A 288,358-nucleotide genomic window follows, 5' to 3' on the forward strand; every position below is an offset into this window, starting at 1 on the left:
AAACATAAACAAATAAGAAGTATGATTTTTCCAGTGTAAAATGAGCCATAAATTACTTTTCTCCTATGTTGCTGTCACTTACAGTAGGTGGTAGAAATCTGACAGAAGCGACAGGTTTTGGACTAGTCCATCTCTTCATGGGCAGATTCTCATGGATTTATTTATTTTCAAAAGCACTTTGTGAATGGCAGTTGCTCTGTGCAACTGCCAAAAAACGGTAACTGTACGGAACCTGACTTGGCAGTTGCTTAACCTATTGAGGACCAATGGCGTAGATCCTATGCCGCACTTGTGGCCACATAACTCTGATGCGGTGTAGGATCTACGCACCCGAGAGGGGAGATTAAGTTGTCATATGACAGCTGACATCTCCCCTCAGTGATCAGAAGCCATCGCGTATGGCTTCTGATCACGTGATCACTACAATCGCCGGCGGATCGTAGTGATCACCATTGCTATGAGGCTGTGGGGGGGGGGGGAAGAGGATCCACTTACCTCCCTGCCATTTCCACGACGATCGGCGCCCCCCTCTGCTCTCGCCAGCATCGCTGCTCGCTCTGACGTAAGTCCCGGGTACCCAGAACTTAGCAGCAGTGCGAGCAAGAGCGGAGGTGTCTCCAGCTGCTCATCGCTGGAACCTGGGAGGTGAGTACAGGCTGCCAGCTACAGGGGGGATGCCAAATCTACCTGCCCACAGTAGGGATCCGGCTGCCTGACCCCCCCAAATGCCCCCCCCATGAAAAAATCCCTGGTCCTTAAGAGGGGGTAAGCAGCCGGTCCTCAAAAGGTTTAAAAGACACAGACAAAAACAATACAAGGGCACACAGTGTATGTATTATAGGCTAAGGACAGTATATAGAAAGTGGAAGTAAACAGGATAAAAAGTGTTCATTTTCGGGGGGGCGTGGCTGGCCGGCAGAGTGGATGGCTGCATAGAGGAGAGCTCCTGATCCCAGCCTTCACATACAGCGACTTTAAGCATGCCAGGACCGGAGGAGACCGTCCCAACAGCCATGGGGGAGGATATGGAGACATCGGGGACCCAGCAAGCCGACACCCAACGCCCGCAGAGGATCCCTGACATCTTTAAAAGACGGAGGCCTGGGCCGCGTGGTGAGCAAGATGGCGCCGGCACCGCCGGGACGCGTAAGTCCGCAATACCAGTACGCATGCAGAACGCATCCCATACACTTAAACAGGCATCATGCGTACAGAATTCCGCATCCAGCGACATAGATGTCTCCCACACTTCTGCCTCACAGGCCTCTGACGCAGCCCTAACTCACAGCCCATCTGCCTTGGAAGACACAGACTCAGGCACCCCCTCTCCCACCTTCCTAAGCCCTGTTAAATCCAGGCCCAGGCTTTCGGGCCCTACAGACTCACAGGCAGGATTCTCTTCACAGCTGGCTGCAGTCTCAGAGCTTGGCAGCATGCAACCATCTTCACAGGATGATAATTTGCCTATAGACCGAGCCTTCCTACGTGACATGATCATGGCCCTGGAACGTTCCATGACTAACATAATGGTGGCGATAGCTAACTCCTTGCAGCGATCGGTGGATGACCTCGGAGTTCGGGTATCTTGTAATGAGGACTGTGTTGCTAAATTGATAGACGAGCATAACAAAACAGTTTCTGAGCTGGATCGCCGTGAAGCGAACGAAGAAGCGATGCAATTGAAAATTGCAGACCTAGAAGATCGTAACCGTCGTTGCAACCTTAAATTCCGTGGTATTGAAGAGACAGTAAATAATGCACAGCTTAAGGAATTTTTGATTGATATGGTGAAATCAGCGGTGCCCCAATTTTCCAACATTGAATACACCATAGAACGAGCCCACAGGCTGCCTAAGCCTGCTCATCTGCCAGAAAGAGTTCCTAGAGATGCTATAGCTTGTTTTCAGTTTTATCACGTTAAAGATGCTTTTTCTTTTTTCATGAGACAACATGGAAAACTGCCGGAACCCTAAAGCAGCATCAAAGTTTTTACCGATCTTTCGCAATTTACCTTACAAAAGCGTAGATCCTTGGCCCCACTGACAGCGTACCTCAGGGAGCAGCAGATCCAATATAAATGGGGTTTTCCTACAAAGCTTCTTCTCTCTCGAGATGGTAAATTCCACACTATTACCACATTGGAGCAAGGAATCTCTCTTCTTAACAGCATGGGCCTGCCGGTGACTCTCGATCAGCTGGAAGCACACCGCAAACAACCTTTGAATAGACTCCCTCGCACCTGGCGCACTAATTCCTGAAGAGGCTGGGATATAGCTCCCTGCCTACGTGTTTTCTTTTTGTTCTTTCCCATAGTGAATTTAACTTTACGGGTATTACCCCCCCCCCCCCCCCTCTCAGTGTGGTCCTAATTAAGCCACTGAGAGTATCTGGGCCTTTTTGTTGTGGGACAGTGAGGAGGTTTGTTGCCCAGACAAAATGTTGACATTGACATTGATGTCTTTTTCTCCTATTCTTTTGGGTACTATGCACAATTTTGTTTGTTTGTGTTGTTTGCTTTTTTTGTTTTTCTCAAGAGTCCTGAATGGTCAAAATCGTGATTCACTGATATATCTCGAAGTTTTGCTGATTAAGTCCATATTCTTATCATGCCTAGACAGTTTAATTTGATTACGCACAATGTCCAGGGGTTGAATGAACCAGTCAAACGTAGAAAAGCCTTCCAACATTATCAGAGCTTAAAAGCATCAGTTTTGTTTCTACAAGAGACTCACTTTATACAGTCCAAATCACCCACCTTTCTACATAGATCCAACTCCTCCACTTCAGACATTGTCACCTGTAGTTGGTCAGACCATCACATGGTTTTATCATCCTTGGTAGGCTTTGGCTTGACCTTTAATCCTGGTAATTGGAGGCTTAATGACTCTCTCCTAGCGGAGGAATCAGATAGAATTTTAGTAAGGGGTGAGATGGAGGAATACTTTTTTTTTAATAGTGAAGATAATACTTCTCCCATTCTAAGATGGGCGGCTCATAAGCCAGTCAAGAGAGGCATTTTTATTGCAAAGGCTGCTAAGGCTAAAAAACTGAGATCGCAAAAAATTCTTACACTATCGACAGAACTGGATCTATTATATAAGCGCCACTTCGGGACTACCTCTAGAGAGATTTTACATGAGATTAATTTGAAACGAACTGAACTGAATTCTATTCTTGATAATTCGCATGCTAGAGCATTGAAATTTTCTAAAGCTAGATTTTTATTGCATGGAAGTAATCCTTCTACCCAGTTTGCTCGCAAGCTTAATCAATATTATAAGCCCCCACATGTTTATAAATTGAAAAACACTAGAGGCATTGAAGAAGTGTTACCTCCCAAAGTTTTAAAAATCTTTGAGGAATACTATCAAAACCTTTTAGGGTCAGAGATAACATCTAATACTACTGAGCTTAAATCTTGGTTAGATTCCCTTCAGTTGCCCACATTGACCTCGGAACAACTACAATCCCTCAATGCTCCAATTTCCTCTACAGAAGTAATAGCAACGATAAAATCTCTTAAATCTTCCACTGCCCCCGGCCCAGATGGGTTTTCTCCGCTATACTATAAAAAATTTTCTGACACATTGTCACTCCCCTTGACCTCTATGTTTAACGCTATTCTACAGGGTGAGAAACTTCCTTCAGAAATGCTCCTGGCAAACATGACCCTACTTCCTAAACCAGATGCCGACCACTCTTACCCTGCGGGTTTTAGACCAATTTCAATCCTGAATAATGATATCAAACTCTTTGCTAAAATTTTGGCGTCACGATTAGGTACCATGGTGGGTGATTTGGTTGCTCCTTCCCAGACTGGTTTCATCCCTGGTAGACAAGGCTCTGATAATGTAAGATTGGCAATTAACATTCTACAAGATGCAGAGATTAAGAAATCAAAGTTTCTGATGTTGGGTCTTGATATCAGTAAAGCATTTGATTCTGTGGGTTGGCAATACTTGATCACTGCCCTGGAGAGCTTCGGTCTAACCGGTTCCATCATTACAGCAGTTCTAGCTTTGTATGATTCCCCATCTACCGTGATTCGCATCCCTGGGGCAACTTCCACTCCCATTCATCTTAAATGAGGCACCCGTCAGGGATGTCCTCTCTCCCCATTGCTGTTCGCCCTTGCGTTAGAGCCTTTGGCGGTGGCGATTAGACAACATCCCAATATCCATGGATATGGTATTGATAATATTAAGCTTTCTTTGTATGCTGACGATGCTCTCCTATTCCTGACTAGACAATTAACCTCTTTACCTAATCTTTTCCAATTATTAGAGACTTTTGCAAACTTTTCGGGGCTTAAAGTTAATTCGTCCAAATCTACAGCCCTCCCGATCAATCTATATCCACATACGATTAGATGGTTAGATTCTACTTACAGTTTTAAATGGAGTCATACTAAATTTAAATATCTGGGAATCTTTCTTACACCTTGCTTTGGAGACCTATATGGAGCCAATTTTTCACATACAACTACTCAAATTACACAACTCTTGAAGATTTGGTCTACATATAAGGTGTCATGGCTGGGCAGAAATGTTGCTTGTAAGATGATTATCCTTCCCAAATTATTATATCTGTTTCGTATGCTTCCTATAACTATAACCAAAAAATCCATATCTATTATCCAATCACAAATCAATAAATTTATTTGGGACGGTAAACCAGCTAGAGTCCGGGCACAGATTCTTTATAGACCCCCCTTGCAAGGAGGAATTGGCTTGCCGAGCCTATGGCATTATTACCTAGCCTCCAAACTTAGTCAATTGTTGGATTGGAACATAGATTCAAAGCCTCCGGCATGGTATCAGCTGGAATCTACCTCAGTTTTTCCTTTCCGCCTTTACTCACTAGCCACGATAGTTTCCAAGAAGGATTTGACAGTCCTTGCTGGCAGGAATAGGATTGTATCGTCATTGGCCAAACTTTGGATTTCTATAGCTTCTACATATAAACTTATGACTTTTCCCTCCTCCAGGATTTCTATCTTCGGTAATCCTCGGTTTGTTCCTGCTTTTAGGAACCCGCAGGTTTTCTCCTGGTGGAGGGATAAAGATCTCCACACAGCAAATAGGTTTTGGATAAGTGATGTTCCGATTACCTTTAACATGCTCAGATTTAGTAGAGACGCCCCTATGGAAGAAGCATATCGATTTTGCCAAATTAAACACTATTTCTCTTCAATCTTTTCCTCATCTCCAGTATATGACCCTACTATGTTTGAATCATTATTTTTTGTTTTTTCTCGTAGAAAAGGGTTAATCTCAATGCTTTATGCTCTACTGCTAGGGCGTGATCATGATGATAAAATGTCATATATGAGAGCTTGGGAGCGGGATTTGGGTATCCAATATGATCGCACTGATTGGTCTTCTGTCTGGACTGCTGTCTCTGGGGTGATCAAATCAAACATGGTAAAAGACACGGCTTACAAGATTTTGTTTCGGTGGTATTATACACCGTCTAAATTACATAAAATCTATCCTTCGGTCCCATCAGCCTGTTTTCGGGCCTGTGGTATGGAAGGCACATTGTTGCATGTTTTTTGGGATTGCCCCATTGCACAGCAGTTCTGGAACACATGGAAATCTATGGCTAAAGAGGTGTTTGGCTTTCCGATGTCCTTAACCGATCCCCAGGCCCTATTGTATACACAGAATGATGATGTCCCAGGTAAATTTAGGCCATTATACAGATACATGTTATTGGCTGCTCAATGGTCCATTGCTTATAAATGGAAATCCACTGACCTTGATTTAGCATTGGTCACCCAACGTCTAGACCTTATGATGTTGATGGATCGAGTGTACTATCATAGTACTGAGAACATGACCAGATTTGATCTTATTTGGGAACTTTGGAGGGCTCATAGACATCTTTAGTCAACCCTGGACATGTGCGTACACTGCATTTAACTAGTCATACAGGTAACTTATACTTCAGGACTCCTGTTTCTAATAGATGTATAAATTGAGGTTTTTGTTCTGTTTTTTTTTATGTGCGGTGCTGGAGAGCAACTTAACTATGTTTGGAGACATTCGAGTAGGACCGATCCCTGGGATCTCTGCTGGAGGTACCCGGTGCCCCATTTCCCAGGTTGAATGGTCCGATTTTATGGACCAAGCTCCCCGGCCGCATCCTTATTTTTTCGTTTTGTGTTTGTTTTTTTGCTTTTATTTTTAGGTTGTGTTGGTCAGACTCTCTTTGCAAATCACTTGTATAATTAATGTGCTATTTGACTGGCATCGAATGTTGTTAAATTTGATAATCTGTTCAATAAAGCCTTTAATACAAAAAAAAAAAAAAAGTGTTCATTTTCGGTTCTGTGCTGTAACGCTGTCCAGTCCATGCAGCTCTAGCATGGTTCTGCATTAAAGGACTACTACAGCAAGAAAAGTAAGCAGTTAAAATCTGACAGAACAAACAGGTTTTGGACAAGTCCATCTCCTCATGGGGGATTCTCAAAAGTTTACTTTGTTTTCAAAAGCATTTCCTGATTGCTGCACTGAAAGCACCACATGATGCTCAATTTACCTCATGCTATGTGAGCGCGTTACTGTTAATAAATCAACCCGCCTCAGCTGCCGTAGGTGGTACATCCTCTGTTGCTCTTTGTTGATGATGGTAACAGTATTTTTTATCCCATTTTCAGTTTTGGGTAATTTGAATGACTCTTTCCAGGTCACTGTAGATCCACTTATGATTAGGGGGATGTGCTGAGGGGGTGGGAGGTCTCCTAAAGTCTATTATCATCTTCATGTTTAAAGTTGTTGCTGCTGCACCAGGAAGAAAGCTGACCAACTACACGCCTGTATGCAGAATCATCCCCATTTTATAGGAGCCCAACTACTGTTGTGTCATCTGTCAACATTAGAACCTTTACAGGTGGATCAGTGGAGATGCAGCCCATGCTGTACAGTGAATAAAGAAGTGGGGAAAGCACACAGCCCTGGGGTGCTCCACTGCTAACTATCAAAGACCGGCCCAGATTTTCATCACAGGAGCCTATAGGCACAGATGTCCTGGTAGCGTAGACTTGGTGCTCCATGAGCCTACACACCAGGGCTGTGGAGTCGGTACAAATATCCTCCGACTCCGACTCCTCAGGTTAGGATTCCTACGACTCCTCTAATTTGCATATTACAATCTTGTTGATGGAAAGTATGGAACATGCATCTCTTAAAGTGAACCTCCGGACTAAAAATCTACTCAGCAGAACAGAAAAGGCTTGGTGTTTCTTTAACAGTTTCACAGCATCAGAACTTTGTTTATCTTACCAAAGCATCATTTTTAGCTGCATTTTTAGCTAAGCTCCACCCATCAAAGAAATAAAGCCCGGGCTTTTTTTCCCTGATGCTGTGCAGAGCATGATGGGATTTCCTATGTTGTTATTCACGTTGCCTAGCAACTGGGAGAGGTGCTCAGGGCACAGGACAGTTGGAGCTGTGTCTCGTGCTCCCTGTCACCTCCTTTCAATCAAAAAGATGGCTGCCATCATGAAATCAAACATGTGCCTGTTCTTTTAAAACAGGGTGGGTAAGAGATTATATTACCTATCTATTTTAATTAATATAACTTAATGACAGTATGTTTGTTTAGGCTGAAGTTCCTCTTTAACTGTCAACACTTAGGAATTTTAAAAGACAACTGAACTGAGAGGGATATGGAGGCTGCCATATTTATTCCCTTTTAAACAATACCACTTACCTGGGTATCCAGCTGATCTTCTGCCTCTAATACTTTTAGTCATAGACTTAGGCCTCGTTCACAGCATACATGCTTCCGTGCGCATTTGGAAGCGCTTATGATGTGGTAACATGCAAGAACAGCAGAAGGGTAGAGACAGCCCTTCTGCCGTTCACATCAATTGCGCTGTGCAGCGCTATGATGCGCTTGCGTACTGCTGCATGCATTCTGCCCGCAAGCGCAGAGCTGACCTATTCACTGTCAATGAATGGGATCAGCAGTGCAGCGGGTAGCAGTGCAGATGTCGTGCGATCGTACGTTCCAATTGCATGACCATCTGTGCTGCATAGGTGTGAACGAGGACTAAAACTAGTCCTTGGTAAGAGTACTTGTAGACGGTACAGACAGGAACTAAGAACATCTATCAGGCCCTAGGCAATGTAACTGTGGGTACATGTAAGAGTGATGTGCAGGTACTCTGCAGGAGAATGAGGAGATTCTTCCTCTATTACACATTCTTCATGTACAATCTGAACCAGGTTTATGGGTGATAGACAACACCTCTGTGGTCAATGTGCACAACATTCTCAGTGGATTCCCTGCAGCTCTGTGGAGAATGCATATGTGGAGTATAGTACTACTGTGTAACTTAAAGTAAACCTGAGACTGATTAAAGTTTTAAACATACCTGGGGCTTCCTCCAGCCCCTTTCAGGCTAATCAGTCCCTCGCTGTCCTCCTCTGCCACCTGGATCTGCTGCTATGGGTCCAGGTACATGAGCCAGTCAGGTGTAGTGTGCATGCACACACTCCGCCACCAGAAATGTACTACACCTGCACAGCACTATTGTGCAGATGCAGAACGCTCCTGGCTGTGTAAGCAGCATGCGGCCGGACTGGGCTGACTGAATTACCGGGACTCATGTCAGAAGATCCAGGTGCTGGAAGAGGACAGCGAGGGACTGATTAGCCTGAAGGGGGCTGGAGGAAGCCCCAGGTATGTATAAAATTTTTCTTTTCATCCGTCTCAGGTACCCTTTAGGCACCAAACCAAATTTTAACAACATATAAAATTATTTGATTTCATGAGCAAACGGAATGCATGAATTTGCATAAACCAGCATCAACGCAGAATTATTTGCATCTCATTGACCATCTCTATTAGTGACACAGCTACACATCAGGCTTTATTCTTACAGCATAGATGTTATTTAGTATATATAAGATATTCCTGTGTACACATCATATATACAGTCACAATCAGATATGTATATCTGACTTTAAAAATACGGGGACTGCTTTATTGAAGCAGCACAAGTAACTAATTTTGATTGGCTTATTTCATTTTTGTGGGCTAAGCACAGCTATTACTGTATGTATAATTTATGATGACTTATCAGAAAAAAACTTTATAATAATATTAATATAATAATATATATATTCTTTTTTAATTACAGTTTAAATTCATTAGGAGTCGGTGCATTTTTTTCCCGACTCCAGGTACCCAAAATTTGCTCCGACTCCACAGCCCTGCTACAAACCCCCACCAAACTGCATCGCAAGTGTGCTTGCTGGCCCCGCTGTCACTTCTCCCTTACTTCCCTTGCCTGTCATAGGTTGCTATAGGTGCCCCTTAAGATTAGGTTGCCACAGGTACCCTTAATATTAAGTAGCTAAAGGTGCCCCCGACTGAAGGGAGATTTTGTAAGTGGGAAGCCGAGTGGTGGGTGAGTAACCACTCATTTACTCGCTGCTCGGGACTCTGCACAGGGAAGGAGGGAGGGGAGGGAGCCACCTTTCCATCATCAGGCGCCTGTAGGCATGTGCCTACAGTGGCTTATGGTAAATCCGGCCCTGATTAAAGAGCTTAAGGTGTATTTCCCAAGTTTAACCTGGTGTTTACTGTCATCAAGAAACACGTAATCCACTTACAGATGGGTTCAGGTATGCTTAGTTGGAGGGCTTGCTGTGTAGCAGCAATGGTAGTATGGTATAGAATAAAGAGCTGAAATCAACAAATATGATCCTGGCATAAGATTCTGGGGAGTCCAAAATATTCCCACACTCAGCACATGAATAAGGCTTCTCAACAGTGTGATCTCTCATGTCTGACAAGGTTTGATTTATTAGCAAAACATTTCCCACACTCAGCACATGATATGAATAGGGCTTCACACCAGTGGGATCTCTCATGAATGAAAAGGTCTCACTTCTGCACAAAACATTTCCCACACTAAGTTCATGAATAGAGCTTCTCACCACTGTGACATCTCTCATGCTTGACAAGGTCTGATTTCTGAACAAAACATTTCCCACATTTGGTACATGAAAAGGGCTTCTCCCCAGTGTGAGTTCTCTCATGCCTGACAAGGTTTTCCTTTTGCCCAAAACATTTCCCACACTCAGCACATGAATAGGGCTTCACACCAGTGTGAGATCTCTCATGTTTGACAAGGCTTCCTTTCTCTCCAAAACATTTCCCACACTCAGCACATACATAGGGCTTCACACCAGTGTGAGATCTTTTGTGTGTGACAAGGTGTCCTTTGTGCCCAAAGGATTTCCCACACTCAGCACACGAATAGGGCTTCTCACCCATGTGCAATCTCTCATGACGTAAAAGCTTGGCTTTCAGCACAAAACATTTCCCACATTTAGCACATGAATAGGGCTTCTCACCAGTGTGAATTCTCTCATGACCAATAAGGTTTCGCTTTTGCCCAAAACATTGCCCACACTCAGCACATGAATAAGGCTTCTCACCAGTGTGAGATCTCTCATGTTTGACAAGATCTGATCTCTGAACATAACATTTCCCACACTTCTCACATGAATAGGGCTTCACACCAGTGTGAGATCGCTTATGTTTGACGAGAATTCCTTTCTCTCCAAAACATTTCCCACACTCAGCACATGCATAGGGCTTCTCACCAGTGTGAGATCTTTTGTGTGTGCCAAGGTGTCCTTTCTGTCCAAAGCATTTCCCACACTCATCACATGAATAGGGCTTCTCACCCGTGTGAGATCTCTCATGAAGTGAAAGGTTGGATTTCTGCACAAAACATTTCCCACACTCAGCACATGCATAGGGCTTCTCACCAGTGTGAAATCTCTCGTGTGTGACAAGGTGTCCTTTGTGCCCAAAACATTTCCCACACTCAGCACATGAATATGGCTTGTCCCCAGTGTGAGATTTCTCATGTATGGCAAGGTGTGATCTCCAAACAAAACACTTCCCACACTCAGCACATGAATAGGACTTCTCACCAGTGTGAGATCTCTCGTGTGTGACAAGGTGTCCTTTGTGCCCAAAACATTTCCCACACTCAGCACATGAATATGGCTTCTCACCAGTGTGAGATCTCTCATGTCTGACAAGGTGTGATTTCCAAACAAAGCATTTCCCACATGTGGAACAGGAATAAGATCCTCCGGAAGGGGTAGAGCTGTGCTGGATAGGAGGCCCCTCGGGGTTAGACAGGTGAGGGGAGTCTGGGGGAATATCTGCAGGAGACTCTTGTCCAATTACATCATCATCCATTGTACAGTCTGTGGATACAGAGAGACGAGTCTCTGAGAGGTTTCTGATGCCGGGACTCTGCCCTGCAAGTAGAGAAACAACATCACTCACATCCTGTTAGAGAATTCTGCGGTGAGGAACAATCATCATTAGGGATGGTCAGTGAACTGCTGTTAATTTCAAATTGATGCAAAGTTAATGCAGATTGGAAATGGGCCAGATGCAGCGCCTGCATAACCTTGCATATAATTAGCATATAATTTTCACCATCTCAGACTCATTGGCATGTCACTGACCATCACTAAATTGCAGCCTGACGAAGAACTGCAGAAGGTTGTGCTCATTACAGTCAGCCAATCACATGATAATAACTTTGCTTTGTGTATACACTTTCTGTATCTTGGAATTTGGATAATGACATTAATTTCCTTAGAAATGTGATTAGCTGCATACAATTTGCATTATATTTGCATACAAGTCAGTTATTTGCATACAAGTCAGTTATTTGCATCTCATTAACCCTCCCTACACATAAAGCATTGGCTATACATGGTAAAGCAGCAAATTGTAGAGCTTGATGAGACAATGGAAGCAATGTGTTACTCTTGTGACAACAGACCTACAGTATATGTACTTATAGCAAGATATCTGTGTTATGTTTGTAGAGCAATGTGGTGTCACTTACACATTCTTCTTACCATTGTATCCTCCTGTCACCCATATGCCCCTTGTAATGTACCTTTATCTCTCTCTTGTTCCTAACTGTGCAGATACAGATATTGTGACATTACACAACACCAAATTATAGGAGCGGTGAGGTAGAGGAATTACCCATTTATATCATGGAGACCCAAAGCCGCTAATACTTCTGTAGCTGGATATAAATACATACTGTATATACCCCTATATATACAGTATAGCCATATCTCTCCTCCGATTCTTCTGACTAATAAGGAACCAAACTGCTACAGCTCCCATTGGACAGATTAGTGGGGGGCAGGGAAAGGGCATGTCTAGAAATCACTGGGCCCCCCTGCAAAACTTTGGATACCCCCGTCCACCTTTGTAACAAACCTGACATGACCCAATTTTTATTTTATTAATTCATTAGCATTGTACATAGAGTTGTGTGGAAGGTATTACTGCTCTTGCTGCTCCTGTGAAGCAGATGTGAATGAGCAGATTGTGGCTGCGCATGCACAAGTCCATGACCCCGCATGCCCAGCAACAGGAAGGACTCATACATGTCTTCTTTCCTTCATACACAAGCAGCTCCTGTTACTGGGCATGTGCAGCTCTTGAAGTCACGCCTACTCACAGGAAATCTGCATGTTCCTTGTGTCTCCCCATATAAAGGATATGACTGCCCTCTGCAGTACAAGAGAGGAAGTGCCAATCCAAACAGGTTCCATACTCCGAAGCAGTTCTTTTCAGCGCAAGAAGATTTGAGCGCAGCCGGCGCCACCATAGACAGTAATGGGAATTACGGCTATAGCGGTGCTCAGTGAGTAACTTTGGCAGAAGACGGAGCTGAAGTTACTTTTAAAACACTATAATTCGGCTATAGCTGGAGGCCGAAAAAAATAATTCCCCACTATCCACATGGACCTAGAGGGGAAATAGTAATTAACGTCGCCGGGAACTTGTGCAGAAGCAGGATAAGCCATACCGGGTGTATCCTGCACCGATTTCGAATGTATGCCCATACTCTTCTATAAACACTCAACTATTTCATTTAAAAACAATTACGTGGCCAGAACGTCATGGAGGGCAGATGAGTTCACTGAGCTCCGGCTGTAATATCGGGTCTTACCCTTACCATCCATGCTACCTACCCGCCATGATGTCCAGGTCTAGTAAGAAGTCAGTATGCAAAATAGACAGATCGATGGATACTGAAAGATCCAATTGTCTGCAGGTCAGTGGGTGGGCAGCAATATACAGTACATTCACTCTCCTTATCAATTGGTCAAAAACACATATACTGTATATCCTACAGTTCCATACACAACCAGATCTTAGAACTTTTTACAATACAAATATCACAGTACGACGTGTATAGATAAACAAATATCAAAATTTATTAATGAAAAATCGGAATAAAATTAATGTGAAATTTAAAAACAGGAAGCAAATTGCAGAGCCTGATAGTAGTACATGACTGGCTGTCCAGTGATCCATTCATACATGTCCGGTCACAACAATCACTCCTCCTAACCTAGCTATACTTCACAATAGGGTGCTAGTAAGAAGTCATGCACCAGGACTAAAGACTCCGTCACTGCTGACATTGCGTGGCTCTTCCAGAACACCCGCTCTGCCTCTCAGAGCAGTGATGAGGACAAGATGGTGCCTGGCACTTCAAAAACTACAAACAACAAGGAATGCAGAGCTCTGCAAACTGCTGCCTCCACTACACACTCGGCAAGCTCTAAGGCTGACTCACCAGATCGTATGAGGTGCAGCCCTCTACAAAAGCTGACCTTGACCGCATGCTGTCACAAATGGAATTGATCATTCCTTCAGAGGTAGCAGGCCTCAGAAGAGGCATTGCACACATAGGACATAGGGTTGAGGCCATGGAGGAGCGAGTCCTGGCACATGATGTGACCCTAGCGGACATCTCTTCCACCTTTACAGACCATAGTCGCCTTATCAGGCAAGTGCTATATAAGCAGGAAGATCGAGAAAACCGCAATAGACGGAATAATGTCCACCTTAAAGGGCTCCCTGAAGCTACTTTGCATGAGGATCTTCCCTTGGTTGTCCGTGTCATTTTCAATAGGATCCTGGGCAAACCTGAATCCACTCATATCCAGTTTGATCAATTTCACAGAGCTCTCAGGCCATGTGGCCATTCTGATGCTGCACCACGAGATGTAATCTGATAACTCCATTATTAGACAGAGAAGGAGAAACTCCTCAGCAAAAGGAGGTCCCTGAATGAGTTACAGTTTGATTTACCTGCTATAAAAGTTTTTCCAGACCTGGCCTATGAAACCCTCCAACAGCGCAGAAACCCTGCAACCTCTTCTGGATGCTTTACGGGCTTGCAACATTCAGTATCGTTGGGGCTTCCCTTTTGCTTTGTTGGTACGCCATGAGGGGAAATCGCATACTCTTAGACCTTCCTGAGGAACTTCCTGGTTGCTGTGCAGCCTTGGGACGTGACTTAATATTGGTTCAAGATTGGTGTCCTAGATCAACAGACCTTTGTTTCACTGCTTCTATCCTAATCTTAAAAGAAACAGAACTCTAAACCAGGAACCCCCAACAGCCTCTCTCAAAACTCCCCACACTGAAATATCAGCATAATAACTCTTCTCTGTTCTGATCACGTTATTGGTGTATTCGTCCTTAGCCCTATGGTTTCTCGGACACTGGCAAGATGTCCTGACTCACACTTTTTTGGGCTACCTGAACTGTGTTTCTCAACATAGTTTATCTGCTGTTATGTTTATTCTCTGATACCGATATAACAGTCGGTGACTAACCTTCCAGGAATTCTTGCTATTGTATCTGGCTATGGCCTAGTGCTTTTGGCTGGGAGTAGCATTAACTTGGCGCATTTCCTTATCTGATAAATGTTATCTTATTGGTTGTTATATTTTATTTTTGAGCCTTTCATTTGTGTTTGCGTTAACTTGTTTTCCTTATTATGTTACTGTGCATTGGATCGTCTTTTCACTTGCATTTGTTTTAGTGTGATACAAGATGGCTTCCTGGATAGTGCTGACCTTTCTATTTGTAAACCGTGGTTTTGAAAAAGCTTAACGTGAACCAGAGATGAGAGTTATATGGAGGCTAACATATTTATTTCCTTTTAAGTAGTACCAGTTGCCTGGCTGTACTGTTGATCCTTTGCCTCTAATACTTTTAGCCATGGACCCTGAACAAGCATGCAGCAGATCAGGTGTTTCTGACATTATTGTCAGATCTGACAAGATTAGCTGCATGCTTGTTTTGGCAGCCAAACAGATCAGCAGGGCTGCCAGGCAACCGTTATTGTTTAAAAGGGAACAAATATGACAGCCTCCGTATTACTTTCACCTCAGGTTCACTTTAAGGTAGGCTCTTATGATATCAAGAGGGCCAACTACCCAGTTAAATGCTACAAAGTACTACATGGACTGCAGAGATTGCGCTTAGACGTTACTTGTATACAGGAGACCCATTTCAGTTTTTAGTGGTAGAGGGGGTTTCTATTCTAAAAAATGTCCCCAGTGGTTCTATTGTAACTCTCCCTCTCCTAAACCTACAGGGGTAGCTACAGCTTTCCTATCTGGGGCCCCTTTGTCCATGCTGGCTCCACTGCAGACTCTGCAGGCAGATGGTTTGCCGGTAAAGTCACCAACCAAGGTTTAATGATTACTATTGCTTCTGTATACCTTCCTAACTCTGACCAAACAAAGACATTGGGAGCTTTCTTGAAGAACCAGAAGGTGTGCTGGTGGTAGCAGGAGATTTTAATATGATCTAGAATGCTAAATTAGATTTGAGCTCTCACAAACTTACTTCCTCCCTTACAGACCTTAGGAGAGTCAAATTGCAGATGCATGATGCCCAGTTACTCAATGCTTGGAGGATTAAACACCCTCAAGAGAAAGACTTTTCTTTTTATTCGCCCATGCATAAAACTTATACCAGGATCAATGCAAGGTTTCTGGCACACATGGACCTCCACAGGTTACTCTCTGCTCACATCCGAGATTTCACAATCTCAGGTCCTGCTCCAGTAGCGGCTGACATTGATCTCCTGCAGCCGCACAGTAATCCCAACTCTCAGCAATTGATTGAAAGTTTCTCTCTGATCAGGTGGTCACTACCGATATAAAATGTAAACGTAATTATTATTTTGAACGTAATTATCAACAAGATATGACACGATCCACGATCTGGGAAGCCCAAAATGTATTTATTCGTGGACACTTTATTCATCATAGTAGCAGAAGTAAAAGAGAATTTTAGGCCCTAACAGCAAAATTGGTCTCACAAAGAGCAGCTCTTGAAACCCACACGAAAGAAACCTACTCACAAGCCGAACATGACTCCCGACTACGACACGACTTGAATGAGCACCTAGACCTTAAAGCTAGGGCTATGCTTCTCAGGGTGTCTCATAAGTATTATGAATGGGGGAATAAATGTGGGCGTATGTTGGCTAGGACTTTCCGAAAGTGCAAGCAAACTACTTTCCACAAATCAAGAACCCCGCAGGATCCACGGCGGTTCTCTCTAGAGATATAGCTGCTGTTTTCAGAGACTTTAATTCTACCCTCTACAACATCAGATCTTCAGAGAGTCAGGAATCTCGTTTGGCCAGGAAGCGCAGGATTGATCTTTATCTGAGTAAAATCAGCTTACCTAGACTCTCCCAAAGTGAGAAAAAAGGGGGCGCATGCGCGGCGCCGGCGAGGACGCATGTGATACCTTGCCGCTCCGCTCCTCGGCTGTTCTCCGACCTCTTTCTTAGCGACCCTTAGCACTCCTGCAGCCTCCTAACGAGAAGATCCCAACTCCTCAACATGGCAGGAAAGGGAAAGGAGAAGAACGGGCAAAAAAGCGCAGCTCCTTCACCCACAAACAAATCTTCGCCACAAGCAGGGGCCCGCCCAGACAAAACCAAGATGGCGGACGAGCACGGCCAGGCCTCCCGGAGCGCTCCATCAACCCCGGAAAGACAACCTACCTCCCCGCGGCAATTTAATCCAGATTTGGATGAGACCCCTCAGCTACCTCCGCATCAAGAAGACCTGATCACGCACATTCAAAGAGTCTTCAGGCTGGAACTGAAGGAGGCGGTCAAAAGCATAACAGACCAAATCAAGGATCTGGGGAGCCGTGTGGACGAGATAGAGCAACAAGTGGATGAGATGGCGGATGCACAGGAAGAAGATAAGTTGCAGATAGACCAGCAGGCAGAGAAAATTGAGATGTTGGAACTTAAACTAGAAGATGTAGAAAATCGTAGCAGAAGGGCTAACCTCCGCATCAGGGGCCTACCAGAAACGGTTACAGACCTGAAGCCTGCGGCCTTAAACATCTTTAGTGCGCTCTTACCTCAAGTGGACCCAGACCAGTTCCGCATAGTCCGAATGCATCGGGCCCTCGCTAAAGTCCGCAATCCAGACCTACCCAAGGACGTAATTTTGAAACTGCAGTATGAAGAGGTAAGAGACCTGATCCTAGAAGCTGCCCGCAACCTCACTACCTTACCGGGAGCCCCAGCCAGTGTCCAGCTATTTGCTGACCTGGCTCCATCAACCATTCAGCGCCGCAGAAACCTTCGCCCAGCCACGCTATCTCTCCAGAAAGCGGGGGTGAGATATAAATGGGGATTTCCCTTCTCCTTAATCTTTACACATCACGGCATCACATACACCGGACGCTCCCTGGAAGAAGTGCGTAGGCACCTGGAACAAGCAGGAATTCAGATGGAATCAATGCCACCAGCCTCCTTACCACAGAGGCCTGCGTGCGACCCGCTAGGGTCTGGGCGACCAGAAGAAAGCGCCTACGCCCAGCACAGGCCTCAAGATTTAATAATTGATCCAATCTCCTAACTGCCTTTTCAAGCATGGACTATTTTATAAGTTGAAGCTAGGGCCCCACGGGTCGGCTTCTCCAGACTTTCTCCAACCAGGCGATACCGTGGTATTCATGCCCACCTGATGGAACAACTCAGACGTGGACTTCTCCACTGGTAGCTACAAATGTGAGTACTGTCCTACACAAATCGGGCCATAACTACCACTCTTCCACAAAAACATTGAAAGCAGGCCTGATCTGTTGACCCATATGGAAGTTTGGAAAGAGGTCCCATTTAAAATCTCCTATTGATATCGGTGACATTACTGCAAACAACTAACTTGATAAGGGCTCTATTATCAAGGTGATGAGCTTGTCCTTCACACACAGCGCCTATATGAAGACTCAATCCGCCATATAGTCCTTGAAACAGTTCCTAGTTTTCATTTATTCTTCTCTTTGTTACATTTTGATGATCCTCCTTAGTTTTAGATACCTCTAAGCATGTAAAGGGCTTAGCTGCTCCTTTTTTCCCCCTCAAATATATGGAGCTAAAATTAACAATGATTAACCACTAGATGGTGCTGCAGGACTACAAATGCTTTTTCTAAAATGTTGATAACATACTAACTTTTACCTTACAGGATTCGGAGGCAGCGGGGCAAATAGTGCTGTCCCCCATACATGAACAGAGCCGAGAGTAGCATAATAATGCTCTCTGCTCTCTTCATCACCCTGAGGATGTTCTCCTCTCTAATGAATCTTAAATATCCTAACAACGTTATTTGGCCATGTTGGCCATGTTTTTTGTTTAAGTGTCAGTTACATATGCAGGAACATGTAGTGTTGGGTGGTGGGTGGTCCTTGGGAGAGGGAGACCCGTGGGATTGATAAAATTCTTAATAGATATTAAACGCAAATTCCTCTTACTCAAAACATGACACAAGTCAATATCATATCTCATAATGTGAAGGGTTTAAACTCCCCGTCAAAGAGAAGAAAAGCCTTCTTAGATTATCAGAAGTGCAGCCCTGATGTAATATGTGTCCAGGAGACACACTTCACAAAAACCTCATTTCCTAAATATTTCCACATGCAATACCAAAGACACTTTACATCATCAGCAACCACTAAGCACAGAGGAGTGATTACGCTACTAAAAAACTCGCTCCCCTTTGTTCATGAGAACACTATAAAAGATGACGAGGGCTGCTACGTTGTCCTATTTGGCACTATTCAATCACAAAAAATATGCATAATAAATTTATATGCTCCCCCGGAAGCACCTTTAACCCCGATTAATACAATCCTTAAACTAATTGAAAATTATTCATCTTATTCTATTATTTGGGCAGGCGACTTTAACATCGCTCCTAACCCCGAAGTGGATAGATCACAGCAGCCCCCGTCATCAAGACAAAAGCAGCTCTCCAAAGCATTGAATAAGGCCTGCACGGAATTCCACCTTGTGGACTCATGGAGAGAACACAACCCAGCTTTGCGAAGTTATACTTTCTTCTCCACAGCACACCACAGCTACTCCAGAATTGACACAATCCTACTGTCTACAACTTTAATACCTAAATTGATCTTCGCAAGACACATGATCAGCTCATGGTCAGATCACGACATAGTCTGGGTGGCGTGTTCATCTCTAACCACACCTATCGCGAGACCTCCCTGGAGGCTTAATGAAAGCCTGCTGACGGACGGGGAAGTCGTCCTAGAGGTGGAGGACCAGCTCAACAATTACTTCAATAGTAATGACACAGAACAAATCAGGCCTGATATACTATGGTTAGCCCATAAACCAACCATTAGAGGGCAGCTTATAAAAATCGCCTCCCAAAGGAAAAAGCTTAAAAATGAAAAGCAACGTAACCTCGAGCATAAGTTAACTTTACTCCAGATAGCGCATGCCTCCTCACCTTCGAGATACCTATATAAACAGATACAAGATATACAAACTCAGGTCAACATTCTCCTTTCTGCTCGGACGGAAAAGGCTATTAGATGGACAAAATCTAAGGTATATGTACAATACAATAAACCAAACACATGGCTCGCCAGAAAACTTAGGCAAACGCATTCAGCCAACAAGGTATTACAAATTAAAACTAAACAGGGCGTGATCACCTCGGACCCACTTAAAATACATACAGCATTTGCAGATTATTATAAAACCCTATACACAGCTAAACCTAAAGTAGCTCAGGCTGTTGAAAATAACTAATTTCTCCAGAACTTAAGGACGCCTGTTCTTCTCCCGGAGAAAGCCTCGGCCCTAAATATCCCAATCTCAGACCTTGAAATCTTTCTTGCTATAAAACGATTAAAAAACGGAAAGGCCCCTGGCCCTGATGGCTTCTCTGCCATCTATTACAAAAAATTTAAGAAAATACTCATACCCTACCTTAAAAGGTTATTTAATTCAATACTAGAGGGCAGAATTCCGGCACCTGAGTGTCTCCAGTCTACAATAGTAGTGATCCCAAAACCTAAGCGGGATCCGCTAGATATTAAAAACTATAGGCCCATATCCCTTTTAAATCTCGACTACAAAATATTAACGGCCATACTGGTGGCCCGATTGAACAAGGTACTGGGCCCACTTACCCATAGAGATCAAGTGGGTTTTGTACCCCATCGTCAGGCCCCTGATAATCTCAGAAAAGTAATTAATATCTTACATATAGTTAAAACTACCAGAGCCCCATTTGCCTTGCTATCCCTCGACATGGAAAAGGCATTTGATACAATAGATTGGTCCTTCATGCATGCCACCATGTCGAGGGCTGGCATAGGTGGTTCATTTCTAAATGCTGTTACCTCCCTATATTCCAACCCAGTAGCACACCTGAAGCTTCCCACTGATTCCCCAATACCAATACCCATACGTCGAGGAACGAGACAGGGATGCCCCCTATCCCCAGCCATATTCGCTTTAACAATTGAGCCTCTAGCGAACAAAATTAGGTCTTCTGTTGATATCCAAGGCATAAAACTTAAAAACTCTGAATACAAAACCAATCTATTCGCAGATGACCTACTCTTAACTCTCTCTTCCCCTCACACATCCATCCCAAATTTGCTACAAATAGTTAAGCAATTCGGGCAACTCTCTGGTCTCACGCTGAATATTAATAAATCAGAGGTGCTCTTTGCCAATCTTACTAAACGCAGTGCAGAAGCCCTGGCCAATAAGCTTGGGCTATCTTACCAATCTAAATATATTACCTACTTAGGCATAAAAATCTCCACTGATCCGTCCGACTTGTTTGCATTAAATTACAAACCGATTCTGTCCGAGCTGAGGGGAGACCTACTGAGGTGGAACTCTCCCTCGATCTCTTGGTCTGGTCGCATCCAATAAATACGCATGAACTTACTACCAAGGATCCTCTATTTGTTTAGATCACTTCCGATACAGGTAACTAAAGCTTCCTTAAGGGACCTCCAGATTTCAATTTCCAAATTCATTTCAAACAATAAGAGGAGCAGAATCAAACAATCAGTAATGTATCTTAATAGGGAAAGAGGGGGTTTGGGGGTCCCTGATCTCTTTAGTTACTACAGAGCGGCACAAATAGCTCAGATGGCACAACTACATGCTACCCACAACAGGCCACTCTGGGCTGAGATAGAAGATGATCTATTATCTCCAATTAGCCTAGCGGCCCTCCAGTGGTCTCCGCGTCTGACTCCGGCAAAATATAAAAAACAATCACCCTTATCAGCCCACTCACTCTCCATTTGGCAAAGGCTGAGATTCAGTAAAAATTTACAATCCTCTATATCTCTCCTCACCCCAATATTTGGCAACCCTGACTTCCCCCCTGGATTGGATCCTCGACCTTTCCAGTGGTGGACATCACACAATCTTCTCTCATTGTCTAACTTTCTCATTAATGATAAACTCCCGAATTGGGATATGTTTTGCTCAAATAATAATTGTCCACCCGCAGAGCGATACAGAGCTGTTCAGATATATCATTACCTAAAAACTCTCACACAATCAAACCCCATCCCCACAGCGCATACTACATATGAGCATTGGTGCGGGCGGAGGCCGCTGGAGGGCGGACTCATATCATATTTATACTCTACCATATCCCAACCTTTAGAACCAAACAAACTCTTACCGATGTTAGCTTGGGAGGAAGATCTGGGGCAGGAACTTACTATGAAACAATGGTCCAAATGTTGCCTTACATTAGCCAAAGGAAGCAATTACTTCTCACATATAGAGACTAATTATAAAATTTTACATCGCACCTATATAACCCCCCAGAAATTGCACAATATATCAAAAGACAACTCCCAGTTATGTTTCAGAGGGTGTGGCCAAGTAGGAGATCTTGCACATATTTGGTGGTTCTGCCCGATATTAAAGAAATTCTGGGCCCAGGTGGCCTCGGCCATAAGCACAGCCCTTCAGACACCTCTCCCACCTGATCCTCTCCAATTACTATTGGGACACAAACCCCTGAGATGGAAATACACGCAGCACAGACTAGCCCAACACGTGGCAAAGGCGGCCCGTCTCCACATAGCACGCCAGTGGCTAAAACCTAACCTTTCACTGGATATGGCGGACGCCATCATTGTTGACATACTTATTTCTGAAAGATTGCTAGCAATAATAAATGATACAACTCTAGCGTTTACACGTACCTGGCAACCATGGCTCTCAGCCTCTGAGTCTCTGGGACTTCGGTCCTGCGCCCTCTCCTTCTAGGGACTATGCCCGCCTCGATGACTGACCCACACTAACAAATTGCAAACTGACCTCCATGTTTAGTTTTTGTTGGTTGTACGTTTATATGTTATGCTAAACAATCTGTATGATGCCCTATGTTAAGGGAATAACTAAAAGCTGTAAGTTTTTCTATTGGCATACTCAATAAAATATTTTGAAACTAAAGTGAGAAAAAAGGTCTTGAGGAGGAGATTACGGAATTTAAAAATCTATACGGCCCTTAATAAAATGCCCCTGGGAAAAACTCTGGGTCCAGGCGGTCTACCTACCATCTATTATAAAATGTATAGCCAAATTCTATTGACCCCTGATATGATTCCATATCTAAACAATCCCCTTTCTCAATAGATGCTATTTGGGCTCATATTTTGGTGATTCATAAGGAGAGGAAAGATGTCAATCATGTCAGAGCTATCAACCCATCTCTCTTCATTTGTATATCAAGATGGCGCCTGCTGGGTAGAAACGGCCATGGGGCTCCGGTCCACATCTTTCTTTTTCAACACTTTTCCCCCTGGACCGACAGCTGAAAACTGCCTAGGAGTCTGGGGATGGGGGACACTTAGGCTGAACGGGCTCTGGCGAAACGGCACTTGCCTGAGGTCCGGCTCACCACGTGGTCAGCTCAGCTGACGACCCACATGGTGCCAGCCCCAGCCGCTCTGAACTCACCTCTGCTGCCTGCTTCACCATCGCTGCCTGGGAACTCCTCACCACCACTGGAGCAACCTGAAGACATGAAGATGAATCACGGTCCCTCCTGCCGCTGCTCCAGCACTCCATCGACGCTGACTGGGACACCGCGCAGGCTAGAGATGTGATGCCGGCCCCAGCTGCTTCTGAGGAATCCCGGTCCTAGCTGCCGCCACTCCACTTCCACTGCCTGGGTGCACCATGCAGTCGCTCTTCGGCAGTCCAGAACAGCATGCGGGACCCCGGCTCTCCATCACTGCCGACAGCCTCCTCCTGCCGCGGTAACGCCTGGATCCACTCTACACCATCACCCTCAGAGCACTTTAGGCTGCCTGGATCCACTCTTTACTACCACCCACCGATCACTTTAGGATGCCTGGATCCACTCTGCACTACCACCCTCGGATCACTTTAGGCTGCTGAGGCCCCACCGCTGCGCGGGCAGGTCACTGTTGCCCCACATCGAGCAGTAGTGCTGATCCCCCACAAAGCTGCAAGCCAATGCCACCCACTGGATCCACACTATGCCACAGGCCAGTGCCTATCCCCTGGCCCACTCTATGCCACAGACCAGTGCCTATCCCCTGTGACGATCCTCTGGCCCCACACTAGCTGCAGGCCAGTGCCTATCCCTTGGCCCCACACTAAGCTGCAGGCCAGTGATGATCCTCTGGCCCCACACTAAGCTGCATGCCAGTGCCTATCCCCTGGCCCCACACTAAACTGCAGTGCCTATCCCCTGGCCCCACACTGCAGCCAGAGACCCTTTGCGGAGCCCTGAGGACTCGGAAGCCCACCGCGTGGCAACAGCTGATGACTGCTGCGCTCTGACTGCCCTGCTGCCTGCCTCCGACTGTTGACTGACCGCACCATCCCAGGCTGCAAGACGGGGATGCCAGTAACCAACCAGATCTCCACCACAACTCCAGGAGGACTTTTCCATCTTTCTCGTTTTCTTTCTCTCCTCTGTCTCTACCCTCTTTCTCTTTACTTTCTGTCTACCTTTCTCTCTTTCTCTGTTTTCTCTCTCTCTCTTCTTCCATCTGTCTGTCCCAAGGACACACAGCGGGCATCTGAAATTGCTGTAGAGTATTGAGCGCCGCAGGTTAATGTGGCAGCTCCGCTCACATAGCACTCAGACTACCCCTCTGGTCCTTCTTTCACGATGGTTAGGTACTGTGCAAATGCCTTCTTATGTTGTATTGTGCTGTGGGAGAGCTAGCGGGCACTCGGGCAAGGCTGTGTTAGCTGGCACTAAACACCCAGTAAACCATGTGCTCAAGACCCAATAAGATGAAAGTCCTTAGTATTACAACAGAGATGTGGAATGGTCTGGCACTATGGTTTAATGCACCTTTTGGCACCCACACCTGCTGCCTCCCATCCACACCCAGGCATCTATCAAGACACCATGGTATGACACAACCCACTCATGTATGCTGTTAACCATATTGCAATGCACGCTATCCACTGCTAATTTGTGTCTATGCTACTGTTCATTAAACCATAGTGCCAGACCATTCCACATCTCTGTTGTAATACTTATGTTGTATTGTACCTGCAATGCTTACTGTAATCTGTAATGCTTACTGTACCATCACCGACCCTGCATGGGCCAAAAATAATTCTGGGTATAACTCCCGTTGTACTTGGCAAAATAAAGTGATTCTGATTCTTAACTGAGATATTAACTCCTTACCAACCGCCTAATGCCGATAGGTGTCGGGAAGGTGGCTCCCCCAGGACCAACTAATGCCGATCAGCGTCAAGTCCTTGTGGCGGAGATTAGCGGGGATCGCACGCAGATGCGTACACATCCCCGCTCATTTATGCAGCAAAGCTCCATAAACAACCTGCCAGCCATCATCGGCAGGCTGAAAAAAAAAAGCCACAACCACTCGTACAGCGCTGCGATCTAGTGCAGCGCTGTATAGGGGACAGCTCTGTCACTAATCTTTCCCCAGGAGAGGCTCAAACAGCAATCCCTCTCATAGCCTGATGCCTATGAGAGGCGATCTATCTGATTGGATCTCAGGGGGGAGGGAGGGTGGGAGGGAAACATAGCAGCAGTAATCAGATGCCACCAACAGAAAGCTCTGTTGGTGGGAAGAAAAGGGGGCAAGATGTGTGCCAAGTTGTATGGCCCTGCAGTGAGCTGTTAAAGCTGCAGTGGTCTGAATTATATGCGAAAGTCCTGGCACTCTGACTAAGCCCCCTGTTATCCAAACTTATTAACCCTTATTAAACCTGACCAGGTCGGGTTCATCCCTGGTAGAAGGGCCTCTAGGGCACTGGCCCTAATCCACTCTGTCAGATGTCTCCAGATTCCTGCCTTTTTGCTATCTACTGATGCACAAAACGCATTTGACAGAGTGGACTGGGATTTTATGGAAGGTACAGTGGATCAGTTTGATATTGGCACCAGAGCGCAATCTCTCATTATGGCATTATATTTCCAGCCCTCTGCCAGAATCAGAGTCAATGGTGAGCTATCGGACCCCATTGAAATAAGAAATGGCACTCGTCAGGGCTGCCCCCAATCTCCCCCTCATTTTTGCACTGAGACTACAGCCTTCCTCCAGTCAGTCAGGGCTAATCCTGACATTTTGGGCATGGGGCTATGCATAACAAACTTGCTGCTTACGCGGATGACATTTTATTCTTTTTATTGAATCCCCCATGTCCCTATCCCAAACTTCTTTAAATAAATAGATGTTTATGGCTCCCTTTCTGAAGCCTTAAATCCCCCCCCCAATTCCATGAAATCCATCAAAAGCTCATTTCCAATCATTATGCAACAAGAGATTCAATGAAATGGTTGCGTATCTAACCAAGATGCACCTGGCAGACACTCACTGCATAAGCCTCACAAAGGCACAACTGTGCTCATTGCAGTAGAACAGGTGCATAAAGAACTAATGCAACTCACATACAAATAATAGAAGCAAACTTATGCCTTACACATTATTCAACTTATTGGGGGACCTTACCCATCTCTTATTGAGAGACACATCGGTTCCACGCTGCAAAGCATGTTAGCAGCGTGACCATGGTTAGATGCGCGACCATTTCATTTCTTCCATTGAATAATATTGTATTTCTGTCCTCTTTGGGTTGGGTTGTGGTTGTGGGCAGTGTCCCCGGGCAGTGAGAGTACCTGGGGTGCCTCCCACGCCTGCTGCTCCCAAATCGTTGGGCGATTTTAAACTTAGGTTAGGGTGGGGACCCCGAGAGAAGCCTGCACACGGCGTCCCTGCAAACATGCTTCGCAGCGTGGAACTGATGTCTCTCTCAATAAGAGAAGGGTAAGGTCCCCTAAAATAAGCTGAATAATGTGTAATGTATACGTTTGCTTCCATTATTTGTATTGTGAGATGCATTCGTTCTTAATGCACCTGTTCTACTGCAATGAGCACAGTTGTGCCTTTGTGAGGCTTATTAGCCCTATGCAGTGAGTGTTTGTCAGGTGCATCTTGGTTAGATGCGCGACCATTTCAATTCTACCGTTGAATAAGCTCAATTGCAATCAAGTGGCAACCCTCCACGTTGAAATATTTAGGTATGCAACTTTGCCCTAACTTTTCTCAACACTATGCCCCCAACGTTCTCCCTATGCTGCTCACCGTTGGTTCTGATCTGTCTAGATTGATGCCCTTGGGTATTGCCTGGTTGCATGGAGTCGTAGTTCTTAAAATTAACATTCTCCCGAGGATACTATTTTTGATGCAGATGCTCCCGATCACAATCCCTAACCCTCTTTTTCCAGAACTTACATAGCAAATTTCGTAAATTTATCTGATGCAACCCTAAGAGTCACATAAGCGCTGCAGTTCTATACAGGAAAAAACATAAAGAAGGTTTAGGTTCCCTTAATCTCAAGTTCTATTATTGAACAACCCACCTTAATCGTGTCCTTGATTGGACCTTCTCACTGACCAAGAGGAAGTGGGTCCAGACAGAGCAGGCTATTATAGGCCAACCTATTCGAGATCTGATTTGGGTCTCTGAATCCCAGACTTCACTGTTAAAACCTGACGGTTTTACTAACCTCGAGTCTCTGGCATAAAATAGCTACCACATTATATGGCAGAAATAATATCTCTCTTTTGCTTCCTCTTACTGGCTCTCCGCACTTCCCGTCAACAAATATTTGTGATTGGTCCTTTTAGGTGAAAGGATGAAGAAACACCTCCCTATCTCCATCCTAGATAGGGTGGTCCATCACACCCACCATACAATGATTAATTATTGGAAGGACAGTATTTTCATTGAAGGTATCAATTCATTCACATGATGCCGTGATACCTTCATTGAACAATACTGTCCTTCTAATAATGAATCTCTGCACTGGTTCGATTTTCCAAAAAATGGTCGGGAGACCCTGAGGCCGGTTTCAGCGATACGGAGCGTCTCACCCGCCACACCGCATCGCCAAACACAGGCCTCCAGGGAACACCCCACTGGTGCACAGAGTTCCCTGTGTGGCATTCGGCCAAGCAGGAAGTGATGCGCGCTTGTGGTCGCTTCGGGTATATGGAGGCGTATTGTTAAAATATGCTTCTATGCATACGCGCTGTGACCTCGCACCGTCAACTTTTGTAAAAACCCAGCGTCAACATAGACTAACCTGACTTCCAGGCCAATGCAGAGCCCTGCAGGTTGCCGCAGATCCCGCACAGTAAGGTATTTCTGCGCTAGTTAGATTATGTATTTCCGGCGCTGCGTACCACAACGTGGAATGTATGAACTTCCCCATAGGGTTGCATTAGGCCGTGGTAGCAGTGTGTCAATTTGACGCACCGCCCCAGTGTGAAAGGGTCCTCAGGGAGTTTTGAGATCATCAGATGGTAAGTAACCCCTCGTCTCCCGTGGTCACACCTGAGGCAATCAAGCCTCATTTTAATTTTGAATTCGAGTAGTTGAATATTCGAAAGCCCATCCCTGGTGTCAAACGATATAAAAGATCCCTTATCCCTTTCTTGTTAAATGCTGCCAAAGGTCTCATGCCATGGCAGTGGAAGTCACTTCATGTACCCACTTGTTAACGAATGATTTCTTGCTATTAATTCAATAATGGAGTATGAAGAAATCACTTATCTTCAGAAAAGGACCTTTGACAAACACTATCTAATGTGGGCTCTATGGATAGACTTTCAAACCAAGGATGACTGCCTATCTATCATGTCCCCTGCCTCTAGCTCCACGTGACTTATTACTGCCACATATCCTTCTGTAGGCTTACTTGTTAGACACTACTCCAGCCCCTGCTTGGCACAGCAATATCGCCACTTTTTGGTTGACTGGCTCTGCAAGCATGACTCATAACACACTCTGCATCCTGTATGCTTTTATCTAATGTATATTTTTGTTGGCTTTTATTTTTGTTCTTGTTTTAATGCTCCACTATTTTGTGGCACTACTCATAGGCTTAGAAGCCCCATGTGGGATATGCAATTCATGCATCTTTCATGTACCGAATTGGCTTGCTATGATCTGTTTTTTTCATGAAACTTGCTTGAATAAAATTCACTTGATAAGAAAGGCAGTAAAAACAAATACCTATGCTTTATTGTCTCCTCTGCACCTCATGTGTGCCCCTTAGGTGCTTCCACTGCACCTCCCATGTGCCCCCTACAGTGCCTTCTCTGCACCTCCTGTGTGACCCCTTCAGTGCCTCCTCTGCACCTCCCGTGTGCCTCCTTCAGTGCCTCCTCTGCCCTTCCTGTCTGCCCTCTTCATTGCATCATCTGCACCTCTTGTGTGCCCCCTTCAGTGCCTCCTCTGCACCTCTTGTGTGCCCCCTTCAGTGCCTCCTCTGCATCTCCTGTGTGCCCCCTACAGTGCCTCCTATGCACCTCCTGTGTACCCCCTTCAGTGCCTCCTCTGCATCTCCTATGTACCCCCTTTAGTGCCTCCTCTGCACCTACTGTGTGCCCCCTTCAGTGCTTCCTCTGCACCTCCTGTGTACCCCCTTCAGTGCCTCCTCTGCATCTCCTGTGTACCCCCTACAGTGCCTCCTCTGCACCTCCTGTGTGACCCCTTCAGTGCCTCCTCTGCACCTCCTGTGTGCCCCCTACAGTGCCTCCTCTGCACCTCCTGTGTACCCCCTTCAGTGCCTCCTCTGCATCTCCTGTGTACCCCCTTTAGTGCCTCCTCTGCACCTCCTGTGTTCCCCCCTTTAGTGCCTCCTCTGCATCTCCTGTGTGCCCCCTACAGTGCCTCCTCTGCACCTCCTGTGTGCCCCCTTCAGTGCCATCTCTGCATCTCCTGTGTGCCCCCTACAGTGCCTCCTCTGCACCTCCTGTGTGACCCCTTTAGTGCCTCCTCTGCATCTCCTGTGTGCCCCCTACAGTGCCTCCTCTGTACCTCCTGTGTGCCCCCTTCAGTGCCTCCTCTGCATCTCCTGTGTACCCCCTTTAGTGCCTCCTCTGCACCTACTGTGTGCCCCCTTCAGTGCTTCCTCTGCACCTCCTGTGTGCCCCCCTTCAATGTTTATTCTGCATTCCCTGGGTACCCCCTACAGTGTCTCCTCTGCCCCACCTGTGTGCCCCCTCCAGTGCCTTATCTGAATCTCCTGTGTGTCCCTACTACACACACACTCTTATTTCAGTGCATCCTCTGCACCTATGTGAGAGACTCCTTAAATGCCTCCAGTGTGAATACCAGGCTTTCTGCCCCCTTACATTTGTATTCATGTCACACAGCTTCTGCCATAAGAATATCTTAGGCTGGGTCACATGCATAAGTAACAGGAGTAACAGGACAGCCACAGCGGATGTGATGTAAAATGTGCTGTGAATTTCCATCACTGTCATGGCTATCTATGCCACGTCTGATTACAGATTGATTGGCAGGCAAACTTCAAAAAACCTACAGGGCCTATTTGCTGCCACAATTTTTATTTTTTTTTAAAGTGCAAAAACTGCATGTTTAGCATAGAGTAAGATAGCAATTTTATTCCAATATGTCTAAATTTCATTATCTGACTAGAATACCATAATTGCACTAGGCGGATGGCATTTTATCTGTATCATTTAGCTGATAGGATACCGGGCGCCATGCTATATCTTTTTTTTTTTTTTTTTTTTTGCTATTTTCCTTCCAACTCTTTGGACCCCAATGTCCTATCGCATTGTAAACTTCATGTTTTGTGACTTTTGTGAAGCTATATCATATATGTTTTTTTTGCCATATATTGGTATTCCTTATTGACGGCTTCAATAAAGCTTATAGTATAGTGGGGGGGGGGGGGGGGGGGGGGGGGAATTTTCATAAAGCATTTTTGAGCCATTCTTTGTTTGCATAGCCCCAGAAGAGTCTGGACATTAGAAAAATGCCACAAATATCACCATTATGGAACGCTAACAACCAGGAATATTCAAAAGTATTTTTTTCCCTAAGCTACCGACTTTGTTCATAATTTTGAAAATGACATTTTTCTTTATTGTTGGATTGAGTTTGTCCCTTCCAATTTTTTATGTGACATGGGTTCAGGCTATAAAACACATAAACATGTATTGTGCAACTCATTACCTTAAAATGAGGTCACATCTATCTCAATTAGATAACTGAATGCACAGCAATCCATTATTCCAGTGTCTCTCAACCTGGGGTCTGCGGAACCCTGGGGGTACATCGGCACCTGTCAGGGGTCCCCCAGGGGCCGCAGACAGAATACCGGATCTTGCCCCCAGGAGAGAAGTGGACCCCTCTTGTCGGGCTCTCCTCCTCTCGCCACTTCACGTCCTGTCGCCATGGTTACCCGGCAGCCTCTCATGACGTCAGAGGTGCTGCCAGAAGTAACCATAGCGGGAGGGCGCAGCAAGAAGAGTAGAGAGCGAAGAGAGGAGGAGAACCAAGCCAGCGAGAGGAGTCCGCGCAGGAATGGGGCTATGTAAGATTATACTGGGGCACCACCTGGCTAACTATTCTGGGGCACCTATATCTCGCTACCTACACTGGGGCACCACATGTACCTGGCTATCTATACTGGGGCACCTATAGCTCGCTACCTACACTATGGCACCTGTACCTGGCTACCTATAATGGGGCGCCTATAGCTCGCTACTTATACTGGGGTAGCTATGACTGGATATCTATACTGGGGGCACCTATGTCTTGCACCTATACCTAGCTAGGACAGGGGGACAAGAGGTGACACAGGGGAACATAAAGGGTGACAAAAGAGGCACAAGGGAACATAGGGGGGAGAAAATAGGTACGGGGGAACAGAGGTGACACAGAGGGGGAAAAAAGAGGCACAAACTGAGGTGACACAGAGGGGGACAAAAAAAGGCATAGGGAGAACCGAGGGGGACAAAAGAGAATGAATTCAAGTTAACAATGGACACAGTCCCTAACTCATTTGTTAATTGGGGACTACCTGTATTTCGTTATTATTTGGCTCCACCTACATCATGTAATGGCAACACCCACTTCGGTAAGGGGTACATTTGCTTAGGGATGACCCACAAAGGGCTAGATGTGCTGAAAAGGTTGAGGACCACTGCATTATTCTCAAGGTGCGCCTATGGCTTAGTCCAGGCATGGGCAAACTTGGCCCTCCTGCTGTTAAAGCGAACCTTAAGTCAAGTGAAAAAAATGAGATTTACTCACCTGGGGCTTCCCTCAGCCCCCAGCAGCTGATCGGTGCCCTCGCAGCTCCGCTCCGATGTCCCAGGACTAGAGTTGGGCGAACAGTTCGGCTGTTTTAGCCGAACTGCAGCCGAACTGTTCGGCTGCCCAAGCTGTCATGTCGCCGTGGCTCTTACTACTTCCGGGTCGCAATGACCCGGAGTAGTACGTCTGCGCTGGCCCGGCGGAGCGCGTCCTAGATCGCGCTCCCGTTGCCGGGCACTCTCTGCGCATGTGTGTGACGTCACTCATGACGTCACACACATGCGCAGAGAGTGCCCGGCAACGGGAGCGCGATCTAGGACGCGCTCCGCCGGGCCAGCGCAGACGTACTACTCCGGGTCATTGCGACCCGGAAGTAGTAAGAGTCACGGCGACATGACAGCTTGGGCAGCCGAACAGTTCGGCTGCAGTTCGGCTAAAACAGCCGAACTGTTCGCCCAACTCTACCCAGGACCCGCCGGCGAGCACTTCCGGTTTGCCCGTCACCGGCCGACAGGCATGGGAACGCGAGTGATTCTTCGCGTTCCCAGCCTGTATATCGCCCCCTATGCTGCTATTGCGGCCAGGAGGTCGCAATAGCAGCATAGGGGGCGATATACAGGCTGGGAACGCGAAGAATCACTCGCGTACCCATGCCTGTCGGCCGGTGACGGCAAAACCGGAAGTGCTCGCCGGCGGGTCCTGGGACATCTGAGCGGAGCTGCGAGGGCACCGATCAGCTGCTGGGGGCAGAGCAAAGCCCCAGGTGAGTAAATCTCATTTTTTTCACTTGACTTAAGGTTCGCTTTAAGGAACTACAAGTCCCACAATGCATTGCAGGAGTCTGACAGCCACAGTCATGACTCATGAAGGCAAATGCATTGTGGGACTTGTAGTTCCGTAACAGCTGGAGGGCCGAGTTTGCCCATGCCTGGCTTAGTCTATTTCTTATTTCATTCATTTTTGCAATAATTGTTACAATTACATAGCTGTTCCAGCAGAGGGACCCTCTGAACATATTCAACAAGAGCTGGGACCACACGTAATGCTTTTCAATAGTAATGTGTGCGTTTGTTCCAAACGATGAGTCCCCCTGCATTAAATCGTAAAGTACCTGCGATTATCATAGACTGCCATCAAATTCTGGAGGCCTATCATTGTTGAAGCGCACGTTAAAACACATACTACATACGCAAAACCTGATTTCCACGATGCAACTGTGGTCCCAGCTTATGAATGATCACTGTTACTGGCTTTAACAGTGATCACTCACAAAAACAGGCACAGATTGGCTCAGGGAACACATGTTGCCTTGCCCCAATCAGTGCTGCCATGGGAGTTATCAGGAGTGTGCATGTACAAGAGGATATGCACACACATGACCACCTGCAAGAGCGTGTGCATGGAAAGGACCACACATGCAAGCACCCATACATGCCCACATGATCATGCACAGCGGTGGAGCTACAATGACATTAGACTTGCATCCTTGCAAAGGGAGAGTTAAGAAAAGAGGATATGAGTCTCACGTCCAATTTCGGTAACGGCTGTTTCACGCTGGAGCGTTGATTGCTGCATTTGACGATTGCCAAGGATCGGCAAAACAATAATGCAGTGTTGTCTCCATACGGGAGCTTTCATGCTGCAGCATTGCGACTCAGCTGCAATCTTAAAGAGGAACTCCAGTGAAAATAATGTAATAAAAAAAGTGCTTCATTTTTTACCATAATTATGTATAAATGATTTAGTCAGTGTTTGTTCATTGTAAAATCTTTCCTCTCCCCGATTTACATTCTGACATTTATTACATGGTGACATTTTTACTGTGTGCAGGTTATGTAGCTGCTGTTAGCTGTTTTGGCTGTTAGAGACAGCTGTAAACAGCTAATTCCTGTCTGTGAACATTGTTACATTGTGGCAGTTTGCCCAGAGTACCGCGGTACTCAGAGCTTCTTGTGGGAGGGGTTTCAGCACAAAATCAGTCATACAGCACCCCCTGATGGTCTGTTTGTGAAAATCATTATATTTCTCATGTAAAAGGGGGTATCAGCTACTGATTGGGATAAAGTTCAATTCTTGGTTGGAGTTTCTCTTTAAAAGTGCTGCTTCATTTTAGGCACGATCAGGCTGCAAATCTCACTCCCTGATCATAAAACTGTAATACAATTGCCAAAAAAGTGCAATCAAAAAATGCTTAGCAGCCCCTTAGTGGAGAATGATCACTTTAAAGGGTAACCGAAGTGAGACAGATGTGGAGGCTGCCATATTTATTTACTTTAAAGCAATACCAGTTGCCTGGCTATCCTGCTGATCCTCTGCCTCTAATACTTTTAGCCATAGCCCCTGAACAAGCATGCAGCAGATCTGGTGTTTCTGACATTATTGTCAGATCTAACAAGATTAGGTGCATGCTTGTTTCGGGTATGATTCAGACACTGTTCTAGCCAAATAGATCAGCAGGACAGCCAGGCAACTGGTATTGTTCAAAAGGAGATAATATGGCAACCACCATATCACTCTCACTTCAGTTCCCCTTTAACTAGCTGTAACAGTGATCATTCAAAAACAAGCATTCATTGGCTCAGGGAGCACATGTTCACTTGCACTAATAAATGCTACATTGAGAGCTGCAGAGAACGCACGCACATGCAATTGCCAAAAATCACTAAGCGCTTACTGGTTGTAATGAAAAAAAGTACATAACGTTGCTGAGCACATAACGATTGGGATTTTTTGACAATATTCATGTGACAAAGCCTTAAGTGGAGAAGGGTCACTATTATGCTACCAGGGATCACACTAAGGTAGCAGAACTATTACATAAGGGGATCACCGCTGTAACTAAATTAGCAGAAATGTAACACTTTATTAGGTTAATCAGCACTGCTGACACTAGCAAAAGGCCACTGCTGAAGTCTCAGAGGAAAAGAGGGCAGCCCAGTGTGAGAGAATAAAGAGACCTTTCTCTTCCTCTGGGTGTCTGTACTGCTATTGTTAGCAAGTTGTCACCAAATACTGTCATGAATGATAGTTATAGATGGCAAAAATCTAATATGAGCACATAGCATAACTCCTAATATGTCAAGTCTGTGAGCAGTGACAGTCATAACCGCAATACAGATACATATTTATTCTATATTTACTGCTGATTACTCACCTGTTCTGCGCTCTGTAACATTGTCCTCCTCTTTACTTTTCATCATGTCACCCTCCTCCACAGTGTGCTGATCACTCCTCACATATGTCTCCTCTTCTTCCTCTTTACTTGTCCTCATCATGTCACCCTCCTCCAGAGACCGCTGATCACTCCTCACATATGTTTCTTCTTCTTCCTCTTTACTTGTCCTCATCATGTCACCCTGCTCCATAGACTGCTGATCACTCCTCACATATGTTTCTTCGTCTTCCTCTTTACTTGTCCCCATCATGTCACTCCCTTCCATAGACTGCTGATCACTCCTCACATATGCTTCTTCTTCCTCTTTAACTACAGCACTTCCATTTATAAGTTCTCCATCCTAAGTGCACAAAAGGAGAGATAATGTAAAATGTGAACACAGATAACAGATATGCAGAAGGAAACAATGCCACACAGTTTGGAGTCTCTGTGGACGCTCAGTCCCACCTACCTGATAATGGAGGAGGGTGGTGTGATCATCTTTTGGACCGTCCTTGAAATAAAGAGGACCTGTACATCTCTCTGGTGGGTTACTGTTACTGGATACATCTGTAGGGAACAAACACTGACTGATTACATTATTTCTATGTGATTATCAAATGATGGGGGATCTAGGTGGACCCTCCATACTGCTCTCTTCTTTACAAGACATGAAAGTCTCCTCTTACCTGGTGATGTGAAAGGTGGCTGATTCTCCATCATGGTGTCCTTGTAGAGGTCCTTGTGTGCTTCTAAATACTGCCACTCCTCCACGGAGAAATAGACAGCTACATCCTGACACCTTATAGAAACCTGACACAACAATGATATAGTCACCACCTGGACACACCCCTTGCTGTCACTGGAAGTCCCATAATTCCCAGCACTGCTCACCTCTCCTATCAGCAGCTCCATCATCTTCCTGGTGACTTCCAGGATCTTCTGCGTGTTGTGTCTCTCAGATATCAGGGTGTGAGATTGGGGTACAGTAATGGTCACATGATCACCAGACTTCACTGGAGGAAAACTCTGTATAGAAAGACCAGCAGTAATGCCACATGACCTCCCAGAATCCTCCTCACCTCTCCAGTCAGATAAATGCAGGGCAGGGACAAGGTTCCCCAGCACTAGAAGCAGAGTTTTGAACCCCCCCACCCCCCACCCCCCCTCCTGCCAATTTTCCCCCCACAATATAGGTATCCAAAGGCACCCCCAGTGCAGCCCCTCCATATCTCAACATGCAGAGATGTGAGCAGAGGCTGTAGTTTTGCCTACTCACCTCACCACACTGAGAACTCAGCTGTCAGGCTCACAGCATCTCATCTTCTCCCTCTAGTGATGAAAATAATGAGACGCCACTACAGGGAGACATAGAGAAGATGCTGCTAGGTTGTGACTTGGTTGAGTTCCTGATGCAGTGAGGAGCAGCACTACAATCTCAGCTCAAGACTCTGCATTGGCCAGGCAAGGGGGGAGGCACTCAAAAGGGTGGGATTCGATTGGACACAGGTGCATCCTTAGGGCTGTGTGCTCAGAGGCTAATACATTCCTTGCCTTGTCTTGGCTGTGTGTTTTATTGCTGGAGATAAGAATTACATCATGTGACCTCCCAGAATCCTCCTCACCTCTCCAGTCAGCAGACAGATGATCTCCAGAGTGAAGTTGAATATCCTCTCCGTCATGTGACTCTGGTTCTCATCCATCCTCAGTGATGTGATCTTGTGCTCTGTACAGAATGCTGCTGCCTTCTGATAGATAATAAAGGGAGGATAATCTAGGCTGTACTGTTGTCAGTGGTGAAACTATCATTACAGGCCCCCTCTCCTCCCAGCACTCCCCTTTGCTGTCACTTTTGGGTAGTAGAGTATCACAGGAAGCGTACATTTGAAATCGGCGCCGGTAGACTTGGGCGCAGGATACAGCGGTATATGGCTGATCCTGCTTCTGCACAAGTCCGGGCCGATTTAATTACTATTCCCCCTCCAGGCCGACATGGTTAGTGGGGGAATGAAATAATTCGGCTTCCAGCGATTGCTGGAGGCCGAATTATTATGTTTTTAAGCAACTTCGGCTCTGTCTTCTGACGGAGCCGACGTTACTCACTGAGCGCTTCAATAGGAATGATTCCTATTGAAGTCTATGGAGGCGCCGGCTGCGCCCAAATCTAGCAGCGCTGAAAAGCACTGCTCCGAGTAGAGTATCACAGGAAAGCATAATAAGTTGGTTTATAGCTACCTGTGCACTATACTCCCAGCATTCCACAGTCCTACCTTCCCTCTGCCTCCTCTCCAGCTGGCCTTCTCTCCTCACATCCACCTTCCACTGTTACCATTCCTGTGATGTTACAGCAGTGCTGGTAGTGGTAGATGGATGAGGATATAAGGAAGGAAGAGGATGAGAGGCTAATGGGAGCAGAGGACTGGAGCACACTGTGACAGCTAGCTATAAACTAAGATAAATCCTTCTTCCTACTACTCTGCATGAAAGGGGGGGAAGGAAGCAAAACTGAAGTTTGGACATGGCTATACTGGGAGAGAAATGGCATTACTGGGGTGGGGGACAATACATACTGGAGGAGAAAGGCAATGCTGGGCATGGAGGACATTGCTATACTGGGAAATAAATGGCATTACTGGGGTGGGGACATTACATACTGGAGGATAATAGCAATGCTGAGGAACGCAGGGAGGACATGGCTAGACTTGATGGACATATTGTCTAGGCTCTGTGATGTGATAGAACTGAATATGTCCACATTCCTCCCAACTTTTAGAGATGAGAAAGAGGGACACAAGCTACGCCCCTGTCAAACCCCTAACCACACCCCTAGTGAGTCGCACATACCATAAAGATTTCATAAGAAAAAATATGTTGTTTTAGAATTCAAACCAGACTGGTCCTTTGTATCCTGATTTATCTTCTCTCGTATTAGCATTTGAAAATAAGAAATATATCAATTTAAAGGAAAACTTAAGGCAACTATAAAAAATGAGATTTACTCACCTGGGGCTCCCCTCAGCCCCCAGCAGCCGATCGGTGCCCTCGCAGCCCCGCTCAGATGCTCCTGCACCCGCCGGCGAACACTTCCGGTTTGGCCGTCACCGGCCAACAGGCGTTCCCATGCCTGTCGGCCGGTGACGGCCAAACCGGAAGTGTTCGCCGGCGGGTGCAGGAGCATCTGAGCGGGGCTGCGAGGGCACCGATCGGCTGCTGGGGGCTGAGGGGAGCCCCAGGTGAGTAAATCTCATTTTTTATGGTTGCCTTAAGTTTTCCTTTAAAGGCTGGGAATTAAGTTTTGAGTCAATTAAACATTATTGTTTAGTAGAAACATCCTACCTAATAAAAGGCCAGTGTCCCTGCATCCCATGTCACTGTGTCAGTGGTTTTGCGCTACTGAGCATGTCCTGCACTGACAGCTGTTGGTGCAGGACGGGCCAGGGGGTGGGCAGGCCAGGCGTGTGAGTGTGTACGCGCGCGGCGGGCACGCTGCAATGTGTTGGCAGCGACAAACCTAGAGCCCGTTTTTAAATGGGCTTAGGAGGCCTAGTACGGTATATTTACACAGATCTCTGTACATCGGTCCTACGGGAGAAAAGCGCTTTACAAATGTTATTTGTTGTTGTTGAAAGAAGGAGTTAGGGACAGAGGGATTGGGTTCCCAGAGTTGGAAAGTTGGGAGCTACGTGTCCACCCCAACCTCTACTCCTATATAACAAGTATCACACAATTACCTCTTCTAAAAACGTCTTCCCTCCACCGTCTGCAGCTTCTATTTCTGGTGTTTTACATCACTTCCTCTCTTTGGTTTTTTTTTTTTTTTTTTTTTTTTACTTTCTGTGCGTTCCAGCTGGGATAGTTGACATCGCCATCTTGTGGTGAATAGGCTAACTGCAACCTCAGTTTGTGGAATTACCTACACTCAACCATAAGGTAGCCATCAGATCATGAAAATAAAATATTGAAAAACATTTTAAAAAGAAGATATGAAATCACCCCTTCTCAAGGAAAACACTGGAGAATAAGATAAATAATTATAGCTTTAGTGTTCCAAAAAAAAAAAAAAAACCTCATAGAATGCAACACGTTTCTCAGGACTAGGTTCCTGCTTCATCAGGCAAATATCCAGAGAAAAATCTCAAAAAGAGCCATAAGCAAGCCCAGCGCATCAGAATTACCTTTTGGAACATTAATGCTGTAATATCTGTATCATTCTTGAGAGTTTTTCCTAAGAGGAGGAAACTTCATCTCTTCCTCCTCTTTTTAAATTGTTCTTAAATATTTGATCTTATTTTTGCACCTGGGAAACTTGTGTCAGTTTTTTACCATCCTGAGTGGACGGTTTCCCTGCATTTTGTCCTATTCTGCTGAGAGCGACTTTTTAACTCAAGTGGGGTTAGGTTTGTTCACCTTACCTGTGTACTGTTTGGCCGCTGGTACGCTTTTATGATCATAATTGTCCACATCTACCTCCCTCCTGTGGTCAGTTAAAGCAGTGGTCCCTAACCTTTTTCGGCCCAGGGACCGCTATCCAGACAAAACTTTTGAGTGGGGACTTGGGGGGGGGGGGGGGATGGTTACAGTGGAGCGTGGCAGGTTCGGGGGGGGGGGGGTGTCGGGTGCAGTGGAATTATTTGGATTGTGTAGGTATATAGGTCACCCAGTACAGGAATAGGGTAGCTTGGTATAGTTGCCCCCAGTATAGTTGCCGCAGTGTAGGTAGATTATTTGCATACCTCCCAACATTTTGAGATCAGAAAAAGGGACACTTAGACTACACCTATGCCACACCCCTAATCACGCCCCTGACACACCTCTAGTCACGCATATTATAAAGATTTCTTAAAAAAATGTGTTGTTTTATAATTTATACTACATTGGTCCTTTCTATCCTGTTTTTAAAATAATTTTAAAATAATGAATATATCAATTTAAAGGATATAAATAACATTTAGGAGTATATAAAAACTTTGTTTCAGTAGAAAAATGCAGAGATCTGTACATCAGTCCTGAAAGAGTGACAAATAAGGAAGAAAGAGGGACAGAGGGACAAGGGTACCAAAGAGGGACTGTCCCTCCAAAAGAGGGATAGTTGGGAGCTATGTATTTGCTCCAGTATAGGTAGTATAGTTACCCCAGTATAGCGAGTATAGTTGCCAGAGTATAGGTAGTATATTTGCCCCAGTATAAGGGATATAGTTGCCCCCAGTATAAGGAGTATAGTTCCCCCAGTATAAGGGGTACAGTTGCCCCAGTATAGGGAGTATAGTTAGCCCAGTATAACTAGTATAGTTGCCTCAGAAGTATAGTTGTCCCAGTATAATAGGTATAATTGCCCCAGTATAGTTAACCTCTCCTGCTTCCTGCCTCTTCACAGCAGACGCAGGACGCGCTGCTGTGAATGAAGAAGGCAGCGTAGAAAAGAGGGAATAGTATATATAAGAGAAAGCAGCCGCCAGCTAAGGCAACAGAAACTGCGCTTCGGGTGGGGGGCGAGAGGCAAGACCCGAGGACCGGGAAGAAATGGCCCATTGACCAGCAATGAGCCGCAGACCATTGGTTGGGGAGCCCTGAGGATACCCGAGGTGACATGATGAGATAGACACGGGTATGTACAGTGCCTGGCACAAAAATAACTATGCTGTGTTTCTTTTTTTCTTTCTCTGCCTGAAAAAGTTAAATATCAGGTATATGGCTGACTCAGTCCTGACTCAGACAGGAAGTGACTACAGCGTGACCCTCACTGATAAGAAAAATTCCAACTATAAAACACTTTCCTAGCAGAAAATGGCTTCTGAGAGCAGGAAAGAAATAAAAAGGGTCAATAGTTCATAGATTTTAGCTCTGACATACTACAATGAATGTGTCATTGAGCAAAAACAATAAAACAGTTAAAATTTTAAAAGTAGATTTAAACATAAAACTGTGGAATATCCTAAATAGTAATTTTTAGAAGAGAGGAAGATACAATTGTTTATTTCATTCGTTTATTTTTGCCTCCGGTGTCCTTTAAGATGCTACACTATATTGTCTCTCAGGCTCCTCCCATATTCCCTTTTTTTATTTGTAGTCTTTTACTGAGGGGTTTATGAATCAAGTATATTAGGAACACCTAATCCATTTAAAGCACATATACTTGGATTGTTCGAGCAGATTTCCTGGAACTAGAAACTGGCAGAGCTAATTGGGCAGCATCCTATAATTATATTGAGTCTGGAACCATTAATCTAATAGCATTCACTCTATCGTGCGGGTTCTGTACTATTATTTACCTGCGTTGCTGTAATTACAGCTTACAGTTTGATTTGTCATGGTTTGTTATGCAGGCTGTTCCTTTATTCTATGATTAGTGTCTTTATAGTGATAATATTGGTCACACCTATTATCCTCTGTAAGTGGTTATAACCTTTTTTGCTACAATTAATAATCAGGTTTTCTCTCAGTCGCATGGATTAGGTGTTCCTAATATACTTGACCTGTGATCATCTAGCTGGTTAGTGTCACACAACTAATACATACATACACGCCTCCCAGCTATTTTGATGTAACACTGGTTCATGGTTGAAAAGGTTCAAAACAGGACAGTACTATATACCGTATGTACAGTTTTTTTTACGTCTTCAGCTTCTCTTGAGTTTCAGCAACACCAGTAATTTCACAGAGAGCCAGACAGGAGAAATACCGACTAACAGCTTGAACAATTAGCTAGCTGACTTGGGGGTTGATTCACTTTGTAGGACGAGATCCACGCACTTTGACCCAATAGGCTGCCTGCCAAGTGACAGGCAGCCTATTGAGCTAATCAAAGTGTGGGGATCTTGTTCTACAAAGTCACTGGACCTGACAGGATCCAGAGTGGGACAATTGGAGCAGCTGCCGTTTTGGGGGGCGCGCGAGTAAGTTAGTAGCGCATGCTACAGCAGTAGTGTGCCTACTTTGAACATTTTACTTGCGCTGCTTGAGCAGTGTAGCTTAGTGAATCACTCCCTACTGATTTGTCTATGAGCCAGATGCAGCCATCAAAAGAGCCACATCTGGCTCCCGAGTCATAGGTTCCCTACTTGTGCTCTATAGGATCCAGTGGCTTTCCTTTTCTTAGGTATTTCCTTTTGACCTGAACTTTGGCTCAAGTACATTAAAGACAACCTGAAGTTATAGGAAGGTGAAAAGGTGATTGTTATAAAGATCCTACTTGCCTTGATGTCAGGGCCCATTCCAACGTGTATATAGAATAGCTGGGAAAAGAGTCTTGTGTGACTCATGGAACAGAAACATATATCCTCATATGAGTAGTCCACCACACTCAAATAATCACATGTATTTCAAGAGGAGGATAGGAATCACCAGAAACCACAATACAAATATTAGTGTCCAACTTTATTATATCAAAAATTGCAAAAATATTCCAGTAAAAAGCTTCTATATCAAAGAGATTTCCAAGACATAAGACAAATCCTTCCAAAAGGATTACAGTATAATCTGGACAGTTTTTGAACAAAAAATACATTGTACACTTTGCATAATTGTTCAGGCAACAAAAATAGTCAGTTTCGGGACAATATCGACCCTTGTGTGGTGCATTTGTTTGTTTTTGGATTCTTTGTTGCAAAAAAAAGAACCTAAAAACAAACAAATGCACTAATTAACCACTTCGGTACCAGCAGCCTCTGCCCCCTTAAGGTACACTAAAACGCGCATACCGACGAATCGCCGCAAAAATCCGCCGCTCTGTTCCTGCCGCAGGCTGCTCTCTCTGCCGTCTCTATGATGGCAGAGTGCGGTGCGCAGGTCAGGAGCCTCTTTCACATCACGCTATTCCCATTTATTTGCCAATAATTTTATCACTACTTATCACAAAATGGGAAAGGTTATTATTTCTCAGTTTTCAGTCATTATAGTTTAAAATATAAAGTATATTTATATAAAATATAAAAATAACAGTAATATACCCATATGACATAATTATTTAAAAAAGCAGAGTCCCTGAAGTAACTATTCATGTTTTGTTTTAAAAGCTGCCACTTTTGCAGTTTTTTTTTGTTTTTTTTAAAAACTTGTTTTATTTTGGTAACTAGGGGGAAGGGGGTAAAAGGGGTTAATAACTAATGGGATATATATTTTTTAATGTATGTGAATGTAGTTTCACTTTTTGTCCACTAGATGTCCCCACACTTTATCCTTTGTATGGTAAACAGTACAGAGATGAGTATGTGTGTTTTAATTTTCGATGCCTAACCCTTAACCCCCCTTTACCGATGCATAATGGGTAACCCCCCTCTACCAATGCCTAACCCCTAAACCAACCCCCTCCCCTTTACTGATGCCTAATCCTTAACTACCCTTCTACCGATGCCTAACCCTTAACCCCCCCCCCCTGCCGATGCCTAACCCTTAACCCTCCCTCTACCGATGCCTAACCCTTAACCCTCCCTCCTCCGATGCCTAACCCATACCCTTACCTCCACCGATGCCTAACCCCTAACTCTCCCTCCACCGATGCCTAACCCTTAACCCTCCCTCCACCGATGCCTGACCCTTAACTCTCCCTCCACCGATGCCTGACCCTTAACTCTCCCTCCACCGATGCATAACCCTTAACCCTCCCTCTACCGATGCCTAACCCTTAACCCTCCCTCCTCCGATGCCTAACCCTTAACCCTCCCTCCACCAAAGCCTAACCCCTAACTCTCCCTCTACTGATGCCTAACCCTTAACCCTCCCTCTACCGATGCCTAACTCTTAACCCTCCCTCTACCGATGCCTAACCCTTAACCCTCCCTCTACCGATGTTTAACCCTTAACCCTCCCTCTACCAATGCCTAACCCATACTCCTCCCTCTACGATGCCTAACCCTTAACCCTCCCTCTACCGATGCCTAACCCTTAACCCTCCCTCTACCGATGTTTAACCCTTAACCCTCCCTCTACCGATGCCTAACCCATACTCCTCCCTCTACCGATGCCTAACCCTTAACCCTCCCTCTACCGATGCCTAACTCTTAACCCTCCCTCTACTGATGCCCAACCACCTGGTGCTGCCTAACCCTTAACCTTTCTCCCTGCTGCAAAGCTGCGATTAGTGCCAATGATTGGACATTTATAAAATAACGTCAGGGCTATTCGCTATGGAAACATAGCGGGCATGTATAGTCGTACATTTTCATAGCAGGTAGCCACGGCACCCTCTATTACATTTTTTTATTATTGCCGCTAATCGCAGCTATTATTATTGCAATCCACAGTAGAGTCGGCACCACCAAATTGAATTAAAGCTCTTTTATTCCATCAATGAATAGGTAAAAGTAATCTGTAGCAGCGACAGCCCCGCTGTTTCGGTCATGCGACCTTTCTCAAGCTGTTCAGCATTACATATCATCACATTTAAAACCAACTCACTTATATATCCCCTTCATCCAATCAATTTGAAACACCAGCAGCCAATCAGGAGGGAGCGGACATCCAGTGGACCTGATGGGGAACAGCCTCACCTAATATTCAAATTATACCCCTCCCTTATTGTGCATCACAGCCTGATCTATGTCATCTCCTCTCCCTCATCAAGAATATATGGGGAGTATTATGCAATCACCTGTATTCTCAAGCAGCCTCGTTACCAACCTCCATACAGCAGGCAGTTCGTGCGTGGTCTCCGCCCCCGCCGCGGCTTTGCATCAACAACTTCCCTATACGTCACTTCCCTTTTCCATGCGTCCAATCAGACGCATTACCCATCGTTCATGCGTACAAATCAAGTCGCACGTCCGCATGCGTCCCTGGGATGGCGCATATTATATACGCTACATCCCCATAGCGACGCTTGAGGCGTAACTATGGCTACCAAGCCACAAAATATGCGCGTCCATATTCGTTTAATGCGGCTAAAGGTATGGGATCTACTCATATCGCCGCTAAAGGAAGAAAAAGACTCACCACTCGCCACCCGCTGCATGAAGATGGTATTGCAACCTCATAAGGGACTACTGAAATACAGCGCCGAGGAACAGCGATGGGGTCGAATGTGGCCCCGTCCTACGCAAATTTGTTTATAGGCCAATACGAGGAAGCGTTTGTTTATAACAGCGCTTTATTTAAACGATACGCGAAATGTTGGCTTAGATTTATTGATGACATCTTTTGCGTGTGGACGGGGCCACGTTCAACCCTAGATGACTTTATAGTCGAATTGAAAACAAAGTGTCCCTGTATCGGATTGACTGCACATGTGGCGATGGATAGTGTGTCCTTTTTGGACACTTTGGTGTACAGGTCTGGTGATAGGCTACTCACGAACCTGTATGCCAAACCAACAGATCGAAATTCCATATCGGAGTATGGTAGCTTTCATCCCCAACATGTAAAGGACAACATTCCCAAAGGGCAGATTATGAGGGTGGAGAGATTGGTGGCAGATCCAGATAAACGCTCAATGAGAGTGGAACAGATGCAAAATAAATTCTTGAAAAGGGGTTATCCGAAAGAAATATGTACTAAGAGAAGAAAACAGAATAGGGGAGGTGTTGGAGGACCAAGAATTCCCTTTGTTAGTACATATAATAGTTTGAGTGACAAAATAGGGATGGCCATTAAAAAACATTGGAAAATTTTACAAACTGCATTTCCCCACATTGAAGAATTTAAATATCCACCCCTAATGTCATTTCGGCGACCACCATCTATTAAAGATAAGGTGGTACACACATATGAACAGGTTAGAGTGGGAGGAGGAAGAAAAGGAACATTCCCCTGCTTAAATTGCCACATGTGCAGTCATATTACCAAAGGAGATTGCTTTACTCACCCTTCGACTGGACGTAAATATCATATAGATGGTTGCTATAATTGTGAATCAACTTATGTGGTCTACTTAATTAAATGCCTATGTGGGTTAGGATACGTGGGTAAGACCACTCAAGCTTTAAAAGATAGGATATCATCTCACAAGACAGCGATAAGGAATGGTGAGGAAGATCAGGCAGTCTCCTGTCATTTTAAACAATTTGGACACTCAGTGGCACAGTTACGAGTTCAGGTAATTGATCAAGTCCCCTTTAATATGAGGAGAGGGGATAGAAACAAGATATTGTTAACTAAAGAAGCAAGGTGGATCCGCAGATTGGGCACTTTGGGGAGAGGAGGGATGAACAAAGAATATGATCTATTACCCTGTTTATGATAATTGAAGTATAGTGATAATCAGTCTTATGATGCTTCCGTGTTTTCCAAAGAGTATTTTGAGGATCTTATTCTAATATTGTATTTATGTGTTACACTTTAGATGAAAGCTGACAGCCATAAGGAGACTTTGTGGACATCCTTGGACGTTTAATTCAGTAGTCCCTTATGAGGTTGCAATACCATCTTCATGCAGCGGGTGGCGAGTGGTGAGTCTTTTTCTTCCTTTGGCGGCGATATGAGTAGATCCCATACCTTTAGCCGCATTAAACGAATATGGACGCGCATATTTTGTGGCTTGGTAGCCATAGTTACGCGTCAAGCGTCGCTATGGGGATGTAGCGTATATAATATGCGCCATCCCAGGGACGCATGCGGATGTGCGACTTGATTTGTACGCATGAACGATGGGTAATGCGTCTGATTGGACGCATGGAAAAGGGAAGTGACGTATAGGGAAGTTGTTGATGCAAAGCCGCGGCGGGGGCGGAGACCACGCACGAACTGCCTGCTGTATGGAGGTTGGTAACGAGGCTGCTTGAGAATACAGGTGATTGCATAATACTCCCCATATATTCTTGATGAGGAGGAGGGGATGACATAGATCAGGCTGTGATGCACAATAAGGGAGGGGTATAATTTGAATATTAGGTGAGGCTGTTCCCCATCAGGTCCACTGGATGTCCGCTCCCTCCTGATTGGCTGCTGGTGTTTCAAATTGATTGGATGAAGGGGATATATAAGTGAGTTGGTTTTAAATGTGATGATATGTAATGCTGAACAGCTTGAGAAAGGTCGCATGACCGAAACAGCGGGGCTGTCGCTGCTACAGATTACTTTTACCTATTCATTGATGGAATAAAAGAGCTTTAATACAATTTGGTGGTGTCGACTCTACTGTGGATTGTCTAATGGAGTACTGGAGTGCGGAGTACTGAGAGTCAGGGCACACCAAGCTTTCCATTCCTGAGTGCTTGCTTCACACCGAAAAATTGCTATTATTATTGCCGCCTCTGGCGGTGCCCTTGTTACCGGCTTCGCCCATTTACTCCTCTTGCACACCTCATTTACCTCCCTCCAGTGATGGTAACACAAAGCAAAGGGAATGTGATAAAATCAAACACTGTGGAAAGCTTTGCCATTCCTGTGTTGTAAATGGAGTGATTACAACTATTATGTTTATAAAGAAACCAAAACGGACAGCAGGGTCAAGCTGGAGAGGATCAGACAACGCTCCCAGCTCTAAAAAAGATGGGTAGCCGAGAACTTAATTGTTAAGGTATATTGTAATGCTATACAAACGATAACACCACTGTTTGGCGTTCACAATGATTTACTAAACATTAATGGGTCGTTTAAGAACTACTTTGCTCATTTCTATTAGAAACCACAAGGGGGAGCAATGGCCTCAGATACCACATTCTTGGATAAAGTGAAACTGAGCAAACTCACGGAAACACTAAGGGCCCGTTTACACTTCCAAGAGCTTTTTAAATGCTAGATTTTAAACGCTCTTGCTAATACAATGCTATTGGGGATTTTTACAAAATCACATCGCTCAAGTGTGAACACTCAAATAGGATAACACTAGCAAGAGCTTTTAAAATCCCAAAGCGCTTAGAAAAGCTCTTGTAGTGTGAACGAGCCATAAGGTACACTTAATGCACCAGGATAAGGGAGAAGAGGCACCCAGGGAGAATAAAATGTACTAAAACCGGGTTAAAAAAAAAAAAAAGAAAAAAATGGGGTGGCTTACCTCAATGATGACAAATTCATATAGAATTTTTATTTTTATTTGAGAGGTACCTTGAATGCGGCTATCGGCATTTAGTGGTACTTTATTTGGCCTGAGGAAGTGGGTGAGTTCCCAAGGAATGCGTTGCCTGTGCTTTATACTATTAAAAATTTATTCTATATGAATTTCTCATCATTGAGGTAAGCCACCTCATTTTTTTCTTTTTTATTTGTTTTTAATACATTTTATTCTTCCTGGGCACCTCTTTTCCCTTATCCTGTGTCTTACTCCCCTTTGAGTGAGGGAGGTTCCTTTCACCTGACTCCTAGTGGCTATTACCACCACATAGGCTCTCAGAGTGTATGTGCCTTTTGCAAGACAGCAACCATCTCCAGGTCCCCTGGTAACCTGAGTGGAGTCGGGGTTGTGCATCTCCACCTGCCTAAAGTGGTTGGTTGCCCTTCTGCAACCCACCTTTGTAAGTATTACTCATCTGTCCTTCATGGATTCATCATTTGTCGTGACATACTGCACCATTTGGGCTCTGGTTGTCTCTGTGCTTGTTCCTTTTACCAATGGTTGAACGATGCACAGTGATTCCATCTGCAGCAAGATGATGTTGTAGGTCTTTAGTGCTGGCCTGTGGATTGACTCTGACTGTTCTCACCATTTGTCGCTTTTGCTTATCCGAGATTTTTCTTGGTCTGCCCCTTCGAGCCTTAACTTGAACTGAGCTTGTGGTCTTCCATTTCCTCAATATGTTCCTAGCTGTGGAAACAGACAGCTGAAAACTCTAAGGGCCCTTTTCCACTACGGCGTTTGCGATGGCTGAATCGCAAAACCGCAAACCGCTAGTGATTTTTCAAATCGCTACAGTTTGCTTTTAACATAGGAATCGCGGTAGGTCATTTCCACTACCGCGATTTGTTTTTGACCTGATCGCGATCGTGCGGCGGAGCGATTATTGCCACGATTTTGCTATGCAGTGCATAGCATAGCAAAATCGCGATCGCAAACGTCGGGAAATCGCCGGTCATTTTTTACATTTTGCGATTCAGCAATCGCTAGCGTTCAGCGCGAACGCTAGCGACTGCTAGTGGAAAAGGGCCCTTAGACAGCTTTCTGTATCCTTCCCCTAAACCATGATGGTGAACAATTTTTGTCTTCAGGTCATTTGAGGGTTGTTTTGAGACCCCCATGTTGCTATTCTTCAGAGTAAATTAAAAGAGTTCGGAAACTTACAATTGACCCCCTTACATAGTTATTTGGGTTGAAAAAAGACATATACGTCCATCCCTTAAATACTCTCTCATAAATGGATTAATTTGTGTATGTAGGTCAGGTGTCACTGAGCTTACCAAGCCAATTTGAGTTCCAAAAATTAGTTTTTAAAAGGTTTTAAAATAAAAATAAAAAAAAAAACTGCCCAAATGTATGCACCTGCCTAATTGTGTTTAAACAATTATTGCACACTTTCTGTAAATCCAATAAACTTCATTTCACTTCTCAAATATCACTGTGTGTGTCTCCTATATTATTTATTTAACTGACATTTTTTATCATAACAACCAACGATTTATACAGGAAAATCATGACAATTAACAAGGTTGCCCAAACTTTCGCATCCCACTGTATTAGATGCTCTTAGATGTTCTATTCAGATGTTGTCTCCCCTGTGATGACTAGGCCCTCATAATTTATTTTCATCACTATCTATAAGACTGCCCAGGAGACTATCACTTCAACAAATCAGCACGCAGTAGGTGTGTTTTAATTTTATTTACTGGTTAACTAATATCACATGGGCTGCAATATTTTCTATCACCAATAGATGTCACCATTGGCTTTTTAATGGATTTCACTATTTCTACCATTGAAATACCTATTATAACCCGTGACTGTGGTGGCGCTATTATTATTATTATTATTTATTTATAAAGCGCCAACATATTCCGTGGTGCTGTACAATGTAAGAAAACAAACAAGGGATACATAATGATACAGACAATGATATACATCAAATATGAACACTAATACTAAATACAGAACTGCTGATTACAATAGCAAATTTGCCATGATGACTAAAATGTATAAATGTATAACAGTGTGCAAGCAATTAAATTAATAACATTCCATGACACAAAAGGGTGAGAGCCCTGCCCTTGCGAGCTTACAATCTAACGGAATGGGGTGGAAACAAGAGGTGGGGGAAGTATACATTATATGTACAGGCAGTGCCTAATTAGGTTATTTAGTGGTTGCATGGCCTAAGCTAGAGAATATGCTTGTCGGAAAAGGTGGGTTTTGAGGGAGCGTTTAAAGATTTCAAAGGTGGGAGAGTGGCGGATGTGCTGTGGAAGGGCATTTCATCTATTGTTCCATCTTTGAATTTTGAATGTGGTAATAGCAAGAATAAACTTTGCAAGCTTGTATAATCTTCTCCTCAAGATTGAACAATGGGAAAAACCCCAGTATACAATTATCTGAATAGAATTGGTTACATTGTGTCTCCTATGAGGTTATTTAGTATTAGCTTTAAAGGGATACTGTAGGGGGGTCGGGGGAAAATGAGTTGAAGTTACCCGGGGCTTCTAATGGTCCCCCACAGACATCCTGTGCCCGCGCAGCCACTCCCCAATGCTCTGGCCCCGCCTCTGGTTTACTTCGGGAATTTCAGACTTTAAAGTCTGAAAAACACTGCGCCTGCGTTGCTGTGTCCTCACTCTCGCTGATGGCACCAGGAGCGTACTGTGCAGGCCCAGTATGGTCTGTGCCTGCGCCGTGCGCTCCTGGTGACATCAGGGGAAGCGAGGACACAGCAACGCAGGCGCAGTGGTTTTCAGACTTTAAAGTCTGAAATTCCAGAAGTGAACCGGAGACGGGGCTGGAGCATCGGTGAGTGGCTGCGCGGGCACAGGTTGCCTGCGGGGGACCACTAGAAGCCCCGGGTAACTTCAACTCATTTTCCCCTGACCTACCTACAGTATCCCTTTAAGTGTTCGCCGTCTCAAACTGGTTTTTCGACCTCTTGGCTTCTCAGAAGAATTTAACATTAAACAGCAATTTTCTGGCATAATGCTGACAATACATTCTGAAATAATATGGTCGGAATCTGCCTATGAGGAATGTTGTATCATCCACTTTCATTATCAAGTGAATTTCTATCACAGGATACTGTATGTGTACAAATGCAGACATGCATTTACACATACATATCTCCGACAGACAGGTTTCATACAGGCTAGCACAATATATCACAGATTTAAATTCACAGAAGACAAGATATAATTAATATTTAATGTCTATCCCATATGAGCGCATTATTGATGATCTGCATTGAATTAAGCCAGTAGCAATTGTTATGTGTAGGAGTGGCATACTGTCAGTAATCCGGTGCTTACCATGTCAGTCTCTGCTGCCTCCGCTGGCAGCGCATCTGGGACTTCTGGTGCGGCTGGCCGCATAGACAGGATGTCAGCAGCGTCCATGCGGAGATCCGGCCGCATGATACTCAGACTGTAAATGAGGGTGGACGCATGCGCTGGTAGCGTCGCTCCTCTTATGCTCTAAGGAAGCGTGTCAGCGGATCATCTGTCAGCTGACACACATGGCTCCACCTCCGGTTCCTGATTGGCCAAGCGGCTTGGGGGTGTGTTCTCCTACTTACCCGGGCTACTTAAGCGCTGTTCTGACACTTGCTCACTGTCTGCTCTAGCTAACACTTCGCAGTGAAGGCTTCAGACCATAGTCAGTTCCGTGTGTGGCTTGAACCGGCAGGACCCCGGGGATTCCACACTAGCTCAGCTTATATATATATATTGATTATACGTGTGTTTGACCTCTGCCTGTTTCTCTGAATTCTCTTTGCCTGCCGATTTTGTACCTTTGCCAATCTGATCTGTTACCGACCACTGCCTGATTACTCACTTAGATTTTGCCTGCCGATTTTGTACCTGACCAATCTGATCTGTTGCCTACTCGACTTGTCTGACCATTCTCTATATCTGTACTCACTGTTTGTACGGCCTTCTACTGACACTGTCTGTAAGACTTTACCCTTGCAGGGAAAGTTTGATACTTGCCTATCTGCTAGTGCTCTCACACACTAGCAGATCGTTACACATACTTCTCATGCAAACTTACTTGTATTGATGTTCAAATGGTGAGGATTAATGATATAACGTTCATTTATATGGCAAGTAGATTTGGGCATATGTTGAAATATGATGTTATGGATCAATTCTATTATATTTTCCTTGCTTACATTTGCAGGGTTTTAAATAGATTATCTGACGTATCAACATAATATAATACACCTCTCTAATGTGGCAAAAACTGACAGTATATTTTTATATAAATTTTATTACCCTGAGGCATAGCTTGTATTTTTCATCCATCAGATACTAGATAACATTTACTCAGTGCCTATCTTAGACGCTCTGGGAATACTAGCCGGCAAAACCCTCCGACACAGCTGTTCATTCCCTGCGCATGGGAGACCACCTTAGATCTTTATGGGATTACTCTATATCAGGCATGGGCAAACTCGGCTCTCCAGCTGTTACAGAACTACAAGTCCCACAATGCATTTGCCTTTATGAGTCATGACTGTGGCTGCCAGACTCCTGCAATGCATTGTGGGACTTGTAGTTCCTTAACATCTGGGGGTTAAGTTTTCCCATGCCTGCTCTATATGGTAGCTCAACAGTGATTACATCTCCCTACGTCCCACTCGGATGGTGCATACCGATTCACAGCACTTCAATCCAATCTGCTCCTACATTGGATCTAATGTTGGCGACATGAGCAGGAGTTCTACTGGCTCTGTTGATTGAAGTGCTACGACTTGGGAGGTTCTACAGTTGTCTTCCTCGTCCATTGCAGCTGACTACAGACACTGGAGCGGTACAGTATACTGGTGCTGACTGGTGCTTCAGGCCATTTAATTGCAAGCCTCTGTATGTGACGATGTCACGGCGTGCTCAGGTTGCTATACCATTGCACAGCCATACACAGGTTTAGGCTCACATATTGAGTGCAACTGTTGTTTGCTTTGCTGTAAACCGTGAACATACCTTTGCATGTGCTGCTACGCTGCTGAACCGCTTTGCTTATTAACTGACATTCAGCCCATGTTGTGGACTTTGCCAGTCTCCTGTTGCAATATCTTTCTGCATAGAAACTACTGTATTATATTGGATGCTTGCTATTGAGTTTGGTTCCAGAACTATGAGCACTCTGAGAAATTTGAGATGCATGAGATTCCCCTATGAGCAGGAATGTGAACACCTCCCCCCCAATAACTAATTACAACATGATCATCTTCTTTCACGTGGATTAGGTGTGTGGGTATGTGTGTTTTGAGTGTGGGGCGAGCTGGCCAGCCCAGACGTCAGGCTAATGCATACTCTTTTAACTTAAAGCTAATAGGAACCCTGAATTAAATAAAAAAAAAGAGTCAGATATTGACCTAAGGAGAGGGAAGGCTCGGTCCTATTGAGCCATCCCTCTCCTCTACCGGTGGCCCCGGTGCTGTGCTGGCTCCTCCGTTCACATCAAGTTCAGTCCCTAAGGCAACTATTTATGTATTTTTTTATTGTAATTTTTTTTTTTTTATTACAAAAAAAAAATACAAAATCGGGGAGTGTGGGAGGTAATGAGTTAATTTTTAATGTAAAACTAATGTATTTGTATATGAAAAATGCTTTAGGGTGTAGTTTTACTATTTGGCTACAAGATGGCCACAGTAACTTTTTGTTTATGCGACCTGCAAGCGTAGAAAGTATGCTTGCAGGAAGTCTTATGAGGCTGGGAAACTGGGTTTTTTTTTCTTCACAATGATCGCTGCTTCTCATAGAAGCAGCTGATCATTGCGGGGGGCTTAGATCAACGGACGGGAACGTTTTTTCCCGTTCATTGATCTCCGGGCGAGTGGGCGGCGGCGTGCATGAGCGGCGGGAGCGCGCACACGAGCGAGCGGGAGTGCGGGCAGCGGCGGGAGGTGCGGATATCTCCTTCCCTGGGGGTGAAAGGAAAGAAAAAGGGACGGAGATATCCGTACCGCAGGGGATAAAGTGGTTAAATTATGTCCCTATCACCATTTATAGCGCTGATATTTTATTTGGAAATAAAGGTGCATTTTTTCAATTTGCATCATCACTATTTACAAGCTTATAATTAAAAAAAAAATATAGTAATATACTCTCTTGACATGCATATTCAAAAAGTTCAGACCCTTAGGTAACTATTTATGTTGTTTTGTTTTTTTTTAATTGTAATTTTTTTTTTTATTAAAAATTTTATTTGGGTAATTTTTGGTGTGGGAAGTAAACAGTTAATTTTAAATGTAATATAAATGTGTTTATTTTATTAAAAATGTTTGTGGGTGTAGTTTTACTATTTGGCTACAAGATGACCACAGTCAAAAAGTCCTGGAAGTGAACGATCTCGCTTCCAGGAAGCATTAGGAGGACATGAAACTTTTTTTCCGAAAGAAAGACTGCAGCCTCTGATAAGAGGCCATCAGTTTTTCTGCTGGGGACTCAGATCAATGAATGGGAACTATCTTCCCATTCATTGATCTCGGGGCTAACGAAGGGCGGCGGGAGCGCGCCCGGCACAGCAGCATCATGGCAGTCTATCTGGAGGGATATATCTGTCCAGATAGACTTAAAGGGAACCTAGACTGAGTAGGATATGGATTTTTCCTTTTGAAATAATACCAGTTGCCTGACTCTCCTGCTGATCCTGTGTCTCTAATACTTTTAGCCACAACCCCTGAACAAGCATGCAGATCAGGTGCTCTGACTGAAGTCAGAATGGATTAGCTGCATGCTTGTTTCGGGTGTGTGATTCAGTCACAGAGATCAGCAGGACTGCCAGGCAACTGGTATTGTTTAAAGGGAAACATCCATATTCATCTCAGTTTAGGTTCCCTTTAAGTGGTTAAACGAATTTAATAAAGTTATGATATTTTATTAATAACCGATTTTAGTGAATTGATTGGCGTGTACCTTTCCTCTATTAATCCTACCTCATTTTTTTTCAGCTTATTTTATATAAACTGGCTGTCCCTTCTTTGCTAAGCTTTGGGTTACTCTAAACAGTCTTCAGATTTCAATCTACAACAGCAAACTTTGAACATCGGTAAATATAGCCAGTATCTGTTATTTACTAATCTTAAAAACACAAGGTTGATCATACATCAGGTATACTGATAAAGATACTCTCTAAATCTCTTCTGGCAAAACATTACACAACAGGACTGGTTTTCAACTATTTTCAAATGATATTAAATTGGAAATGAACGATATAACATTCATGCAAGCCATCTCACTATAATCACACTTATTAATCACTATGATGAATCATGCAATCTTCAGGATCTGCGCATTCTATATAAAAAGAGAAGAATTAACATATTACAGGTCAAACACAGTATATAGAAAATGGTAGTAAACAGGGTGAGAAGTGTTCATTTTCGGTTCTGAGCTGTAATGCTATCCAGTCCATGCAGCTCTAGTGTGGTTCTGCATTAAAGGACTACTGCAGTAAAAAAAAGTAACCGACAGGTTTTGGACTACTCTATCTCCTCATGGGGGATTCTCAAAAAGTTTACTTTCTTTTCTAAAGCATTTCCTGAATGCTACACTGAAAGCACCACATGTGGCTCAATTTACCTCATGCTATGTGAGTGTGTTAGTGTTACTGAATCAACCCCTACCTGAGTTGCCGTAGGTGGTACATCCTCTGTTTCAAGGTGTTACTGCTGCACCAGGAGAAAAGCTGACCAACCACATGCCTGTATGCAGAATCATTCCAATTTTATAGGAGTTCAACTACTGTTGTGTCATCTGTAAACATTAGAACCTTTACAGGTGGATCAGTGGAGATGCAGCCATTGCTGTACAGAGCATAAAGAAGTGGGGAAAACACACAGCCCTGGGGTGCTCCACTGCTAACTATTAAAAGACCTTAACATATATTTCCCAAGTTTAACCTGCTCTCTCCTGTTGGTCAACAAACTGGTAATCCACTTACAGATGGGTTCAGGTATGCTTAGTTGGAGGGCTTGCTGTGTAGCAGCAATGGTTGTATGGTATAGAATGAAGAGCTAAAATCAACAAATATAATCCTGGCATAAGATCCTGAGGAGTCCAAAACATTTCCCACACTCAGCACATGAATAGGGCTACTCACCAGTGTAATCTCTCATGAATGAAAAGGTCTCACTTCTGAACAAAACATTTCCCACACTAAGCTCATGGATAGGGATTCTCACCAGTGTAACATCTCATGTTTGACAAGGTCTGATTTCTGAACAAAACATTTCCCACACTCAGCACATGAATTCCCACCAGTGTGAGATCTCTCATGTCTGACAAGGGTTTTCTTTTGCCCAAAACATTTCCCACACTTAGCACACGAAAATGGCTTCTCACCAGTGTGTGATCGCTCATGTCTGACAAGGTCTGATTTCTGAACAAAACATTTCCCACACTCAGCACATGAATAGGGCTTCACACCAGTGTGAGATCTCTCATGTTTGACAAGACTTCCTTTCTCTCCAAAACATTTCCCACACTCAGTACATGCATTGGGCTTCTCACCAGTGTGAGATCTCCTGTGTGTGACAAGGCATTTTTTGCACCCAAAGCATTTCCCACACTCAGCACATGAATAGGGCTTCTCACCCGTGTGAGATCTCTCATGAACTAAAAGGTTGGATTTATTCACAAAACATTTTCCACACTCAGCACATGAATAGGACTTCTCACCAGTGTGAAATCTCTTATGACTGACAAGGTTTCGCTTTTGCCCAAAACATTTCCCACACTCAGCACATGAATAAGGCTTTTCACCAGTGTGAGATCTCTCATGTCTGACAAGGTCGAATTTATGAACAAAACATTTCCCACACTCAGCACATGAATGGGGCTTCACACTAGTGTGAGATCGCTCATGTCTGACAAGGTTTTCCTTTTTCTCAAAACATTTCGAACACTCAGCACATGAATAAGGCTTCTCACCATTGTGAGATCTCTCATGTTTAACAAGGTCTGATTTCTGAACAAAACATTTCCCACACTCAGCACATGAATAAGGCTTCTCACCAGTGTGAGATCTCTCATGTTTAACAAGGTCTGATTTCTGAACAAAACATTTCCCACACTCAGCACATGAATAGGGCTTCTCACCCGTGTGAGATCTCTCATGTATGACAAGGTCTGATTTCTTAACAAAACATTTCCCACACTCAGCACATGAATAGGGCTTCACACCAGTGTGAGATTTCTCATGTACTACAAGGGTTCCTTTCTCTCCAAAACATTTCCCACACTCAGCACATGAATAAGGCTTCTCACCAGTGTGAGATCTCTCATGTTTAACAAGGTCTGATTTCTGAACAAAACATTTCCCACACTCAGCACATGAATAGGGCTTCACACCAGTGTGAGATTTCTCATGTACTACAAGGGTTCCTTTCTCTCCAAAACATTTCCCACACTCAGTACATGCATAGGGCTTCTCACCAGTGTGAGTTCTCCTGTGTGTTACAAGGTGTGCTTTGTGCCCAAACCTTTTTCCACACTCAGCACATGAATAGGGCTTCTCACCAGTATAAGATCTCTCATGAAGTAAAAGTTTGGATTTCCAAACAAAACATTTTCCACATTTAGCACATGAATGTCCTATTCCAGTGTGAAATCTCTCATGACTGACAAGGTTTCCCAGTTGCCCAAAACATTTCCCACACTCAGCACATGAATATGGCTTCTCACCAGTGTGAGATCTTTCATGTCTGACAAGCTGTGATTTCCAAACAAAGCATTTCCCACATGTGGAACAGGAATACGATCCTCTAGAAGGGGTAGAGCTTTGCTGGGTAGGAGGCCCCTCGGGTTTAGACAGGTGAAGGGAGTCTGGGGGAATATCTGCAGGAGACTCTTGTCCAATTACATTATCCTCCATTTTACAGTCTGTGGATACAGAGAGATGAGTCTCTGAGAGGTTCCTGATGCTGGGACTCCGCCCTGCAAATAGAGAAACAACATCACTTCCTGTTAGAGAATTATGAGGGGAGGAACAATTATCATTAGGGATGGTCAGTGAGCTGCTGACAATTTCAAATTGATGCAAAGTTGATGCAGATTGGAAATGGGCCAGATGCAGCGCCTGCATAACTTTGAATATAATTAGCATATCATTTGCAGCATCTCAGAGGCATTGGCATGTCACTGACCATTAATAAATTGCAGCCTGACAGAGAACTGCAGAAGGTTGTGCTCGTTACAGTCAGCCAATCACATGATAATAACTTTGCTTTGTATATACATTTTCTGTATCTTGGAATTTGTATAATGAAATTAATTTCCTGAGAAATGTGATTAGCTGCATACAATTTGCATTATATTTGCATACAAGTCAGTTATTTGCATCTCATTAACCCTCCCTACACATAAAGCATTGGCCATACATGGTAAAGCAGCAAACTGTAGAGCTTGATGAGACAATGGAAGCAATACGTTACTCTTGTGACAACAGACCTACTTATAGCAAGAAATCTGTGTTATATTTGTGGAGCAATGTGGTGTCACTTACACATTCTTCTTACCATTGTATCCTCCAGTGTTCTCCCCAGAAATGTTTTCCAGCCGGGTGGCATGAAAAAGTAGCCGGGTGGCGTGCGAGGGGGGGGGGGGGGGATGCAACTATGCTTACAGAATAAAGAGAGGATGAGGTGGCAAGCTGATGTACCTGCTAAGTACACAAAATACAATTTTCTGACAGATTTACTGTCAGATCGATTATTCCCAACATATCCGATCTGATTTTCGATTTTCTGTTCACTTCTATAGGAAATCGTGCGGAAATCAGAATGGACATGTTGGGAACAGGGCTGTGGAGTCAGTCCAAAAATCCACCGACTCCGACTCCTCAGTTTAGGATTCCTCCGACTCCGACTCCTCGACTCCGACTCCTCTAATTTGCATATTACAATTTTGTTGATTAAAGGTATGTAACATGAAATCCGTCTCTTAACTGCCAACGCTTAGGAATTTTACAAGACAACTGAAGTGAGAAGGATATGTAGACTACTATATTTATTCCCTTTAGACTAAAACTAGTCCTTGGTAAGAGTACTTGTAAAAGGTACAAACCGGAACAAAGAACATCTATCAGGCCCTAGGCAATGTAAGTGTGGGTACATGTAAGAATGATGTGCAGGTACTCTGCAGGGGAATGAGGAGATTCTTCCTCTATTACACATTCTTCATGCACAATCTGAACAAGGTTTATGGGTGACAGACAACACCTCTGTGTTCAATATGCACAGCATTCTCAGTGGATTCCCTGCAGCTCTGTGGGGAGTGCATATGTAGAGTATAGTACTACTGTGTAACAAAGTAAACCTGAGACAGATGAAATTAAAGTTTTATACATACCTGGGGCTTCCTCCAGCCGCCTTCAGGATAATCAGTCCCTCGTTGTCCTCCTCCACCACCTGGATCTTCTGCTATGAGTCCAGGTACTTAGACCTGTCGGGCGTAGTGCGCATGCACACACTCCGCCACCAGGAGCATACTACACCTGTGCAGCACTATTGCGCAGGTGCAGAACGCTCCTGGCTGTGGGAGGGGCATGTGACCGGACTGCTCTGACTGGCTGAATTACCAGGACTCATAGCAGAAGATCCGGGTGGTGGAGGACAGCGAGGGACTGATTAGCCTGAAGGGTGCTGGAGGAAGCCCCAGGTATCTCAGGTAGCCTTTAATTTGTAGTCACCAAACCAAATTTTAACAACATATCAAATTATTTGATTTCATCAGCAAAGGGAGTGCATACATTTGCATAAATCAGCATCAGTTCAGAATTATTTCCATCTCATTGACCATCTCTATTAGTGACACAGCTACACATCAGGCTTTATTCTTACAGCATAGATGTTATTTAGTATATATAAGAGATTCCTGTGTACACATCATATATACAGTCACAATCAGATATGTATATCTGACCTTAAAAATACGGGGACTGCTTTATTGAAGCAGCACAAGTAACTAATTTTGATTGGTTTATTTCATTTTTGTGGACTAAGCACAGCTATTACTGTATATATACACTGTATATATACATTATTTTTAATGACTATTATCTGAGAAATAGAACATTTTATCATATTTTCTATTTTAATTACAGTTACAAATTCATTAGGAGTCGGAGTCGGTGCATTTTTTCCCGACTCCAGGCACCCAAAATTGCCCGACTCCACGATTCCGACTCCACGACTCCACAGCCCTGGTTGGGAATAATCGATCTGACAGTAAATCTGTCAGAAAATTGCATTGTGTGTACCCAGCATTAGGGAGAGATTGTTTCAGATTAATGTGCTCAGGTCCTTTTTTAAGCAGACCTGAACACAGAACTTCCTCTCTGCTCTAAAAGATGCACAACAGCATAATAACCTTTAAAGAAAAACATGTTTTTGTTACAGCTGATACAAATCCTGCAAAAAATCTGCAGTGTGTCTCCTTCCTGCTTTCTTGGAAGCAGACATGTTAACATTCGGTGCTTTTCAAATGAGCTTATTTGCAGTCATTTGACACAGAAAGAGATCAAATTACACAGGCTTTTCTCTCTAAATACAAGGTGCATTTCTCTGTTTTCTTCTGTCCTGTGCAAGAGTTCAGCTCCACTAAGTTCCTGCAGTGTGAAAGGGGAGAGGCAGCACTACAGACACGATACAAGCTGGGGCCAGGGGGAAACACACACAGCAGGAGACAGTGCACAGGACGCTGCCTTACAGACAGCAGATCACTAAACATGCTGTGCATGGCTGTGTCTCCTCTGCCCCCAAAGCAAATAAATAAACATGCAGAGGTCTGAGGTGGCATCACTTCTCCTGATCTCCGTGCCTTCCCCCCAGCTGGATTAAACCAGCAGCTGCTGTATTCAACTAGCAGTCCTTATTGTGTGTAGTTGCCACGACTACAGCTATTCCAGGTGTACTCAACCTGATATTTTGCCGGTGCCAAGTCCCAAACCGGACCGCTCACACGGTTTTGAGGTAACCTCCAAACAAAGAAAAGAGATGGCACTCCACTGGCTGCAATTCAAATTGCTATATTCAGGAACAAGACATTACATGTAACAGATAAACTCCTTCATCAGATGTCAACTACTCAGGCATGTTGTTTACCTGCAGTATGGGGGAGAAAGGAGAGACTACATGAGCCGCTCTGAGGCTGTTCTGGACTGTCAGACCCACGTGGCTCTCATCTCACTCCTGGAAACTGCTGCTGTGTGGGCGTTTTTTGCTTTGCTGCGTCTCTCTTTTCAATGACGAGTGTGAGAAGCACCGTTATAAAATAGATCCCATTACTCAGAGAGCAGTAGGGAGAATCGGAGCAGGAGTCCCGCCCCTTACAACCCGCCCAGCCAATCCCTCCCTGTCTCACCAGAACACTTGAGCTGACAGGCAGAGGAGCGCTCCTGCAGTGTACAGCGTCAGCCTTTGCTATTGTGCGAGGCTGGCGCTGATTGAAAGCAGGCAACGGAGAGCTCCTATGTGAAGTTTACTAAGATTTACAGCACTGGATTTTAGAAGCCCCAGGCGAGCACATGACAACAGGCGGGCGGGGCTTCAAATCAGCCGGGCGGCCCGCCCACCTAATTAGCCCTGGGGAGAACACTGATCCTCCTGTCACCCATATGCCCCTTGTAATGTACCTTTATCTCTCTCTTGTTCCTAACTGTGCAGATACAGATATTGTGACGTTACACAACACCAAATTATAGGAGCGGTGAGGTAGAGCAATTACCTCACTTATACCATGGAGACACAAAACCACTAATACTTCTGTAGCTGGATATAAATACATACATAAATACACATATATAAATACACATATATAATATATATATATATATATATATATATATATATATATATATATATATATATATATATATATATATATATATATATATATATATATATATATATATATATATATATATATATATATATATATATACACACACACACACAGTATAGCCATATCTCTCCTCCCATTCTTCTGACTAATAAGTAACCAAACTGCTACAGCTCCTATTGGACAGATTAGTGGGGGGCAGGGAAAGGGCATGTCTAGAAATCACTGGGCCCCCCTGTAAAACTTGGGATACCCCCGTCCACCTTTGTAACAAACTTGACATGACCCAATTTTTATTTTATTAATTCATTAGCATTGCACATAGAGTTGTGTGGAAGGTATTACTGCTCTTGCTGCTTCCTCTGTCCCTCCCATTTCCAGTTGGCTCAGCGATTATGAATCCTGTATACAGGAAGTGGATGTGAATGAGCAGATTGTGGCTGCGCATGCACAAGTCCATGACCCCCACATGTCCAGTAACAGGAATGACTCATGCATGTCTTCTTTCCTTCATACACAAGCAGCTCCTGTTACTGGGAATGTGCCGCTCATGAAGTCACGCCTACTCACAGGAAATGTGCACGCTCCTTGTGTCTTCCCGTATAAAGGATATGACTGCCCTCTACAGGACAAGAGAGGAAGTGCCAATGCTAACAGGTTCCATACTCCTCTATAAACACTCCCAACTATTTCACTTAAAAACAATTATGTGGCCAGAATGTCATGGCAGGCAGATAATTCCACTGAACTCCAGCTGTATTACCGGGTCTTGCCCTTACCATCCATGCTACTCCCCCACCAGATCTGATGTCCAGGTGTAGTAAGAAGTCAGGTGCCAGGACTAAAGACTCCGGCACTGCTGACATTGCACGGCTCTTCCAGAACACCCGCTCTGCCTCTCATAACAGTGATGAGGACAAGATGGCGCCGGGCACTTCCAGAACTACAAACAACAAGGTATGCAGAGCTCCGCAAACTGCCACCTCCCCTACACACTCGGCAAGCTCTAGGGCTGACTCACCAGATCGTATGAGGTGCAGCCCTCTACAAAAGCTGACCTTGACCGCATGCTGTCACGAATGGGAATCGATCATTCATTCAGAGCTAGCAGGCCTCAGAACAGACATTGTGCACATAGGACATAGGGTTAAGGCCATGGAGAAGAGAGTCCTGGCACATGATGTGACCCTAGTGGACATCTCTTCCAGCCTAACAGACCATAGTCACCTTATCAGGCAAGTCATATATTAGCAGGAAGATCAAGAAAACCGCAACAGATGGAATAATGTCTGCCTTAAAGGGCTCCCTGAAGCTACTTTGCACAAGGATCTTCCCTCTGTTGTCCATGTCATTTTCAATAGGATCCTAGGCAAACTTGAATCCACTCATATCCAGTTTAATCGATTTCACAGAGCTCTCAGGCCATGTGGCCGTTCTGATGCTGCTCCAAGGCATGTGATCTGCACACTCCACTATTACACAGGGAAGGAGGAACTCCTTAGCAAAATGCGGTCTCTGAATGAGTAACAGTTTGATTTACCTGCTATAAAAGTTTTTCCAGACCTGGCCTATGAAACTCTCCAACAGCACAGGACCCTGCGACCTCTTCTGGATGCTCTACGGGCTTGCAACATTCAGTATCGTTGGGGCTTCCCTTTTACTTTGTTGGTGTGCCATGAGGGGAATCACACACTCTTAGATTTTCCTGAGGAACTCCCTAGTTTCTTTGCAGCCTTGGGACTTGCCTTAATATCGGTTCAAGATTGATGTCCTAGATTGACAGACCTTTGTTTCACTGCTCCTCTGCTAATCTTAACCACTTGCCGACCGCACGCTTATACCGTGCGTCGGCAAAGTGGCAGCTGCAGGACCAGCGACGCAGTACTGCGTCGCCAGCTGCAGGCTGATTAATCAGGAAGCAGCCGCTCGCGCGAGCGGCTGCTTCCTGTCAATTCACGGCGGGGGGCTCCGTGAATAGCCTGCGGGCCGCCGATGGCGGCTCGCAGGCTAAATGTAAACACAAGCGGAAATAATCCGCTTTGTTTACATTGTACGGCGCTGCTGCGCAGCAGCGCCGTAAGGCAGATCGGCGATCCCCGGCCAATCAGCGGCCGGGGATCGCCGCCATGTGACAGGGGACGTCCTGTCACTGGCTGCACAGGACGGATAGCGTCCTGTGCAGCCCGGATCACCGGGGAGGGGACAGGTAGGAGAGGGAGGGGGGAATTTCGCCGCGGAGGGGGGCTTTGAGGTGCCCCCCCCCGCTAAATGCCTGCAGGCAGGAGCGATCAGACCCACCCTGCACATCATCCCCATAGGGGGGAAAAAAGGGGGGCGATCTGATCGCTCTGTGTGCCCTCTGATCTGTGCTGGGGGCTGCAGAGCCCACCCAGCACAGATCCCATTAAACAGCGCTGGTCCTTAAGGGGGGGTAAAGGGTGGGTCCTCAAGTGGTTAAAAGAAACAGAACTCTAAACCGGAACCCCCACCAGCCTCTCTCAAAACTCCCCACACTGAAATATCAGCATAATAACTCATCTCTGTCCTGCTCACGTTATTGGTGTATTCGTCCTTAGCCTTATGGTTTCCTTATCTGATAAATGTTATCTTATCAGATGTTGGGCTTGAATCACTACAGCAGCGCAGCTTAATGACTACAGGGAGTGTTAAGGTGCGTACACATGCACTACAGCAGCCAACGACGGGTCCGACTGCACCTCCCGCTGGGCGGGTTTTCAGCAGACAATAGTGCGTGTGTACGCCGGGCGCGTGTACAGCCTTATCAGCCGCCGACAGTGCGTACACACGCACTACAATCTGCTGAAAGTCCGCCGAGTGGGAGGTGCCGACGGACCCGTCGTTTGCTTCTGTAGTGCGTGTGTACGCACCCTTACACTTCTCTGTGTATGCTATGCAGCTATAGCGAGCACAGTCTAATTACGCTGGCCTCAATTAGTTTAAGGTACACTTCGTTACATTTAACGATCGCTCCACTTAACCCACCTGGAGCCAGGCAGGTCCAGTAGTTTTAAAGAACAATATTTCTGCACTCTGATTGGTCCAGTAACCTGCCTGTCACTTGAGCATTTGTTCTAGTGTGTTACAAGGTGGCTGCCTGGAACTGGCAGGGAGATTGGGGAACATTTGATAGTGCTGACCTTTTTGACAGCAACATAGTAAACAAGTAATTTATGGCTCATTTTACTCTAGAAAAAACGTACTTCTTATTTGTTTATTCTTGATCAAGAAGAGCAAAAGTGAGTGCACACCATAAAAACTGCCCGATACTGACTTATCAACTTACGGAAAGAAACAGATTCAAGTATATAATCCACTTTAAGGATAGAAATACCAGGAGCAGCTCACTTGTATCATAAAAACCTCAACACTTTAATCATAAATCTTCTAAAAGGGGTTCTTTCGCGAATGAGGAAAAAAATAAAAAGTGGTTTATGCATAAACTATTAAACATCCTTCTAAAATAGTGTAAAGTTTTTTTTAAAAAAATGAATGGTTTCATCAATACAACATGTAATATAAATAGTGGCGGATGACGGACTGGGAGGCTAATCCATTTGTTAAGGGTGTTTTTTTTTTTACTTTCATTTCGCAACCATAACTCCTGCCTAAGTAGTTTTCAGTGGTATAACCCACTTCTAGCAGGAATCGCTATTGTAGCCCTAACAGCTGACCTCTGCTGAGCTCCTTAACCACTTCAGCCTTCAGTCATTTTCACTTTATGCTTCCGAGCAATGTTCACCTCCCATTCATTAGCCTATAACTTTATCACTACTTATCACAATGAACTGATCTATGTCTCGTTTTTTCCGCCACCAATTAGGCTTTCTTTGGGGGGTACATTTTGCTAAGAGCCACTTTACTGTAAAATGCATTTTAACAGGAAGAATAAGGAAAAACAGAAAAAATGCATTATTTCTCAGTTTTCGGCCATTATAGTTTTAAAATAATACATGCCTCCACAATTAAAACTCACGTATTGTATGTGCCCATTTCTCCCGGTTATTACACCGTTTAAATTATGTCCCCATCACAATGTATGGCGACAATATTTTACTTGGAAATAAAAGTGCATTTTTTCCGTTTTGCATCCATCACTATTTACAAGCTTATAATTAAAAAAATATATAAATATTTCATGTTTACATAGATATTTAAAAAGTTCAGACCCTTAGGTAAATATTTGTGTTTTTTTTGTTTTTTTTTTAATTGTAATGCTTTTTTTTTTTTATTATTAAACATTTTATGAGGGTATTTTTGGGAGGGTGGGATGCAAATCAATTTTTTTAGGACATATTGGTCTATTTTTTAATTTTTTTTGCATTTTCCTGCAGTTAGCTTTTTGGCCACAAGATGGCAGCCATGAGTTTGTTTACAATGACGTCACTCTAAGCATAACACAGACGCTTAGAGTGACGTCGGGGGAAATAGGAACAGAAAAACATCAGCTTCCGTGCGAAGCTGACGGTTTTTCTCGGGGGGAGAGCAATCAGTGATCGGGCTCCATAGCCCGATTCACTGATTGCCTGGCTAGCGAACCGCGGGCCGGGAGTGCGCGTGCACACGCGCGATCGGCCGCGGGGGCGCGCGGCAGCGCACATGGCCTCCTGGGCGTAGCTAGTACGTCCAGGAGGCCAAAGTAGTTAATATGTGTTTACATTGTTGCCAGGCAACCACACAGACCCCATGGAGGGAGTCCTTTGTGCAAAGAGTCATAAGCTGCTGGGAGAATGAGCCAGAATCAGTCCCATCTACACCATATGATTCTTTGTCAGATTTGATTCAATATAATTCGATTCATTGATTCAATTTGATTCAATCTGACATGTCCGATTCATGATTTGATTCAAATTGAATCGAATCATGAATCGGACATGTCAGATTGAATCAAATTGAATCGAATCATATTGAATCGAATCTGACAAAGAATCATGGTGTAGATGGGACGGATTCTGGCTCATTCTCCCAGCAGCTTATGACTCTTTTTACAAAGGACTCCGTGCACCGAGGTCTGTGTGGTTGCCTGGCAACAATGTAAACACATATTGAGGAGCTCAGCAGAGGTCAGCTGTTATAGCTGTAAAGGTGATTCCTGCTAGAAGTGGGTTATACCACTGAAAACTACGTAAGCAGCAGTTATGGTTGTGAAATGAAAGTTAAATAAAAAACCACCCTTAACAAATGGATTAGCCTCCCAGTCCATAATCCGTCACTATTTACATTACATGTTGTATTGATGAAACCATTCATTTTTAAAAAAAACTTTTTACACTATTTTAGAAGGATGTTTAATAGTTTATGCATAAACCACTTTTTATTTTTTTCCTCATTCGCGAAAGAACTCCATTAAGAACAGTCAAGCAATGTAGCAGTATAATTGTTAGATAATACTTATCGCTTCCAAAGAGCAGCAATGCAGCGTATCAAAGAGGTCATGAGGAGGTGCAAAGGGGTAACGGTATTTCGCTAGTATATGGCTCCACCCACATCATGTAAAGGCCACGCCCACAAAGGGCTACATGTGCTGAAAAGGTTGAGAATCACTGCATCATTCTCAAGGTGCACCTATGGCTTGCTTAGTCTATTTACAAGTCCATTTATTTTTGCAGTAATTGTTAAAATGACATAGCCGTTCCTGCAGAGGGAGCCTCTGAATTTATTTAACAAGAGCTGGGACCATACATAATGCTTTTCAATAGTAATGTGTGCGTTTGTTTCAAACTATGAGAATTTTCTACCATGATTTTCATGCATTTAAAAAATGAAATCATATGCACCTTCATGCATGAATTTATAAAGCACCTGCGATTATCATAGACTGCCAGAAAATTCTGGAGGCTTATAGTTGTTGAAGCGCACGTTAAAGCACATACTACATAAAACCATAGAAAAGCGTACCTGATTTCCAAGATTTCCATGATGCAACTGTGGTCCCAGCTTATGAATGATCACTGTTACTGGCTGTAACAATGATCACTCACAAAAACAGGCACAGATTGGCTCAGGGAACACATGTTGCCTTGCCCCAATCAGTGCTGCCTTGGGAGTTAATGGGAGTGTTCGGGTACAAGAGGGTATGCACACACATGAGCACCTGTAAGAGCGTGTGCATGCAAAGGATCACACATGCAAGCACCCATACATGCCCCTATGATCATGCACAGTGGCGGAGTTACGACATGAGACTTGCATCCTTACAAAGGGAGAGTTAAAGGACAACCGAGGTGACATGTGACATGATGAGAGAGACATGTGTATGTACAGTGTCAAGCATACAAATAACTATGCCGTGCTCCTTTTTTTCTTTCCCTGCCTGAAAGAGTTAAACATCAGGTATGCAAGTGACAGTTTCTATGTGGGTCGGGATCGAGTCGGACTGGGTCAGACTATAGCATAACCCCCACTGATAAGTAATTAAAGCCATAAAACACTTTCCTGTCAGTAAATGGCTCCTGGAGCAGGAAAGAGGTAAAAAGGGTCAATAATTCATAGATTTGAGCTCTGGCACACTTCAATGAAGAAGCCATTGAGCAGAGACAATGGAATAGTAAAAACTTGATCAAAATATAAAATAAAACTGTGAGATATCTAAAAAAGACATTTTTAGGAGAAGGACTCTAGATACAATTGTTTTTCTCATCAGTTTATTTTCACCTCGGATGTCCTTTAAGAAAAGAAGACATGAGTCTCACGTCCAATTTCGGTAAGGGTTGTTTCCCGCTGGAGGGTTGATTGCTGCATTTGACGATTGCCAAGGATTGGCAAAACAATAATGCAGTGTTTTCTCCATACAGGAGCTTTCATGCTGCAGCATTGCGACTCAGCTGCAATATGCATTTTAGGCACAATCAGGCTGCAAATCTTGCTCCCTGATTATAAATTGTAATACAATTGCCAAAAAAAGTGCAATCAAAACATGCTTCGCAGCCCTAAGTGTAGAAGGATCCCTTTTACTAGCTGTAATAGTGATCAGTCAAAAACAACAGGCATTCATTGGCTCAGGGAACACATGTTCCCTTGCACTAATAAATGCTACCTTCAGAGCTGCAGAGAACGCACGCACATGCAATTGCCAAAAATCGCTAAGTGCTTACTGATTGTAATTAAAAAAAAAATAATCACAATTGCTAAGCACATAATGATTGGGATTTTTTGACAATATTTATGTGACAAAGCCCTAAGTGGAGAAGGATCACTGTTAAGCAACCAGGGATCGCACTAAGATGGCAAAACTATGACATAAGGGGATCACCGCTGTAACTAAATTAGCAGAAATGTAACACTTTATTAGGTTAATCAGCGCTGCTCACACTAGCAGAAGGCCACTGCTGAAGTCTCAGAGGAAAAGAGGGCAGCCCAGTGTGAGAGCATAAAGAAACCTTTCTCTTCCTTTAGGGTGTCTGTACTGCTATTGTTAGCAAGCTGTCACCAAATACTATCATAAATGATAGTTATAGATGGCAAAAATCTAATATAAGCACATAGCATAACCCCTAATATGGCCAGTCTGAGAGCAGTGACAGTCATAACAGCAATACAGATACACATTTATTCTATATTTACTGCTGATTACTCACCTGTTCTGCCCTCTGTAACATTGTCCTCCTCTTTACTTGTCATCATGTCACCCTCCTCCATAGACTGCTGATCATTCCTCACATATGTATCTTCTTCTTCCTCTTTACTTGTTCTCATCATGTCATCCTCCTCCATAGACTGCTGATCATTCCTCACATACGTCTCTTCTTCTTCCTCTTTACTTGTCCTCATCATGTCAGCCTCCTCCATAGACTGCTGATCACTCCTCACATATGTCTCGTCTTCTTCCTCTTTAATTGTCCTCATCATGTCACCCTCCTCCATAGACTGCTGATCACTCCTCACATATGTCTCCTCTTCTTCCTCTTTACTTGTACCCATCATGTCACCCTCCTCCATAGATTGCTGATCACTCCTCACATACATCTCTTTTTCTTCCTCTTTAACTACAGCACTTCCATTTATAAGTTCTCCACCCTAAGTGCACAAAGTGAGAGATAATGTAAAATGTGAACACAGATAACAGCATATGCAGAAGGAAACAATGCCACACAGTTTGGGGTCTCTGGGGACCCTCAGTCCCACCTACCTGATAATGGTGCAGGGTGGTGTGATCTTCTTCTGGACAGATCTTGAAATAAAGAGGACCTGCACATCTCTCTGGTGGGTTACTGTTACTGGATACATCTGTAGGGAACAAACACTGACTGATTACATTGTCTCTATGTGATTATCAGATGATGGGGGATTTAGGTGGACCCTCCGTATGGCTCTCTTCTTTACAAGACATGAAAGTCTCCTCTTACCTGGTGATGTGAGGGGTGGCTGATTCTCCATCATGGGGTCCTTGTAGAGGTCCTTGTGTGCTTCTAAATACTGCCACTCCTCCATGGAGAAATAGACGGCTACATCCTGACACCTTATAGAAACCTGACAACAATGATTTAGTCACCACCCGGATACACGCCTTGCTGTCACTGGATAAAGTCCCATAATTCCCAGCACTGCTCACCTCTCTTATCAGCAGCTCCATCATCTTCCTGGTGACTTCCAGAATCATCTGCGCATTGTGTCTCTCAGATATCAGGGTGTGAGGTTGGGGTACAGTAATGGTCACATGATCACCAGACTTCACTAGAGGCAAACTCTGTATAAAAAGATCAGCAGTAATGTCACATGACCTCCCAGAATCCTCCTCATCTAAGTGCAGGGTCAAGACAGGGTTCCCCAGCACTAGAGGCGGAGATTTGAAATACCCCTCCTGCCAATTTTGCCCCCACAATATCGGTATCCAAATACACCCCCAGTGCAGCCCCACCCCCTCTCATACCTCAACATGCAGAGCCTGTAGTTTTGCCTACTCACCTCACCACACCACACCAGGAACTCAACTTTGCCAGGCTCACAGCATCTCCTCTTCTCCCTCTAGTGATGAAAATAATGAGACTCCACTACAGGGAATATGCTGCTAGGCTGTGACATGGCTGAGTTCCTGGTGCAGTGAGGAGCAGCACTACAATCTCAGCTCATGACTCTGCATTGGCCAGGCACTCCAAAGGGGGGAATTTGAGTGGACACAGGTGCATCCTTAGGGCTGTGTGCTCAGAGGCTAATACATTCCCTGCCTCTGTCTTGGCCCAGACCTGGCTGTGCGTCTTATAGCTAGAGATAAGAATTACATCATGTGACCTCCCAGAATCCTCCTCACCTCTCCAGTCAGCAGACAGATGATCTCCAGGGTCAAGTTGAATATCCTCTCCGTCATGTGACTCTGGTTCTCATCCATCCTCTGTGATGTGGTCTTGTGCTCTCTACAGGATGCTGCTGCCTTCTTAGATAGATAGATAACAAAGGGAGGATAATCTAGGCTGTACAGTTGTCAGTGGTGAAACTATCAATACAGGCCCCCTCTCCTCCCAGCACTACCCTTTTCTGTCACTTGTGGGTGGTAGAGCCATGCAGAGTATCACAGGAAAGCATAATAAGCTGGTGTATACCTACCTGTGCACTATACTCCCAGCATGCTGCGATCCTGTCCTCCCTCTGCCTCCTCTCTAGTTGGCCTTCTCTCCTCACATCCACCTTCCACTGTTACCATTCCTGTGATGTTACAGCAGTGCTGGTAGTGGTATATGGATGAGGATATGTGGAAGGAAAAGGCAGAGAGGCTAATGGGAGCAGAGGACTGGAGCACACTGAGACAGCTAGCTATAAACCAATATAAATCCTTCTTCCTACTACTCTGCATGGAGGTGGGAGAAGGGAGCAATACATGCTTATACTAGGAGAGAAATGGCTTTAGTGAGGAACATTGGCAATAATGGGCGACACAGGGCGGACATGGCTATACTGTGAAATAAATGGCATTACTGGGGTGGGGACATTACATACTTGGGGATAACAGCAACACTGGGGGGGGGGGGGGCATAGCTATACTGGAAGAGAAATTACATTACGGGGTGGGGACATTACATACTGGAGGATAATAGCAATGCTGGGGAATGCAGGGAGGACATGGCTATACTTGATGGACATATTGTCGGCTCTGTGATGTGATAGAACTGAATACGTCCACATACCTCTCAACTTTTAGAGATCAGAAAGAGGGACGTTAAGCTATGCCCCTGTCAAACCCCTAACCACACCCCCAGTCACACATACCATAAACATTTCATAAGAAAAAAAAAATGTTTTATAATTCAAACCAGCCTAGTCCTTTGTATCCTGATTTATTTTCTTTCATATTACCACGTGAAAATAAGAAATATATCAATCTAAAGACTGGGAATCAAGTTTTGAGTCAATTAAACATTATTGTTCAGTAGACACATACAGTATATTTACACAGATCTGTACATCAGTCCTGGAAGAAGAACAAAGGAGTTAGAAAGATGGACAGAGGGATTGGGTTCCCAAAGAGGGGCTGCCCCTCCAAAACAGGGAAACTTGGGAGCTTTGTGTCCACCCCAACCTCTGCAGTACTTAAATGTCACTGTAGGTGTAGCAGACATATGTATCTCAACATCCTAACAGTATATAACAAGAATCACACAATTACCTCTTCCAATAAACCGTCTCCCCTCCACCATCTGCAGCTTCTAATTCTGGTGCGTTACATCATTTCCTCTCTTTAATTTATTTATTTCCTGTCTGTGCGTTCCACCTGGAATATTGACATCGCCATCTTGTGGTGAATAGGCTAACTGCAGCCTCAGTTTGTGGAATGACCTACGCTCAACCACAAGGTAGCCATCAGAGCATGAAAATAAAATTTTGAAAAACACTTTAATAGTAGAAATGAAAGAAAACACTCAAGAATGAGGTAAATAATTATAGCTTTAGCCCCCCCTCCTTGTCCGATTCAAGATGGCGCTGTAGCAAGACGCCACGGCACACAGGGCTCCGGCTCTTTTTCTTCTACTGCCCTTCTCCCCCGCTATCCACTCGTCTTTCTGGGCGAGATGGATTCCTCTCCACCAGGGGACAAATGCATGCCAGGCGCCCGCAGCCACTCGTTATAGGATAGGGCCGCCACCCACGTGGCTGGCCGCAGATCCCCATGCATGCCCATCTACTGCTCCGCTCTCCAGCAGCAGCCGGCGCTGCCAGCAACCCAGGACGCCCAGCTACCACGACTGGGACATAGGCAGGCCAGGTGCCGGACACCTGAAGCAGCTCACAGGAAGCCACTCGGTCAGAGATCGGGCCGCCACCCACGTGGCTGGCCGCGGACCCCTGTGCACGCCGCTCCTGCTTCTCCTTCCAGCGAGCCACCGCCACTGCTAGCGACACCGGCAGGCCAGGCGCCAGCGATCACAAGGGGCTGCTTGTTTCTGATCGCCTCCCCTCCGTACTCCACTCCCCAGTGGGAGCCGCTCCGCTGGGCAGCCATGGAGGACCAGGCAGCCGCTGCTGAGCCTACCGCGGGAGCCGCCGCTGCCTTCCAACACAGGTAATGGGTCTGGGAGCCCCAGACAGGAGGCCCAGGCTGCCGCTGTCATCCTGCCGGGACACATCTACCGGGACACATCTGCCGGGTCAGGGGAGCTGTAGGGAAGCATAGCAGCGGACACTCATCATCATCAGCCCCCTTCGGATCATCTGCTGGGGGGGGGGGGCGCAGGCCAGGGGCTAATTTTTGCAATTCTGCGTCGGGAGCTGTGCGGCCGGGACTGTTAAGGACCATGGGGACTGTTTAACAACCATGGGGACGAAGGGTCTCTATGTCTATATCTTACTATATGTGGGGGGTCTGGAGGGCTGCAGGGCAGAGAGCGCCGCTCAGATTGTGGCTGGCAGCTCCACTCGACATAGCTCTTGGACAGACCCCTCTGGTTTTTCTTGTCTTTCTTTCGTCAATGTGTTCTATGTGCAATGTGTTCTATGTAAGATATGCTCTGAGGAATGCTTAATGTGTGTCTACTGTATTGTTTTCATAACTTGTGTAATGCATAACGTATGTTCACTGTACCATCACCGACCCTGATTGTGCCAAAAATAATTCCGGGTACAACTCACCGTTGTACTTGGCGAAATAAATGATTCTGATTCTGATTGTCTTTCAAACTAGAGCACACAGTAAGCAGGATGCACCATTACACCATTAGCTGTGACCCTTTACCACAGCCCCCCCCCCTTTGGCAATGGTGCAACCTGCTGCCAGCTGCCTGCCTGCCAGATCCAGTCCTATCCAGTTCATGCGCACATGCAGTAGTTGTAGGCTGCAAACCCTGGCTGGCTGCTGTAAGGTTTCTCCCTGCCTACTGGCCACTGCGACCTCTCATTCCCAGACACACCAGCCCCCAACCCCTCCTCTCATTCATTGTGGACCAAGGTCTAAAGCTCACTGCACACCACAAGGCAGGTCTGAGCCTGAGGTCTATAGCCAGAGACCCCACTGACTTGGCCTGAGCCCAGCACACCACCACCATGCCTGAGCCAGAGGCCTCCAGCCAGACCAACCCACCAGACCTGAGGCTTACTATCCACTAGGGCTGAGCTCAGAGGAGCTATCACTCTAATCCTACCATACTCCTAGCCTAATGTCTTCCTATATTCTTATGTATTTATCAGTGCTGCTCAAATCCGAAACCCGGGAGACATCCGGATAGTTGTTATCCGGATATCTCCCAGTAAACCTGTGCGGGGGGGGGGGGGGGGGGAGGGGGGTCAATCTTACCTGCACGACGTCTTCTTCTTCGTCCCACAGCACCTCCCATTATGCGCTCCAAGCGGCGGTCACGTGATTACAAACACTTCCCCCTTCCGGGTTGAAGGAGGAAGTGTTTGTAATCACGTGACCGCCGCTTGGAGCGCATCATGGGAGGCGCCGTGGGACGAAGAAGAAGACATCGTGCAGGTAAGATTGACCCCCCCCCCCGCACAGGTTTACTGGGAGATATCCAGATAGCAACTATCCGGATGTCTCCCGGTTTCGGATTTGAGCAGCACTGGTATTTATATAGCACTGATGTCTTCTGCAGCACTTTACAGAGTACATAGTCATGTCACTGACTGTCCTCAGAGGAGCGCACAATCTAATCCTACCATAGTATAATGTACAACCTTTTTATTATTATTATGTATTTATACTTCACTGACATCTTCTGCAGCACTTTACATAGTCATGTCACTGACTGTCCTCAGAGGAGCGCACAATCTAATCCTACCATAGTATAATGTACAACCTTTTTATTATTATTATGTATTTATACTTCACTGACATCTTCTGCAGCACTTTACATAGTCATGTCACTGACTGTCCTCAGAGGAGCGCACAATCTAATCCTACCATAGTATAATGTACAACCTTTTTATTATTATTATGTATTTATACTTCACTGACATCTTCTGCAGCACTTTAGGGATTACCCTAGTAATGTCACCGAGAGTTCTCAGAGGAGCTCACACTCTAATCCTACCATATTCTATTGGTAGGCCACTTTCTATTGTGTGGCCATGCACCCTTTTTTGCCGCAGGTTTATCCTTAGAGGGCGCATTAATAGTCTTTGTCCCCGGGCACTGAAAGCTCTAGCTACGCCTCTGAGTGGGGTCAGGTTTGTTCTCCTCACCTGTGTACTGTGTGGCCGCTGCTGTGGTATGCTTTAATGATCATATTTGTTCACATCTACCCCCCTACTGTGGTAAGTTAAGATACTACACTATATTGGCTCTCAGTCTCCTCCCATATTCCCCTTTTTATGTGTAATCTTTTCCTGAGGGGTTTATGATTCAAGCATCTCTAGGAAATGTATAAAAATCGGATCGGGGGGGGGGGGGGGGCTGGGGGGGTTAGGGGTCTGGTGCTGCTCGAGGATGGCTTTGTGCTAGAGGAGCTCCACTTCGGCCCTGATCAGAGACGAGTCTCCAGTTATGCTGAGCAGCAACCCCAAGACCCAAGGGGACCCGGACACTCAACTCCACAAGCAAATATCGGAGATCTTTTGGATCCAAATGACAGGGCAGGCAGGCCGCGCTGGATTTAATATGGGGCCCGCCTCTCCTTCCTCAGCCGAGTACTCATCCATGGAGGTGGCTGCTTCAATCCCACAGAAAAAAAAAAAGAGTCCTGGACCGGCTAAAGAAGATGCCCACCACCGCAATCGAGGGACACAGCAGCAGACATAAAAGAGACCCTGTCTGCTGCCTTAGCGGATCTCAGAGAGGATATCACACGGATTAATAACAGACTCGCAGTGGTGGAGCAAGATGGAAACTACACAAGGCAACAGGTTAGTGAATCACAGACTCACTCTGCTTACCAGGACTCTAACTTACTTGAATTTCAGCATAAATTGGAAGATTTAGATAACAGAGGATGGAGAAAAAATAGAAGAATAAGAGGGCGGAATCAGTGACAACTCATCTAATCTGACCTACTATAACTGCTATCTTCAGTCAGTTGCTAAATAGGCCAAAAGATGTGCAGAACTATAAACTTCAAAACTTCATACTTACCTAATGAGATGGAAGCCTCTGGATCCTCCAGCGACCCCTCACGCTGCCCCTGGTGATCTGCTGCTGCCTGCACATCAGGCCCCCCGCTTCTCTTGTGGCAGGATTGCAGCCATGCTGCCCCTGTGTGAGCATGAAGGGCTCCAGCTTACTGTACTCATGCAGACATAATAGAGTCACTCTCATGCTAGAAAATGGGCGGGGCCTCAATCAGATTTCTTCGGGGGTCTGTGTGTGGCAACTGTGGCCCAGGGGACGCCATGGGAAGCCTCTATAGGATGCAGCAGCCTCACTCTTCTTAGGTAAGTATTCCCTTTTTGACCTGAACTTTGGCTCAGGTGCTTTAAAGGATACCTGAGGTGATATGTGACATGATGAGATAGACGTGTATGTACAGTGCCAAGCACACTAATATCGACGCTATGTTGCTTTTTTTCTTTCTTTTTTTTCTTGCTTCTTTCTTTTTTTTTTTTTAAAGGGTTAAACATCAGGTGACACTTTTCGTCTGAGTCAGGACTGGGTCAGACTACAGTGTAACCCTCACTGATTAGGAATTACAACCATAAAATATTTTCCAGGCAGAAAACAGCTTGTGAGAGCAGGAACGAGATAAAAAAAGGTCAATAGTTCATAGATTTTTAGCTCTGGGATACTTCAATGAATGTGTCTTTGAGCAGAAACAATGAAACTGTAAAAACGTAAAAAGTAGATTTAAATATATAAGAAAAATGGGATATCTAAAAAAAAGTAATTTCTAGGAGAAGGAGGATAGATGCAATAGTTTATCTCATAAGTTTGTTTCCACCTTGGTTGTCCTTTAAAGACAACCTGAAGTTATAGGAAGGTGAAAAGGTGATTGTTATAAAGATCCTACTTGCCTTGTTATCTGGGCCCATTCCCACGTGTATATAGAATAGCTGGGAAAGGAGTCTTGTGTGACTCATTGAACAGAAACACATATCCTCATATGAGTAGTCCACCACACTCAAATAATCACATGTATTTCGAGAGGAGGATAGAAATCACCAGAAACCACAATACAAATATTAGTGTCCAACTTTATTATATCAAAAATTGCACAAATATTCCAGTAAAAAGCTTCTATATCAAAAAGATTTCCAAGACATAAGACAAATCCTTCCAAAAGGGATCATACAGTATAATCTGGACAGTTTTCGAACAAGAAATACATTGTACACTTTGCATAATAATTCAGGCAACAAAACTAGTCCGTTTTGGGTCAATATCGACCCTTGTGTAGTGCATTTGTTTGTTTTTAGATTCTTTGTTGCAAAACAAAGAATCTAAAAACAAATGCACTAATTAATATATGTACAGTATTACAGTATGTGCTAAAAATACCCAAAGAATTGGGCAGAGAACAAGGAATAAGAGGGTGTGAGGTAAGATAAAATGAATTCTGCATGAAGCATCCATTCCACCATTGTCAGTAGGAATGGATAAAGTGGATCCATTTCCACCGCAGGCTTGTGCTTTATGTGGGTACATTTTCACACAGGGAAAAAAGAAATACTCAGTTTTTGCTAAATTTCCTCTGCATCTAGCGTTTTTGACAACTTTGTAAAACGTATGCAAATGTTGGCATTTCATATGCGGAGCCATTGAGAATCATTATGTGCAAATGTGTATGCAGACTGGTGTGCCCTGCAAAACAATGCAGCAAGCTGTCAGGTGTTATTTCTGCAGTAAAGTGCAAATTAAAATTCTCATGTAATGGAAACGCTCCAATAGACTTTCATTAACATTTAAATGTTTGGCGTGCAAAAAATCACCTGTAGTGAAAACGAGCCCCTATCCTCATTCTTAGAAATAATCAAGCTATTCATCCTTCTCTTCCTCTCTCCATAGTACAGAGCAGATTAATTTCTGTCTCTATTATACAGAACAAAGTTCTCTTCTCTTTCCATAGAACAGAACAGAATGCTCTCCTCCGTTCCACAATACAGAAAAGAGAATTTTTCTATATGCAGTGGTCAATGCTTCATTTCATAGGTTGAGGTCAATGCTTCATTTCATATGTGGGGGGGGGGGGGGCATGTTGGTCGGACCTTCTTTGAAGTGTACTCAAGGTGACATGTGACATGAGATAAATATGTGGTGTGTATAGTGCCAACCACATTCATAACCAAGCCGTGTACTTTTTATTTTATTTTTTTACTGTCTGAAAGAGTTAACCTTAGGGTATGCAAGTTATAATTTCTGTCTTCACAGATTATAGCATCCACCTCACTGATAAGGAATAACAACCATAAATCTTTTTTTGGCATAGAAGTGTTTCCAAGTGCAGGAGATAGATAAAAATAGTTCTTGTATGAGCTCTGGGTGACTTAAGATGCTGCCATCGAGTAGAGACAATAAGACATTAAGGGCTTGATTCACAAAGCAGTGCTAACTGATAACGCTGGCCCTTATCACGTCTAAACTGAGTTTAAATGTGAGAAGTAGTGATTGCGCGCAAAGTACCGCGCGCAAAACAGAAATGCCCACTAAAGCATATGGGACTTAGCGCACGTATAGGACTTTGCGCGCGGTACTTAGCACGCGATCTGATTGAGAAAACCGGTGCAAACCTACTTAGCACCCTGGTTTAGACGTGCTAAGTAGGTTAGCACCGCATAGTGAATCAAGCTCCAAATCTACTTTATAAATGTTTCAACATAAAATAAAACCACAGCATTTTTTAAAGTCATTTTTAGGATTAGGAGGATAGACACAATTGTTTATCTCATCAGTTTATTTTCACCTCGGGTTCACTTTAACATCCATTAATAGTTGGTCTGTATGCTCACTCCGGGGCCCATGTCTTGTCTCTCGTCATACTAATTATGTCTAATTGTGGCTGAATGGAGATAATTGAGTACACCCAGATGTGGATCGTGCTGTAACCTGTGTGCCAGTGGGCTGCTTCTCTCTTATGAAGTTTGTATGTACTCTATACCTACACAAGGAATACGAACCGTGCAGCGGCAGGCATCAGGTGTTAAGGTAACAGATCTCTGGGGTCAGCAGTCTCCTTTATACAGGTTCTTATATCTATCAGTGATTATATCTGTGTCCAGTGCTGTACTATTTGGCAATCCACTGGTGGAGCTACATTCAGGACATTCACAGCATTTGGTACTGTTGCCCAGTATATAGCATGAGATCCTATCACTACGAGGTTGCAATCAGGGCTGGGACAAAATTCTCCAGTACTAGAAGCAGAAGTGTGCCCCCCACCCCCTCTGTGCCCACCCCAGTATAGGTAGCAAACTTGCCCCCAGTACAATAGCCAGATGTGCCACCATGAAGTATTAGGCAGTTTCCTCCCCAGTATAATAATCAGATGTACCTCCCTCCCCAGTGTATTAGCCAGGTGTCTCCCTAATCCCCCCTCCCTTCCCAGCAGTAGCCAGATGTACTCCCCCCCCCTCCCGCTTTATAGTAACCAGATGGGCCCCCTCCCCCAATTTAGTAGCCAGATGTGCTCCTCCTCCCCAGTATAATCAGATGTACCCCCTCCCCAGTGTATTAGCCAGGTGTCTCCCTGATCCCCCCTCCCTTCCCAGCAGTAGCCAGATGTACCTCCCCCCCTCCCGCTTTATAGTAACCAGATGGGCCCCCCTCCTCCCAATTTAGTAACCAGATGTGCTCCTCCTCCCCAGTATAGAAGCCAGATGTGCTCTTTCTACCCAGGATATGAAGCCAGATATGCCCCTCCCTCCTTAGTAGTAGCCAGTATTGTTACTCGGATACCCCTGATCACGGTTTCAAATAAATCCAGACATGGCAGTCCCAAAAACCGGATAAGTCGTGATTGTGATCCGGATTTGAAACAGTAATCCGAATTCGAGTCAGATTTTAGCCGTGATTACCATTTGAATCCGTGATCACGGGTCGTGATTCGGATTTACCTTTAACGTTAATAGCAAAGCCCCCATACATGCTACAATCCCCAAAATTGCATCCTATATAATAATTACCCTGTGTTGCTGCGTCCAGCAGTTTGCTCCGTCCCTGTGTCCCTGGTATTGTGATACTGCGCATGTGCGCAGTAACGGACAGCTGGAGGGACCAGGGAGCGAGGTGGGTGGGCGTGCAGTTGCGTGCGTGCGCGACGGGTGTGCGCGGGTGCGTGCGCATGCGCAGTGACTATCGGCGGCGGTGGTAAGAAAAGACCTAGAGCCCGTTTTTCAACAGGCTTGGGTCTACTAGTGGATTATAAGGGTGAAGAGAAGTGGCTACAACTTAAAGCAAAAAAAAAATTGCAAATAGAACTTTTAGTTTTTGAGAAAATCTATTTTAAATTTAAATTAACACTTTAAATGCAGCTGTTAATTGGTAATATAATTGGTTTTAAACATGGAAATACACTTTAAGCAATCACAGAGTCCCTAGCAAAGTACAACCATGCAGGGAGGTGAAGAGTACCTGGCGGCGGTACCACTGGAGGAGGATGAGTAGACGACACCACAATAACACCAGAGAGGTTTTTTTTTGGCAGCAATAGCAATAAATGACATGGCAGAGCTGTCTGTGGACCCTGTCGGTGGGAACACAGACTGGTGTCGTTAAAAATACGACATCAGAGGTGGCAGCAGGAGGACTAAGCAGCACTCTGCATCAGCACAAAAGAAGAGTATGGCATGTCACTGTTGGCACCACAGCATGAGAATAATTGTGCCCAAAAATTGTAGCATCCATGAACCCTGTTGCTGGGTACACAGACAGACTTTAGTAGTAAAATACAACATCAGCAGCAGCAGGAGGAGGACTAAGGACTCAGCAGCAGCACAGAAAGCCAAGGCATCACTGGTGGCAACATAACATGAGTAGTAATAATAATAATAATAATTGTGCCCAAAAATTTTAAGTATCTGTGGACCCTGGTGATGGGAACATAGACAGAATTTAGTAGTTAAATACAAAGTCAGCAGGAGGAGGAGGAGGACTAAGGACTCAGCAGCAGCACAGAAAGGCGTGGCACCTCACTGGTGGCACCACAGCACGAGAAATGTGCCCCAAAATGATATGCATCCGCCATCCGTGGACCCTGACGGTAGGTATACAGACTGCAGTACGGAAAATGACGCAGCAGGAGGAGCAACGTGTGTCAGCAGCTTATGAGGCCATGGGACATGATGAGTGTCGCCGCAGCAAAAAAAAATAATGAACTAGGCCAATTACGAGTACTAGGTTGTAACTTGCATTGGAAATGCAGGCATTATTCAAATTCCCAGGAAGGCAGCCACTTCATGTCCACCTGTCGCCGACAGCAAGGGCTAAGAACTCACCTTCCACCCAAGCCTGGTTAATTTTAAGGAAGGTGAGTTTGTCCACAGAGTTGTGGGACAGTCGAGAGCACTTCTCGGTGACCACGTCATCGTAAGCATCTCTCGGAGAGGACACTGGAAGGGGAGCAGGACAGGACTTCCAGGGAGTAATGGGCAAGCTCCCTCCAGATTTCCAGTCTCTTGACCCAGTACTCCATGGGGTCCATGGGGCTGTCGGTGTCAAGCCTGGTGAATGACCTCATGTAGTCAGAAACCATGCTGGTCAGTCGCTGCTGCTGGTTGGAGGAGGATGCTGTGGCTGGCACCTCTGCTCTGGGCAGCTCCACTGCATACAGGCTCTTTGTTAGGCTCAGCAGGTCTCATATGATGGCATATGCTGCTGCTGCTGGTGGCCGCAGGAACCTGTTGCTGGGTTGGGAGAACAGCAACAGTGGGGGTGGAAGGATGGGGGAATGCTTCCTGCAGTCTGTGCACAAGGGCCTCCTGCAACTCCCTTATGCGGCGCTCGATGCTGGATGGTGACATGAACTGTCCCAGCTTCCCCTTCACACACGGGTCCAGGATCAAGGTTATCCAGATGTCCTCCCTTTCACGCATCTGGATCACCCGGGGGTCCCTGCGAAGGCAGCGCAACATGTGCCCAGCCATGGGGAAGAGGCTGGCCTCGGCAGCCAAATCGTCATCGTCCTCAAAGAGGACATGCCTGTCCTCTACTGTGCCGTGTCCTCCTAAAAGCTCCACCCACAATGGCACTCTGCTGATCCCCATCAGCATCCACGTTATGGACCTCTAACTCCTCCTTCACTACCTCTAAGTTTTCATCCTCCTTCTCCTCCTCCAGGAGCTGGACTGTGCTGCCAACTGCTCCTGATCCAGCTGGCTTAGGGCTGCCTCCCCCGCTTCCATCGGATCACACAGTGCCTTGTCCAGCAGGCAAACCAAAGACAGATGCCCGTGCCTGGCGCACAATCTTGGTTCCCTGTAGGAAGGGAGCCAAGATCAGGCACACTTGGTGCATGCGTTTCCACTGAGCTGCAGAGATCACCTACAGGTTGGTGGTGCTGTCGTAGATGTTTGCCACACACATGTACCTGCAAAGTGCATTTCTGTGCCGCCACAGCTGCATCAACATCGCCAGGGTCGAGTTCCAGCGAGTTGGGACATCTATGATCAGACGGTGTGATGGCAGACCCGCGGCCTGCTGCAGGTCATCCAGCTTTGCAGAGGCAGTGGCAGAGCGGTGGAAATGGCGCACCACCTTACGCGCATCTTCCACCAGCTGGTCCATCCCCGGGTAGGTGCGCAGGAAGTGCTGCACAACCAAATTCAGGACATGAGCCAAGCAGGGGATGTGCTAGAGATCTCCCAGGTGCAGTACAGCCACCAGATCGGGTTGTAAAATATAAACATGTGCCATTGCGCCATTGTTGTGAAAACATTCTCATTAGAATTGTAAACAAAATGTTCTCTTGCAGTTCTTATAAGTGGAAGAGATCTGGGTCAGAGTTCGTGCATGCGCGGTAAAAACCGTGCCTGTCATATCACATGATTCTAGTAGCCAGTAGTAAGAGATGTGTGAGGTCACAGTTAACTCTTTAGGGCTAGGTATTTAAGCCGAGGACGGGCTCCCGAGAGGCACTTACTGCTTCCTGTACTGGCCTCAACCCTTGACTTCTATTTATTTATGTCTTGTCATCTTCTATAACTGTATGCTGTATATATATATATACGTAGTCTAGATGTAACTTAGCATAGACAGAAGATAAAGACTGGTTACTATTCACCAGGAATGGGACCAAGAGCCTGTAACGCCAAGAAAATGTACTACAGATCAATTGCTTCGCTGAGATGTAGCCATTATAGATAAGTATCTGTATATCTGTTTACTGAATAAACACCTGGAACTTTAAAGACGCCTAAGAAGTTCTATCTCCTATATATCACTTGCTGTGATGAGAGTCGGGTTTGCAGCTCTTACTAATGAGTTGCTGGTGCCAAACAAAGGTGTTGTGTTGTTGCCCATAGCAACCAACGTATAGTTTCTTACAATTGGTGCCGTGAAACCCAGTGCTGCCTCGCAGAAAACAGCAGGTAAGGGCCACGGGCCTGAGTTTTCAGTCTATCAAGGACTATCAAGGACTTTCACAGCAAAACAAGTGGAGAGGACAGACACGGAGAGGCTTATCGAGTAAGCTGAGTGTGTGGGAGGCTGTAGGAGCCCAGAACATGGAATAAAGTTCGAGTGAACAGCGGCGATTCTCGTGAGAGGTCAGGTGGCGCTGCTGTACTCACGGCTGATGCCAAAAACTGGACCCAGGGAGACCGGAGCATTCCCAGGCAGCGGTGGGGCAAGTTACCGTCGGGAACGAGAGGGGCCACTGAGAAGGGGTCTCAGAAGCTCCAGGAGTACGTCACAAAAGAGGGTCGTGTGAAAATTTGCTGAAGCTGTATGATCTTCATCATGAGAGCATCTAACTTTGATCAAGAGGTGTCTGATCAGGCAAGTATGCAGGTTGTTTGGTGTTACAATGTATTCTGCGCTGTCTGGTATTATTTAGGGTTTACTGTGGGCTGCGACCTCCAGTGTGTGGTCAGCTCAGTGAGTTTGCAGTTTCTGCAGGTGAGGATTTCTTTCCCCAAAGGGGGGGGGGGGGGGAGTGGGATGCTTCTTATGATTTTAAGTTTCTGTCTGTATGTTATGTTTGGGGTTGGCAGCAGTTGCTGCAGCTCCAGTGCGATTTAATGTTCCTGTGTTGTATGTTACGGCTTAATTAGCGAGTATGAGGTTATATGCACGTTTGTCTGTACACAGGCAGGTTTGTCTGTACACAGGCAGGTTTTTTCACTGGACAGCTGTAAACTGTGTTTTTTTTTTCTCATCTCTGTCTTCGTTCTATCTCGGAGGTTGTGTTTTGTTTTTTTTCCTTCTGTGAAAGTACTGTGTAGCGAGAGCCGGGATTGATGCCAGCTGTCTTTCAGTGCTATATGTTATCTTTCTATAACTTCGGCATAGTTTAGTGCTATATGTCATGTTCTCTTCACGGATCGCAGAGCGTAGGTTTAGTTGTGTGGGCCAATACAGTGCCCCCCTCCCTCCCAGTATTCTACAGAGTGGAGGGACGGGTTATGTCTGTCAATGTGAGTGTATAGAGCAGTGTGGGGGGGGGGGGGGAGGGGTAAGGAGCTGCGTGTTGAGACAGAGCTGTTCCAGACGGTATCGTAGAGATGCGGCTGCTGTCATTCGCAAAATAAGTTTTGTAACTAGAGAAAGTTTTACTGATTAAGATGTTTTTATTTTTTTATTTTTTTCTCTCTCCATTTTTCTTCTCCTGTGGAGGAGTGTGCGGTGGGGGAGATTTCACAAACTGCCATGTTATCTTTTTAGGTTTCTCTCGCAAGCATATGATAACAAGGGTGTATATAGCTGCATGCTAATTTTCTGGAGTGTATCACTATGCTGGTGTTTAGTTTGCATGCAATGTTTTTTGACTGTTTTTTTTCCTTCCTAAACGTGTATAGGATTAAGAGGTTGCTATGGGAAATTGCACAGCAGCCATCTTGTCTGGTGTTCCAGTATTCCAAAATGGAGTCACAGGGCAGGGAAAAGCCACCCACAAAGTGGGAGGGGGTGGTGCTGGAAGAGCCCACGTCATGGCACACCCCCGATGGGAGGCTGACAAGCTAGCGTCATGAAAAGGGGGGGGGGACAGGAGATGCCAGAGATCCAGGTATCAGAGCTGTGCAAACGGGCACCTTGCACAGAGGATCTGATCGGGATGGGGAACCATAGAGGGGCAGAGACATTCTACATATGCCAGAATACGTGAACCAAGCAGTTGCTATGAGACTCGCATGGTTACTGATAGGAAGTGGTTTCCAGCAGGGGACACATAGAAGTCAGATATTTCCCAGGGAGTGATTTGCAAGAGCAGATCAGGGGGGGGTATCTGGAAAGGGTTACTTATAGGATTATTCCTTTAAGTGAGGCACCTTAACGAGTGGTGCAGCATCAGTTCCCGATAGAGAAGGGGACAGTGCATAAGGGGTACCGGAGTTGGAATAAAAGGGGAATTAACCAATCCAGGTGTCCGTCGACGCGACTGCAGAGCAGTAAACGTTTTTTCATTTTTTGTCGTGGACAGGGCCAGAGCTTGACAAAGAGGTCAATGCTAGGCCGTTTGTGTGTTTTCCTCGTCCACTGATTGGTCAAATATTTTTTATTTTTTTCCAGCTCCTACCAAGTGTAGCACAAAGAACAGAACTGGAAGCAGTTCATAGGGCAATTACAAGTAAGCAAGGAATTGCCATTTACGGAGTGTCAGTGTACCAGTGCAGTGTCTGCCATAGGACTACCTACCAAGTGGGCATTCAGGGATTATCATGCGGGCATCTGAAGCTGACATGTGTAGGCCTGTACCCCATGTAGTTAATGAGCAAGGCACACCTTCCTACAGGGAGGTAGCCATTACGTGTAGTATGGAGGTGGTAGCATTGGCAGACATTGGTCGGAGGGTACAACAAGCAGGACTTCTGGCAGAGCTGGTAGCGCTCAATGAAGTTCTAGGTTAGTAAATGCGAAAATGAGTGAGAGCATTGCAGGCTCACCTGCAAAGCAGCAACAGGTGTGTGGCATCTGTACTGTGCATACTACGGCCGAGTATGTACAGAAGGGGGGATGTGGGAAGAGTTTGCAATGAGGCGAGAGCTTCCAAAGGTGAAGTCCACGGGAGCATATTTTAAACAGGTAAGTACTTAGGATAGTACTTAGGTAGGGGAGAGGAGTTTAGCTCCAGTCTACCATAAAGAGTAAACAGAGTTCATGAGAACCTTAAAGCAATGAGATCAATTACGGTATATATTGATCAATCTAAAGTGTACAAAGTACAAGCCGCAGGGCAAAACCCAAATCATTAATAAGAATTGATTTGTTTGTATTTCGATTTCAGGAGTTTGCCGATATGGAGTCTAGAAAGCAGAGATGCTTGCAACCGAAACAGACATGTCAGTCGGATAAAAGGAAGTTTCCAGAGGCCAATCCGAGTTTGGAGAACAGCGAGAGTTCTGAGATCGGAAAGAGACTAAAAAAACTGACTGAGCAAAGCATAATGCAAATTGCTAATGTTTTTCTTTCCCAAGGCGGTGCTTTTATAATGAAGAGTACCGTGCTGATGGTGATCCTAGGCTGCCATTTCGTCCTAGGAGACCGAAGAGAGGACATTCTCACGAACAATAAGGGGTTAAGGAGAATACAAGCCCCAAGCATGTTAATGTTTGGAGAAAAAGAGGCTGATCCTCTTCCACTTCCCTCCGATTGGCCTGACTGGACCAAACCGGGAAGGAGGAAAAGATCACTCGTGCCAGGTGGAAACAAATTTCATGGCACAATGTTGGTGAAAGGTCTGAAGGGTCAGGTGTGCTGGAAGGGGAATGTGAATGGCAGTGTAAATCTGCTCTGGCATGTCACACTCCCAGAACCAATGCATTAATCCAAAGGTTTGTTAAAAAGGTACATTGCAGTACAATGGGTACATGCAAAAGGTGGAGTGTGTTGTTCAGGATTACCTTGTCTTGGTTATCCAGAGTGAGATGGTTCTAGACTGGAGAGGAACGAGCAGGAAGCGTCATTTCTCCTACAGGAGAGAAGCAGTGAACAATATCACACTCTGGAACAACCAACAGAGGGTGTCTCTGAGACAACTATACACACATAAAGGCTGGAAAGCCGAGACGTTTTGGTTCTCGAAACGAGAAGTAAAAATTCGAGATCCAGCCACATTTTCAGGTGACCAAGAGGGTGGGGAGAGCAATCCCGAGGAAGGGAGTGTCAACACAGGTAACACCATCATCACTACATGGGTCACAATATGAGACAAGATTACACAGTCCATATTCAAGCACTTATCCTCATGCTAGATGGGTAAGTGAGGGGGTACTCTTAACCACCCTGGCGTTCTATTTCCCCAGGATTTCCGTGCAAAAAGTGGTTCAATTAATTTCCAATAATTTTCAACCAATTTTTTTTTTGCAATCAATTTTTTTTTTTATATTGAATTCAATACAGGTCATTGTATTGAATTGAATTTAAAAAAAAAAAAAAGTGTTTGCTGCGAGATGTTGATGATGCTATGTGACCCTGGTGTCATCAACACCGATCGACGGGGGACATGTGATCGCCGAGGGAGAAGCAAAATCCGCCAAGGGACATGGAAGAAGGCATTGGGGAAGCTATCAGAGGTACGCGACGAGGGATCAGCACGCCAATGGTGAGTATAAGACCCAGATGTATAGCCAGATGTATTAGCCAGATGTGCAGCCAGGTATAGTTAGCCAGATGTGCAGCCAGGTATAGTTAGCCAGATGTACAGCCAGGTATAGTTAGGCAGAAGTATTAGCCAGGAATAGGGAGCCAGATGTGCAGCCAGGTATAGTTAGCCAGATGTGCAGCCAGGTATAGTTAGTCAAAAGTATTATCCAGGAATAGGAAGCCAGATGTTTTGCTAGGTATATAGGGAGCCAGATGTATAGGGAGCCAGGTGTGCGGGTGCCTCTGCCCCCCCCCCCCCCCATTGCCCCCGATCCCCCCTGACTGTGGCCGGGGTTCCCTTCTGTGGGGGTGTCCCCTTCAGTGCTGGCTGGTAGTGGCCGGCGGGGATCCCCTCTGTGTGGGGGGGGAGGTGGGTGTCCCCTTCTACACAGGCTGTGGGTGGCCTGGTGTCCCTTCTGTGTGTGCGGGGGGGGAGGGGGGGTATTTCTATGGGGGCTAGTCATGGCCGGACGGGGACACCCCCTTCTGTGCGGGGGGGGGGGGGAGGTGGGTGTCCCCTTCTATGCAGGCTGTGGGTGGCCTCTCCCTCCTCTTCCCCCCATCCCTCCCTCCCGATCCCCCGTGCCCCCCCCCCCCCGCGTGTCCCCCCCAGTCAGAAGCCCTGATCTACTCACCTGAGGGCTTTCTCCTGCGGCGGAAGCAGCGCACTTCCTCCTCCATCACGAAGCCTCGTGTTCTCTGTAATTACAGTACGAGGCTTGGTGACGTCACCAAGCCGCGTACTGTAATTACACAGGCCAGGAGGGATGGGGAAGAGGAGAGAGAGGCCACCCACAGCCTGCATAGAAGGGGACCCCCACCTCCCTCCCACACAGAAAGGGGGTGTCCCCGTCCGGCCACGACCAGCCCCCATAGAAGGGGATATCCACCCCACACACACACACACACACACACACACAGAAAGGACACCAGGCCACCCACAGCCTGCGTAGAAGGGGACACCCACCTCCCCCCCCCACACACACACAGAGGTGATCCCCGCTGGCCACTACCAGCCAGCACAGAAAGGGACATCCTCCGCACAGAGGGAATCCCTGCACCAGCCACCTGCCGGCACAGAGGGGGAACCCTGCACAGCCCCAAACATTCTCTGCCCCGCCGGCTGCACAGGGATTCCCAGGGTGGCTGGATGCTAGTTCTGTATGCTGTGGGTAGCACAGATCACTACCCACAGCATGCTGACAGGCATCCAGCCATCCTGGGGAATCCCTCTGATGAGGGAAAAGTGCAGCCGGCGGGGCAGAGAAGCAAGAAATCTCCCTGGCGGTATTGACGAGACCATTTTCAGCAAGTTTTTCCTGGACGAGCTGAGATCATAGCAGACTCCTTCCTCCTGGGTAGGTGTGCATATACGGTATATTTGTTCTCCCTGCTTTAAAGCCTTGTTGTACTTTTATGGAATCCTGATTTTCTTAAAGAAATTACCGTTTATTTTACTGAGCTACTGTAATAAAGAACATATAATTTAGGGTGTACTGTATATACACATTCAATTTGGATTGGCCAATTATCTTTCAATTTTACATCTCCCATGTAGTATGAGAGATTACCTACTAAATTTGCTCATAGTCGTTACAGCCACACGACGCAAAGCAATCGCACATACTCGTATCCACGTTGTTACAAGACAAGATCATTTTGGCACATAACAATATTCTTCTCAAGCCTCCACATTTTTACACAAGAAGATCTGCCAAGCACCTTCATTCAGCAGTAGCTCATCATTAACAAATAAAGGTTCTAACAGAAGTAATTGCACTTTGGGTGCATACACACACACACAATTTTGATTGGCCGATTTTGATTGGCCCTCATACTACATGGAGGATCAAGATTGTGTGTGTATATGCACTCTTAAATCTGAAAATTATTTATATGAGCCTGGATGCAGTGTCTATGCCTTGCAACTCATAGCTGCAGCGGTGAAAGTGTCACCCTGGCCATCACTATGCATGCTGGGAGATGTAGTACATTAATGTGCCTACATCTCCTGTGATTACATTAATGTACTATATCTCCCAGTGTGCATTGCAGTGGCCAGGGGGACGGGACACTTCCACTAGATGTAGTGTAGATGGGGCAGCCTACAGCATACAGGGACAGGGATATGGGTGCTTTGCTCTGCTATTTGTTGTTTGAGCAGGACTGTTACTTCTAGGTTTTTATCGATTTAAATAAGAGTAAAAAAAAAAAAAATCTTTAAAACACTTCTTTGGTTTTGGTTTGTGTATAAAAAAAGGTTTTATTTACAATACAGCTCCCCAATATTGCTTTAAATGTGTACTTTAGAAGAAAATGGAAACCGCGGATCCCGGTCTGCGGGTGCGAGTCGGGTGCAGGTATCAAATTCAGCTGAAAGCGGGTTGGGGGTCGGGTGCGGGTATGAAAAATTGGACCCGCACAGGCCTCTACTTCAGGGATTGTGCAGCCTGAACTGCTGTCTGCCCACCAGCAGAGGTCTCTACTTCAGAAAAATTTCTGTTGCAGACTGCTAATGAAGGCAGGTATGGGATCACATGGACATTGTCATCTGACATCCCAGCACACCATATAATCAGCTTCAGCAGACCAGTTCACTGCTAGTTCATCAAGCCTGTTTCCTGGTCCTGATCCCTGTGTTCTATCCTTCCCTGCCTTACTCTTGTTACCTGCCATGTATGACCTTTTGATTTTCTCTGACTAATCTTTTGCCTAGCGATTATATCACTGTACGATTCTCTGGTTTGACCTTGCTTGTATGACTACCCGTCGCCTGTCGATATCTGGTTTAGTTGCCTTGTGTATGTATATATTGTATATAGTTTATGTGTATATATATTAACCAGGTTCCAGGGTTTAGTGTACACACTAATGATATATACTTAAAGTGAACCTAAACTGAGAAGGATGATACCAGTTGCCTGACTCTCCTGCTGATCCTATGTCTCTAATACTTTTAGCCACAGCCCCTCAACAAGCATGCAGATCTGGTGCTCTGACTAAAGTCAGACTGGATTAGCTGCATGCTTGTTCAGGGGCTGTGACTAAAAGTATTAGAGACATAGGATCAGCAGGAGAGTCAGGCAAGTGGTATTATTTAAAAGGAAAAATCCACATCCTTCTCAGTTTATGGTTTACTTTAAGGCTGCCTTGCATATTCACTATATGCAAGGAGCACTTAGTGTATATATATATATCACTGACTACTACTACTACTACTAATCCTGTGTATGGTTTTCCTTTTGCAGTTGCATATTTTCTTATTTGATTGCCTGGTTTCCGTGCATGAAGCCAATGTATGTTTTGATGCTATTTGCTTAATTTATGTTTTCTTTTGCAATAAATCTTTGTTATTTTTTTCCTTATGCCTGGTCTTGGTGTATTTCTACATTAGTGACAAACCTGAATTTCTTGCAATTCCTATGCACTGCATGTGATGTTTTATGTTACCAGTGCAGAGGTATTGTAACAGTAACAGACTTTGAGGACTCTGTGGGTCAGCCACCTCTGCTCCTGCTCCCTGAGGGTGGACAGGATGTGGGTGGTTGTCAGTTTCTCCTTCACCAGGCTGACCAATTTCAGCAGCGCTTGGCAGTGGCGAGGCTTTGCGTTGCTGCTGAGGCGGGCTTGCTTGCTTGCTGCGGGGTGTGGAGAGAATGGAATCAGAGGAGCCTGCTGCATCCCCCCTGATACCGGGTGGTGGCACCACAAACTCGTGCAGAGCTGGGATGGCATTCCTTGAAAAGTAGCGGTGGCTGGGGATTTGCCACTCTGGGATCCCAAATTGGAGCAGTGTGCGCATATCACTCCCCTCCTGCACCAGGGAGTATGGAAAAAGCTGGAAACACATGGCCCGGACCAGCAAGCCATTCAGCTTCCGAATGCGCCTGTGGCCAGGAGGCAGAGGCTTGGCCAAACCTTTAAAGGTGTCGCTCAGCAGGGTCCTGCAGGGGAAGCTGAGGAGGGAGCAAAGAAGGCCAATGAGGACTGGCTCGCCTCACCAGCCTCTATCTGTGGCATGAGCTACCAAGGGAGAAGCGCATTTTTGTGCTGCTACAGTGCCTTGATAACCATGAGGGAGGGATGACTGCTGCTGCTGCTCCTGAACGCCACACGGTGGGTCTCCAGCTCTGAACACCCCCTTCTTGGTCCTTCAGCCTCTTAAAGTGGACCCAAATTAAAAAATACAAGATTTCAGAAATAAAATCTATTTTCTAAATTATAATAATAAATAGCAGCCTTTTTTCAGCTGCATGATAACAGATATAAAATATTTTACATTTATTGGAGGAACCCCTCCCTTCCTTTCATATTGCTGGGATTTTTCCGGCAAACTGGTGGAGGAGATAAAAAACAAAACACAGGCTGCTACTGATGATGTCACAGGGGAGGTGATCTCAGCTTGTGTGAGATTTCACATAGACACCCCTGTGAGGGAGGGTAGCTGATGACAAACACATCCATGATCTAAAACCTCCTACTAATCTCAGAAGTAATGGCTGCCACCTGTATAACCCTAGTTATGAAAAGAGAAAGGTGAAAAGCATGCACTGAAATGCTCATAGGCTTAAAGGAGTGTTTATTTATCTTTGTATGTGTCAGAGTGGTGCAACTAAATATTTTGAATTAAAAAAATGTTTGGTTTGGGTCCGCTTTAAACTCTGCAAAATCATTACAGTGATAGGTCTTCAGGTGGGACTGGAAGGATGAGGTACCCATCTTGGGACACGTTGCGCCCACGGCTCAAGCTTTATTTGCAGGAGTTACACCGCATAGCTTTCATCCAGGGTGGACACATGACAAAAGTTCCATATTGGGGATGTAAACTGCCCTTTACAGTGCGAAGAGGGTGTGGCAACTCTCCCTCTGGTTGGGGGTTGCGTGTTGGTGGTGCTGTTGCTGGCTAAAGCAGCACCAAGTGACCCCTGCCTCCCACGCCCACAGCTGGACCTGCCCCTGTCTGACATGTGGTGGCAATGCAATTGCCTACGCTCCTGTGCCTCATCCTCCTCTGAGCTGCCTTCGGAGAACTTAGGCGCATAAGAACGGTCCTGCCTCGTCCTCAAGAAACAGATTGCCTCCTGACTCTCCCTGCCACTTCTTCTGCCCCAACATCCCCAGACACAGACCACTCCTCATCCTCTATATCTGGTTGTGCTGGCCCGAGCACAACCTCCTCCAGATCAGCAGACATCAAGACTCTCCCAGACGCCAGATTGAGGGACAGAATGCTCTCGTCCGGGGAGGGTTGCTGACCATTGGCTTCTGGGGTTGATTTTACAGCAAGCGCGGGGGGGGGGGGGTGTGTTGAGTTGGCTGCTGCCGCTGGGAGTGCTGCTTACAGCGGAGGTCTGTGAACAAGTAATAATAGGCTGATCTTCCGTCATCATCTCCACCAATGCCTGTGTCTAACTCTCCTGAATGGCCACACGGCGACTCAAGTTGCCGAAAATGTTTGCCAACAGCATCCGCTGTGCTACTGAAGGATGCCTCCCTGCTGCATCCCCTACAGCTGAGCGGCCTTTCCCTGGCCCTGGGCCAGTCCCAGATGGGGCCATGGCACTGCCTCTCCTGCCACGGCCCCTGGCAGAGACATTCTCTATGCACAATATTTGAAAGTAGAAAGTGTGCTGCTTTTTACTGTCAATAACATGTGTGTGGGGACAGACAGAATATAACAGGGGGCTTTATTTTTTATTTTATTTTTTTAAAAAGACAGAAAAGAAAAATAAAACCAAAAACGCACACACAGCGCAAATACTCAATACAGTAGAGCAGCAAAAGGAGTGAACGTGTGCCTGACTGCATTACGCACAGTAAATAAACACTGGCAATGTACAATGTCACTGACTAGTACACTCAGTGACTACAAATAACTTCAGTAGATCACTGTCTGGTTAGTCTAAATTTAAAAAATTTTTTTTTTTTTTATAAAAGTGACAGAAATGAAAATAAAATATGCGCAGATGGCGCAAATACTCAATACAGTAGAGAGACAGAGAGAGTGACTACAAGTGAAATAACTTAAAGGAATGCTTAAGTCAAACATAAAAAATGATTTTTACTCACCTAGGGCATCCCTCAGCCCCCTGAAGCTGTATGGTGCCCTCGCAGCCTCGCTCCGATCCGGCGGCTACTTCCAGGTTCGGCAAAAGCTGCCGACAGGCTGGGAACGCGACTGATTTTCAGCGTTCCCAGCCACTATATCACCCTCTATGCTGCTATAGCGTATATGTTATACGCTATAGCAGCAAGTATCAAATACAGTAATAGAGCTAAGAGCACTAAAATCAGTGAACCTGCCTCTGCCTGCAGCCCTGCAGTAAGCTGCACAGCACTCAGTACACTGTCTGTCATATCTACACTGACTAGAACTTAATTCACAGGCTGCCTAGCTAAATACAAGTATCAAATACAGTATGCAACAAAGCAGGATTGTCAGCCACAAAACCAAACTCTATTTAAACACTGCAGTGTGTTTAAAATGCTGCCAGAAATCTCTCTCTGCAAGTACAAACTCTCCAATCTATTCAGCAATCTCTCTGCTGTCACATCTACACTGACTAGAACTTAATTCACAGACTGCCTAGCTAAATACAAGTATCAAAAACAGTATGAGAGCACTGACATGAGTTAAAACGCTGTGTTTTTGCACAAAAATGCTCTTGGCTTTGCAACAAATTGCCCGGAGATGCTCTCAGTGCCACAGTCTAGCAAGGACGGCGCTCTCAACATGGCCGCCGCTTTATATACTGGAGGGGAGGTCAGAGCTATGATTGGTTGGTTAGGGCCTACACTGAGGGCCTCTGATTGGCCAGTGACGTCATTTCCCCAGTCACAGATTTGATGTCGTGATCACGGCAAAATCTCATTGCAAATGGCTGAGTCCGTGATTGAAACCTGTGATCGCTAAATGATCATGGATTCGAATTACGATGTCGAATAGTGAAACAATGCTTGTGAATCACGGTTAAGCCATGATCACGGATTGTATCCGAGCACCACTGGTAGCCAGATGTGCCTCCTCTCCCCCCCTCTCAGAAAAGGAAGCCAGATGTGCCCCCTCTCCCCCCCTCTCAGAAAAGGAAGATAGATGTGCCCCCTCTCCCCCCTTTCATAAAAGGAAGCCAGAAGTGCCCCCTTCTCCCCCCCCCCCTCTCAGAAAAGGAAGCCAGAAGAAGTACCTCCTCTCTCCTACCTTCTCAGAATTAGGAACCAGATGAATCCCCCCCTCCCCAGGAGAAGGAGCTAGATGAGCCCCCTCTCTCCCCCTTCTCAGGATAAAGGACCCAGATGAGCCCCCTACTCAGAATAAGGTAGCCAGCCCCCCTCCCAACATAAAGTAGCTAGATGAACCACTGTTATTCCCCTCCCCAGGATAAAGTAACAGATGAGGCCCCTCTTTTCTCCCTCCATCCCCAGGATAAGGTAGCCAGCCCCCTCTATCTCCCCCCTTCCTCCCCAGAATACCGTAGCACGATGAGCCCCCTCTTTCCCTCCCAAGGATATAGTAGCTAAACCCTCTATCTTATTACTACCAGGTTGCAATCAGGGCTGGGACAAGGTTCTCCTGCACTAGGGGCAGAGATTCCAAAGTGCACCCCCCCAAACTGTGCCCAACCCAGTATAGGTAGCAAACTTGCCCCCAGTACAATAGCCAGATATGCCACCATAAAGTATTAGGTAGTTCCCTCCCCAGTATGATAATCAGATGCAACCCTCCTCAGTGTATTAGCTAGGTGTGCTCCCTAATCCCCTGTACCTAGAAGATAGCTAGACCCCCCCCCCCCCCCCCCCAGCATAAAGTAGCCAGATGAACCCACTTTATCCCCCTTTCCCCAGGATAAACTAACAGATGATGGATAGAGGGAGGGTCAGGCATCGGTAGAGGGGGGGTTAAGGGTTGGGCATCGGTAGAGGGAGGGTTAAAGGTTAGGCATCGGTAGAGGAGGGGTTAAAGGTTAGGCATCGGTAGAGGGATGGTTAACGGTCCGGCATCAGTAGAGGGGGGGGGGGGTTAAGGGTCCGGCATCGGTAGAGGGGGGGGGCTAAAGGTTAGGCATCGGTAGAGGGAGGGTTAAACGTTAGGCATCGATAGAGGGAGGGTTAAGGGTTAGGCATCGGTAGAGGGAGGGTTAAAGGTTAGGCATCGATAGAGGGAGGGTTACGGGTCCGGCATGGGTAGAGGGGGGGTTAAGGGTTAGGCATCGGTAGATGGAGGGTTAAGGGTTAGGCATCAAAAATAAAAACACACACACTCATCTGTGTAGTATTTACCGTACCTATCGATGCCTAATCCTTAACCCTCCCTCTACTGATGCCCAATCCTTAACCCCCCCTCATCCAATGCCCAACCCTTAACCCCGCCTCTATTGATGCCTAACCCTTAACCTTCCCTCTACTGATGCCCAACCACCTGGTGCTGCCTAACCCTTAACCTTACCACCTGCTGCAAAGGCGTGATAAGTGCCAATGATTGGACATTTATAAAATAACGTCAGGGCTATTCGCTATGCAAATTGTGACTATACATAGCGGTCACATAGTCATACATTTTCACAGCAGGTAGCCACAGAGCCCACTATTACATTTTTTATTATTGCCGCTAATATGGTGGTGCCCATTCACTCCTCTTGCACACCTCATTCACCACCCTCCAGTGATGGTAACACAAAGCAAAGGGAATGTGATAGGATCAAACACTGTGGGAAGTTTTGCCATTTCGGTGGTGTAAATGGAGTGATTAAAAATATTATGTTTATAAAGAAACCAAAAACGGACAGCAGGGCCAAGTTGGAGAGGATCAGACAACGCTCACAGCTCTGGAAAAGATGGGTAGCCGAGAACTTAATTGTTAAGTAAGGTAAGATAAGGTATATTGTAATGCCATACAAAAGATAACACCACTGTTTGGCGTTCACAGTGATTTACTAAGTATTAATGGGGAGTTTAAAGCGGGACTGCCAGCCACAAAACCAAATTCTATTTAAACACTGCAGTGTGTTTAGAATGCTGCCAGAAATCTCTCTCTACAAGTACAAGCTCTCTAGTCTATTCAGGAATCTCTCTGCTGTTATTTTCTCCCAGGCTCTTTACTGCACCACTGCCAATGACCCTCCCACCTTCCTGCTTTCACCGATTGGCTGAGCAGACTGCTTCCTAGCTGAAATATGATCCTCTGCTCACTCGCTTTTACAAGCAAGGCTGAGGTGACTCAGTGATTGGAGGAGAAAAGAAAAAAAAAGTTAAGGGAAGAAATTGCATCAGAATTTAGCCTCAAACTCTGGGCAAAATAAATCAAAATATGGACAGTACAAAATATGTGTTATATAAGTAGATAAATAGCTGAACTACTTACATATGTGTTTTTTTCCCTGGCATAGTATGGCTAATCCTCCTGCTTTAACCACTTCCCGACCGCCGTATTCACAATTGGCGGCCGGGAAGTGAACCCCGCAAGGACCGCCGTATTGACAAATGGCGGCGGTCCTTGTAGGAGCATGGGCGGAGCGATCGCATGATCCGTGACGCGATCCTCCGCCGGCGCCTGGCTCAGCTCACCCGCCGCAACATCCTGCCGGCCATACGGAACCGCCGGCGGGATGTTAACCCCACGATCGCCGCATGCAAAGCGTATAATACGCTTTGTAATGTATACAAAGCGTATTATACAGGCTGCATCCTGCCCTGGTGGTCCCAGTGTCCGAGGGACCACCAGGGCAGGCTGCAGCCACCCTAGTCTACACCCAAGCACACTGATCTCTCCCCCCTGCCTTCTGATCGCCCACAGCACCCCTCAGACCCCCCCTGCCCACCCCCCAAACCCCTGTTTACACCCAATCACCCCCCCAATCACCCATCAATCACTCCCTGTCACTATCTGTTAACGCAATTTTTTTTTTTATGCCCTAAACTGCCCCCTGCTCCCTCCTGATCACCCCCCACACCCCTCAGATTCTCCCCAGACCCCCCCCCCCCCATGTACTGTATGCATCTATCCCCCCTGATCACCTGTCAATCACCTTTCAATCACCCATCAATCACCCCTGTCACGGCCACCCATCAATCAGCCCCTAACCTGCCCCTTGCGGGCAATCTGATCACCCACCCACACCAATAGATCGCCCGCAGATCCGAAATCAGATCACCTCCCAAGCGCAGTGTTTACATCTATTCTCTCCTCTAAACACCCACTAATTACCCATCAATCACCCATCAATCACCCCCTATCACCACCTGTCACTGTTACCCATCAGATCAGACCCTAATCTGCCCCTTGCGGGCACCAAATCACCCGCCTACACGCTCAGATTGCCCTCAGACCCCCCCTTATCAATTCGCCAGGGCATTATTTACATCTGTCCTTCCCTGTAATAACCCACTGATCACCTGTCAATCACCCCCTGTCACTGCCACCCATCAATCACCCCCTGTCACTGCCACCCATCAATCAGCCCCTAACCTGCCCCTTGCGGGCAATCTGATCACCCACCCACACCAATAGATCGCCCGCAGATCCGACATCAGATCACCACCCAAGCGCAGCGTTTACATCTATTCTCTCCTCTAAACACCCACTAATTACCCATCAATCACCCCGTCACTGCTACCCATCAGATTAGACCCCTATCTGCCCCTAGGGCACTCAATTACCCGTCAACACCCTCAGAACGCCCTCAGACCCCAGCCCTGATCACCTCGCCAGTGCATTGCTTGCATCTATTCCCCCCTCTAATCACACCTTGAGACACCCATCAATCACCTCCTGTTACCCCCTAGCACACCTACCCATCAGATCAGGCCCTAATTTGCCCCGTGTGGACTCCTGATCACTCAGCCAAACCCTCAGATCCCCTTCCGATCACCTCCCCAGTGCATTGATTGCATCTATTCCCCCCTCTAACCACTCCCTGAGACACCCATCAATCACCTCCTGTCACAACCCTAGCACTCCTATCCATCAGATCAGGCCCAATACAACCTGTCATCTAAAAGGCCACCCTGCTTATGACCGGTTCCACAAAATTCGCCCCCTCATAGACCACCTGTCATCAAAATTTGCAGCTGCTTATACCCCTGAACAGTCATTTTGAGACATTTGGTTTCCAGACTACTCACGGTTTTGGGCCCGTAAAATGCCAGGGCGGTATAGGAACCCCACAAGTGACCCCATTTTAGAAAAAAAGACACCCCAATGTATTCTGTTAGGTGTATGACGAGTTCACAGAAGATTTTATTTTTTGTCAAAAGTTAGCGGAAATTGATTTTTATTGTTTTTTTTTTCACAAAGTGTCATTTTTCACTAACTTGTGACAAAAAATAAAATCTTCTATGAACTCACCATACACCTAACGGAATACCTTGGGGTGGCTTCTTTCTAAAATGGGGTCACTTGTGGGGTTCCTATACTGCCCTGGCATTTTAGGGGCCCTAAAACCGTGAGGAGTCTGGAAACCAAATGTCTCATAGAAGATTTTATTTTTTGTCACAAGTTAGCGGAAAGTGACACTTTGTGAAAAAAAACATTACAAATCAATTTCCGCTAACTTGTGACAAAAAATAAAATCTTCTATGAACTCACCATACTCCTAACGGAATACCTTGGGGTGTCCTCTTTCTAAAATGGGGTAATTTGTGGGGTTCCTATACTGCCCTGGCATTTTAGGGGCCCTAAACCCCGTCTTGAAACCAAATGTATCAAAATGACCTGTGAAATCCTAAAGGTACTCATTGGACTTTGGGCCCCTTAGCGCAGTTAGGGTGCAAAAAAGTGCCACACATGTGGTATCGCCGTACTCAGGAGAAGTAGTATAATGTGTTTTGGGGTGTATTTTTACACATACCCATGCTGAGTGAGAGAAAGATCTTTGTAAATGGACAATTGTGTGTAAAAAAAATCAAAAAATGGTCATTTACAGAGATATTTCTCCCACCCAGCATCGGTATGTGTAAAAATACACCTTAAAACACATTATACTACATCTCCTGAGTACGGCAATACCACATGCGTGGCACTTTTTTGCAGCCTAACTGCGCTAAGGGGTCCAAAGTCCAATGAGCACCTCTAGGCTTTACAGGGGTGCTTACAATTAGGCACCCCCCAAAATGCCAGGACAGCAAACACACCCCACAAATGAACCCATTTTGGAAAGTAGACACTTCAAGGTATTCAGAGAGGGGCATGGTGAGTCCGTGGCAGATTTTTTTTTTTTTTTTTTGTCGCAAGTTAGAAGAAATGGAAACTTTTTTTTTTTTTTTTGTCACAAAGTGTCATTTTCCGCTTACTTGTGACAAAAAATAATATCTTCTATGAACTCACTATGCCTCTCAGTGAATACTTTAGGAGGTCTTCTTTCCAAAATGGGGTCATTTGGGGGGTATTTATACTATCCTGGAATTTTAGCACCTCATGAAACATGACAGGGGGTCAGAAAAAGTCATAGATGCTTGAAACTGGGAAAATTCACTTTTTGCACCATAGTTTTGAAAATATTTGAAAGATATTTGAAAAATGTCAGCACAGAAAGTTAAAAAAATCATTTTTTTGCCAAAATTCATGTCTTTTTTTGATGAATATAATAAAAAGTAAAAATCGCAGCAGCAATCAAATAGCACCAAAAGAAAGCTTTATTAGTGACAAGAAAAGGAGCCAAAATTCATTTAGGTGGTAGGTTGTATGAGCGAGCAATAAACCGTGAAAGCTGCAGTGGTTTGAATGGAAAAAAAGTGCCTGGTCCTTAAGGGGGGTAAAGCCCACGGTCCTCAAGTGGTTAAAGGACACCCAAGGTGAAAATACACTGATAAGATAAACAATTGCATCTATTCGCGTGCTAATAGTAACCTGTGCTATGTGTCCGCTGTTTCATGCATCACGGCCTATGACACTAATCACTTCTCAAATGTAAACCTAGAAAAGGCACTAGCAGAGCCTTGGTCTCCGATGGGACTATTACATGCATCCTGGGCGCAATTAACCTGTTCCAGACCAACATAGTTGCAATCTAGATCCTGCTGGTGGCTGCACAGATTCAACATTGCATCTAAAAAACATTTCCCACACTCAGCACATTGATAGGGCTCGTCACCAGAGTGATATCCCTCATGATAAGGTCTGATTTCTGAAAGAAAAAAAAAAACATTTCCCACACTCAACAGTGCTATATCCCTCAAGAATGATAAGGTCTGACTTCTGAACAAAACATGTGATCTCTCATGAATGAAAAGGTCTCAGTTCTGAGCAAAAAATTTCCCACACTAAGCTCATGAATAGAGCTTCTCACCATTGTGACATTTCTTATGTTTGATAAGGTCTGATTTCTGAACAAAACATTTCCCACACTCAGCACACAAATAGGGCTTCTCACCAGTGTGCGATCTCTCATGTTTGATAAGCTTTCCTTTCTCTCCGAAACATTTCCCACACTCAGCACATGAATAGGGCTTCTCTCCAGTGTGAGATCTCTCATGTCTGACAAGATAAGATTTAAAATCAAAACATTTCCCACACTCAGCACATGAATACGGCTTCTCACCAGTGTGTGATCTCTCATGTTTGACAAGGCTTCCTTTCTCTCCGAAACATTTCCCACACTCAGCACATGAATAGGGCTTCACACCAGTGTGAGATCTCTCATGTATGACAAGCTGTGATTTCTGAATAAAACATTTACCACACTCAGCACATGAATAGGGTTTAACACCAGTGTGAGATCTCTCATGTGTGACAAGATGTGATTTAAAATCAAAACATTTCCCACACTCAGCACATGAATAGGGCTTCTCCCCAGTGTGCGATCTCTCATGTTTGACAAGGCTTCCTTTCTCTGCGAAACATTTCCCACACTCAGCACATGAATAGGGCTTCTCACCAGTGTGAGATCTCTCATGTATGACAAGCTGTGATTTCAGAACAAAACATTTCCCACACTCAGCACATGAATAGGGCTTCTCCCCAGTGTGCGATCTCTCATGTTTGACAAGGCTTCCTTTCTCTGCGAAACATTTCCCACACTCAGCACATGAATAGGGCTTCTCACCAGTATGAGATCTCTCATGTATGACAAGATGTGATTTAAAATCAAAACATTTCCCACACTCAGCACATGAATAGGGCTTTTCACCAGTGTGAGATCTCTCATGTATGACAAGCTGTGATTTCAGAACAAAACATTTCCCACACTTAGCACATGAATAGAGCTTCTCACCAGTGTGCGATCTCTCATGTTTGACAAGGCTTCCTTTCACTGCGAAACATTTCCCACACTCAGCACATGAATAGGGCTTCTCACCAGTGTGAGATCTCTCATGTATGACAAGATGTGATTTAAAATCAAAACATTTCCCACACTCAGCACATGAATAGGGCTTTTCACCAGTGTGAGATCTCTCATGTATGACAAGCTGTGATTTCAGAACAAAACATTTCCCACACTCAGCACATGAATAGGGCTTCTCACCAGTGTGTGATCTCTCATGTTTGACAAGGCTTCCTTTCTCTCCGAAACATTTCCCACACTCAGCACATGAATAGGGCTTCACACCAGTGTGAGCTCTCTCATGTTTGACAAGGTCTGATTTCTGAACAAAACATTTCCCACACTCAGCACATGAATAGGGTTTCACACCAGTGTGAGATCTCTCATGTATGACAAGCTGTGATTTCTGAATAAAACATTTACCACACTCAGCACATGAATAGGGTTTAACACCAGTGTGAGATCTCTCATGTGTGACAAGATGTGATTTAAAATCAAAACATTTCCCACACTCAGCACATGAATAGGGCTTTTCGCCAGTGTGCAATCTCTCATGTTTGACAAGGCTTCCTTTCTCACCGAAACATTTCCCACACTCAGCACATGAATAGGGCTTTTCGCCAGTGTGCAATCTCTCATGTTTGACAAGGCTTCCTTTTTCTCCGAAACATTTCCCACACTTAGCACATGAATAGAGCTTCTCACCAGTGTGCGATCTCTCATGTTTGACAAGGCTTCCTTTCTCACCGAAACATTTCCCACACTCAGCACATGAATAGAGCTTCTCCCCAGTGTGCGATCTCTCATGTTTGACAAGGCTTCCTTTCTCTGCGAAACATTTCCCACACTCAGCACATGAATAGGGCTTCTCACCAGTGTGAGATCTCTCATGTATGACAAGATGTGATTTCAGAACAAAACATTTCCCACACTCAGCACATGAATAGGGCTTTTCACCAGTGTGAGATCTCTCATGTATGACAAGCTGTGATTTCAGAACAAAACATTTCCCACACTCAGCACATGAATAGGGCTTCACACCAGTGTGATATCTCTCATGTCTGACAAGATAGGATTTAAAATCAAAACATTTCCCACACTCAGCACATGAATAGGGCTTCACACCAGTGTGAGATCTCTCATGTCTGACAAGCTGTGATTTCCAACCAAAGCACTTCCCACATGTGGAACAGGAATAAGATCCCCCGGAAGGGGTAGAGCTTTGCTGGGTAGGAGGCCCCTCGGGGTTAGACAGGTGAGGGGAGTCTGGGGGAATATCTGCAGGAGACTCTTGTCCAACGACATCATCCATTGTACAGTCTGTGGATACAGAGAGACGAGTCTCTGAGAGGTTCCTGATGCCGGGACTTAGCACTGCAAATAGAGAAACATCATCACTTCCTGTTAGAGAATTCTGAGGTGAGGAACATTTATCATTAGGGATGGTCAGCGAGCTGCTGATAATTTCAAATTGATGCAAAGTTGATGCAGATTGGAAATGGGCCAGATGCAGTGTCTGCATAACTTTGCATATAATTTGCACCATCTCAGACTCATTGGCATGTCACTGACCATCACTAAATTGCAGCCTGACGAAGAACTGCAGAAGGTTGTGCTCATTACAGTCAGCCAATCACATGATAATAACTTTGCTTTGTATATACATTTTCTGTATCTTGGAATTTGGATAATGAAATTAATTGCCTGAGAAATGTGATTAGCTGCATACAATTTGCATTATATTTGCATACAAGTCAGTTATTTGCATCTCATTAACCCTCCCTACACATAAAGCATTGGCCATACATGGTAACGCAGCAAATTGTAGAGCTTGATGAGACAATGGAAGCAATGTGTTACTCTTGTGACAACAGACCTATATGTACTTATAGCAAGATATCTGTGTTATGCTTGTAGAGCAATGTGGTGCCACTTACACATTCTTCTTACCAGTGTATCCTCCTATCACCCATATGCCCCTTGTAATGTACCTTTATCTCTCTCTTGTTCCTAACTGTGCAGATACAGATACACAACACCAAATTATAGGAGCTGTGAGGTAGAGGAATTATCCATTTATATCATGGAGACCCAAAGCCGCTAATACTTCTGTAGCTGGATATAAATACATACATATATACGCCTATATACACAGTATAGCCATATATCTCTCCTCCCATTCTTCTGACTGATAAGGAACCAAACTGCTACAGCTCCTATTGGACAGATTGGTGGGGGGCAGGGAAAGGGCATGTCTAGAAATCACTGGGCCCCCCTGCAAAACTTGGGATACCCCCGTCCACCTTTGTAACAAACCTGACATGACCCGATTTTTATTGTATTAATTTATTAGCATTGCACATAGAGTTGTGTGGAAGGTATTACTGCTCTTGCTGCTTCCTCTGTCCCTCCCATTTCCGGTTGGTGAAGCAGTTATGAATCCTGTGAAGCAGAAGTGAATGAGCAGATTGTGGCTGCGCATGCACAAGTCCATGACCCCGCATGTCCAGTAACAGGAATGACTCATGCATGTCTTCTTTCCTTCATACACCAGCAGCTCCTGTTACTGGGTATGTGCAGCTCATGAAGTCACGCCTACTCACAGGAAATCTGCACGCTCCCAGTGTCTCCCCATATAAAGGATATGACTGCCCTCTGCAGTACAAGAGAGGAAGTGCCAATCCAAACAGGTTCCATACTCCTCTATAAGCACTCCCAACTATTTCATTTAAAAACAATTACGTGGCCAGAACGTCATGGAGGGCAGATGGGTTCACTGAGCTCCGGCTGTAATATCGGGTCTTACCCTTACCATCCATGCTACTTAGCCGCCAGATCGGATGTCCAGGTCTAGTCAGGTGTAGTAAGAAGTCAGGCTCCAGGACTAAGGACTCCATCACTGCTGACATTGCACGGCTCTTCCAGAACACCCGCTCTGCCTCTCGGAGCAGTGATGTGGACAAGATGGCACCGGGCATTTCCAAAACTACAAACAACAAGGAATGCGGAGCTCCACAAACTGCCACCTCCCCAACACGCTCGGCAAGCTCTAGGGCTGACTCACCAGATAGTATGAGGTGCAGCCCTCTACAAAAGCCGACCTTGACCGCATGCTGTCCCGAATGGGAATCGATCATTCATTCAGAGCTAGCAGGCCTCAGAACAGACATTGAGCACGTAGGACATAGGGTTGAGGCCATGGAGAAGAGAGTCCTGGCACATGATGTGACCCTAGCGGACATCTCTTCCACCCTTATCAGGCAAGTGCTATATAAGCAGGAAGATCAAGAAAACCGCAACAGACAGAATAATGTCTGCCTTAAAGGGCTCCCTGAAGCTACTTTGCATGAGGATCTTCCCTCAGTTGTCCATGTCATTTTCAATGGGATCCTGGGCAAACCTGAATCCACTCATTTCCAGTTTGATTAAGTTCACAGAGCTCTCAGGCCCTGTGGCCGTTTTGATGCTGCCCCACGAGATGTAATCTGCAGACTCCATTATTACACAGGCGCCAGCAGAATAAAAAAACATGAATCAATTAAAAAAAACAGTAAAATCATGGGGGGTAAGGGTGGACTTACCTGCACCAGAAGGTCAAACATTACCAATGTGATTGGTAAAGACAACATTTAATTTGTACTCCAAATAAAACAATTGCAATGCGTTTCGCGGGTCTCACGCCCACTTCCTCAGGCAAGATACAGCGCCTGCATTCAACTGCACAACGTCTGAGTTACTCGGGCGTGAGACCCGCGAAACGCGTTGCAAATGTTTTATTTGGAGTACAAATTAAATTTTGTCTTTACCAATCACATTGGTTGTGTTTGACCTTCTGGCGCAGGTAAATCCATCCTTACCCCCCTGATTTTACAGTTTTTTTTTATTGGTTCATGTTTTTTTTTATTCTGCTGGCGCCTGTGTATCCATTGCACATTGTTTTCCCCATATGCGCAAATAGTGGTTGCCTGACACTTGGCAACCCATGTTTGTGAGTATATCTCTACTTGCTATTACATTATACATCAATAATACACTATTGGGGGCTCCCGGTTGTTGTTTTTTTCTGTTTCTGTTTTACCATTACCACAGAGAAGGAGGAATTCCTTAGCAAAATGAGGTCTCTGAATGAGTTACAGTTTGATGGAGTTCCTATAAAAGTTTTTCCAATGAAACTCTCCAACAGCGCAGGACCCTGCAACCTCTTCTGGATGCTTTACGGGCTTGCAATATTCAGTATCATTGGGGCTTCCCATTTGCTTTGTTGGTACGCCATGAGGGGAAATCACATACTCTTAGATTTTAGAGGAACTCCCTGGTTGGTGTGCAGCCTTGGGACATGACTTAAAGCTAATGAGATACTTACCTAAGTAGAGGGAAGGCTCTGGGTCCTAATGAGCCTCCTCTCTCCTCTCCTAGTGCCCTCGGTGCAGCACAGGATCCCCGGTTTGAAGCCCCCGCCATGGGGGACTTTGGAAGCTTTCGGGAGCCGGGTCCTCCCAAAGACTGGCGGCTCCATACTGTGCATGCACAAGAAAGGGCGCTCGCACCAGCGCAGTATGAAGCGGCCGTCTTAGGGAGCACTCGGGTTCCCGAAGATTTTCCAAAGTCACCTTCGCCTGGCGGAAGGAGCAGCATTTCACCAAATTAGTAAAATACTGCTCCCTGGGACAGCGCAGTACTGAAGGCACCGGGAGAGGAGAGGGAAGGCTCATTAGGACCCAGAGACTTCCCTCTCCTTAGATAAGTATCTGGATTTTTGTAACAGCATGATTCCCATTCACTTTAAAGAGAATCTGTAATGTAAAATCTTATCTAAATAGATCTACCATCCTGATTGTTGTCATCTCCTACCCCCCTCTTTGCCTTTTGCACTGCTCCCCACCACACTCCTGGTGATAAAACAGTTTTATACACTGGTTGTAAACAAAAAAGATGGCTGCAATCCCACAAGTATGTCAGCAGAGCCTGCGTGTTTGAAAGAAGTTACCTTCTGCCTCCTGCAGGCTCTATGCAGCTCAGGCATGACTGGAATGCTGGAATCCAATTCTAAAGTTCTCACAGCTGTTTTTCTGAGCCCTGTCTGGGCTCTGCACTGCTGTCTGCTGTTCAGCATGTCCCAACTCCCTCAGCCTGGCAAACACACTGTGAGCAGGGACCCTCTCTGTGAGATACACAACAGATACACAGGGGGCGTGGAGGGGGTGTGCATAACTCCTCTTCATTACAGCAGAGGCTGACCATTCCTGATCTCCCTTGACAAGCCTCGACAAAGGCAACAAAAGTGGATACAGTAGAGAGAAGGGGAAACTAGAAGAGGCTGCTTTACGCCACAGCACATCAGTACAGGTATTGCAGCATGTATGATAGGAGAAATAAAGGTGTACAATTTGTTACAGAGTCTCTTTAATAACGGTTCAAGATTGGTGTCCTAGATTGACAGACCTTCGTTTCACTGCTCTTCTGCTAATCTTAAAAGAAAAAGAACTCTAAACTGGGAACCCCCACCAGCCTCTCTCAAAACTCCCCACACTGACATGTCTGCATAATCACTCTTCTCTGTTCTGATCACATTATTAGTGTATTCGTCCTTAGCCCTCTGGTTTCTCGGACACTGGCAAGATGTCCTGACTCACACTTTATTGGGCTACCTGAACTGTGTTTCTCAACATAGTTTATCTGCTGTTATGTTTATTCTCTGATGCCGATTTAGCAGTCGGTGACCAACTCTCCAGGAATTCTTGCTATTGCATCTGGCTATGGCCTGGTGCTTTTGGCTGGGAGTAGCATTAACTTGGCACATTTCCTTATCTGATAAATGTTATCTTCTTGATTATGTTTTATTTATGAGCCTTTTGTTTTGTGTTCGTGTTACCTTGTTTTCCCTATTAGGTTACTGTGCATTGGATCGTCCTTTCACTTGCATTTGTTCTAGTGTGTTACAAGGTGGCTGCCTGGAACTGGCAGGGAGATTGGGGACATTTGATAATGCTGACCTTTCTATTTGTAAGCCATGGTTTTAAAAAAGCTTAATGTGAACCAGAGGTGAGAGTTATATGGAGGCTAACATATGTATTTCCTTCTAAGTAATACCAGTTGCCTGGCTGTACTGCTGATACTTTGCCTCTAATACTTTTAGCCATAGACCCTGACCAAGCATGCAGCAGATCAGGTGTTTCTAACATTATTGTCAGTTCTGACAAGATTAGCTTGTTTTGGGAGTGATTCAGGCACTACTGCAGCCAAACAGATCAGCAGGGCTGCCAGGCAACCGTTACTGTTTAAAAGGAAACAAATATGACAGCCTCCGTATTACTTTCACCTCAGGTTCACTTTAAGGTAGACTCTTATGATATCAAGGCGGCCAACTCCCCAGTTAAATGCTACAAAGTACTGCATGAACTGCAGAGATTGCGCTTAGATGTTGCTTGTATACAGGAGACCCATTTCAGTGATAGTGGTAGAGGGGGCTTCCATTCTAAAAAATGTCCCCAGTTGTTCTATTGTAACTCTCCCTCTCCTAAATTTACCAGGGGTAGCTATAGGTTTCTGCTCTGGTGGCTCCTTTGTCCAAGCTGGCTCCATTGCAGACTCTGCAGGCAGATGGTTTGCCGTTAACCACTTGAGGACCGTGGGCTTTACCCCCCTTAAGGACCAGACCCTTTTTTTCCCATTCAGACCACTGCAGCTTTCACGGTTTATTGCTTGCTCATACAACCTACCACCTAAATGAATTTTGGCTCCTTTTCTTGTCACTAATACAGCTTTCTTTTGGTGCTATTTGATTTCTGCTGCGATTTTTACTTTTTATTATATTCATCAAAAAAGACATGAATTTTGTAAAAAAAAATAATGATTGTTTTTAACTTTCTGTGCTGACATTTTTCAAATAAAGTAAAATTTCTGTATACATGCAGCACGAAAAATGTGGACAAACATGTTTTTGATAAAAAAAAATCCATTCAGCCTAGATTTATTGGTTTGGGTAAAAGTTATAGCATTTACAAGCTAGGGTGCAAAAAGTGAATTTTCCCATTTTCAAGCATCTCTGACTTTTCTGCCCACCTGTCATGTTTCATGAGGGGCTAGAATTCCAGGATAGAATAAATACCCCCCAAATGACCCCATTTTGGAAAGAAGACATCCCCAAGTATTCACTGAGAGGCATAGTGAGTTCATAGAAGATATTATTTTTTGTCACAAGTTAGCGGAAAATGACAGTTTGTGACGAAAAAAAAAAGTTTCCATTTCTGCTAACTTGTGACAAAAAAAAATGAAATCTGCCACGGACTCACCATGCCCCTCTCTGAATACCTTGAAGTGTCTACTTTCCAAAATGGGGTCATTTGTGGGGTGTGTTTACTGTCCTCGCATTTTGGGGGGTGCTAATTTGTAAGCACCCCTGTAAAGCCTAAAGGTGCTCATTGGACTTTGGGCCCCTTAGCGCAGTTAGGCTGCAAAAAAGTGCCACACATGTGGTATTGCCGTACTCAGGAGAAGTAGTATAATGTGTTTTGGGGTGTATTTTTACACATACCCATGCTGGGTGGGAGAAATATCTCTGTAAATGACAATTGTTTGATTTTTTTTACACACAATTGTCCATTTACAGAGATATTTCTCCCACTCAGCATGGGTATGTGTAAAAATACACCCCAAAACACATTATACTACTTCTCCTGAGTACGGCGATACCACATGTGTGGCACTTTTTTGCACTCTAACTGCGCTAAGGGGCCCAAAGTCCAATGAGTACCTTTAGGATTTCACAGGTAATTTTTGTTTCAAGACTACTCCTCACGGTTTAGGGCCCTTAAAATGCCAGGGCAGTATAGGAGCCCCACAAGTGACCCCATTTTAGAAAGAAGACACCCCAAGGTATTCCGTTAGGAGTATGGTGAGTTCATAGAAGATTTAATTTTTTGTCACAAGTTAGCGGAAATTGATTTTAATTGTTTTTTTTCACAAAGTGTCATTTTCCACTAACTTGTGACAAAAAATAAAATCTTCTATGAACTCACCATACTCCTAACGGAATACCTTTGGGTGTCTTCTTTCTAGAATGGGGTCATTTGTGGGGTTCCTATACTGCCCTTGCATTTTAAGGGCCCTAAACCGTGAGGAGTAGTCTTGAAACCAAATGTCGCAAAATGACCTGTGAAATCCTAAAGGTACTCATTGGACTTTGGGCCCCTTAGCGCACTTAGGGTGTAAAAAAGTGCCACACGTGGTACCGCCGTACTCAGGAGAAGTAGTATAATGTGTTTTGGGGTGTATTTTTACACATATCCATGCTGGGTGGGAGAAATATCTCTGTAAATGACAATTGTTTGATTTTGTTTACACACAATTGTCGATTTACAGAGATATTTCTCCCACTCAGCATGGGTATGTGTAAAAATACACCCCAAAACACATTATACTACTTCTCCTGAGTACGGCGATAGCACATGTGTGACACTTTTTTGCAGCCTAGGTGCGCTAAGGGGCCCAACGTCCTATTCACAGGTCATTTTGAGGCATTTGTTTTCTAGACTACTCCTCACGGTTTAGGGCCCCTAAAATGCCAGGGCAGTATAGGAACCCCACAAGTGACCCCATTTTAGAAAGAAGACACCCCAAGGTATTCCGTTAGGTGTATGGCGAGTTCATAGAAGATTTTATTTTTTGTCACAAGTTAGTGAAAAATGACACTTTGTGAAAAAAAAAAAAACAATAAAAATCAATTTCCGCTAACTTTTGACAAAAAATAAAATCTTCTATGAACTCGTCATACACCTAACGGAATACATTGGGGTGTCTTTTTCTAAAATGGGGTCACTTGTGGGGTTCATATACCGCCCTGGCATTTTACGGGCCCAAAACCGTGAGTAGTCTGGAAACCAAATGTCTCAAAATGACTGTTCAGGGGTATAAGCATCTGCAAATTTTGATGACAGGTGGTCTATGAGGGGGCGAATTTTGCGGAACCGGTCATGAGCAGGGTGGCCTTTTAGATGACAGGTTGTATTGGGCCTGATCTGATGGATAGGAGTGCTAGGGGGGGTGACAGGAGGTGATTGATGGGTGTCTCAGGGGGTGATTAGAGGGCAAAATAGATGCAATCAATGCACTGGGGAGGTGATCGGAAGGGGGTCTGAGGGTTTGGCCGAGTAATCAGGAGCCCACACGGGGCAAATTAGGGCCTGATCTGATGGGTAGGTGTGCTAGGGGGTGACAGGAGGTGATTGATGGGTGTCTCAAGGTGTGATTAGAGGGGGAATAGATGCAAGCAATGCACTGGCGAGGTGATCAGGGCTGGGGTCTGAGGGCGTTCTGAGGGTGTGGGCGGGTGATTGAGTGCCCTAGGGGCAGATAGGGGTCTAATCTGATGGATAGCAGTGACAGGGGGTGATTGATGGGTGATTGACAGGTGATCAGTGGGTTATTACAGGGAAGAACAGATGTAACTAATGCACTGGCGAATTGATAAGGGGGGGTCTGAGGGCAATCTGAGCGTGTAGGCGGGTGATTGGGTGCCCGCAAGGGGCAGATTAGGGTCTGATCTGATGGGTAACAGTGACAGGTGGTGATAGGGGGTGATTGATGGGTAATTAGTGGGTGTTTAGGGTAGAGAACAGATATAAACAATGCACTTGGGAGGTGATCTGACGTCGGATCTGCGGGCGATCTATTGGTGTGGGTGGGTGATCAGATTGCCCGCAAGGGGCAGGTTAGGGGCTGATTGATGGGTGGCAGTGACAGGGGGTGATTGATGGGTGATTGACAGGTTATTGACAGGTGATTGACAGGTGATCGGGGGGACAGAGGTATACAGTACACGGGGGGGGGGGGGGTCTGGGGAGAATCTGAGGGGTGGAGGAGTGATCAGGAGTCCCCAGGGGGCAGTTAGGACCTAAAAAAAAAAAATAGCGTTTATAGATAGTGACAGGGAGTGATTGATGGGTGATTAGGGGGGTGATTGGGTGCAAACAGGGGTCTGGGGGGTGGGCAGGGAGGGGGGTCTGAGAGGTGCTGTGGGCGATCAGGGGGCAGGAGGGGGAAATCAGTGTGCTTGGGTGCAGACTAGGGTGGCTGCAGCCTGCCCTGGTGGTCCCTCGGACACTGGGACCACCAGGGCTGGAGGCAGCCTGTATAATACACTTTGTAAACATTACAAAGTGTATTATACACTTTGTATGCGGCGATCCGGGTGCTAGTAACCCGCCGGCGTTTCCGAACGGCCGGCGGGTTACAGCGCGAGGGGGCGGAGCCAGTCCCCGGCGGAGGATCGCGTCACGGATGGCGCGATCGCTCCACCAATGCCCGTACAAGGACCGCCGCATTTGTGCATGCGGCGGTCCTTGCGGGAGCCACTTTCCGGCCGCCCCTGTGCAGTGGGCGGTCGGTAAGTGGTTAAAGACACCAACCAAAGTTTAATGATAACCATTGCTTCTGTATACCTTCCTAACTCTGACCAAAGACATTGGGAGCTTTCTTGAAGAACCTGGCGTCCTTTCAGGAAGATGTGCTGGTAGTAGCAGGAGATTTTAATATGATCTGGGATGCTAAATTAGATTCAAGCTCTCATAAACTTACTACCTCCCATACAGAACTTAGGAGAGTTAAATTGCAGATGCATGATGCCCAGTTACTAGACCAGGACTAGGACTTTGCGAAAGCGCAAGCAAACTACTTTCTACAAATCAAGAACCCAGCAGGATCCACGGCTGTTCTCTCTAGAGATATAGCTGCTGTTTTCAGAGATTTTTATTCTACCCTCTACATCAGATCCTCAGAGAGTCAGGAATCTGACCAGGAAGCGCAGGATTGATCTTTATCTGAGTAAAATTAGCTTACCTAGACTCTCTCAAAGTGAGAAAAAAGGTCTTGAGGAGGAGATTACGGAATGTGAAATCTATACGGCCCTTAATAAAATGCCCCTGGGAAAAACTCTGGGTCCAGGCGGTCTATCTACCATCTATTATAAAATGTATAGCCAAATTCTACTGACCCCCTTCTTCAGAAATATTTTAATTCCATATCTAAACAATCCCCTTTCTCAATAGATACTCTTTGGGCTCATATTTTGGTGATTCATAAGGAGAGGAAAGATGTCAATCATGTCAGAGCTATCAACCCATCTCTCTTCTTAACTGAGATATTAACTCCTTACCAACCGTCTAACGCCGATAGGTGTAGGGGAGGTGGCTCCCCCAGGACCAACTAACGCTGATCAGCTTCAAGTCCTTGGGGCGGAGATTAGTGGGGATCGCACGCAGATGCGTACACATCCCCGCTCAGTTACGGAGTGAAACTCCATAAACAACCTGCCAGCCGTCATCGGCAGCCTGAAAAAAAAAGCCGGAACCACTTGTATGGGGGACAGCTCTGTCACTGAGCTTTCCCCAGGAGAGGCTCAAACAGCAATCCCTCTCATAGCCTGATGCCTATGAGAGGCGATCTATCTGATTGGCTCTCAGGGGGAGGGAGGGTGGGAAGAAACATAGCAGCAGTAATCAGATGCCACCAACAGAAAGCTCTGTTAGTGGTAAGAAAAGGGGGCAAGATTTGTCCTGAGTTGTATGGCCCTGCAGTGAGCTGTTAAAGCTGCAGTGATCTGAATTATAAAAAATGGCCTGGTCACTTGAGGGGGGGGGGGGGGTAGTGTAAGCCTGTGGTCCTCAAGTGTATAAATTGTATGCGAAAGTCTTGGCACTCTGACTAAGTCACCTGTTATACATACCAGGTCGGGTTCATCCCTGGTAGAGAGGCCTCTAGGGCACTGGCCTTGATCTACTCTGTCAGATGCCTCCAGATTCCTGCCTTTTTGCTATCTACTGATGCACAAAAGGCGATTGACAGAGTGGACTGGGATTTTATGGAAGCTACTGTGGATAAGTTTGATATTGGCACCAGAGCGCAATCCCTCATTATGGCATTATATTCCCAGCCCTCTGACAGAATCAGAGTCAATGGTGAGCTATTGGACCCCTTTGAAATAAGAAATGGCACTCGTCAGGGCTGCCCCCTATCTCCCCCCTTATTTTTGCACTGACACTACAGCCTTCCTCCAGTCAGTCAGGGCTAATCCTGACATTTTGGGCATGGGGCTATGCATAACAAACTTGCTGCTTACGCGGATGACATTTTATGCTTTTTATTGAGTCCCCATGTCTCTATTGCAAACGTCTAAAAAATAAATGGATGTTTATGGCTCCCTTTCTAACTTTAAAATTAACTGGGGTAAATCTGAAGCCTTAAATTACCCCCCCCCCCCCCCCCCGGCCAATTTCATGAAATCCATCAAAAGCTCATTTCCAATCAAGTGGCAACACTCCAAGTTGAAATATCTAGGTATGCAACTTTGCCCTAACTTTTCTCAACACTATGCCCCCAACGTTCTCCCTATGCTGCTCACCGTTGGTTCTGATCTGTCTAGATTGATGCCCTTGGGTATTGTCTGGTTGTGTAGAGTCGTAGTTCTTAAAATAACATTCTCCCGAAGATACTATTTTTGATGCAGATGCTCCCGATCACAATCCCTAACCCTCTTTTTCCAAAACTTACATAGCAAATTTCGTAAATTTATCTGGTCCAACCCTAAAAGTCACATAAGCGCTGCAGTTCTATACAGGAAAAAACATAGAGAAGGTTTAGGTTCTCTTAATCTCAAGTTCTATTATTGAACAACCCACCTTAATCGTGTCCTTGATTGGACCTTCTCACTGACCAAGAGGAAGTGGGTCCAGACAGAGCAGGCTATTATAGGCCAACCTATTCGAGATCTGATTTGGGTCTCTGAATCCCAGACTTCACTGTTAAACTTATAACTCCTGACGGTTTTACTAACCTCGAGTCTCTGGTATAAAATAGCTACCACATTATATGGCAGAAGTAATATCTCTCTTTTGCTTCCTCTTACTGGCTCTCCGCACTTCCCGTCAACAAATATTTGGGATTGGTCCTTTTAGGTGAAAGGATGAAGAAACACCTCCCTATCTCCATCCTAGATAGGGTGGTCCACCACACCCACCATGCAATGATTAATTATTAGAAGGACAGTATTTTTCATTGAAGGTATCAATTCATTCACATGATGCCGTGATACCTTCATTGAACAATACTGTCCTTCTAATAATTAATCTCTGCACTGGTTCGGGTTTCCAAAAAATGGTTCGGGAAAACCGGAGGCCGGTTTCAGCGATGCGGTGCGTCTCGCCCACCACATCGCATCACCAAAAACAGTCCTTCAGGGAACACCGCATTAGTGCACAGAGTTCCCTGTGTGGCATTCGGGCAAGCAGGAAGTGATGCGTGCTTGTGGTCGCTTCAAGTATACGTAGGTGTATTGTTAAAATATGCTTCTACGCATGCGCGCCGTGACCTCGCAACGTCAACTTATGTTAAAACCCAGCGTCAACATAGACTAGCCCGACTTCCAGGCCAATGCAGATCGCCGCAGGTCTCAGCGGATCCCGCACGGTAAGGTAGTTCTGTGCTAGCGTTAGATTAGGCACTTCCGGCGCAGCGTACCACAACGTGGAAAGTATGAACTTCCCCATAGGGTTGCATTAGGCTGCAGTAGCAGTGCGCCAATTTGACGCAACGCCCCAGTGTGAAAGGGCCCTCAGGGAGTTTTGAGATTATCGGACGTCCTTACTGCTGATAACAAGCTACAACCTTTTTCCTATATTAGAGCCTGAGCAGGGAACCTCTCCTTTGCCATGTGGCAGTGGAGAAAACTCCTTCACATTATCACTGCCCTTCATCTTCCAAATGGCCCCTTAGATGCTCCCTCTCCTCTTGCTAAAATCTTCACCCAGGGTTCCAGCCCATCTCATGGAATTTCCCTTTTTTATGACGTTATTACTGATCAGCTACATAAAGATTACCTGGGGTTTCTTGGTAGCTGGGAGGCGGAAATTGGGTCTACTCTTACTGATAAGGAGAAGGACACAATTCTAGAACTAGCTCATGTCACGTCTATCAGCTCAAAAAAACAGCTAACTATAAATTGCTATCCAGGAGGTATTATACCCCCCTTGGTCCTCTCTGAATTTGAATTGGGACATCAGAGCAGTGCTGGAGGGAGTGCGGAGGAACTGGGACGCGCCTGCATGTATGGTGGAATTGTCAGTCTTTGACTAAATTCTGGAATGATGTATTATTCATAATAAGAAAGGTTACAGTCACTAACCTACATAGAGACCCTTGCATAGTATTTCGTAACACCAAATGTAGTGTCAAACAGGGATGGGCTTTCGAGTATTCAACTTCTTGAATTCGAAATTAAAATGAGGCTTGATTGCCTCAGGTGTGACCACGGGAGACGAGGGGTTACTTACCCAGAAGTCTGTCGGCTTCTATGCGTCTCACTCCACTTGCACGCGACCTATGGGACGCATTCCATGACTCACTACCGCAATTCCTCCTTCAAGCCAGAAGGAGGAAGTGCGGTAGTGAGTCATGGAACGCGTCCCATAGGTCGCATATGAGTGGAGTGAGACGCATAGAAGAAGACAGACTTCTGGGTAAGTAACCCCTCATCTCCTGTGGTCACATCTAAGGCAATCAAGCCTCATTTTAATTTTGCATTCGAGTAGTTAAATAATCGAAAGCCCATCCCTGGTGTCAAACGATATAAAAGATCCCTTATCCCTTTCTTGTTGAATGCTGCCAAAGGTCTCATCCCATGGCACGGAAGTCACTTCATGTACCCACTGTTAAGGAATGGTTTCTTGCTATTCATTCAATAATGGATAATGAAGAAATCACTTATCTTCAGAAAGGGACCTTTGACAGACACTATCTAATGTGGGCTCTATGGATAGACTTTCAAACCAAGGATGACTGCCTATCTACCATGTCCTCTGCCTCTAAGATCCACGTGACTTATTACTGCCACATATTCTTCTGTAGGCTTATTGTTAGATGCTCCCCCCCAGTCCCTGCTTGGCACAGCAATATCGCCACTTTCTGGTTGACTGGCTCTGTAAATATGACTCAGGACTAGGGTTGATCACCGGTATGCAAATGTTTCTGAGTTGATGCAAATGTATGCAAATACTTATGCAAATATATGCAGCTTGAAAATGGACCAATAAATTTAAACCTTGGTTTAAATTCATTGATCCGTTTCCAAACTGCATATATTTGCATAAAAATTTGCATAAGTTCGGAAAAATTTGCACACTTTTGGAAAAATTTGCATCTCATTGATCATCCCTACTCAGGACATACTCCGCATCTTGTATGCTTTTATCTAATATATATTTTGGTTGGCTTTTCTTTTTGTTCTTGTTTTAATGCTCCACTGTTTTGTGGCACTACTCATGGGGTTAGTAGTAGCCCCATGTGGGATATGCAATTCAAGCATCTTTCTTGTACTGAAATCCTCCTCTGCACCTCATGTGTGCCCCCTTCAGTGCCTCCTCTGCACCTCCTGTAAACCCCCTTCAGTGCCTCCTCTGCATCTCCTGTATGCCCCCTACAGTGCCTCCTCTGCACCTGCTGTGTGCCCCCTTCAGTGCCTCCTCTGCACCTCCCGTGTGCCCCCTTCAGTGCCTCCTCTGCACCTCCTGTGTGCCCTCTTCAGTGTCTCCTCTGCCCCTCCTGTGTGCCCCCTTCAGTGCCTCCTCTGCACCTGCAGTGTGCCCCCTTCAGTGCCTCCTCTGCACCTGCAGTGTGCCCCCTTCAGTGCCTCCTCTGCACCTCCTGTGTGCCCCCTTCAGTGCCTCCTCTGCACCTGCAGTGTGCCCCCCTTCAGTGCCTCCTCTGCACCTCCCGTGTGCCCCCTTTGGTGCTTCCTCTGCACCTGTCATGTGCCCTCTTCAGTGCCTCCTCTGCACCTCCTGTAAACCCCCTTCAGTGCCTCCTCTGCACCTCCCGTGTGCCCCGTTCAGTGCCTCCTCTGCACCTGCCGTGTGCCCCCTTTGGTGCCTCCTCTGCATCGCCCTTGTGCCCCCTTCAGTGCCTCCTCTGCACCTTCTGTGTGCCCCCTTCAGTGCCTCCTCTGCACCTCCTGTGTGCCCCCTTCAGTGTCTCCTCTGAACCTCCGGTGTACCCCCTTTAGTGCCTCCATTGCACCTCATGTGTGCCCCTTCAGTGCCTCCTCTGCACCTCCTGTGTACGCCCTTCAGTGCCTTCCCCTGCACCTCCCGTGTGCCCCCTTCAGTGCCTCCTCTGCACCTCCCATGTGCCCCCTTCAGTGCCTCCTCTGCACCTCCTGTGTACCCCCTTAAGTTCCTCCTCTGCCCCTCCTGTATGCTCCCTTCAGTGCCTTCTCTGCACCTCCTGTGTGCCCCCTTCAATGTTTATTGTGCATTCCCTGGGTGCCCCCTTCAGTGCTTCCTCTACACCTCCTGTGTGCCCCATTCAGTGCCTTATCTGAACCTCCTGTGTGCCCCCTTCAGTGCCTCCTCTACCTCTTAAATGCCTCCAGCGTGAATACCAGGCTTTCTGCCCCTAACATTTTATTGTAATCATGTCACACAGGTTCTGCTATAAGAATCACTTAGGCTGGGTCACATGCATAAGTAACAGGAGTAACAGGACAGTCACAGCGGATGTGATGTAAAATGTGCTGTGAATTTCCATCACTGTCATGGCTATCTATACCACGTCTGATTACAGATTGATTGGCAGACGAACTTCAAAAAACCTACAGGGCCTATTTGCTGCCAAATTTTTTATTTTTTTTTAAAGGTGTAAAAACTGTATGTTTAGCATAGAGTAAGTTAGCAATTTTATCCCAATATGCCTAAATTTCACTATCTGACTAGAATACCATAATTGCACTAGGTGGATGGCATTTTATCTGTATAATTTAGCTGATAGTATACAGGGCGCCATGTTATGTCTTTTTTTTTGCTATTTTTCTGCCAATTGTTTGGACCCCAATGTCCTACTGCATTGTAAACTTCATGTTTTGTGATAGATAGCCATATATTGTTATTCCTTATTATGACGGCTTCAATAAAGCTTATAGTACTGTGGGGAAATTTTTTTTTCTAGCCATTCTTTGTTTGCATAGCCCCAGAAGAGTCTGGACATTAGAAAAATGCCACAAATATCACCATTACGAAACGCAAACAACCAGGGCTATTCAAAAGTGTTTTTTTCCCCTAAGCTACTGACTTAGTTCATAATTTTGAAAATTAAATTTTTTCTTTATTGTTGGATTGAGTTTGTCCATTCCAATTTTTTATGTGACATGGGTTCAGGCTATAAAACACATAAACATGTATTATGCAACTCATTACCTTAAAATGAGGTCACATCTATCTCAATTAGATAACTGAATGCACAGCAATCCATTATTCCAGTGTCTCTCAACCTGGGGTCCACGGACCGCTGGGGGTACATCGACACCGGTCAGGGGGTCCCCCAGGGGCCGCAGACAAAATACCGGTTCTTGCCCCCAGGAGAGAAGTGGACTCCTCTCACCGGGCTTCTCCTCCAGTTGCCACACTCTCCTCATCTCGCCACCTCGCGTCCTGTCGCCATGGTTACCCGGCAGCCTCTCATGACGTCAGAGGTGCTGCCAGAAGTAACTATAGCGTGAGGACGCGGCAAGAAAAGTAGAGAGCAAAGAGAGGAGGAGAGCCCAGCCAGCGAGAGGAGTCCGAGCGGGTACAGGGCTATGTAAGATTATACTGGGGCACCTATATCTTGCTACCTACACTGGGGTACTACCTGTACCTGGCAATCTATTCTGGGGTGCCACCATTACCTGGCTATCTATTCTGGGGCACCTATAGCTTGCTACCTACACTGAGGCACCACCTGTACCTGGGTATCTATTCTGGGGCACCCATAGCTCGCTACCTACACTATGGCACCTGTACCTGGCTACCTATAGTGGGGCACCTATAGCTCGTTACCTATACTGGGGGCACCTGTACCTTTCTAACATATACTGGGGGCACCTATGCATTGCTACCTATACTGGGGGACCTATACCTGGATACCTATACGGGGGCACCTATACCTAGCTAGGACAGGGAGATAAGAGGTGACAGAGGGGACATAGAGGGGGGACAAAAGAGGCAAAGGAGAACAGAGGCAAAGAAAATAGGCATGGGGGAACAGTGGTGACACAGAGGGGGACAAAATAGGCACAGGGAGAACAGAGATAATAGGGAGAAATAAGATAACACAGAGGGGGACAAATGAGGTGACACAGAGGGGGACAAAAGAGGCATAGGGAGAACAGAGGGGACAAAAGAGAATGAACTCAAGTTAAGAATGGACACAGTCCCTATCTCATTTGTTAAGCTGGGGACAACTGTATTTCGTTAGGGCCCTTTCACACCAGAGGACTTTTTCGGCGTTTTAACGCCACAGCCGAAGTTGGCGTTTTCCAAGGTAAAATGAAAGTCCATAGACTTTCATTTTACCTTTCACATCTAACTCAGCGTTTTGGAGCGTTGCGTTTCAACGCTCCAAGGAGCTTTTTCAGGGCTGTTTACAGCCGAAGTTGGCTGTTGGTGTTTCAATGATAGTCAATGGAAAACGCCAACTTCAGCGTTTTCAAAGCGTTTTACAGCTGACTTGTTCACTTATTTTCATAGAAGAAAAACAAAAAGGACGTTTTCATATAAGCTGTAAAACGCTTTGACTTGTAGTTCCGTAACAGCTGGAGGGCCGAGTTTGCCCATGCCTGGCTTAGTCTATTTCTTATTCCATTCATTTTTGCAATAATTGTTACAATGACATAGCTGTTCCAGCAGAGGGACCCTCTGAACATATTCAACAAGAGCTGGGAACACACGTAATGCTTTTCAATAGTAATGTGTGCGTTTGTTCCAAACTATGAGAATTTTCTACTGCGATTCTCAAGCATTTACAAAAATGGAGTCCCCCTGCATGAATTCGTAAAGTACCTGCGATTATCATAGACTGCCATCAAATTCTGGAGGCCTATCATTGTTGAAGCGCACGTTAAAACACATACATATGCAAAACTTGATTTCCACAATGAAACTGTGGTCCCAACATATGAAAAATCACCGTTACTGGCTGTAACAGTGATCACTCACAAAAACACAACCAAAAAAAAGAGAAAAAAGCGTCCATGACACTATGAATCAATATATACAGTCAACTCCATAATGGTACTAATACAAGATAAAGTTTATTAAGGATATCATGACAATAAAAGCAAATAAAAACAATCAGCGCGGGTGTACAACGAGTGGGGTACTCAAGAATAATGCTCAAAATATCACATGAATAATGCAGCTCTGTTACGACACTGAAATAAAGAGCATAAGAATTTAAGCCGGGGGCAAGCACCCAGAAAACTGTGAATGCACAGGACCAAGCAAGTGACCAGCTAGGTCAGATAGTGACTGTGTGAGGAGTGACCAGTATTAGGTCGCATCAATCCACATAATACTAAATCATAATATGGCCAGACTGTGCACTTACCCACAAGCAGAGACCCCAGCCACCGAAGCCCCGCTGCTGCGCGCAATCTCACGCGTTCCGGACCCCTGTCCTTCGTCGGAGATATCAGCGCAATAGAACTGACATCCTTTATACTAAATCCCGGAAGACGCCGAGTACTGGTGGGCGTGGCCACGCCCACCGCCGGACTACGCTTGTGCGCCAAATGCGCACGCACTCAGTCAGGCCACCGTAGCAGCCAAGCCTCGTAGCCGCAAGCTCCGCTCCCAGGGACAAATGCACAGTCATTATAAACCAATGGAGTCGCACAGCATAAATAACTGACATATTACAAAAAATATCTAAATATATATTACATTACAATGAATGACTAAAAACTACGCTAGCAGGAAATACAATATGAAAAACGCACAAGTGTAACATATAAATAATTACATGCTTCTATACAGAAACAACGAAACCCCCGGTGACATCTTGTGGAGGAAAATGAAACTGCAGGCTCTATACAATTAAATACATAATACAGAGATGGTAAGATGTATAATCACCATCCAAACACTCAATTGGACGGCACAGGAACCTAATCCAATTATAAATACTGATATCTACAAAGTCTGATAAAAATCTGAATAAGAGAGAAAAAATGCCCTCATCATGAAAAATATATATATACACATACCAAAAATATATAATATACTAACAATAATAAGTAAGTGAATGGTTTTATTGTGAGAAAAAGGGAAAGGGATTCCCATTATATATAAAATACACACATGCACGTCCAAGAGGGCTTGTGCATGTGTATAAAACACCAATATTAATACTAGTCATCAATCAAAGTGCTAAAGTGCATAGGGAGTGTATGAACAGTTCATAAATATGCACATACATATGTATATAAAAACATATAAACACACATGCCCATATGTATAATAAAGTGCAGAGTTAAGAAGCTATCAGATCGAAGTGACCCATCTTCGTGTGTATAAGATCATAGATCCATCTGTGAGATATACTATCTTCAGTCAAAGTAGATACAGGAAAGTGCCCATCCTGATAGTGCATCCTCCTAAATGGATAATCAAAATTAATATAAGACTACAAAAGCAAATATATGAAGTACCGTGACGTGTCACAACACCACCACCATCCAAACAAATCATGGTGCCTGTATTACTCACTCCTACAGGAACCAAAACCATCATGTGAGAAAAGTTAAAAAATAAGATAAGACAAGGCATGGCCACCCCGTACTACGTATATACATAGTCCTATTGACCAAAGTGAAACCAAACATGTGCCGGCCCATATTGTGGGCCCCAAGAAGGTGTACACATATCCCAGTGCAAAAACCAGTGATATGCTAGGCTTCCGTGCATGTTACTCACACCCATGCACAGAGCCAAAAATACGAGTGAGTACGCTATAAACCACCCCTGGTACTTACTTCCAGGAGATGGTAAAAACTGGTGAGAAACACACACAGATACTCATACATGGTATGTATAAAGGCAAAAGATTTTACACTCACATCCAAAATTGGGACATATAGATTCCAAAAGTGCCCTCCAAACACAGAAACATTCAGAAGAGGTAGCCAGCAATTCATAAATCTCCAAGGCACCAGAGATGCATGAGGGTGTATAACACAGGACACATAAACCTGGCAAAACATAAAAAAGAGACAAATGATGAGATTAAAACTACAAAATTAATTTATACAATGGGTGTATGCATAAAAAGGAAGACAAAGGGCCCAACACCATACATACAACGAACACATGGCATCTATTGGGGAAGAAAGCAGCCGAAGCTGAATTCTTCATTGAGGCCCATGGGGGCTCTCGTTTGAAGCCTGAAAATCCATTTCAGCTCAGCCCTCAGGAGTCTATTACTAATGTCTCCACCCCTAACACCAGATCTAATCACTTCAAGACCACAAAATAACCAATCATGTAAAGAGCCCCCATGTCTATTGAGGGCATGCATAGCTAGTACCGATATGGTTTTTCCTTTTTCCAGATCACGTCCAGCCAATCTCACGACTGAACAGTGCTTTTGTAGTCTTAACTTAAGGGCATTTTTCGTCTGTCCAACATATTGCCACCCACACGGGCATTGGATCAGATAAACTACAGCACACGTTTTGCAATTAATAAAATTATTAATGTATATGTTTTTACCCGTGTGTTTGTGGGTAACCATCTTAGTTCTCCGCATGTTTGGACACATATTGCAACTCCCGCAAGGGAAGCTGCCTTTTGTAGATGAGCCATGTTTATACTCTTCGTAATGACTCCTGCATAAGATGTTTCTCAGTGTGGGGGCTCTCTTTGGCGTGATACAAGGATATTCGGTCAAAAAGGGTCTCAAATCATTATCATTTCTCAATATCCCCCAATGTTCTTCCAACAATGAGCGTAGTTGGTTCCATTGGCTGTTGTATGGGGTAGTGATCCTGAGGGCTGATCTTTTACGACCCAAATTTAGGCCAAGAGACAATAAAATCAGGATCACTACCCCATACAACAGCCAATGGAACCAACTACGCTCATTGTTGGAAAAACATTGGGGGATATTGAGAAATGATAATGATTTGAGACCCTTTTTGACCGAATATCCTTGTATCACGCCAAAGAGAGCCCCCACACTGAGAAACATCTTATGCAGGAGTCATTACGAAGAGTATAAACATGGCTCATCTACAAAAGGCAGCTTCCCTTGCGGGAGTTGCAATATGTGTCCAAACATGCGGAGAACTAAGATGGTTACCCACAAACACACGGGTAAAAACATATACATTAATAATTTTATTAATTGCAAAACGTGTGCTGTAGTTTATCTGATCCAATGCCCGTGTGGGTGGCAATATGTTGGACAGACGAAAAATGCCCTTAAGTTAAGACTACAAAAGCACTGTTCAGTCGTGAGATTGGCTGGACGTGATCTGGAAAAAGGAAAAACCATATCGGTACTAGCTATGCATGCCCTCAATAGACATGGGGGCTCTTTACATGATTGGTTATTTTGTGGTCTTGAAGTGATTAGATCTGGTGTTAGGGGTGGAGACATTAGTAATAGACTCCTGAGGGCTGAGCTGAAATGGATTTTCAGGCTTCAAACGAGAGCCCCCATGGGCCTCAATGAAGAATTCAGCTTCGGCTGCTTTCTTCCCCAATAGATGCCATGTGTTCGTTGTATGTATGGTGTTGGGCCCTTTGTCTTCCTTTTTATGCATACACCCATTGTATAAATTAATTTTGTAGTTTTAATCTCATCATTTGTCTCTTTTTTATGTTTTGCCAGGTTTATGTGTCCTGTGTTATACACCCTCATGCATCTCTGGTGCCTTGGAGATTTATGAATTGCTGGCTACCTCTTCTGAATGTTTCTGTGTTTGGAGGGCACTTTTGGAATCTATATGTCCCAATTTTGGATGTGAGTGTAAAATCTTTTGCCTTTATACATACCATGTATGAGTATCTGTGTGTGTTTCTCACCAGTTTTTACCATCTCCTGGAAGTAAGTACCAGGGGTGGTTTATAGCGTACTCACTCGTATTTTTGGCTCTGTGCATGGGTGTGAGTAACATGCACGGAAGCCTAGCATATCACTGGTTTTTGCACTGGGATATGTGTACACCTTCTTGGGGCCCACAATATGGGCCGGCACATGTTTGGTTTCACTTTGGTCAATAGGACTATGTATATACGTAGTACGGGGTGGCCATGCCTTGTCTTATCTTATTTTTTAACTTTTCTCACATGATGGTTTTGGTTCCTGTAGGAGTGAGTAATACAGGCACCATGATTTGTTTGGATGGTGGTGGTGTTGTGACACGTCACGGTACTTCATATATTTGCTTTTGTAGTCTTATATTAATTTTGATTATCCATTTAGGAGGATGCACTATCAGGATGGGCACTTTCCTGTATCTACTTTGACTGAAGATAGTATATCTCACAGATGGATCTATGATCTTATACACACGAAGATGGGTCACTTCGATCTGATAGCTTCTTAACTCTGCACTTTATTATACATATGGGCATGTGTGTTTATATGTTTTTATATACATATGTATGTGCATATTTATGAACTGTTCATACACTCCCTATGCACTTTAGCACTTTGATTGATGACTAGTATTAATATTGGTGTTTTATACACATGCACAAGCCCTCTTGGACGTGCATGTGTGTATTTTATATATAATGGGAATCCCTTTCCCTTTTTCTCACAATAAAACCATTCACTTACTTATTATTGTTAGTATATTATATATTTTTGGTATGTGTATATATATATTTTTCATGATGAGGGCATTTTTTCTCTCTTATTCAGATTTTTATCAGACTTTGTAGATATCAGTATTTATAATTGGATTAGGTTCCTGTGCCGTCCAATTGAGTGTTTGGATGGTGATTATACATCTTACCATCTATGTATTATGTATTTGATTGTATAGAGCCTGCAGTTTCATTTTCCTCCACAAGATGTCACCGGGGGTTTCGTTGTTTCTGTATAGAAGCATGTAATTATTTATATGTTACACTTGTGCGTTTTTCATATTGTATTTCCTGCTAGCGTAGTTTTTAGTCATTCATTGTAATGTAATATATATTTAGATATTTTTTGTAATATGTCAGTTATTTATGCTGTGCGACTCCATTGGTTTATAATGACTGTGCATTTGTCCCTGGGAGCGGAGCTTGCGGCTACGAGGCTTGGCTGCTACGGTGGCCTGACTGAGTGCGTGCGCATTTGGCGCACAAGCGTAGTCCGGCGGTGGGCGTGGCCACGCCCACCAGTACTCGGCGTCTTCCGGGATTTAGTATAAAGGATGTCAGTTCTATTGCGCTGATATCTCCGACGAAGGACAGGGGTCCGGAACGCGTGAGATTGCGCGCAGCAGCGGGGCTTCGGTGGCTGGGGTCTCTGCTTGTGGGTAAGTGCACAGTCTGGCCATATTATGATTTAGTATTATGTGGATTGATGCGACCTAATACTGGTCACTCCTCACACAGTCACTATCTGACCTAGCTGGTCACTTGCTTGGTCCTGTGCATTCACAGTTTTCTGGGTGCTTGCCCCCGGCTTAAATTCTTATGCTCTTTATTTCAGTGTCGTAACAGAGCTGCATTATTCATGTGATATTTTGAGCATTATTCTTGAGTACCCCACTCGTTGTACACCCGCGCTGATTGTTTTTATTTGCTTTTATTGTCATGATATCCTTAATAAACTTTATCTTGTATTAGTACCATTATGGAGTTGACTGTATATATTAATTCATAGTGTCATGGACGCTTTTTTCTCTTTTTTTTGGTTGTGTATATTATAGATCCATAGACATGGAGATAGGATTATATATCCTTTTTGTACTCTGCTTTGTGGTGTTTCACTCACAAAAACAGGCACAGATTGGCTCAGGGAACACATGTTGCATTGCCCCAATCAGTGCTGCCTTGGTGGTTATCGGAAGTGTGCGTGTACAAGAGGGTATGCACACACGAGCACCTGCAAGAGCGTGTGCATGGAAAGGACCACACGTGCAAGCACCCATACATGCCCACATGATCATGCACAGTGGTGGAGCTACAATGACATTAGACTTGCATCCTTGCACGGGGAGAGTTAAGAAAAGAGGACATGAGTCTCACGTCCAATTTCAGTAACGGCTGTTTCACGCTGGAGGGTTGATTGCTGCATTTGACGATTGCCAAGGATCGGAAAAACAATAATGAGGTGTTGTCTCCACACGGGAGCTTTCATGCTGTAGCACTGCAACTCAGCTGCAATCTTAAAAGCGCTGCTGCATTTTAGGCACAATCAGGCTGCAAATTTCGCTCCCTGATCATAAACTGTAATACAATTGCCAAAAAAGTGCAATCAAAAAATGCTTAGCAGCCCTAAGTGGAGAATGATCACTTTTTCTAGCTGTAACAGTGATCATTCAAAAACAACAGGCATTCATTGGCTCAGGGAACACATGTTCCCTTGCACTAATAAATGCTACCTTTAGAGCTTCAGAGAACGCACGCACATGCAATTGCCAAAAATCGCTAAGTGCTTACTGATTGCAATTAAAGAAACAAAAAATCACAAATGCTAAGCACATAACGATTGGGATTTTTTGACAATATTCATGTGACACAACCCTAAGTGGAGAAGGATCACTGCTAAGCAACCAGGGATCGCACTAAGATGGCAGAACTATGACATAAGGGGATCACCGCTGTAACTAAATTAGCAGAAATGTAACACTTTATTAGGTTAATCAGCACTGCTGACACTAGCAAAAGGCCACTGCTGAAGTCTCAGAGGAAAAGAGGGCAGCCCCGTGTGAGAGAATAGAGACCTTTCTCTTCCTCAGGGTGTCAGTACTACTATTGTTAGCAAGCTGTCACCAAATACTATCATGAATGATAGTTATAGAAGGCAAAAATCTAATATGAGCACATAGCATATCCCATAATATGGCCAGTCTGTGAGCAGTGACAGTCATAACCGCAATACAGATATTTAGTCTATATTTACTGCTGATTACTCACCTGTTCTGCCTTCTGTAAGATTGTCCTCCTCTTTACTTATCATCATGTCACACTCCTCCATGGACTGCTGATCACTCCTCACATACGTCTCCTCTTCCTCTTTACTTGTCCTCATCATGTCACCCTCCTCCAGAAACTGCTTATCACTCCTCACTAATGTTTCTTCTTCCTCCTTATATGTCCTCATCATGTCACCCTCCTCCATGGACTGCTGATCACTCCTCACATATGTCTCTTCTTCCTCTTTACTTGTCCTCATCATGTCACCCTCCTCCATAGACTGCTGATTACCCCTCACATATGTTTCTTCTTCTTCCTCTTTACTTGTCCCCATCATGTCACTCCCTTCCATGGACTGCTGATCACCCCTCACATACATCTCTTTTTCTTCCTCTCTAACCGTAGCAATTCCATTTATAAATTCTCCATCCTAAGTGCACAAAGTGAGAGATAATGTAAAATGTGAACACAGATAACAGCATATGCAAAAGGAAACAATGCCACACAGTTTGGAGTCTCTGGGGACCCTCAGTCCCACCTACCTGATAATGGTGCAGGGTGGTGTGATCTTCTTGTGGACAGTCCTTGAAATAAAGAGGACCTGTACATCTCTCTGGTGGATTACTGTTACTGGATACATCTGTAGCGAGCAAAGAGTTACTGATTTCATTATCTCTGGGGCCCAGTGCACACCAAAAAGCGCTAGTGAAAGTGATTTTTCAGAGCCATTCTAGGCATGTGCAGAACGATTTTCTACACATGCCTAGCAATTTTTGGAGCGTTTTGGTGTAGCGTTTTTTTATATTTTGTTACAGTAAAGCCAGAACTAAACAGCTTCTGTAACAAAAACACTTGGAAAATTGCTCTGATCTAGAGCTTTTCAGAGCAATTTTCCACTTTCCTATACTTCACATTGAGGCTAAATTGCCTCAGAAATCAGTAAAAATGCCGCAGGATCCGCGTTTGGGAAGAATGCCCAGCGTTCTGGTGTGCACCATCCCATTTAAATACATTGGCCAATTGCTTTTCAAAGCGCTGGCGATTGTAAAATGGCTCAGAAGTGCTCTTGGTATGCACCAGCCCTATGTGATTATAAGATGAAGGGGGGATCTAGGTGGAGCCTCCGTACTGCTCTCTTCTTTACAAGACATGAAAGTCTCCTCTTACCTGGTGATGTGAGGGGTGGTGGATTCTCCATCATGGGGTCCTTGTAGAGGTCCTTGTGTGCTTCTAAATACTGCCACTCCTCCATGGAGAAATAGACAGCGACATCCATACACCTTTTAGAAACCTGACACAACAATGATTTAGTCACCACTCAGATACACGCCTTGCTGTCACTGGATTATGTCCCATAATTCCCAGCACTGCTCACCTCTCCTATCAGCAGCTCCATCATCTTCCTGGTGACCTCCAGAATCTTCTGCTTGTTGTGTCTCTCAGATATCAGAGTGTGAGGTTGGGGTACAGTAATGGTCACATGATCACCAGACTTCACTGGAGGAAAATTCTGTACAGAAAGACCAGCAATAATGTCACATGACCTCCCAGAATCTTCCTCATCTCTCCAGTCAGGTAAGTGCAGGGCCGAGACAAGGTTTCTCAGCACTAGAGGCGGAGATTTGAAATCCCCCCTCCTGCCAATTTTGCCCCAACAATATAGCTATCCAAATGCACCCCCAGTGCAGCCCCACCCCCTCCCATACCTCAACATGCAGAGCCTGTAGTTTTGCCTACTCACCTCACCACACCAGGAATTCAACTTTGTCAGTCTCACAGCATCTCCTCTTCTCTCTCTAGTGATGAAAATAATGAGACTCCACTACAGGGGGACATAGAGAAGATGCTGCTAGCCTATGACTTGGCTGAGTTCCCGATGCAGTGATGTGCAGCACTACAATCTCAGGTCATGACTCTGCATTGGCCAGGCAAGGGGGGAGGCACTCAAAAGGGGGGAATTTGAGTGGACACAGGTGCATCCTTAGGGCTGTGTGCTCAGAGGCTAAAACATTCCTTGCCTCTGTCTTGGCCCAGACCTGGCTATGCGTCTTATAGCTAGAGATTAGAATGACATCATGTGACCTCCCAGAATCCTCCTCACCTCTCCAGTCAGCAGACAGATGATCTCCAGGGTGAAGTTGAATATCCTCTCAGTCACGTGACTCTGGTTCTCATCCATCCTCAGTGATGTGTTCTTGTGCTCTGTACAGGATGCTGTTGTCTTCTGATAGATAATAAAGGGAGGATGATCTAGGCTGTACAGTTTTCAGTGGTGAAACTATCAATACAGGCCCCCTCCCCTCCCAGCACTACCCTTTGCAGTCACTTGTGGGTGGTAGAGCCATGCAGAGTATTACAGGAAAGCATAATAAGTTGGTGTATAGCTACCTATGCACTATACTCCCAGCATGCCACAGTCCTGCCTTCCCTCTGCCTCCTCTCCAGCTGACCTTCTCTCCTCACATCCACCTTCCACTGTTACCATTCCTGTGATGTTACAGCAGTGCTGGTAGTGGTAGATGGATGAGGATATGAGGAAGGAAGAGGCAGAGAGGCTAATGGGAGCAGAGGACTGGAGCACACTGAGACAGCTAGCTATAAACCAATATAAATCCTTCCTCCTACCACTCTACATGGAGGTTGGAGAAGGGAGCAATACATGCTTATACTGGGAGAGAAATGGCATTAGTGAGGTGGGGGACATTACATACTTGGGGATAACAGCAATGCTGGGGGGGGGGAGGGGGGGGCATAGCTATACTGTGATAGAACTGAATGTGTCCACATACCTCTCAACTTTTGGAGACGAGAAAGAGGGACGCTTAAGCTATGCCCCTGTCAAACCCCTAACCACACCCCCAGTCACACATACCATAAACATTTCATATGAAAAAAAAATGTTTCATAATTCAACCCAGACTAGTCCATTGTATCCTGATTTACTTTCTTTCATATTAAATGTGAAAATTAAATGTGAAAATAAGAACTATATCAATCTAAAACATTATTGTTCAGTAGATACACACAGAATATTTACACAGATCTGTACATCAGTCCAGAAAGAGGGTCAAATGGGGGAGAAAGAGGGATGGAGGGATTGCGGTCCCAAAGAGAGACTATTCCTCTAAAATAGGGAAAGTTGGGAGTTATGTGTCTACCCCAACCTCTACTCTGCTCGTATATAACAAGAATAACACAATTACCGCCTCCAATAAAGTATCTCCTCCACGCTCCACCATCTGCAGCTTCTATTTCGGGTGTGTTACACCACTTCCTCTTGACTCTTTGGTTTATTTTATTTCCTTTCTGTACGTTCCACCTGGGATAATTGACATCGCCATCTTGTGGTGAATAGGCTAACTGCAGCCTCAGCTTGTGGAATGTCCTACACTCAACCATAAGGTAGCCATCAGAGCATGAACATAAAATGTTGAAAAACATTTTAAAAAGAAGAAGATATGAAATTACCGCTTCTCAAGGAAAACACTCGAGAATGAGATCAATAATTATAGCTTTAGTGTTCTAAAAAAAATTAAAAAAAAAACTCATAGAATGCAACATGTTTCAGGACTAGGTTCCTGCTTCATCAGGCAAATATCCAGAGCAAAATCTCAAGAAGAGCCATAAGCAAGCACAGCCCATCACAGTTATTTTTTGGAACATTAATGCTGTAATTATCTATTATTATGATCATTATTATTATTTATTGTATTTATAAAGCGCCAACATATTACGCAGCGCTGCACAATAGATAAATGGGTTAACATACAGGTAGAACATATGTAAACTCACAACAAAACAAGATCATGCAAATGATTTGATAACAATACAGTGTCATAGGTCAAAATAGAGACTGTTCGAGTCTACAAGAGGGGTGGTTGTGAGTAAGATTGCATAATCAAGCTGGATACGTTAGGGAGCAGGGCCCTGCCGGAGGCTTACAATCTAAAGGGTGGGGTGGAGACAACAGGTGCGTCTTTTGAGAGGGGGTCTAACAGAACATATTATGGTGCTGGTGTAGGGGGGTATGCGAGCGTGAAGAGGTGAGTCTTGAGAGCTTGTTTGAAGGTATTAAAGGTGGGGGCGAGTCTGACGGCTGGTGGGAGAGAGTTCCAGAGAGTAGGGGCAGCCCTGGTGAAGTCCTGCAATCGTGCGTGTGACTGAGTTATGCGTGGTGCGACTAGGCGCAGGTCATTGGAGGATCGGAGGGGGCGGGCTGGTATGTGCCTGTGGACCAGATCAGAGATGTAGGTTGGGCAGGTCTTGTGCACTGATTTGTAGGCAAAGCACAGGATTTTGAAATTGATCCTAAAGCTGATGGGGAGCCAGTGTAGTGCTTTACAGAGCAGAGTTGTAGAGGCGCTGCGGTGAGAAGAATGTATCAGTCTGACTGCCGCATTCATTACCAATTTAAGTGGGTCAGTACGGTTAGAGGGGAGGCCAGATAAAAGAGAATTGCAGTAGTCTAGGCGGGAGATGACAAGGGCGTGGATAAGGAGTTTAGTGGTGTCAGGGGACAGGTAGGAGCGGATCTTGGAGATGTTGCGGAGGTGGAAGTTGCAGGATCTGGCAATACCTTGGATGTGGGCGGTAAAGGAAAGTTCAGAGTCCAGAGTAACGCCTAGACAGCGGGCTTGGGAGGTAGGGCGGATGGTAGTATTTTCAATAGTGACGTGCAGATCTGGGAGGAGTGCAGCTGTGCGGGGTGGGAATATTAGAAGCTCAGTCTTGTCCAAATTAAGCTTCAGGTACCTGGCAGCCATCCAGGAGGAAATGGATGTGAGGCAGGCAGAGACTTTGTCCATGGTAGAGGAGGTGAGGTCTGGGGTGTGGAGATATATCCGGGTGTCGTCGGCATACAGGTGGTAATTGAAACCCATGGAGGAGATGATTTTGCCAATTGAGGCAGTATAGAGTTAGAACAGTAGGGGTCCTAGGACGGAACCTTGAGGAACACCAACTGAAAGGGGTGCAGGAGTGGATGAGGAGCCATTGAAAAATGTTGTAAAGGAGCGGATGGAGAGGTAGGAGGAGATCCAGGCTAAGGCTCGGTCCTGAATGCCCATTAGCTGCAGGGAGTGGAGGAGGAGGGAGTGGTCGACAGTGTCAAATGCCGAGGAGAGGTCCAGGAGGAGCAGGATGGAGTATTTACCTTCGGCTTTGGCAAGGGCAAGGTCGTTTACCCCTTTGGTGAGGGCGGTTTCTGTAGAATGGGCTGTGTGAAAACCAGATTGCAGGGGATCGAGAAGGGAGTTGGAGTTAAGGAAGTTGGTCAGGCATTGGTGGGCCAGGCGTTCAAGAATTTTTGAGGCAAAAGGGAGGAGAGAGATTGGGCGGTAGTTGGATGGCAGAGCAGGGTCAAGTGAAGATTTCTTTAGCAGGGGAAGCACAGTGGCCCGTTTGATTACGGAGGGGAAGATGCCGGTGGAGAAGGAGAGGTTGAACAGATGGGTGAGGACAGGGGCCAGATCAGAAAAATGTGGGCGCAGAGAATCAGATGGGACCGGATCTAGGGGGCAGGAAGTGGCAGGTGAAGTTTCCAGTAGCTGGTTGACTTCCTCCACCGTGACAGGATTGAAGGAGGTAAGGGAGGAGAAAGAGGCAGGAATCGGATGTGGTGGGGAGGCGGGGGCGATAGAGTGGAGGAGAGAAATATCATTCTTGAGAGTTTTCCCTGAGAGGAGAAAACTTTATCTCTTCCTACTCTTTTTAAACTGTTCCAAGTGGATCCCAGGTAAACTTTTACTCATTGCAGAATTGTGTTCCTTTCATATAGTTTATAGAGCATTCCGCAAGCCAAATACTTTTTTTTGTTTTGTTTTAATACTCTAATTTCCTATAAACTAAACAAGCCTCGCCCACAGCTTCAGAGTGCCTTGGCACTGTAGCAAGGGCTTATGGGAGCTCAGTCTGGGCAGGAGGAGGAGGAGGTTACTAGCCTGAGATTTCAGAGGCAGAGGGGAGGAGGAGAGGGGATTGAGCTGAGGGCTGCAGATGCTATCAGCTTGCCTTTTTGTAATGATTACAAACAGAACATGGCTGCCCTTATTGTCTCACAGGAATAAATAACCATAAACGGTTGAAGCTGTTTGCAGTTAGATTTGCTGTGCAAACTATCTAAACTTTAGATAAGATATACAGACAAGTTACTTGTCATAGTTAGATTTTTATCTCGGATCCGCTTTAAATAATTGATCTCATTTTAGCACCTGGGAACCTTGTCTTAGTGTTTTACCACCCTGAGTGGAGGGTTTCCCTGGATTTTGTCCTATTCTGCTGAGAGTGACTTTTTAACTCAAGTGGGGTCGGGTTTTTTCTCCTCACCTCTGTACTGTGTTACCGCTGCTGTGCTACATTTTTATGATCATAATTGTTCACATCTATCTTCCTCCTGTGGTCAGTTAAGAAACTATACTATATTGGCTCTCAGTCTCCTCCCACATTCCCCTTGCTATGTGTAGTCTTTTACTGAGGGGTTTAGGAATCAAGGGTTTATAGGAAATGTATAAAAATCGGATGGGTGTGGGGGGAATTAGGGGTCTGGTGCTGCTCGAAGATGGCATTGTGCTAGAACACTTCAGCCCTGATCAGAGATGAGTCTCCATCTACACTGAGCAGCAACCCCAAGACCCAAGGGGACCCGGACACTCAGCTACCCAAGCAAATATTGGAGATCTTTTGGATCCAAATGACAGGGCAGGCAGGCCGCGCTGGATTTAATATGGGACCCGCCTCTCCTTCCTCAGCCGAGTACTCATCCATGGAGGTGGCTGCTTCAATCCCACAGAAAGAAAAGTCCTGGACCGGCTAAAGAAGATGCCAACCACCGCTATCACGAGGGACACAGCAGCAGACATAAAAGAGACCCTGTCTGCCGCCAAAGCAGATCTCAGAGAGGATATCACACGGATTAATAACAGACTCGCAGTGGTGGCGCAAGATGGAAACTACACAAGGCAACAGGTTAGTGAATCACAGACTCACTCTGCCTACCAGGACTCTAACTTACTTGAATTTCAACATAAATTGGAAGATTTAGATAACAGAGGATAGAGAAATAATAGAAGAATAAGGGGGCTCCCGGAATCAGTGACAACTCATCTAATCTGACCTACTATAACTGCTATCTTCAATCAGTTGCTTGATAGGCTAAAAGATGTGCAGAACTATAAACTTCAAAAGTCACATACTTACCTAGGGAGATGGAAGTCTCTTGATCCTCCAGAGACCTCCCATGCTGTCCTCCAGTCCTCTGCCCAGGACCCTTGTGCACATCAGGCCCCGTTCCTCTCCTGGCAGGATTGCAGCCATGCTGCCCCAGTGTGAGTGGCAACGGTGGCCCGGAGGACCATGGGAAGCCTCTATAGGATCAAGCGGCTTCCCTCTTCTTAGGCAAGTATTTCCTTTTTGACCTGAACTTTGGCTCAGGTACTTTAAAGCAAAGTTCCCCAATCCTGTCCTCAAGGCCCACCAACAGTACATGTTTTGTTTAAATCCACAAACATGCACAGGTGAGGTAATTAGTGTCTCAGCAGAGCTGATTAACTACCTGTGTGGATTTCAACAAAACATGTACTGTTGGTGGGCCTTGAGGACAGGGTTGGGGAACACTGCATTAAAGGATACCGAGGTGACATGTGACATGATGAGATAGACGTGTATGTACACTGCCAAGCACACTAATATCCATGCTGTGTTATTTTTTTTCTTTCTTCGCCTGAAAGGGTTAAACATCAGGAGTCAGGACTAGGTCAGACTACAGTGTAACCCTCACTGATTAGGAATTACAACCATAAAACATTATCCAGGCAGAAAATGGCTTCTGAGAGCAGGAAAGAGATAAAAAGGATCAATAATTCATAGATTTAGGCTCTGGGATACTTCAATGAGTGTATTTTTGAGCAAAAACAATAAAAACGTAACAATGTAAAAAGTAGATTTAAATATAAAAGAGAACTGGGATATCTAAAAAAAAAAAGTAATTTCTAGGAGGATAGATGCAATAGTTTATCTCATAAGTTCGTTTCCACCTCGGGTGTCCTTTATCTACTATACGACCGTTACATGCCAATGGGCGTGGCCACAGCGGCAGCCCCAGGACTGCCTAACGTCAATTGGCGTCAAGTCCTGGGGCTGCAGTTTGCAGAAGACTGCGCGCAGGCTGCGCGTGCATCTCCTGCTCGGGGAGGCAAAGCTCTCAGTCTCTGAGCGGCAATCGCGCCGTCTTTACACACAGTACAGCGCTGCGATCAGCAGCTGCGCTGTACTGGGGACAGCCATGTGACACAGCTGTCCCCCTGGGGCAGAAGAGAGCGATCGGCTCTCATAGGCAGAAGCCTATGACAGCCGATCGGCCGGATTGGCCAGCTGGGGGGAGGGAGGGGATTAAAAAAAAAAGAGAGTTGTAGGGGGTTTAGATATCAGACCCCACCAACAGAGAGCTCTGTTGGTGGGGAGAAGGGGGGGGGGGGATTACATGTGTGCTGTGTTGTGTGGCCCTACAGCTTGGCCTTAAAGCTGCAATGGCCAATTTTGAAAGAAATACCCTGGTCTTTAGGGGGGTTTACCACTGTGGTCCTCAAGTGGTTTAAGACAACCTGAAGTTATAGGAAAGTGAAAAGGTAATTGTTATAAAGATCCTACTTGCCTTGATGTCAGGGCCCATTCCCACGTGTATATAGAATAGTTGGGAAAAGAGTCTTGTGTGACTCATTGAACAGAAGCATACTGTATATCCTCATATGAGTAGTCCACCACACTCAAATAATCACATGTATTTCAAGAGGAGGATAGGAATCACCAGAAACCACAATACAAATATTAGTGTCCAACTTTATTATATCAAAACTTGCAAAAACATTCCAGGAAAAAGTTTCTATATGTAACGATTGGCCATGCAGATCGTGGTCGTGGCTGGAACTAGACTGGCAGATCCACGATCTCTGCATGGCAATGGCTGGACCGTTGGCTGAGATCCCGATACAGTTTGTGCGGACTGGCACTGAAACGGTGTGAACTGAGCCTGTGCGGATTGGGAGCAAAGTTCCGCAGGCAAGGAGCAAAGTTCCGCAGGCAAAGAGCAAAGTTCCGCAGGCAAAGAGCAAAGTTCCGCAGGCAAAGAGCAAAGTTCCGCGGGCTGGATGCAACACTCTGCGGGCTGGATGCAACACTCTGCGGGCTGGATGCAACACTCTGCGGGCCTGGCAGGCTGACCCACTGTCAGCAAACCTAGTCCATGAAAGAGTCCACAAAGAAAGGCGAAGGACTGCTCAGGACAGACTGGAGATTGCTGAGGACACATATCACCTGGAGTCTGCATGGACATGGTTGAAGTCTGCATGGACATGGTTGAAGTCTGCATGGACATGGTTGAAGTCTGCACGGATCGGGGTGAAATCTGCACGGATCGGGGTGAAATCTGCATGGAGCTGGATGAAGTTTGTATGGAGCTGCAAGGAGTCTGCTCCGACCTGCATGGAGTCTGCACCGACTTGGATGGAGGCTGCACACGACTGGAATCGGCTGGAGGCTGCACACGACTGGAATCGGCTGGAGGCTGCACACGACTGGAATCGGCTGGAGGCTGCACACGACTGGAATCGGCTGGAGGCTGCACACGACTGGAATCGGCTGGAGGCTGCACATGCTGAATGGAGTTGGTAGGAAAGAATTTCTTTTTCTTTTTGGATGATGACTTGTTTTCTAATGATTTTTGCCAGGACCAAGGTGTGGTTCTGACTGCAGTTTGCAATGGAGTTTGTACAGATAACTGACATGCAGGTTGTGAACTCTGGACATAAGGGTTATCAGAGAGAGGATGAGATTGAAATTTAGAGGAAAGAATTTCTTGCCAGATGGCAATCAAAGCAGAGGCAGATTCATTCTCACACAAGGCATTAACCATCAGAGATCTTACTCCACAGATACAATTCCTAATAAACTCCTCATTTTGTTGCGAATAGAATGACATAAACTGTTCCCTATCATTCTTCAAATAGCCATAATAAGCATTGATCTCTTCTGCAGTAAAATCAAAACTGACTCGATTGCTGCAATCTCTCCACTCATTTGATTCCTCAATCACATGCATGCATGCATCTGCATCAAATGACAAGATTTCCTCCCAAACTTGGATCAGGGCAGACGCGGCTTTCTGCGGACACAATTTGTAACCACTCATCCTTTTCACAGCATGCACATATTTCAGCAGACAAGAACTTTCCATTTTAGAATAGTGGTTTACAAAACTTTTCCTATCCTTCTTTAAATGATCAAATAGATAGTTAATATCTGCTGCACAAAAGACAGGCTCTAAACGAGATTGGTTCCTAACTGGCAGAGAATTTATTTGTCTATTAATAGAACTTGACTGAACTACATCAGAAACAGAATCAAGACTGGACTGGATTGTAACAGACAAAGAACCAATTTGAAGGTTATTCTTTGCTGTCACAGAACAAGGTTTGCATTGGGAAAATAACATCTCTTCCCAGGCAGACATTAACAAGGAGGTTTTTTCAAATTTGCATACTCTTAAATCAATTAATGATTGAAGGGATTGGACACAAGCTTGCATAATATGTTTGTCTTTCTTGGAGTAGAACTTAAAGAAAGATTCCCTGTCATTTTCCACAATAGAAATCAAAACGGTAATATCAGATGGACTAAATGGAGGATTAAGAAAATTATCCTTGGATAATTTACTTTTAAACAACCATTGAAGGACCTGCAGCAAGTCCTGCACCCCTTCTGCAGACAAAATTTTCTGATTTACATAGTTTTGCACTAACTCCAATAACTGCTGAAGCTGCTTTCTGGAGTAAGCTGCAAAATACATGAAGGAATAACTTTTGTTATCCTCAGCAAGCAAGACATAGTAGTACACATCATCAAAACTCCAACTCTTTGTACAGATAGATGAATCTGCAGTATTTCTGTGATCAATGTATGGGTAGGCTAGGTCATTCTGTAACGATTGGCCATGCAGATCGTGGTCGTGGCTGGAACTAGACTGGCAGATCCACGATCTCTGCATGGCAATCGTTTTGGTTTAAACAAACTGGAAGATCACAATTGAAATACTGACGTCTGCACAACAGAGTAGAATAATAAATGTGTTTATTTACAAGAATGCACATACACATACAACCAAAATGCATGCAATCGTACAAGGTGACCACTGTGACCCAATATCACCCTGACTAACTAACTAATTAATATTTACAGTGAATATGCAAGGGCACAGGTCACACAATATATACATATACCAAATATCAGCACACAGGAATCTGGATCACACAAAATATACAGTGACACACACAATATGAGAATATATACAATAATACAATATATACAGACACGTCTCAGCAGAATCAGCACACAGAAGAATAGTCGTACAAGCCAAGACCAGAGAATACAAGGTACAAAGGCAGAAGACAGAGAATAGTCAGACTAGCAAGGATCAAATACCAGGAGTACAGAATATCAGAGCAGAGTTCAGGAGCACAGGACTGGATGGCCAGAGTCACAACTGCAGCGAGCAGACAAACGGAATGACCTAGCAACAGAGCCGGATTAAGGCTAAATGGGGCCCTAAGCAAAGTAACTGATTTGGGCCCCCCCATCATGTCATAATAGAATCAGAATATGCAGCTGCACAGCAATATGCCGCACACACCGGGGCAGCCGAGCTACTGGTTGCTATGGGCAACAGCCCGCTTTCCTCTGTGGGTGCACAATGCAGGGAATAGCAGCAGCAAAATGCAGAGTGAGAGATGAATGGCTGGGACATTTGCACTCAGGGGCTGGGGCACCCCTGTGAAGAGGGCGCCAGATATCACAGCAGCAGCACTTTCCCCCTGCATCTCCAGCCTGGCAATAGCAGAAAGCTCTGGACACCACCAAACCGGAAGCCGTTCCCCAGAAAGAATTACATAACCACCCCCACCACCAAACAACCGATTTCCTCCCAAACTAGACAGCCACCATACAGCCTCCATCCCAGTGAATACGATAGTCCAGCAGAGAAGGCAGCTGCAGTGGGTGAGAATGACAGCACCAGATGACTCACATTCACCTATTGCGATCCAAGCAAAGAGGTCACGTCCTCCGGAGCCCATCTGTCTCCTCTAGAGTGCTGCCGCTCTGTTACTACTACTATTACTACTTCCTACTTCCTGTTTGAATCTGAGAATCAGGAAGTTCAGAGCGAGCGGCTGCACTGTAGAAGAGACAGATGGGTTTCAGATGAGGGGATCTCTATCGCTTGGATCATGGATAGGTGAGTGAGCGTTTGCCATCTGCTGCTGTCATTCTTGCTGCAGCTGTGGGGTGGGCAGCAGCAGAGCGCACAGTAGCAGGAGGGGGACCTAGGAGGAGAGCCTGGCTCTGAAGACAATCAGCAGCGCACAGCATCATTTGACAAGACAAGACAAATAACATTTATATCACGCTTTTCTCCTGGCGGACTCAAAGCGCCAGAGCTGCAGCCACTAGGACGCGCCCTATTGGCAGTAGCAGCGTTAGAGAGACTTACCTAAGGTCTCCTTCTGAATAGGTGCTGGCTTACTGAACAGGCAGAGCCGAGATTCGAACCCTGGTCTCCTGTGTCAGAGGCAGAGCCCTTAAAGGGACTCTGCCTCTGACACAGGAGGGAGCAGTGCCTGACACAGACACAGGCACTGCTCCCTTCTGACACAGAAGGGAGCAGTGCCTGTGGGTATGCCGTTAAGCATACCCACAACTAATTAATTACATCCTCACACCTACCAGCATGATGTTTGTAATTATATCCCCCTGGGTTTCTTATATTTCATTGCGTTGTGCTGAATTGAGCTGCCGACTTTGGAGAAAAGTCGTCCTGTGTAATACAATGTAACTGTGGAAAGATGCATATCATTTTGAAGCTCTCTTTCTCCTCTTTCCAATGATAGATAAACTGCCACCCTGCGCCTTTTAGTTTTCGCTATTTTAGCAAAATTTCTGTGGCCGCGATTTCGATCGCGAAAATAGCGAAAACCAAACCAAAAACGAAAGGCCAAAATATCATTGGAAAGAGGAGAAAGAGAGCTTTAAAATGATATGCATCTTTCCATAGTTACTGCACTGCTCACAGTCCCTTTAACCGTTATACCATCCAGCCACCGCTGACAGGATGGTGAGGGCTGGTTTATGTGCTGATGGGGCCCCTTTGACTCTGAATGGGGCCCCAAGTGACTGCTTTTGTTGCCTGGTTGGTAATCCGGCCCTGCCTAGCAATGTGCTGCTAGGAAGTCCGGCCTTAAATAAGCAGCACATTGCTCAGGTGACTGGCCAGAATCTCCCACAGTTCCATCTGCTGGTGAGCCGAGGAATTGCCCCGCTCCCAGCAATATGAGAGCCATCTGCTGGTAGACAGCGGAAGTCCACCTCAGTGCTGCCACCAGCAGGATGACACAGGCACAGATCCTCACACTATATTAAAAAGATTTCCAAGATATAAGACAAATCCTTCCAAAAGGGATCATACACAATAATCTGGACAGTTTTCGAACAAGAAATACATTGTACACTTTGCATAATAATTCAGGCAACAAAACTAGTCCGTTTTGGGTCAATATCGACCCTTGTGTAGTGCATTTGTTTGTTTTTAGATTCTTTGTTGCAAAACAAAAAATCTAAAAACAAATGCACTAATTAATATATGTACAGTATTACAGTATGTGCTAAAAATACCCAAAGAATTGGGCAGAGGACAAGGAATAAGAGGGTGTGAGGTAAGATAAAATGAATTCTGCATGAAGCATCCATTCCACCATTGTCAGTAGGAATGGATAAAGTGGACCCATTTCCACTGCAGGCTTGTGCTTTATGTGGGTACATTTTCACACAGGGAAAAAAGAAATACTCAGTTTTTGCTAAATTTCCTCTGCATCTAGCGTTTTTGACAACTTTGTAAAACGTATGCAAATGTTGGCATTTCATATGCGGAGCCATTGAGAATTATTATGTGCAAATGTGTATGCAGACTGGTGTGCCCTGCAAAACAATGCAGCAGGCTGTCAGGTGTTATTTCTGCAGTAAAGTGCAAATTAAAATTCTCATGTAATGGAAACGCTCCAATAGACTTTCATTAACATGTAAATGTTTGGCGTGCAAAAATTCACCTGTAGTGAAAACGAGCCCTTATCCTCATTCTTAGAAATAATCAAGCTATTCATCCTTCTCTTCCCCTCTCCATAGTACAGAACAGATTAATTCCCTCTCTCTATTATACAGAACAAAGTTCTCTCCTCTTTCCATAGAACAGAACAGAATGCTCTCCTCCCCCTCACCCACAGTACAGAAAAGAGAATTTTTCTATATGCAGTGGTCAATGCTTCATTTCATAGGTTGAGGTCAATGCTTCATTTCATATGTGGGGGGCATGTTGGTTGGACTTTCTTTTAAGTGTACCCAAGGTGACATGTGACATGAGATAAATATGTGGTGTGTATAGTGCCAACCACATTAATAACCAGGCCGTGTACTTTCTATTTTATTTTTTTACTTTCTGAAAGAGTTAACCTTCGGGTATGCAAGTGATAATTTCTGTCTTCTCAGATTATAGCATCCACCTCACTGATAAGGAATTACAACCTTAAATCTTTTCCTGGCATAGAAGTGTTTTCAAGTGCAGGAGATAGATAAAAATAGTTCATGTATGAGCTCTGGGTGACTTACGATGCTGCCATCGAGCAGAGACAATAAGACATTAAATCTACTTTATAAATGTTTCAATATAAAATAAAACCACAGCATATTTTTTTAAGTCATTTTTAGGATTAGGAGGATATATACAATTGTTTATCGCATCAGATTATTTTCACATTGGGTTCACTTTAACAATCATTAATAGCCAGTCTATATGCTCACTCCGGGGCCCATGTCTTGTCTCTCGCCATACTAATTATGTCTAATTGTGGCTGAATGGAGATAATTGAGTACACCCAGATGTGGATACTAGTGCTGTAACCTGTGTGCCAGTGGGCTGTTTCTCATTCACAGCATTGGTACTGTTGCCCAGTATATACCATGAGATCCTATCACTACCAGGTAGCAATCAGGGCTGGGAAAAAATTCTCCAGCACTAGAAGCAGAAGTGTAACCCCCCCCCCCCCCTCTGTGCCCCCCCCCCCCCCCCCCAGTATAGGTAGCAAACTTGCCCCCAGTACAATAGCCAGATATGCCACCATAAAGTATTAGGCAACTTCCTCCCCAGTATAACAATCAGATGTACCTCCCTCCCCAGTGTATTAGCCAGGTGTCTCCCTAATCCCCCCTCCCTTCCCAGCAGTAGCCAGATGTATCTCCCCCCCTCCTGCTTCATGGTAACCAGATGGGCCCCCCAGTTTAGTAGCCAGATGTGCTCCTCCTCCCCAGTATAGAAGATAGATATGCCCCTCCCTCTTTAGTAGTAGCCAGTAGTGTTGCTCAGATACCCCTGATCACGGATTCGAATAAATCCAGACATGGCAGTCCCAAAACCCGGATAAGTTGTGATTGTGGAACAGCGAGGAGAACGCCAGCGCATACCACTAAGGCTGCATCTGAATTGAATGCAAAGTGTGCAAAAAGTCTATATAGGTGCTACACACTGAGCTGGTGGTCATTTCAGATGCAGCCTTAGTGGTATGCGCTGGCGTTCTCCTCGCTGTTCTACCAAATGTAAGTTACATATTTTTTTCTGCTTAGCTGCTCCCGAGGTTTTAAATTTAGGTTAGGTCACTTGCCCGGAGGTTGGCCTCACCGTGGCGCAAGTGTCTAGTATAATATACTTTGCATGCAAACCATATTGGAAGCTAAAGTTCCTCCTAGTTTAATAAATGTTAGCACTTGTCTTGGATGCAGGGCATGCATCTTTCAGTCTGGCAGAGGCGGTGTATGCCTGTGCGATTAACCATTTAATTTCAGCATGTGTTTAGGGATGCGCAGCCTTCCCCCACCTTAAGTTGTGATTGATATCCGGATTTTGTTCTTCCTCCTCCAAACATAGCGTTGATCCATGGGCCCAAACAGTTCTAATTTTGTTTCATCAGTCCACAGAACACTATGCCAAAACTTTTGTGGTTTGTCTACATGACTTTTGGCATACTGCAGTCAACTCTTCTTATTCTTTGGAGACAGCAAGGGGGTGCACCTGGGAGTTCTGGAATGGAGGCCTTCATTACGCAGTGTGCACCTTATTGTCTGAGCTGAAACTTCAGTACCCGCATCTGACCAATCTTTTTTCAGTTCCTCAGCAGTCACACAGGGACTTTTCTCCACTTTGCGTTTCAGGTAGCGCACAGCAGTCGAAGTCAGCATCCTCTTTCTGCCACGACCAGGTAGTGTGTGAACAGTGCCCTCTGCCTTGAATTTGCGAATGATGCTTCCTATGGTGTCTCTTGGTATGTTTAACATCTTTGCAATCTTCTTATAGCCATTGCCCTTCCTGTGAAGAGAAATCACCTCTTCTCTTGTCTTTCTGGACCATTCTCTTGACTTAAATATGTTTGTAAACACACCAGTAAATGTCTAGTAGGAGCTGAGTATCACAGTCATTTTAAATCTGCCTAATCGGTGCTTATTATGCTTGATCGCTGCTCGTTAACACCCAAAGGTGTTTTCAATACCCGAAAACACTTGAATGAACCTCTGTTACTAAAGGCTCATACACACATCAGACTATAGTCTTTGGAAAATGAAAGATCACAGACCAATCTTACCACCCTTCATGTAGTATGAGAGCCACACCTTCACAGTCTTTTCTATGGAGCTGAACTTCCCATCAGAAAAAAATCTTTGCGAGATGCTGCACACACAGATGCTGTACAGACACAAAAGATAAGTATCTGCAAAAGATCTGTTCCTGCCAAAGATCCGTTCCTGCAAATTGCATTCATAGTCTATGAGATCTGCAGATCATCATACACACCTTGTTTAACTGACATTCATCTGCAGATCAGACAATCATCTGCAGATCTGAAAATCCATCCTGGTGGATCTGATCTGCAGATGAATGTCTGTTAAACAAGGTGAGGATGAGATCTGCAGATATCATAGGTTATGAATGCATTTTGCAGGAACAGATCTTTTGCAGAAAACAGATATTTTGCAGATACTGATCTTTTGAAAGTATACAGCATCTATGTGTGCAGCATCTTGCAAAGATTTCTATCTGATGTGGAGTTCAGCTCCATAGAATAGACTGTGTAGGTATGGCTCTCATATTACATGGAAGGGGGTAAAATTGGTCTGTGATCTTTCATTTTCCAAAGACTATGGTCTGATGTGTGTATGAGCCTTTAGAGTGGTAGTCTTTAAGGGGTTGAATAATTGTGTCAATGAAGAAATCACACACACACAAAAAAAAAAAATTTAATACTGTATTACAAAAACAATTGATGTCATTTTAGTTGCATTTGGTTCTTTTAAAAGTCCTTGTAAGATTTCATTCTGAACACAATTACAAATGTACACTAAAGTTCCCTAAAACCCTTTAAAGCATTGGGGGTTGAATAATTTTGAATACAACTGTAGTCAGGCACCATGCTGGTCAGTCGCTGTGGCTGGCACCTCTGCTCTGGGCAGCTCCACTGCATACAGGCTCTTTGTTAGGTTCAGTAGGTCTCCGGGATGCCGTATGCTTCTGCTGCTGGTGGCCGCAGTCACCTGTTGCTGGGTGGGGAGAACAGCAACAGTGGGGTGGAAGGTTGGGGGAATGCTTCCTGCAGTCTGCGCACAAGGGCCTCCTGCAACTCCCTTGTGCGGCGCTCGATGCTGGATGGCGACATGAACTGTCCCAGCTTCCCCTTCACAGGCGGGTCCAGGATCAAGGTTATCCAGATGTCCTCCCTTTCATGCATCTGGATCACCCAGGGGTCCCTGCCAAGGCAGCGCAACATGTGTCCAGCCATGGGGAAGAGGATGGCCTTGCTAGCCAAATCGTCATTGTCCTCAAAGAGAACATGCCTGTCCTCTACTGCGCCGTGTCCTCCTGAAAGCTCCACCCACGCACAACGGCACTCTGCTGCTCCCTATCAGCATCCACGTTAGGGACCTCTAACTCCTCCTTCACTACCTCTAAGTTTTCATCCTCCTTCTCCAGGAGCTGGACTGTGCTGCCAACTGCTCCTGATCCAGCTGGCTTAGGGCTGCCTCCCCGCTTCCATCAGATCACACAGCACCCTGTCCATCAGGCAAACCACAGACAGATGCCTGTGCCCGGCTCACCATCTTGGTTCCCTGCAGGAAGGGAGCCAAGATAAGGCACGTTTGGTGCATGCATTTCCACTGAGCTGCAGAGATCACCTGCAGGTTGGTGGTGCTGTCGTAGATGTTTGCCGCACACATGTACCTGCAAAGTGCAATGCTTCAACATCACCAGGGTCGAGTTCCAGCGCGTTGGGACATCTATGATCAGATGGTGTGATGGCAGACCTGCGGCCTGCTGCAAGTCAGCCAGCTTTGCAGAGGCAGTGGCAGAGCGGTGGAAATGGCGCACCACCTTACGCGCATCTTCCACCAGCTGGTCCATCCCCGGGTAGGTGCGCAGGAAGTGCTGCACAACCACATTCAGGATATAAGCCAAGCAAGGGATTTGCTAGAGCTCTCCCAGGTGCAGTGCAGCCACCAAGTTGACCCCATTATCGCACGCCACGTAACAGACTTTGAGGCCTCTGGGGGTCACCCACCTTTTCTCCTGCTCCCTGAGGGCGGACAGTTTCTCCTTCCCTGGGCTGACCAATTTCAGCAGCGTTTGGCAGTGGCGAGGCTTTACGCTGCTGCTGAGGCGGGCTTGCTTGCTGTTGGGTGTGGAGGGAATGGGATCAGAGGAGCCTGCTACATCCCCCCTAATACCGGGTGGTGGCATCACCAGCTGGCCTGCTGCTGCTGCTGTGTTCTTCTCATCCCCTTCCACCACTGTCATCCAGTGCGCAGTAAAGGACAGGTAGCGACCTGTCCCAAATCGGCTGTTCCACGAGTCCATGGTGATTTAGACCCAGGTTTGCCACCACAAACTCGTGCAGAGCTGGGATGGCCTTCCTTGAAAAGTAGTGGCGGCTGGGGATTTGCCACTCTGGGATCCCAAATTGGAGCAGCGTGCGCATATCACTCCCCTCCTGCACCAGGGAGTATGGAAAAAGCTGGGAACACATGGCCCGGGCCAGCAAGCCATTCAGCTTTTGAATGCGCCTGTAGCCAAGAGGCAGAGGCTTGGTCAAACCTTTAAAAGGTGTCGCTCAGCAGGGTCTGCCGATGTCCTGCAGCGGAAGCTGTGGAGGGAGCAGAGAAGGCCAATGAGGACAGGCTGGCCTCACCAGCCTCAATATCTGTGGCATGAGCTGCCGAGGGAGAAGCGCATTTTTATGCTTCTACAGTGCCTTGATAACCATGAGGGAGGGATGACTCTGCTGCTTCTTCTCCTGAATGCCGCACGGTGGGTCTCCAGCTCTGACCACCCCCTTCTTGGTCCTTCAGCCTCTTAAACTTTGCAAAATCATTACAGTGATAGGTCTTCGTGTGCGACTGGTGGGATGAGGTACCCACCTTGGACACATAGCGCCCACAGCTCAAGCTTTTTTTGCAGGAGTTACACACCGCATAGCTTTCATCCAGGGTGGACACATGAAAAAAAATTCCATATTGGGGATGTAAACTGCCCCTTACGGTGCGAAGAGGGTGTGGCGGCTCTCACTTTGGTTGGGGGTTGTGTGTTGGTGGTGCTGCTGCCAGCAAAAGCAGCGGCAAGTGGCCCCTGCCGCCCACGGCTCGACCTGCCCCGGTCTAATATGTGGTGGCAATGCAATTGCCTATGCTCCTGTGCCTCATCCTCCTCCGAGCTGCCTTCGCAGAACTAAGGTGCATAAGAATGGTCCTGCCTCGTCCTCAAGAAACAGATCGCCTCCTGACTCTCCCCACCACCTCTTCTGCCCCAACATCCCCAGACACAGACCCCTCCTCATCCTCTAAATCTGGGTGTGCTGGCCCGAGCACAACCTCCTCCACATCAGGCCCCATCAGCTCCACAACAGCAGACATCAAGACTCTCCCAGACGCCGGACTGAGGGACAGAATGCTCTTTTCTGGAAAGGGCTGCTGACCACTGGCTGCTGGGGTGGATGTCACAGCAAGGGGGGGGGGGGGGGAGGCTGCTGCTGCTGGGAGTGCTGCTCACAGCAGAGGTCTGTGAATAATTAATAATGGGCTGGTCTTCCGTCACCATCTCCACCAATGTCTGTGACTGACTCTCCTGAATGGCCACACGGCGACTCAAGTTGCCGAAAATGTTTGCCAACGGCATCCGCTGTGCTACTGAAGGATGCCTCTCTGCTGCATCCCCTACAGCTGAGCGGCCTTTCCCTGGCCCTGGGCCAGTCCCAGATGGGGCAATGGCACTGCCTCTCTTGCCACGGCCCCTGGCAGAGACATTCTCTATGCCCAATATTTGAAGGTAGAAAGTGTGCTGCTTTTTCTGTCAATAATATGTGTGTGGGGACAGACAGAATATAACAGGGGGCTTTATTTCTTTTATTATTATTTTTTAAACAGACAGAAAATAAAAATAAAACCAAAAATGCGCACACAGCGCAAATACTCAATACAGTAGAGCAGCAAAAGAAGTGAACGTGTGCCTGACTGCACTACGCACAGTAAATAAACACTGGCAATGTACAATGTCACTGACTAGTACACTCAGTGACTACAAATAATTTCAGTAGATCACTGTCTGGTTAGTTTAACTTTTTTTTTATAAAAGTGACAGAAAAAAAGCGCACTAAAATCAGTGAACCTGCCTCTGCCTGCAGCCCTGCAGTAAGCTGCCCAGCACGGCACTCAGTACACTGTCTGTCACATCTACACTGACTAGAACTTAATTCACAGGCTGCCTAGCTAAATACAAGTATCAAATACAGTATGCAATAAAGCAGGATTTTTCAGCCACAAAACCAAACTCTATTTAAACACTGCAGTGTGTTTAAAATGCTGCCAGAAATCTTTCCCTGCAAGTACAAACTCTCCACTCTATTCAGCAATCTCTCTGCTGTCACATCTACACTGACTAGAACTTAATTCAGACTGCCTAGTTAAATACAAGTATCAAATACAGTATGAGAGCACTGACATGAGTTAAAACGCTGTGTTTTTGTGCAAAAAATGCTCTTGCTTTGCAACAAATTGCCGGGAGATGCTCTCAGTGCCACAGTCTAGCAAGGACGGCGCTCTCAACATGGCCACCGCTTTATATACTGGAGGGGAGGGGAGGGCAGAGCTATGATTGGTTGGTTAGCGCCTACACTGAGGGCCTCTGATTGGCCAGTGACATAATTTCCCCAGTCACAGATTCAATGTCGTGATCACGGCAAAATCTCATTGCAAATGGCCGAGTCCGTGATTGAAACCTGTGATCGTTAAATGATCATGGATTCGAATTACGAGGTCGGATAGTGAAACAATGCTTGTCACTCACAGCTAAGCCATGATCACGGATTGTATCCGAGCACCACTGGTAGCCAGATGTGCCCCCTCTCCCCCCCTCTCAGAAAAGGAAGCCAGATATGCCCCCTCTCAGAAAAGGAAGCCAGATGTGCCCCTCCCCCCTCTCAGAAAAGGAAGCCAGATATGCCCCCTCTCCCCCCCCCTCTCAGAAAAGGAAGCCTGATGTGCCCCCTCTCCCCCCCTCTCAGAAAAGGAAGCCAGAAGTACCCCCTCTCAGAAAAGGAAGCCAGATGTGCCTCCTCTCTCCCCCTTCCCAGGATTAGGAACCAGATGAATCTCCCCTCCCCAGGATAAGGAGCTAGATGAGCCCCCTCTCTCCCCCTTCTCAAGATAAAGGACCCAGATGAGCCCCCTACTCAGAATAACGTAGCCAGCCCCCCTCCCAGCATAAAGTAGCTAGATGAACCGCCGTTATTCCCCTTTCCCAAGGATAAAGTAACAGATGAGCCCCCTCTTTTCTCCCTCCATCCCCAGGATAAGGTAGCCAGCCCCCTCTATCTCCCCCTTTCCTCCCCAGAATAACGTAGCATGATGAGCCCCCTCTTTCCCTCCCAAGGCTATAGTAGCTAAACCCTCTATCTTATTACTAGCAGGTTACAATCAAGGCTGGGACAAGGTTCTCCTGCGCTAGGGGCAGAGATTCCAAAGTGCACCCCCCCAAACTGTGCCCACCCCAGTCTAGGTAGCAAACTTGCCCCCAGTACAGTAGCCAGATATGCCACCATAAAGTATTAGGCAGTTTCCTCCCCAGTATAATAATAAGATGTAACCCTTCTCTGTGTATTAGCCAGGTGTCTCTCTAAACCCCTGTACCTAGATGATAGCTAGACACCCCCCCCCCCCCAGCATAAAGTAGCCTGATGAACCCCCTTTATCTCCCTCTCCCCAGGATAAACTAACAGATGAAGGATAGAGAGAGGGTTGAGGGTCAGGCATCGGTGGAGGGGGGTTAAGGGTCCGGCATCGGTAGAGGGGGGTTAAGGGTTAGGCAACAATAGAGGGGGATTAAGGGTTAGGCATCAAAAATAAAAACACACATACTCATCTGTGTAGTGTTTACCGTACCTATCGATGTTAAAGGGGAACTTCAGCCTAAACAAACATACTGTCATTAAGTAACTTTAGTTATGTTAATTAGAATAGATAGGTAATATAATCTCTTACCCACCCCGTTTTAAAAGAACAGGCAAATGTTTGTGATTCATGGGGGCTGCCATCTTTGTCATGGGAGCAGCCATCGTTTTGGTTGAAAGGAGGTGACAGGGAGCAGGAGACACAGTTCCAACGGTCCTGTGTCCTGATAACCCCTCCCAGCTGCACATGCTAGGCTTCAAATGTCAAATTCAAAATGTAAAAAAAAAAAAAATTGCACCAAAACAGCAGAACGAGAACAAAAACATCAGAAATCCCATCATGCTTTGCACAGCATTAGGGGAAAAATGCAGCTATGCAGCTAAAAATGAGGCTTGTATAAGAGAAAAAAAGTTCTGATGCTGTGAAACAGTTAAAGAAACACCAGGCCTTTCCAGTGCTGCTGAGTCAATTTTTATTCTGGAGGTTCACTTTAACCCCCCTCTTCTGATGCCTAACCCTTAACCCCCCTCTACTGATGCCTAACCCTTAACTCCCCCCTCTTCTGATGCCTAACCCTTAACCCCCCTCTACCAATGCCTAACCCTTCCTCTACCGATGCCCAACCCTTAACCCCGCCTCTACTGATGCCTAACCCGTAACCCACCCATCCCCCCCCCCCCCCCACCAATGCCTAACCCTTAACCTTCCCTCTACCGATGCCTAACCCTTAACCCCACCTCTATCAATGTTCAAATCTAACCCTCCCTCTACCGATGCCCAACCCTTAACACCCCCCTCTACTGATGCCTAACTCTTAACCTTCCCTTTACCGATGCCCAAACCTTAACCCTCCCTCTACCAATGCCCAACCACCTGGTGCTGCCTAACCCTTAACCTTACCACCTGCTGCAAAGGCGTGATAAGTGCCAATGATTGGACATTTATAAAATAACGTCAGGGCTATTCGCTATGCAAATTGTGACTATACTGTACATAGCGGGCACATAGTCATACATTTTCACAGCAGGTAGCCACGGAGCCCCCTATTACATTTTTTATTATTGCCGCTAATATGGTGGTGCCATTGTTACCGGCTTCGCCCATTCACTCCTCTTGCACACCTCATTCACCACCCTCAAGTGATGGTAACTCAAGGATCAAACACTGTGGAAAGTTTTGCCATTTCGGTGGTGTAAATGGAGTGATTAAAAATATTATGTTTATAAAGAAACCAAAACGGACAGCAGGGTCAAGAGAGGATCAGACAACGCTCACAGCTCTGAAAAAGATGGGTAGCCAAAAACTTAATTGTAAAGTAAGGTAAGATAAGGTATATTGTAATGATATACAAAAGATAACACCACTGTTTGGCGTTCACAATGATTTACTAAGTATTAATGGGGAGTTTAAAGCAGGATTGTCAGCCACAAAACCAAATTCTATTTAAACACTGCAGTGTGTTTAGAATGCTGCCAGAAATCTCTCTATACAAGTACAAGCTCTCCAGTCTATTCAGGAATCTCTTTGCTGTTATTATATTTTCTTCCAGGCTCTTTTCTGCACCATTGCCAATGACCCTCCCACCTTCCTGCTTTTCACTGATTGGCTGAGCAGACTGCTTCCTAGCTGAAATATGATCCTCTGCTCGCTCGTGTTTACAAGCAAGGCTGAGGTGACTCAGTGATTGGAGGAGAAAAGAAAAAAAAGTTAAGGGAAGAAATTACATCAGAATTTAGCCTCAAACTGTGGGCAAAATAAATTAAAATATGGACAGTACAACACATGTGTTATGTAAGTAGATCAACTATTTATCTACTTATATATGTGTTTTGTCCCCTGGCATAGTATGGCTGATCCTCCTGCTTTAACCACTTGAGGACCGTGGGCTTTACCCCCCCTTAAGGACCAGGCACTTTTTTTGCATTAAGACCACTGCAGCTTTCACGGTTTATTGCTCGCTCATACAACCTACCACCTAAATGAATTTTGGCTCCTTTTCTTGTCACTAATAAAGCTTTATTTTGGTGCTATTTGATTGCTGCTGCGATTTTTACTTTTTATTATATTCATCAAAAAAGACATGAATTTTGTCAAAAAAATGATTTTTTTTAACTTTCTGTGCTGACATTTTTCAAATAAAGTAAAATGTCTGTATACATGCAGTGTGAAAAATGTGGACAATGTTTTTGATAAAAAAAAAACCATTCAGTGTATATTTATTGGTTTGGGTAAAAGTTATAGCGCTTACAAACTATGGTGCAAAAAGTGAATTTTCCCATTTTCAAGCATCTATGACTTTTCTGACCCCCTGTCATGTTTCATGAGGGGCTAGAATTCCAGGATAGTATAAATACCCCCCAAATGACCCCATTTTGGAAAGAAGACATCCCAAAGTATTCACTGAGAGGCATAGTGAGTTCATAGAAGATATTATTTTTTGTCACAAGTAAGCGGAAAATGACACTTTGTGACAAAAAAAAAAAAAAAAAAAAAAAAAAGAGGTTTCCATTTCTTCTAACTTGCGACAAAAAAAAAAATGAAATCTGCCACGGACTCACCATGCCCCTCTCTGAATACCTTGAAGTGTCTACTTTCCAAAATGGGGTCATTTGTGGGGTATGTTTACTGTCCTCGCATTTTGGGGGGTGCTAATTTGTAAGCACCCCTGTAAAGCCTAAAGGTGCTCATTGGACTTTGGGCCCCTTAGCGCAGTTAGGCTGCAAAAAAGTGCCACACATGTGGTATTTCCGTACTCAGTAGAAGTAGTATAAAGTGTTTTGGGGTGTATTTTTACACATACCGATGCTGGGTGGGAGAAATATCTCTGTAAATGACAATTTTTTCATTTTTTTTTACACACAATTGTCCATTTACAGAGGTATTTCTCCCACCCAGCATGGGTATGTGTAAAAATACACCCCAAAACACATTATACTACTTCTCCCGAGTACGGCGATACCACATGTGTGGCACTTTTTTGCACCCTAACTGCGCTAAGAGGCCCAAAGTCCAATGAGTACCTTTAGGATTTCACAGGTCATTTTTGTTTCAAGACTACTTCTCACAGTTTAGGGACCCTAAAATGCCAGGGCAGTATAGGAACCCCACTAATGACCTCATTTTAGAAAGAAGACACCCCAAGGTATTCCGTTAGGAGTATGGTGAGTTCATAGAAGTTTTTATTTTTTTGTCACAAGTTAGCGGAAATTGATTTTAATTGTTTTTTTTTTCACAAAGTGTAATTTTCCGCTAACTTGTGACAAAAAATAAAATCTTCTATGAACTCACCATACTCCTAACGGAATACCTTGGGGTGTCTTCTTTCTAGAATGGGGTCATTTGTGGGGTTCCTATACTGCCCTGGCATTTTAGGGGCCCTAAACCGTGAGGAGTAGTCTTGAAACCAAATGTCGCAAAATGACCTGTGAAATCCTAAAGGTACTCATTGGACTTTGGGCCCCTTAGCGTACTTAGGGTGTAAAAAAGTGCCACACATGTGGTACCGCCGTACTCAGGAGAAGTAGTATAATGTGTTTTGGGGTGTATTTTTACACATACCCATGCTGGGTGGGAGAAATATCTCTGTAAATGACAATTGTTTGATTTTTTTTTTACACACAATTGTCCATTTACAGAGAGATTTCTCCCACCCAGCATGGGTATGTGTAAAAATACACCCCAAAACACATTATACTACTTCTCCTGAGTACAGCGGTACCACATGTGTGACACTTTTTTGCAGCCTAGGTGCGCTAAGGGGCCCAACGTCCTATTTACAGTTCATTTTGAGGCATTTGTTTTCTAGACTACTCCTCACGGTTTAGGGCCCCTAAAATGCCAGGGCAGTATAGGAACCCCACAAGTGACCCCATTTTAGAAAGAAGACACCCCAAGGTATTCCGTTAGGTGTATGGCGAGTTCATAGAAGATTTTATTTTTTGTCACAAGTTAGTGAAAAATGACACTTTGTGAAAAAAAAAAAACAATAAAAATCAATTTCCGCTAACTTTTGACAAAAAAAAAAAATCTATGAACTCGTTATACACCTAACAGAATACCTTGGGGTGTCTTTTTTCTAAAATGGTGTCACTTGTGGGGTTCCTATACCGCCCTGGCATTTTACGGGCCTAAAACCGTGAGTAGTGTGGAAACCAAATGTCTCAAAATGACTGTTCAGGGGTATAAGCATCTGCAAATTTTTATGACAGGTGGTCTATGAGGGGGCGAATTTTGTGGAACCGGTCATAAGCAGGGTGGCCTTTTAGATGACAGGTTGTATTGGGCCTGATCTGATGGATAGGAGTGCTAGGGGGGTGACAGGAGGTGATTGATGGGTGTCTCAGAGGGTGGTTAGAGGGGAAAATAGATGCAATCAATGCACTGGGGAGGAGATCGGAAGGGGGTCTGAGGGGGATCTGAGGGTTTGGCCGAGTGATCAGGAGCCCACACGGGGCAAATTAGGGCCTGATCTGATGGGTAGGTGTGCTAGGGGGGTGACAGGAGGTGATTGATGGGTGTCTCAAGGTGTGATTAGAGGGGGGAATAGATGCAAGCAATGCACTGGCGAGGTGATCAGGGCTGGGGTCTGAGGGCGTTCTAAGGGTGTGGGCAGATGATTGAGTGCCATAGGGGCAGATAGGGGTCTAATCTGATAGGTAGCAGTGACAGGGGGTGATTGATGAGTAATTAGTGGGTGTTTAGGGTAGAGAACAGATGTAAACACTGCACTTGGGAGTTGATCTGACGTCGGATCTGCGGGCGATCTATTGGTGTGGGTGGGTGATCAGATTGCCCGCAAGGGGCAGGTTAGGGGCTGATTGATGGGTGCCAGTGACAGGGGGTGATTGATGGGTGGCAGTGACAGGGGGTGATTGATGGGTGATTGACAGGTGATCAGAGGGTTATTACAGGGAAGAACAGATGTAAATATTGCACTGGCAAATTGATAAGGGGAGGTCTGAGGGTAATCTGAGCGTGTAGGCGGGTGATTGGGTGCCCGCAAGGGGCAGATTAGGGTCTGATCTGATGGGTAACAGTGACAGGTGGTGATAGGGGGTGATTGATGGGTGATTGATGGGTGATTAGTGGGCGTTTAGGGTAGAGAACAGATGTAATCAGTGGATTATTACAGGGAAGAACAGATGTAAATATTGCACTGGCGAATTGATAAGGGGGGGGGGGGGGGTCTGAGGGCAATCTGAGGGGTGGGGGGGTGATTAGGAGGGGGCAGGGGGGGGGTAAAAAAAATAGCATTAACAGATAGTGACAGGGAGTGATTGATGGGTGATTAGAAGGGTGATTGGGTGCAAACAGGGGTCTGGGGGGTGGGCAGGGGGGGGGGGGGGTCTGAGGAGTGCTGTTGGCGATCTGGGGCAGGGGGGGGGGAAATCAGTGTGCTTGGGTGCGACATAGGGTGGCTGCAGCCTGCCCTGGTGGTCCCTCGGACATTGGGACCACCAGGGCAGGAGGCAGCCTGTATAATACACTTTGTAAACATTACAAAGTGTATTATACACTTTGTATGCGGCGATCCGTGTGCTAGTAACTCGCCGGCGCTTCCGAACGGCCGGCGGGTTACAGCGCGAGGTGGGCGGAGCTAGTCCCCGGCGGCCGATCGCGTCACGAATGACGCGATCGCGCCGCCCATGCCCCTACAAGGACCGCCGCCATTTGTCAATACGGCGGTTCTTGCGGGGTCCACTTCCCGGCCGCCAATTGTCTATACGGCGGTCGGGAAGTGGTTAAAGGACACCCAATGTGAAAATAAACTGATAAGATAAACAATTGCATCTATTCGCGTGCTAATAGTAACCTGTGCTATGTGTCCGTTGTTTCATGCATCACGGCCTATGACACGAATCACCTCACAAATGTAAACCTAGAAAAGCCACTAGCAGAGCCTCGGTCTCTGATGGGACTATTACATGCATCCTGGGTGCAATTAACCTGTTCCAGACCAACAATTGCAATCTAGGTCCTGCTGGTGGCTGTACAGATTCAACATTGCATCTAAAAAAACATTTCCCACACTCAGCACATTAATAGGGCTCGTCACAAGTGTGATATCCCTCATGATAAGGTCTGATTTCTGAAAAAAAAAAAAAAACAACATTTCCCACACTCACCAGCGCTATATCCCTCAAGAATAATAAGGTCTGACTTCTGAACAAAACATGTGATCTCTCATAAATGAAAAGGTCTCAGTTCTGAACAAAACATTTCCCACACTAAGCTCATGAATAGAGCTTCTCACCATTGTGAGATTTCTTATGTTTGATTAGGTCTGATTTCTGAACAAAACATTTCCCACATTCAGCACGTGCATATGGCTTTTCCCCAGTGTGAGATCTCTCATGTTTGACAAGGTGTTGCTTTTGCCCAAAACATTTCCCACACTCAGCACATGAATAAGGCTTCTCACCAGTGTGAGATCTCTCATGTATGACAAGGTCTGATTTCTGAACAAAACATTTTCCACATTCAGAACATGAATAGGGCTTCTCACCAGTGTGAGATCTCTCATGTCTGACAAGATGTGATTTAAAATCAAAACATTTCCCACACTCAGCACATGAATAGGGCTTCTCACCAGTGTGAGATCTCTCATGTCTGACAAGATGTGATTTAAAATCAAACATTTTCCCACACTCAGCACATGAATAGGGCTTAACACCAGTGTGAGATCTCTCATGTACGACAAGGTCTGATTTCTGAACAAAACATTTCCCACACTCAGCACATGAATAGGGCTTCACACCAGTGTGAAATCTCTCATGTATGACAAGGTGTGATCTCCAAACAAAACATTTCCCACACTCAGCACATGAAAAGGGCTTCTCACCAGTGTGAGATCTCTCATGTACGACAAGGTCTGATTTCTGAACAAAACATTTCCCACATTCAGCACATGCATATGGCTTTTCCCCAGTGTGAGATCTCTCATGTATGACAAGGTCTGATTTCTGAAAAAAACATTTCCCACATTCAGCACATGCATATGGCTTTTCCCCAGTGTGAGATCTCTCATGTTTGACAAGGTGTTGCTTTTGCCCAAAACATTTCCCACACTCAGCACATGAATAAGGCTTCTCACCAGTGTGAGATCTCTCATGTATGACAAGGTCTGATTTCTGAACAAAACATTTCCCACACTCAGCACATGAATAGGGCTTCACACCAGTGTGAAATCTCTCATGTATGACAAGGTGTGATCTCCAAACAAAACATTTCCCACACTCAGCACATGAATAGGGCTTCACACCAGTGTGAAATCTCTCATGTCTGACAAGCTGTGATTTCCAACCAAAGCATTTCCCACATGTGGAACAGGAATAAGATCCTCCGGCAGGGCTAGAGCTGTGCTGGGTAGGAGGCCCCTCGGGGTTAGACAGGCGAGGGGAGTCTGGGGAAATATCTGCAGGAGAGTCTTGTCCAATTACATCATCATCCATTGTACAGTCTGTGGATACAGAGAGACGAGTCTCTGAGAGGTTCCTGATGCTGGGACTCCGCCCTGCAAATAGAGAAACATCATCACTTCCTGTTAGAGAATTCTGAGGGGAGGAATAATTATCATTAGGGATGGTCAATGAATTGCTGATAATTTCAAATTGATGCAAAGTTGATGCAGATTGGAAATGGGCCAGATGCAGCGCCTGCATAACTTTGCATATAATTACCATATCATTTTCACCATCTCAGAGTCATTGGCATGTCACTGACCATCACTAAATTGCAGCCTGACAGAGAACTGCAGAAGGTTGTGCTCATTACAGTCAGCCAATCACATGATAATAATGTTGCTTTGTATATACATTTTCTGTATCTTGGAATTTGGATAATGAAATTAATTTCCTGAGAAATGTGATTAGCTGCATACAATTTGCATTATATTTGCATACAAGTCAGTTATTTGCATCTCATTAACCCTCCCTACACATAAAGCATTGGCCATACATGGTAAAGCAGCAAATTGTAGAGCTTGATGAGACAATGGAAGCAATGTGTTACTCTTGTGACAAAAAACCTACAGTATATGTACTTATAGCAAGATATCTGTGTTATGCTTGTAGAGCAATGTGGTGTCACTTACACATTCTTCTTACCATTGTATCCTCCTATCACCCATATGCCCCTTGTTGTAAATGTACCTTTATCTCTCTCTTGTTCCTAACTGTGTAGATACAGATATTGTGCCGTTACACAACACCAAATTATAGGAGCGGTGAGGTAGAGGAATTATCCATTTATATCATGGAGACTCAAAGCCGCTAATACTTCTGTAGCTGGATATAAATACATACATATATATGCCTATATATACACAGTATAGCCATATATCTCTCCTCCCATTCTTCTGACTAATAAGGAACCAAACTGCTACAGCTCCTATTGGACAGATTAGTGGGGGGCAGGGAAAGGGCATGTCTAGAAATCACTGGGCCCCCCTGCAAAACTTGGGATATCCCCGTCCACCTTTGTAACAAACCTGACATGCCCCGATTTTTATTTTATTAATTTATTAGCATTGCACATAGAGTTGTGTGCAGGGCTGTGGAGTCGGAGTCGTGGAGTTGGAGCAATTTTGGGTGCCTGGAGTCGGAAAAAAATGCACCAACTCCGGCTCCAACTCCTAATGAATTTGTAACTGTAATTAAAATAGAAAATATGATAAAATGTTCTATTTCTCAGATAATAGTCATTAAAAATAATGTATATATACAGTATATATACAGTAATAGCTGTGTTAAGTCCACAAAAATGAAATAAACCAATCAAAATTAGTTACTTGTGCTGCTTCAATAAAGCAGTCCCCGTATTTTTAAAGTCAGATATACATATCTGATTGTGACTGTATATATGATATGTACACAGGAATCTCTTATATATGTTACGGCCAGAACCCGAAGTTTGGCCAGAACTAGAAGTGGCCGGCCACTTCGGGTTCTGGCCGGCCAATGCGCGAACTGGCCGCTGCGCTGCGGCCAATGTGAGAAATGAAACAATTCCTGTAAGGTTAATGTGATGTTGTGGCCGCAGCGCAGCGGGCAAAATGTATCACACATCTTTACTTTATTCAATGGCATTAAGCCGCCCGGCTTTTTCCTCTGCCTCTCTCTCCTCCCCCCCCCCCCCCCCCCCGCCTCTCTCTCCCCTTCTCTTATGGGCAGCCGGGCGGGGACACGCGTGTCCAGGAGAGTCGTTCCTCGCGGCAGGAGAGCAGAGCGGGGAGGCTGCAGACATTGCTTCTGCCAGCACCCGCTCTGCAAGAACGGCAGGATTCCCCTGCCGCGACGAACGACTCCGGAGGGACACGCGTGTCCCCGCCCGGCTGTGCCCATAAGAGAAGGGGAGAGAGAGGCGGGGGGGGGGGGGGGGGGAGGAGAGAGAGGCAGAGGAAAAAGCCGGGCGGCTTAATGCCATTGAATAAAGTAAAGATGTGTGATACATTTTGCCCGCTGCGCTGCGGCCACAACATCACATTAACCTTACAGGAATTGTTTCATTTCTCACATTGGCCGCAGCGCAGCGGCCAGTTCGCGCATTGGCCGGCCAGAACCCGAAGTGGCCGGCCACTTCGGGTTCTGGCCAAACTTCGGGTTCTGGCCGTAACATATATACTAAATAACATCTATGCTGTAAGAATAAAGCCTGATGTGTAGCTGTGTCACTAAGGCTGGCCACTAACGGTCCAATTTCTAGCGAAAAATCGTTCGAGCAATCAGAAATTCTGATCGGATTGGTTGTAAATAATCTCCATTGGTGGACACAATCGATTATGAACGAGTGAAAAAATGTCGCCCGAATGAATTTTCGTCGAACGAAAATTTGGATTTTCTTGGTGGTCGTGATAGATAGGAAGCAAAGATTGGTTAGTTGATGGTGTAGTGAACGATTTTTCGTCCGATCAGAATTTCTGATCGCTCGAACGATTTTTTGCTAGAAATTGGACAGTTAGTGGCCACCTTAATAGAGATGGTCAATGAGATGGAAATAATTCTGCATTGATGCTGATTTATGCAAATGTATAAATTTCTCTCTTTGCTCATGAAATCAAATAATTTGATATGTTGTTAAAATTTGGTTTGGTGACTACAAATTAAAGGGTACCTGAGACAGAGGAAAAGTAAAGTTTTTTTATACATACCTGGGGCTTCCTCCAGCCCCCTTCAGGCCAATCAGTCCCTCACTGTCCTCCTCCACCACCTGGATCTTCTGCTATGAGTCTTGGTAATTCAGCCAGTCAGCGCAGTCCAGCCACGAGCCGCTCCCACAGCCAGGAACATTCTCCACCTGCGCAATAGTGCTGCGCAGGTGTAGTACGCTTCCGGCGGCGGAGTGTGTGCATGCGCACTATGCCAGATTGGCTCAAGTACCTGGACTCAAAGCAGAAGATGCAGGTGGTGAAGCAGGACAACGAGGGACTGATTAGCCTGAAGGGGGCTGGAGGAAGCCCCATGTATAAAACTTTAATTTCATCTGTCTCAGGTTTACTTTGTTACACAGTAGTACTATACTCTACATATGCACTCCCCACAGAGCTGCAGGGAATCCACTGAGAATGTTGTGCACATTGAACAGAGAGGTGTTGTCTGTCACCCATAAACCTGGTTCAGATTGTGCATGAAGAATGTGTAATGGAGGAAGAATCTCCTCATTCACCTGAAGCGTACCTGCACATCACTCTTACATGTACCCACACTTACATTGCCTAGGGCCTGATCCATGTTCAGATTGTACATGAATAATGTGTAATAGAGGAAGAATCTCCTCGTTCCCCTGCAGAGCACCTGCACATCATTCTTACATGTGCCCACAGTTACATTGCCTAGGGCCTGATAAATGTTCTTTGTTCTGGTTTGTACCTTTTACAAGTACTCTTACCAAGGTCTAGTTTTAGTCTATGACTAAAGGGAATAAATATGGCAGTCTCAATATCCTTCTCACTTCAGCTGTCTTGTAAAATTCCTCAGCGTTGGCAGTTAAGAGACGAATTTCACGTTACATACTTTTAATCAACAAATTTGTAATATGCAAATTAGAGGAGTCGGCGGAATCCTAAACTGAGGAGTCGGAGTCGGTGGATTTTTGGACCGACTCCACAGCCCTGGTTGTGTGGAAGGTATTACTGCTCTTGCTGCTTCCTCTGTCCCTCCCATTTCCGGTTGGCGCAGCAGTTATGAATCCTGTGAAGCAGATGTGAATGAGCAGATTGTGGCTGCGCATGCACAAGTCCATGACCCCCGCATGCCCAGTAACAGGAATGACTCATGCATGTCTTCTTTCCTTCATACACAAGCAGCTCCTGTTACTGGGTATGTGCAGCTCATGAAGTCACGCCTACTCACAGGAAATCTGCACGCTCCCAGTGTCTCCCCATATAAAGGATATGACTGCCCTTTGCAGTACAAGAGAGGAAGTGCCAATCCAAACAGGTTCCATACTCCTCTATAAACACTCCCAACTATTTCATTTAAAAACAATTACGTGGCCAGAACGTCATGGAGGGCAGATCAGTTCACTGAGCTCCGGCTGTAATATTGGGTCTTACCCTTACCATCCATGCTACTTAGCCGCCAGATCGGATGTCCAGGTCTAGTCAGGTGTAGTAAGAAGTCAGGCGCCAGGACTAAGGACTCCATCACTGCTGACATTGCACGGCTCTTCCAGAACACCCGCTCTGCCTCTCGGAGCAGTGATGTGGACAAGATGGCGCCGGGCATTTCCAAAACTACAAACAACAAGGAATGCGGAGCTCCACAAACTACCACCTCCCCAACGCACTCGGCAAGCTCTAGGGCTGACTCACCAGATCGTATGAGGTGCAGCCCTCTACAAAAGCTGACCTTGACCGCATGCTGTCACGAATGGGAATCGATCATTCATTCAGAGCTAGCAGGCCTCAGAACAGACATTGTGCGCGTAGGACATAGGGTTGAGGCCATGGAGGAGCGAGTCCTGGCACATGATGTGACCCTAGCGGACATCTCTTCCACCCTTATCAGGCAAGTGCTATATAAGCAGGAAGATCAAGAAGCGCCTGCATCCAACTGCACAACGTCTGAGTTACTCCTTTTTTTATTTTGCCTGAGGAAGCGGGCGTGAGACCCGCGAAACGCGTTGCAAATGTTTTATTTGGAGTACAAATTAAATTTTGTCTTCACCAATCCCATTGGTTGTGTTTGACCTTCTGGCGCAGGTAAGTCCACCCTTACCCCCCTGATTTTACCGTTTTTTTAATTGGTTCATTTTTTTTTATTCTGCTGGCGCCTCTGTATCCATTGCACATTGTTTTCCCCATATGTGCAAAGAGTGGTTGCCTGACACTTGGCAACCCATGTTTGTGAGTATATCTCTACTTGCTATTACATTATACATCAATAATACACTATTGGGGGCTCCCGGTTGTTGGTTTTTTTTGTTTCTGTTTTACCATTATTACACAGAGAAGGAGGAACTCCTCAGCAAAATGAGGTCTCTGAATGAGTTACAGTTTGATGGAGTTCCTATAAAAGTTTTTCCAGACCTGGCCAATTAAACTCTCCAACAGCGCAGGACCCTGCAACCTCTTCTAGATGCTTTACGGGCTTGCAACATTCAGTATCATTGGGGCTTCCGATTTGCTTTGTTGGTACGCCATGAGGGGAAATCACATACTCTTAGATTTTAGAGGAACTCCCTGGTTTGTGTGCAGCCTTGGGACGTGACTTAAAGCTAATGGGATACTTACCTTAGGAGAGGGAAGGCTCTGGGTCCTCTCCTCTCCTAGTGCTCTCGGTGCAGCACAGGATCCCCGGTTTGAAGCCCCCGCCACGGGGGACTTCGGAAGCTTTCGGGAGCCGAGTCCTCCCAAAGACAGGCGGCTCCATACTGTGCATGCGCAAGAAAGGGCGCTCGCACGTGCGCAGTATGAAGCGGCCGTCTTTGGGAGCACTCGGGCTCCCGAAGATTTTCCGAAGTCACCTTCGCCTGGCGGAAGGAGCAGCATTTCACCAAATTAGTCAAATACTGCTCCCGAGGACAGCGCAGTACTGCGGGCACCGGGAGAGAAGAGGGAAGGCTCATTAGGACCCAGAGACTTCCCTCTCCTTAGATAAGTATCTGGATTTTTGTAACAGCATGATTCCCATTCACTTTAAAGAGAATCTGTAATGTAAAATCTTATTTAAATAGATCTACCATCCTGATTGTTGTCATCTCCTACCCCCCTCTGTGCCTTTTGCACTGCTCCCCACCACACTCCTGGTGATAAAACAACAGTTTTATACACTGGTTGTAAACAAAAAAGATGGCTGCAATCCCACAAGTATGTCAGCAGAGCCTGCGTGTTTGAAAGAAGTTACCTTCTGCCTCCTGCAGGCTCTATGCAGCTCAGGCATGACTGGGATGCTGGAATCCAATTCTAAAGTTCTCACAGCTGTTTTTCTGAGCCCTGTCTGGGCTCTGCACTGCTGTCTGCTGTTCAGCATGTCCCAACTCCCTCAGCCTGGCAAACACACTGTGAGCAGGGACCCTCTCTGTGAGATACACAACAGATACACAGGGGGCGTGGAGGGGGTGTGCATAACTCCTCTTCATTACAGCAGAGGCTGACCATTCCTGATCTCCCTTGACAAGCCTCGACAAAGGCAACAAAAGTGGATACAGTAGAGAGAAGGGGGAACTAGAAGAGGCTGCTTTACGCCACAGCACATCAGTACAGGCATTGCAGCATGTAGGATAGGAGAAATAAAGGTGTAAAATTTGTTACAGGGTCTCTTTAATAACGATTCAAGATTGGTGTCCTAGATTGACAGACCTTCGTTTCACTGGTTCTCTCCTAATCTTAAAAGAAACAGAACTCTAAACTGGGAACCCCCACCAGCCTCTCTCAAAACTCCCCACACTGACATGTCTGCATAATCACTCTTCTCTGTTCTGATCACATTATTAGTGTATTCGTCCTTAGCCCTATGGTTTCTCGGACACTGGCAAGATGTCCTGACTCACACTTTTTTGGGCTACCTGAACTGTGTTTCTCAACATAGTTTATCTGCTGTTATGTTTATTCTCTGATGCCGATTTAGCAGTCGGTGACCAACTCTCCAGGAATTCTTGCTATTGCATCTGGCTATGGCCTGGTGCTTTTGGCTGGGAGTAGCATTAACTTGGCGCATTTCCTTATCTGATAAATGTTATCTTCTTGATTGTTATGTTTTATTTATGAGCCTTTTTTTTTTTGTGTTCGTGTTACCTTGTTTTCCCTGTTATGTTACTGTGCATTGGATCGTCCTTTCACTTGCATTTGTTCTAGTGTGTTACAAGGTGGCTGCCTGGAACTGGCAGGGAGATTGGGGACATTTGATAATGCTGACCTTTCTATTTGTAAGCCATGGTTTTAAAAAAGCTTAACGTGAACCAGAGGTGAGAGTTATATGGAGGCTAACATATGTATTTCCTTCTAAGTAATACCAGTTGCCTGGCTGTACTGCTGATACTTTGCCTCTAATACTTTTAGCCATAGACCCTGACCAAGCATGCAGCAGATCAGGTGTTTCTAACATTATTGTCAGTTCTGACAAGATTAGCTTGTTTTGGGAGTGATTCAGGCACTACTGCAGCCAAACAGATCAGCAGGGCTGCCAGGCAACCGTTACTGTTTAAAAGGAAACAAATATGACAGCCTCCGTATTACTTTCACCTCAGGTTCACTTTAAGGTAGACTCTTATGATATCAAGGCGGCCAACTCCCCAGTTAAATGCTACAAAGTACTGCATGAACTGCAGAGATTGCGCTTAGATGTTGCTTGTATACAGGAGACCCATTTCAGTGATAGTGGTAGAGGGGGCTTCCATTCTAAAAAATGTCCCCAGTTGTTCTATTGTAACTCTCCCTCTCCTAAATCTACCAGGGGTAGCTATAGGTTTCTGCTCTGGTGGCTCCTTTGTCCAAGCTGGCTCCATTGCAGACTCTGCAGGCAGATGGTTTGCCGTTAAAGACACCAACCAAGGTTTAATGATTACTATTGCTTCTGTATACCTTCCTAACTCTGACCAAAGACATTGGGAGCTTTCTTGAAGAACCTGGCGTCCTTTCAGGAAGATGTGCTGGTAGTAGCAGGAGATTTTAATATGATCTGGGATGCTAAATTAGATTCAAGCTCTCATAAACTTACTACCTCCCATACAGAACTTAGGAGAGTTAAATTGCAGATGCATGATGCCCACTTACTAGACCAGGACTAGGACTTTGCGAAAGCGCAAGCAAACTACTTTCTACAAATCAAGAACCCCGCAGGATCCACGGCAGTTCTCTCTAGAGATATAGCTGCTGTTTTCAGAGATTTTTATTCTACCCTCTACAACATCAGATTATCAGAGACTCAGGAATCTCGTTTGACCAGGAAGCGTAGGATTGATCTTTATCTGAGTAAAATCAGCTTACCTAGACTCTCTCAAAATGAGAAAAAAGGTCTTGAGGAGGAGATTATGGAATGTGAAATCTATACGGCCCTTAATAAAATGCCCCTGGGAAAAACTCTGGGTCCAGACTGTCTACCTACCATCTATTATAAAATGTATAGCCAAATTCTAATGACCCCCTTCTTCAGAAATATTTTAATTCCATATCTAAACAATCCCCTTTCTCAATAGATGCTCTTTGGGCTCATATTTTGGTGATTCATAAGGAGAGGAAAGATGTCAATCATGTCAGAGCTATCAACTTTTGGAAAAATTTGCATCTCATTGATCATCCCTACTCAGGACATACTCCGCATCTTGTATGCTTTTATCTAATGTATATTTTGGTTGGCTTTTCTTTTTGTTCTTGTTTTAATGCTCCACTGTTTTGTGGCACTACTCATGGGGTTAGTAGTAGCCCGATGTGGGATATGCAATTCATGCATCTTTCATGTACTGAAATTGGCTTGCAATTTTTTACTATGATCTGTTTTTTTTTATATAACTTGCTTGAATAAAATTCACTTGATAAGAAAAGAAATAAAAACAAATACCTATGCTTTATTGTCTCCTCTGCACCTCATGTGTGCCCCTTTGGTGCTTCCTCTGCACCTCCTGTGTGCCCCCTTCAGTGCCTCCTCTGCACCTCCCGTGTGCCCCCTTCAGTGTCTCCTCTGCCCCTCCTGTGTGCCCCCTTCAGTGTCTCCTCTGCCCCTCCTGTGTGCCCCCTTCAGTGCCTCCTCTGCACCTGCTGTGTGCCCCCTTCAGTGCCTCCTCTGCACCTCCTGTATGCCCCCTACAGTGCCTCCTCTGCACCTGCTGTGTGCCCCCTACAGTGCCTCCTCTGCACCTCCCGTGTGCCCCCTTCAGTGTCTCCTCTGCACCTCCTGTGTGCCCCCTTCAGTGTCTCCTCTGCCCCTCCTGTGTGCCCCCTTCAGTGCTTTATCTGAACCTCCTGTGTGCCCCCTTCAGTGCCTCCACTGCCACTACACACACTCTTATTTAAGTGCCTCCTCTACCCCTTAAATGCCTCCAGCGTGAATACCAGGCTTTCTGCCTCTAACATTTTATTGTAATCATGTCACACAGCTTCTGCCATAAGAATCTCTTAGGCTGGGTCACATGCATAAGTAACAGGAGCAACAGGACAGCCACAGCGGATGTGATGTAAAATGTGCTGTGAATTTCCATCACTGTCATGGCTATCTATACCACGTCTGATTACAGATTGATTGGCAGGTGAACTTCAAAAAACCTACAAGGCCTATTTGCTGCCACAATTTTTTTTTAAAGGTGTAAAAACTGTATGTTTAGCATACAGTAAGTTAGCAATTTTCTCCCTATATGCCTAAATTTCATTATCTGACTATAATACCATAATTGCACTAGGTGGATGGCATTTTATCTGTATAATTTAGCTGATAGTATACAGGGCGCCATGTTATGTCTTTTTTTTTGCTATTTTTCTGCCAATTGTTTGGACCCCAATGTCCTACTGCATTGTAAGCTTCATGTTTTCTGACTTTTGTGAAGCTATATCATATATATATATCTCTATCTATCTATCTATCTATCTATCTATCTATCTATCTATCTATCTATCTATCTCTCTCTCTCTCTCTCTATCTATCTATATATCTATATATCTCTCTCTCTCTCTCTCTCTCTCTCTCTCTATATATATATCTATATCTCTCTCTCTCTCTCTCTCTCTCTCTATATATATATATATATAGATATCTATATATATATATCTATATATATATATATATAGATATCTATACATATATATCAATATATATATATATATATATCAATACATATATATATATATATATATATATATATATATATATATATCAATATCTATATCTCTATATCTATCTATCTATCTATCTATCTATCTATCTATCTATCTATCTATCTATCTATATATATATCAAATCTGTCTGTATATTAAATCTGTCGTAAAAGTAACACAGCATTTCAGCCAAAGAACATCATACCAACAGTAAAATATGGTGGTGGTAGTGTGATGGTCTGGGGTTGTTTTGCTGCTTCAGGACCTGGAAGGCTTGCTGTGATAGATGGAACCATGAATTCTACTGTCTACCAAAAAATCCTGAAGGAGAATGTCCAGCCATCTGTTCGTCAACTCAAGCTGAAGCGATCTTGGGTGCTGCAGCAGGACAATGACCCAAAAGACACCAGCAAATCCACCTCTGAATGGCTGAAGAAAAACAAAATGAAGACTTTGGAGTGGCCTAGTCAAAGCCCTGACCTAAATCCTATTGAGATGTTGTGGCATGACCTTAAAAAGGCAGTTCATGCTAGAAAACCCTCAAATAAAGCTGAATTACAACAATTCTGCAAAGATGAGTGGGCCAAAATTCCTCCAGAGCGCTGTAAAAGACTTGCTGCAAGTTATCGCAAACGCTTGATTGCAGTTATTGCTGCTAAGGGTGGCCCAACCAGTTATTAGGTTCAGGGGGCAATTTCTTTTTCACACAGGGCCATGTAGGTTTTGAGGTTTTTTTCTCACTAAATAATAAAAACCATCATTTAAAACTGCATTTTATGTTCAAGGGGTGCTGTGGGCGATCAGGGGGCAGGGGGGGGGGAAATCAGTGTGCTTGGGTGCAGACTAGAGTGGCTGCAGCCTGCCCTGGTGGTCCCTCGGACACTGGGGCCACCAGGGCAGGAGGCAGCCTGTATAATACACTTTGCATACATTACAAAGTGTATTATACACTTTGTATGCGGCGATCCGGGTGCTAGTAACCCGCCGGCGCTTCCGAACGGCCGGCGGGTTACAGCGCGAGGGGGGCGGAGCCAGGCTACGGCGGCCGATCGCGTCACGAATGACGTGATCGCACCGCCCATGCCCGTAAAAGGACCGCCGCCATTTGTCTATACGGCGGTCCTTGCGGGGTCCACTTCCCGGCCGCCAATTGTATATACGGCGGTCGGGAAGTGGTTAAAAGTGCTGCTGCATTTTAGGCACAATCGGGCTGCAAATTTCGCTCCCTGATCATAAACTGTAATATAATTGCCAAAAAGTGCAATCAAAAAATGCTTAGCAGCCCTAAGTGGAGAATGATCACTTTTAGTAGCTGTAACAGTGATCATTCAAAAACAACAGGCATTCATTGGCTCAGGGAACACATGTTCCCTTGCACTAATAAATGCTACCTTCAGAGCTGCAGAGAACGCACGCCCATGCAATTGCCAAAAATCGCTAAGTGCTTACTGATTGCAGTTAAAGAAAAAAAGATCACAATTGCTAAGCACATAACGATTGGGATTTTTTTGACAATATTCATGTGACACAGCCCTAAGTGGAGAAGGATCACTGTTAAGCAACCAGGGATCGCACTAAGATGACAGAACTATAACATAAGAGGATCACCGCTGTAACTAAATTAGCAGAAATGTAACACTTTATTAGTTTAATTAGCACTGCTGACACTAGCAAAAGGCCACTGCTAAAGTCTCAGAGGAAAAGAGGGCAGCCCAGTGTGAGAGAATAAGGTGTCTGTACTGCTATTGTACGCAAGCTGTCACCAAATATTAACATTAATGATAGTTATAGATGGCAAAAATCTAATATGAGCACATAGCATATCCCGTAATATGGCCAGTCTGTGAGCAGTGATAGTCATAACAGCAATACAGATACACATTTATTCTATATTTATTGCTGATTACTTACCTGTTCTGCATTCTATAACATTGTCCTCCTCTTTACTTATCATCATGTCACCCTCCTCCATAGACTGCTGATCACCCATCACATACGTCTCTTCTTCCTCTTTACTTGTCCCCATCATGTCACCCCCCTCCATGGACTGCTTATCACCCCTCACATATGTCTCCTCTTCACTTGTCCTCATCATGTCACCCTCCTCCATAGACTGCTGATCACTCCTCACATACGTCTCTTCTTCTTCTTCTTTACTTGTCCCCATCATGTCACCCCCCTCCATGGACTGCTGATCACTCCTCACATACGTCTCTTCTTCTTCCTCTTTACTTGTCCCCATCATGTCACCCTCCTCCATGGACTGCTGATCACTCCTCACATATGTCTCTTCTTCTTCTTCCTCTTTAATTGTCCCCATTATGTCACCCCCCTCAATGGACTGCTGATCACCCCTCACATACATCTCTTTTTCTTCCTCTTTAACCACAGCACTTCCTTGTATAAGTTCTCCACCCTAAGTGCACAAAGCGAGAGATAATTCAAAATGTGAACACAGATAACAGCATATGCAGAAGGAAACAATGCCACACAGTTTGGGGTCTCTGGGAACCCTCACTCCCACCTACTTGATAATGGTGGAGGGTGGTGTGAACTTCTTGTGGACAACCCTTGAAATAAAGAGGACCTGTACATCTCTCTGGTGGATTACTGTTACTGGATACATCTGTAGGGAACAAACACTTACTGATTACATTATCTCTGGGGCCCAGTGCACACCAAAAAGCGCTAGCGAAAGTGATTTTTCAGAGTGATTCTAGGCATGTGCAGAGCGATTTTCTACACATGCTTAGCAATTTTTGGAGAGTTTTGTTGTAGCGTTCTTTATATTTTGTTACAGTAAAGCCAGAACTAAACAGCTTCTGTAACAAAAATACTTGAAAAATTCCTCAGATCTAGTGCTTTTCAGAGCGATTTTCCACTTTCCTATACTTCACATTGAGGGTAAATTGCCTCAGAAATCAGGAAAAATGCTGCAGGATCCGCTTTTGGGAAGAACGCCCAGCGCTCTGGTGTGCACCATCCCATTCAAATACATTAGCCAATCGCTTTTCAAAGCGCTGGCGATTTTAAAAGTGCTCAGAAGCGCTCTTGGTATGCACCAGCCCTATGTGATTATCAGATGATGGGGGGGATATAGGTGGAGCCTCCGTACTGCTCTCTTCTTTACAAGACATGAAAGTCTCCTCTTACCTGGTGATGTGATGGGTGGCTGATTCTCCATCATGGTGTCATTGTAGTGGTCCTTGTGTGCTTCTAAATACTGCCCCTCCTCCATGGAGAAATAGACGGCGACATCCATACACCTTTTAGAAACCTGACACAACAATGATTTAGTCACCACCCAGATACACCCCTTGCTGTCACTGGATTAAGTCCCATAATTCCCAGCACTGCTCACCTCTCCTATCAGCAGCTCCATCATCTTCCTGGTGACTTCCAGAATCTTCTGCTTGTTGTGTCTCTCAGATATCAGGGTGTGAGGTTGGGGTACAGTAATGGTCACATGATCACCAGACTTCACTGGAGGAAAATTCTGTATAGAAAGACCAGCAATAATGTCACATGACCTCCCAGAATCTTCCTCATCTCTCCAGTCAGGTAAGTGCAGGGCCGAGAGAAGGTTTCTCAGCACTAGAGGCGGAGATTTGAAATCCCCCTGCTGCCAATTTTGCCCCCACAATATAGGTATCCAAATGCACCCCCAGTGCAGCCCCTCCATACCTCAACATGCAGAGATGTGAGCAGAGCCTGTAGTTTTGCCTACTCACCTCACCACACCAGGAACTCAACTTTGTCAGTCTCACAGCATCTCCTCTTCTTTCTCTAGTGATGAAAATAATGAGACTCCACTACAGGGAGAAATAGAGAAGATGCTGCTGGCCTGTGACTTGGCTGAGTTTCCGATGCAGTGATGTGCAGCACTACAATCTCAGCTCATGACTCTGCATTGGCCAAGCAAGGGGGGAGGCACTCAAAAGGGGGGAATTTGAGTGGACGCAGGTGCATCCTTAGGGCTGTGTGCTCAGAGGCATTAGCCTCTAATACATTCCCTGCCTCTGTCTTGGCCCAAATCTGGCTGTGCGTCTTATAGCTAGAGATAAGAATGACTTAGGACCTCCCAGAATCCTCCTCACCTCTCCAGTCAGCAGACAGATGATCTCCAGGGTAAAGTTGAATATCCTCTCAGTCATGTGACTCTGGTTCTCATCCATCCTCAGTGATGTGGTCTTGTGCTCTGTACAGGATGCTGTTGCCTTCTGATAGATAATAAAGGGAGGATAATCTAGGCTGTACAGTTGTCAGTGGTGAAACTATCAATACAGGTCCCCTCCCCTCCCAGCACTACCCTTTGCAGTCACTTGTGGGTGGTAGAGCCATGCAGAGTATCACAGGAAAGCATAATAAGTTGGTGTATAGCTACCTGTGCACTATACTCCCAGCATGCCGCAGTCCTGCCTTCCCTCTGCCTCCTCTCCAGCTGGCCTTCTCTCCTCACATCCACCTTCCACTGTTACCATTCCTGTGATGTTACAGCAGTGCTGGTAGTGGTAGATGGATGAGGATATGAGGAAGGAAGAGGCGGAGAGGCTAATGGGAGCAGAGGACTGGAGCACACTATGACAGCTAGCTATAAACCAATATAAATCCTTCCTCCTACTACTCTAGTGGGAGAAGGGAGCAATACATGCTTATACTGGAAGAGAAATGGCATTAGTGAGGTGGGGGACATTACATACTTGGGGATAACAGCAATGCTGGGGGGGGGGGGGGGGGGGGTATAGCTATACTGTGATAGAACTGAATGTGTCCACATACCTCTCAACTTTTAGAGATGAGAAAGAGGGACGCTTAAGCTATGCCCCTGTCAAACCCCTAACCACACCCACAGTCACACATACCATAAACATTTCATATGAAAAAAAAGTTTTATAATTCAACCCAGACTAGTCCATTGTATCCTGATTTATTTTCTTTTATATTACCATGTGAAAATAAGAAATATATCAATCTAAAGACTGGGAATCAAGTTTTGAGTCAATTAAACATTATTGTTCAGTAGATACACACAGAATATTTACACAGATCTGTACATCAGTCCAGAAAGAGAGTCAAATGGGGGAGAAAGAGGGATGGAGGGATTGCGGTCCCAAAGAGAGACTATTCCTCTAAAATAGGGAAAGTTGGGAGCTATTTGTCTACCCCAACCTCTACTCTGCTCGTATATAACAAGAATAACACAATTACCGTTTCCAATAAAGTATCCCCTCCACCTTCTGCAGCTTCTATTTCTGGTGTGTTACACCATTTCCTCTCATACTCTTTGGTGTATTTTATTTCCTTTCTGTACGTTCCACCTGGGATAATTGACATCGCCATCTTGTGGTGAATAGGCTAACTGCAGCCTCAGTTTGTGCAATGGCCTACACTCAACCATAAGGTAACCATCAGAGCATGAACATAAAATGTTGAAAAACATTTTAAAAAGAAGAAGATATAAAATTACCGCTTCTCAAGGAAAACACTCGAGAATGAGATCAATAATTATAGCTTTAGTGTTCTAAAAAAAAAAAACTCTCATAGAATGATCCCCTCCTCTCATGCTCGCATCCAAGACTTTACACGAGCATCATCCCTTTTCCCAATGCCTATGTCATCACACACAAATGGGTAGAAGCCCCGCCCACTCTACCCCATAGGACGTTTAATTAATAAATTTGTTGTAGTTCCGCCCCCACCTCAGTCTTTTGTCCTCGGAAGCTCACCTCAGGGACGACAGGTTTTTATGGAAATACTGAAATACTGAAATTCTACTTTTTATAGGTTCCCTACCTGCTGTTAATACAGCTATCGCTGGTGGCCTCGGTCAGCTTCCCCTGTATCCTATAAAATAGTTTGGGGGTGCCTGCTTGGTTTGCTGGTTTGCTCAGGCGGCTACGTCCTTAACAGACTAAAGGTCTGGGACTGAGGCTGAAGATAAGTTTGCATATATGCATATACGCGTAAAAGATAGTTTAGTATGATTTCCTATTGCTTACTTTTCCTCTCTACGCCGGCTGCGTTCCACAATGCCGGCCTTCTGCTCCTCTTCCGCCTTCTGTGTCTCAACCCGGAGTTCCTGACGATGTCACTTCCGCCGGAAGTGACGCGGCGCCATTCCGCGGCCACCGATTGGCTCCAGGAGGGGCATAGGCGGGCTCACACACGGAGTGCAAAATTTTAAATGGAATCTCGGCGTTCCTCTCGCTGGCTACGAGATGGAGCGCCGGAGGGCAGTGTCGGAGCAGCCTGCAATGAGCGCACAACACTCACGCACAGGTAAACAGGGGAGACTCTGCCTAATATAATTTTAACTATAAATTGCACTATGACATGCTTTACCTCTATGCATAAACGTACATGTATGTACTCTGGTACTACTGTATTCTTTCTCTTTCCTTCTGCAGCTTCTTCTGCTGCAACTAGGGATAGCTCAGCTCATCAATCAAACCAGCCACGGGCTAAAAGGTAGGGGACCTTTTTCTTAGGTAAGTTGTAGCCCATAACACTGAGTGCAATGCTGACATAAGTATTTTTGTCAGCCCTAGGAAGCATCACAAAAATAAGAAAACAAGAAGTCGATCAAGATCGCGCAGACATAGCCCTTCCCATCACCATTACCGGGAAAGGAGTAGATCACCAAAAAGATATAGAAGATCACGCAGCAGAGAAAGAAGAGGATGCTGGGCCTGTGGCAGGCCTGCTATGCCGGGAAAGACTGTTTGCAGCCAGTGCTTTGCAGAAATGTCCACGGAACCTCAACAACCACCCGTGGATGTTTCAGAGTTGATAAAACAAGCCGTACAAGATTCCATGAAGGAATACATAGAGGCTCTTCCGGCACAACCGTCAACCTCTACGGAACCTCCACAACAGCCCATAACGATTGAGGATGATCTCACTGCCGCAGGGTTTGACTTTGCGTTGGTGGAACCATACGTATGCTCCGTCAGAGAGGCCATACAATGGGAAGACATTGAAGAAGATGATAGTGTAGAAAAACCTAAAAAGCAGAGGGAATATTACTCCCATCTCAAGAAAAAGGTGAGCCCCCTTCCCTCTTATGGATGAGATCGCCAAAGTAATAAAGGAAGAGTGGGAGAAAATAGAGAAAAAGACACCACTAGCAAATCGTTTAACAAAGCTACATCCTATGAGAGAGGATCAGTCCAAACATCTTGATAACCCTCCGATTGTGGATGCATCGGTAATCAGGTTGGCGAAACCAACTACTTTACCTAGGGAGAATGCAGCTTCGTTTAGAGATGCATTGGAATGCAAGATGGACTCAGAATTAAAGTAAATATATATATCTTCAGGAGGAGCGACCAAGCCAGCAATAGCGCTTACATCTATTGCTAAAGCCCTAAAGACCTGGACCCTCAATATTGAAGAGGATCTAAGAAACGATGTAGATAAAGAGACAATCATCGCGATTCTCGACGAATTAAAACTCACCGCAGACTTCATGGGAGAAGCTGCGGTGGATGTAATAAGATGCTCTGCTAGATCGATGGTACATTCAGTGGTGGTAAAAAGAGCGCTTTGGCTGAAGGCTTGGTCAGCCGATCCCGCTTCACCAGTGCCGGATTATCCACCAGGCACATCAAGCAGTTGATTAGGGCCCTATTCAGGGGCTAAAGGGCCCCATCAGCATGCAATCCTGTATCTGTTACATGTCTGGTGCGGCTAAGGGACCCCATCAGTATGCAGGCGCATCATTACGCTAATTAATTAGAATACCGTGTCCCGGTTCTCATCCTTTGTGTCGGGAATGTGTACTTCTGTTGCATAAAATAGACCCAGTTCCATTAGCAAGCATGAAGGCGGGACTATTGTTGAGTTCAGCCTGGCGGAGGGATTCAGTTTTTGAGCGGGCGTCTATTTTAAAATGCACAGCGGCATGAGGAGAGGAGACCAGGAAGCAGGAGGAATGTGCCTGACACTGTCTGCAATAGAGGATGCTTTGCCCAGGAGTCCGATTCCGTATGTAATCATTCCCCCTCTTCTTCCCTCACACATATACCGAGAAGGGGTGTGAAACAGGGATTTCTACCATCCGTGGAATGTTGAATGTATAACATCGTTAGGTGTTATGCTGTGTGCTTTGCTGGAATGTGGGGCATCTCTTTGATGAAAGTGAAAGGCAGCCAGCCGGGCAGTGTGATTTTCCCCTCACCCTCCGCTGTGTACAGGCAGCACGATAGTGAAGCCTCTACTGACAGGGACATTCCTCGGGTGAAACCTTCATGGGAAGGGGGGGGGGGGGAACCAGGGGGTCTTGCCTGTGTTTTTCATTGTGTCAGACTATTTGAGGCTGACAGCCTGATTACGGTGTGCACATTTTCGTGGGAGGTAAAATGTTTACTGGCAATATGTGATAAAATGTGTGTATGCTGTGGCCACTCTGCAGGATACTTCCAGCATGACAATTTATTATTTATGTAGCATCAAAACCTTCCGCAGCGCTGCACAGAGTATATATAGTCTTGTCAGTAACTGTCCCTCAGAGGAGCTCACAATCTACTCCCTACCATAGTCATACGTCTATATAAGTAACATGTTAGTGTATGTATTGTAGTCTAGGGCCAATTTAGGGGGAACAGTGTATATATCAAAATAGCGCTACAATTCCAAATGCAAAATCAAGCCTATAAAAACTAGCAAAAGTCACTTTGTTCAAAGCTATAGACTTCAGATAGTTCCAATTGTACTGTGTATGCGCCCTTCTGCAGGATGTAGCCAATCCTTTCTATAAAATTCACGTATGTAGAAAGCGCTCCACTTCACATATAGATGAATAAAGATGTCTTGTCCCCTTTGGGACCGCACTCACCCGTTGAGGTGGACCACTATTAGATTGGTCAATTGGGCTCAGCAGATGTTCCTCCCTGGCATCCGGGCGTCCTTAGTGCGTTGTCAATCTGTTGTTCGTATAGAGAATAGTTCCTGTAATCCAGCTGCTCCTCACAGAGGGTATATGTCTCCCATTCACCTCATAGAGGGAATAAATATAACCATAGCGTGATTCCGTAAAAATAAGCAAATTTATTCATTAAAAAGGTACTCACAAGCTTGGGTATACTACAGGCGTTTAGAGTATATAACGGGCTCTCCCCCGTGCCTCCCGGGTAAGGCCTATGAAGGTGCTCCGCTCAACTCTGGTCCCGCCGTCCGTTCCCGTGCTGGAGACAAGTTCCTGGTTGTCCTGTGACTCCACCCGACGCGTTTCGTCACACGCGTGACTCATCAGGGGCGTTGTTGGCCACAGGACTCCAGGAAGATTTATAGGTGCGCGTGCTCCGTGTTGCTGCCCCTCTTCCGGCTTGTGCGGCCAGCCATAGGGGTATTGCGACTGCTCCAACATGGCGCTTGTGCGTCATTAACGTCACATCCAAGTACGCTTTCTACTGTGACGTGGGGCGGAAGTATGGGCGGTGCGCTCCACAAGTCGGAAGTTTAAGATCTATCGTGCGCTTCACCGTAGGGCGGAAGTGCCGTTTGTGCGCACCAGTGTGGTTACGAGCTCGGGCTGAGAGACCGTTGTACAATGCCACATTTTAGAACAAATATAACTATACTTTATATACTAATGGTTGCAAAATTAAAAAGGTGAAATTACAACGAATATACATAATTTAAGAACATCCACATTTCATTTTAAAATCCACTATGCCATCTTCTGGGGAAAGTTAGTATGGCATCTCTCATATTAAAGTTAGAACCATTATCTCTCAACCTGAGTTCTACTGCCATCTAGTGGCTTATATCCGTCTCTACTAGTTGTTAATTATATTACAGCACCAATGTTCTACCCAATGGCTCTAAATTTGATTTATTGGTCCCCGACAGTTCCAGCTATTTACCACAAAGCATCCTAGATCCATTTTGGTGTTAGCTCTAACTGTTTGCTATAAAGCAGTTCAGATCCAGTTCGATGTTATGTCCATTAGGTTGTAGAGTTCCCATATTGAAGATCCATTTGGTTTCCCTTCTGGATATATCTCTTGTTTTATTGCATCCCCTCCAGGAGTATTCTGCTTTTTCTAGCCCGCAGAATTTCAGAGAGCTTGGATCTGAATAGTGGTGTATTCTGTAGTGATCAGAAACACTGTGTCCTATATGGCTCCTCCTTATGTTCCCTATATGTTCACCTATCCTGGTTTTAAGTTGCCTGGTAGTGCGTCCAATGTACTGAATATTACAGGGGCACCATACCATGTAAACTACCCCTTTTGTATTACACGTAATATTTTGTCTAATTTTGTAGGTTCTTCCATTTGCTGTGGAGGTTACTTCCCTACAGTTTACTGATATTGCTTCTCTACACCCCACACACCCTCTACATGGGTAGTAACCCTCCTTTTGCCAAAAGGGGTGCACTGTTCTGGGTGGATTGACACAGCTTGGGGCTAAGTAGTTTTTGAGATTTCTTGCCCTTCTGTAGATGAATTTTGGCTGTTCAGGGAGATTTTTTCCCAAAATGGTGTCCCCTTTCAATATTGGCCAATGCTTCTTAATAATATGTTCCATCTGTCTATGTTGGATTGAATAATCCGATATAAATGGCACGTTCTCCTTTTGTTGTAATGCATCACCTTTTGGGGGGCCTTTCCTCAACAGATCTCCTCTATGCCTCCTTCCCACTTCCATAATTTCCTTTTGTATCTCAGTTTCATCGTACCCTTTATCGACAAATCTTTCTGCCAATATTTGTGCCTGTTGTACATAATCTTCTAGTCTGCTACAATTCCTACGTAGCCTCACGAACTGGCCCTTGGGTATTGCTTTTTTCCATTTGGGGTGATGGCAACTCTGAGTAGATAGGTACCCATTTCTGTCCGTCGGTTTGAAGTATGTAGTCATATTTAAAGTTGTTCCTTTCTTCTCTATATTCAGATCAAGATAATGAATTACATGCTCACTTGCCTCCATGGTAAGTTCAATATTCATTGTATTATTATTTAATTGTGCCATAAAAGTCATGAGTTCACTTTTCTCCCCCCCCCATAATATAAACAAATCATCTATGAACCTCCGCCAAGTTTTTATTCTAGGGTCCCGCTCATTTCCCGGGAACGGACGGCGGGACCAGAGTTGAGCGGAGCACCTTCATAGGCCTTACCCGGGAGGCACGGGGGAGAGCCCGTTATATACTCTAAACGCCTGTAGTATACCCAAGCTTGTGAGTACCTTTTTAATGAATAAATTTGCTTATTTTTACGGAATCACGCTATGGTTATATTTATTCCCTCTATGAGGTGAATGGGAGACATATACCCTCTGTGAGGAGCAGCTGGATTACAGGAACTATCCTCTATACGGGAACGGACGGCGGGACCAGAGTTGAGCGGAGCACCTTCATAGGCCTTACCCGGGAGGCACGGGGGAGAGCCCGTTATATACTCTAAACGCCTGTAGTATACCCAAGCTTGTGAGTACCTTTTTAATGAATAAATTTGCTTATTTTTACGGAATCACGCTATGGTTATATTTATTCCCTCTATGAGGTGAATGGGAGACATATACCCTCTGTGAGGAGCAGCTGGATTACAGGAACTATCCTCTATACGAACAACAGATTGACAACGCACTAAGGACGCCCGGATGCCAGGGAGGAACATCTGCTGAGCCCAATTGACCAATCTAATAGTGGTCCACCTCAACGGGTGAGTGCGGTCCCAAAGGGGACAAGACATCTTTATTCATCTATATGTGAAGTGGAGCGCTTTCTACATACGTGAATTTTATAGAAAGGATTGGCTACATCCTGCAGAAGGGCGCATACACAGTACAATTGGAACTATCTGAAGTCTATAGCTTTGAACAAAGTGACTTTTGCTGGTTTTTATAGGCTTGATTTTGCATTTGGAATTGTAGCGCTATTTTGATATATACACTGTTTAATATTAGCTACACTATGGCAGCAGGCAATTTAGATGTATTTGAGTATCGAGCCAAACATAATGTTGACATAGAGGTAATATTTAATGTGGAGGATGATATGCAGGAAGAGAGCCAGGATGACATTAAAAAAGATATTGAAGAGAAATTTAGATCTTTAGAGCATACCCTGCTTAAGGAACAAACAACATGGTGGGATATTACCACCTTAACAAAGTACATCAATAAGGGTATAATACCACAGAAATTGAGATGGGACTTAACCCCGGATGACGGGGAGGAAAGTGAGGAGAATGACAAGGAATGGGGGGAGTTCTTTGATGGGTGCGGTATAGGACTCATGGAACTTTTAGTAAAGAGGAAAACAGCACGTCTGGACCGACTGGGAAGAGAGATAGCACAGATCCAAAAAAGTTTGGAAATACATAAAAATGAGGACCTATACAAAACCATTTCGGAGCGAACCTGCGCAACACTGATTAAACAGGAAAGGGAAATTATTATAAAGAAAAAGAGAAACTTCCAATTGGATTGGAATGTATTTAAACTTAAGAGAGCTTACAAATGGCAAAGTAAGAATAAAAACAACCAATCCTCAATACCTATATCTAAGAATCAGCAACCCCAACAATTACATAATTATGGGGCAACCAACCAGCAAGTACCTGAGGAAGCTACACCAAATAGGGGGAGAGGAGCAATTCCGAAAAAACCAATAAATAATAATCCTAGAATACCTCAAGAAGAATATGAAACACTGGGAGGAAGGAAATATAGACAGAATAAACAGCATCAAAGAGATATAAATGGGGCTGGAAGAAATAATAGGTACACACAGCAATCCGACCAAAGGAACAATTATGAAAAGAGAAATTTTCAGATACCCCTGCAGAACCGGTATGACCCCCTCAGACAAGAGCATGAATACCAACCTTTTTTAGGGTACAATCGAGGCCCCTACAGACCCCCGTGGAATTACCATCAGAGACCAGAATACGAGCTCACACAGCAGCCGACACCTGGAGGAAACAAACGGCGACCAGAAGGGGGGTACGAGGGGGGAGGCGCATTCAAGAGAAGAAGAGAGAAATAGGCAAAGGAATTTATAACATATCTGGAGTGGAACTGAATAGTGAGGAATTAAAACTATTGGACTCTGGCCTTAAGCATGCACCACCACAACCAATAAACAAATTCAATGCCTATATAGATTTACAAAAATACACAAGGGTTTTGAACATTAAAAAGTATTTCCTCAGCAAAGAGGGACCAACTACTAAAATTAATCCAGTTAGTCAATATAAACATACAGGGATGAAGAACCGATCATTGTTTAATCCACAGAATACATGTAGTGGTAACACAATAGAGACTTTTAAGAAAATGGTGGAGAATGACATGGATAAAATGGAAACTAGAAAAACGAAAGGGATAACGAAATTGGTCCGAAGTATGCTGGAGGATAAGAAGCTGGTGATCAGACCAGCAGACAAAGGAGGAGGGGTGGTGGTGATGAACCAAGAACAATATGGCACTGAGTTAGATAGGATAGTTAATGATGAGAGCACTTACAGAAAACTCAGAGGTAACCCGCTTGTTGCTTACTCTGAGGAATTAAGAGGTATCCTAAGAGAAGGACTAGATGAGGGCATCCTGGATGACAGGGAATTTGAATTTGTGATGCCCACAGCCCCCAGAACACCAGTCATTTACCAGGTGCCTAAGGTGCATAAGAATGCAGAACATCCGCCGGGACGACCAATTTTGAGTGGTATTGGATCACTGACACATAGGATAGGACAATACCTAGATTTTTTCCTCCAGCCAATGGTGGGGGAGCTCCCGCAAGTGGTTAAAGATACAAAACACATGTGGCAGATTCTGGATTCGTTGGAGGTGGGACAAAACGATGTGTTGGTTACAGCAGATGTAACATCTTTGTATTCAAATATCCCGCATAACCTGGGAATGGGAGCAGTTCAATATTATCTAGAGAAGGAACAATCTATTAGATTAAAACAGCGTCAATTTATAATGAAGCTTCTTAATTACGCACTGACGAGGAATTACTTCTGGCATCAGGGTAATTACTATTTACAGATTAAAGGCTGTGCAATGGGGGCGGGTTTCGCCCCCTCACTAGCAAACTTATTCATGGGACAATGGGAAGAACAGGTGCTGGGAAATGAGCGGGACCCTAGAATAAAAACTTGGCGGAGGTTCATAGATGATTTGTTTATATTATGGGGGGGGAGAAAAGTGAACTCATGACTTTTATGGCACAATTAAATAATAATACAATGAATATTGAACTTACCATGGAGGCAAGTGAGCATGTAATTCATTATCTTGATCTGAATATAGAGAAGAAAGGAACAACTTTAAATATGACTACATACTTCAAACCGACGGACAGAAATGGGTACCTATCTACTCAGAGTTGCCATCACCCCAAATGGAAAAAAGCAATACCCAAGGGCCAGTTCGTGAGGCTACATAGGAATTGTAGCAGACTAGAAGATTATGTACAACAGGCACAAATATTGGCAGAAAGATTTGTCGATAAAGGGTACGATGAAACTGAGATACAAAAGGAAATTATGGAAGTGGGAAGGAGGCATAGAGGAGATCTGTTGAGGAAAGGCCCCCCAAAAGGTGATGCATTACAACAAAAGGAGAACGTGCCATTTATATCGGATTATTCAATCCAACATAGACAGATGGAACATATTATTAAGAAGCATTGGCCAATATTGAAAGGGGACACCATTTTGGGAAAAAATCTCCCTGAACAGCCAAAATTCATCTACAGAAGGGCAAGAAATCTCAAAAACTACTTAGCCCCAAGCTGTGTCAATCCACCCAGAACAGTGCACCCCTTTTGGCAAAAGGAGGGTTACTACCCATGTAGAGGGTGTGTGGGGTGTAGAGAAGCAATATCAGTAAACTGTAGGGAAGTAACCTCCACAGCAAATGGAAGAACCTACAAAATTAGACAAAATATTACGTGTAATACAAAAGGGGTAGTTTACATGGTATGGTGCCCCTGTAATATTCAGTACATTGGACGCACTACCAGGCAACTTAAAACCAGGATAGGTGAACATATAGGGAACATAAGGAGGAGCCATATAGGACACAGTGTTTCTGATCACTACAGAATACACCACTATTCAGATCCAAGCTCTCTGAAATTCTGCGGGCTAGAAAAAGCAGAATACTCCTGGAGGGGATGCAATAAAACAAGAGATATATCCAGAAGGGAAACCAAATGGATCTTCAATATGGGAACTCTACAACCTAATGGACATAACATCGAACTGGATCTGAACTGCTTTATAGCAAACAGTTAGAGCTAACACCAAAATGGATCTAGGATGCTTTGTGGTAAATAGCTGGAACTGTCGGGGACCAATAAATCAAATTTAGAGCCATTGGGTAGAACATTGGTGCTGTAATATAATTAACAACTAGTAGAGACGGATATAAGCCACTAGATGGCAGTAGAACTCAGGTTGAGAGATAATGGTTCTAACTTTAATATGAGAGATGCCATACTAACTTTCCCCAGAAGATGGCATAGTGGATTTTAAAATGAAATGTGGATGTTCTTAAATTATGTATATTCGTTGTAATTTCACCTTTTTAATTTTGCAACCATTAGTATATAAAGTATAGTTATATTTGTTCTAAAATGTGGCATTGTACAACAGTCTCTCAGCCCGAGCTCGTAACCACACTGGTGCGCACAAACGGCACTTCCGCCCTACGGTGAAGCGCACGATAGATCTTAAACTTCCGACTTGTGGAGCGCACCGCCCATACTTCCGCCCCACGTCACAGTAGAAAGCGTACTTGGATGTGACGTTAATGACGCACAAGCGCCATGTTGGAGCAGTCGCAATACCCCTATGGCTGGCCGCACAAGCCGGAAGAGGGGCAGCAACACGGAGCACGCGCACCTATAAATCTTCCTGGAGTCCTGTGGCCAACCACGCCCCTGATGAGTCACGCGTGTGACGAAACGCGTCGGGTGGAGTCACAGGACAACCAGGAACTTGTCTCCAGCACGGGAACGGACGGCGGGACCAGAGTTGAGCGGAGCACCTTCATAGGCCTTACCCGGGAGGCACAGGGGAGAGCCCGTTATATACTCTAAACGCCTGTAGTATACCCAAGCTTGTGAGTACCTTTTTAATGAATAAATTTGCTTATTTTTACGGAATCACGCTATGGTTATATTTATTCCCTCTATGAGGTGAATGGGAGACATATACCCTCTGTGAGGAGCAGCTGGATTACAGGAACTATCCTCTATACGAACAACAGATTGACAACGCACTAAGGACGCCCGGATGCCAGGGAGGAACATCTGCTGAGCCCAATTGACCAATCTAATAGTGGTCCACCTCAACGGGTGAGTGCGGTCCCAAAGGGGACAAGACATCTTTATTCATCTATATGTGAAGTGGAGCGCTTTCTACATACGTCAATTTAGGGGGAAGCCAATTAACTTATCTATGTTTTTGGGATGTGGGAGGAAACCAAAGTGCCCAGAGGAAACCCACACAGACACGGGGAGGACATAACATTTTTTGCAGAAAGAGCCGTGGCTGGGATTTAAACCGGGGCAGCAGTGCTGCAAGGTGAGAGCGCTAATCACCATGCTGCCCAATGACAATGTGTTTATATCACTATACTTCTAAATCCCTAGTAACTTGCTAGCGTTCGGTAGGGGGGGAGCAGAATGGGTTGAAGGAGGGGGCCCAAATCGGCTACTTTGCTTAGGGCCCCATTAGTCCTTAATCCGGCTCTGCGCTTCACGCCAGGACTGGTACAAAATTCCCTATGATGGGGAAAACTTATTTGGCAAAGAAATGGACACAGCAATCCAAAAAGTGACGGGTGGCAGATCAGGCTTAATCCCAAAAGACCGGAAGATAAAGAAACAGATTCCACAACAAACTAGATTTCAACAATCCAAATATAGAGTTAATCGCACATATAGACCTGGTCGTGAATACCGAATAAATTGGCAAAACCCCCAGACATCTACACCTAGAACAGCTAGACAACGCACAACGCCTACCAATCAGACGCAAAAGTCTTTTTGATGGTGTCTCTGCCCAAACTTGTCCGGTGGGGGGAAGGCTCAGGCAGTTCGGACAAGTGTGGGCGGACAACATCTCAAACCCTTGGGTGATAAACACTATCAGTCAGGGACACAGATGGAAATTCACAAGGAGGCCTCCAAGGGATTTCTTTATTCCAACCAGGATCCCGGTAGCAACAGAGAAACGGTCCATTCTGACACAATTTATAGAGACTCTGTTGCTAAAGAAAGCGATCATACAAGTTCCAGAGGAGTCAAAAGGCAGAGGATTCTATTCCCCATTATTTTTTGTCCTCAAAAAAACGGGATTGGCACCCAGTCCTCGATCTGAGGAAGTTGAACGAGCGTATCCTTCTAAGAAAATTCAAGATGGAGACACTACAAACCATAACAGCATCTGTGATGAAGTTGGATTGGATGCTATCGGTAGATTTGGAGGACGCGTACTTACACGTCCCCATCCATGCCGATTACCAGAAATTCCTCCGGTTCGCAGTGGGTCCAACACACTATCAGTTCACGTGCCTCCCATTCGGGATTTGTACAGCGCCACGGACATTTTCAAACATGCTCATAGCAATAGTCGCTCTACTGAGATTGAAAGACCTACGACTTCATCAATACTTAGACGATCTACTTCTGCTGTCACAGGACGTTCCCACTCTATTGCGACACAGACAGACATTAGTGGATACACTTCAAGACTTTGGTTGGAAGATCAACCTAGCCAAAAGTCAAATGGAACCAACACAACAAATGATTTTTCTTGGAGCCCTAATCAAAACTCAGGAGAACATAATAATGTTACCGGAAGACAAAGTAACTATACTGAAGGCGAAGATATGTCAAGTACGATTAGCAAAATCGATTCCAGCAAGACAATGCCTCAGCCTAATCGGATACCTAACCTCGACCATACCTATGGTCAGGTGGGCTCAATGGCACATTTGATCGTTTCAATTCGGGTTCCTCAAACAATGGAACAAAAAGAGTATGTACCAGTCTATACTGATAACAACCACAATGAGGGACAGTCTGCACTGGTGGTCGGTAGAGGCCAATCTGAAAAAGGGCCATCTCATCCAGCCCAACCAACAGATAGTGATCACTTCCGATGCCAGCACGAAAGGATGGGGAGCGTTCTGTCAACAACACACGGCACAGGGGATATGGACTACAATCCAAACATCGACACCAGCAAACATTCTCGAGTTGAGAGCAGCTTACCAGTCACTACTAAGTTTTCAGAATTGAATACAGGGGAAGACAGTACTTGTCAGAATGGACAATCGTACGGCAGTCTCCTACATCAAACGGCAAGGAGGGACCAAAAGTCGGAAATTGTTGCAAGAAACGGAAAAGAGTCGACACACACTGAACAATTGCGAATGGAGCCTATGCGAGAATGTTTTTCTCTGGGTATGCAGTCAACTGGGTTATCCTCAAATAGTCCTAATGGCTTCTCAAACCAATGCAAAATGCAAAACCTTTATGGCCAGACACCCATGAAGCCAAGCCATAGCCATGGATGCAATTACGGCCCCTTGGGACTTCAAAATCGGCTACGCCTTTCCACCGACTCCGATGATTTCCCAGCTTCTCATGAGACTGTTGAAAGAGAAAGTAACGTTGATTACAATTGCACCTTATTGGCCGAACCGTCCCTGGTTCCCCCTCCTCTGGGAGCTGAAGTTACGATCTCCTCTTCCCCTCCCAATCAGGAAAGATCTGTTACAACAGGGAGTAATCAATCACCCGGACCCCCGCAGATTGAACCTAATGGCCTGGGTATTGAGGAGTAATGAAACTCAAACCTCCCAGGAAGAACTTATTTCCCAAATGGGATTTACCTTTAGTTCTACAGGCCCTGACAAAAGAACCATTTTTCCCTTTGGAAAAATGTTCACTGTGGAATCTAACACTGAGAACAATATTCCTCGTAGCCATAACATCAGCCCGGAGAGTTTCTGAACTCCAAGCTCTAGGTCATATGGAACCGTATCTCACATTTTTTCCAGACAGAGTACTATTGAGGCCAATCCAAAGATTTATTCCAAAGGTGACTACAGTTTACCATCTAAATCAGGATTGGACACTTCCAGTTTTTCTACAGGAAGACTCCCAGTCTATTCATCCACTGGACATTTCAAGTTCACTAAAATGCTATCTAGAAGCCACAAAGGACTTTCGTAATTCTGAGAGGCTATGGGTAATCCCATCAGGGTACTGAAAAGGCCAGCCAGCCACAACGAGAACAGTTGCATCATGGATAGTGAAAACTATTCAAGCAGCTTATAGAAATATGGGACTAAAGCCACCTGAACAAATTGGGGCACACTCTACCCGTAGTGTGTCAACCTCATGGGCGGCCATGAACAGGGTGCCGGCAGATAAAGTCTGTCAAGCAGCCAATTGGTCAAATATAAATACATTCATGAGACACTATCGGCTTGACCTAGCCGCCCAATCTTCTCTAACATTCGGTAAATCTGTACTGAACACTGTTACTGTGTAAATATATAATTAAAATTTATTTTTTGTGTGACGGCATAATGACCCTCCCTTCATTTCCTAGTTAAGTCCCATTTGTGTGTGATGACATAGGCATTTGGAAAACGGAAAATTGTTACTTACCTATCCGTAATTTTCCTTTCCCGATGTCTTAATGTCATCACACAGCACCCACCCTTCTTGTTGCCTTCGGTGTTTCCGAGGTTGACGAGACTGAGGTGGGGGCGGAACTACAACAAATTTATTAATTAAACATCCTATGGGGTAGAGTGGGCGGGGCTTCTACCCATTTGTGTGTGATGACATTAAGGCATCGGGAAAGGAAAATTACGGATAGGTAAGTAACAATTTTCCGTTATCTGGAACTCTCTTCCACAGCCTGTACGTCATGCTCCAAATCTGGACATCTACAAATGCACTCTTAAAACGCACCTTTTCAGACAAGCTTATAACATTCTATAGCCCTTATTTACTTATCTGACACAATGTAATCAGAGGCAAAGGGTCACTGCCTCATCCATCCTCCACCCCCTTACCTAGTGTGTCCCCCACTACCCATTAGATTGTAAGCTCGCAAGGGCAGGGTCATCCTCCTAATGTTTACTGTTTTTGTCACAATATTTGTGCTGCTTGGAACTCTGTTGTACATTTGGTTAGTGTATCTATGTTCCCCTTGTCGTCTTATTGTGCTTTGTAAAGCGCTGCGGAATATGTTGGCGCTAAATAAATAAAAAATAATAATAACACATTTCAGGTCTAGGTTTCTGCTTCATCAGACAAATATCCAGAGCAAAATCTCAAAAAGAGCCATAAGCAAGCCCAGCCCATCACAGTTATTTTTTGGAACATTAATGCTGTAATTATCTATATCCTTCTTGAGAGTTTTCCCTGAGAGGAGATAACTTCATCTCTTCCTACTCTTTTTAAACTGTTCCAAGTGGATACCAGATAAACTTTTACTCATTGCAGAATTGTGTTCCTTTCATATAGTTTATAGAGCATTCCTCAAGCCATATACTTTTTTTGTTTTGTTTTAATACTCTAATTCCCTAAAAACTAAACAAGCCTCGCCCTCAGCTTCAGAGTGCCTTGGCAGTGTAGCAAGGGCTTATGGGAGCTCAGTCTGGGCAGGAGGAGGAGGAGGTTACTAGCCAGGCACAGGGGAGGAGGGAGGAGGAGAGGGGATTGAGCTGAGGGCTGCAGATGCTATCAGCTTGCCTTTGTGTAATGATTACAAACAGAACATGGCTGCCCTCATTGTATCACAGGAATAAATAACCATAAACCGTTGAAGCTGTTTGCAGAATTGCAGTTAGATAAGATATACAGACAACTTTAGATAAGATATACAGACAAGTTACTTGTCATAGTTAGATTTTTATCTCGAATCTGCTTTAAATAATTGATCTTATTTTTGCACCTGGGAAACTTGTCTCAGTGTTTACCACCCTGAGTGGAGGGTTTCCCTGGATTTTGTCCTATTCTGCTGAAAGCGACTTTTTAACTCAAGTGGGGTTGGGTTTTTTCTCCTCACCTCTGTACTGTGTGGCCGCTGCTGCGCTACGTTTTTATTATCATAAATGTTCATATCTATCACCCTCCTGTGGTCAGTTAAGAAACTATACTATATTGGCTCTCAGTCTCCTCCCACATTCCCCTTTTTATGTGTAGTATTTTACTGAGGGGTTTATGAATCAAGGGTTTATAGGAAATGTATATAGCAAAAAAGTTTTTGTACCGTGTTAGCCAAACAAATTATATAGGTAGAAAAAAACAACGTTTTGTAAAAAATAATACCTTTTAATGGCTAACTAATAGTTAAATGATGCAAGCTTTCTGTGATCTAGTCCCCTTCTTCAGGCATATTTCCAGATGTAAGCTGAAGTAAAACACTGATGCAGATAAATGGTAAACACGAAGATGACAGTTGTGCTGGTTACTGTTTATCCGTTAGGTGTCAGGTGATCAGCAGGCTGGAGCCAGTGAGTTAGTGCAACCATACATGAAATCCAGCAGGTTTCTGAAGATCATGAAGCCAAATCAATCATGTTACATAAGGTGTCATGAATCCTGTTCCACAATTTAAACCTTCTGTTAATGTCTTGAACATTTTCATAAATTTGTACTCAGAAATGTTTCTTGATTGATCATTTTTGAAGTTACCCTTAAGAACAAGTACTTTTAGATCTTGCAATCTTACGAGGACGGTATTGCAGCTTGCCAACATTTCCTTCAGCTTAATGATCTACCAACAGAGCCCACACTACAACTTATCAGGTATATACTAACTCACAACTATTTTTCATTTGGGAATGATATATATCTACAGACAATGGGCAGTGCTATGGGAAGTAGGATGTCACCCCAGTATGCAAATTTATTTATGGCCAGGTTGGAGGAAAACTTCCTTTCAACTTGTGAAATTAAACCATGGGCTTACTTTAGATTTATAGACGATATCCTATTAATCTGGACAGCATCACAGGAAGAATTAATCAGATTCCACAAAAACTTCTCAGAGTACCACAAGAACATCAAGTTAACGCTCAGCTTTTCAACCTCCCATGTCAGTTTCCTAGATACCACAATTTATATACAAAATAGAATTTTACAATCATCCATATACCGTAAACCAACTGACCGGCATATTTACCTAAAATGGAAGAGTTTCCACCCGGAACACACCAAAAAATCTATTGTTTACAGCCAGGCTCTGAGGTATAACCGAATATGTTCTAATTCAGAGGACAGAGACAGACAACTTATGTCACTACGTAAAATATTCATAGATCAGGGATATCATCCACAAATCGTTGATGATCAAATACACAGAGCGACTTTAAAATCAAGAGAGGAACTGTTGAAGTACACCCCAAAGACTGAAAACAACAGAATCCCAATTGTGGTAACCTACAACCCAAAATTAAAGACACTGAGGAAGATATCGAAAGCCCTACAACCGATACTCCATAAAGACAAACGCCTGAAGGATGTTTTTCCTGATTTACCACTGCTTGCTTTCAGACAACCTCCCAATTTGAGACAAATGATTATCAGAAGTGCATTATCTACACCAGAGACTCCAGGCACATTACCCTGCAATAACACAAGGTGTGAGACCTGCCCTTATATCTTGAGCACAAGCCAAACACAAATACCAAACTCACAGAAATATCATCAAATACAAGACCAATTTTCCTGTGAGTCATCCAATGTTGTATACATGATACGCTGCATGAAATCTATATAGGAGAAACAGGACAAAAACTGCGCACAAGAATGAACCATCACCGCTTTAAAATCAATGAGGGTAAAATGGACACACCAGTGGGCCAACACTTCTGTGAACCAGGACACAGCATGCAAGATCTAAAAGTACTTGTTCTTAAGGGTAACTTCAAAAATGATCAATCAAGAAAAATTTCTGAGTACAAATTTATGAAAATGTTCAAGACATTAACAGAAGGTTTAAATTGTGGAACAGGATTCATGACACCTTATGTAACATGATTGATTTGGCTTCATGATCTTCAGAAACCTGCTGGATTTCATGTATGGTTGCACTAACTCACTGGCTCCAGCCTGCTGATCACCTGACACCTAACAGATAAACAGTAACCAGCACAACTGTCATCTTCGTGTTTACCATTTATCTGCATCAGTGTTTTACTTCAGCTTACATCTGGAAATATGCCTGAAGAAGGGGACTAGATCACAGAAAGCTTGCATCATTTAACTATTAGTTAGCCATTAAAAGGTATTATTTTTTACAAAACGTTGTTTTTTTCTACCTATATAATAGGAAATGTATAAAAATCAGATCAGGGGTGGGGGGGAATTAGGGGTCTGGTGCTGCTCGAGGATGGCTGTGTGTTAGCAGTGATGCTCAGCTGAGCTAGGATATCCGAGGTACTCGGATATCCTAGCTCTTTTTTTACTATTCGAGCTCGAATACCGAGCTCGAATAGTATTAGCTATCCGGGCTGTGCTATCCAAGCGCACTCGGATGGCAAGCAGCTATCCGGAGATATCCTAGCTATCCGAGCTCGGATAGCGTCACGAGCTCGGATAGCGTCATGGCAGACGTCACCTCGAGTCCTCACAAGCGAATCCGAGGGCTCCCAGCCCTCTGACAGCCTTTTGACTGCAGCCAATCACAGAGGGGGAGCCTGGCCAAACCCCCCCTATAAATAGCGGACGCCATCTTGCCTCACTCGTCCTGCTTGCGACTTACTGACTGATTGTACTGAGAGAACTGCTCCAGTGCTTTTTGTCTGTGTGCAAGTGCATTTCTATTGTTCTAAACCTAGCGTTTTTACACTCCAACACTTGATATTCAACTGTATTGCTTTGTATTGTAGATAGATTGTATTTTAGGCAGTTTAGTTTGTGTGATTACTAGGGACTAGGGAGGGAGACTGTCACTGGTGCTGCTGCAGGCCTGCAGCCAGCAGCTAAGCCCTGTGCCTAGGCAAGGCAGCCTGTCCTGCTCTGTGCTCTAGTCTCTACCTTACCTGTGCTCTCACCTGTCCTACTCTACTCCTGTACTACTACTTCTGTGTTAGATATTGTACTATAGTATTTTGTAGTTAGCAAGGCCCAGCTTTACTGCTATACCTGTCCTGCTGTATCTGCTCTCTGTAATCTAATCACACCTGTTGTATTATTTAGCTAGATTCTTCTATTGTTTAGTTAGTAGTACTGTAGTGTACTCTAGTCTGTGTATAGGGACCGTCCGTCACCGCGTTACCTAGGGTCTTTGTGTGCGCAGTGCACGTCTGCGCTGTCCGCACCCTCTCGTTAGTGCTACAACTGTCCTATTGTTTATATTACTTCTATTGTGTATTTGCTGACTTGTACTGTACTGTAGTCTGTGTATAGGGACACCGTCAGTCAGAGTCAGCTAGGGTCTTTGTGTGCGCACTGCGCACTCTCTCGTTGGCGCTACACCGATCTCTGCTGTAGAGTACAACACCTGTCCGTCACCTCACACACCCACCACCACCAGTCCCACCCCATTAAAGTACCCCACTTGTCCCACCCGCCTTTACATACATAAGTTTTTTGTTTTTCATTTGTGTAATATTAAAAATATACGATGTCTGGCACTGGCAGCCGCGGTTTGGGCAGGGGCAGCAAGGGCAGCAAGGGCATCGCCAAGAGAGGAGGTCGTGGGCGTGGCAGCTGCGCCGCCACCACCATGCGCAGTTCTGCGTCTGCACCAGTGGCTATTCCGCCATTAGCCACTGGTGCAGACGCCTTGGCTGCCCAACAGCTGGGAGTCACGCTGCAGAGACACAGCAGCAGCAGCAGCGTGTGGCGCAGATGTTCCTCCCACCGCCAGGTCGTGGCCGTCCTATTGAGGAGAAGGACGCAGACGCTGTGGTGGAACTGATGGTGGATGAGCAGGCCACCATTAGCTCTGGAACCGAGTCCTCCACCCCCGCCACCACTCCTGTTTACAAGAGCAGCAGCAGCCGACCAGCACTGCCTGGGGAGGAGGAGGAGTGCAGTTCTCCAGCCCCAGCAGGCGACACCAGCACCCTGTCACTCAGCATCTTTTTATCCCCAACCCAAGCACAGTGGGGTTATGGAGTGCTGTTGCGGCAGAATTGGAGGAGGAAGGAATGCTGATGGGCACTTTGGGGGATGATGCTTTGGACAGTCAGACAATGGTGACTGTCCATCCGCCCATGCATGCAGAAGGGGAGTTTGGGGGATCCCAGCAGGACATGTTTGCGGAGGGGGAGGATGATGATGACACTGTGAAGGACAAAGACTGGTTGCCAGGTCCTGGGAGTGGGGATGTCATCAGCTCTGAGGAGGAGGAGGCTGTGGGCCTTGCTAGAAGGATCAGCATCGCAGGCATGGGCAGGATCACAAGTGGGCAGGCCAGACAGGGTGCTGATCAGGAGACGAGTTCTGCCAGTGCCACCGCCAGCCGCACCAAGAACCCCCCCAACCACCACAGAGAGACCAGCGGCAGCAGCACCTTCCAGCCGAAGGGGCAACTTCACCTCCCCAATATGGAATTTTTTCACCCTGCCATATTTGGAGTGCAAGTATGCCACCTGCAACGAGTGCCGCAAGCAGCTCAGCAGAGGGAAGGAGCCCTCTGCGTTTGGCACCACCTCTCTGGTCAACCATCTTGCAGGGAAACACTTTCATGAGCATGAGGAGTTCATGAAAATGAAGGAAGCTGGCAGTGGCAGACCCGCCACCACTGCGAAGCCATCGGCAGCAGCCACCCGCCCTCCTCCACCTCCTCCAGCAGCACCAGCAGGAGTTTTTTTTAGAGACGCACTGCTCCTCCTCCCTCTGCAACTCCTGCCGCCGACACTGAAGCCTGTTCTGGCAGCCAGTCCTCAGTGGCCTCCTCTGCTCCCTCCAGTGATTCCCGTGCCAGCAAAAGGCGTCGCCAAACCCTGCTTAGCGACACCTTCCAGGGGGTGGTCAGGGTTCTGCCTCACAGCAGCCGTTGCGTGCGTCAGCTGAACGGCTTGCTGGCACGGGCCATGTGCTCCCAACTCCTGCCTTATTCCCTTGTGCAGGAGGGGAGTGACATGCGTGCGCTCCTGATGTGCGCAGCCCCCGATTCATCCCCAGCCGACATTATTTTTCGCGCACGGCTATCCCTGCACTTCACCGCTCTGTGATGGCCAATGTCGGGAGAGGGATGGATCACGCGGTGGGTCAATGGGTCCACGTCACCATGGACTCGTGGAGCAGCTGGTTTGGGACAGGTCGCTATCTGTCCTTCACCGTGCATTGGGTCAGCTTGGTGGAAGGGGGTGAGGAGGGGGGAGCAGCATCGGGCACTGTCAGAGCAGCAGCACCAACAACGCAGTGGGTGGTGCCACCATGCAGGGTCAGTGGAATTGCAGCAGGTTCCTCTGATCCGCTTCCATCCTCCGCCACAACAGCCCAAACCCCCTGCCTCAGCAGCAGCGTGAAGCCCCGCCACTGCCAAGCGCTGCTGGAATTGGTCAGCCTGGGGAAGACCAAACTGACGGTGAACCATGTCCTGGCCAAACTCCGAGAGCAGGAGAGGAGTTGGCTGACCCCTAGAGGCCTCAGAGTCGGAGAGGTGGTGTCCGACAATGGGGCAAACCTTGTTGCTGCCATCAACAAGGGAGACCTGACCCACATCCCCTGCCTGGCGCACGTCCTGAACCTGGTAGTCCAAAAGTTCCTGCGGACCTACCAGGGGATGGACCGACTCCTTGAGGCAGCAAGGAAGGTTGTGCGTCACTTCCGGCACTCGCCTGCAGCCGTAGCGAGCCTGGAAGAGGTGCAGAAGGAGCTGCACCTGCCACAGCACCGGCTCATGATCGATGTTCAAACTCGCTGGAACTCCACCCTGGCGATGTTGGAGCGTCTGGTTGAACAGAGGCAGGCTGTCAGCAAGTACGTTGGGAGGGAGCGGCAGCCTTGGACCAGCAGGAGCTGCAGGCAGCTTCACAGGCCACCTCTGAGGAGGAGGGCTCGGAGTTGGTGGAGGTCCCTGACCTTGCTGCTGATGAGGGGGAGCAGCAGAGCGCAGCTGGACTGGTTCGGGGGTGGAGAGAGGATGAGGTGGAGGAGGCAGAGGAAGAGGACAGCACTGTCGGCTCTGGGGCTGCCGATGATGTGCCAGTAGACGTGGCCAGACTCTTCCCAATGGCAGCGCACATGCTGAGGTGCCTGCGCAAGGACCCAAGGGTGATCCAGATGAAGAAGAGGGAGGACATCTGGATCTGCATGATGCTGGACCCACGTCTGAAGGGGAAACTCAGCCAGTTCCTGCCTACAGGAGGAGACCGTGCGCAACAAATGAGGGATTTGCAGCTGTCCCTTGTTGAGCGCTTGGTGAAAGCCTTCCCTCAGCCATCCACCCCCACTGTCCAGCCAGCACAGAGGCAGCAGCAGGTGCCTGCATCCACCAGCAGCAAGCGCACGCGCACCACAGACCTGCTGTCTCTGACCCAAGAGCTCTACATGAGTGTAGAGCTGCCAAGGACTAGAGAGGAGGTGCCTGCAGCAGCATCCTTCTCCAGTCACAGGCAGCGCTTGACCCGCATGGAGGCTGAATACATAGGGTCCTTCAGCGGGCTTGACAGCGTGGCCCCTGTTGATCCCATGGAGTATTGGGTCAAGCACCTGCCGATCTGGAGCGAGCCTTCCAGCGTGCCTTCCAGCGTACTGTCAGAGCGTTGCTTCAGTGCAGCCGGTGGAGTCGTCACTAAGAAGCAATCTCGTCTGTCTCACAAGTCTGTGGACAGACTGACGTTTCTCAAAATGAACCAGGCTTGGGTGGAAGGCGAATTCATGGCCCCTGTTGTCGGCGAGAGGGGGACATGAAGTGACGACTAAAGTTGAAGAGAAATCGAGAGCCCAATATGGTGTAGTATGTCAAAATTGATTGGATAAATGAAACGGTGAGATGGTAATACTCACAAACACGGGTTACCACCTAGGTAACCACTCATTAGGCAGGTGAGGAGATTAGACCTGTCCTCACTCAGGATTAAGAAGTCGCTCTCTGTAGATAAGAAGAAAGGGGGTAGATCACCCCTCCACCTGGGGTGGACTCAAATATATTGGTAGGTGAACAGAGGCGCCAGAAGGATAAAAGTACATAACATTTTTTAAAAAATTGCTGGGAGGAAGTGGTGGACTCGCCTCCGTTAAAGCAGACACCAAGGACTGTAAATATATAGATATACACATTTATTGAAAATACCCCAAAGATGCAACGCGTTTCGCGGGCACAGCCCACTTCTTCAGGCAATAAGCAGGGGATAAACAACAGCAATTCAGTTATAGCAAGCAGAGCACCTCTGCTTGCTATAACTGGGGTATTTTCAATAAATGTGTATATCTATATATTTACAGTCCTTGGTGTCTGCTTTAACGGAGGCGAGTCCACCACTTCCTCCCAGCAATTTTTTAAAAATTTTTATGTACTTTTATCCTTCTGGCGCCTCTGTTCACCTACCAATATATGAAGTGACGACTGGCACACACACTTACACCTGCTGCTGCTGCTGTTGTATTTCATCCTGCTGTCTATGTTTCCACTGCCAGGGAACACATTACAAGGTGCTGCTGCCCATGCACCACCAGCTATTACGCTCAACAATAGTTGAATTATTTTGAAAAAAAAAAAATTGTAATTAATTTAGAGGTGTCCGGGTTGAAAACTGTGCTGTCCCAATTGTGTATTGGACACAATGTGGGCTTCACGACCGCTGTCTGGAACCTCATGCTGTTCATTTATGGCCCTGGAACCACCGCTAGGACCCAGGGCCTACTATGTCTCGCTGCCTGCCCTCCTGCCTGCTGCCAAATGCCAGTCTGCCACACACTTATCCTCCTTACGCTGCCTGCTGTTATATTTCCTCCTGCTGTCTGTGTCTCCTCTCTACTGCCAGGGAACGCATTACAAGGTGCTGCTGCCCATGCGCCACCAGCTATTATGCTCAACAATAGCTGCATTAATTTGAAAAAATTTTTTTTAATTATTTAAGAGGTGTCCGGGTTGAAAACTGTGCTTTCCCAATTGTGTATTGGACACAATGTGGGCTTCACGACCGCTGTCTGGAACCTCATGCTGTTCATTTACGGCCCTGGAACCACCGCTAGGACCCAGGGCCTATTATGTCAGTCACATCACACTGCCTGACACACACTACTCCTCCTCCTGTAGCTGCATTGAGCTTCTGCTGTCTGTGTGCTGCTAGTACCACTGCCAGGGAGAACAGAAGAAGAACTACTTTCTGCTGCCACCCACTCTCCTACCAGCTATTGCCACACTACAATAGCTGCAACTACTTCCTCCTCCTGCTGATGTCTGTGTTTTACCACCGCCAGGGTACACAGAAAAAGGCGCTGTGGCTTGCAATGTGCCACTAGTACCTATTATGCCATCAACACAAATATAACTATGGTGTTATTAAAATAAAATATTTCCACAAATGAAGTAAAAAAAAAAATTACAAAAGAAAGGAAAACCAAGACACATAATATAATGATAAAGAAGAAGAAGAAGAAGAAGAAGATATAGAATAAGAAGATATAGAAGAAGAAGAAGATATAGAAGAAGAAGACGAAGAAGAAGATATAGAAGAAGAAGAAGAAGATATAGAAGAAGAAAACGAAGAAGAAGATATAGAAGAAGAAGAAGATATAGAAGAAGAAGAAGAAGAAGAAGAAGAAGAAGATATAGAAGAAGAAAAAGATAATTGAAGAAGATACAAGAAGTAGAAGATGAAGAAGATTCGCGTAGAAGAAGATATAGAAGAAGAAGAAAAAGAAGACGATAAAGAAGAAGAAGAAGAAGAAGATATAGAAGAAGAAGAAAAAGAAGAAGATATAGAAGAAGAAGAAGAAGAAGATCTAGAAGAAGAAGATGAAGACGACGTAAATGAAGACTTCTAACTTACAACCATTTTGGACACACCTTCTCATGCAAACACTTTTCATGAAGTTAATTTACTATTTTTGATACCTTTTTTTTATTACTACTGCATCACCACATAATCACTTGATGTTTTTCTTCATAAAAAAGGTGGTTTCATGCATCATTGACCTCCAATACAAGTTTTACAAGCTATTTAAGGCCAGCTCGAATATTTTACTCGAATACAGACTCGGATAGTGACGTCGGATATCCAAGGTCGAATCGGATATTCGATTAACTCGAATATCAAACTTCGAGTGAATTCGGATAGTTTACTATCCGAATTCGACCAAACTCGAATAGGATAATGAGGTATCCAATCAACACTATGTGTTAGAGGAGCTCCACTTCAGCCCTGATCAGAGATGAGTCTCCATCTACACTAGTGTTGGGCGAACATCTAGATGTTCGGGTTCGGGCCGAACAGGCCGAACATGGCCGCGATGTTCGGGTGTTCGAGCCGAACTCCGAACATAATGGAAGTCAATGGGGACCCGAACTTTTGTGCTTTGTAAAGCCTCCTTACATGCTACATACCCCAAATTTACAGGGCATGTGCACCTTGGGAGTGGGTACAAGAGGAAAAAAATTTTTGCAAAAAGAGCTTATAGTTTTTGAGAAAATTGATTGTAAAGTTTCAAAGGAAAAACTGTCTTTTAAATGTGGAAAATGTCATGTTTCTTTGCACAGGTAACATGCTTTTTTTCGCCATGCAGTCATAAATGTAATACAGAGAAGAGGTTCCACGAAAAGGGACCGGTAACGCTAACCCAGCACCAGCAGCAGCACACGTGATGGAACAGGAGGAGGCGCAGGAGGAGAAGGCCACGCTTTGAGACACAACAACCCAGGCCTTGCATGAGGACAAGAAGCATGCGGATAGCATGCTTTGTACCGCCATGCAGTCATAAATGTAATAAAGATAAGTGGTTCAATAAACAGGGACCACGCGGCAACGCTAACCCAGCAGCAGCAGACGTGATGGAACAGGAGGAGGCGCAGGAGGAGAAGGCCACGCTTTGTGAGACACAACAACCCAGGCCTTGCATGAGGACAAAAAGCGTGCGGATAGCATGCTTTGTACCGCCATGCAGTCATAAATGTAATAAAGATAAGTGGTTCAATAAACAGGGACCACGCGGCAACGCTAACCCAGCAGCAGCAGACGTGATGGAACAGGAGGAGGCGCAGGAGGAGAAGGCCACGCTTTGTGAGACACAACAACCCAGGCCTTGCATGAGGACAAAAAGCGTGCGGATAGCATGCTTTGTACCGCCATGCAGTCATAAATGTAATAAAAATAAGTGGTTCAATAAACAGGGACCACGCGGCAACGCTAACCCAGCAGTAGCAGACGTGATGGAACAGGAGCAGGCGCAGGAGGAGAAGGCCATGCTTTTTGAGACACAACAACCCAGGCCTTGCATGAGGACAAAAAGCGTGCGGATATAGCAGCAATGCTTTTTGCCGCCATGCAGTCATAAATGTAATACAGATGAGAGGTTCAATAAACAGGGACCGGAAACGCTACACCATCCCAGATGTTCATTGGTCATGTTACTTGGTTGGGGTCCTGGAGTGTTGCGTAGTCATTTCCAATCCAGGATTGATTCATTTTAATTTGAGTCAGACGGTCTGCATTTTCTGTGGAGAGGCGGATACGCCGATCTGTGACGATGCCTCCGGCAGCACTGAAACAGCGTTCCGACATAACGCTGGCTGCCGGGCAAGCCAGCACCTCTATTGCGTACATTGCCAGTTCGTGCCAGGTGTCTAGCTTCATGCCCGGTTTCAGGTCCAGCGGTGCCAGCCACAAATCCGTCTGTTCCTTTATTCCCCTCCAAATTTCCTCCCCTGTGTGCTGCTTATCCCCAAGGCAGATCAGCTTCAGCAACGCTTGCTGACGCATGCCAACAGCTGTGCTGCACTGCTTCCACGATCCTACTGCTGCTGGTGCTGGGTTAGCGTTTCCGGATGAGGTACAGCTTTGAGATGCGTTGGAGGAGAAGGAGTCAGAGAGGTAGGTGCTGCTGTTGTTATCCAGTGGGAGGGACGGCGGTGCAGCTGTTTGCGGCGTGGGCAACACCCGCGCCGTAGCAGGTGAGGAATCGCTGCCAGGCTCCACAAGGTTCACCCAGTGCGCGGTAAGGGAGATGTATAGACCCTGGCCGAACGCACTCGTCCAGGTGTCAGTGGTGAGGTGAACCTTGCAGGCAACGACATTCTTCAAGCTTCGGGTTATTTTGCTGACCACGTGCTCATACAACTCAGGCACTGCTGGGAACCACGTAACGTGGGATGGCCACTGACATCATGCCCTTGAAGCTGTTTGTCTCCACCACTCGATATGGCAGCATTTCGCAGGCCAGAAGCTTGGCTATGCTGGCTGGCTGTTACTGCCACGGCCCGGGGGTCATTTGCTGGCAATTTCCTCTTGCGCTCAAACATCTCAGAGACAGACAACTCAACCGTAGGGCTGCACACCGAAGGGCTGTTGGTTGTTGTGTTTGATGAACACTGGGAAACCTCAAAAGCACTACTCCGGAAAGTGACAGTGTCAGCGTCGTCTGATGTTTGTGAATGTTGTGAACCACGCAATGGCTGGGCTACTGCTGCTGCTGAGGCGGGTCTGGTGGTGAGTCTGGTGAACCCAAGGGAGGCAGTGTTGCTGGTGGTACCCTGTCCTGCCGCGTTTGCCCACAGAGTGGGATGTTTGGATAGAATGTGGCGGCTCATGCTGGTGGTGGAGAGGTTGTTAATACTTTTCCCCCTGCTCAGGCGGGTCTTGCACACCTTGCAAATCGCCATGGTAACATCCTCAGTGCAGTCTTCAAAGAAAGCCCAGACTTTGGAGCACCTGCCTTGCTGGCGATTTCTGTTTGCGCCTCTTTTGCCTCTCACTTGAACTTCCATGCTTGCGGTGCCTGAAATTGCGCGCCGCCTACCTTGTGGCACAAGGCGAACTCGTGCAGCAGTGGGTTCCTCAACAGACTCATCTGTGCTGCTGCTACGACGGCGATGTTCTCGTTCACAAACAAAATCTGGGTCTATGTCCACATTGTCCATACCCTCCTCTTCCATCTCCTCAAACTCGTCATATGTCATTGTGGGGGGCCGCCGCCGTGGAGTAGAGCTCCCCAGAACAACCTCTGCGCAGCTCACTCCAATGTCGTCTGGTTATCTGGCAGTTGTGTGCGTGGTGTCGCTGCCGGTTGTGTCAGCTTTGTGCCCACTGGCTCCTTGTAACTGGCTGAGGACTCGGACCTCGTGCGTGATGTGCTGGTGCTGCTTAACCCACTGCTGGACGCTTGAGAGGTCATCCAAGTAATTATCTGGTCCTGTTCTTTTGGATCTGTGAGGGTTGTTGTCCTGGACAACATGGGCGGTATTGAGTGGGTTTTCTTGGGTGCTCCCCTGTGGCCTGTACGTGAACCGTCAGGGGAAACACCTCTTCCCTTGCCCCTCCCTCTTTCACCGGATTTCTTCCTCATTTCACTTATCCTTAAAGTACACGCTGACTGGCAGCAGTACAGTGGCAGTACAGAAATGCTATACAGTGGTGGGTGAGCGGTGTACCACTATTGCCAGCAGCGACACAGAGCACAATGCTATACAGTGGCGGGTGAGCGGTGTACTACTGTTCCCAGCAGACACAGAGTGGAAGTAAACACAATGCTATATAGTGTGGCTGAGCCGTGTACACAGAGTGGCATTAAACACAATGCTATATAGTCTGCTATATAGTCACCCCGAACAGGGTGATGTTCTGCAGAACCCGAACAGTGGCAAACACTGTTCGCCCAACACTACTGGGAACGCAGATTTTAGTACCTAAACACACGATACAACATGTTTTCCGGGGTCGGACTCTGAGGCACATACAGATGGTCCCGATCATCATCCTCATCATACAACTCTTCTCCTGAGTCTGACCCACCCACCACCTCTGCCACCCCAACATCCCCAGACACAGACCCCTCATCGTCCTCAACATTAACTTGGGATGCTGGCCTGAGCCAGACCTCCTCCTCCACATCAGGCCCCATCATCTCCTCAATGGCAGCCCTCATTAATCGCTCTGGCGACGGACCGATGGACACAACGTTCTCCTCCGGGGAGGGCTGCTGCTGACCACTGGCTGCTGGGATGGATGTTATAGCTTGCGTGGGGCGTTGGCTGTTGCTGTTGTTGGGAGTGCTGCTCACAGCGGAGGTCTCTGGGGAACTCATGTTGAGCTCATATAGTGGTTGACGGTGAGTGGAGTATTACTGATCCCAGCAATATACACACTGACTGGCAGAGTACGCAATGCTATATAGTGTGGCTGAGCGGTGTACACAGAGTGGCAGTAAACACAATGCTATATAGTCTGGCTGAGCGAGCGGTGTACTACTGTTCCCAGCAGAATCAGAGTGGCAGTAAACAATGGTATATAGTCTGGCTGAGCAGTGTACACAGAGTGTCAGTAAACAATGCTATATAGTCTGGCTGAGCCGTGTACACAGAGTGTCAGTAAACAATGCAATATAGTCTGGCTGAGCGGTGTACACAGAGTGTCAGTAAACAATGGTATATAGTCTGGCTGAGCGGTGTACACAGGGTGTCAGTAAACAATGGTATATAGTCTGGCTGAGCGGTGTACACAGAGTGTCAGTAAACAATGGTATATAGTCTGGCTGAGCGGTGTACACAGAGTGTCAGTAAACAATGGTATATAGTCTGGCTGAGCGGTGTACACAGAGTGTCAGTAAACAATGGTATATAGTCTGGCTGAGCGGTGTACACAGAGTGTCAGTAAACAACGGTATATAGTCTGGCTGAGCCGTGTACACAGAGTGTCAGTAAACAATGGTATATAGTCTGGCTGAGCGGTGTACACAGAGTGTCAGTAAACAATGGTATATAGTCTGGCTGAGCGGTGTACACAGAGTGTCAGTAAACAATGGTATATAGTCTGGCTAAGCCGTGTACACAGAGTGTCAGTAAACAATGCAATATAGTCTGGCTGAGCGGTGTACACAGGGTGTCAGTAAACAATGGTATATAGTCTGGCTGAGCGGTGTACACAGGGTGTCAGTAAACAATGGTATATAGTCTGGCTGAGCGGTGTACACAGAGTGTCAGTAAACAATGGTATATAGTCTGGCTGAGCGGTGTACACAGAGTGTCAGTAAACAATGGTATATAGTCTGGCTGAGCGGTGTACACAGAGTGTCAGTAAACAATGGTATATAGTCTGGCTGAGCGGTGTACACAGAGTGTCAGTAAACAGCGGTATATAGTCTGGCTGAGCGGTGTACACAGAGTGGCAGTAAACACAATGCTATATATAGCGTGGCTGAGCGAGGTGCACAGTGGCAGTACACACAATGCTATATAGTCAGGCTAAGACGTGTACACAGAGTGTCAGAAAACACAATGCTATATATAGCGTGGCTGAGCGAGGTGCACAGTGGCAGTACACACAATGCTATATAGTCAGGCTAAGCCATGTACACAGAGTGTCATAAAACACAATGCTATATATAGCGTGGCTGAGCGAGGTGCACAGTGGCAGTACACACAATGCTATATTAGTCAGGCTAAGCCGTGTACACAGAGTGTCAGAAAACACAATGCTATATATAGCGTGGCTGAGCGAGGTACACAGTGGCAGTAAACAATGCTATATATAGTGTGGCTGAGCGAGCGGTGTACTACTGTTCCCAGCAGCGACACACAATGACTGGGGGGGACCCTGGCTAGCGTGGCTGGAGAGCGAACTACCCTGCCTGCCTACCCAAAGCTAAACCCACAGAGAAATGGCGGAGATATGACGTGGTTCGGGTATTTATTTACCCGAACCACGTGACCGTTCGGCCAATCAGAGCGCGTTCGGGCCCGAACCACGTGACCCGTTCGGCCAATCAGAGCGCGTTCGGGCCCGAACCACGTGACCCGTTCGGCCAATCACAGCGCTAGCCGAACGTTCGGGGAACGTTCGGCCATGCGCTCTTAGTTCGGCCATGTGGCCGAACGGTTTGGCCGAGCACCGTCAGGTGTTCGGCCGAACTCGAACATCACCCGAACAGGGTGATGTTCTGCAGAACCCGAACAGTGGCGAACACTGTTCGCCCAACACTAATCTACACTGAGCAGCAGCAACCCCAAGACCCAAGGGGACCTGGACACTCAGCTACCCAAGCAAATATTGGAGATCTTTTGGATCCAAATAACAGGGCAGACAGGCCGCGCTGGATTTAATATGGGGCCCGCCTCTCCTTCCTCAGCTGAGTACTCATCCATGGAGGTGGCTGCTTCAATCCTACAGAAATAAAAAGGAGACCAGGACCAGCTAAAGAAGATGCCCACCACCGCTATCACGAGGGACACAGCAGCAGACATAAAAGAGACCCTGTCTGCCGCAAAAGCAGATCCCAGAGAGGATATCTCACAGATTAATAACAGACTCGCAGTGGTGGAGCAAGATGGAAACTACACAAGGCAACAGGTTAGTGAATCACAGACTCACTCTGCCTACCAGGACTCTAACTTACTTGAATTTCAACATAAATTGGAAGATTTAGATAACAGAGTATGGAGAAATAATAGAAGAATAAAAGGGCTCCCGGAATCAGTGACAACTTATCTAATCTGACCTCATATTACTGCTATCTTCAATCAGTTGCTTGATAGGCCAAAAGATGCACAGAACTATAAGCTTCAAAAGGCACATACTTACCTAAGGAGATAGAAGCCTCTGGATCCTCCAGAGACCTCCCATGCTGTCCTCCAGTCCTATGCCCAGGGCCCTCGTGCACATCAGGCCCCGCTACTCTTGTGGCATGATTGCAGCCATGCTGCCCCCGTGTGAGCATAAAGGGCTGCAATGGAAATGCTCCAATAGACTTCCATTAACATGCCAATGTTTGGAGTGCAAAAATTCACCTGTAGTGAAAACGAGCCCTTATCCTCATTCTTAGAAAGAATCAAGCTGTTCATCCTTCTCTTCCCCTCTCCACAGTAAAGAACAGATGAATTTCCTCTATCTATAATACAGAACAAAGTGCTCTCCTCTTTCCATAGAACTGAACAGAGTGCTCTCCATTATGTCCTCTTTCCATAGAATACAACAGAGTGCTCTCCTCTCTCCACAGCACAAAAAAGACCACTCTTTATATGTGATGGTCAATGCTTCATTTCATATGTGGAGGTCAATGCTTCATTTCATATGTAGTGGCCAATGCTTTATTTAAAGCGGTATAAAACCCTGACATAATATTCAATAAAAACGTGTTTTCCTACTTTTTATATGCCATACGGTTAGCATATTTGCTTTTGTGCATAAGTATTATTATTCATTTAGAAATTATACGTTCCCAAAGTACACTTTTGTGTAAGTTTTGTTAAGAGCTTACTTTGCATTTCATTCATAACTGCTTTATTTATTGTCTAACTTTAAGCATTAATGCTTTCTGATGCTTTCTGATTGTCTCACTGTCTTTAGGAGACCCGGCAGTGTCAGAGAAGGTTTTGTTTACATTCCTCATTTGATGCAATTAAACACAAGCTAACATTATCTACAACTTCGGATGTGTCCAGCTTTGCTGGCAGGGAAACTTCTAAGACCTGTTTTAACCCTTTAAATGCTGTTCTAGTAAAAAAAAAAAAAGCTGGTTGTATATAATATGCTGTAAATAATCTATTAGAGCAAAGTAGAAATTCTGGGGTTCATTCCGCTTTAAAGAAAACCTGAGATTAAAAAATGAATGCCTCTATATTTACCTGGGGCTTCCTCCAGCCCCTTCAGGCTGTGGGCTCCCTCGTCATCTCTCTGGGCTGCTCCGATTAACTGCTAGCCGGCTCTGTAGCTTTGCCCAGTCGTGCGCCATCACAAATCTGGCCCTGATCACCACAAAATGGCTGTAAGGTAGGGGGGCATGTTGGTTGGACCTTCTTTGAAGTGTACCCAGGGTGACATGTGACATGAGATAAATATGTGGTATGTGTATAGTGCCAATCACATTAATAACCAAGCTGTGTTTTTTGTTTTTTTTGTACTGCCTGAAAGAGTTAACCTTCAGGCTTGCAAGTGATTTTTGTCTGTCTTGTCAGAATATAGCGTCACTCTCACTGGTAAGGAATAACAACCATAAATCTTTTCCTGGCATAGAAGTGCTTTCAAGAACAGGGGATAGATAAAAATAGTTAATGTATGAGCTCTGGGTGACTTAAGACATTGTCATTGAGCAGAGACAATAAAATATTAAATCTACTTTATAAATGTTTAAACATAAAATAAAACCACAGGATATTTTAAAAAAGGTCAATTTTAAGGTTTAGGAGGATAGATACAATTGTTTATCTCATCATTTTATTTTCACCTCAGGTTTACTTTAACATACATTAATAGTCGGTAGAGATGTAGCGAACGGTTCGCCGGCGAACGGTTCCAGGCGAACTTTGGGGGTTCACGTTCGCCTGGACCAAGCGAACTTTTGCGGAAGTTCGATTCACCCCATAATGCACTATGAGGGTCAACTTTGACCCTCTGCATCACAGTCAGCAGGCACATTGCAGCCATTCAGGCTACACTAAGCCCTGGAGCCCCCCCCCCTTATATAAGGCAGGTTTGCCGGCCATTACACTCACTCGTGTGCCTGCTAGAGACAGACTAGGGACTGCTGCTGCAGACTTGTTCTCCTAGGGAAAGATTAGTTAGGCTCTTGGTCTTGGCTTGCTCCTGGCTGATTGTTATTGCTAAAATAGCACCCCTCAACAGCTCTTTTGAGAGATAATGTTTTCCATATGTGTTTTTTTTTTGTGTGTGTGTTGCTCACTGACATTATACAGCCCTATCTGTTGCAGCTGGACCTTGGTAATTGTTATTACTGTGCCAGCCAGGCCCTGCCTAACTATCTATACTGGGACACCTACCTATGCCTACCTAACTACTGGGGCACCTACTTACCTATACGGGGACACCTACCTACCTACCTATACTAGGGGACCTACCTATGCCTACCTACCTATACTGGGTCTCCTACCTATGTCTAGCTAACTACTGAGGCACCTACCTATGCCTACCTACCTATATTGGGACTCCTACCTATGCCTACCTACCTATACTGGGACTCCTACGTATGCCTACCTACCTATACTGGGACTCCTACCTATGCCTAGCTAACTACTGGGACACCTACCTATGCCTACCTGCCTATACTGGGTCTCCTACCTATGCCTAGCTAACTACTGGGACACCTACCTATGCCTACCTACCTATACTGGGTCTCCTACCTATGCCTAGCTAACTACTGGGACACCTACCTATGCCTACCTACCTATACTGGGACTCCTACCTATGCCTACCTACCTATACTGGGTCTCCTACCTATGCCTAGCTAACTACTGGGACACCTACCTATGCCTACCTACCTATACTGGGTCTCCTACCTATGCCTAGCTAACTACTGGGACACCTACCTATGCCTACCTACCTATACTGGGACACCTACCTATGCCTACCTACCTATACTGGGACACCTACCTATGGCTACCTACCTATACTGGGACTCCTACCTATGCCTAGCTAACTACTGGGACACCTACCTATGCCTGCCTACATACAAGAAGATAATAAGGTCGTTGCTTCATTGTGGACAGACCAAATTTGATCAGTTGGACAGTCACTGTTGTTCTATCATTGAGCTACCACAGCCCGGCGACCATATGGGCTTGAAAACCGCCACGGCCTGCACTCTGGCCATGTTGCGCACCAGTCTAGCACGGCCGTCATTACGCAAACAGCTGTTGGCGGTGCGTTACACAGTGAGTTTGGTGTGTCAGTGTGAAGCAGTACTCTAATTACACTCCCTGATTGATGTATACACATGCAAGATGTTTTAAAGCACTTTAGGCCTGCAATTTAGCATTCATTGTGATTTCTGCCCTTAAAACGCTGCTTTGCGTCACATCCAGTTTTTCCCCGGGACTTTTGGCATCTATCCTACTCCGCCATGCCCCCCTCCAGGTGTTAGACCCCTTGAAACATCTTTTCCATCACTTTTGTGGCCAGCATAAATTTTTCTTTTTTTCAAAGTTCGCATCCCCATTGAAGTCTATTGCGGTTCGCGAACTTTTCCGCGAACCGAACCTTCCGCGAAGGTTCGCGAACCGAAAATCGGAGGTTCGCGACATCTCTAATAGTCGGTCTGTATGCTCACTCCGGGGCCCATGTCTTGTCTCTCGCCATACTAATAATGTCTAATTGTGGCTGAATGGAGATAATTGAGTACACCCAGATGTGGATCGTGCTGTAACCTATGTGCCAGTGGGCTGCTTCTCTCTTATGAAGTTTGTATGTACTCTATACCTACACAAGGAGCGCGTGAGAACTGTGCAGCAGCAGGCATCAGGTGTTAAGGTGACGGATCTCTGAGGTCAGCAGTCCCCTTAAATTGTTTTTACTCCAGGATAAGTCCTTAATATATTTTGCTGCATTGGACAATTGTTTCTGATTCTATCATTTACACCATGAATAAGCATAAAGATGATTTTTAGCTTACAAAACTAGGAGAAGATTGACTGCATGCTTAAGGTTTGATTCAGACAGTCCTGTAGCCAAAGAGAAAATGTTATCCATTTCCCCACCACAGGTTATTACCCCTTAAAGGGAACCAGAGATGAACGATTCACACAAAATAAACATATCAGTTGATAGCTTGTAAAGAATAAATGCTCTACCCGATAATTTTGCCACTCTGGGGTGCCTTTTTGAGTGCTTTTTATCCATTATTGCTCCAGGAAATATCCAATTTGGCCGCTGGCTCATATTCCTTCTGCTTCCAGGTTATGAGGTGTTCTGGATGTGCTGTCTAGGCTATATGAGACTATAGACAAGCAGGGCTGCTGTAGGCTTTCATCTGTGTGCTTTCAACTTCATATTCTGGTATGCTTTGTGGCTGCCTGTAGGAAGTGTCTCTCATAGTAATGAAACTGCATACAGTAGATAATAATGACAGGCTGCACAGACAGAGCACACAGATCACACAGCCACACTTGTCTGTTAGACAGAGATTTTTCCTGCAGCAGCAGCCCCTCCCATGTCATCACAGCTCTCAGCATGAAATTTGAGCCAGGAGGGGGAAGGCTTGGGTTTGAAAAGACTCCACAGAAGAGTGACTCAGCTATAATGATTCCAGGTCAAACCTCGACTGAATAGTCGGTGGATTCTTATCACAGTTGATAACAGATAGATTAGACTGATAAGAATAAAACTAAAAGCAGGGTAGGTGTTTACTGTCATGTTCCCACTGATAAATGTAATAAAATACATGAGGGTGCTTCGTCTCTGGTTCTCTTTAAAAACCACAGCAATTTTCACATCACACTCACACATCACACATTAATTGGCCAATGATGTTATCGCTACTTATCACACCAAAAGTATCAATATCTTGTTTTTTTGTGTGTCAAACTAGGCTTTCTTTAGCAAGCACGTCGAATCCAGCGCAGGAGATTTGGGCGCAGCTGGCGCCACCATAGACCGTAATAGGAATTATGGCTATAACTGCACAGTGAGTAACCTACTTTTAAGTTACTTTTAAAACGCTGTAATTCGGCCGCCAGCAATAGTTGGAAGCCAAATTACATCATTCCCCACCATCCACATGGACCTGGAGGGGGAATAGTAATTAAAGCCGCCATGACTTGCATGAGCAGGGTAATCCCTAAATCGGCTGTATCTTGTGCCCAGTGCCCTGTGATGGTACCTTGCTTTTTTATTCCTATGCATTTAACAGGGAATAAGAGAAATCATTTGAAAAAGTCAGTATTACTCCGTTTTCAGCCATTATAGTTTAAAATATAAAGTGCTACTGGATATAAAATGCACACATTTTATTTGCCCATTTGTCCTGGCTATTACAACATTTAAATAATGACCTTAGTACAATATATGGTGACAATATTTTATTTGGAAATAGTGCTATATTTTTTCCACTTTGTGTTTTTTTTAGACTAAATTACCAATTAGAAGCCCTTATTTGAAAAAAAATAACAGTAATATACCCATATGACATTATAATTATAGAAAGCCGAGTCCCTAAAGTAGCTAATTATGTATTTTTTTAAAGCTGTCACTTTGTTGTTGTTGTGTTTTTTTTTTTTTTACAAGTGTTTTATTTTGGTAACTATGAGGAAGGGAGATAGAAGGGGTTAATAACTAATGGAGGCTTTCGTTTTTAATATATTTTAATATATGTGAATGCATTTTTACTTTTTCTCCACTAAATATCCCCACACTTTATCCTTTGTACCGTGAACAGTACACAGGAAGTGAGTATGTGTGTTATTTTGTGAATAATCACAAGCATCTTACTAATAGCAATGATTATTCATTATCAGGCAGTTTGATTGGCTTTGGGAACACATGTTCCCATTCACTGATCAGTGCTTGGCAGGACAGGGATGGGGAAGCGCGCACAATTGCACAGTACGTATACACCCCTTTTCCTGAAGTGACATTTTCAGGGGTGTATATTCAAAAAATTGGGCCATTTATCTTGGGAGCTGATCCTTGAATCATCCTTGTCTTTCTCTATAATCACTCCTTTATAAATGATCCTTTGAATGATTAAACATATTTCATACAAAAATGTCCACTCTTATCACCCTCCCATTCATGCGTACTTGTAAAAAAAACGCCAGGAAAAAGGCATAGGGGATTGCTGCTAGTGGAATATATGTAAAATTACCGATTGTAATAATCTTACCTTCCAGCGGCAGGTCCCATGGCGTCTCCGGCGAGGTCCGGGCGAGCGGCGTTGGAATCCTCTGGCGGCAATCCTCCGGCGGTGTCTTCCGCTTGCACGCGACCCGAAGGTCTCACCGCGCACGCGCGAGTTCGAGTGAGCCTTATAGGCTCAGGAAAAGAATCTGAGGTGATGTCACTGTGACCTCGCTGATTGGGGGGGGGGGGGTGGTTCTGGGGAATGCTGGATCTGTACTTAAGGCCAGTGAGTTCAGTTGCTCACTGGCCTTGATACTAATCAGTTCGCTGGTTCTTGGCCTAGCTACCTGCCTGTGTTACTATTGATAGCTGTGATAGCTGTAATTTGTAATTTCTCGTAATACCCTTGGTGTTATAGAGTATTGTTCTCATTGTATGATTATCTGTGTACCGACTTTCTGCCTGTTTTTTTACCTCGCCTCTGTCTAGTCCCTTTGTTCCACAGCCATCTGATTCTTGTTACCGACCTCAGCCTGTCCCTGACTCTGCTTCCGCTTTATCCTTGCAATACGATACACATCTGATACACGTGTATGACTCAGCTTGACTTTTGACTACGATTTACGCCTTACGACTTTGTACCTGGACATTATACTTGTGCACAAGTACTGACTGGTCTAGACTTTGTTATACTGTTATTGTATATTTTTTGTGTCAGTCATCTCACACAGTGTGTCAGTCACACCAGAGTGATACCGATATTCTAATACGTAATTCCCATACTAAAATATTTGTAATCTTTACCAATATTTTACTATGATCTAACCTAACCCTACTCTCACACAGAACCCTCCCTCTACCGATGCCCAACTCTTAACCCTCCCTCTATTGGTGCCTAGCCCTTAACCCTCCCTCTACCGATGCCTAACCCTTAACCCTCCTTCTACCGATGCCTAACCCTTAATCCTCCTTCTACCAATGCCTAATCCTTAACCCTCCTTTTACCGATGCCTAACCCTTAACCCTCCTTCTACCGATGCCTAACCCTTAACCCCCCCCCCCCCCTCTACCGATGCCTAACCCTTAACCCTCCCTCTACCGATGCCTAAACCTTAACCCTCCCTCTACCGATGCCTAAACCTTAACCCCCCCTCTACCGATGCCTAACCCTTAACCCCCCCCTCTACCGATGCCTAACCCTTAACCCTCGCTCCCCCGATGCCTAACCCTTAACCCCCCCCCTCTACCGATGCCTAACCCTTAACCCTCTCTCTACCGATGCCTAACCCTTAACCCCCCCTCTACCGATGCCTAAACCTTAATCCTCCCTCTACCGATGCCTAACCCTTAACCCCCCCTCTACCGATGCCTAACCCTTAACCCTCCTTCTACCGATGCCTAACCCTTAACCCTCCCTCCACCGATGCCTAACCCTTAACCCCCCCCCCCCTCTACCGATGCCTAACCCTTAACCCTCCCTCTGCCGATGCCTAACCCTTAACCCTCCCTTTACCGATGCCTAACCCTTAACCCTCCCTCTACCGATGCCTAACCCTTAGCCCTCCCTCTACCGATGCCCAACCCTTAACCCTCCCTCTACCGATGCCCAACCCTTAACCCTCCCTCTACCAATGACTAAACCTTCACCCTCCCTCTACCACTGCCCAAACCTTAACCCTCCCTCTTCCAATGCCTAGGCCTTTACCTTCCTGTTACCGTCCTCAGCGTCCTGCTTCCCGTCCTCGGCGTCCTGTCCGCGCGCGCGCCCTGTCTGTTATGTATTGCAGCAACTTCCAGGTACGCCGTCATGGTGTACGCGTGCATACGCGCATGCGGAAATAAGTACGTGTCTAAAGCGCATGCGTGTATGCGCTAACGCGCATGCGCGTACGTGTTGACGCGTAATCTGGCGCCAGATTCAAAAACTGTATTTAAGGCCCCTGGTTGCAACCATTCAGTGCTGTTGCTTCGTTACAGCTAGTTGGTGTTCACCTGTTATACTTGCTATTGTGATCCTCCGGTACCTGACCTCGGCTTGTTCTTGTTTACTCTCTGTCTGCCGCCTGCCTCGACCTGTGCCTGATTACCGTTTACGCCTGTCTGCCGCCTGCCTCGACCTGTGCCTGATTACCGTTTACGTCTGTCTGCCTCCTGCCTCGACTTGTGCCTGTCTCCTCGGATACGCTTCCAGCCTCTCACATCGGACTCAGTTGTTCTCTCTGCCTCCGGTGGGGCAATCCTGGGGGTCGCGACCTGGTGGCTACTAGGCAGCTGAAAGTAGTCCGTTGCGGCCCATCATCCCTTGCGGGGTGCTCTGGTGAAGACCCGTAGCCACTTAGATTTTGCGCCCTGGAAGAGCCCACGCCTACCACTGGTGTCAGGGTCAACAGCATGCCCGTTATCATAACAGCAAGCAACAGCCAAGATGGAGTCCTCGGGAGCTGGAGCTGCTGCACCCACTATGGAGGACTTATGCAGACTGATTGCTGACTTGTCTATCTCCGTCCAAAGTACCCGACAAGACTTTGCTCGTCTGGAAAACAGAGCCCAGTCTCTTTCGCCTGCTCCAGCCTTATCAGCTCCTGTTCAAGTATCTGTTCCTCCAACTGAACCAAAGATTCCTTTACCTGATAGGTTCTCTGGTGATCGCAGCAAGTTTTGCCAATTCCGCAGTGCCTGTTCACTCTAACTCTCGCTAAAGCCACGCAGTTTCACTGATGAAGCCATTAAAGTGGGTACCGTCATCTCGCTCATACAGGATGAACCACAGGCGTGGGCATTACGACTTAGAGATCAGCAAAGTCCTCACCTTGCCAGCACAGAGTCACTATTTAAAGCTTTAGCCGAGATCTATGATGATCCTCGTCTCGCGGATTCTGCAGAGACCGCTTTACACAATCTACAACAAAGCAAGAGACCAGTCGAAGATTATGTTGCTGATTTCAGGCGGCTGAGTGTTGACACGGACTGGAATGAGGCAGCTCTCCGACACCAATTCCGACTTGGACTGTCTAACCAGCTCAAGGATGAGCTTGCTCGAGTTGGAGTCCCTGCTACCCTGAATGAACTTGTCTCCTTGGTCACTCAGATTGACAGACGTCTGCGAGAACGCCGTATGGAGCGATCAGGGATGCTCCGCTCTCTTTGGAGTTCTTCTGGTCTAGGGCCTTCTGCTGCACCATCTAGTGACCAAGGGTTCTCTGCCTCTTCCTCTCCCGATGAACCAGAACCGATGCAGCTTGGTTTAGCCCGGCCTGCTTTGTCTCCGGAAGAACGACAACGAAGATGCCAGGCCAACCTGTGTCTATACTGCGGGCCTCCGGGCACTTTCTGAGATCTTGTCCAGTGAGATCTGCAGGTGAGAGGGAGTCTTCCGCTTGTGTTTCCACCACCCCTCTACCTGCTCCCTGGACTCATGTTTCTCTCATCCTGTCATTGCAGGCCCCAAGAGGACCTCACGAAATTGAAGCTATTGTGGACTCAGGAGCCTGTTGTTGCTTCATTGACATCAACATAGCCCGTCAACTACAGCTTCCACTTAAAGCCAAGTCCAAGGCGTTAAACATCTGCCTTGCCGACGGGTCCAAGATCAAGAGTGGTCCAATTCTGCAAGAGACTGTCCCTATTTTTGCTACCAACTCCTCCGTACACTCAGAGTACATTACCTTTGATGTGATATCCTCACCTTTATATCCAGTCATTTTGGGGATGCCGTGGTTACAAGCCCACAATCCTTGCATTGATTGGATGTCCGGAAAGATTTCCTTCACCTCTCAGTACTGCCTTCAAGCATGTTTTTCCCCTTCCTCTGCTGTCATGTGCACAAAACCAGAGACTTGTGAATTAATTCCTGAAGTCTATAAGAAATTCGTTGATGTGTTTGACAAAAGAGGGGCTGATCAGTTACCCCCTCATAGAATTTATGACGGTCCTATCGAGATCCTGTCTGGGGCCAAAGTACCTTTCGGGCGCATCTACCCTCTGTCAGAACCTGAACAAGTCACTCTGAAGTCTTATATCGATGAGAATCTGGAAAAGGGCTTCATCAGACACTCTACCTCACCTGCTGGAGCGGGTATATTCTTTGTAGAAAAGAAGGATCGCTCTTTGCGGCCCTGCATAGACTACAGAGAATTGAACAAAGTCACGGTCAAGAACCGATATCCACTACCTCTGTTTTCTGAAGTTTTTCAGCGACTGCGTACTGCTCAAATTTTTATTAAATTGGATCTAAGAGGAGCCTATAATCTAATCCGCATTAGAGAAGGGGACGAGTGGAAAACTGCTTTTCGTACCAGATACGGCCATTTTGAGTATCTTGTTATGCCTTTTGGGCTCTGCAATGCTCCCGCCACCTTTCAGCACTTCATCAATGACATTTTTAGAGACATTATTGACCAATTTGTAGTGGTGTACTTGGAAGACATCCTCATCTTTTCACAATCACTCTCGGAACATCAACAACATGTTAAACGTGTACTTTCTCGCCTTCGCACCCATGGGCTATATGCTAAACCAGAAAAATGTGACTTTGAAAAATCCACTATCCATTTCTTAGAATTTGTCATTTCTGCAGGAGGAATAGCCATGGATCCTAAGAAAATCTCTTCAATTATGGAATGGCCCGTGCCGACCAATCGTAAAGGTGTCTAACGTTTTATAGGGTTTGCCAATTTTTATCGCAGGTTCATTAAAAACTTTTCTGCCATTGTTTCTCCCCTTACTCGCCTGACCAAGCCTCATCTTCCGTTTTGCTGGGATGAAGAAGCTCAAGCGGCCTTTCAAGAACTTAAGGACAAGTTCATTTCTGCTCCTATTCTGTCTCACCCGGATCCTGCTCTGCCTTTTGTCCTAGAGGTGGATGCTTCTGAAAGTGCTGTGGGAGCTATTCTCTCTCAACGTCTGGGCCCTAATTCTGTACTCCATCCTGTAGCCTTTTTCTCCCGTAAACTATCCACAACAGAGAAGAACTATGATATAGCTGATCGAGAACTGTTATCTATTAAAGTTGCTTTAGAAGAATGGAGATATCTTTTAGAGGGGGCCATCAATCCAATTCTAGTACTAACCGACCATAAAAACCTGGAATATCTTCGTTCTGCCAAACGTCTCAGACCCCGTCAAGCCAGATGGGCCCTGTTTTTCTCCAGATTTGACCTTCATATCACATATCAACCAGGGTCAAAGAACATTAAAGCTGATGCCTTGTCCAGAATGTTTTCAGATGATTCAATACCTAGTGTTCCAGAAACCATCCTTCCTTCCAGTTGATTTTTGCTTGTACAGCCCGAGTTACTTAAAGTTATTAAAGAAGCTACGAAGGGTGTTAGGCCCAACACTGACCCAAGGTTATCGTTTCAAGAAGATCTTTTGCTGCATAAGAATAAGATTTTTGTTCCAGATTCAGCTCGAGAAGTAGTTCTGAGACATTGTCACGATTCTATGTTGTCTGGTCATTTTGGAATCTCAAAGACTTTTGAAATACTACAGAGAAACTTCTGGTGGCCTAATATGTATGCGAATTGCAAACAGTATGTAGTCTCATGCCCTGTATGTGCTCGTTCCAAGACCTGTAGAGACAAGCCTTGGGGTCTTCTGAACCCACTTCCCATCCCTTCCCGCCCTTGGGGGATATTATCCATAGATTTTATTGTAGAGCTTCCTACATCTAAAGGGTTTAATTCAATCATGGTTGTTGTGGACCGGTTCACCAAAATGAGTAATTTTGTTCCTATGAAAGGTACCCCTACTGCTTTACAGACTACCGAAAGACTCCTATTAGACCTACCGGTAATGGAGTTTCTAATTGCCATCCGGGACAACACGAGATCCGGTCCCGCCCAGGATCTGGGGAAACACAACCCCCAAGAAGATTAAAAGCCCCCGCCCTCCCTCAAACCTCAGTGCGTCTGAAAGTACCTAAAACTAGAAACACCAAGATGAAGGAGAAAAAAATAAAATATATACACCCAAAGGTGCCCCTCTAATCCCCCTTGTGGATACACTGAATAGCGAAAGGTGCGAGACAGAAAAGGGAAGGGTAATAAGCTTTGTCCCGGATGGCAATTAGAAACTCCATTACCGGTAGGTCTAATAGGAGTCTTTCTCTAATTGCCATCCGGGACAACACGAGAGATAGCCAAGAAAGTCTTTAATTTATTTAAAGACTCACCTAGGGAGGGACCACCGCCTGTAGCACCTTTCTGCCAAATGCCTGGTCCTGCTGGGACAGCACATCCACTCTGTAATGTTTGATGAAGGTTGACGTGCTTGACCATGTCGCTGCCTGGCATATTTGTTGGATGGTGGCCCCTGCTCTCTCAGCCCATGATGTGGATAATGAACGGGTAGAATGTGGTCTAATATTGGCTGGTGCTGGACAATCGCTACCCTCATAAGCTAGAGAGATGGCCTGTCTGACCCATCTGGCTATTGTTTGTTTGGATGCTTGGAGGCCCCTATTCTTTCCTGAAAATGAGATCAGCAGACTGCTAGATTTACGAAATTCCCTGGATCTTTCAAGGTAAACCAGCAGGCATCTTCTTACATCTAGACAGTGAAAACTTTCCTCTCTTTCCCCTGAGGGATTGGGACAGAAGGATGGAAGAATAATCTTTTGAGATCTGTGGAATTCTGATGCAACCTTAGGCAGGTAAGCTGGATCTAATCTCAACCTAACACTATCTGAACATATAATTAGGAAAGGATCTTTAACGGATAAAGCATGAAGATCGCTTTATCGTCTGGCTGACGTAACTGCAATTAAAAGGGCCAGTTTAAGTGTCAGAAGTTTAATATCTATTTTCTCAATTGGTTCGAAGGGAGCCTTAGTGAGGCTGTTCAAGACCAGAGATAAATTCCATTCCGGAAATATTTTCTGTTTTACTGGGGTAGACCTCTGTATGGCCTTAAAGAAGTTTTTTACTATCTCCTCCTGTGCTAAATGCCTGTCCAATAAGATAGATAGGGCTGAACATTGTACCTTGAGAGTACTAGGAGCTAGTCTCATATCAAACCCGTCCTGTAAGAAATCTAATACTGAACTAGTCAAATGCTGATTTTTTGAGTGGGAGGAACACCAACTTAAGTAAACTTTCCATACCTTACTGTAACGATCGGTGGGCGCAGAGAGTATCTGATTACCGGTGATCTGCAGTATCGCCGGAAATACAGATATATACCAGATTATAAGTGATCTGCAGTCTCACCGATAATCCGATATACAAACTAACCTCTGTTCGCCTGAGTAGAGTGTAGTGTTTTGGTGTAACAGTAACACTAGGAGGCCTAGGCCTCAGTGCAGCAAGGAGAACTGCACGGATTCCTTCCGCAGACCTGAGCTCTCCAAGACGGGAGGAGTCAGACTGACAGTAGGAAGGAAAGTCCGAGAGTGACACTCAGGAAGAAGTGTCACTAACAGGACTGGGAACCGCCTCCAATCGTGAGGTCGGTTCTCGAGGTCAGACAAGCCAGGTCGTACACACACGGACAGATAAAGTACAAATACAGTAGGCAAAGGCGGAGTCAAAGTACAGGCAGGGTTCGGCAACGGGGTATCAGATATATCGGGGTACAAAATCAGGAGGCAGAAACAGAGTCTAGGAACGAGCCGAGGTTCGGCAACAGAGTATCAGAAATATCGAGGTACAAGGTCAGAGTTCAGGAGGATAATCGAGGCAGGCAAAAGTCATAACATATAATCACAATCAAACTAGTACTTTAGCTATCAAATATCTAGCTAAGTGTAGGATTACAGCTCCAGCTGGTCCCGGCACACTTCAGGATCTGACTACGGATCTGGGTGCTCCCACGCATGTGATCGCACGCCAGACAAAGAGCAAGTGAACAACCAGCAGTATATATACTCTAGGACCTTTCCAGGACCTCCCTAATTGCTGGTCCAATGAGAGCAGTGGAATTTGTCAGCTGACCCAGCTGGTCAGCCGACACCCTTCTAACTGCTATTTAAACTCTGCCTCTCTGCTCGCACGCGTGTAAGTCTGAATCTTGGTGGACTATCAGTCCCAGCCACACCAGTACTGTCATGCAATGTATCTAGTGCGGGGGCCGCCTCTGATGCGGATTCCGGCGCACTGCCTATGCGGCATGCGGCGTTTTTTCCGCGTTGTGACGCCATGCTGGACGCGGAAACAGCCGCCTCACCTCGAGAGATGGCGGCTTTTCCGCGTTTCCTTACAGTACCCCCCCCCCCCCCCCCCCCGAGGAGTGGACTCCGGACAACTCCCACCAGGTTTCTCGGGGTGTAAGGCATGAAACTCCCTTTTTAATTCGTCTGCATGCATGCGCGTCCCCGGTACCCATTGCCTCTCCTCAATGCCATACCCTTTCCAGTGCACGAGGTATTGTACCGAGTTTTGTACAGAGCGTGAATCTAGAATCTTCTCCACCTCATATTCGTGTTGGGCATCTACCAAGACAGGAGGAGGAGGAGTGGGACCCACCTGGACTGCTGGCTTAAGAAGGGACACGTGGAAAGACCTCACCCCCCGCATGTTAGAGGGAAGATCAACGGTGTAAGTAACATCATTGACTTTCCTGACAACCGGGAATGGACCCACAAACCTGGGACCAAGCTTATTCGAAGGTTGTCTTAGGGTCAAGTGACGTGTTGACACCCAGACCAAGTCTCCTGGTCGGAACTTCCACTCCAGCGACCGTCTTTTGTCAGCTTGACCCTTCTGACTCAAAAAGGCCTTCTCCAGGTTACTTCTAACCGTCCCCCAAAGGTCCTTCAATGACTTTTGCCAGGCCTCCAGGGCTGGGAAAGGAGTGGAGACTATAGGTAATGGGGAAAATTTGGGTGATCTCCCCGTCACCACCTGAAAGGGAGAGAATCCGGAGGACGAGTTTTTTAAATTATTCTGGGCAAATTCTGCGAAGGGCAGAAATCTGACCCAATCGTCCTGCGCCTCTGCCACATAACACCTTAAAAATTGCTCTAAAGACTGATTTATTCTCTCAGTCTGGCCGTTGGTCTGTGGGTGATAGCCCGATGAAAAAGATAGCGTTATGCCCATGAGGTGGCAAAAAGCTTTCCAAAACCGTGAGACGAATTGGACTCCCCTGTCTGAAACTATGTCTTCGGGAATGCCATGTAAACGGAAGACATGAGTGATAAACAACTCGGCCAATTCCTGAGCCGAGGGGAGTCCTTTCAAAGGCACAAAGTGGGCCATCTTACTAAAACGGTCGACTATCACCCAAATGACCGCCATACCTTCAGACCTGGGAAGCTCACCCACAAAATCCATGGACAGGTGGGTCCACGGCTCATTCGGGGTGGGCAAAGGCTGCAACGTACCGACAGGTGCCAGCCGGGAGGGTTTACTCTTGGCACATATCAAACACTCTTTTACGTATTCCTTACAATCCGCTGCCAAGGAAGGCCACCAGGCGCATCTGGCTATCAAATCCTGTGTCCTGGATGCCCCAGGATGCCCTGCGTTCTTATGTGCATGAAACATCTCAAGAACCTGCAGGCGAAAAGGCAGAGGAACAAACAGGACCCCTGCGGGCTTCCCTTCCGGAATGTCTTGCTGAAAGGGAGCCAATGTCTCCCTCCAATCCTCCCAAGTTTCAGTGGCTGCCAGTATTAATTTCTGGGGAATAATGGTCTCTGGAATGGAGGGCTGTGCTGTCTCTGACTCAAAACATCTGGATAGAGCATCCGCCTTAACATTCTTGCTCCCTGGGGTGTACGTAATAATGAAAGTAAACCTGGAGAAGAACAACAACCATCGAGCCTGGCGAGGGCTCAACCTCTTAGCCCCCTCGATGTACTCTAGGTTTTTGTGATCGGTGTAAACCGTGATGGTATGTTCAGCTCCCTCTAACCAGTGTCGCCATTCCTCGAAAGCCAATTTGATGGCCAAGAGCTCCCTGTTTCCAATATCGTAATTCCTCTCTGCAGGGGAGAACCTGCGAGAGAAATACGCACATGGGTGCATTCTACCCTGCAAGCCTGACCGCTGTGACAGCACAGCCCCCACCTCAACCTCCGAGGCATCTACCTCCACAATGAATGGGAAAGAGGCATCCACATGTCTGAGGATGGGTGCTGAACAGAATAGGCCCTTCAGGGTGGCAAAAGCATGTAAAGCCTCAGGAGACCAGTGAGTGGTATCTGCCCCCTTCTTAGTGAGGCAGGTAAGGGGAGCAATGACAGTGGAGTACCCCTTTATAAACTGTCTATAGTAGTTGGCGAAGCCAAGAAAGCGCTGAAGGGATTTCAACCCAACCGGCTGTGGCCACTCCAGAACAGCGGAGACCTTGGCAGGATCCATAGACAGGCCTGTGGTGGAAATTATGTACCCCAAGAACGCAACAGATGTTACTTCGAAGATGCACTTCTCAAGCTTTGCGTATAACGAGTTCTGCCTTAACTGATTTAACACAAACCTCACATGGTTTCTATGTTCAGTGAGGTTGTTGGAGAAGATAAGAATATCATCAAGATAAACTAGTACAAATTTCCCCAACACCTCCCGGAATACCTCGTTAATGAGTTCCTGAAAAACGGCCGGAGCATTACATAACCCGAAGGGCATCACCAGGTACTCATAATGCCCGTCTGGTGTATTAAAGGCCGTCTTCCACTCATCGCCCCTTCTTATACGTATCAGATTGTACGCGCCCCGCAAATCTAGCTTAGAAAAAATCTTAGCGTCAGTAACCTGAGTGAACAAATCATCTATCAGTGGCAACGGATAGCGATTCTTTATAGTAATCTTGTTGAGACCGCGATAATCGATGCAGGGTCGCAAGCCTCTGTCTTTCTTTTTGACAAAAAAGAACCCTGCTCCAGCAGGTGACCGGGACGGGCGAATGAAACCCTTGGCCAAATTTTCACGGATGTACTCCTGCATGGCCAATTTTTCGGGCCCTGACAGATTGTACAAGTGACCCCGGGGGGGAACACAACCTGAACGGAGATCAATGGGACAATCGAAAGGACGATGTGGGGGCAATTTATCAGCTGCCTTGGGACAGAACACATCGGAAAATTCAGAATACTGATCTGGTACCCCTTCCACCTGAAATCTGGTTTGCCCCAAGGTCAACTTCCCCAAACACCGCTGAAAACAACGAGGTGACCAAGTGGTTAACTGACCCGTGGCCCAGTCTATTTGAGGTGAATGAAGTTGCAACCACGGCATGCCTAGGATAATAGTTGAGGTAGACATGTGCAATACAAAAAACGATAATTGTTCCCCATGCAGTGCCCCTATGGTGACCTTCACCTCCGGGGTCTGTGACAGAGCACGATTCCGTTGTAGAGGGGAATCGTCTACTGCCGTGACCTGAATGGGGGGTGTCACAGGAGTGAGCGGAATACCCAACTCCTGAGCAAACTTAAAGTTCATAAAATTGGCCGCTGAGCCTGAGTCAATAAAAGCCTCAGTGGCCACAGATTTCTTCTCCCATGTAACTGTACAAGGGAGAAGCAATTTCTTTTCTTTAAGGGGTGCAAGTGGCGTGCCTAGGGTGTCACCCCCCACTACTCCTAGGCAAATTCGTTCCCCGACTTGTTCGGGCAGTTGATCCATCATCCAATCTGCATTGGTTCGGGTGGAGGCAAGGCCGGAGGAGATGAGACAGACGGAGGTGGCGTTACTAAGGGTGCAGCGGAGGGTGCCACATATGATGTTACCCTGGCACGGTGACTGCCCCGAATCTGCCTCTGATGGCGTAATCGACGGTCGACTCGAATGGCCGATGTGATGGCCTCATCGACTGTCCTGGGCTCGGGCAAGGTTAGCATTAAATCGGAGACCTCCTCCGACAACCCAGACAAGAAGTAATCCATGAGGGCAAAATTATCAAATCTGGCCGTGACTGACCATCTGCAAAATTCAGCCGCGTAATCCTCGACTGAACCCCTGTCTTGCCGCAAAAGTTTGAGCTTCCGCTCAGAGGTTGCCGCAAGATCAGGGTCGTCGTAAATTACGGCCATGGCCTTAAAGAATTCCTCTACCGAGGTCAGAGCAGTCTCGGTAGGAGACAGGTTGTATGCCCATGACTGGGAGTCACCAGTCAGTAAAGTTTTAATAAAGGTGACCCGTTGGGTCTCAGTCCCCGAGGATCGGGGTCTCAACTCGAAGTACAATAACACTCTACTCTGAAAATTCCGGAAGTCAGACTTGTGGCCGGAAAATTTATCTGGTACGGGCATACGTATGTCAGCACTAGGAGGGGATCGCACTGAATCAACTGACGTCTGGAGGGTTCGCACAGAGCCTGATAGGACATCAATCAAAGTCTTGTGGCTACCCAGCACTTGGTTGATGTTTTCCACCGAAGTGGCAAGTGCGCCCAGACGGTCAGTGTGTGCGTCCATTTGCATTTTTTGGTCTGGCGTTCTGTAACGATCAGTGGGCGCAGAGAGTATCTGATTACCGGTGATCTGCAGTATCGCCGGAAATACAGATATATACCAGATTATAAGTGATCTGCAGTCTCACCGATAATCCGATATACAAACTAACCTCTGTTCGCCTGAGTAGAGTGTAGTGTTTTGGTGTAACAGTAACACTAGGAGGCCTAGGCCTCAGTGCAGCAAGGAGAACTGCACGGATTCCTTCCGCAGACCTGAGCTCTCCAAGACGGGAGGAGTCAGACTGACAGTAGGAAGGAAAGTCCGAGAGTGACACTCAGGAAGAAGTGTCACTAACAGGACTGGGAACCGCCTCCAATCGTGAGGTCGGTTCTCGAGGTCAGACAAGCCAGGTCGTACACACACGGACAGATAAAGTACAAATACAGTAGGCAAAGGTGGAGTCAAAGTACAGGCAGGGTTCGGCAACGGGGTATCAGATATATCGGGGTACAAAATCAGGAGGCAGAAACAGAGTCTAGGAACGAGCCGAGGTTCGGCAACAGAGTATCAGAAATATCGAGGTACAAGGTCAGAGTTCAGGAGGATAATCGAGGCAGGCAAAAGTCATAACATATAATCACAATCAAACTAGTACTTTAGCTATCAAATATCTAGCTAAGTGTAGGATTACAGCTCCAGCTGGTCCCGGCACACTTCAGGATCTGACTACGGATCTGGGTGCTCCCACGCATGTGATCGCACGCCAGACAAAGAGCAAGTGAACAACCAGCAGTATATATACTCTAGGACCTTTCCAGGACCTCCCTAATTGCTGGTCCAATGAGAGCAGTGGAATTTGTCAGCTGACCCAGCTGGTCAGCCGACACCCTTCTAACTGCTATTTAAACTCTGCTTCTCTGCTCGCGCGCGTGTAAGTCTGAATCTTGGTGGACTATCAGTCCCAGCCACACCAGTACTGTCATGCAATGTATCTAGTGCGGGGGCCGCCTCTGATGCGGATTCCGCCGCACTGCCTATGCGGCATGCGGCGTTTTTTCCGCGTTGTGACGCCATGCTGGACGCGGAAACAGCCGCCTCACCTCGAGAGATGGCGGCTTTTCCGCGTTTCCTTACACTTACGGTAAATCTTCTGAGTCACCGGCTTTCTACACTTTAAAAGTGTATCAATAACTTTTTCAGAGATACCTTTGTCCCTTAAAATCACCCTTTCAGGATCCAGGCGGCCAGTTTGAATAACTGGGGCCTGGGATGATTCAAGGGACCCTGGATCAATAGATCTGGTCGAATCGGCAGAGGAAACGGAGGTTCTGTTGCCATTCTGAGAAGAGTTGCATACCATGGCCTCTTCGGCCATAGTGGAGCTACGAGAATTAGTTTTCCCGATTCCCCTTGGAATTTCCCCAAAACTTGCGGAAGGAGGGTTATCGGGGGAAAAGCATAACTCAGACTGAATCCCCAAGGAAGGGAAAGGGCATCCAATCCCATTGAACTCTGGCATTTGTGGAGGGAGAAAAACCGATTTACCTTCGCGTTGTGAGGGGACGCAAAGAGGTCTATCTCTGGAACTCCGAATTTGTCCACGATTAATTGAAAAACCTCCGGATGCAGTTCCCATTCTGACTGACTGACTTGCTGACGACTCAGGAAATCTGCCTCTACATTGAGGACTCCCTTTATATGGACCGCCGATAAGGATAGAATTAGAGGTCCTATCCAGCAAAAGATCTCCGCCGACAGGAGCAACAGATCCTTGGATCTTGTGCCTCCCTGCTTGGACAGATAAGCCACTGTCGTGACATTGTCTGAAAAAATCAAAACGTGATTTCCCTCTATGAGAGATTGCAAAGATAGAAGAGCTCTTTGTACTGCCAGTAGTTCCCTGAAATTGGACGACCTCTTCCTTATCGGGCAAGACCAGCTTCCCTGGACATGCTGCCCCATAGCTGTTGCACCCCAGCCCCAGGAACTTGCGTCCGTAAAGATCTTTATTGGATCGTATTGTCTCCAAAATCTCCCCTGAACTAGGTTCTGATCTATCAGCCACCAGGACAGACTGTCCTTTACTGACTGTGGGATAACCATTGGGAGATCCAGAGACTGCTGGGATCTGTCCCAATTGGTCAAAAGTACTGCTTGAAGCCCCCTGCCATGAGCTTGAGCCCAAGTGACTGCCGGGATTGCTGAAGAAAATAGACCTAGAACTCGCATGATTAGGCGAAGAGGACAAGTCTCTTCTGCCCGTATTTGATTTACTTCTAGTTGAATCCTCGTGATCTTTTCTATGGGTAAATAAATCTTCCTGTTCAAGGAGTTTATTTTGTACCCCAGAAAGGTAATCTCCTGAACAGGGGTCAGTGATGACTTTTCGTAGTTTATTAACCATCCTACTTCTGTTAATAATTTTATCGCCATGTCTCTGTGGGACGTGACCAAGTCTTTCGACTCCGCAAAGATTAGAAGGTCGTCCAGATATGGGACCACTGAAATCCCCTGGAGCCTTAACTGTTTCATTACTTCTGCTAGAACTTTTGTAAAAATTCGGGGAGCCGATGCTATCCCAAAGGGCATCGCCCGAAACTGGAAGTGGCGGATGTGGGACTGGTCCTTTATCGCAAATCTCAGGAACCTTTGATGATCTGAAAAAATAGGAATGTGCAGATACGCATCTTGGAGGTCTATTGAAACAAAAAATTCCTTGCCCTGTAATAGAGCTCTTACCGAGTAGATGCTCTCCATCCAAAATTTCTTGTAAATTAGGAACGGATTGAGAGATTTCAAATTCAGGATAAACCTGAACTCCCCGTTGGTTTTCTTCACCAGAAACACGTGGGAGTAGTAGCCCCGGAATTCTTCCTCCTGGGGAACAGACACAATCACCCTTTTTTCCAACAGTTTTTGGATCTCTAACTCCAATCCCAAGGCCTTTGTAGGATCCCTTGGAATAGGATTTAGAAACTTCCTTTGAGGGGGAGGACTGGAAAATTGAAGGCGGTAGCCCTGCTTTATAATTCGAAACACAAAAGGATCGGGATTCAATTTCTCCCATTCTAACCGAAAATAAATCAGTCGTCCCCCTACTGGCAAAAAGTCATTTAATGGTTTTGGGGGGTTCAGTCTTACCAAGAGTGAATCCCCCTCTGCCCTTCCCTTTCGGAAAGGACCATTTCCTCTGCACATTCTTACCTTTCGATAGGTCCGTTGATTGTTTATTAGGAACAAAGGGCTTCTTTCCCCTAACGTTCTTTCTCTTATTCGGGAATTGTTTGCCCTTCTCTGCTGAGCGAGACAGAACTTCATCCAATTCTGACCCAAACAGAAGGTTCCCTTCAAAAGGAATAGAGCATAATCTATTTTTAGATGTCTGGTCTCCCTCCCAGGTCTTAAGCCATACTGCCCTTCTGGCAGAGTTAACGAGCGCTGTGGTGCGCGCTGAAACGCGTATAAGTTCCGTAACAGCATCCGCTAAAAAAGCGACTGCTCTCAAGACTACCGGCAATGAAGATGCGTAGTCCTTAAGAGGCACCCCCTTAGAAATTTGTTCGATCAGATTATCCATCCAAATTCTAAGATTTCTGGCAATACAAGTTGCTGAAATCCCTGGGATGAATCCAAAAGCGGCAGATTCCCAAGCTTTCGTAAGTAGTGAATCCACTTTTTTATCCATCACATCCTTAAGGACCCCCGCATCCTCAAAGGATAAATCGGAGTCCTTGGAATATTTGGATAAAGAAGCATCCAATTTTGGGCACTTTGTCCATTTCTCAATGTCTGCCTGTTCAAAGGGATACTTCCTTTTTGCGGATTTGGGGATAAACAAGGGCCTTTCAGGATCTCGCCATTGGGACCCAATAATTTCTTGAAGAGTCTTATGAATAGGGAAGACCCTGCCCTTAGATTGTCCCAAGCCTGAATATACCTGATCCTGAGGAGTAAGCTCAGGAACAGCCTCTTTAATCTGTTCTGTAGTATAAACAGCCTTAAGTAACTCAGAAGATTCGTCTGGAGTGAACAAAAACCTTGGGGTTTTAACAATCTCCTCCCTATCCGAGTCCTCAGACTGAGGATGCTCCCCCTCCTCTTGAGAGGCCGAGACCCCCTCCTCCTCCTCCTCTTCACCCTCATTCTCTTCGCCCCCCAAAAAATCGAAGGGAGAAGATAGGTGCAATAAGCCCGAAGAAGGACCTGGAAGGGGCTCAGAAGCTGGAGGAACAAAAGACTCCTTAAATTTGTCTAATGTCTCCTGCATATTTTTGTTAACTGCCTCCATGACCCCCTTGAGGATATCTGAGGAATGTGAAGCAACAATGTCATCAGTACAACCCTGGCATACATTTCTAGGGGCATCTAATGCAATTTTGCTGCTACATAAGCCACATCTTTTATAGTTTTTAGCTTGAGCAGGAGCTTTAGGATCAGCCTTTGTCTAAAAACAAGCAGATAAGACAAAAAGACTTGATAAAGCCATCACTTTAAAAAAACCACATGGTAAGCAAGATAGCCTTATCCTCCACTGGAGGCTTACCCCACTTGTACCCGATGGCTGCTGTGGTGAGGGTCTGGTAGCTGAGCTCGCAGCTTCTGTCTCCCGCTGTGGTTGCTGCTGCTGAGCTTGCTCTCCCCTCGGCTGCGACATCCCTCCACGCCAAGACGCGTCTACCGCTGTGGAAGGCTGGAGAAGCCAGGAGTCCGCCCGAGTACTTCCTGGTTCTCCGGCTCCGCCCCCCTTCCGGCCAAGCGCCCTACGTCACTACCTGGGCCGATCAGAGCGCGGATGCGCCTTGCAGAGCCGGCGTCTGAGAGGGGGCGTGCGGAGTAACGGCCATACACTGCACAGAAGCCGTTACCCGCCGCATGTGGAGGACTGCAGCCGGCGTTCCCTCTGTTCCGCCCAAGCCGCCTTTCCTCCCGCTGTGGACTCACCCTCTGGTGAGTAGAGAAAAAATAATAAACGGGAGCTTGTCTTCCGAGGTGTTTCCGTTGCGGAAACACAGATAAACTGAGGTTTGAGGGAGGGCGGGGGCTTTTAATCTTCTTGGGGGTTGTGTTTCCCCAGATCCTGGGCGGGACCGGATCTCGTGTTGTCCCGGATGGCAATTAGAGAAACATTTATTAAAGAAATAGTACGGCTACATGGTTTACCTGATGACATTGTATCCAACAGGGGAGTACAGTTTACATCTAAAGTATGGAAGGTATTATGTAAGAGTCTGAACATTCATATTTCTCTCTCCTCTGGTTATCACCCACAATCAAATGGTCAGACGGAGAGAACGAACCAAACGCTGGAACAGTACCTTCGTTGTTTCGTTTCTGCTTCTCAGGAGGATTGGGCACTCCTCCTTGCTACTGCTGAATTTGCCTATAATAATTCTGTTCATTCTGCCATCAGATTAACTAAATTTTTTGCTAATTACGGTTTTTACCCTGTTGCCATACCGAATCTGCTCCCAGAAGTCTCAGTACCATCGCTCCAGGATAGACTTTCTTTATTATCAAATAATCAAGAGATTATTGCTAAATCCCTATCTCAAGCTCAGGCCAAAGCCAAGAAAAATGCTGACAAGTCCAGGAGGTTGTCACCAAAATTCTTTCCTGGGGACATGGTGTGGTTGTCTACTAATAACCTTAAATTACAGCTTCCTTCTAGGAAACTTGGTCCCCGGTTCATTGGGCCGTATCCTATTAAGAGGATCATTAATGATGTAGCGGTGGAGTTAGACCTGCCTAAGAAATTTAGGGTTCATCCTGTATTTCATGTGTCTTGTCTAAAAAACCATGTGCAAGATGTTTTTTCTGGTCGTCAGTCTCCTCCCCCTCCTCCAGTTATCATAGAGGGTTCTGAGGAATTTGAGGTAGAGTCTGTTTTAGATTCTAAAATCAGTTCAGGTCAAGTATTTTATTTAGTAAAATGAAAGGGGTACGGGGTGGAAGAGAACTCCTGGGAACCTGTTTCAGGTATACATGCTCCTCGTTTAATCAGGGAATTTCATAGGAGGGACAGTAAGAGAAGAAAACAGAAGCTGCTGGCACTGCAAAGGTCGCTCCACATCCAGGAGAGGGGAGGAGGGGGAAGAGGGAGCACTGCGCAGCCCCAGACGGAGGTGTAAACAAAGTGTGTCTTCAGCGTGCTCAGGCCCAAGTTACAACATGACTGGAAGGAGGAGAGGAAAGCGCCGGCACTTGCTGTCATACACTTTATTGAGACAATGATAAAATTCATGCAGGAAATTCTTCCAGACAAAAAACGGAATAACACATACCGTGGGTTGATGCAACAGGTGCGGTGGGTGCGGTGGGTGGGGTGCCTGACGGCCGTTTCGCGCAATATGCGCTTCTACGGAGGCTATACCATACCATAGCCTCCGTAGAAGCGCATATTGCATCAACCCACGGTATGTGTTATTCCGTTTTTTGTCTGGAAGAATTTCCTGCATGAATTTTATCATTGTCTCAATAAAGTGTATGACAGCAAGTGCCGGCGCTTTCCTCTCCTCCTTCCAATTTCATAGGAGACATCCTGAAAAGCCGGGTTTTAGGGGCACCCGGAGGGTGCCCATGGGGGAGGGGCAATGTTACCGTCCTCAGCATCCTGCTTCCCGTCCTCGGCGTCCTGTCCTCACGCGCGTGCCCTGTCTGTTATGTTTCGCAGCAACTTCCGGGTACGCCGTCATGGTGTACGCGTGCACGCGCGCATGCGGAAATAAGTACGTGTCTAAAGCGCATGCGCGTATGCGCTAACGCGCATGCGCGTACGTGTTGACGCGTAATCTGGCGCCAGATTAAAAAACTGTATTTAAGGCCCCTGGTTGCAACCATTCAGTGCTGTTGCTTCGTTACAGCTAGTTGGTGTTCACCTGTTATACTTGCTATTGTGATCCTCCGGTACCTGACCTCGGCTTGTTCTTGTTTACTCTCTGTCTGCCGCCTGCCTCGACCTGTGCCTGATTACCGTTTACGCCTGTCTGCCGCCTGCCTCGACCTGTGCCTGATTACCGTTTACGTCTGTCTGCCTCCTGCCTCGACTTGTGCCTGTCTCCTCGGATACGCTTCCAGCCTCTCACATCGGACTCAGTTGTTCTCTCTGCCTCCGGTGGGGCAATCCTGGGGGTCGCGACCTGGTGGCTACTAGGCAGCTGAAAGTAGTCCGTTGCCCACTAGGGGTAGCAGCCCATCATCCCTTGCGGGGTGCTCTGGTGAAGACCCGTAGCCACTTAGATTTCGCGCCCTGGGAGAGCCCATGCCTACCACTGGTGTCAGGGTCAACAGCGTGCCCGTTATCATAACACTTCCCTTTACTGATGCCGAACACTTAACCCCCCCCTCTACCGATGCTTAACCACCTGGTGGTTCCTAAGCCTTAACCTTACCTCTACCAATGCCTAACCACCTGGTGGTGCCTAACCCTTAACTCCTCCCCCCTGCCACGAAACCACGATTAGAAGCAATAATTGGACATTTATAAAATAACAGGCATCTGGGTTTACATGCATGTATAGCCATAGGCTTTCATAGCAGGTAGCCAAAGCGCTGGCTATTACATTTTGATCATTACCTCTAATCGCAGCTATTATTATTGCCGCCTATGGTGGTGCCCTTGCTACTGGCTTCGCCCATAGACTCCTCTGCACACCTCATTCACCACCCTCCAGTGATGGTAACACAAAGCAAAGGGGGATGTGATTGGATCAAACACTGTGGAAAGCTTTGCCATTCCTGTGTTGTAAATGGAGTGATTATAAAGAAACCAAAACGGACAGCAGGGCCAAGTTGGAGAGGATCAGACAACACTCACAGCTCTGAAAAAGATGGGTAGCCGAGAACTTAATTGTTAAGTAAGGTAAGATAAGGTATATTGTAATGATATACAAAAGATAACACCACTGTTTGGTGTTAATGATTTACTAAACATTAATGGGGAGTTTAAAGTGGACCCGAGATAAACTTTTACTCATTTTATATAGTTTGAAGCATTCCTCAAGCCCAATACTTTTTTTTGTTTGTTTTAATACTGTAATTCCCTATAAATTAAACAAGCCTTGCCCACAGCTCCTCCAGCGCCTTGGCACTCTGAGAGCCATGTAGCAAGGGCTTAGGGGAGCTCACCCTGGGCAAGAGGAAGGGTAGGTGTTACTAACCAAAGATTTCAGAGGCAGAGGGGAGGAGGAGAGGGGAGTGAAGTTTTCACAGGCTGAGGGCTGGAGATGCAGATCAGCTTGCCTGTGTAAAATGATCACAAGCAGAACATGGCTGCTCTCATTGTATCACAGGAAGAAATAATCATATACTGTTGAAGCTGTTTACAGCTAGATTTGCTGTGTAAACTATCTAAACTTTAGATAAGATATATAGACAAGTTACTTGTTATAGTTAGTTTTTCATCTTCATTTCTATCAGAAACCACAAAGGGGAGCCATGGCCTCAGATGTCACATTCTTGGATAAAGTGGAACTGAGCAAACTCACGGAAACACAATTAGGTACACTTAAAGTGGATCCGAGATAAAAAAAAAACTATAGCAGATACATTGCTTATATATCTTATCTAATGTTTAGATGGGTTACACAGTAAATCTAGCTGCAAACAGCTTCAACAGTATATAATTATTCCTTCATGTGATCAAATGAGAGCAGCCATATTCTGCTTGTTGTCATCATTACGCAGCCAAGCTGCTCTGTATATCCACCCCTCAGCCTGTGAAAACGCCACTCCCCTCTTCTCTTCTCTCCTCCCCTCTCCGCCCCCTTGCCTCTGAAATCTCAGCAGCTCTGGTAAGCTCAGCAGTGGCTAGTAATGCCTCCTCCTCTCCAGACTGAGCTCCCATGAGCACTTGCTACATGGGACTCTGAATGCCTTGGCGCTGGAGGAGTTGTGGGTGCGGCTTGTTTAGTTTATAGAGAATTAGTGCATTAAAACTAAAACAACAAAAAAGTATTTGGCTTGAGGTATGTCCTAAAAAAAATAAATGTAAGGAGCACAATTATGAAATGTGTAAAAGTTTATCTCAGATCCACTTTAAAGTGAACCTGAATTCTTGCACAGGACAGAAGGAAAACCTAGAGAAATGCACCCTGTGTGTATTTAGAGAGTTTAGCCTGTCTAATTCCCCCTTATCTGTCACTAATCACAAGTTGTAATTTGATCTCTCAGCTGTGTCAGCTAACTGCCACGGCAGAGAGGCTAGTTTGAAAGCACAGGATATGAACAATATGTCTGCTTCCATGAGAGCAGAAAGTAGATACACCGCAGATTTATTGCAGGTTTTGTATCAACTGTAACAAAGAAATGTTTTTCTTTAAAGCGTATTATGCTGTTGGTTATCTTTCATAGCAGAGAGGAAGTGGTGAGTTCAGGTCCACTTTAATGCATCAGTTACAGATAAAACATTATAGGAGTCATCTAAGGTTGGCATAATCATAAAGCCCCTGGACCTGATGGACTCACCTGACAGTAATATAAAATGTTACATGCACTCTAATGTCACTCTATAATGTTATCCTCCAGGGAAGGGGTTTATATCATCTGGAAATGAGGCCTACATACAATAACTATACAAACAGGGGAAGGATCCTGTGGCACATTATAGACCCCTATCCCTCATGAATCAAGACCTGTAAATATAAACTATTAGGCGATAGACTGGCAGAGTTCAGGCCTAGACTTATACATCCCAATCAGGTGCGGTTTGTGGGGGGAAGGGCAGCGGTGACAAAAGGCATGCCTGGTGACCCATAGACAGGTGGCCAGATTAACAATAGATGCCGAGAAAGCATTTGAGGCTGTGAACTAGGAATGGGTACAATCAATATGGCTTTTTCAAGTGTTTTCTAGAGAAGAGAGAGAGAATACACCTTCATAGGCTACAAGTCAAGATCTAGGGAGACTGGGAGTACCAGAAGTTAGAAAGTATAATCTGCTTGGAATGGCATGTGCAGGACTGGGTCTGCAGAAATGAGTTTGATGTATCAAATAAATGTACCAGGGACCGATATCGTGACCGCATTACGCCACTGTGCAGCCGCTACTATGGCAATTACCATACCACTACGAGTGCATCACGCGGCACTTAGGAGCGCACACTACACACAGAGGATCGTGCACTGTGTACACACACTAATAGTAACCCGCGCTATGTGTCCGCGATACATTTACCGCTGTTTCATGCATCACGGCCTATGACACGAATCACCTCACAAATGTGAACCTAGAAAAGGCACTAGCAGAGCCTTGGTCTCTGATGGGACTATTACATGCATCCTGAGCACTATATCCACTAAGATTAACCACTTCCAGACCAACATAGTTGCAATCTGGGTCCTGCTGGTGACTGTACAGCTTCGACATTGCAACTAACAAAACATTTCCCACACTCAGCACATGAACAGAGCTTCTCATCAGTGTGATATCCCTCATGAATGATAAGATCTGATTTCTGAACAAAACATTTCCCACACTCAGCACATGAACAGAGCTTCTCATCAGTGTGATATCCCTCATGAATGATAAGGTCTGATTTCTGAACAAAACATTTCCCACACTCAGCACATGAACAAGACTTCTCATCAGTGTGATCTCCCTCATGAATGATAAGATCTGATTTCTGAACAAAATATTTCCCACACTCAGCACATGAACAAGGCTTCTCATCAGTGTGATATCTCTCATGAATTATAAGGTCTGGTTTCTGAACAAAACATTTCCAACACCCAGCACATCAGTATCAGAATCAATTTTATTTGGCCAAATAACTTTACACTTAAAAGGTACTTGACTTGGCAGTTGCTTAAACAGACACAGGCAAAACCAAAACATGGACAAACATTGTAGGTATTAGAAGTCAAGGACAGTAAATCATTAAAAAGGCAGTAAACAGGATGAGAAGTGTTCATTTTCAGTTCTGTGCTGTAATGCTATCCAGCTCTAGTGTGGTTCTGCATTTAAGGACCACAACAGAAAGAAAAAAAAGAAGGAAGTTAGAACAGAACTGACAGGTTTTGGACTAGTCCATCTCCTCATTTGGGATTCTAAGGGTTTTCTTTGTTTTCAAAAGCATTTCCTGAATGGCAGATGCCAAATCTAACTGCCAAAATAGTGTGCAAGTGAGTAGGGAGGCTGGCTGGAACCTTAATATTTTGGCAGTTAGACTTACCAACTGCAGTTCAGGAAATGTTTTTGAAAACAAAATAAACTCTGAAAATCCCCCATGAGAAGATAGACTAGTCCAAAACATATTAGTTATGTCAGATGTTAAGTGCTTACTTTTTTTTTTGCTATCGTGGTCTTTTAAGCATAGCTACCGCCTGAGGGAAAAAGCTGTTCCTGTGTCTAGAGGTTTTGGTAGCGATTGACCGGAATCTTACTCCTGAAGGCAAGAGCTGGAAGATGGAGTGAGCTGGGTGAGAGGGGTCAGAGGCAATCTTGGTTGCCCTCTTTCTGCACCTGTTGGCATAAAGATCCTGCAGGGGAGGTAAGCTACAGCCAATGATTCTTTCTGCTGATTGGATGATGCGCTACAGTCTCATACAGAGCATGAGCCAAACCAGACAGTCATACTCAATGGTTTCGACGATCGTAGTGTAGAACTGAATCATTAATTTCCATGGTAGGCGGAGGCGTTGCTTGCAGCTGAGGATAATGGCCGCTTAGTCCCACGGCCTGCATACTTTACCGCAGTTCCCAGCAGCTTCCATAGCACGATCCCGGTGACTTGTTCTCTGCTCTTCACTCCCTGAAGCACTGCAGACCTCCTTGAGGACAGGGAAAGAAAGAAGAATGCAGCACACCCCGCAAACTTACAGAGTTTTTCCCAGCCTCTATTCCCTTTGACAGGCAAGATGGTGCCGGTGCCTCCATGTGGAAACTCAACCCAGATCTGCCTTTGCTCGTACAGCAACACAAGACCAGCCTCACAGCCTGAAAATCGGGTCATTGAACCTCTTTTTACTCCTGCCTTGTGAGGAGACAGCAGCTGCAGTCAGAGGCAGGTTTGTTTGAAAGCGCTACCATGTCTCACTGTGCACATTGAACGTAAGTATACTAGTGGCTAGCTGCATTCACTGTTTTAAATTCACTTTCAAATTTTTAGAATTAGCACATAATTTGCATCTGTTTTGCATTCAAGGCTTGTATTCAGCCCCAGGGGGGCTCTGCAATTCTTCTCTTGGCTTACAATTCAGGTGCATCCTTGAGCTCTGGTCATTTGTCTGTTTGTTTTATGAAATGTGTATACCATTTATGAATAGCAGCACAAGGAATATTATGTTTTTATTGCTAGATTAGTGTTAGATCTTCCCCAAGGGGGTATGTCACCGCCGTGGGGAAGTCCATTAGGTCATAATTTGTGCACATATTATCACTGAAGCTAACACCCCCCTTTCTCTATAGTGCAGATAAATCATTGAGGTATAAGGTTTGTTTGAAAGCGCTGCCATTTCTCACTGTGCAAATTTTACCACCGCTCTGCCTTGCCTACAAATCTGTGCACAAGCCCTGCCCAACCTACCTTGTCCACAGATATATACCTGCCCGCCCCTCCAGTCCTCCAGTGATCATTGCCTGACTGCCCCATGCATTTCTTACTCCCATGCATGACTATAGGACTTCTCAAGAGCCACTCCCACCCTATGGAACTCGCAACAACCCCAGACGTACTCATTCCTTCAACACTTTCAAGCAAGCCCTCAAAACACATCTCTTTAAAATTGCTTTCCCCCATCTATCACACTTTAACTCAGCTGAGCACCTTTTCCACAGCCCTACCTTAAGTGACCTTTTCCATCCTTTAGATTGTAAGCCTTTGGCAAGGTCCCTCCCCCCTTAGTGTGTCCTTTTTGATCTTGCAAACCCAGCAATTACACCCTTCCCATGGACTAACTCAAGGTTGAATTGCTGGGTCTCTGTAAAATCACATGATCATGCATCTCATACCCTGTTTAAATGGTTAACATTGTGCTATTGTTGTATAACCATTTATTTCCTCTGTCTGTCACCCCTTGTTTGTTTTGTATGTATCCCTATTTATTGTCCAGCACTGCATAATATGTTGGCACTTTATAAATGCATTAAATAATAATAATAAATAATAATAGGGCTTCTCATCAGTGTGACATCTCCTATGTCTGAAAAGGCATGATTAACAAAATTGGATTCCCAAAAGGAGAGCTTATATATACACATATAAAATATAACTTTTATTGTTCTACATAAAAACCATATTGTTGTGTTTACTTTTCCCTATATGAGGTAGGTATAATATTTCTAAATCAATCATTCGACCTGCAGGTCCAAATCACAATTGGTCACACCTATTCCTCACTAAGATTGCTTTGTGCTAATAAAAGACCCCCCACCACAAATCCAACATGTTTCAGCTCCCTAAAATGGAGCCGCCGTCTGGGACAGAAGGTGCTACGTGCTAGGGTGCTAGGTGCATAAGAAAATCACATTGCAATCATAATATATAGAAAATAAAAAATGAGAGCTGTGCTCTCAAGCTCAGTCAAGATGCTTGACTGAGCTTAAGAGCACAGCTCTCATGTTGGATTTGTGGTGGGGGGTCTTTTATTAGCACAAAGCAATCTTAGTGAGGAATAGAATGCACAATTCCACTGCGCTCAATCAGTCACTGTCTCCACTCGTCAAATCACCAATGAGTGCTGCTCCAATAGTTACTTAGGGATCAAAGTAAGAAGGCTGGTAAAACACAGGAACAAGAAGAAGAGAGGAGCGCTCTCTGGTGTATTAACGTTTTAATTGTACTGCTAACCGCAAGGCAATAAAATTTTATTGCCTTGCGGTTAGCAGTACAATTAAAAAGTTAATACACCAGAGAGCGCTCCTCTCTTCTTCTTGTTCTTAGTGAGGAATAGGTGTGACCAATTGTGATTTGGACCTGCAGGTCGAATTTATTATCAGAAATATTATACCTACCTCATATAGGGGAAAGTAAACACAACAATATGGTTTTTATGTAGAACAATAAAAGTTATATTTTATATGTATATATAAGCTCTCCTTTTGGGAATCCAATTTTGTTTTCTGATAAATATCAGTTTATGTGTATTAAGGCATGATTAACCACTTAAAGACAACTGGACAAATATATTTGTCCAGGGTTGTTGTGGAGAGTGCAGAACCAGTTTGTTACTAAACGTGGTATCATTTTAACCGTGACAAGTAGAATGCATTTTGGTGTGTCTAAAAGCTGTGACCCACGTCACATGAAAAACAGGTAGGGGCAAACTCAATCAAACATAAAAAGTCATTTTCAGAATTATGATCAAACTTGGGACAGTTTTAGCAACAGTACAAGATAAATATGTGGTAGCCTTTTAACCGTGGTAGGTAGTAGAATAGAGTTTAGAGCGTTTTAGGGTTGAGGCGCATGTCTACTGTATTCTTTTTTGTCACAAACTGAATCAGAATAAATTAAATTTTGCATATTTTGTACCAAAATAAAAGACTTGTAAAATGAATACAAAGTGGCAGAATATAAAAGAAAAAGCATATATATACAGTATATATACCTTAGGTACCTGGCTTTTTAAATATGTATGCCATGAGGGTATATTACTTTTATTTTTGAAAATAAGGTCTTGTAATCATCAATAGTATACAATGAGAAAACAAAAAAACAGAAAAAGACACCTTTATTTCCAAATTCAATATTGTCACCATACATTGTGCTAGGAACATAATCTAAATGTTGCAATAACCAGGATGGATGAGCAAATAAAATTAGTGGGTTTAACTTATAGTTAGCACTGTTTAGTGTAAAGCTATAATGGATGTAATTGGAGAAATGGTTTGTTTTTCTATTTTTTCCCTTATTTTCCCTTTAAAATGCATAGAAAATAAGGCGATTACTAAACAAAATTAACACACACTAAAAGCCTAATTTGTCCTAAAAAAAAACAAACACAATATTTAGATCATTTAGGTATGATAAGTAGTAATAAAGTTATTGGCAAATTAATGTGAGCAGCGCCTATATGTGAAAATTGCTCTCGGAGTGTTTAAAGTGAACCTCTGGACTAAAAATCGACTCAGCAGCACTGAAAAGGCTTGGTGTTTCTTTAACAGTTTCACAGCATCAGAACTCTGTTTCTCTTATCCAAGCCTCATTTTTAGCTGCACAGAAGAAAATTGCCCAGGCTTTTTTCCCCTGATGCTGTGCAAAGCATGATGGGATTTCTGATGTTGTTGTTCTCGTTCTGCTGTTTTGGTGCAATTTTTTTTTTTACATTTTGAATTTGACATTTGAAGCCTAGCGTGTGCAGCTGGGAGGGGTTATCGGGACACAGGACAGTTGGAACTGTGTCTCCTGCTCCTTGTCACCTCCTTTCCACCAAAAAGATGGCTGCCCCCATGACAAAGATGGCAGCCCCCATGAATCACAAACATTTGCCTGTTCTTTTAAAACACAGTGGGTACGAGATTATATTACCTATTTATTCTAATTAACATAACTAATGTAACTTGATGACAGTATGTTTGTTTAGGCTGAAGTTCCCCTTTAATCACTGAAACATTTCCCACACTCAGTACATGAATAGGGCTTCTCACCAGTGTGATCTCATGAATAACCAGGGCCCAGATGCAATTTATTTTTTCTCCTGAGTTTTTTTCATAGGTGATACTTTCAGAATTGTCAATAAAATGCCATTTAAACCTCCAGCACACAATTTAATTTAATATGATTTAATACTCAAAATCATTTTGATAGTACTTTTGCATCTACTTTTGGTACTTTTTCAGTTAAAAAGGGCTGAAAAGTTATTATAAATGGAATATGAAAAATAAACTCATAGAAGGAAACTCAGGAGGATAAGGGAGAATAAGGGCCAAGGTCAGATTTCTCAACCAATCATTTCTGACATTCAGCTCATGACTAAAGCTTCTTACCAGTGTGAGATCTCTCATGTCTGACAAGGTGTGAATTAACACCAAAACATTTCCCACACTCAGCACACGAATAGGGCTTCTCACCAGTGTGAGATCTCTTATGTGTTAATAGGTGTCCTTTCTGTCCAAAGCATTTCCCACACTCAGCACATGAATAGGGCTTCTCACCAGTGTGAGATCTCTCATGTCTGACAAGGTGTGATTTCTCTACAAAACATTTCCCACACTCAGCACATGAATAGGGCTTATCGCCAATGTGAGAGCTCTCATGTTTGAGAAGATTTGATTTCTGAACAAAACATTTCCCACACTCAGCACATGAATAAGGCTTCTCACCAGTGTGAGATCTCTCATGTATGATAAGCTGTGATTTCTGAACAAAACATTTACCACACTCAGCACATGAATACGGCTTAACACCAGTATGAGATCTCTCATGTCTGACAAGGTGTGATTTAACACCAAAACATTTCCCACACTCAGAACATGAATAAGGCTTCTCACCAGTATGAGATTGCTCATGTATAGCAAGGCATGCTTTCTCTCCAAAACATTTCCCACACTCAGCACATGAATAGGGCTTATCACCAGTGTGAGATCTCTCATGTTTGAGAAGATTTGATTTATTAGCAAAACATTTCCCACACTCAGCACATGAATAGGGCTTATCACCAGTGTGAGATCTCTCATGTTTGAGAAGATTTGATTTATTAGCAAAACATTTCCCACACTCAGCACATGAATAGGGCTTCTCACCAGTGTGAGATCTCTTATGAATGACAAGATGTGATTTCCGTACAAAACCTTTCCCACATGTGGAACAGGAATAAGATCTACCAGCAGGGGGAGAGCAGTTTTGGGTATGAGGCCCCTCATGGTTAGACAGGTGAGGGGAGTCTGGGGAAATATTTGGGGTAACCAGGATATCTGCAGGAGACTCTTGTCCAATGACATCATCATCCATTGTACAGTCTGTGGATACAGAGAGACGAGTCTCTGAGAGGTTCCTGATGCCGGGACTCCGCGCTGCAAATAGAGAAACATCATCACTTCCTGTTAGAGAATTCTGAGGTGAGGAACAATTATCAATTAGGGATGGTCAGTGAGATGCTGAGAATTCCAAGTTGATTCAGTAAATGGGCCAGATGCAGCAGCTGCAAAGCTTTGCATATAATTAGCATATAACTTTCCCATCTCAGAGTTATGGGCATGTCACGGACCATCACTACTTATCAGCCTGAAAGATGTATCTTGGAGTTCAGCCAATTAAATTCACTTCCTGATAAATGAGATTAGCTGCATACAATTTACATTATATTTGCATACTAATTGGAGTTAATTGCATCTCATTGACCATCCCTATAGCTAAAGCATTGGCCATACATGGGAAAGCAGTAAATTGTACAGATTGATGAGACAATGGAAGCAATGTGTTACTCTTGTGACAACAGACCTCTATGTAATTATAGCAAGAATACTGTGTTATGTTTGTAGAGCAACATTTATATTACCATTGTATCCGCCTGTCACCCATTTGCCCCTTGTGAATGTATTTTTTTTCTCTTGTTTCCAGTTGTTCAAATAAAGAAAATAAATGCAAAATTGCCATTATCAGCTTATTACAGGCTGGTAGAGCTAGATTAAACCACATATGGTCGATTCTATTGGTTGAAATAATCGGTGATTATAGCTACATATGACAATATAGTCACTCTCAGAGTTGGAGAGGCCAGCATTGCATCTCTACTGTGAGATGTAGTGGGATGCTTCTCACACATCCACCACCTCCCCTCTCCACACACCAGAACAGGGCACTCCAAATCCATCAGAAAGTCTGTACTGCTATTGTTATTAAGCTGTCACCAAATACAATCAGGAATGATATTTTGTTTAGATTTCAAAAATCTAAAATGATTGCATAGCATAACCCCTAATATGGCCAGTCTGTGAGCAGTGACAGTCATAACAGCAATAAGATACACATTTATTCTATATGTAATGCAGTCTACTCACCTGCTCTGCCCTCTGTAACATTGTCCTCCTCTTTACTTGTCCTCATGTCACCCTCCTCCATAGACTGATGATCACTCCTCACATACGTCTCTTCTTCCTCTTTACTTGTCCTCATCATGTCCCCCTTCTCCATAGACTGCTGACCACTCCTCACATATGTCTCTTCTTCTTCCTCTTTATTTGTCTTCATCATGTCACCCTCCTCCATAGACAGCTGATCACTCCTCACATAGGTCTCTTCTTTCCCTTTATTTGTCCTCATCATTTCATCCTTTTCTGCACACTTCTGATCACTTCTCATATATGTCTCTTCTTCTTCCTCTTTATGTGTCCCATTCATGTCACCCCCCTCCATACACAGCTGATCACTCCTCAATAAACTTTCCACATCTTCATCTTTAATTATCCTCATCATGGCATCCTCCTCCATAGACTTCTGATCACTCCTCACATATGTCTCATTTTTCTCCTCCTCTTTAATTCTCCTCATCAGGTCATCCTCCTCCATAGACTGCACATCACCCCTCACATACGTATCATCTTCTTCCTCTTTAATTGTCCTCATCATGCCCCCCTGCTCCATAGACTGCTGATCACCCCTCACATGCATCTCTTCTTCTTCCTGTTTAACCACAGCACTTCCATGTATAAGTTCTCCATCCTAAGGGCACAAAGTGAGAAATAATTTAAAATCTTAACACAGGTAACAGCAGATGCAGAAGAAAAGAATGTGTCACAATTTGGAGTCTCTGGGTAACATCAGCCCCATCTACCTGATAATGGTGGGGGATGGTGGTATCTTCTTGTGGACAATCCTGGGAATAAAGTGGACCTGTGCACCTCTCTAGTGGGTTTCTAGTACTGGATCCATCTGAAGGAAACACACACAGTGAATACATTGTATACAGTATGTGTTTAGCAAATGATGGGAAAATCTAGGTGGACCCTCCATACTTTTCCCTTTTTACAAGAAATGGAAGTCTCCCCTTACCCGGTGATGTGAGGGGCGGCTGATTCTCCACCATGGTGCCCTTGTAAAGATCCTTGTGTTCTTCTAAATACTGCCACTCCTGTATGGAAAAAGACAGTGAGAGCCTGACACCTTATAGGAGTGTAACACACACAATGATACAGTCACCACCCAGACACACCCCTTGTGTTACTGGATAATGTCCCATAATTCCCAGCAGCACTTACATCTTCTGTTAGCAGCTCCATTATCTTCTTGGTGATTTCCAGAATCTTCTCCTTGTGTCCTTCAGATGTCAGGGAGTGAGGTGGGGGCACCGTGATGGTCACATGAACACCAAACTTCACTGGAGAATAGCTCTGTATAGATAGATGAATAACAATGTCACATGATAATCACAGAATCCTCCTCACCTCATCAGTCATCTGTGTATTTTGCTAATAGAGATAAAAGTGAGATCATGTGACCTCCCAGAATCCTTCTCACCTTTTGCTGGGCAATCAGATGCATGTCTTACTAGGATGGCATTTCAGCACAGAGGCACAGAACACCAGCCTCAGGCAGGACTAATATCATTGATTGCCCAAAATCGCTATCCAATATCTTCAAACCAACGTATGTCTCTAAATGGGAGAAGAACCTTAATATGGTGCAGGACACAGAAGACGCACATGAGATATGGAAACATGTTGCTACTAGGAACAAATGATAAAGCACTAATGCACTGGTACATGACCCCTGACAGAAGGGCGAGATGGTGCCCTGGCTGCCCAACAAGAGCTTCCGTGAATGTGGCATGGAGGGCTCTTTTCTGCACATAAAAGCTGGCATGTTCTGGCATAGGCTATATAAAATAATCTACACTAGTGTTGGTGCCCCAGTCCCCAACGCCCTGACGTGGAACTTCTGGGGATAAAACCACAACAGTTGTCAAAAATCAATTTGTTTACACATATTCTACCAGCTGCATGCTGCAAGCAAGTCATTACAGCTCCTGGAATAAAGTTCAGTATCCATCAACCTAAACCTGGGATAAGTCATGCTTTATTCCTTACAGAATCAGAGCCACCCAGGATGATAAACTTAAAGGGGCACTATGGCGAAAAATTGTTAAATTTAAAATATGTGCAAACATATACAAATAAGAAGTATGTTTTTTTTCCAGAGTAAAATGAGCCATAAATTACTTTTTCTCCTATGTTACCGTCACTTACAGTAAGTAGTAGAAATCTGACAGAAGCGACAGGTTTTGGACTAGTCCATATCTTCATGGGGAATTCTCAGGGATTTATTTATTTTCAAAAGTACTTAGTGAATGGCAGTTGCTCTGTCCAACTGCCAAAAAAACTGTGTAGCGAGCAGGGAAGCGGGCCTGCATCATTGTTTAAATCCTTTTTAGGGAATATGTTTATAAACAATAAAAGCCTTGCTGAGAATCCCCTATGAAGAGATGGACTAGTCCAAAACCACTGTCAGATTTCTACCGTCTACTGTTTGTAAGTGACAGCAACATAGGAGAAAACGTACTTCTTATTTGTCTATGTTTGCACATATTTAAAATATTACAATTTTTTTACCATAGAGCCCCTTTAAAGGAAACCTAAACTAAGAAGGATTTGAATTTTTCCTTTTAAAATAATACCAGTTGCCTGACTCTCCTGCTAATTCTGTGTCTCTAATACTTTTAGCCACAGCCCCTCAACAAGCATGCGGATCAGGTGCTCTGACTGAAGTCAGACTGGATTAGCTGCATGCTTGTTTCAGGTGTGTGATTCACCCACTACCCACTACTGCAGCCAAAGAGATCAGCAGGAAGCCAGACAACTGATATTGTGTAAAAGGAAACATCCATAGACCTCTCAGTTTAGATTCCCTTTAACCACTTTACCCCCCGCAGTACGAATTTCTCCGTCCCTTTTTTCCCCCCTAAAAAACCAGGGACGGAGAAATCTGTACCTTCCGGGCTCCCGCCGCTCGTGCGCGTGCTCCCGCCGCTCGTGCATGCCGCCACCCGCTCGCCCGGAGATCAATGAACGAGAAAATCCATTCCCGTTCATTGATCTAAGCCCCCGCAATGATCCGCTGCTTCTATTAGAAACAGCGCGATCATTGTGATTTATCCAGCCTCGTACTGCTTCCTGTAAGCGCCCTTCCGGACGCTTACAGGTCGCATGTAAACAAACACACTGTGGCCATCTTGTGGCCAAATAGTAAAACTACACCCTAAAGCATTTTACATATACAAACACATTAGTTTTACACAATAAATTAACTCATTACTCCCACACTGAACTTTTTAAATATTTATGTCAAGAGGGTATAACACTGTTACTTTATAAACTACGGGCTTGTAATTAGGGATGGATGCAAAACTGAAAAAAATGCACCTTTATTTCCAAATAAAATATTGGCGCCAAACATTGTGATAGGGACATAATTTAAATGGTTTTATAACCGGGACAAATGGGCAAATACATTTCATGGGTTATGCATTATTTAAAAACTATAATGGCCAAAAACTGAAAAATAATAATTTTTTTCCCACATTTTTTCCTATTTTCCCATTAACCACTTAAGCCCACAGGGTTGACTTTTTTTGCATCTGAGCAACTTTCACCTCCCATTCATTTGCCAATAACTTTATCACTACTCATCGCAATGAATGGATCTATATCTTGTTTTTTCCGCCACCAATTAGGCTTTCTGTGGGTGATACATTTTGCTAAGGGCCACTTTACTGTAAATGCATTTTAACAGGAAGAATAAGAAAGAAATGGAAAAAAAATCATTATTTCTCAGCTTTTGGCCATTGTAGTTTAAAATTCATACATGCCTCCATAATTAAAACCCATGTACTTTATTTGCCAATTTGTCCTGCTTATCACACCATTTAAATTATGTCCCTATCACAATGTATGGTGCCGATATTTTATTTGGTAGTAAAGGTGCAATTTTTCAATTTGCGTCCATCACTATTTACAAGCCCATAATTTTTAAAAAAATATATTAATATACTCCTTTGACATGCATATTTATAAAGTTCAGACCCTTAGGTAACTATTTATGTGTTGTTGTTTTTTATTATTGTATTTTTTTTTTTTTTTATAAAAAATTGTATGTGGGTAATTTTTGGTGTGGGATGTAAACAGTTTATTTTGAATGTAAAAAAGTGTATATGTCTAATGTGAAATGTATGTGGGTGTAGTTTTACTATTTGGGCACAAGATGGCCACAGTCAAATTGTTCTGGGAGCGATCGAGCTCGCTCCCAGGAAGAAGAAAGAAGACCCGGAACTTTTTGGAACGCAGAAAAGCTGCAGCGTCAGGAGAGATGCTGTCGGCTTTTCTCCAAGGGGATGCGATCGGTGAAAGGGATCTATAATCCCTTTCACTGTTCGCTAGGCTAACGTCAGGTAGCGGGAGCGCGCGCGACCCGCGGGAGTGCGCGCAGCCTAACTGGACGAGAAATCTCATCCAGTTAGGCTTAAGTGGTTAAAACACATTTATAATAAAATAATTCTTGGCATAATGTCCCACCTAAAGAAAGCCGAATTGGTGGTGAAAAAACCAAGATATAGTTCTTTTCATTGCGATAAGTAATAATAAAGTTATAGACGAATTAATGGAAGGAGCGCTGAAAGGTGAAAATTGCTCTGGTGTTCAAGGGGTAAAACCCCTCAGTGGTGACGTGGTTAAACATTATGCATCAGTTTAGTGACTTAACTATAATAATTACCTAAGAGAGACACCATCCTCTCACCTGACTACGGTACAGCAATATCAGCAATAGGATGTTAGAATTTCTGATCCAATATCCGAGCCATAATCCAGCCAGGCCCGCAGTTCCCTTTCTTTTGTCTCTTTTCTCTCATTACGAGCATGCTGCCCCTATGATGGAGCTAATGTGCTGGTAGGGCAGTGATATGCATGATATATGAGCATGCTGCCCCTGTAATGGAGCTAATGGACTGGTAGGGCAGTGATATCCATGTTATGCGAGCATGCTGCCCATGTAATGTAGCTAATGTGCTGGTAGGGCAGCCAGTGATATCCATGTTATGTGAGCAGGCTGCCCCTATGATGGAGCTAATGTGCTGGTAGGGCAGTGATATGCATGTTATGTGAGCATGCTGCCCCCGTAATGGAGCTAATGTGCTGGTAGGGCAGTGATATGCATGTTATGTGAGCATGCTGCCCCTATGATGGAGATAATGTGCTGGTAGGGCAGTGATATCCATGTTATGTGAGCATGCTGCCCCTATGATGGAGATAATGTGCTGGTAGGGCAGTGATATGCATGTTATGTGAGCATGCTGCCCCTATGATGGAGCTAATGTGCTGGTAGGGCAGTGATATCCATGTTATGTGAGCATGCTGCCCCTATGATGGAGCTAATGTGCTGGTAGGGCAGTGATATCCATGTTATGTGAGCATGCTGCCCCTATGATGGAGCTAATGTGCCGGTAGGGCAGTGATATACATGTTATGTGAGCATGCTGCCCAGGTAATTGAGCTAATGTGCTGGTAGGGCAGTGATATGCATGTTTTGTGAACATGCTGCCCCTATGATAGAGCTAATGTGCTGGTAGGGCAGTGATATGCATGTTATGTGAGCATGCTGCCCCTGTAATTGAGCTAATGGGCTGGTAGGGCAGTGATATCCGTTATGTGAATATGCTGCCCCTATGATGGAGCCCACGACCCCACGCATCTCCCACTCCCATGCCCGCCTGCAGGATTTCTCAAGAGCTGCCCCACCCTCTGGAACGCCCTTCCACCACCCATCAGACTTGCTCCCTCTTTTAACACATTCAAGCAAGCCCGCAAAACCCACCTCTTTATGATGGCCTACCCACCTCCTACCACACAGTAACTCTCTACCGAATATTTAACAGCCCCACCTAGTGTTTCCACCCCACCCTTTAGATTGTAAGCCTCTGGCAGGGTCCTCCATTCCCTAGTGTAATCTACAGGATCATGTGCTCCTGTCCTATGACAGCCTGTACGTGTATTACTGGGCCTACCTAACCAGCCCATATCGCATGATCATGTATTTTGTACAATCTGCATGTATAACTTTGTTCTATGTTGTATAACCTTGTTATGTCTGTCATCCTTGTATCATTGTATATATTTATTGTCCAGCGCTGTGTAATATGTTGGCGCTTTATTAATACAATAAATGATAATATTAATAATATGATGGAGTTAACCTCCCTGGCGTTCTATTAAGAATGCCAGGGAGGCTGCGGGAGGGTTTTTTTTTTAATAAAAAAAAAACTGTTTCATGCAGCCAACTGAAAGTTGGCTGCATGAAAGCCCACTAGAGGGCGCTCCAGATGCGTTCTTCTGATCGCCTCCGGCGGCCAGAAGTAACACGGAAGGCCGCAATGAGCGGCCTTCCGTGTTTCGCTTACCTCGTCGCCATGGCGACGAGCGGACTGACGTCATGGACGTCAGCCGCCTCCGATCCAGCCCTTAGTGATGGCCGGAACTCTTTGTTCCGGCTACGCTGGGCTCAGGCGGCTGGGGGGACCCTCTTTCGCCGCTGCATGCGGCGGATCGCCGCGCTGCAGCGGCGATCAGGTAGCACACACGGCTGGCAAAGTGCCGGCTGCGTGTGCTGCTTTTTATTTGAGCCAAATCGGCCCAGCAGGGCCTGAGCGGCAGGCTCCAGCGGTACTGGACGAGCTGAGCTCGTCCAGACCGCTCAGCAGGTTAAAGTGCTGGTACGGCAGTAATATCTATGTTATGTGAGCATGCTGCCCCTGTAATGAAGCTAATGTGCTGGTAGGGCAGTGATATCAATGTTATGTGAGCATGCTGCCCCTATGATGGAGCTAATGTGCTGGTAGGGCAGTGATATCAATGTTATGTGACCATGCTGCCCCTGTAATGGAGCTAATGTGCTGGTAGGGCAGTGATATCCATGTTATGTGAGCATGCTGCCCCTATGATGGAGCTAATGTGCTGGTAGGGCAGTGATATCCATGTTATGTGAGCATGCTGATCCTATGATGGAGCTAATGTGCTGGTAGGGCAGTGATATCCATGTTATGTGAGCATGCTGCCCCTATGATGGAGATAATGTGCTGGTAGGGCAGTGATATGCATGTTATGCGAGCATGCTGCCCCTATGATGGAGCTAATGTGCAGGTAGGGCAGTGATATCCATGTTCCGTGAGCATGCTGCCCCTATGATGGAGCTAATGTGCCGGTAGGGCAGTGATATGCATGTTATGTGAGCATGTTACCCCTGTAATTGAGCTAATGTGCTGGTAGGGCAGTGATATGCATGTTATGTGAGCATGCTGCCCAGGTAATTGAGCTAATGTGCTGGTAGGGCAGTGATATGCATGTTTTGTGAGCATGCTGCCCCTATGATGGAGCTAATGTGCTGGTAGGGCAGTGATATGCATGTTATGTGAGCATGCTGCCCCTGTAATTGAGCTAATGGGCTGGTAGGGCAGTGATATCCGTTATGTGAATATGCTGCCCCTATGATGGAGCTAATGTGCTGCTAGGGCAGTGATATCCATGTTATGTGAGCATGCTGCCCCTGTAATTGAGCTAATAGATGGTAGGGCAGTGATATCCGTTATGTGAATATGCTGCCCCTATGCATCCACATCTCCCCTTTGTGAATCCCTGCACTGGCTCCCTATCCATTTCAGGATAACTTTCAAGATTCTATGCCTAGCGTATAAATCTGTGCACAAAACCTGCCCTACCTACATCTCGGAGCTTGTTCACAGGTATACACCAGGTCGCCCCCTCCGATCCTCCAACGACCTTCGCCTCACCACCCCACGCATCTCCCACTCCCATGCCCGCCTGCAGGATTTCTCAAGAGCTGCCCCACCCTCTGGAACGCCCTTCCACCACCCATCAGACTTGCTCCCTCTTTTAACACATTCAAGCAAGCCCGCAAAACCCACCTCTTTATGATGGCCTACCCACCTCCTACCACACAGTAACTCTCTACCGAATATTTAACAGCCCCACCTAGTGTTTCCACCCCACCCTTTAGATTGTAAGCCTCTGGCAGGGTCCTCCATTCCCTAGTGTAATCTACAGGATCATGTGCTCCTGTCCTATGACAGCCTGTACGTGTATTACTGGGCCTACCTAACCAGCCCATATCGCATGATCATGTATTTTGTACAATCTGCATGTATAACTTTGTTCTATGTTGTATAACCTTGTTATGTCTGTCATCCTTGTATCATTGTATATATTTATTGTCCAACGCTGCGTAATATGTTGGCGCTTTATAAATAAAATAAATGATAATATTAATAATATGATGGAGGTAAAGTGCTGATATGGCAGTAATATCTATGTTATGTGAGCATGCTGCCCCTGTAATGGAGCTAATGTGCTGGTAGGGCAGTGATATCAATGTTATGTGAGCATGCTGCCCCTATGATGGAGCTAATGTGCGGGTAGGGCAGTAATATCTATGTTATGTGAGCATGCTGCCCCTGTAATGGAGCTAATGTGCTGGTAGGGCAGTGATATCAATGTTATGTGAGCATGCTGCCCCTATGATGGAGCTAATGTGCGGGTAGGGCAGTGATATCAATGTTATGTGACCATGCTGCCCCTGTAATGGAGCTAATGTGCTGGTAGGGCAGTGATATCCATGTTATGTGAGCATGCTGCCCCTGTGATGGAGCCAATGTGCTGATAAGGCAGTGATATCCATGTTATGTGAGCATTCTGCCCCTATGATGGAGATAATGGGCTGGTAGGGCAGTGATATCCATGTTATGTGAGCAAGCGGACCTTATGCTGGAGGTAATGTGCTGGTAGGGCAGTGATATCCATGTTAGGTGAGTGTGCTGCCCCTATGATGGAGCTAATGGGCTGGTAGGGCAGTGATATCCATGTTATGTATGCATGCTGCCCCTATGATGGAGCTAATGTGCTGGTAGGGCAGTGATATCCATGTTATGTGAGCATGCTGCCCCTGTAATGGAGCTAATGTTCCGGTAAGGCAGTGATATTTATGATAGGTGAGTGTGCTGCCCCTATGATGGAGCTAATGTGCTGGTAGGGCAGTGATATCCATGTTAGTTGAGTGTGCTACCCCTATGATGGTGCTAATGTGCTGGTAGGGCAGTGATATCCATGTTATGTGAGCATGCTGCTATGATGGAGCTAATGTGCTGGTAGGGCAGTGATATCCATGTTAGGTGAGTGTGCTGCCCCATGATGGAGCTAATGGGCTGGTAGGGCCGTGATATCCATGTTATGTGAGCATGCTGCCCCTGTAATGGAGCTAATGGGCTTGTAGGGCAGTGATATCCAGTGGTGCTCAGCAGAGCTCGAATATTCGAGTAGCTCGAATATTCGAGCTCTTTTCCAGCTATTCGAGCTCGGTATTCGAGCTCCGAATAGCTGTAGCTATTCGAATGGGCTATTCGCGTACACTCGAATAGCCCATTCACTATTCGAGCTATTCGAGCAAACGGCGCTATTCGAGCTCGGTACCGAGCTCGAATAGAGTCATAGCCCAGAGCTAATGGGCTTGTAGGGCAGTGATATCCAGTGGTGCTCAGCAGAGCTCGAATATTCGAGTAGCTCGAATATTCGAGCTCTTTTCCAGCTATTCGAGCTCGGTATTCGAGCTCCGAATAGCTGTAGCTATTCGAATGGGCTATTCGCGTACACTCGAATAGCCCATTCACTATTCGAGCTATTCGAGCAAACGGCGCTATTCGAGCTCGGTACCGAGCTCGAATAGAGTCATAGCCCAGATTGATGTCCTTAGAGCCAATCAGAGGGCTCCCAGGCCCTCTGACGGCAGCCAATCACAGAGGGGGGCCCTGGCCAGCCCCTACCCTATAAATAGCGGCCGCCATGTTACGTTTCTCCGTCCTTGCCTGAGACTTGCATAGAGAGAGAGTTGCTCCTTTGTGCTTTGGCTTAGCAAGAGCTTTATTGTGGTCATTTACCTAGCGTTTTTGCTCACATACACCTCCTATACACACCTATATTGTTGTTAGTTAGTTAGACATTGTATTTTAGTTAGTAGCTTTTGTGTTACATAGAGACAGGCCAGCTGCTGCAGGCTTACAGCTTTAGGCCTCAGGGCCTTGCCTGTGTGGGCAGCTGTCCTCCTGTCCTCTGTTTATTTCTCTCTATTCTATACGAGTATTTCTGCTGTCCTTTACTACTGATTGTATTAGTATTGTAGTTATATATATACTGTAACTGTACTAGGACACTCACTGTCACTGTTCATAGGCTACTAGCTCCTGCGTGTGTGCACTCACTGTCTGTGTACACACTACACACACTCTATTTCCTTCTGATAACTGATTGATTATTGTAATTGAATATTGTAATTAGTTAGTTGTACTCACTGTTACTACTTACTGTACTAGGAGTCTAGGACACTCAGTCACTGTTCATAGGCTACTAGCTCCTGCGTGTGTGCACTCACTGTCTGTGTACACACTACACACACTCTATTTCCTTCTGATAACTGATTGATTATTGTAATTAGTTAGTTGTACTTACTGTTACTACTTACTGTACTAGGAGTCTAGGACACTCAGTCACTGTTCATAGGCTACTAGCTCCTGCGTGTGTGCACTCACTGTCTGTGTACACACACTACACACACTCTATTTCCTTCTGATAACTGATTGCTTATTGTAATTAGTTAGTTGTACTTACTGTTACTACTTACTCTTACTGTACTAGGAGTCTAGGACACTCAGTCACTGTTCATAGGCTACTAGCTCCTGCGTGTGTGCACTCACTGTCTGTGTACACACACTACACACACTCTATTTCCTTCTGATAACTGATTGCTTATTGTAATTAGTTAGTTGTACTTACTGTTACTACTTACTCTTACTGTACTAGGAGTCTAGGACACTCAGTCACTGTTCATAGGCTACTAGCTCCTGCGTGTGTGCACTCACTGTCTGTGTACACACACTACACACACTCTATTTCCTTCTGATAACTGATTGCTTATTGTAATTAGTTAGTTGTACTTACTGTTACTACTTACTCTTACTGTACTAGGAGTCTAGGACACTCAGTCACTGTTCATAGGCTACTAGCTCCTGCGTGTGTGCACTCACTGTCTGTGTACACACACTACACACACTCTATTTCCTTCTGATAACTGATTGCTTATTGTAATTAGTTAGTTGTACTTACTATTACTACTTACTCTTACTGTACTAGGAGTCTAGGACACTCAGTAACTGTTCATAGGCTACTAGCTCCTGCGTGTGTGCACTCACTGTCTGTGTACACACACTACACACACTCTATTTCCTTCTGATAACTGATTGCTTATTGTAATTAGTTAGTTGTACTTACTGTTACTACTTACTCTTACTGTACTAGGAGTCTAGGACACTCAGTCACTGTTCATAGGCTACTAGCTCCTGCGTGTGTGCACTCACTGTCTGTGTACACACACTACACACACTCTATTTCCTTCTGATAACTGATTGCTTATTGTAATTAGTTAGTTGTACTTACTGTTACTACTTACTCTTACTGTACTAGGAGTGTAGGACACTCAGTCACTGTTCATAGGCTACTAGCTCCTGCGTGTGTGCACTCACTGTCTGTGTACACACACTACACACACTCTATTTCCTTCTGATAACTGATTGCTTATTGTAATTAGTTAGTTGTACTTACTGACTGTTACTACTTACTTACTTACTGTACTAGGGACACTCACTCAGTCACTGTTCATAGGCTAGCTCCTGCGCGTGTTTGCGCGTGCGTGCACTCACTGTCTGTAGTGTACACACACTAAATTTACTTGTGATTACTACTGATTATTGTAACTGCTAGTTGTACTTCCTGACTGTTACTACTTACTTACTGTACTAGGGACACTCACTCAGTCACCTCACCCACCAACCCACTCCATTAACCTCCTGAGCGATAATCCCGAGCTGAGCTCGGGGTATGTCGCGCAGGAGGATTTCTCAGGCCCCGCTGGGCCGATTTGCATAATTTTTTTTTTTGTTACACGCAGCTAGCACTTTGCTAGCTGCGTGTAACTTCCGATCGCCGCCGCTCGCCGCCGATCCGCCGCTACCCGCCGTTCCGCGCAGCCCCCCCCTCCCCAACCCCTTGCGCAGCCTGGCCAATCAGTGCCAGGCAGCGCTGAGGGGTGGATCGGAACTCCCTATGACGTCACGACGTCCATGACGTCGGTGACGTCATCCCGCCCCGTCGCCATGGCGACCAGGGAAGCCCAGCAGGAAATCCCGTTCTGAACGGGATTTCCTGCTTACTCTGATCGCCGAAGGCGATCGGAGTGGGTGGGGGGATGCCGCTGCGCTGCGGCTATCATGTAGCGAGCCCTGGGCTCGCTACATGATTTAAAAAATAAAAAAAATTAAAAAATAGTGCTGCGCCACCTCTTGGGCGATATAATTGTATCGCCCAGAGGGTTAAAGTACCTCACTTTTCACCCGCCCTTTTAAAAAACTTTTGTCTATACGCCCAAAACATCGAAGATGTCTGGAAGTGGCAGCCAGCGCGGTTTGGGCAAGGGGAAGGGCAGCAAGGGAATCAGGAGGAGAGGGAGCAGCATTGTGGCAAGCCGCGGGCGCGCCACCATGCACAGTTCCGCAGCAGCAGCAGCAGCGTCAGTGGCTAACATTCCTCCCATAGCCACTGGCCGTGGACGCCTTGGGCGCCGCCCAGCAGGAGCATCTGCAACTCACGCTGCAGATACACAGCAGCAGCAGCGTGTAGCACCTGCTCCGATTTTCCTCCAGCCGGGTCGGAAACGTCCCATTGAGGAAAAGCATGCAGACACTGTGGTGCAACTGATGACGGAGGATGAGCAGCCCGCCATCAGCTCTGCATCCGAGGCCTCCACCCTCACCACCACCCCTGTTCGCAGCAGCCGCCCAGCAGGGCCTGGGGAGGAGGCCAGTTCACCGTCAGTTGGCGACCTGTCATTCAGCAGTCTTTTGACCCCAGGCATCATGAGTCAATTGTCTGCTGTTGTTGGCGATTTTGAGGAGGAGATGCTGATGGGCACTTTGGGGGATGAGGGATTGGACAGCAAGACTGTGGCGACAGTCAAGCAGCCCATCCATGCATCAGGAGAGGAGTTTGGGGGGTCCTCATCCCAGCAGGACATGTTTCAGGAGGGGGAGGATGATGATGACCCGGTGACAGACAGAGACTGGGTGCCACCACCTCCAGGGGATGTCGTCCTCAGCAGCTCTGAGGAGGAGGAGGAGGATGCTCTTGTGGGCCTTGCAAGGAGGCGCATCATTGCAAGCATTGGCAGCAGCAGTAGGCAGGTCCCACAGCCTGCTGGTGTCTCAGGCTCAGCAGCAGCAGCAGCAGCATCTGCCAGTACCACCACCAGCCGCACCCAAGCCCCCCAAGCCCCCCCCCCAACCACCACAGGGAGACAGGCAGCAGCGCTTCCATGCCGTAGGGGGATGTTTATGTCACCAATCTGGCGATATTTCACCATGCCCACTGTGTACAGCAAGTACGCCACTTGCAACCACTGTCAGCGGAAGTTGAGCAGAGGTGCAGACCCCTTAAAGTTCTGCACCAGCTCGCTCATCAACCACCTTGCTGCGAAACATTTCCACCAGCATCAGGAGTTCCAGAGGCTGAAGGCATCTGGTGCTGGCAGTGGCACCACACCCATCACTGCACAGCCTTCAGCAGCAGCAGCAACAGCAGCCACCCGCCCTCCTGCTCCTCCAGCAGCACCAGCAGGAGTGCGGAAACGCACTGCTCCTCCCCCCTCTGCAACTCCTGCCGCCGACACTGAGGCCTGTTCTGGCAGCCAGTCCTCAGTGGCCTCCTCCGCTGTGTCTGCTGATTCCCGTGCCAGCAAAAGGCCACGCCAGAGCCTTTTGAGCGAGTCCTTCCAGGGGGTGGTTAGGGCTCTGCCTCCCAGCAGCCGTCGCGTGCGGCAGCTGAACGGCTTGCTGGCACGGGCCATGTGCTCCCAACTCCTGCCGTACACGCTCGTGCAGGAGGGGAGCGACATTCGTGCGCTGCTTGCTTGCGCAGCCCCAGACTGGCAGCTCCCCAGCAGACACTTTTTCTCCCGCAAGGCCATTCCTGCACTGCACCGCTTTGTGATGGCCAATGTGGAGCGAGGGCTGGAGCACGCGGTTGGTGAAAGGGTCCACGTCACCATGGACTCCTGGAGCAGCCGCTTCGGGACAGGCCGCTACCTGTCCTTCACTGTCCACTGGGTCAGCTTGGTGGAAGGGGGTGAGGATGGGAGAGCAGCAGCGGGCACAGCAGCAGCAGCAACACAGTGGGTGGTGCCACCCCGCAGCCGCAGGGTCAGGGGAACTGCAGCAGGTTCCTCCGATCCTCTGCCATCCTCCGGCACACCTGGCCAAACCCCCCGCCTCAGCAGCAGCGTGAAGGCCCGCCACTGCCAAGCGCTGCTGCACTTGGTCAGCCTTGGGAAGACCAAGCTGACGGCAACCCATGTGTTGGCCAAACTCCAGGAGCAGGAGAGGATTTGGCTGACCCCCAGAGGCCTCAGAGTCGGAGAGGTGGTGGCCGACAATGGGGCCAATCTGGTTGCCGCAATAGACAGGGGAAACCTGACCCACATCCCCTGTCTTGCCCACGTGCTAAACCTGGTAGTGCAGAAGTTCTTGCGCACCTACCAGGGGATGGGCGAACTGCTGGAAACGGCAAGGAACGTTGTGCGTCACTTCCGGTGCTCGGCTGCAGCCTGTGCGAGCCTGGAAGACGTGCAAAAGGAGCTGGATCTGCCACGCCATCGGCTGATCCTTGACGTTCCGACTCGCTGGAACTCCACCCTGGCGATGTTGGAGCGTCTGGTTGAACAGAAGCACGCTGTCAACCAGTACCTTGCCCTGGCCACTGTTTCCGCCGCTCAGAGAAGGGACAAGACCAGCAACATCCCGTCCATCGTCCCCGATGATGACTGGAGGCACATGCAGCAGGTGTGCTTAGTGCTGGCTTCCTTTCTGCAGGCCACTAACATGGTGAGCAGGGACCATGCTATGGTCTGCGAGTGGGTGCCCCTGGTTTGTCTGCTGAACAGGGCCCTCGATGCTTTGCTGGAACAGGGAGCGGCAGCCTTGGACCAGCAGGAGCGGCAAGCAGCTGCACAGTCCACCTCTGAGGGGGAGGAGGAGGAGGACTTGGTGGAGGTCCCTGACCTTGCTGCTGATGAGGGGGAGCAGCACAGTGCAGCTGAGTTGGTGCGGGGGTGGAGAGAGGATGAGGCTGACGAGGCAGAGGAGGAGGATGAGGACAGCAGCACTGCCGTCAATGTGCCAGCAGACGTGGCCCGCCTCTTCCCAATGGCAGTGCACATGCTGACGTGCCTGCGCAGAGACCCCAGGGTGATCCAGATGAAGCAGAGGGAGGACATCTGGATCAGCATGATGTTGGACCCACGCCTCAAGGGGAAGTTGAGCCAGTTCCTGCCGCCTGCAGGAGGAGACCCAGCGCAACAAATAAGGAGCTTGCAGCAGGCCCTTGTTGAGCGCTTGGAGGAAGCCTTCCCCCAGCCTTCCACCCCCACTGTCCAGCAGCCAGCACAGAGGCAGCAGCAGGTGCCTGCATCCAGCAGCAAGCGCCCCACAGACCTGCTGTCTCTCAGCCACGAGCTCTACAGGACTGTAGAGGCTCCGGCAGCAGTGACTAGAGAGGAGGTGCATGCAGCAGCATCCTCCACCGGTCACAGCCAGCGCCTGACCCGCATGGTGGCTGACTACATGGGGTCCTACAGCGGGCTTGACAGCGATGCCCCTGTTGATCCCATGGAGTATTGGGTCAAGCGCCTGGAGATCTGGAGCGAGCTGGCGCAGTACGCCCTGGAAGTGCTGTCCTGCCCCCCTTCCAGCGTGCTGTCCGAGCGCTGCTTCAGTGCAGCTGGTGGTGTGGTCACCGAGAAACGCTCACGTCTGTCTCACAAGTCTGTGGACAGACTGACGTTTCTCAAGATGAACCAGGCGTGGGTGGAAGGCGAGTTCCTGGCCCCTGTTGTCGGCGAGAGGGGGACATGAACTGGCTAAGAACCATCGTTAATGTGCCTTACCACCCTTTACCACCTCCTGGCTCCTGCTCACTAAGCCAGCCTGGTTCACTTTGACTATTACGTCGCCTGCAGCCACACATTTTACACCTACAGTGGGCTGCTGTGTACTGCCCTTCTGCTGTCTGTCTGTGTTTCCCACTGCCAGGGTACACAGATTTACCTTCTGCTGCCACTCTGCCACCAGCTATTACGTCAAACAATAGCTATATATCTGTGTAATTTGTTTTACAAACAAAACCAAAAAACCATAAAAAAAAAAAAAAAAAAGGTTTAATTTTTCTGAGGTGCCCGGGTTGAAAACTGTGTTGTCCCAGTTGTGTATTGGACACGATGTGGGCTGCACGACCGCTGTCTGGGACCTCCTGTTGTGTTCATTTACGGCCTGGTATCACCGCTAGGTACCAGGGCTATTATGTCACGCTGCCTTCCTGCTGCCACACTCACACTACTCCTCCATTCCTCCTGCTGATGCTGCTGTCTGTCTGTGTTTCCCAACGCCAGGGTACACAGATTTACCTTCTGCTGCCACTCTGCCACCAGCTATTACGTCAAAAAATAGCTATATCTGTGTAATTGGTTGTAAAACCAAAACTACAAAACCATAAAAAAAAAAAAGGTTTAATTTTTCTGAGGTGCCCGGGTTGAAAACTGTGTTGTCCCAGTTGTGTATTGGACACAATGTGGGCTACACGACCGCTGTCTGGGACCTCCTGCCTGCTGTGTTTATTTACAGCCCTGGTATCACCGCTAGGTACCAGGGCTATTATGTCACGCTGCCTGCCTGCTGCCACACTCACACTACTCCTCCATTCCTCCTGCTGATGCTGCTGTCTGTCTGTGTTTCCCACTGCCAGGGTACACAGAATTAGCTTCTGCTGCCACTCTGCCACCAGCTATTACGTCAAACAATAGCTGCTCACATTACTCCTCCATTCCTCCTGCTGCTGCTGCTGCTGTCTGTCTGTCTGTGTTTCCCAACGCCAGGGTACACAGATTTACCTTCTGCTGCCACTCTGCCACCAGCTATTACGTCAAAAAATAGCTATATCTGTCTGTGTAATTTGTTGTAAAAACAAAACTACAAAACCATAAAGAAAAAAAAAAGGTTTAATTTTTCTGAGGTGCCCGGGTTGAAAACTGTGTTGTCCCAGTTGTGTATTGGACACAATGTGGGCTGCACGACCGCTGTCTGGGACCTCCTGCCTGCTGTGTTTATTTACAGCCCTGGTATCACCGCTAGGTACCAGGGCTATTATGTCACGCTGCCTGCCTCATTGACTGCCTGCTGCCACACACTCATCCTCCTCCTCCTGCTGCTGAATTTACCTCCTGCTGTCTGTGTGTTTCCACTGCCAGGGAGCACATACAATGGCGCTTCCAACATGCGTGCGCCACCAACTATTTGTTACGCTCAAAAATAGCTGCATTTCTTTAAAAAAAAAATTTTGAAAAGAGAAATAAGTGAAGAAGAAGACGATATAGAAGAAGATGAAGAAGAAGAAGAAGAAGAAGATGAAGAAGAAGAAGAAGAAGAAGATGAAGAAGAAGATGAAGATGATGAAGAAGAAGAAGATGAAGAAGATGAAGAAGATGAAGATGAAGAAGATGAAGAAGATGAAGAAGAAGAAGATGATGAAGAAGAAGAAGAAGATGAAGAAGAAGATGAAGAAGATGAAGAAGAAGATGAAGAAGATGAAGATGAAGAAGATGAAGAAGATGAAGAAGAAGAAGATGAAGATGATGAAGAAGAAGAAGATGAAGATGATGAAGAAGATGATGAAGAAGAAGAAGATGAAGAAGATGAAGAAGATGAAGATGAAGAAGATGAAGAAGATGAAGAAGAAGAAGATGATGATGAAGAAGAAGAAGATGAAGAAGAAGATGAAGAAGATGAAGAAGATGAAGAAGAAGAAGAAGATGAAGAAGATGAAGATGAAGAAGATGAAGAAGAAGAAGAAGAAGAAGAAGATGAAGAAGATGAAGAAGATGAAGAAGAAGATGAAGAAGATGAAGAAGAAGATGAAGAAGATGAAGAAAAAGAAGATGAAGAAGAAGAAGATGATGATGAAGAAGATGAAGAAGAAGAAGAAGAAGACAATATAAAAGAAGAAGAAGATATAGAAGAAGATATAGAAGAAGAAGATATAGAAGAAGAAGATATAGAAGAAGAAGAAGATATAGAAGATAAAGAAGAAGAAGAAGAAGTATATACAGTACTGAACAAATTTCTGGACACAACTTCTCTTTTCAACTTTTTTTTTTTAAAGGAACATCCCCACATAATCACTTGCTGTTGTTACTTGGAAAAAAAGAGGTTTCTTGCATCATTCACCCTCAAAACAAGTGTTGGAAGCTATTTAAGGCCATTTCGAATAGTCAGCTCGAATAATGAGCTCGAATACCGACTCGAATAGTGAGCTCGAATTCCGAGGTCGAATCGAATAGTAAAAATTATTCGACTCGAATATTCGACTGATCTCGAATAATTTACTATTCGAATTCGACCTAACTCGAATTTTGAAAAGGGGTATTTGAGCACCACTAGTGATATCCATGTTATGTGAGCATGCTGCCCCTGTAATAGAGCTAATGAGCTGGTAGGGCAGTGATATCCATGTTATGTAAGCAGGCTCCCCATGATAGAGGTAATGTGCTGGTAGGGCAATGATATCCATGTTAGGTGAGCATGCTGCCCCTATGATAGAGCTAATGAACCAACTAACTACTGCCAGTATAACTGCTATGAACGTTGCACTATTGCCAGTATAACTGCTATGAACCTTGAACTATTGTACTATAGTCTGTAGAACTGCTATGAACCTTGTTACTATTGCCTGTAGCACTGCAATGTACCTTGTATTATTGCCTGTACAACTGCTAGGACTGTACTATTGCCCGCACAGCTGCTATAAGCTACTACCACTACTGTAAACCATTGCCCAGACAACTGCCATATACTTAGAATCGTTCGCGCACGTCTGCCTTGTACTCGTGAACCACTGCTGGCACATCTGCCACAACCTATGATCTATCTGCCCTCAGCCCTGCCAAGGTCACACAACTATGCTCTGCTACCTAATCTGTCAGACACTGGGGATCCCAGCTGCACTGCGCCATCCTCACTGATTGCCAGGGCACCCTGCACCATCCCTGCCAGGGCTTCTTGCCCCTGTTTTTGACGTGCACTGCATCTCCACTGTGTCCTGTACCACCACCCCAGGCCACAGCACCCATAGCCATGGGAGTCGAATCAGCTTCACAGCACATCACCATTCTGACCAGAGAGGAGCTCCTGAAATGGGAACCTCTCACCAGAAACAACCTACCAAAGGAGGAGCCGCTGTAGGATGCGGTCACTAAACACATCAAACATCTTACAAACAGAACTGAAGGTGCCCAAAACAAACGTTACAGAGGGAGAAGAGCCGGTGCACTTGTGAGACTCAAGAGGAAAGGCCTTCGCTCCTCCATTCCGCCCATCCTGCTAGCTAACGTTTGCTCTCTCCCAAACAAAATAGACGAGCTGCTCCTACTACTTGGCAGCAAATCCTTGATGAGCAGGAATACCCCGGTCCTCTGCTTCACGGAGACCTGGCTGAGCGAATACATCCCTGATCACACCCTGCAAGTTCCAGGCTATGACCTGCTCTGCGCCGACCGTGACCCTACGCTCTCTGGGAAAAAGAAAGAAGGGGGCATCTGTTTTTAAATAAACACTACCTGGTGCACCAACACCACCATCCTCAGCAGGGTTTGCACCCCAGAAGTCGAGTTCCTAGCCATCAACTGCAGACCACAGTACTCCCCCAGGGAGTTCTCATCCCTCGTTCTTTTCGGAGTCGACATCCCACCCGACGCCAGCACCAAGGATGCCCTGCAAGCACTCGGCGACAGCATCTCTCAGTGGGAGACTGCCCATCCAGAAGCCCTCTTCATCATCCTGGGTGACTTCAACAATGCAAATCCGCATCAGGAGATGCCCCACTACAGGCACCACAACACCCTGGACCACTGCTACACGGTCCACAAGGACGCATACAAGGCCACCCAGGGTGCCCCCTTGGGGAATTCTAATCCATCTGATCCCAACCTACAGGAGGCTCCTTGAGACTGCCAAGCCGATTGTCAAGTCCGTCAAAAAGTGGACAGAGGAGGCCAAGCTGGAGCTGCAGGCATGCTTTGACTGCACGGACTGGTCATCCCTGGAGGCATCCACCATTGACGAGTGGTCAGAGAATGTCACCTCTTACATCAGCTTTTGCAAAGAAATGTGCATCCCTTCCAAGTCCTTCAAGGTCTTCCCCAATAACAAGCCCTAGTTCAATAACAAGCTGCGCTAACTTCGTAAACGCAAGGAGCAGGCGCACAAGTCCAGCTCCCCAGAAGAGTTCAAGGAGGCCAGGTATGCACTGAAACGGGAACTGCGAGTTGCAAAGAGAGCCTACTCCGACAAGCTGGGTCTTCGCCTCCAGTCCAACAACCTGAGGGAGGTATGGCAAGGGCTCAGGGCAGTCACTAACTTGAAACCTCCTCCTCAACAGGGGATCCCTAGCACGCAACTGGCTGAGGAACTTAATGAGTTCTACTGCAGGTTTGAGCAACAGCCACAGCAGCTCGGGGCCCCAAGGTAGACAATGATAGCGACACCCTCCACACTGAAAGACCATGACATTGCTGCACCAGTCGCAGTACAGGAAGCGGAAGTTCTCAGGCTGCTCCGCAAGCTCAACCCCAGGAAGGCCTCAGGCCCGGATGGCGTTTCATCAAACTGCCTAAGGACCTGTGCAGATCAGTTGACTCCAGTGCTCACCACTTTGTTCAGTAAGTCTCTAGCGGAAGGCACAGTCCCCTCCTCTCTGAAGAGGCCCACAATGGTACCAGTCCCCAAAAAGCCAGGGTCCACAGACCTCAACAATTTCAGACCTGTAGCTTTAACACCTACCATTATGAATGTTCTAGAACGGCTAGTCCTCACCCACCTCAAACGCACCACTGATGCACTGTTAGACCCACTCCAATTTGCATACACGGCCAACAGGTCCATAGAGGACACCATAAACGTCAGCCTGGCATACATCATGGAGCACCTTGACAAGCCTGACTCCTACGTCAGAATCCTGTTCCTGGATTTCAGCTCGGCCTTTAACACGATCTGCCCAGACACCCTGGTCGACAACCAGCTTGGTATCGACCCCATACTTTGTGCATGGGTCAAGAGTTTCCTCCCAGAAAGGACACAACGGCTCAAGCTAGGTAACTGCTCCTCCAGTGGGAGAACTACCAATATAGGGGTGCCTCAAGGGTGTGTACTGTCCCCGTTTCTGTTCTCCATGTACACCAATAACTGCACTTCCTCCACGGAGTCCGTCAAGGTCATCAAGTTTGCTGACGACACAACTATCATCGGCCTCATCAGCAGCAACGGAGAGCAAGACTACCGCAGTGAGATAGTGAGAATCTGCAATTGGTGCAAGACCAACAACGTTGTCCTTAACGCAACAAAGACTGTAGAGCTGATTGTTGATTTCAGGAAAAATCCTCCCACTCCCCCACCAGTCTACATAGGCGAGACCGAGGTCTCCAGAGTATCATCAGTCATGTTCCTTGGCACAACCTTATCCACTGACCTAAGATGGGGGCAAAACACCATCAAAATTCAAAAGAAGGCACAGCAAAGGTTATTCTTCCTGCACCAACGTAAAATATTTGGCATGCCTCGGGAGCTGCTGACCAGCTTCTACACCGCAAACACAGAGTCCATACTTTGCTCCTCAGTCATCATCTGGTATGCCGGCGCAACGGTCAGCGACAGACACAAGCAGGAAAGAAACATTAGTTAGGCAGAAAAGATCATCGGTTCGCCCCTGCCACCTCTTGATCTCCTCCACACGGCTAGGATGAGGAAGAGGGCAACCAAGATCTCCAGAGACCCCCTCCCACTCTGGCAGCCTCTTCTTTGAGCTCCTCCCATCTGGTCGGCACTTTCGAACTATCTCTTCCAAGATCACCAGGCGCAGGAACTTGTTCTTCCCCCAGGCAGTTCTACTACTCAACAACACCGACCTCTGACTCTTCCCTCCTGGGGCTTGATTCACAAAGCGGTGCTAACCTACTTAGCACGTCTAAAGTCTTTAGATGTGCTAACCAGGGTGCTAAGTAGGTTAGCACCGGATTTCTCAATCAGATCGCGCGCTAACTTTGCGCGCGTAAAGTTTTACGCGCGCAAAGTTTTACGCGCGCTAAGTCCCATAGGCTTTAATGGGCACTTCGCGCGGTGCGCCCTGCGCTCTGTGCAGTACGCGCGTAAAGTTTTACGCGCATAAAGTTTTGCGCGCGTAAAGTTTTATGCGCGAAAAGCTTGTTTAGACGTGCTAAGGGGGTTTTCACAGGCGTGCTAACAGTTAGCACCGCTTTGTGAATCAAGCCCCTAGTCTGCAATCAGCATGCATGCCAAAGGAGCTGCTCTTCTGCCTTCTCTTCTGAATCTCTAACACACACCATTAGTTAGATGTTAGATGCAGATGTTAGCATACCGTTAATGCTGTGTATGTGAAATTGTTGTTGTAAATGTACTGTTAATGTTGTCAACATGCGTAATCTTGCTGTATATGTAACATGTACAACTGTTGTTGTGTACTTTGCCTAAGCCATGTGTACCACAAGCAATTCTGAGTACGGCACCACCGTACTTGGCGAATAAATCCATCTTGTATCTTGAATGTGCTGGAAGGGCAGTGATATCCATGTTATGTGAGCATGCTGCCCCTGTAATGGAGCTAATGTGCTGGTAGGGCAGTGATATCCATGTTATGTGAGCATGCTGCCCCTGTAATGGAGCTAATGTGCTGGTAGGGCAGTGATATCCATGTTATGTGAACATGCTGTCCTTGTAATGTAGCTAATATGCTGGTAGGGCAGCCAGTGATATACATGTTATGTGAGCATGCTGCCCCTATGATGGAGCTAATGGGCTGGTAGGGCAGTGATATCCATGTTATGTGAGCATGCTGCCCCTATGATGGAGCTAATGTGCTGGTAGTGCAGTGATATCCATGTTATGTGAGCAGGCTGACCCTATGATGGAGCTAATGTGCTGGCAGTGCAGTGATATCCATGTTATGTGAGCATGCTGCCCTTGTAATGTAGCTAATATGCTGGTAGGGCAGCCAGTGATATACATGTTATGTGAGCATGCTGCCCCTATGATGGAGCTAATGGGCTGGCAGTGCAGTGATATCCATGTTATGTGAGCATGCTGCCCCTGTAATGGAGCTAATGGGCTGGTTGGGCAGTGATATCCATGTTATGTGAGCATGCTGCCCCTGTAATGGAGCTAATGTGCTGGTAGGGCAGTAATATCCATGTTATGTGAGCATGTTGCCCCTGTAATGGAGCTAATGTGCTGGTAGGGCAGTAATATCCATGTTATGTGAGCATGCTGCCCCTGTAATGGAGCTAATGTGCTGGTAGGGCAGTGATATCCATGTTATGTAAACATGCTGTCCTTGTAATGTAGCTAATATGCTGGTAGGGCAGCCAGTGATATATATGTTATGTGAGCATGCTGCCCCTGTAATGGAGCTAATGGGCTGGTAGGGCAGTGATATCCATGTTATGTGAGCATGCTGCCCCTATGATGGAGCTAATGGGCTGGTAAGGCAGTGATATCCATGTTATGTGAGTAGGCTGACCCTATGATGGAGCTAATGTGCTGGCAGTGCAGTGATATCCATGTTATGTGAGCATGCTGACCCTATGATGGAGCTAATGTGCTGGCAGTGCAGTGATATCCATGTTATGTGAGCATGCTGCCCCTGTAATGGATCTAATGGGCTTGTAGGGCAGTGATATCCATGTTATGTGAGCATGCTGCCCCTGTAATGGAGCTAATGGGCTTGTAGGCCAGTGATATCCATGTTATGTGAGCATGCTGCCCCTATGATGGTGCTAATGGGCTGGTAGGGCAGTAATATCCGTGCCCTGATGAACTGCTTACTATTCTGTTGCAGAACTTACATTACTCCTTCCATGTATCTCTACAGCTCTGTTACTGGTGTGCGGTGCTACACAAAAGGGAGAGGATGTATCATCTTCTATTTTATGTTTTCATTAGGGATGGGACGACGAATCCGGCGAATCCACAAATCCCTCGAATATTGGGAAATATTCGAGATTCGTGAATTCGAATTCCGACGCCATTTTTCACTATCCGAATCTGCCGAATCTCGACGCTGCATCACCGCGCATCCGCCGCTTCCCCCGCTCGCACTGTCCTCCTCCGACCTCCTCCGACCCCCCAGCGCCTCCTCCGCTCGCCCCCCCCCCCCGCCCGCATAGTTAGTGACAACTCACCTATCCAGAGCGGAGCGCAGAGCGGCAGACCTCTCCCTGACTTCCTGGTTCCCCCTGGTGACCGGCTTTTACAATGACGTCATCAGTAAACGCCGGTCCGGCCACTAGAGGGAACAGGGAAGTAATGAAGAGGTCTGCCGCTTTGCACTCCACGGGAAAGGTGAGTAGATACTTATGCAGGGGTGAGCGGAGGAGGCATGGGGGACGGAGGAGGTCGTGGGGGGGTTGGGGGTGAACGGAGGAAGCACGGGGGCCTACCTACATGAAGGCCACTAGACCTACCTACCTACCTAAAGACCCCTATACCTACCTACCCATCTACCTAAAGCCCCTATACCTACCTACCCACCCACCTACCTAAAGGCCCCTATACCTACCTACCTACCTACCTACCTAAAGGCCCCTATACCTACCTACCCACCTACCTACCTAAAGGCCCCTATACCTACCTAAAGGCACCTATACCTACCTACTTACCTAAAGGCCCCTATACCTACCTACATACCTAAGGCCCTATACCCTGCTACCTATACTGAAGGTCCCTTTACCTACCTACCTACCTACCTATACTGAAGGCACATGTACCTTACTACCTATACTGAAGGCCCCTATACCTAGCTACCTACCTATACTGAAGTCACATATACCCTGCTACCTATACTGAAGGCACACGTACCTTGCTACCTATATTGAAGGCACACGTACCTTGCTACCGATACTGAAGGCACATGTACCTTGCTACCGATACTGAAGGCCCATATACCCTGCTACCTATACTGAAGGCCCATATACCCTGCTACCTATACTGAAGGCCCATACACCCTGCTACCTATACTGAAGGCCCATATACCCTGCTACCTATACTGAAGACCCCTATACCTTGCTACCTATACTGAAGGCCCCTATACCTTGCTACCTATACTGAAGGCCCCTATACCTTGCTACCTATACTGAAAGCTACCAATATTAAAGGCACCCATACCTAGCTAGCTATACTGAAGGCACCTTTCCCTCGCTACCTATGCCTGGGTACCTATACTGCGGGCAACTATACCACAGATCGCACAATTCTTATGTGCAGGATTCGTTAGATTCGGGATTCGAAAGGTTCAAGATATTCGAGAACCTTTTTAGATTCGGATCCGGATTCGAAGAAATTGTGGATTTGTCCCATCCCTGGTTTTCATACATTGCTGATCTGCATATCAATAAAAAAAGCTTTTGGGAAGTAAAAATTAGAGATAAGGGAGGTATCAAGTGACCTCCCACAATCCTCCTTACCTCTCCAGTCAGCAGATACAGTGGCTTGCAAAAGTATTCGGCCCCCTTGAAGTTTTCCACATGTTGTCATATTACTGCCACAAACATGAATCAATTTTATTGGAATTCCACATGAAAGACCAATACAAAGTGGTGTACACATGAGAAGTGGAACGAAAATCATACGATTCCAAACATTTTTTTACAAATAAATAACTGCAAAGTGCATAATTATTCAGCCCCTTTTGGTCTGAGTGCAGTCAGTTGCCAATAGACATTGCCTGATGAGTGCTAATGACTAAATAGAGTACACCTGTGTGTAATCTAATGTCAGTACAAATACAGCTGCTCTGTGACGACCTCAGAGGTTGTCTAAGAGAATATTGGGAGCAACAACACCATGAAGTCCAAAGAACACACCAGACAGGTCAGGGATAAATTATTGAGAAATTTAAAGCAGGCTTAGGCTACAAAAAGATTTCCAAAGCGTTTAACATCCCACGGAGCACTGTTCAAACGATCATTTAGAAATGGAAGGAGTATGGCACAACTGTAAACCTACCAAGACAAGGCCGTCCACCTAAACTCACAGGTCGAACAAGGAAAGCGCTGATCAGAAATGCAGTCATGAGGCCCATGGTGACTCTGGACGAGCTGCAGAGATCTACAGCTCAGCTGGGGGAATCTGTCCATAGGACAACTATTAGTCGTGCACAGCACAAAGTTGGCCTTTATGGAAGAGTGGCAAGAAGAAAGCCATTGTTAACAGAAAAGCATAAGAAGTCTTGTTTGCAGTTTGCCACAAGCCATGTGGGGTACACAGAAAACATGTGGAAGAAGGTGCTCTGGTCTGATGAGACCAAAACGGAACTTTTTGGCCAAAATGCAAAACGTTATGTGTGGCGGAAAACTAACACTGCACATCACTCTGAACACACCATCCCCACTGTCATATATGGTGGCGGCAGCATCATGCTCAGGGGTGGAGCTCTTCAGCAGGGACAGAGAATCTGGTCAGAATTGATGGGAAGATGGATGGAGCCAAATACAGGCCAATCTTGGAAGAAAACCTCTTGGAGTCTGCAAAAGACTTGAGACTGGGGTGGAGGTTCACCTTCCAGCAGGACAACAACCCTAAACATAAAGCCAGGGCAACAATGGAAGGGTTTAAAACAAAACATATCCATGTCTTAGAATGGCCCGTCAAAGTCCAGATCTAAATCCAATCGAGAATCTGTGGGAAGATCTGAAAACTGCTGTTCACAAACGCTGTCCATCTAATCTGACTGAGCTGGAGCTGTTTTGCAAGAGACATACCCTAAAAGACTGGTAGCTGCAATTATTATTATTATTATTATTATTATTATTATTTAGTATTTATATAATTGCAGCAAAAGGTAGTTCTACAAAGTATTGACTCAGGGGGCCGAATAATTACGCACACCTCACCTTGCAGTTATTTGTAAAAAATGTTTGGAATGATGTATGATTTTCATTCCACTTCTCAAATGTACACCACTTTGTATTGGTCTTTCACGTGGAATTCCAATAAAATTGATTCATGTTTGTGGCAGTAATGTGACAAAATGTGGAAAACTTCAAGGGGGCCGAATACTTTTGCAAGCCACTGTAGATGATCTCCAGGGTGAGGTTGAATATTCTCTCGGTCATGTGACTCTGGTTCTCATCCATCCTCAGTGATGTGATCTGTGCAGGATGCTGCTGCCTTTTGATAGATAATAAGGGGAGGATAACCCGAGTTGTACAGCTGTCCATGGTGAAACTACTCATACAGGATCCCCCTTCCCCCAGCACTCCCTATTGCTTTCTCTTGTGGATGGTAGGGTCAGAAAGAGTATTACAGGAAAGAATGAAAAGTTGGTATATAGATATCTGTGCACTATACTCACAGGTTCGGGCTGAAACTGGTTGAAGCATTGATCGGACATGCTTTTGGCGGCGGGATGGTTGATAAGCTACCAAATCCGTAGATGTATGGCCACCTTAAGTTTAGCCCTGCCACACCTTTAGCCATGCCCCAATACTGCAAGCACCACACCCCTCTATACTGTTCCCTGGCACCTAATGCCTCCCATCCATCCTCTATATAGCTTCCCCAGTGCTGGTCGTAATGGGAAAATCTACGCTTACGGATCATTTCGCGTAATTTTACGCTATTACGCATTACGCAATTACGGTTACGGCGTAGGAAATTATCTACGGTACATCACTGTAATTACGCGTAAACTTACGACGTTACGCGTAAGGATACCGTAAACTACTTCTTGAACTTCGCATCTCCGCGTAGCTATCGTAGCCGTATGCGTAACATTATGCTCGCATGCGGATTTTCTTTACGCGTTACCCCTGATTGTACCGCGCATGCGCGCACCGGATTGCCAACGATGCGTATGTTGTAGTCGGCAAGCGTACAACCATGCGTCTCCGCTCCGCAACCACTGCGCGCGCGCATGCGTACTTTGCCTCCGTACACGTACGTACACGCGTACGTCACAAGCGGAAGTTTTGATTGGCTGATGCGTAGAGACAGGAAGTTGGCCAGAGCAGGCACCGGCAAACGCGTGGAGAGGACGCATCACAGGCATCAGACACGCAGCACTGCCATCAACCATCCACCATGCCTCCTAAGATTCCCCTCAGGATGAAAGAGATGCTAATTGAGGTAACTTAAGCAATCTATTAACAGAATGTATAGTTTTTGGCTACTGTTTCTGACTGCATTTCTCTAATCTTTATATGTCCCATCATGTAAAAGGATATCATAGGTGTTAGTGTAGTAGAGAATTGTTTTTAGTTTATCTCTGTAACTTTGCATTTGTAGCAGTACTGTTAATAGTAGAGTGAGACATATTCACTACAGTGACCTGTTTTTTCTGGTTCCAACCTGGGACAAGTGAAGGTGGGGGGTGGGCTGTGGACGGCTGGGGAGGGGGTCGCAGCGCGCCGGAAAACGGGCCTGGGGGGCGTGTGCGGCGCGCATAGTGCGGGGCGCACTATGCGCGCCGCACACGCCCCCCAGGCCCGTTTGTTTTCTGCTAAAATGTGGCCTAAATTGCGTTTGTTTTCTGCTAAAATGTGGCCTAAATTGCGTTTGTTTTCTGCTAAAATTTGGCCTAAATTGCGTTTGTTTTCTGCTAAAATGTCTATATTTGCTGCTTTGGGGTTACGGTTACGCTCCGCCCATACAATGTCATGACCACGCCCTTTTTTTGGCGCCCCGCCAAAAAATGGGTGTGGTCATGACATTGTATGGGTGGAGCGTAACCGTAACCCCAAAGCAGCAAATATAGACATTTTAGCAGAAAACAAACGCAATTTAGGCCAAATTTTAGCAGAAAACAAACGCAATTTAGGCCACATTTTAGCAGAAAACAAACGCACTTTGGGCCACATTTCAGCAGAAAATGAACGCACTTTGGGCTGCATTTCAGCAGAAAATAAACGCAATTTGGGCCACATTTCAGCAGAAAGTAAACGCAATTTGGGCCATATTTTAGCAGAAAACAAACTCAATTTAGGCCACATTTTAGTAGAAAACAAACGCACTTTGGGCCACATTTCAGCAGAAAATGAACGCACTTTGGGCTGCATTTCAGCAGAAAATAAACGCAATTTGGGCCACATTTCAGCAGAAAGTAAACGCAATTTGGGCCATATTTTAGCAGAAAACAAACTCAATTTAGGCCACATTTTAGCAGGGAAAAAAATCGCAATTTGGGACACATTTCAGGCAAGCATCACGCAAGGCCTTTCAGTCCGCACGTCATCCCCAATCCAACCAAAAACAGTATTGCCAGGCACAACAGCCAGTAGAGGAGAATTGAGAATCCAGGTGAGAGGTGTCTACCATATTAAGGGGGCATTCTGCCTATTTATGTGAAATCCTGTCTATTTATGTGCCTCATGACTGCTGAGTTTGTCTTGTTGGGGGCCTCATGATTGATGAATTCGTCTTGTTGAAGGCCTCACGATTTTTTGGGGGCCTCAAGATTGCTGAATGTCTTGTTGGGGGCCTCATGATTTGTTGGGGGCCTCATGATTGCTGAATTTGTCTTGTTGGGGGCAACATGATTGCTGAATTTGTCTTGTTGGGGGTCTCAAGATTGCTGAATGTGTCTTGTTGGGAGCCTGATGATTTCTTGGGGGCCTCATGATTGCTACATTTGTCTTGTTGGGGGCCTCTGGGAAAAGCTGAATCATTATCCTATGAGACAATAGCATTAAACCTACATTTTTGCTTTTTAAAACGGAAAATAAAACTGTGAGGTTCTAAAAAACGAATACATTTTTCAGGAGTAGGATGAAAGAAATTGTTTATCTTCACAGTTTATTTGCAACTTGGATTTTCAATAATGTTCATGTATGAGTTAAAACGTTTGTATGAAGTTTTAAATTGCTGTTGCCACTTTGCGATAGATAAATTGACTTTTAGGTTGCAGTTTGGGCACTCGGCCTCCAAAAGTTTCGCCACCACTGTCCTAATCTAATGTCCCACATTGCTAAGTAAACGAAAATTTGTCGCCACCCATGGCCACACCCACATTCTGGTCCATGGCCGCACCCATTTTTGGGGGTGGCGCGTACGTGCGCCGCACAACATAACCCTCAGGTTTTTCGGCGCACACATCTTCTCTAAAATTTGCGGCACACCACTTCTTCCCTGACTTTTTGCACCCCCCCCCCTGGAAAATTTTGTGCGGACGCCCATGGCTATGAACTGGCACAAAGTCTATAGACGCCGCGGCCAGTTCATGGAATCCATTCAATTATATATTTGATGCTTGCTGTCACAGGATCTTCTCTGTCAGTCCAATCACACATGAAATGAAATGATGTAGTTATTATGGCTAGCAATGTCAGCAGTTATAGGTGGCACTAGTCATCGTTGATCCCTAGTATCTGCCCGAAGTCATAGTTGGTTGCTTCCCACAATTTTTGAAAACTGTCATTATGAATAATATTATAATCTTTTACATTATGCTGTAAGTAAGAAGATTCTTAATTAATGAAGGTATAATACAGTGGTCATTAATACTGTAATATTTCTTTTCCAGGAATTTACAAGAGGCCGGTACGACCTCACCACCGCGAGGGAGAAGCGGGACGTGGTGAGAAGGGTGCAGGGGATCCTGAGGGCCGAGTACCGGCGGGACCTCACCACCAAGCAGGTCCAAATGTTATGGAGCGACCTTAAGAGGAGGGACCAGGACCTGCTCAGGCGGGTGGTTGCCCAAATAGGATGTAAGTCAGCAAACTATTAGTTTATGTATGTCTATTTTGGGTTTTATATGCTGTATGTATTTATCCTAAAAAATAATTCCATGGGCTGAATACTATAGAGTTGTGCAGTATGTACAGTTAAAGTATATATCCGTAAGGTATTCACAGTGCAGCACTTTTCCCACATTTTGTTTTGTTAGGGGCTTATTCCAAAATGGGTTTAAACATATTATTTTGTGCTCCTGTGTGGGCATAGTGATGATATTTGTGCAATATGTACTGATTATACTGCATTCATGCAAATAAAGTTATTAAAAAAAATGGGCCCCTAGGCTTAACATTGGTTTTTGATAACCACTGATGATCAATTAACTTTTTTTTTTTTTTAGAAAAATTTGATAGGTGCTGTCGTCCATCTGGACCCTATATCCTCTCCAGGCCCTAGGCAAGTGGCTAGGTTTGCCTTGTGGATGTTCCGGCTTTGTTGCACAGCAATTTTTTTTAAAGATCTCTCCAGAGCTATTCAATCGTATTGAAGCCTAAGCTCTTGCTGGGCCACTCAAGGACATACACAGAGTTGTCTCGGAGCCACACCATTGATATCTTGACTGTGTGCCCAGGGTCGTATTCCTACTACAAGATGAACCATTGCCCCAGTCTGCGTTCCAAGTGCTCTCTTTAAAGTGATCCTTAAGCCTGTAAAAAAAAAAAAAAAATTTGACTCAACTGTGGCTTCCCTGAGCCCCCTGCAGTCGATCGGTGCCCTCGCCGCCACGCTCAGATCCTCCTGGACCCCACGGCGACCACTTCCGGTTTCGCTGTCAGGAACCGACAGGCATTGGGAACGCGAGTGATTCTTCGTGTTCCCAGCAAAAATATCGCCCCCTATGCTACTATTACGTCCCGGAGGCCGCAATAGCCGCAAAGGATCACTTTAAAGCCTATCCTAGTTTTATTTTACTGTATTGAAGAGTCATATTCTTTCATGTATAATAAATACATTAAAGGAATAAGAATATGACTTTTTGTTCTGTGTTTACAGTAAGGTCCTTATCAAAGTTCACTTGAAAATAGAAATAAAAGTAATTGTAGTTCAAACAATAAAGTTATTACTTTTTATCCATTTTATCATATATTTTGATTAAATTGTATTATTCATTACTCCTTACTACAGCTGCAAGTGGTGCCCGCACTGCCCGGCCCCGGGGATCCTCTGCACCCAGGCCTCCTTCTTCGTCAAGGGCCTCCTCACCTGGCCCCAGCCATCATAGCCAGAGGGCTTATCGTAGTCGAGCCAGGACACCGCTTTATGGTAAAATTCTCTTACTGTATGATTAACATTGCATACTATGTAAAAGCAAGTAAATGCTATGTTATATGTATTACATTACAGGTTCTTAATTTTAGGGATGATCAATGAGATTGAAATATGTACAAGTTGATGGATTGCTGGGTTTACCTATTTTGCACATTTTTTTCTACAGTTCCTCTATCAACATATACGAGGCTGAGCGGCCAGGTGAGGAGGCTGACGAAGACGAAGAGGAGGCATGAGCGGGAAATCCGCATACTGAAGATACAGATGCTGGAGATGCGCCAGCATATGGCGAATGTGGAGGAGGAGGTCCGCCAGTTGAAGGGGACAGGGGGTAGGGTGGACTGAGGGTTTTTTTTTTTGTTGTTGTTTTTTTTTTTTTTTGTTGAACATTTTTACTGCTGGCAGGTGATGTAGCTGCTGCATGGTTAAGTGCACTCAGCAGCACTTAAAAGGCCTGGTGTTTCTTTAACAGTTTCACAGCATCAGAACTTTGTTTCTCTTATACAAGCCTCATTTTTAGCTGTACAGAAGAAAACTGCCCGGGCAGTTTAACCCTGAATCCGGGCAAAGCATGATGGGATTTCTGATGTTGTTGTTCTCGTTCTGCTGTTTTTGTGCAATTTTTTTATTTTTTTAACATTTTGAATTTGACATTTGAAGCCTAGGGTGTGCAGCTGGGAGGGGTGATCAGGACACAGGACAGTTGGAACTGTGTCTCCTGCTCCCTGTCACCTCCTTTCAACCAAAAAGATGGCTGCCCCCATGACAAAGATGGCTGTCCCCATGAATCACAAACATTTGACTGTTCTTTTAAAACAGGGTGGGTAAGAGATTATATTACCTATCTATTCTAATTAACATAACTAATGTAACTTAATGACAGTATATTTGTTTAGGCTGAAGTTCCCCTTTACAGTGGATCCGAGATGAACTTTTACTCATTGCATAATTGTGTTCCTTACATATAGTTTATAGGGCATTCCTCAAGCCAAATACTTTTTTTGTTTTGTTTTAATACCCTAATTTCCTATAAACTAAACAAGCCACACCCACAGCTTCTCCAGAATGCCTTGGCGCTTGCAAGGGATTGTGGGATATCAGTCTGGGCAGGTGAAAAAGGTGTTATGCTGGGAATACACGGTTCGTTTTTGCCTTCGTTTAAACCTTCGTTTCGATTGTGCCTTTTGTCCTTTTCGATCCCGAAATAATCGATCATACGGTTAATATCACCAGCCACGGTTTCGTTTTTTTTTTCGATTCTGATGGTTTCGTTTTCCCAATGATCGAAGGCTGCAAAGAAACGAAACGAAAATCCCTTTTTACAGGGACGGACTAGCATAAACGAATATATAATCGATCTGAACAGCCATCAAGCCTACCAATGGCTCGATTAGATGGATAAAGAGAGATAATATCAAACATGTTCGATCACTAGTCGTTCGTTTTTGGGGTCTATTAATCGAAACTATAATGAGATTATGACTATTTTCACATACGTTTTCAACACTCGATTCGTTTACCGAACGAATCGAAGGTTTAAACGAAGGCAAAAACGAACCGTGTATTCCCAGCATTACCACTAGCTATAGATTTCAGAGGCAGAGTTTTCACAATCTGAGAGCTTCAGTGCAGATACAGATCAGTTGCCTTTGTAATGGAGGAGATAAGAGTGGAGTTTTCACAGAATATGCAGATAGGCAGATTAGCATTGCCCTAGATACAGATAAGCTTGCCTGTGTGTGTAATTGTGTAATAGTGACAAGCAGAAAACATGTCTGCTCCCATTGTATCACAGGAAAAAATATTAATATGCTGTTGAAGCTGTTTGAAGATAGATTTGCTGTGTAAACTATCTAAACTTTAGATAAGAAATATAGACAAGTTACTTGTTATATTTAGTTTTTCATCTCGGATCCGCTTTAAGAAAAAAAAAAAAAGAAAAACTTTTCACAAAAAAATAAATTTTTTTCTTAAAAAAGGATAAGTTTCTTCTCTTTTGTTGTACGATCTCTGACACTGACACATTGTGTTGGACTAAATAATCGCAAAAGAAATGCAATGACATTGTTAATACAATGCATTTCAAAAACATATATTTATGCAGAATACTTAGTTGTATGTGTCACATTGCTTGTGTGATGCAATCCCTTAATTTTGTAGATCTTCTTCTGTGTCCAACACAAAGCACCAGTGTGCAAAATAGACATTTAAAGTGTAAAGAGTATATGTAGCAATTATTCATTGCTTTTTAGTTCTCTTTTACAGCGCATGCAGGTTCAGGCTACTCTACTTTCTTCCTCCCCTCCTCTCTGTGGCACGCGTCATAGTGCACGGAACTATGATGCGATGCAGAGAGTCGGAAAAGAATTCGAGGAGACAGAGACTGCGCATGCGCTGTAAGGACCCACTGCCACAGACATCATTTTTCATGTTTCAGCTCTACTTTCTGTAGGAGCCATGTTTTCAATAGCATTGAGAGTGGGCATACCGGGATGGAGAGGGATTAAGAGAGGAAGTGTATACACTTCATATACACTTGGGTATACTTAAAGGGACTCCAAGATCAAATTAAACGCAAAATGTGAACTTACCCGGGCTTTGCTGTAGCCAAGTGCTGGTCTGTAGTTCCCACGACGTACCTCCGGGTCTTCTCCCAGAATGCCTCTTCAGAAATGGTTGGCCGGCGGATCCTGGCGACACTCGGGCCGATTGTCGGGCTCCTTCTTCCGCATACATCACGCGTAACGTCATTACGGTGTCCGGCGTCACAGTACGGCGCATGCGTGGTTTAATCGCGCATGCGCCGTACTGTCACGCCGGCCACCGTGATGACGCGAGGCGGCCGGCGTAATGACGTTACGCGTGATGTATGCGGAAGAAGGAGCCCGACACTCGGCCCGAGTGTCGCCAGGATCCGCCGGCCAACTACAGACCAACACTGGGCTACATCAAAGCCCGGGTAAGTTCACATTTTGCGTTTAATTTGATCTTGGAGTCCCTTTAAAAACATACCCTGTGCCCCTGCTCAGTGTCCCTTTCAGGGGTTCTTTCTTTAGGGTGGGGGAGAAGAATTTGGGCCTGGTTTGCAGGCATTACAAAATACTTACCGAGCCTCCAGCGGCGTTTTGTAGCCTTCCTGAAGCTCCTAGCATGCTCCTATTGGCTTTCCGACGTACTCTGTTCACGGCAGCAGGCGTATCACTCGACTCTAGGCAGGTCAGGTAACACGCCGGCTTCCATGCAAGGAGGATTGCAGAAAGCCGCTAGGAGTTTCAGGAGGGCTGAAAGATGTTGCTGGAGGTTTCAGTGAATATTTTGGAGCAGGTTTGCGTTTTTTTCTGCTGGTGGTTCAAGTAAGCAACCGACAAGCACATGAATACGGCTTCAAGTGATCACAGCTGGTGGATATTGGGGACATATGTATATACAGTATATGTATAAATAAAATATATATATCTATATATATATATAGATATATATATATATATATATATATATGCATCTGATAATAAATCTCCATGCATGTATATCTGATACACATATAAATAGAGGTAGCCAGACCTCTCCATCCAGTTAAATATAGGTAGCCAGACCTAATCCCCCACCCTCCCAAGTAATTCATAGGTACCCAGACCTCTCCCATCTCCCCCCAGTAATTCATAGGTAGCCAGACCTCTCCCCTCTCCCCCCAGTAATTCATAGGTAGCCAGACCTCTCCCCTTTCCCCCCAGTAATTCATAGGTAGCCAGACCTCTCCCCTCTCCCCCCCCCCCCCCCAGTGATTCATAGGTAGCCAGACCTCTACCCTCTCCCCCCAGTAATTCATAGGTACCCAGACCTCTCCCCTCTCCCCCCAGTAATTCATAGGTAGCCAGACCTCTCCCCTTTCCCCCCAGTAATTCATAGGTAGCCAGACCTCTCCCCTTTCCCCCCAGTAATCCATAGGTAACCAGACCTGAACCCCTTCCACCCTCCCCCCAGAAATTCATAGGTAACCAGACCTGAACCCCTTCCACCCTCCCCCCAATAATTCATAGGTAACCAGACCTGAACCCCTTCCACCCTCCCCCCAATAATTCATAGGTAACCAGACCTGAACCCCTTCCACCCTCCCCCCAATAATTCATAGGTAACCAGACCTGAACCCCTTCCACCCTCCCCCCAGTAAATCATAGGTAACCAGACCTGAACCCCTTCCACCCTCCCCCCAGTAGTTCATAGGTAGCCAGACCTCTCCTCTTCCCCCCAGTAATCCATAGGTAACCAGACCTGAACCCCTTCCACCCTCCCCCCAGAAATTCATAGGTAACCAGACCTGAACCCCTTCCACCCTCCCCCCAATAATTCATAGGTAACCAGACCTGAACCCCTTCCACCCTCCCCCCAATAATTCATAGGTAACCAGACCTGAACCCCTTCCACCCTCCCCCCAGTAAATCATAGGTAACCAGACCTGAACCCCTTCCACCCTCCCCCCAGTAGTTCATAGGTAGCCAGACCTCTCCTCTTCCCCCCAGTAATCCATAGGTAACGAGACCTGAACCCCTTCCACCCTCCCCCCAGAAATTCATAGGTAACCAGACCTGAACCCCTTCCACCCTCCCCCCAATAATTCATAGGTAACCAGACCTGAACCCCTTCCACCCTCCCCCCAATAATTCATAGGTAACCAGACCTGAACCCCTTCCACCCTCCCCCCAGTAAATCATAGGTAACCAGACCTGAACCCCTTCCACCCTCCCCCCAGTAGTTCATAGGTAGCCAGACCTCTCCTCTTCCCCCCAGTAATCCATAGGTAACCAGACCTGAACCCCTTCCACCCTCCCCCCAGAAATTCATAGGTAACCAGACCTGAACCCCTTCCACCCTCCCCCCAATAATTCATAGGTAACCAGACCTGAACCCCTTCCACCCTCCCCCCAATAATTCATAGGTAACCAGACCTGAACCCCTTCCACCCTCCCCCCAGGAAATCATAGGTAACCAGACCTGAACCCCTTCCACCCTCCCCCCAGAAATTCATAGGTAACCAGACCTGAACCCCTTCCACCCTCCCCCCAATAATTCATAGGTAACCAGACCTGAACCCCTTCCACCCTCCCCCCAATAATTCATAGGTAACCAGACCTGAACCCCTTCCACCCTCCCCCCAGTAAATCATAGGTAACCAGACCTGAACCCCTTCCACCCTCCCCCCAGTAGTTCATAGGTAGCCAGACCTCTCCTCTTCCCCCCAGTAATCCATAGGTAACCAGACCTGAACCCCTTCCACCCTCCCCCCAGAAATTCAGTTTCAGTATATTTTATTTTTTTTGGGAGTGCTCCATGACAGTGGGAACACTACTATCTATAATCAAAAGAAGGTGGTACATTATAATAAAAAGTGTGGAGTACCCTAACGGTGGGGACACCCAAGAAATTGAACAGGAACAGGTGAGTTTTTTTTTTTTTTTTTTTTGTGTGGAGTGCTCCCTGACAGTGGGAACACTGCTATCTATAATCAAAAGAAGGTGGTACATTATAATAAAAAGTGTGGAGTACCCTAACGGTGGGGACACCCAAGAAATTGAACAGGAACAGGTGAGTTTTTTTTTTTTTTTTTTTTTTTTTTTGTGTGGAGTGCTCCCTGACAGTGGGAACACTGCTATCTATAATCAAAAGAAGGTGGTACATTATAATAAAAAGTGTGGAGTACCCTAACGGTGGGGACACCCAAGAAATTGAACAGGAACAGGTGAGTTTTTTTTTTTTTTTTTTGTGTGGAGTGCTCCCTGACAGTGGGAACACTGCTATCTATAATCAAAAGAAGGTGGTACATTATAATAAAAAGTGTGGAGTACCCTAACGGTGGGGACACCCAAGAAATTGAACAGGAACAGGTGAGTTTTTTTTTTTTTTTTTGTGGAGTGCTCCCTGACAGTGGGAACACAGCTATCTATAATCAAGAGAAGGTGGTAAATTATTTTAAAAAGTGCGGTGCACCCTAACGGTGGGGACACCAAGAAACTGAACAAGAAAAAGGTGAGTTTTTTTTTTTTAAGTCACCAGAAGCCTTTTTGGTGGCAGGTAGTAGGCAAAGTCCTAGCTTGTGGCCCTGAGAGGAGCAGCGGCTCAGTCATATAGTAAGTTGACCATCACCCTCAGTAAACCCAAGCCATTTTGGTGGCAGGTAGTAGGCAAAGTCCTAGCTTGTGGCCCTGAGAGGAGCAGCGGCTCAGTCATATAGTAAGTTGACCATCACCCTCAGTAAACCCAAGCCATTTTGGTGGCAGGTAGTAGGCAAAGTCCTAGCTTGTGGCCCTGAGAGGAGCATCGGCTCAGTCATATAGTAAGTTGACCATCACCCTCAGTAAACCCAAGCCATTTTGGTGGCAGGTAGTAGGCAAAGTCCTAGCTTGTGGCCCTGAGAGGAGCAGCGGCTCAGTCATATAGTAAGTTGACCATCACCCTCAGTAAACCCAAGCCATTTTGGTGGCAGGTAGTAGGCAAAGTCCTAGCTTGTGGCCCTGAGAGGAGCATCGGCTCAGTCATATAGTAAGTTGACCATCACCCTCAGTAAACCCAAGCCATTTTGGTGGCAGGTAGTAGGCAAAGTCCTAGCTTGTGGCCCTGAGAGGAGCAGCGGCTCAGTCATATAGTAAGTTGACCATCACCCTCAGTAAGCCCAAGCCATTTTGGTGGCAGGTAGGAGGCAAAGTCACCCGAAAGGTGGAAGACCAATAAACAAAACAGCAGCAACATCAGGGACACCAGTAAACATAGCAGGACATAGCAGTGCTCCATGAAAGTAGGAACACTGAAATACTTTTGCAGCAGGAGCAGAAAAAAAATGAAATTGTGCAGTGCACTCTAACGGTGTGAGCAACGATATCAATAACATTTTTTTTTATTTTTTTATTTTTTTTTTAACCCTAGGGCTCCATAAGAGTGGGAAGACTGCTGTACCTTTGAATCAAATTGTGCAGTGCACCCTAATGTTGGGAACACAACTGAACATTAAATATTTAATGTTATCTTACAGACATATAGGTATATCAGAGGGAGTTTAAAGCGATCTCATTCAGTTTCTGTCTCTGAGGGCAGGGGCTGAGTATTCACCATCAATCCAGGACTGATTCATTTTTAAGAAGGTCAGTCTGTTCACTGAATCTGTAGACAAACAGGATCGCTTTTCAGTAACCACCCCACCTGCCGCACTGAATGCACGCTCAGAAATGACGCTGGAAGCCGGGCATGCCAGAAGTTGAAGCGCATACTGCGCCAGCTCGGGACAGGTTTCCAGTCTGGCGGACCAAAATTCCATAGGGTCCTCTGTACGCATACTGTCAGATGCACCAAGTGACCCCATATAATCACTGACCATGCGGCTCACCCGCTGGTGAAAACTTCCTTCTACTGTTCTTGTTGTTATTGTTGGACGCTCAGAGAAGTAAAAGTTTCTCATTGCTCCAAAAAGGTCTCCAGGAAGAATGGGTCTGCTTGGCTCAGCTACTTGCTGGGTGCGATGAGTGGGGATAGCTGTGATCTCAGACTGTGGAAAGGCCTCCTGCACATGACGTATTAGGGCCTGCTGCAGCTCCCGCATCCTCTCCTCCTGCCGGCTTGCTGGAATGAACTGACCCAGTTTCCCCTTGCATCGAGGGTCTAAAAGGGCGGCCAACCAGTAGTCATCCCTCTCCTTAATGTTTTGGATCCGGGGATCTCTGCGTAAGCATTTCAACATATGAACAGCCATGGGGAAGAGATGAGCCTGCGCCTCCAAATCATCCGGTCTGCTCAACACATCAAAATCCTCTGACTGCTGCTGCTGCTCGTCCTGCCTTCCAATGTCTACCCACCCATGAACCACAGATGCCGCACTGGCCTGCTCTCCCTCCTCACAATGGTCAGGCACCTCAAGTAAGTCCCGCGTGAAAGTAAGCTCCTCCTCCTCCTCCTCATGTGCCTGAGTTTGGGTGGCTTGGAGCAAGCTTTGTTGTTCAAGCTCATCAAGCGCATCCTCCCCAGCTGCCATCAGGCTACTCAGACTCTCGTCCAGCATGTACACGAGAGGGATCACTTCGCTGATACAGACTTGTGCCCCACTTACGAATGTTGTAGCCTGATCGAATGGGGACAAGACACGGCAGACTTGATACATCAGCCGCCACTCTTCCTGGGTGAATCGGGCAGGTGCGCCCTGGGTGCCATGTCCTCCTCGGAGGTACTCTGCAACCGCCTTTTTCTGCTCGCACAACCTATTCAGCATGCGAAGTGTGGAGTTCCACCGTGTTGCACTGTCTGCAATGAGCCTATGGGGGGGCAGGCCATGTTTCTCCTGCAATTTAGACAGCGAATCTTTGGCATTTGAAGAATAACGTAACTTCGATACAACTCTTCTTGCATGCTGCACCACATCACTCAAACCTGGGTAGGTGCGTAAAAAGCGCTGCACCACCAGGTTGAGTATGTGGGCAAAACATGGCACATGGGGGATGTTGCCCTGATTCAGGGCGGCAATCAGATTTGCTGCGTTGTCACATACAACATGACCAGCCTGGAGTCTTCTTGGGGTCAGCCACTTCTGCACCTGTCCGTTGATAATGGCCAGGACATTTGGTGCAGTAAGTCTCTGCTGCTCAACGCTGACTAAACCCAGAACCGCCTGACAGCGTCGATGTACCACTCTGCTGTGGCCAGTCCCACGGGCACGCTTACTGGGGGCCTCAGCTGTAGCGGTTGCGACATGACTAGAGGCAAGTGTGGAACTGTTCCCCTTGACACCACGGGGCGGCGCAACCAGCTCATTGGCCGCCCCAGGACTGGAACCCTCCTGTTGACATTGGAGGGTGACCCAATGTGCCGTAAAGGACATATAACGTCCCTGGCCATGACTGCTGGTCCAGCAATCCGTCGTGAGATGTACCCTGTTGCCTACAGAATAGTCAAGGGACAGAGTCACATTATCCACAGTGTGGCGATACAGATCAGGTATTGCTGTCCTAGCAAAATAATGGCGGCTGGGGATCCGCCATTCTGGTATGCCAAACCTCAGCAGCTCGCGAATGGCTGTACCCTCCTCTACAAGACTGTAGGGCAATAACTGCTGGACCATAGCCTGTGACAGCAGCCCATTCAACCTCCGGATCCTGCTGTGATGGGAAGGCAGTGGCTTTGTCGACCTTATCGACTCAGTAATTAAGGGCTGGGTGCTGTGAGCCACTGACGAGAAACGTGCAATTGAGGTAGCTGACATGTGGCCTCTACTGCCAGACTGTGTTGCGGAGTGAAGGCAGGGGGAAGGGGTGCCGATGTCAGAACCTGAATGGGAAGAAGGATGGGGCACTGTGCGGGGTATTTTACCCATTGCTTCCTGAACAAGCTGATTTTCTCTCTTATGCTTTTTTATGTGGGAGAGTGGACCACCTGTGCCCGCTCTTGACAAGTCCTTCCCTAAACGCACTTTATGACCACAAATGTTGCATATGACAATGTGGGGATCAGATTCATCAACGGTAAAGTACTTCCAAACTGGGGCTTTCTTAGATGATTTTTTAACTGTTTTTTCAGTCTCAGGCACAACAATTTGGGAGAGGGTGCTTTCAGATGCAGGCTCAGCCTGTGGCTGCTGCCTCGTTTGAAAAAGCCTACCAGAGGAGCCACTGCTTCCACTAGGTCTCACGGTATGCTGATGCAGCCTCTGCGGCTCTGAATCATCTGAGCTGGCATCATCATGATGTTCAGGCGGGTCATAGTCCCTATCCAGATCATCGTCACTACATCCCTTATAAGAACCCAGCTCATCATCATCAGGATAATTGGGAGAAAGAAGGTTGGAAGAGCCCTCATCCTGGATGTTATGTTCTCCCATTGAGGACTGAGACTGATCGCGGGCATGGTACAAGTTGTCATCATGATCATCACCCGCCAATCCCTCATCGATAACATTCTGAGGTTCATTTAAAAAATTCTGGGCATCAGACTCTAGGTTTATGTCGGACTGCGAAAGAGCTTTGTCCACAAGGTCTGCAATATGTGCAGTATATGGAAGTGAAGGCTCATTTTGGATGTTGGTGGCAGATCTTTGAGCAGGCATGGGTGTGCTGCTGGTACTGCTGCTACTCTCCAGGGCCTGAAGATTGGGGGACTGAGAACCGCTATCTCTCGTCACAAACTCCACAATATCAGCAGCCTGGCTCTCCCTAATGGGGCGTCGTGGGCCCTTCATCATCATAGAATCGCGCGTAAGGTTGTAGACTTTTTTTGGAGTTACATCTTCACTCCTCACTGTGCCTGTTGAGGATTGGCCACTACCTCGCACTGATTGTCCACTACCAACTGACTGTCCCCTGCCAGTTTTGGACTGACCCCTGCCGGGTACAGTGCATCCCCTGCTTGGTGCAGAGCGTCCCCTTCCTGCTGTGAAATAGGGATGTACTTTTTGGGTTGCTGGTTCTTGATCACTGCCTGTCAAGGTGTCAAACAAACATCTTTTTGCAGTGGGTTCAATTCCTCGGCCACGGGCACGGCCTGCTCCACCTCTGCCAGACATTGTAGGGAATATGTTCAGCAAGTGCCAAACGTTATTGTTTTATTGAAATGTAGGGGAAAGTGACAAATGATAAACGTATAAAATAAAATAAAAATAAATCAAATTAAAATTTCAATGTAATGAGGGAGGAGAGGACTGGAGAGCTAGTCCAAATTATATATCAATTGCTTTTGGACAACGCACTTGAAATAAATCCCCCCACAAAAAAAATGAAAATAAAATTCAATCAAATCAAATAATTAAAATGATAAAAAAAAAACAAAAAAAACAAATACAATTCACTCTCAGCACACGATCCCTGAATCTAACTGATTTCACTCTATTACATATCACAGGCCCTCTCTTGTCTCTACAATCTACACGCTTTCACTGTAAAATCACAAGCCCTATAATCAGTTTTCCCTGCCTCTAACACTAAACAACAGAATTCTAACCCTAAACAAAGCCCTAACTACAATAATCAACTTCCTAACACAGGCTTACAATCACACAGATCAAAGATCTAAGAAAATGCAATAGAATTGCACTTAATATGGATGTGTAAAACTGTATCACTCTCTGTCTCACTCCTTCTCCTCAGAAAGTGAAAGCAACCCACAAAGAACACAGATCATGGCTGACAGCTTATATACTGAAGGGCGGGAGAAGATACTATTGGTTGCTTAGGATGTAGCTCCCAAACAAACTTGATAACTGATTGGCTACTCTTAGAGAAGGGGAGTTGTGCCTACGAAATTACGCGTAAAATTACGCGTAATTCGCCGTAAAATTACGCATACCTACGCTATTACGGTAGGCGGCGTAATTACAATACCGCTTTACGGCTTACGCGTACATACTTACGCGTAAGACGTAAATTACGCGTAGCACTTACGCGTAAAATAACGGTAAATTACGGTGCGTAATTACGCGCATGCGTAATTTCGGCCCAGCACTGAGCTTCCCTGGTGGTGTCAGTGGCACCCCTCCCTCCCCCATATAGCTACCCTGGTGGTATTTAACTGCCCCCTCCCTTCCCCAGATACCTTCCCTAGTGGTGTCAAGCGGACACCTCCCTCCCCCATATAGCTACCCTGGTGGTATTTAACTGCCCCCTCCCTTCCCCATATACCTTCCCTGGTGGTGTCAAGTGGACTCCTCCCTCCCCCCTATAGCTTCCCTGACAGTGTTAGTGACTCCCTCCCCCATATACCTTACCTGGTGGTGTTAGGGCTGCCCCTTCCTATATACCTTCCCTGGTGGTGTTGGTACACCTCACCAATATAACTTCTCTGATATTGCCCTAGTTTGGTTGAAAAAGTGCAACCATAATTAAAAAATGATTCACCATGATCTTGCAGAGTGCGCCTATCTGCTACAGCTCACCTCTTGCTTTATCGCGTGCTTCGAGATGCCGGGCACTAGAGGGAGAGGTGAGTTATAGTGGAAAGATACATAATGCTGTTGCATTGATGCATGATTACCGATTACTGCGAGGGACCTCTGATTACCTAATACTGATGAATACCTTTACCTAACATGGGGGCACATGTGGCTACCGAATAGCCTATAAATATTATAATATATCCCGTGTATATATTTCATCTATTAGCCACATCCTTTACATTGCACCTGTTTAGTCACATCCATCTTTCATTGCAACCTGTTAAGCACATGACGCAGCGGTAGCAACCGCACCAGGGCCCCTGGACCAGTGGGACCCATTAGAACCCTCCTTCATCTATCTTATTAGCTTTTAATTGGTGCTATGCTGGTTATGGGCACCTCTATATGTGCACTGAATAGTTATTATACCTCTCTGACATTGAAACTGTCCTTGGTAGGTTTTGAGGCTTCATATCAATAAAGTGCTTGGAGCCCCATATAAAACTCGCTCTGGGGTCCCAAGCTCCTCAGCTATGCCACTGACTCTGTCTCTTCCAGTGTCCCCCCCTCCAATTTGTGCTGCACTAGGAGCAGTGGCTGGATAGCACACTGGATAAAGACACCTCCTCTGACACAGAAGACTCAAGGCCGGCTCTAGACTTTTTGCTACCCGAGGCAAACTTGTTAGCGCCCCCCCCCCCCCCCCCTGAGTTTCAATGATCGCACAGCAACAGAAAATCTTCACCCTCAGTATAAGTAGGGAGGTAGCCAGGTATAGTGCCCCCTGCATAGGTAGCTAGAGTATGTTGCCCACAGTATAGGTAACCAATATTGTTGCCCATGCATAGGTGGCTAGTATATTTAGTTCAATTCACTGCGCACTTTTAGACAAGGCTATACTCTTCATGTGGAGTGTTGTCGAGAGACCCATAGGTTATATATTTCAATGTCATTTCTTATGCACACTCACTCAACCTGTATGTAACTAAAATCTCTGAATAGAATGTAGGAAATATATATTGTTAAGATATGTAACCAGATATATCAATAATGCTTATTAATTCACTGATGTTTATCAAATAAGTTGATATTCCTTCAAATGTGTATTAGATCAATCTATGCTTGTGTTTTTATGATTGAAAGGAACAGTTTGTACAGACAGCAAAAATCTATTCACAGATTCACTCATCCATGCACTACTGTTATAACTACAGCTAAGTTAAAAGCCAGGGTCTTAGTTCACAGAAGAATGCATTCTTATGCTTAGTCACCTACACTGCGCAGAGGTACCCAGGTAAACATAGGTGTCCTAACTCTAGCCCTGTAACATGCATAGTGCAAACATGCAAACATTCATTGCATCAAACCTATCTAGGGATTAGGAGCACACATCCTGACGTCCTCTCCTGGGACAGATAGCGCATCTTACCAATCGCACAAGGGAGCTAACATAATGTATCCATGCGCACCTTGCACACCATGCACATACACCAGCATAAGCTGTGTGCATGCTGACAAAAAAACGAATACAGGGGAAGGAGGGAGTGCACTGAATTAAAACCCTGGCCACAGGGGTCAGTAACAAGAAAAAAAAAACCTTCAGCACCTCCCTTTCCTTAATAACTTATTTAATGTCCTAACTAGAGGTGATGTGCCTGGATATAAGTTTGTACAGACAGTGACAGGATGCTTAGCTTGCAGTTTGATGAAACCAGACATCACAAGACAATGACAAGATGCACCCCTGACATTATCATGAGACATTATTCAGCCGAAGAATACTTATACCAGCAGATTTCACTAACCAATGGACAATCTAACATTATTCTAGCATATTCAGCAATTATTCTTTTATATGTGCTATGTATATCCTTAATACAACCCATTTTATACGTCATATTAACATGTGATTACATTACGCCATAAGCTTAATAAAAAGCTCTCCCCATGCTCTTTGGGGGTAGAGAATTATACCATCAACGCTTGGTGTGAGACTCTCAATTGTGAATGCATAATCTGTTTTAATTCCAGGCAGTGGCGGCGCTACACTGGGGATTACCCAGGCTTAAGCCCCAGCTGACAAGCTGTCAGCCCCTGCAAAAGCCCCCCCTCCGCAGGGTTGCCAAGCAGCAGGAGGGGTGGAAGCGGAGAGTAGAGGAAGCCATGTAGACAGCGGCAGAGAAGGGGGCCGTCTCCCCACCTTCCCTCACCTTGGGGCTCCCACTCTCTGCCTCGCTCCCCCCTCAGATATCAGCGGCTGGTGTCAGAAGACTCACTCTCTTCCCAGCGCGGCTGATCTGTGCGCCGCTCTGGTCTAGTCTAGACCAGAGTAGTGGCGCACAGATCGATCTCTCTCTCCCGCGCTGGGAAGAGAGGAGTCTTCGGACGCCAGCCGCTGATACTTGAGGGGGGAGCGAGGCAGAGAGTGGGAGCCCCAAAGTGAGGGAAGGGGGGAGACGGCCCCCTTCTCCGCCGCTGTCCACACGGCTTCCTCTTCTCTCCGCTTCCAATCCTCCTGGGGACACCTATACACATGGTAAGTCCTACCTACCTATACTGGGGACAACTATACACCTGGCTACATATACTGGGCACATATACCCCTGGCTACATATACTGGGCACATATACCCCTGTCTACATATACTGGGCACATATACCCCTGGCTATATATACTGGGCACATATACCCCTGGCTACATATACTGGGCACATATACCTCTGGCTACATATACTGGGCACATATACCTCTGGCTACATATACTGGGCACATATACCTCTGGCTACATATACTGGGCACATATACCCCTGGCAACATATACTGGGCACATATACCCCTGGCTACATATACTGGGCACATATACCCCTGTCTACATATACTGGGCACATATACCCCTGGCTACATATACTGGGCACATATACCCCTGGCTACATATACTGGGCACATATACCCCTGGCTACATATACTAGGCACATATACCCCTGGCTACATATACTAAGCACATATACCCCTGGCTACATATACTGGGCACATATACCCCTGGCTACATATACTGGGCACATATACCCCTGGCTACATATACTAGGCACATATACCCCTGGCTACATATACTGGGCACATATACCCCTGGCTACATATACTGGGTACATATACCCCTGGCTACATATACTGGGCACACATACCCCTGGCTACATATACTGGGCACACATACCCCTGGCTACATATACTGGGCACACATACGCCTGGCTACATATACTGGGCACATATACCCCAGGCTACATATACTGGGCACATATACCCCAGGCTACATATACTGGGACATATACCCCTAACTACATATACTGGGCACACCTACCCCTGGCTACATATACTGGGCA

General features: G+C 45.7%; 3 protein-coding genes across 5 annotated transcripts in view; all 3 read right to left on the reverse strand.

The window, feature by feature from the left end:
• Nucleotides 1–9,113: 9,113 nt before the first annotated feature.
• Nucleotides 9,114–38,755, reverse strand: LOC137535036 (zinc finger protein 678-like). The gene is made up of 7 exons (XM_068256798.1): nucleotides 38,699–38,755; nucleotides 36,593–36,715; nucleotides 35,862–35,996; nucleotides 35,657–35,780; nucleotides 35,440–35,537; nucleotides 34,968–35,328; nucleotides 9,114–11,297 (listed from the first exon to the last, which is right to left on the reverse strand). The coding sequence occupies exons 2-7, from the start codon at nucleotides 36,668–36,670 to the stop codon at nucleotides 9,934–9,936; spliced, it is 2,160 nt and encodes a 719-aa protein (XP_068112899.1). The 5' UTR covers nucleotides 36,671–36,715; nucleotides 38,699–38,755; the 3' UTR covers nucleotides 9,114–9,933.
• Nucleotides 38,756–50,847: 12,092 nt separating this feature from the next.
• Nucleotides 50,848–173,204, reverse strand: LOC137535034 (zinc finger protein 850-like). Its single transcript, XM_068256796.1, has 11 exons — nucleotides 173,139–173,204; nucleotides 172,028–172,150; nucleotides 171,292–171,426; nucleotides 171,084–171,207; nucleotides 170,459–170,556; nucleotides 169,842–170,346; nucleotides 157,061–158,201; nucleotides 123,477–123,483; nucleotides 102,993–103,158; nucleotides 101,217–102,488; nucleotides 50,848–57,170 (listed from the first exon to the last, which is right to left on the reverse strand). The coding sequence occupies exons 2-11, from the start codon at nucleotides 172,103–172,105 to the stop codon at nucleotides 56,149–56,151; spliced, it is 4,548 nt and encodes a 1,515-aa protein (XP_068112897.1). The 5' UTR covers nucleotides 172,106–172,150; nucleotides 173,139–173,204; the 3' UTR covers nucleotides 50,848–56,148.
• Nucleotides 173,205–238,639: 65,435 nt separating this feature from the next.
• LOC137535039 (zinc finger protein 572-like) overlaps nucleotides 238,640–288,358 on the reverse strand; it is a 120,328-nt gene continuing 70,609 nt past the window's right edge. For 2 of the 3 annotated variants that reach the window (XM_068256801.1, XM_068256802.1), the window contains exons 2-6: nucleotides 242,077–242,208; nucleotides 241,871–241,949; nucleotides 241,653–241,750; nucleotides 240,880–241,540; nucleotides 238,640–239,892 (exon numbers count right to left, since the gene is read on the reverse strand). In XM_068256801.1, the coding sequence (XP_068112902.1) occupies nucleotides 238,853–239,892; nucleotides 240,880–241,540; nucleotides 241,653–241,750; nucleotides 241,871–241,949; nucleotides 242,077–242,097 (1,899 nt within the window). In that variant the 5' untranslated portion in view covers nucleotides 242,098–242,208 and the 3' untranslated portion in view covers nucleotides 238,640–238,852. Of the gene's footprint in view, nucleotides 239,893–240,879; nucleotides 241,541–241,652; nucleotides 241,751–241,870; nucleotides 241,950–242,076; nucleotides 242,209–242,335; nucleotides 242,473–288,358 lie in introns of all 3 variants that reach the window. The other variant, XM_068256800.1, reaches the window with a different exon arrangement.

This window comes from Hyperolius riggenbachi, chromosome 10, assembly GCF_040937935.1.
Source record: "Hyperolius riggenbachi isolate aHypRig1 chromosome 10, aHypRig1.pri, whole genome shotgun sequence".
Taxonomy (NCBI): domain Eukaryota; kingdom Metazoa; phylum Chordata; class Amphibia; order Anura; family Hyperoliidae; genus Hyperolius; species Hyperolius riggenbachi.

Coding starts and splice junctions, on each gene's coding strand:
- LOC137535036 (XM_068256798.1), bottom strand. CDS start 36,670: ATGGATGAGAACCAGAGTCACATGACGGAGAGGATATTCAACTTCACT. Junction 35,997..36,592: donor TCTGTCTGCTGACTGGAGAG/GTGAGGAGGATT, acceptor CTTTCTATACAG/AGTTTTCCTCCAGTGAAGTC. Junction 35,329..35,439: donor CCACCCTCCTCCATTATCAG/GTAGGTGGGACT, acceptor TTGTGCACTTAG/GATGGAGAACTTATAAATGG.
- LOC137535034 (XM_068256796.1), bottom strand. CDS start 172,105: ATGGATGAGAACCAGAGTCACATGACTGAGAGGATATTCAACTTTACC. Junction 171,427..172,027: donor TCTGTCTGCTGACTGGAGAG/GTGAGGAGGATT, acceptor CTTTCTATACAG/AATTTTCCTCCAGTGAAGTC. Junction 170,557..171,083: donor GCCACCCATCACATCACCAG/GTAAGAGGAGAC, acceptor TGTTCCCTACAG/ATGTATCCAGTAACAGTAAT.